We start from the raw sequence: 285,738 nt of genomic DNA, 5'->3' as shown, positions 1-285,738 counted from the left end.
CCGGAACCTTGGCTTCTTGTTTGACCCGCAACTATCCTTTCTACCCCACAACCATGCCATGATCCGCTCTGTCTTTCCCCACCTCCGCAACATCGCCCGGCTCTGCCACTGTCTCACACCGCAGGCCGCCAAAACCCTCATTCACATTCATAACATCCAGGCTTGACTATGCAAACTCCCTGCTTGTTGGTCTCACCAACTCCTCTCTCCATAGGCTGCAGATCATCCAGAACTCTGCAACCCGTGTCCTCTCCCGCACCAGGATCCGTGACCCTAACACCCCCATCCTCGCCTGACTCCACTGGCTTCCCACCGCAGGGGATACAGTTCAAGAATCTGGTCCTCACCTTCAAAGCCCTCCATGGGCTTGCTCCCCACTACCTCTCTGACCTCTTAACCCCCCACCAACCTGCCTGCTCCTTCCGCTCAGTGGGCTCTGGGCTGCTTCACGTCTCTCGCTTCGCCCGCCCCACCATTGGTGGGCGAGCCTTCAGCCACTCTGCCCCCACCCTCTGGAACTCCATCACACAGTCCCTCCACCTCCCCCCATCCCTTACCTCCTTCAAAACCCATCTCAACACCTTCCTCTTCGACCCTGCCTTGGATCACCCTCCTTCATACCCTGCCCTCCACCCTCCCAGATCCCGATCCCCAGCTCGGGTCCAAAACATTGACTGTCCAGCCCTTGGGATGTCCTTCCGACGTGAATGGCGCTATATAAATTTTGTTGTTGTATTCTGTGAAGCGCTTTGAGACTACTTGACAACGTGATAAGGCGCTATATCAAATGCAAGGATTATTATCATACAGAGAGTGTGTGTGTGTGTGTGTGAAAGACTTTGACAGTGTGAACTACAAAAATATTAATACTTTGGTCACTCAGTCCACTGCTGTGCCCTATTGACTGCCGCGTTTCGTGCACAAAACACAATCAATTCATGTTACAGTGAAGCGCTTTGAGCCATCTTGATGACATGATAAGTCCCTGTATCAAATGCAAGGATTATTCTTATTATAATTTCTCTTTCAAAAGCCCTAGTCACTATCTTCAACAACAACTTGCAGTTATATAGCGGCCTTCATGCTGGGTAGCATCTTTTATACAGATACTGATCAGGATGGGGAGCCTGGACTTTTATTGGCCTCTTAACCCCCCTTCTTCCCATATGCTTCCCTTGGAGATGGTTCTATCACCCGTATATGTACACCCACGATGTGGCTCGCTCACCCTCGCAGTGCATTGTTCAATCTCACGAGTGAATGCAAGTCCCTATAATTAGGTGTAACTTGACTAATGAGTTCTTCCACAACAACGGGTGCTACGAATTGCTGTTTAAATTAAAGCAAATTGGGAAGCTTCAGTCAATCAGACCTCTGTGACCTAGGCTGAACCTGTTTGTGTATTCTCTCCTTTGTTTTATACAGAAAGCTCAAGAAAACACTGTTAAGTTAGCTCAACAGAAGTTTATTGCAACTTCGATGAAATCCACAACCCTCGGCATTAAATCTTAAAACAACATGATAAATATCAACAAACACAGCTATGAGATAACAAACATTAATCACACCTAAGCTACATGCTCTAGCAGCCATTTGTAATGAGGTTAATATAAAAGTGCACAAAGAACCAACCTCTGACTACTACTCATTAATAGTCAGAGCACATACCTTTGCTGTCATCAAGTAGGAAAATAGCCACCATGAGCACATGCCACTTGTTCTTTTTTGGGCATTGATCCCTCCCCGAATTAGGGTACCCAGTGGTAATTGTATTGCACCAATTGATATAATTGGTGCCTTTCTTGTGGTCTAATCTAATCCTCCCCTCAGTTGCCCAATAAAGGACAAGTACACTTCCAATCATTCATTTGCATATTACCTGCCAAATTGTTGCAATCGATGCTGGCGTCAAACTTGATGGCACCATAAGTATCAAAAACGTTAAATACATAAAAAATGTATTTAAAGCACTACTCTATATTTAAACAACAGACAGGCATTGAAAACAAAAGAGGTGAATGTGACACCCTTTCCAACCTACAAAGCAAGTTTCACTCAAAAATGTATCAAAATGTCACAATGTTTTATAAAAATAGTAATATAATCATCCTTACATTTGATATAATGACTTTCATGTTGGGAGGACATCTCAAAGCACTTCACAGGATTCACTGTTAATTGTAGTCACTGTGTATTCTGTAGGTGAATGTGTGTAGGCACATTGAATGGCCTCTTTCTATACTGTTAATGTGTGATTGTAATGCTTTCCTTAGAATCTCTGGAACCCAGCCAACCAGGAGAGGGAGAGAAGGAACAGAGTTTGTCACAGAGAACTCAGGGGGAGGAGGAGGCCGAGGCAGCAAAGGAACTTCCTTCGTCAAACGTCATGGGTGATGCAACACAGCAAATAGAGGAGGAGGAGGATGATGATGAGGAGATGGAAGATGGTGAAGATGAGAAAGTAGCAATCCCTCACTCTCCAAACCTCACCGAGAGTGGAGTGCAGGAAGAGGAGCTGCAAGACGAGGTGGAGGGAGAATTTTCTTCTTCAAACCTAACAGCGAGTTTTGCACGTGAAGAGGGAATGGGGGAGAAAGGAGAAGAGGTAGCGGCAGGCAAACCACGTGCTGCAGATAGAGGGCGAGGGGAGGAACCGGCTGAAAAGTCTCTGGGAATGAAACGCTCTCCAAGCTTAACAGAGAGCGCTGCCCAACACGAGAGAGAGGAGGAACACAGTGAGGAGACCTCGAGAGTACAACAGCCTCCAAACTTTACCCAGAGCGCTGCACAACAAAGGAAAGAGGAGGAAGAGGGCGAGAAGGTAGTAGGCGACGAGACAGATCAAGCCCCACGTTTTGCAGGATTCAGCGGGAACATGTCAAAGGGTCAGGAAGATTCTCCCTCTGTGAACTCGACCGAGGGAGACTTGCACCCGCTGGAAAAGTGGGACCAGGGCAACGGGACAGAAAGGAAAGTGGGTTCCTTTGAGGCAGGGGGGTACACTGGACCAACCGAGCAAGAGCCGTCTTCTCCGATATCCATCGAGAATGCTGGGATGTCCGACAGTGAAGGTGTTGAAAAGGAGGCTCTGAGAAAGGAAAAACAGCAGCAGGAGGCAAAGTTCACAACTCCAGCCAAAGAGAGCGATGAAATGGGCCACCGAACGGAGGAACTGGGTGAGTGAAAACTGCTGGATTGCTCCACTGAGTGAAAGCTTAAACGCCTCGACATCCTCCCGACGTGAAAGGCCCTATACAAATGTGATTGTTGTTGTTGATGCCCAACCTGAGATCAACAAAGTCAATACAGACTAAGAACAGGAATACAACAACAACAACTTACATTTATATGAGTGCCCCTCACTCAAGGTAGCGTCCCAGAGCACTTGAACACGCGAGACCTTCCCAGTCACGTGAACACGCAAGACCTTCCCAGCCTCAGGTTTACACTTGGCAGGGGCTTAGCCAACTGAGCTGACAAGTGGGAGGGGAAAAGGAGCTTGAATTCATATTTCTATTTTTGTTTTGTGCTGTTATAGAAACTCGGGAGCCCTCATTCTCTCTGGACAACACAGTGGTGACGGACAGCCAGCAGCTGCCGTGGATCATTGGTCTATTAGACAGTGTTATCTCGGTGATCAAGGAGAATGGATGGCCCCTTCTTCAGCCAGTCGCTGAGTTTGTAAGTAGGTTTTCTTTAAAATGGAAGTTCACAAAGTTTGTACATGCTTTACTTGCACCAGGAAGAAAGTGCCTGGTATTGCTCGGGAAGTGGGGGAAAGAAACCTCATCTGGGTCTAGACTTACAGTATTTTTCTTAGCGTTTTAGAATGTGAAGAATAATAGTAATAGTAACCGAGGTTCTGTCTCAGTTGGACATTAAAGATTCCATGGCACTAATTGAAAAGAGAAGGAAGGTTTCTCTCTCTCCTGGTGTCCTGGCCAACAATCCCCCAGATAACATTAGTCACTCACTTCATGACTGCGCACTGTTGGGTGCAAACTGGCTGCCGTGTTTTGCCCATAAAATACACAGTCAATCCACTTTACAGCGTATGTGGAGTCGCCCCACTCCACTAACTGCTGCCTCCGCTCGGCTGGCTATGGCTCCACCATCGGCGGCCGCGCTTTCAGCCACTTACGCCCTGAAACTCTGGAATTCTCCCCCAATCCTCTGTCTTGCCCCCTGCTTCCCTCTTTTAGATCACCACTGACAACCATGCTGGTGGTCACCTCCTCCCTCCATTTCCCCCCCATCTCCCTCCATTTCCCCTCGCGTTTCCCCCCACCACAGTTAAGCGCTCCGAGATGTTGTCCCGCGGGAAGGACGCTGTATCAGTGCAAGTTGTTGTATATCCTGTGAAACGCTTTGAGACGTCGCAACAGCGTGATGAGGTGCTGTATTAAATGAAAGGATGATTATTATTATTGTTGTTGCCAAGAAAAGTAGCAGCGAGTCAGTGCAGCGAGAGCATTGCTTTGCTTCGGCTCAGGGCAGGTGGTCCATGTGAGCACGTACACTGAGCAGGGAGCGTGGTGACGGTGAGAGGCGGTGCACGCCGAGGTGTGAGCGTGGTGACGCTGTGCTGTGAGCGTGGTGACGCTGTGTTGGGAGCGTGGTGACGTTGTGGTGGGGGCGTGGTGTCGCTATGGTGGGAGCGTGGTGACGCTGTGGTGGGAGCGTGGTGACGTTTTGGTGGGAGCGTGGTGACGCTGTGGTGGGAGCGTGATGACGTTGTGGTGGGAGCGTGGTGACGTTGTGAGGTAGCGCAGGGACGCACACGCTCGCTCTGTTGACGTGTATGAACCGGATGGTGGCCGGGGCGAAGCGGCTGCCACAGGAACGGGAGACAGGCCCCGGCTCCGGGTATTGACCTCCCCCGGCCCCTGCCGTCACTGCCCGGAGGAGACTCGGGGTCTGAAGCGTGGCCTCAGCATCTCGCCCTTCTACCCATGGGGCTGGCAGAGGAGCTCGGCGGTGGCCCCGCCGCCCCGCGCCCGCCGCTCGGGCCTGCCGCTCTCGCCTATTCCGAGCTCGTGAAGCGCATCAGTCAGGTGAGCTTCTCCCATCGGACACAGGCCTCCAGCAGGTGTGCCCGCACCTCCTCACCGGGCGGCAGCCGAGCGCGGCTTTACCATCTGTTAAAGTGTCAGCAACGTCCTGTCACTGGTTTACACCAAAGGGCAAAGTACTGCAGTTGCTGGAAATCTAAACACACAGCAGGTCAGGCAGCACTGCTTTATACCGTTTACTCTGTGTTAGTGGCAGGAGCTCAGTGTCTACAGTAACATCGTTATTATTATTATTATTTTTTTTAAGCCCTCTGGGATGCTACCCTGCGTGAGGGATGTTATATAAATGCAAGGTGGTGGTGGTGGTGACTTTTATATGGTTTACTCTCTGTGTTAGTATCAGGAGCTCAGTATCTACAGTAACATCTGGTGACTTTAATATTGTTTGCTCTCTGTTAGTGTCATTAACATCTAGTGACTATTTTATATTGTTTACTCGTTGTTAGTGTCACTGACATCTGATGACTGATTTAGATTATTTACTCTGTTAGTGCTAGGAACATCTAGTAATTTTTATACCGTTTATTCTCTGTCAGGAGCTCAGTATCTACAGTAACTTCTAGTGACTGCTTTATATCATTTAATCTTTATGTTAGGAGCTCAGTATCTACAGTAACATCTAGTGATTGTTTTAATATCGTTTTTATCTGTTGGTATCAGGAGATCTGGAATTAAGTTTTAAAGTAGATAATGTCACGTGATTTAACCATATGTAACCTTACCAAGAGACCTGGTCCTGAGTAATATACTGCATAAAGTTTATAAATTTATTCTTTTTAGCATTTTGCTATGTTCAATGTGGATTTGTTAATGTTCATGTTAAATCTTATATAGTTCTGAATTCCTGGCTTTACCCCTTTCATACGTATGCATGTGTGGATGGAATTTGAATATAGTGTTATCAGATTTTGGTGAATTGAGTGAATTTTATTTTATGGAGAGGGCAATGGTGACTCACCTCAAAGCTCACTTTTTGCTTTGCAGTCCTATAGGCACCAACTGACTGGCTGACTTCTGGTTGTTTTCTGAAGTAGAACCAGTCTGGGGCATGAATCCAGGCAGACGATGTTGGCAGCTACTCAAACGTGGCACATCGTAGCCTGATCATGTTCTTACCAGAACATTTCCTTAGGGGCGCGCACTGAATTGTCAGAGGTGCTGTCCTGCAGAGGAGATACTAAATCAAGATATTGTCCTCCTTCTCAGGTGGAAATTAAAATATCCCCTGATACTGTTAGAAAAGAGTTTCTTGTGGTTTCCTAATTGACAATAAATTGGATACATTTATGATTCACTTTGTAGCTATTTATGGGAAACAGTTTCATGCATTATGACTGTTGTGTTTGCCTATGAATACAGGCTCTGCATTTAGCAACAATTCCCAGCAAAGCATTTTGACATGGTTTGTTTGACATAATAAAATACAATAATTATTTACGTAAATGTAAGCTTTGTGACAACCCTGATAACTGCATGCAATGCAATATGAGTGAATGTATTGAAGGACTGCTATATTTATGTTGTGGTGCATCAATGTTTCTAAATTTTTATAAGATGTATAATTGATACGAATGTTGAGATGTAGATTTAAAATTCACATGCTTCCATGGTTGAAATAATGGGGTTACTCAGGCTAGTTTGGTTTCTGGTAAACCTGTTTTGAGTTTGAATGAACGTATAATCCGTATTGACGTAGAAACGTATGCGATAGTGTGATGCTCTGTAATAACTGTCTGGTGGTAGAGCTCAAAGGGATTAACAGACGAGATGTATAATCTGTGCTGGTTACGCTTTACAAGAGATCGGTGAGCCACAGTCAGTCTCTGAAGTGTTTTTCTAAGAATCCTAAATAGATTCTTAACCTCCTCTTGATCACTTTTGATAACTTTGGCAGCAACAGAGAATGTTGAGAGTCGGGTAGTTGAAATTTTGTTTCCCAGTTAATGTTGAGACACAGTGGTGGCCAGTCGTTTTGGTCGGCCAATACATTTTGTTGATTGAATATTTCTTGATTTATGCTATACATCAAGAAATATTCAATTGAAAAAAGCCTGGAAACACACTACTGATCCATCACGGACTTACCTAGACTAGCGCGAATGTTCAGATCCAGCCTGCAGGTCATACTGTGGCTGACTGCTATAGTCTAATTTGCCCTTCCAACCTGTTCTGCTATTTTTATAATGATAATCCTTATATTTGTTAAAGCGCCTTATCACATCATTGAGACCTCTCAAAGCACTTCACAGAATATATAACAATAATAATCCTTGCATTTGATATAGCGCCTTATCATGTTGTCGAGATTTCTCAAAGCGCTTCACAGAATATACTGTAAAGTGAATTGATTGTATATTTGTGGGTGAAACACGGCAGCCAATTGCGCAGTAACCCACAAATAGTCGTGGATTGAAGTGATCAATTTATTATTGATGTTTACTGTAAAGTAAATTAAATTTTTTTTGTAGGAAACCACACTGGTCCCTATCTTTCTTAATCCTATTGCCTTGACTTTTATCTGTATCCTTTATTCCCTTGCATCCCACAAAAAAAGAGAAAAAAAAGCGTTTCGCCCACAAATATACAGTCAATTCACTTCACAGCATATTCTGTGAAGCGCTTTGAGACGTCTAGAAGACATAAAAAGCGCTATATCAAATGCAAGGATTATTATTATTATCCCAAGTATCTATTTTGCCTCCAAATACCAGAATTAATGACTCTTTATGGCCTTCAGATCAGTGATTTGCACGTTCATACACAAGAAGCCCTGTATATCTGCCTTATTTCTGTGTGAGTGAAATGCATTTTGTTTAGCAATTACACTTTGTCCATTAACTGCAGTACAGGGTGACCAAAAAGTCATGGTATCTACCCTATTATCTAAAAGCAAACAAAAATATCATAATTTCTTTAAGACTTATTAGACATTGTAATGGTATCACAATTTTTTGGTCACCCTGTATTTTATCCCTTTTTCTTGCTTGGGTGTAGTTTACTTTCTAAAATGTTTAAAAAATGTGATGACTCTGCACTCAGTTAATTGTCTTAACAACACCCTCTTACAGCTCTGGATTGTAATGGAGTCCGGCGTCAGTGCTTTAAAATGGAGGTGAATATTACCTCCAGGTATTATATCTATTTTCCTTTTAAAGAAATTATTGACTCTGCCTCAGTTTGGCTGTGTGTCAACTCTGTTTTGTGGCAGATTATGCAACATTTCAGCCATCATCTTGGTAGAGATTTTGGCTCAACCTCCCATTCACTTCTCTTACCCTCAGCTCCCCTCTCGACTCTCTTCCCCCTCCTCGCTCCCTCCCTTCCCTCCCCTCACCCTGACCATTTCCCCCCTGCTCGGGTCATGACCCAACTGTGCAGCGCCTTGGGACGTCCTCCTGACGTGAAAGGCGCTTTATAAATGGAATCTTGTTGTTGTTGTTGTTGTTACCGATTTTCTTAGATCTGTGTCCTCTTGTTTCTGACCTGCCGACCAGTGGAAATTATAAACTGCTAGTCAGTGATGAGCTGGGCCAATAGAAAAGTACGGCTGCACTTTTTCTGTGGAATTCGCAACATACAAACCCGCAATAAATGGAGTTTCTGGCCCGCGGGCCTCCTGGCTGTTTACCTAATGTCACTGTGCGTGGGCGGTGGGGCGCAAGTGGGAAATGTGCTTCACTCAGAGCCACCGCTGTTGTGATTGTGTGTGTGTATGTGTGAGTCTGTATGTGTTTGTGAGTGTTTAAGCGCTCTGAGACGCTACCCCTCGTGGCGGAGGCTATATGTGTGCATGTTGTTGTTGTTGTGTCTGTCTGTGTTACTGTGTGTGTATCTCTCCGTGAGTTTGTGTCTCTCTGTATGTTTCAATGTCGGTAATTGTGTCTCTCTCTAAATGTTTGTAAATGTATGTGTGTTTGTGTGTCTCTGTGTTTGTGAGTGTCTGTGTGAGTGTGTCTGTCTGTCTCCTCTATGTATGTGTTTGTGAGTGTGTCTTTTCTATATGTGTGTATGTGTTTGAGTGTTGCTGTGTGAATATGTATATGTGGCTCTCTCTCTCCTCTGTGAATGTGTGTGTTTCTGTGTCTCTGAGTTTGTGTGTTTCCCTGTGTCTGAGTGTGTGTCCCTCTCTCTCTCTCTGTGTGTGTCTGTGTGTTTGTCTTTGTTTGTGGTGCAACAATCTAAATGTGTTTCCTCATGTTTAGTTTTAAGCATTAAAGTGAAAAAAATGTAGGTTGGCAGTAAAATGTACCTCAATAGCATCAATCAACTCCCCCCAATTTTCTGCAAAATTTGTCAAAATTCCCCCCCCCCCAATTTTCGGCAAACATTTCCACTCTTTTTTATTGGCCCAGATGGTGGGGCTTGGTGCAGCAAGACAGTCCTGTAGTTGGAGCAGTTGCCTCGCAAGTGAGTGGAGCCAGGTTCGATTCCTGGTCGGGGCGAAATCTTAGGCAAGTTTTTTACTCCACACACCTCTGTTTATCTATGGGGAAGTAGGAACCCGGCGGAACGTTTTCTGGGGGTAATAATCCCTTATCCAAAAAAATCATTCAATCCACGACTGTGTCTTGGGCACTGCTGTGAGCCAGTGAGCCTGCTGCGTTTCACCCACAAAATACATTTCTGGGTTTTCAAATAGTTGGGTTAATGGTCAAATTGAATGGTCATTGGGGTAATCGTCATTTGGCTACAAAAACAGTGACTACACTTGACAGTAATTATTGTGAAGTGCTTTCACAGTTCACGTGAAATGAAATTGTAAAAATTGCAGTTCTTTCACTTTCTTAGGGAACTGGTTGTTTGTATAGTCAAATCCGAACAGCAAGTTGTGTTTGTAGCTTTTGGTTTGCTTAATTCCCCAGGCAATGAGATCAAATGTATGAGCTGATGTGTTACAAGCATGTGATTGTGTGGGATGCTGAACCGAAATTTAGTATCCTTTTAACACTGTTTTCTGACAGCACAGCAGAACCTATCTGCACCCTTATGACAGTGGAGGCTAAAGTGACAGGCACACACATTCCAGGGCATCATGTGGTGGTGAGCCTGTGTTACTGGAACTGTTTCCTGTAGGTTCGGAAAAAGCAAGGGATCCTTGGCTTTCTTACTTTAATATTTCCCGGGAGCAACAGCTTGTGATCTTTTGCACAAGAATTGCGGTGCTGGACTAAATCCGTGTGAGTGAGCCTGGGTGGTGGAGTCTTAGTTGTATATTGGTGGCATTCAAACCCACAAGTTAAACGTAAAGCCTAATATAGGGGTCTAATATAACATTAATAATAATCTTCATTTAATATAGCATCTTATCACGTCGAGACGTCTCAAGCGTTTCGCAGAATATACTGTAAAGTGAATTGACTATATTTTGTGGGCAAAAAGTGACAACCAATTGCGCACAGCAGTGTCCCACAAACAGTCGTGGATTGAGTGACCGATTTATTATTTCTTTTTGAAGGGATTATTAACCTCAGAAAGCGATCTGCCATTCGATTAACAGCAGGGGTCCAACTTACTGCTAGGTAAACAGAGGCATGTAGAGTAAGGAAACTTGCCTAAGGTTTCACCCTGCCCGGGAATCAAACTCAGGTCATCTCGCTTGCGAAGTGAGTGCTCTAACCAATACGCTGCATACAGGACTCCACAAATATGCAGCAAATTCTATTAGAATTTCTTAATAAGGAAAGTGAAAGTACCTAACATAACCTGCGGGAACGCGACTGTAATGTGCTCTGCTTTCAAAGTAGTGACATGATTGCTTACTGGAAGGAGTGCCTACTCAATTTACTTTATGAAAGAACTTTGCTTGACATGACTGCATGTTCAATATCATAATTTGGGCATAATTTGATAATTTGTGATTATCCTTTTTTGTTTTTGTAAGTAAATGGTCCTCTCGTTTTGGGTTTGTAGGGATAATTGGAGAGGTTCAGGTCACGTATATAAATATCCAGTGCAACGGCAATGACTTAGGAATGTTGTCCAAGCTGGTTAGGCCTGCACAAGATTGGTTTACATAAAGTCACCCGCTATTAGCACTGTTCAGTACCGAAGACATTGTGGAGAGACCCAGTTTCTCCTTTGATATGTTATTTGGCTTTTCAGCCTGTTGAGACTCTGGGTGGGCTTCTAATTTCAGTATCTCTGTAATGTAAACACTGCACATTTGCCTTCTTGTTCTTCTTTGTTCCTATAATAAACAATGTTTTAATAATAATAATAATCCTTGCATTTGATATAGTGCCTTATCACGTCGTCAAGATGTCTCAAAGCGCTTCATGCGATCTCCTGTAAAGTTGATTAAATGTGTATTTTGTGGGTGATATGCAGCAGCCAGTTGCACACAGCAGTGTCCCACACACAGGCATGGAGTGAGTGTTTTATTTGGGTGATTTGTTGGGCAGGACATTTGTGGGGTGGGGAGAGGGGAGAAACTCTTCTCTTTTTGTAGAGTCATTGGATCTTTAACATCTATCTGAACAAGCACAAGTGGGACTTTGGTTTAAAATCGCATCTGAAGGATAGCACCTCTGATGATGGAACATTTCTTAGCATTGCATTGGAATGTCAGCTTATAAATAATAATAATCCTTGCATTTGATATAGCGCTTTTCACATCTTCTAGATGCCTCAAAGTGCTTCACAGAATATGCTGTAAAGTGAAATGACCGTATATTTGTGGGCGAAAAGCAGCAGCCAATTATGCACAGCAATGTCCCACAAACAGTTGTGGATTGAAAATGACCAATTTTTTATTAAATTTTTTTTGGAGGGATTATTATTAGGCGTGTGGAGTAAGGAAACTTGCCCAAGGTTTCGCCCTGCCTGGAGTTGAACCCAGGTGTCTCGCTTGCAAGGCGAGTGCTCTAATCACTGAGCTACAGGACTCCACAAGCTTAGACCAGGGGTGGGCAATTATTTTGGCTGGTGGGCCACTTCACAAGTTTTGGTAAGCTTCATGGGCCATACACTTAATATAGATGCAAATGCTTAATAATAGCTCAAAATTAGGTCTTACACGTGTACATGCATAAAATAAAGTCTATATAATTGACATTCATTAAAATTAGGTTAAATAAAAACAACTTATTGAGCAGACATTTATTTGATATTTATTCACTTATTGATGAGAATATGAGAAGCTCACTGTGGGAAGAATGAAAGCGATGATGTGCGTTGACCAAACAACTGAAGTCAGGCGTCGTCTCTGTTGTTGCAGTGTGGAGTACTGCTGCAAGGTGGTCATCAGTCATCGCAGATCTATGTTTTGATTTATTGAATTTCATCACAAAAAATGTCTCCTCGCATATGTATGTTGATCCAAGCAGCATCCTCCGGGCATGAGCCTTTATTTTTGGAAAGGTATATTAAGAGAGGCGTAAAAACTGGGAAGAGGCACTGATTTGAATTGCTCTGCAAGCAATGGATCACATTGCAGGTCAATAAGCTTGAGTTGGAAGTCAAATGAGGCTTTGTCAACATCAAATGAGTCCAAAGACAGGTCATTTTCGATCAAATTAAAATCCTGGAATCGGCAAGAAAATTTGGCATGTCAGTCAATTAGTGACGAAGTATACTTTTTAAGGCTTTGATCGCAAACAATAATCTACTGCAAAGTTGGAAAGTGGGCAAGCAGCCTGTTTCCTATCTGACGCGGTAAAATAAATAATTTTGTCATAAATGACTTGACACTGCAATACAAATCATGCATAAAGGCCCCCTTCTGTTGCAGTTTTGAATTCAGTTCATTCATGTGGCCCATGATATCAATGGCAAATGTGAAATCAGAGAGCCAATTCGCATCTTTCAGCTGCGGGAAATCTGGATCTTTTTGTTTCATGCCCAAAAATCAATCAATTTCTGTTCTCAGTTCCCACACTCTTTTCAAGACCTTTCCTAAACTAAGCCATCTTACATTCATGTGATACAGACCATCCGTGTGCTCGGATTCCAATTCCTCAAGCAGAGTTACAAATTGCCTGTGGTTTAATCCTCTTGCTCGAATGTAGTTGACCACTTCCGTAACTGTGTTCATGACATTGCTTAGTTTTAGAACACTCTTAAAGAGGACCTCTTGGTGGATAATGCAGTATAGAAAAACAATATTCTGTTCTGGATTTGTTTTTTTGACTTGATCTTGAATTCTTTTCAGTAACCCAACATTTTTGCCTGTCAGATTTGGGCTTTCAATAATTTTTTCTACTCCACTCCTAATTTTAAGATACACTTATTTACTGCCTCCAAAAAGTCTTCTCTAGTTGTCGTAACTTTCATTGACTGCATTGATGCCAATTCTTCTGTGAGCTCAAAATGTTTGGTGATACCTCGAATAAAAATTATCAACTGGGCTGTGTCTTTGACATCACAACTCTCATCGAGTGCCAGTGAAAAACATGCAAAATTGCTTACTTTATTTTGTAACTGCAGATACAGGTTCTCAGAGATATCCTCGACACGTCTCACAATAGTTTGCCTTGACAAGCAAATGTTCTCGAACTGGCATAAAATCGAGGCAGAGTCAACCATACATTCCTTTATAAATTCTCCTTCAGAGAATGGTTTGCTGTTCTTGGCGATTTTGTCTGCAATCACGTAACTCACTCTTGTAATCTCTAATTGTTTTGTGAAAGTGCTTTGCTCTTTTTGCATTCGAACAACCATCTCATCAGCTTTCTTTCCTTTTTCTTTGGCAGAAACGTTCTTATATTTGCAAGCATGTTTGCTCTCAAAATGGCGAATCAAGTTGTAGTCTTTGAGCACTGCCACACTTTCTTTGCAAATTAAGTACACAGCTTTTCCACCCACACTGGTAAAAAAAAATATTCTGAAGTCCATTCTTTGTTGAATATTCGGCCTTCAGTGTCCACTTTCCGCTTCTTTGATAAACTCATTCGAATTAACGCCTTCTTCAGTGAAAAGTATGGCCGCACGCGTGTTTGAAAATTTGCCAATCTGTATATTTCTGACGTCAGCCTGATTCAACACTTAAGGGAGCGTGCGCACAACTAAGCAGTGTGATTGGCTGATGATGTTCCTGGTCAGATTGAAATGCAAAATTTGTGGGACTTTTAGATTGCTTTCTCAGAGGTAATATTAAAGTAGAGAAGTATTTTTTATTTATATTTAAAAATGCTAAGTTACGTTTTCTTTTTCTAGTTTGTATCCACCTTACCTGAAGATATGAAACCAGGTCCTGATTTCTATGGGCTCCCCTGGGAGCCTGTATTGATGACTGTCTTTGTTGGCATCCTTACCTTGCTCATCTTCTTCTGGAGAACTTGCCTTTCGGTGAGTAGAATTGCTTAGATTTCTCTTAATTCCTATAGACCTTAAATGTAAATTAGAAAGTGACAGCAAGATTGCATTGTCTTTGTCTTCAAAAGGTCTGCATACCAACATGGGTATAGTCACAGCCTTAGGATTGTTGACTTAAAACAATGGGAGGGGGTTATGGTTTCAGGCTGGGTTTGCCAAATGCTTCCATCATTGTTGTTTTTCAATGTGCTCTTTTGTTTCAGGTGAAGAGCAGAAGGTATCAAAGTAAGTTTGTGATGCACGTATCATTCATTCGTACGGAATCTGCTAGTCAGATGGGTGGCGTTGGAGAAATGGTGGCTTCCTGGTGTTCAGTCTTCCACAGGGGCTGGAGGTGGTGGGGGTGTTAAAACTATATATACATTGAAGCTGTGCAGCACAAAACCTGTCCCAACTGGGTCCATCTTACTCATTAGGAGTTTGATTTGGGAGCGTTGAGAATGTCTTGACACCTCCTAACTCTGCGACCAGGAAAAACCCAAGTGTCCTGTCCCCTCTTGGAGGATGTTAAAGATATGTAGACCTGGTGCTCATTTTATCCAAAGGCTGAAGGGCTAAACGGAACCCACTGGAGTTTGAAGCCAGAGCCTCGGGACCCAAGTTCTTTTGCCCCAACCTGCATGTACCTGGGGTTTGAGGTTTGAATCAGATGATTCTATAGAGGAATTATATTCGGTTATGAATTAGTTGTAAAATTAAAAATGTTGCTTTTTAATTTTTTTTCAGTGACAGAAAAACAACTGTCTGACAAAATTCAACAGCTTATTCAGGAGAAAGCGGAGGTTTTGGATAAAGTATCCACTTATGAAAATAAGGTAATAATTTATTCCCTGGTTTATTTATGTTGTTATAGGGAGAATAACAAAACATTTCCAGCACTTAAGGAAACTATTTGATCCGTTGTGTCCATCCTAGCCCACTCCTTCACTGGAGTTCTCTACTATAATCCCATTCCCTTGCTATTTCCCCATCATGTCTACGCTGGTGCTTGCTGCCTTACTGGAGCTCTCTCGTCTAATCCCATTCCCTGCTTTTTCCCCCATTGTCTCCGTATTGGTGCCTGCTCCCCCATTGGAGCTCTCTAATCTCATTCCCCTCTCGACCCCCATAGTTTCTGTGCTGGTCCTTGCTCCCCCACTGGAGCAGAGGCGGCGTCCCAGCCAATCTTGCCATCACCCTGACGTTTATACATGCACATAGAGTGTGCACGTACATGCACATATGTGCACATACATGCATGTAGGTGGCCCTGGACAGAAATAAGGAGCAGGATCCCTGCTGAATCTCCCCCACCTAACCCACGAGAAGTTGAGGCCAATTGCGCCTTGACTACTGCCTCAATTTAGATCAGTAACTCAGCACAGGCTGGGATTGAAATGGCAACTTTGTGTGCCTTCTGACTTAGTTCTTCACCATCACCAACAACTTGCATTTATGTAGCCCCTTCACGCAGTGTAGTGTCTCAGAGCGCTTAAGGCCTAGGCCATCGATGGAAATAGCTGGTGAACCAATTCACTCTTTGGATTTATTGGGTATTTTGTAGTAGTAAACACCATTAATTGAGATATCTAGAAGACGTGAAAAGCGCTATATCAAATGCAAGGATTATTATTATTAATTTTTAAGAAAGCTTGTTTTAAATGCTCAAGCTTGTCTCTCTTTCCCTCTCCCAAACTGTTTAGTTGCAAGAAGCCAAATATGTGATGGAAGATGCCCAGAAGGTGAATGCAACTGTGTCTGATGAGAGCAAAGAAATTCGGGTGAGAACATATCTTCATGTACTTTGAGTGCTTTTCAATGGTTCATTTTAAAAAATGGATCTTTTTTAAAAATAGTCCCAAACCAGGGTTTTGATCTTACAGTCCAGGCTGATATTCCAGCGCAGTGCTAAGGGTAGAAGACGTGAAAATTGATAGAGATTGGTAGAGATGTTAAATTAAGGTCTTGTCTGCCAGTCCACGTGGACGAAAAATATCTTGTTTCTTCCAGTGTCCTGGCCAACAGTCTTCAAGTTAAAGTTGTTGGCCAGGACACGTGATTATAGATATGTATCTATAAATTTGTCCTTCACTTCAAAGATGTTTGTGGGACTTTGCTGCATGTAGACTGGCTACCTACACATACGCAGTCACTACATAGTCAGCAATTATGTGTGACGTACATTGAGACATTCCAGCATTCCAGGCACTAAATCAAATTAATAATGATCACAATAATAATAAAAGGAAAACACAATTCTTCTTTCCACAGGAGTCATGCCGTGAGCTTGAGCAAGTGAACCTCCATCTGGAGAAGCGGGTGAAAGACCTCCAGGCTTCTTTAGACAAAGAGAAGCAGCAGAGCACCAAACAGCAGGATTTGGTAAGCTTGTGCAAATGTGCCAAACCCATCATAGACCAATGTAACCTTATACAGTAGTCTCTTTCCCTGGCTTCCCCCAAACAAGTTTCTCTCCTGAAAAGCAACATCTCCTGCTAGGGTACTTCCCTCAAGTGCTGAATGCCCTCTACTATCTTCACAAGGTCCCTTCCTTTGCCTGTGAGAGTCAGCAGGCTCTTTGACCATATCCTCCTCAGGTGAAAGGCTTATAAGGATTATTCTAGATGGCGTAAAAATTCCGCCTTTGCATTTCTGATCTAAGGAAACACCTTTACTGTAGATTGGTGACTGTGTATTTTGTTAATACATCGTGGAGTCCTGTAGCTCAGTGGTTAGAGCACTCGCTTTGCAAGCGAGAGACCTGAGTACAATTCCAGGCAGGTCAGGGCGAAACCTTGGGCAAGTTTCCTTACTCCACACAGAGCCTAATAATAATCCCTCCAAAACCAAAAACAATAATAAATTGGTCATTTTCAATCTACGACGGTTTGTGGGACATTGCTGTGCGCAATTGGCTGCCGCGTTCGCCCACAAATATACAGTCAATTCACTTTACAGTGTGTTCTGTGAAGCGCTTTGGGACGTCCTCCTGACGTGAAAAGCGCTATATCAAATGCAAGGATTATTATTATTATTGGAACGTGTCACAGTGAATCCTATGAAGAGCTTTGACACATTTTGAAGATGAGATAAGACATTATATCAAATTGAAATATTAGTTATTTACTAATTTAATTTTGTACAAATGGTACAACAACTTGTATTTATATAGCACCCTTATATAGGCATGGTCGAAGAGGAAGATCTTCAGGCATGAACTGAAGATGGGGAAGGAGGGGGTAAGGCGGAAGGATAAAGAGAGAGAGTTCCAGAATTTCGGGGCATAGTGGCTGAAAGTGTGGCCAATGATGGTGGAACAGAGGGGATGAGGGCAAGCAGGAGTCTGGAGCAGGTCAAGTGGAGGCAACGGGTAGTGGGTTGAAAAGTAAGGCGGTTGGAGAGGTAGGTAGGTGCCAGGGCACAGAGGGATTTGAAGATGAGTGTGAGGATCTTGAAATGCTCCTTCTGTTGGAAAGAAAAGTATAACGTCTTAAGTGTGATATTTAGGAGTTTGGGCTGAGTAACTGCTTCATTTAACCTTTGTTAGCTATTTTTCCTTAGTTGATCCTCAACATTTTCTTTTTCGTCTCTTTTAAAACCCAGATTTTAGAAACTCAGAATTCTGTGAAGAAATTACAGGAGGCTATTTCCCTGCATTCGGTAGAGCTCTCCCAGGTATGTTTTAATCAGCACATAGACTCATGGCAGTGTCTCTACCACTGGTCTAACTACCGCTAGCTAATTGACGTGTTTTAGTCCCTGTGTAACCACACTGACGCTGCCAATTAAACTTGCTTATGGTGAGTTCAAATTATGCCCGGCGCAGTGAACTGAACAGATGTCAAATCTTACAGTACAGTGTGGGCTTTCTAAGATGCTTATATTATTATGTAAAGAAATGATTGAGATTATTTTGTGTATATATCAGGTTTTTGTTGTTTCCATGTGCGTCTCTTGCTTGGTGTGGTTGTGAGTCTGTTTCTGTGTGTGTCCCTCGTATCCGCGCCAGGCACCGCCTTCCATCACCTCCGGAATGTCGCCAGACTACGGCACTACCTCACCCTTCACGCTGCTGAAACTCTGGTCCACGCCTTTATCACCTCAAGGCTGGACTATGGGAACTCTCTCCTCGCCGGCCTTCCCGCCACCTCCCTCCACAAGCTGCAGGTCATTCAGAACTCTGCAGCTTGTGTACTGTCCCGCACCAGACACCGCGACCACATCACTCCCACCCTCGCTCGCCTCCACTGGCTCCCCATCCCCCAGAGGATCGATTTCAAGATCCTCATCCTCACCTACAAGGCCATTCACGGCCTTGCTCCCTCCTACCTCTCTGACCTACTATCCCCCTGCCTACCTGCCCGTACCCTCTGTTCCTCTGGCTCCGGTCTGCTCCACATCCCCCGCCCCATCGGTGGCCGGGCCTTCAGCCTCTCAGCCCCTAGGCTCTGGAACTCTATTCCCCAGTGTCTTCGCCGCCTCCTCCCTTTCCTCCTTCAAGGCCGGTCTCAAGACCTTTCTCTTTGACCGTGCCTTCAGCTCCCCTCTCGACTCTCTACCCCCTCCTTGCTCCCTCCCCTCACCCTGACCATTTCCCCCCTGCTCGGGTCCTGACCCAACTGTACAGCGCCTTGGGATGTCCTCCCGACGTGAAAGGCACTCAATAAATGGAATCTTGTTGTTGTTTGAGTCTCTCTTCTACCTGTCTCTGTGTTTGTTGCTGCAGAGTTTCCATCAGTAAAAGCTTAAAGGAACATGTGTTTATGTTATGTCTGTGAGCACTTCTGAAGACCCAGTGGGTAGAGTGATGTTTGGTGCAGCACTGGATTGCACTGTACCAGAAACTTGCAAGTTATAAACTCACTCATTCAGCTGATCTCTGGTGTGCAATTAGTTTCAGTCCCCTGGCTAGGTAGGGGACAAAATTAGCTCCTGATCATTATCTGGAAGCATTCCCCCCCACCCTTTGTTGGAAGGTGTGGTGCAGGTTTGGGCTCAGCTATGCTACCCTGTGATCAATTGGACTGAGGGCACCTGTGGACGATTGGAAGGGGAAAAAAAGGAATCAAATGCCACCAGGAGAGGGGAGGAGAAATTTGCGAGAGTGAGAGAAAACAAAAGGGAAATTATATCCTTGACCAGAATGAGCACTGTGAAAGTGGAGTGTAGGGTGAACCTGCAGATAGACCCGTGTAACTGTGAGGACTCTTCAGTTGCAGGAATCTCTTTATAAAGCCAAGTCCCGTGAGGAGAGAGCGCATTCAGACCTGCAGTCAGTGCTGGAAGAAAATGCTCAGCTCAAGCAGAGCAAAGATCAGGTGAGCATCTTACTCAGGAACTATTTCAGGCAGGAGTACAGGGTGTTACCCCCTGTTACAAAACAGCGATATGAGACTATGGAGGAGCTGAATCAAGCCGTCAGAGATACATTTGACCTTGTCACTCCATCCATGTTAAGGAAGATGTGGCACCAAACATGGCGACAGATCGTTATCTGTCATGAAAATGATGGCGCTCACACAGACTGATCCTCTGGACATCTAAAGACAGTTAAAGACTTGTACTGAATACAATTGAATACAATTATCATTTTCCCATATGTTTCAGTTGTTGGTCAATGCAATGTGTGCGTAAAAAAAAAAAAATACACAGCAACAAAAAACATGGAGTAACAGGACTTTGTGGACACCCTATAGACTGTTGGTCCATCTTCCCTCCCAGTATCTCACGTTTTTTCGATGCATATGTCTCTGAATCACGTAACTCAATACGTAGCAAGGTCCACAAATGTACTGAGGAATTTTGACCACAGAAGTGGGTTAACCTTGTGTGTTTGTATTACTGTACCATGTACATGATTGGAAAATAACTGAGCACATTAGCAAGTTGACTACATTAGTGGGATGAGTTTAAGGTGAGTTTCCACAGTACTAGGAACAGGAGGAGGCCATTAAGCCTGCTTTGATAGTTCATTAGATCATGACAGATCTTTCAATCCTATTTCTGTTTTTTCTCTGTACCCCACTTAATATTCTTACTTCCCAAGTTTACTTCCCTTTTAAACATCTGAATTGATTCTGCCTTTATGCCCTTCAAGAGCAGTGCATTTCATGTTTTACAGTTGCTGCTTGTCTGTTTTACATGCTCTTCACCCTAGGTTGAAAAGATATTCTAAATTTCCTATTCTTTGGTTGTCTTTAATATGGACCACCCTAACCCTGTTTTTGAATTTTGTATCCGGCAGAAAAATGTATCTGGATTGAAATTTTCTAAATTCCTTTTCTCTCTGTCAACATATAAGAATCCCAAGATATCTACTCTTTTCTTAAGTTTTGGTATTTCAATTCTGGTGTCAATTTAGTAATCCTCCACAAAGGGAATGTCTCTTGAGATAGTTTAGTAGTCTCTCACTCTGGGTCAGAAACTTGTGCTTTCAAGCTCAACATTAGGAGTTGATCTCACAGTCCTGGGTCGTTGGAGGTGTCGTCTTTCAGACATTAAACTGAGGTCCCCTTTGCTTGTTCTTGTTGATGTTAAAGATCCGATGACACTATTGGCAAAGTGAAGGGAATCCTGGCCAACAATCCTCCAGATTAATGGGCTACTCACCTCGTAACTGTTTGTGGGCCCTTGACGTGCGCACAATAGTGCCAGTGTTTGGCTTCAAAATGGTTACTACCCTTGGCAGTAATTACTTGCAAAAGTCTTTGAGACGTTTCTTTGTGATAAGATGATTATAAGGGTACTTTTGATCTTTTCTTAACTGGTACCTAAAGCTTTTCTCTGCAAAAAGCCAATCTTACATCTCTCATGAGTTTTGATTTTGTGGCTTTCAGCTTCTGAAAGAGGCAGAGGGCTGGAGCGAGAGACATGGGGAGCTGAATGAGCAGATTAAACTGTGCCAGAAAGCTCAGCGAGACCTGGAGGAAACACTGGTTTATAAAGATAATGAAATTGAGGTATGTGGTGCCCAACAACATTTATATTTACATCATGGGAGGGTCGGATGAAGAAGGCCCTTTGACCCATTTGTTCTCATTTGTGAAATCCATATCGAGTGGTTAGCAGGCTCGCCTCGCAAGTGAGAGAACCTGAGTTCGATTCACAGGCAGAGCAAAACCTTAGGCAAGTTTCCTTACTGCACACTTCTCTGTTTATCTGGCAGTAAGTAAAAACCTGAATGTTAGTTATTCTGGGTCTTCTAATCCCTCAAAAAAAATGGGGTTAATCAATGCATGACTGTTTGTGGGATACTGCTGTGCGCAATTGGTTGCTGTGTTTCGCCCACAAAATACACAATCACTCCACTTTACAGTATATTATGTGAAGCGCTTTGAGACGTCTAGAAGATGTGAAACGCGCTATATCACATGCAAGGATTATTAATATTCTGTAAAGCGCTTTGAAACGCCTCAACGATGCGATAAGGTTCTATATCAAATACAAGTATTATTCTAGGTGCTGACAGACTGTGTGATGCAACTCAGGCAGCTCGATGCTGATTCTGACAACGACGTTGGCTATGGGTGGGACAAAGAGGTGGAGAGCGAGATGCCTAATGGTGAGCCTCCAGGTAAACCTGTGCAACAAACTATCATTGGGGCTCGTCTGATTCTCACTTAGTGAGCAGCAGCCAAGATCGATTCTCATTCATGTCCAAAGCTCAAATACAGTACATTCTGTGAAGCGCTTTGTGACGTCTAGAAGACGTGAAAAGCACTATATCAAATGCAAGGATTATAACATAACATGTAGGAGCAGGAGTAGGCCATTCGACCCTTCGAGCCTGCCCCGCCATTCAATCATGGCTGATCTTCTAATCTAACTCCAGCTAATAACCTAACCTTGCCTTATCCCCATATCCCTTAATACCTTTTGCAATAAGAAATCTATCTATTTCAGTCTTGAATATGTTCAAGGACTGAGTGTCAACAGCCCTTTGGGGTAGCGAGTTCCATACATTCACCACCCTATGAGTGAAGAAGTTCTTCCTCAACTCAGTGCGAAAGGGCTGGCCTCTGATTTTAAGGTTGTGACCCCTGGTTTTAGTTTCTCCAACCAGGGGAAACAATCTCCCACTATCTATTCCATCATGCCCTTTGATGATCTTATAGGTTTCTATAAGATCCCCTCTAATTCTTCTATATTCTAGAGAATATAGGCCCAAATTGGTCAGCCTATCCTCGTAACTCATCCGCTTCATCCCTGGTACTAACCTAGTAAATCTACGCTGCACCCCTTCCAAGGCAAGTACATCCTTCCTTAAATAAGGAGACCAAAACTGCACACAGTATTCCAGGTGTGGTCTCACCAGGGCCCTATACAGTTGCAGCAAGACTTCCCTATTCTTATACTCTAATCTTTTCATAATGAATGCTAACATACCGTTTGCCTTCCTAATTGCTGCTGCACCTGCAGACTAACTTTCTGTGATTGGTGTACAAGGACACCCAAGTCCCTCTGGACGCTAACACATTCAGTGTAATATTATTAATAATAATATTATAAAGCAATGTGGATTTGGAGACTGTTTTGGGAGCGAGAGTGTTTGCAATAGGAACCTGGGAGCATGGGTAGCCCAGTCAGTCGCTCAAGTCTGTTCCTGCCATTCTATTAGATTATGCTGATCTGTACCACAACTCCATTTACCCTCCATTTACATAAAATATTAATGTAATTTTTTTGTAGCAGGGAATTAGCATTAGAGTAGATGGAAGGCGCTAGCATTAGCACAGGCTCACTGGGCTAAATGGTTTCCAGATATCTTCTCGATGTTATTACTGAAACAAAGCCTTTCATTTTTCTTGCAGACAAAACCAAGAGGGCTAAAATGAAGATTCAGCAAATGATGGATGTTTCGAGGGTAAGTGGTGAAGCTCCATTTTTTTTGAGTTGGGGTTTAGTGGGGGGAATGGTTGGTTTGAGTTTGGGGTGGGGGGGGGAAGTAACTGGTTTGACTAGAGGTGGAGTGGCTAATTGTGAGAATGGGGGGGGCAACTAGTTTGAGTAAGAAGTTCCGGCTGGTTTGAATGGGTGCATTTGGATTGAGTTGGGTGGCAGTTTAGTGATGTGGCGTGTTTATCCTGGGTGGGTACAAGATTCCATCTGTTCATTTCCTGCAGGTAAAAACCACCCTGAAGATAATTGAGGAAGAACGTGACCATTTCCAAGCCAAGCTGTGTGATGAGATAAAAGCCAGGCATGAATTGGAGGGTAAGATGGTTGGCTTTGGTTTTTAATCTGTTTAATAAACCCATTGATGGTGAATTAGTGGAAGGTGAGAATGAGATTATCTTGATAATGATCTTGAAGCCTGTCTCTCAGAGAGTAGAGGATGTGTTAGATGTGTGTAAAAGGTTAAGCTGTTGGAACTCTCTCGTTGTCTTTGATCTAGTGGAGACTTTTGAAACTTATGATCAGCAAGTCAGATGTAAACAGACACAAGCAGACGTAAATTTATGAGATTATTACCATAAGGAAAAAGAGGAGGTTAAAGAATGCTGCTTTTAACACACACTGGGGAGGAGCAGGGGAATGGGATTAGATTAGAGAGCTCCAGACATCCATGTATGTCATCCACATACATATGGAAGTTGACCCCATGTCTGCGAATGATATCACCAAGAGGGAGCATATAGATATTGAAGAGGAGTGGACCAAGGAAAGAGCCCTGAGGCTCTCAATGTTATCAATGTAAACTAAGCAGTTTCAGCTGGTTAGACCCAAGCTTTGGCTCTTGCCAACTTATTCCTAATACTTTCTGGAATTAGGTAAACTGGATGTGTCCCTCCAGGGAGAGAGTGCACAATCCATCCCAACAATCTGGTTCTAGGATTTCCACATGTAGATGAGATGCTTGGAATTTTTGGTTTGGATACTGGTAAGCATAGAGATGGGTTTCTTCATGTGTTAGACACCTGGCTGATCAAAAAAAAATGTAAAGAAAAACTTATGATTAACTTAAATTTTATCCTTCCCTCTGGGCGGGAAGGGTGGAGGAAAACGGCCCGTCTCGTGAGTATCATAAATCTGATCTCACCGTTGCCTCCCTGCTCTTCTCGGCCAGAGACCAAGGCATTGGTGTGAAGTCCAGAATCGATTTATGTCTTAATGTGAAACTTCCTCTGGCGCAGAGCAAATCCAGCAGCTGGAGCATGACTATGTGTCCACGGGGACAGAGAGGTCCAGGCTGGAGAACGAGTTTAAAACCATGCAGCAGAAGCTGGAGATCCTAACCGAGCTCTATCACCAGAAGGAGATGGCCCTGCAGAAGTGAGTGACCTTATCAACAGATGCCCTTCCTGCATCGCTTGGTGCAGATGTGAGGTAGAAAGGATAGTTGAGGGTCAAACAAGACGCCAAGGTGCCTGACTGGCTCAGTGAGGTGGATTGTGCAACCATGGACGGTGATGCTGTCAGTACCTGAGGTGTGGAGTCGCTGATGGGAGCCAATCACGAGAGCCTTGGTCTTCTTGACTTTCATCTGTAGAAAGTTAGCTCTCATCAGGACTTGATGTCAAACACCGCTTGTTTTGGTTAACTGGCATTTTATCTTTCTTTTACCCCCATCCTGCAGGAAACTGACGCAGGAGGAGGTCCAGCGCCAGGAAAAGGAGCAGAAGCTGTCGGTGGCTGATGAGCGGGCACTTCAGGCTGTAGAGGAGGTGAAGATGTACAAGTGAGTGCTCTGGTGACTTCCGCCTGCCTAAAGGATCGTGGCAACAGCTTGTATAGTGCCCTTTATGTGAGATAGTGTCTTTATGTGAGATAGTGAGTGCTGAACAGTGGTGGATTTTGACATCGAGCTGAGGAGCCAGTGGAGCTGTGTGAGAGTGGGGATGATAGGGTCATGGAGCTTGGTACGGGAGAGGACACGAGCTGTAGATGTCTGAATGATCTGCAGCTTGTGGAGGGAAGGGTTGGAAAAGCTGACAAGCAGGATGTTAGCGTAGTTGAGGCTGGATGTGATGACATTCTGTCTGTGCCTTTGCTGATCGGATTCTTAATTCCTCAGGCAAAGAATTCAAGAGATGGAGGAGGAGCTGCAGAAGACTGAGAGATCGTTCAAAAATCAGGTAAAAAAGGGTAAACTTATGGAGTCATGTAGCTGTGTGTTTGTCACTGATATTCCTGTCCTGCAGTACAGCAAGCCATGTGAGCAGGACCAGACGATGAGTAGTCACTCCTCACTCTCTGTGCACCAGTTCCTGTTTATTAAAACTGTATTCCCTGTCTTTATTTTTACCAGATTGCTACACACGAGAAGAAGGCTCATGAAAACTGGGTGAGTACGAGGCCTGACTCCCATTATCTGCGGGTCCAGACTTCAGTTTTTAGTTTTCTCTCTTGTTTCTGACCAACGTGGAAACAAAAATTTTTATTAAATCCCAAATGGCAGCTTGATTTAAAGGGGTGTTCCTTTAGTCTTCAAAGCTTTGACCTTGGATCCTGTTGAACAAGCATACATGTGCAAGCAAATAACAACAGCTTGCAATTATATAGTGCTCCTCACTCAGGGTAGCGTCCCCGAGCGCTCAACAGTGGAAGAGTACGACACCGATCTGGGGTATGGGGGAGGTGACCGTAAGCACGTTTGAAGAGCAAGGGCTTTGGGCACGACTTGAAGATGGGGAAGGAGGGAGCAAGGCATTGGGATTGAGGGAGAGTGTTCCAGACTTTTGGGATGAAGTGGCTGCAAGCGCTAAATGTCTCCTTTTTCTGTGCTGATTTTTTTTGCACCTGCTTAATGTGTAGAAATTTATATTGTAAAGTAACTACACTGAGATTCGGAAAGAGACTCCTAGAAGGTTCTAATACACAAATGTCAAATCTACGCTGGTGTGTTTGTCCACAAGAGACACCTAGTCTAATCCCAACCTTCAATATTTCTTCTCTTCAAGTATCCATCTAATTCCCTTTAAAAGAATTGATTGTCTCTGCTTCAGTATTGGTTTGAGTCCGAGAGTTTCACATTCATAGAATCACAGATGTTACAGCACAGAAGGTGGCCATTCTGCCATCTTTGAAAGAGCTACCAACTAGTCCCACTCCTCCACTCTTACCCCATAGCCCTGCAAATGTTTCCTTTTTAAGTACCTATCTACTTCTCTTTTAAAACCTATTATTGAATCTGCTTCCACCACACTTTCAGGCAGTGCATTTTAGACTAATAACTAGGTAAAAACATTTCTACTTGTCGCCCCTTTGGTTCTTTTGCCAATTGTCTTAAATCTGTGTCTTCTGGTTACCAACCTAACTGCCAGAGGAAACAGTTTCTCCCTATCTACTCTTATCAAAACCCCTCATAGTTTTGAACACCTCCATCACATTCAAAGCACACTTTGTGTTGCTATTTTTCTAACCTTTAACCCTTTAATTCTTTTTCATGATACATTTATGCCTGCTCACGACTGACTCTCAGGATCCAGTGTGAACATGGTGAAGCATTACAATACAAAATACAGTGCAACATTACATTTGTACAGTGCCTTTCAGGTCGAGAATATTGATTGAGCTGTGGTATTTAAAATGAAACTGTTGACAAAAATCTTGTTTCTCCACTAGTTGAGCGCACGTACAGCTGAACGAACATTGACCGAAGAGAAGAGGGAGTCTGCCAATCTCAGACAGAGGTCAGGAATGTTCTTTTAACTACCGTAAACCTCACATAAATGTATCAGTGGGGGCCTATAAATTTAATATGACTTATGTGAAGTATGAGTTATGTTAAACTTGCATAAACTCTTGAATGGGTGATTATATGAGTAATACAGATCAGACGTGTGAGTTTTACTGTATTATACTGCATTTTACTCTATTAATAAATTTAAGGGGGGGATGGATTCTTTCTATGAGGTTTTTATAGGAACAATATGTCAATTAGCTTGTTCCTCAGGTTATTAGATCACAGCAGATCTTTTTCTCCACATTCTTCAGATAGTATCTCCATTTTTAGGGTTACAGGTTCATTTCCAACAACAAGGTTCACAGTCTGGGCTAACACTGGGGGTGGGCGTTGTATTGTCAGAGGTGTTGTCCTTCAGACGAGTGGGTGTTATGAAGATCCCATAACCTATTCAAAAAGAGAAGGGAGTCTTTCTCAGTGTCCTGCCCAACAATCCTCCAGATAAAATTGTTCACGACTGTTTGTGAGACTTCGCTGGGTGATAATTGGCTGCCGCTTTTGTTAAAAATACACAGTTGCTGTATTTGACGAAAATTTGCTGTGAAGTGCTTCAAGACATTTTGATGTTTTATTAAATGATGTATTATTATGTGAAATCATTTCAGGTTAATTGAGTTGAACCAAAAGCTTTCCCAGATCCAAAGACCTTCGATTATCAAGCCCACGCCGGGAAGGCCGGACAGGCAGGTCCCACCTGGAGCACCTCCGCCCCTCGGAGTGCCACGGAGAGGTGAGGAGCAGTGCTTTTCTTTCAGGTGTTGCAAGAAGATGTAATGGTAGGAGGAAGGTCCCTCGTTCTGCCATGGGATTCCCCCACCCCGCCCAAGGAATGCACAGGTTGACAAGAGCCAAGGCTTGGGGTTCACATTAGGTTCGATTACCTGCTCAATTTCCTTTTACATGTTGTTGCTGTCTCTGCCTCAAAAGCAACTTATAGCATCATGGCATCCTGCAGCACAGGAGGCTATTTGGCCCGTCATGCCTGTGCCAGCTCTTTGAACGAGCTACCCAATTAGTCCCACTCCCCCACTTTTTCCCCATAGCCTATAATTATTTCCTAGCAGATGGTGGGGTTTGTATGTTGCTTTGGTTGGTACCTGGCCTCCCTGATGCAGCACTGAGGGACCTTCCAGCAGCGAGCAGGAGCCTTGGCTGTATGCTCTTTTTATGAGGGAATTCACAGCCCAAATTTTGGCCCAGGAAACTGGAATGGTCTCACCTGTGTGGCCCAGTGCTGCACCACGGCGGCGCTTAACCCACCAAGCCTTTGGGGGAAGATTTATGCTTAAAAATCCACCACCAGGACGCTGATCCTAGTTGTCGACTATTGTTGCACCTAAGCTATTGTGCTGCACATTGTTACCCAGTTTTGTCATTCAGGGTGTGGAGCAGTGTTTTCCTGTTGTTGATGTTGCTCTTGTTCTGCAGGTCCACTATCGCGGGATGATTCTTACGGTCCGTCCCCAGTCAGTGGGGGGGCGCCATCACCCCCACTAATGATGGAACTCCCTGGACGGCCTCCCTCCGTCAATGCAGGACGTGGCTTCCCCCGAGATCGGGGTGATGCAGGTAAACAGGGCAAATGGCTGACCTTGGTACAACTCTCTGCATTTAATTTCTTTCCTGAGAAAAAGATGATCTAAAACTTCTCCTCCCCTCTTGCTATGATGTCCTTATACCCCACTCTTCTGTCCACCCACGATGCTGAACTAACACAAGCCTGCTGTGTGTCCCTTGCCCCCACTGTACCGCCATTGCTGGCTGAACCCTCAGTCACTCTGCCCCCAACCTCTATAACACTGCTTCTATCTCTCTATCTTTATATCCCACCTTAAAGCCCTTTTCACCCACATTTATATTCTGTGAAGCACTTTGAGACATCTTAACAATGTGATAAGCTGCTATATCAAATGCAAGAATTATTATTATTATTTATTATTATCTCTCTGACTACGCCTATGGCCACCTCTTCTCCCCCCAATCCTAGGCTTGGTATCCAACTGTGCAGTACCTCAAGATGTTACCCTAAGAAACTCTTGAAATCCCAAGGAATAATGCCGTCGGAATGTTTTGCCTTTCAGCCCTGCGTGGCCCGTCTGGCCCCCCGCCCCCTCGGGAATGGACTGGCCCTGGCTCGGACCGCCTTGGACACTCGTCTGATCATGGCTCCCCCCCACCTCCCTGGGACAGGCGACTTCCGGGACCCCCAGGTAAGTACAACAGGCTTAAAAGGCAACTTCGTGAGGAGACCTACAACAAAGAATATAAGATGCTAATTGGGATTGCCACAGCAAACTGAGAATAATACAGCCAATTTACACACAGCAATGACCCACATGAAGTCATGAGGAATGACCAGTTTTATCTGCGAGATTGATGGCTATGAGAAGCTCCCTTCTCTTTTTGCGCACTGACATGGGTTCTTTAGCCTACCTGAACAGGCCTTCAGTTTAATGTCTCATCCAAAAGGTATCACCTCCAACATAACCCCACCTTTTCCTAATACAGTAAAACTCGCACAAGTCTGATCAGTATCAATTGTATAATCGCTTAAGTTGTACACTTGCCCAAATCCTGGTGAATTTTCTATTTATAAGTTTCACATAATCCATATTTTGAATAAGTTTAGTTCAGATGCCAGAAAGTAAATGACTGGAATGAGTTACCGGGAAGGTGGTTGAAGTCAGAACCCTGGACCCATTTAAGAAATAGCTTGATGCAGCAATGGTGGGGTGGGGTGGAAGAATAATATCAAATGGGCTGAACAACGTTTTGTAAATGTACTGACGCTCCCCTGGTGCTCCAGCAGGTCCCATTGATGGACATCCTGGGCCAAGACGACCTCCTTCAGAATCAGGGCGGATTTCTGGTCCGGGTGAGATTCACAGGCAGCCATCCCCCAGTAGAGCAGGTACGTTTCATTTACTCTTTCTGCCATCAACTCTCTCCCCATCTGCCCTCCTGCAGGTGTGGACTCCTTCCTGGAATCTGGTTCAGCAGAAACTCCTGCCCTCCCAACGCCTCACCCAAGGGATGGGTCTTAAAATTTACAATGATGCAAAATTATGGAAATTTCTGAAATTCAGTTTGAATTTGGAAGCAGGTTTCTTTTTCAGAAAACTGGCTTCCAAATCAGTGGAAAGTATAGTGAGTTTTCTGAAGTCTGATCTGTGAAAGGATTTACAAATTGAGAATGCCACAGGTGCTTCCCAGGCTGACCCTCAGGAACTCCACTTGGATGTTGGTCTCTGTTTTGACTTCCATGAAAGCTGGATCATGGTGAAATGAAATTCACAGCCTGAAGCCTATCTGTTGGCCCATCCTTTTAGTATATCGGCAAATCACACATCTCACTGGACGGTGTTCCAAACATGACTGTGTTTGGCTGTGGCCTTTGTTGTTGCTCTTTGCCATGTCCTTTCCCTTTATAAGTGGGCTTTTTGTTGACTGGGATTTAAATCTCTCAGCAGAGATGGGCCCTGGTGGACCTGGACAGATTCCTAGCGGCCCGCGGACATCTTCGCCAAACTTAACGGATGGTGGAACTGTAAGTCTGCCCACCAATCTGCTTTCTTTGAGATGTGAAAGATTCTCACATAAGTGAATTTCTTGTTGGGCACACCTGCCTTACCTCAGCAAAGGTGCACTGACGCTGATTGATGAATGCTGATTGAGCAAGTGATATCTGGAATGAAGACTTGGTAATGATGAAAGGCTGAGTAAATTTAGGTTTCTATTCCTCAGCAATGAGATTGAAGAATGATTTGATCAACATTGTTAAATCTAATAAATTGAAGGAATTAATAAACTAAATAGGGAATTCCTCATTCCCTGGAGTCCTGTAGTTCAGTGGTTAGAGCACTCGCTTTTCAAGTGAGAGAGACCCGAGTTCAATTCCAGGCAGAGGGCGAAACCTTGGGCAAGTTTCCTTACTCCACACGCCTAATAATAATCCCTCCAAAAAACAAAATAATAATAAAAAATTGGTAATTTTCAATCTACGACTGTTTGTGGGACATTGCTGTGCGCAAACGGCTGCCACGTTCGCCCACAAATATACAGTCAATTCACTTTAGTGTGTTCTGTGAAGCGCTTTGGGACGTCCTCCCGACGTGAAAAGCGCTATATCAAATGCAAGGATTATTATTATGAGGAGGATCCAGAACAATAGGCGATCGATCATCTTAAAATTGGAATCTGGTTAAACGTGTGTTTAGATAACTTGTTTCTAAAGAAGGTTTTGAGAATGTGATACACACTGTGCAGAAGATGCAGATTTGTTTGAGGTGTTTAAAGGGATAATAGACAGATGCTTGAGCATTGAGGGATTTGGAGAAAGTCAGACTAGAAGGTAGAACTGCAAGAAATGAATAAAATGGCAGTGGGCTTGAAGAGCTGAATAATCTCCTGACATTAGTCTCCAGCCAAAAGCGCAGGGCTCTTTGTCTCAGGAATGTTATTGAGTCCTCCATGTAACTCACACATCAGGATGTCACTGAAATGTATAGCTTTCCTTGTACCGGCTTAATTTGCAGCATCAGGACTAACTCCAGCTGGTAGAGAACTCTTTGAAGGTCAAGCATTAGCTATTACTTGTCAGCTACTGTCAGCTATTATGAACAATATTTACCATTGAACCTAATTTAAATGAGCATTCCCATTTACTTGGCTACAGAGCTTTGAGGTAGTGTCTGCAGTTAAATGGCTCTCTAATTCTGTCTTATTTATATATATCACACTTTCCTGTTTTAATTTCTTCACTTTCTCTAAAGCAAAACCTTGTTGCTAAGCCTGAGGTGCCTGTCCCCTGTTCCTCTAGCCTGTCCCCTTCTGTGGAATCAGAGGCAGTAAGTACCAGTGGTAGTGGATTGGGCCTGTGTATGTTTTAACAATAACTAATTGGATTTATATAGCATCAGGAGGACATCCCAAGGTGCTGGAAAATCAGGGGTTTGCACCTCATTTTTAAAAAAATTATAAAAACTACTGCTTTTACACCCGAACACTGAAGCTGGTGTTAATATAGCTGATCTGGAACATTCACATTTCAATTTCATTCCAATCCTGTGTAAGCAGCAAATGACCCTGTTTCTTGTGGCTTCTTTTGGATTCTCTTACACCATGTGCATCTGGAGTATTAATACACCTTGCATTTGATGTAGAGCCTTATCACATCTAAACACTTTAAAGTGCTTCAGAATTTAATGTCCCTCAATCATTAAGTGAATGATTATATTTTATATATAAATTCTCCCAATTGGCATATGCCTTTGTTCCTGGGCTCCAGCCTACTCATGGGTTGAAGTGCCACAGGTGAATGTTGTCCTCCAATATCACATCCCAGTATTCCCTTGGCAATTATACATGTGCAAGCCAACACAGCTAAGTGCTGGCACCTTTCTGGACAGTAGAGGGCAGCTGAGCCTGGTGTTTCTATACTCGGCTGACAATTTTAAAAATCTGGTACATTGTTCAGGAAATGAGAAGCTCTCTTTACTGTCCACCTGAACTGGCAGATGGGATCTTGGTCTAATGTCTCACTGTATTGCAGTATTAGTCCAGACTCAAATGTGGCACTTGAACCCATAACCAGGGCCAATAGAAAATTGCAGGGTATGATTGGTTCATATTACTGCCAACCTGTATATTTTCATGTTATTGATGAAAACTAAATATGAGGAAATAAGACATATTAGAGCTTTGCAAAAAAAAATCTTTTTTAACAAAAACTGGGTGGCCCATTTAAGGTGGTCACCAGTGCAGGCCTGGAGAACCACCAAAAAACAGGCACCAAGGACTAATAACCCCTGCACCCTCAAATGGCACACTTTTTAAACACAAACATGCAAAGGGGTTTTATTTTAGAATCTAAGCTTGATGTGGATTTTAGTTCTCACATTAGTTGAATTTCACAACAGCTGTGACGATGCTTGTTCCTGCAAATGTATGTTGTGAGATTGGCACAGAATCCTGCAAGGTCTTGCCACCCAGACTGCATGCTCTGGGATCTTGTACAGTTTTTAAAAAATGATAATTAGGTGAATGTAAGTTGACATTTTTCCTCCCTTTACCAAAACCACAGATGAATCCAAACTCGCTGTCATTTCCGAGCCCCCCGATGATCAGAGCAGGACTTTTGCCAGGTCCCCGGCACAGAGGTGCTCCACCACCACGCGGCCCCTATGGACCAGGTCCACTCCCACCAAACCACATGGGTAGGTTCAGCCTTTTCATGATTGAACATCTCTCTCTGAACCAACAATGATTCACTTTATTCTTGGAGATATCTTGTTCACTGGCTCCTTTCTTTCATATTCTCTACACAGCATAGTGCTAATCCTCAGGTGTATGGCATATTAGTCTTTACAGAATGAAGACCTTATTGATTTCACACAATTATTTTTGTTTTACAGTTGGTCCAATAATTCCAAGAGACTACCCTCCTGGCCCATTTCCACCACCGCCAGGCTCTGGTCATTTTGCTCCTGGTCCCCCTCTGCCCCCACACACTCTGAGAGACTTCCCACCACCACACCTGCTGAGAGACTTCCCTCCGCTGGGGCTGAGAGGATTCCCGCCTGGACCCCGCAGTGTGCCACCAGGACCCACCCCGCCACCAGGAGTTAACAGAGACTTCCCGCCAGGCCCTGATGTCCGTCGATGATTGACACCTCCCCCTAAGCCTCAAAACAGATTTACAACACATGTGAAAAGACATGTTAATGAATCTTTGCCATGAAATTAAAAAAAGATTGCCAATTCCAGTCCAAAAATGTAATTACTTATAGGAAATGTCACTGTCTGTGTGGTCCTTGTGTGACAGAGGGTCAGGCATACAGTCACTGATGCAGGATATTTTTTAAAAAATGAAAACCTTCAGAGTATAGGATGCTGTAACTTCTGATTTAGAAATGAAAGTGCTTCCAGGAGGACATTTTCAAATAATTAAGTATACAATGTGTGAAAAAAGTAACTAGTCTGCAAATCAAAAGCAGTTTTAATTGTGCAATATTGAAGGTACCTGTGTTTAGTGTAGTGTAAAAATCCCCTGCTCATGTGACATGTTTTGAGGCCTTTTTTAAAAAAAAATGGTTGCAAAAAATAAAATTAATGACTTTTCCTGTGGAAATAGACTAATCAGAGCTGCCCTCACTACCTGCCACAATGCTGGCAATATCCACACCTTCCAGTAATTCACATGTAAAGAAAATCTGTATAAACATTTCAACAAACCCTCTCATCACATCTGTCTAATTTTCTGTGTAGGAAACACTTGAAATCCCTGTACAATTAAGGCCAGATGTAACTTATTTTATTATATATTCTGAGAAAATTTATTAATAAAGGAGGTTCAAATGACTTGTGAATGAGCAGTTTTCTCTTTCGTGCACTGTTCCAAGATCTTCCACAGAGTATTTGGGATTCAATAAAACTGGCACTGGAATGAGAGACCCCCACTTCTGGTTTACATTAAAATCTTTAAAATTGTAAATTGTACAAATGTTAATCATGATGAACGGGTTGTCTGAATAATTATCTGTACAAATGCAAAAACAGTGCTACATGCTGGTGTAGTGCAACAATTGTCCTCGCGGGTACATCAAACACAAAGCTAGCTAAGCATGGCTTCTATTTCAAATGTAGTGTTTTTAAGAGAAGTACCACAACATAAGACTCACCACTCAAACCTGTACATAAAAACATAGCTGCCACAGCTAAGTTCCTTAATTTGCATACTGCCATTCAACTTAACTGCATAGTGTAACAGAAAGCCAATGTCACAACAAACTGGCAACTCACACTTGAAGACACAAGCATTATTCATCCATGATATCAGCAGCATCTGTAGATTTTAGATTTGCTGTTCTTAAATAAGTTACTAAAAAGCTTTATTAGTTACCACAGATAGTGTAGCTAATGTTCCCTTATTTCATTTAGGTTCATTCCTCAGTGTCCTGTTTGAAACTAGACTCTTCCAGGATTAGCCACTAACCTAGAAAAGCCAATGTTAAAAAATAAATCTGCATCACAGCAGCTGGGACTTGAGATGGGAAACACTGAGCAACAAATGCTGCCCTTGTTGCCAGTTTTAGAGATGATCATGCACACTGCTACTGTGATGAGTTGTGCCGAGGATGAAATTAATAAAGGTTTATGTCATTCCTTGTGCAAGATCTGATGGAGGTGAAGGTACAGTGGTTTCTTGGTCAGCAACTGCAGTTTTTTCCTCTTGAAATCTGTTGGTTTCTTGTACCTGAACAGATGAAATCAGTGATAATAATCCTTGAATTTAATAATAATAATAATTTGATATAGCGCTTCACAGAATATACTGTAAAGTGGATTGACTAAGGGTGAAATGCAGCAGCCAATGACACACAGCAGTGTCCCATAAGTATAACAACAAATTATACTTGTATAGCGCCCTTCACATCAGAAAGACATCCCAGGATGCTGGACGATCAGGGGTTTGGGACCCGAGCTGGGAATTGGGTCAGGAGGGGTGGCTAAAAGCACGGTGGAAGAGGAAGGTCTTCAGACAGGACTTGAAGGAGGGAGTGAGGCAGAGGGATTGTGGGATAGAGTTCCAAAGTGTGGGGGCAGAGATACTGTATGCCCAACTGCCAATGGTGGGGCAGGAAGTGCAGGGGACTTGGAGAAGGCCAGTGTCCACTGAGCAGAGGGAGCAGACAGGCTGATATGGAGTTAGAGAGGTCACAGGTAGGGGAGCAAGACCATGGGAGGGTTTTGAAGGTGAGCACCAATCTACTGCAAACACTTTTTAAACATGTTTATCCCTTAAGGGAGGGGTCCTTGCAAACATACAATGTGCAATCAGTTGGCCAAAACAATGAGCTATGTGACCAGAGCTGACAACTGCTGAGCCCGATCCTGTCCTCACAGGAAGACATCCACATATGGGGTGTATGAGAAATTGTGTACCCTGGCTGATTGTCCCTCTGAGCCAGGGATACTCTCCAGCTTTTATTTACTGCAAGAGAGATCACAGAAATAGGAAGGAGTAGGCCATTCAGCCTCTTGAGCCTGTTCCACCATTCTATAAAATCATGGCGTATCTGTACCTCAAGCCTACTCACCCTTTCCCCATATCCCTTAATACCTTGATCTAACAAACAGATCAGCTGATTCAGCTTTTCTCTAGTCTGCATGGCCTCATGGTTTTCTAACTGAACCAGTGAGAAGCAGTTCACAAGATGTCAAATGTTCAATTCCATCAAAATACTTCCATTGCACACTGCAATTTCCTTTCACTGGATAGAAACTCCCACATGGTTGGGAAGTAATAAAGGGTAAGACAGGCCAATTTATTTGAATTCTGCCTCCTTAATGTATTGTGAAGGAAGACTGGCAAAAGGGAATCTGGGACAGAATTGAAGGGAATTGCTGCACGGGTACTACTTACAGTTCTATAACTATCTGCCCAGCTTTGATCTCATCCATTTCCATGAAAGCAAAACACTTTGTGCTTGTAAACCTCTTCTTGGGTTTGTAATGCTTGAATTCAAAGAAAATAGCTGCCCCTGCAACAGAAAAGGGAAACAGGTCTCCTGGATTGTAACTAGATACTTTACAATTACTGGTCAGAAAGAAAGACCTTGCATTTTCATAACATCTCATCACAGGTGCTTCACAGTAATTACCAGCCTCCGTGGTGACTTTCTACAGGCAAACAGCAGCCATTTGTGCTCAGTCAGGTCCTGAAAACAGCCATAAAATGAATAACATACTTATTTTGAAGATTGCTGACAATGACACCTTCTTGTATCCAATAGTGGCAAAGGATCCTAACATTCCAAATAGGAAATACACAAGGAAGGGAAGCTTTCAGCACAAAATAATAATCCTTGCATTTGATACAGCACCTTACATTGTTGAGACATCTCAAAGCACTTCAGATTATAATATAAAGTGAATTGACTTTATATTTTGTGGGTGAAACACAGCAGCCAAATTGCGCACAGCAAACAATCGTGGATTGAGTGAACAATTTAACTTTTTTTCTAAGGGATTCTGCCCCCTAGAAAGTGATCCGACAATCGACTAACAGCCAAGTTCTTAGGTAAACAGAGGCGTGTGGAGTAAGGAAACTTACCCTGCCCAGAAATCAAACCCAGGTCCTCTCACTTGCGAGGCAAGTGCTCCAACCACTACACTACAGGATTCCACAGTCTGAAATGACACCCAAATGCAACAACAACAAAATTACATTTATAGAGCGCCTTTCACTTCGGAAGGACGTCCCAAAGCGCTGAACAGTCAGGTGTCGGGGCCCGAGCATGGGGGAGGGGGGGTGGTGTAGGGGTGAGGGAAGGCAGAGAGGTGGGAGGGAGACCAAAGGCACGTCGAAGAGAAAGGTCTTGCGACCGACATTGAAGGAGGCAAGGGAGGAAGCGAGGTGAGGGGACCGTGGGATGGAGTTCCAGAGTGTGGGGGCAGAGAGGCTGAAAGCCCGGCCACCGATGGTATGGCAGGTCAGGCAGGAGACATGGAGCAGGGCAGAGCCCGATGAACGGAGTGAGCGGGCAGGTTGGTAGAGAGTCAGCAGGTCAGAGAGGTAGGAGGGGGCAAGGTCATGGATGGCCTTAAAGGTGAGGACGAGGATCTTAAACTTGATCCTCTGGGAGATGGGGAGCCAGTGGAGTTGGGCGAGGTTGGGAGTGATGGGGTCACGGAGGCTGTTGCGTGAGAGTACACAAGCTGCAGAGTTTTGGATGATCTGCAGCTTGTGAAGGGAAGAGTTGGGAAGGCTGATGAGGAGGGAGTTCCCGGAATCAAGCCTTGAGGTGACAAATGCGTGGGTGAGGGTTTCAGCAGCCTGAGGGGTGAGGCAGTGGCGGAGTCTGGCAATGTTACAGAGGTGGTGGTAGGCAGTGCCAGTCATGGCACGGATGTGGGGGAGAAACGACAGTTCAGGGTCAAACAAGATATCCAGGTTCCTGACTGGCTTAGTGAGGTTGAGTGTGCAGCCGTGAAGGCTGATGCTGCCAACGCCTGAGTTTCAACTTGGTTTCACTGAAATGTACAAATCCCCAAACCTCTCTCAACAGTCTGGGTGTGTCAGCCTAACTCACTTGGTACCACTCTCTTCTGAGTCAGAAGGATATGGATTGAAGCCCCATGTCAGAACCTAAGAGTCTTTTAGACTGAGTTCCAAGGTTTCACTCCAATCAGTGCTGGGGGAAGAGCTGCACTGTTAACATTGCTGTGCACAAGTTGGCTGCCACATGTGCCCACCAAACAGCCACTGCACTTTACACAAAATCCTGTGAAGCACTGTGAGACATCTAATGTAAATACAGTAAATACCAGAACACACACAATATTGTATTATTCAGAGTGTACAGTGTAAAAATGCACTTCAAGGTGGCTCAATTGAAAGTATTCTCACCTCTGGGTCAGATTCAAGCCCCACATTGGAATTTTGAGTTCAAAATCCACAGGACATGGGGGAAGGAGCACTGCATCCTCAGAAATAGCATCCTTCACATTAAACTTTGAAACCGAAGCCTTAATCTGTCTACGATCAGTGATACTATTGGAAACTAGAAAGGAATTCCTCCTGGTGTCCTGGACAACATTCTTCCAAGTAAATTAATCACTTATTTCTTGCTGTTTTGGAAATTGGCCATCATTATTGCCAAACAAATCAGCCACTGTACTTGACTGCAATTGTCTGTAAGTACTTTGAAACATTAAAAATTATTGGCAGCACATCAGAAAGATCACAAGAGAGGCTTGGATGAAGAAAGCCTTTCAACTATTTGATCACATCCCTCCACAATGACCATTCTACTGTCCTTAATATCACTGCATCAAGCAGTTTCTTAAATGGGTCCAGCATCCTCAACACAAGGATTATGAACACGGCCAATATAGTTCGACCTGGATTATAGGACATAAAAATAAACTTGGCAACGAAGCAGGAATTGGAAGGAGACCTACCTTTTGGCAGACGTTCAATGTGCTTTTGGATTTCCACATCCACAGCAAAGTGTACGTACATGTCTTCCTTCCGTGTCGCAACGGGCGTGTCCTGTACAGGAGTCATGTCCACACCATTGATATCTACATAATAACAGATGAAAGATTCATTACACTGAGAAGCAGCATCAAAAACAAGGAAAGGAGATGGATTTGACCAGTTCCCTCAGCTCTTACCCTTCACGCTGACAGTTACATAGGGATCAATGCACTGGCCTGCATCTTTCAACCCAATCTTTTCTATCTTTATGGTCAACAATGTCATGCCGGGTTCTGATGGTAACCGTGGTAGCAGAGTACCTGAGGACACAAAGCCTGGTTAGTCCGGCAGCTTGGTATGAACAATGTGAGCCGACAGCAGTTACTGACTTCAATCATTGGTCAACCTGAAGGAGAGATGAATAGTGTGAGTGAATTTGAAATGGACTATTTGGCATCTACACTCATCATTCTGTAGACTACTGCATTTTGATTTACAAAATAGTGATGAATGAGAGAAGTGTGCCAATGAATAGTGTAAGTGAACTACAGTGACAATAAGCTGTACGTGGAATGATAGTGTGGATTCATAAACAATTCCTCACAATCACAGCTGCTCAATAGTTCAATCTGAGACCCGTGAGAATATTTTGGGGCCATTCTTCTCCATCCCACTCCCCACAGTTGCTGTTTACCAGCCAAATAAAAATATACCCCAATTTACAGGACCTTTCACATCAGGAGGAAATCACAAAGCACCTGAGGCGAGGAAGCTGAAGAGGGCAAGGAGGGGAAAAGTGACTGAATGCACAGTCAAATACAACACACTATTGGCTTAGGATTCTTACTCCATCTGATGGGCTGATCAAAACTGTGTGACTGAGAAATTATAATATTTCAATTATTAAACTGGATATGAAAGTAAAAGATTAGATTCGAGCAAGAGTCCCACCCCCACCACCCCCTTCACTCCCTGAACACAGTGAAGCAGCTAAAGAAGGGCAGTGTTACCTTCAACAGCTCCTGAAGTTAGATGGAACATGCAGGTCAGAAAGGGAGGAGTCCACATGATCAAACCATGCACATGAAAGACAGGATCACATGTTAACAGAAAGACCAGTTTACCATAGTCTTCAAGTCTACACTTTACAAGTTACCCAAAGGATAAGGGATGGTTGACACGGAGGAACCCAAGCAGGAAAAAACAGCCTCTAGGTGTCTAAGATGTGTCATGGTGTTTTGCATCAGTTGGCAACATAGAACAGGCTTGAGGGACTGAATGGCCTATTCCTGTTCCTGTCATTTGATGATGGTTGACTTTTGGTAGCCATGCATCAGGCAGATACTTCAGGCATCAGTATCTCCAGAGGAAAGGGGTTCGGAGAAGGAATGAGATGCCTGAAAATCCCTGTGGCCTTAAGATCACAATCTTAAATGTTACCATTATGCAATATTTTGGAAAATTCTTAAATTGTCTCAAATTGGAAGCTGCCATTTTGCAGGTTAAGATTATCCAATCAATGTCTGAACTGCAGGTGTGTGGCAATGGAGGTCAAGGGATGCAGATACAGACTTTTAAATGCAGAAGGGCAGAAAGAAAAGGCACCAAAAAGCCCAATAGGATTCTGAGTTTATAAACATAAGGAAGTGGTGTTATATTTATACAAGATGGTGATTAGATCAGTTGGGAATATTGAGCGCCATTTTGGCCTCCTCACTACAGAAGACAAAGACATCAGAGCCCTGGAAGGATTACAGCACATGCTCATATGGGGGAGACCAGGTTGTGGGGTTATAATTCAGAGGGGATGGGAAGCTGTTTTCATTAGAAAAAAAAGAAAGCTAAAGAGGGTTCAATAGTTTTTAAAAATCCTGGAAGCCAGATTACAAAGCCAGTGTGTGCAACACTTCAAACTCTTAAAAGAGAATTCATCTATTTTAATTTTGTTTTTAGCTACAAGTGCCGATCTCAGACCAGCTACACAAAGCATTGTCTCTGAACCCAACCTGGGACTCTGGTGGTGAAAAGATCAGACACCCCAGCGCCTGCTCCGCCGTCCTCCTCTTCCTCCTCAAATTCCAGATTCTCCTCTTCTCCAGGTGCCAGGATTTTCCTGCCGCACAATGAAAACAAATAAACTCCTGTCACAGTTCCCAACTTCAATGGGTTGCTTCCAACTTAAAGCCAGCCCAATCTTTAAGAGGAAAATTAATCTAAATACACAGAGCTTGCTGGGTGACATGCGCACTTCTGTTACACACTAGGCGTCTCAAAGCTAAAAACGAAGCACTGGTGATTAACTCAGAGTAGTCAGTACTTGATGTACAAGCCCTTCAGTAATTTTTACGCAGCGAGTTGTTACAATTTGGAGTACACTGCCTGAAAGGGTGGTGGATGCAGATTCACTAATAACTTTCAAAAGGGTATAATATACTTGAAAATAAATAAATTCCAAGACTGTGGGGAAAGAGCTGGGGAGTGGGATTAATTGGGCAGCTCTTTCAAAGAGGCGCTACAGGCACGACAGGCCGAATGACCTCCCTCTGTGCTGTAGGATTCTATGATACTATCAGTTGCTTTTGAGGCAGAGAGAGCAGCAACACGTTAAATCATCATCTAACGGACACTACTGTCAACATTGTGCTAGAGTGTACCTAGACACCGAGCTCAGTGTCCTATGAGGGGCTTGAACACAACCTTCTGACCCAGAGGCAAGAGGTCTACTGAGTGAGCCAGGCTGGTTTCAGTTTGATTGTTCAGTCTGCCTTAAATTAGCCATGGAGTCCTGTAATTTAGTGGTTAGAGCACTTGCCTCACAAGTGAGAGACCTGGGTTCGATTCCTGGTAGGGCAAAACAAGTTTCCTTACTCCACACACCTCTGTTTACCTAGCAGCAAGTAGGAACCTGGTTGTTAGTTGATTGGCGGATCGCTTTTCCGGGGGTAATAATTCCTTTAAAAAAATAATAATTTGGTCACTCAATCCATGACTGTTTGCAGGACACTGCTGCGCACAATTGGCTGCCGTCTTTCACCCACAAAATAGACTTTTTCAGTATATTCTGTGAAGCACTTTGAGACGTCTCGAAGTTGTGATAATTTGACTATATCAAAAGGATTATTATTATTACTACTTGCAAGTGGCCAGTGTAAAAGTAACTAGTGAGGCAGAACTATATTAAAGAAGCTCTTTGATTCAAAGTGCAGCAGGCAGGAAACATTCGCTCGAGTAAAGAAAGGCTGCTTAGTTCACCTCTGAGCTAATGACTTTAACAGTCTTCTTCACCTCCTAATTGTCCTGCAGATTCACCTTGCTCAAGCAGCAAATGTGACCAACAGGCTTTGATCATGGAGATGGCAGCACAGCATTAAAGGACACCCACCCACACATTCGCCCTTTGCAGCAGGATAAGAAGTCAGAGCAAGAGCCCTGTCTGATACACCCCATCTCCCTCCTCCCTAATGCTCTGTAGTACTTGAATCTCATCCAGCTAATTTTAACCATCTCTTCACACAGGAACATGCCACTGCACTCCATTTGAACACTCCCATTTTCAAAAATAGTAGCTTACCCTAACCCTCAAATGTTTTACAGACATTTCTTTGCACAGAGTGTGGGTGAAATCTGCAATTCTCAGCCACAAACTGCGAGGCAGAGTCCATACTTTCACTTAATAGATACTTGAAGAGGAGGAAAATTAAATGGTTTATAAAGTGAGCAGGAGAGCAAGATTATTCTGGTGGCTGATATACCCATCAGGACTTTGAGCTCATAATCTAGGCTGACACTTCCACTACAGAATACTGCAAAGGCAGAGGTGCTGTCCTTCAGATGAGATGCAAAACCAAGACCCATCAAGTTAATGATCCCTTGGCACTATTAAAAACAAGAAAGGAGTTTGTAATAATAATCCTTGCATTTGATAGCGCTTTTCACTTAGAGACGTCTCAAAGCACTTCACAGAATACACTCTAAAGTGAATTGACTACATTTTGTGGGTGAAACGCAGCAGCCAATCACGCACAGCAGTGTCCTACAAACAGTCGTTGATTGAGTGACCAAATTAATTTTTTTGAGGCATCAGGTGTGTGGAGTAAGGAAACTTGCCCAAGGTTTCGCCCTGCTGGGAATTGAATCCAGGTCTCTCGTTTGTGAGGCAAGGGCTCTAACCACCGAGCTACAGGACTCCTGGGATTCTCCCAGTTTCTTGGCCAACAAACCCAGATAAAAGTTTGCAAGGCTGTTAGTGGAACATCACTGAGGCCAACTGGCTGCCATGTTCACTTACAAATACACAGAAATGATGCTTTTCTGCAATTATGTATGAAGTGCTTATTTTGACATTATAAATGTCTATATCGAATTCAAGGATTATTTTATTATGTGAAAAACAAGACTGGGGTTAGCTGAGTTGATGGGCTGAAATGGCCAGTTCCTGTGATGGAAGATTTTGCAATCAAATCAACAACCTGATGCCAGAACCTCACCCATAATTTAGAGGCTGTCATAGGAAGGACTGAGCTCCGAGAAACAGCTGCACCGTCAGCCCTCTGTTGGCTGGGATCGGTACTGCAGCACTTCCAATCTGAGAGGAGTGTGATCTGCCCTCAAATACTGAATACAAAGCTGACTTGAGCATGGTTTCCACAAGATCCCCTCTGACTCTTCTATATTCTAGAGAATATAGGCCCAAATTGGTCAGCCTATCCTCGTAACTCATCCCCTTCATCCATGGTACTAACCCAGTAAATCTACGCTGCACCCCCTCCAAGGCAAGTACATCCTTCCTTAAATAGGGAGACCAAAACTGCACACAGTATTCCACGTGTGGTCTCACCAGGGCCTATACAGTTGCAGCAAGACTTCCCTACTCTTATACTCTAAACCTTTCATAATGAATGCTAACATACCGTTCGCCTTCCTAATTGTTTGCTGCACCTGCAGACTAACTTTCTGTGATTGGTGTACAAGGACACCCAAGTCCCTCTGGACGCTAACACATTCCAATCTCTCCCCTTCTAAAAAATAACTCGCTCTACTGTTTTTGCTACCTAGGTGGATGACTTTGCACTTCCCTACATCATACTTCATTTGCTACCTACCTGCCCAATCACCTAACCTATCGATGTCTCGCTGCTTTTTTTTTAATGTCATCTTCTGTGTTGACACTTCCTCCTAGTTTTGTCATCCGCAAATTTAGATATATTAATTTCAGGAGACCATTTGATGATTATTGCATACAGAGGTGAATGGAGGCATTGCTATCATGGCTTCATGATAGGTCCCGGCTTGACTACACCAACTGCCTGCTCACTGAACCTCCCAACCCTTCCTTTCACAAGCTGCAGATTATTCAGAACTCTGCAGCTCGTGTCCTCTCCCGCACCAGGCTCCAGGAACCTAACACGCCCATTCTTGCCTGGCTTCACTGGCTCTCCATTTCTCAGAGAATCGAGTACAAAACCCTTGTTCTTACCTTCAAGGCCCTCCACGGTCTTGCACCCCCCACCTCTCCGACTTCGTAATCCCATTTCAACCTGTTCGCTCGCTCCACTCGGCGGACACCAGCCTGCTTTCGGTCCCCCACACTTCCCGCCCCACCACTGGCAGTCAGGCCTTTAGCATCTCTGCCTCCACACTCTGGAATTCTATTCCACAATCCCTCCACCTCACCCTTCTATTGCCTCCTTGAAGTCCTGTCTGAATACCTTCCTCTTCAATAGTGCCTTTGGCCACCCTCCCACCCCCACCCCTTCTGACCCTAACTAGGGTCCAAAACCCAATTGTCCAGCAAGCTGGCGATGTCGTTTCGACGTGAAGGGTGCTATACAAGTGTAATTCGTTGTTGTTGTCCTTCAAGAGCTATACAAGTGTAATTCGTTGTTGTTGTCCTTCAAGAGATCCACATCCTGACTCAAATTCTTCTACATCAACCCCTCTGCAATCTCCTCTCACCCACAAACACAGGTCTACTGTAAATCCCTATCATTAAAAGTTGAGCTGTTCCGCTCCTGTGCTCTGGAAATTGTTTCAAACTTCTTTGCTTTGCACCCTGACTTCATATAAACCGCGTAAAAAAATACTTGCATGAATGGTGCTTATATAAATCCTAGTTAGTGATATTTCAGTACATTATATGCACAAGCTCAGCTTCTCAGCTACTGAACTCCTTGCTGGAAGAAACCCAAGCTTAGTTTCACCGCACGCACAGTCTCACTCAGCCATGAAGCAATGACGTACAAATTGATTAGTATGAACTGTATGGAAAATCAAGTGCTCTCCTTGTAAGCGAAGGAAAAAAAGACATTAAAAAAATGTAAAGCAAGCCCGCAATGCACTGTATGTATGAGTAAGCATGGACATTCGGCAAGGCCCGTTGGAAGATAAGCATGCTGAAAGGAATAGTGAACTCGCGAGAAAGCGACCGGTTGTCGAGATGGATTGGTTTGTTTGAAAAGAAACAAAATCATTTTTAATGGATAAAAAGTGTCCAAATTAAATCATTTTACCTTAGAGGGATAGGCTGAACATCAAAAGGAAAATCTTTGTTATAAGAAAGAATGTTCTTTATAACTGTAAAGAAAAAGAGGGGGGGGAAAAAAAAACCAAAGTCCACTATTAAAAGCTAGCACGATAAAAGAGATACCAGGTGATCACTGGAATGCTGTCTTGCAAAGTGCTTTAATACAGGTAGTTCACCCCCAGACACAAGCAGATACTGGTGCTGTAAATATAGATATCGATAAATATAGTGCAGTGACTACAGCTGGGAGAGACACAGCCCACTCAGTAACATTCTCATGCTCCCACATGTAAAACAACAACAAGGATTTATATAGCGCCCGGCATCTCAGAACGCTTTACAGTCACAGATCCTGGGACCGTGCCAGGGGGAGGGGGAGGAAAGTGACCAAAGGCGTGGTCGAAAAGAAAGGTCTTTAGCAGAGACCTGAAAATGGGAAGGGAGAGAGCGAGACGAAGGGATTGAGGAAGGCAGTTCCAGAGCCTCGGAGCTTGACCAGGGTTTCAGCGGCTTTTGGGGAGAGGTATTGGCGGAGACCGGCGATGCGTCGGAGGTGGAAGAAGGTGGTGCTGGTGAGGGACCGGATGTGGGGGAGGAAGGATAATTGGGGGTCGAACCTGACGCCTAGGTTGCGTACAAGCTTTGCAAATTGGCCAAAGTTGAACAGAACCCTTTCACTGCTATTGCAGAAGTGTAACTGAACTTGCAAAGGGCATTGACCCAGCCCCACCTCTGGAGCACCGAGCAGAATTCAGGTTCCTGCGTAACAGTAAAAAGACATACTGACATTAAGAGGTACTGTAAAGGGGCAATGAGATTGATAGCTGGATTCATGCCCTGCGTTATGAGAGGTTGCAGAAGCTGGGAATATTCAGACCATACAAGATAAGATTCAGGGGAGATCTTATTGAGGTAATCAAGATCCTGAAAGGTGTAGATAACTGAACCCTATTAATACATTTAACAGTCAGAAACACAAATGAGACCCAAGTTGAAAAGCTGATTTGGATTGGATTTTGCAAAGCGTGGGCTTCTAAATCAAGACTACATGAAAGGATTTTTCAAAAATTTTTGTGATATTAAATTTTAAGGCAATGGTCATGAGACTAAGACCATGAAAGTTGATTTGGGGACTCAGACATTTATGCACTTCTGAAATACTGCTTTATTCACTTGTTTTATTAATCCAAGATTATGGTACTCTTAAGCACCTTTAACTTTAGTGATCAGCAGCAAACTCGGATTTTGGGAAGATTGGTTTCCAACACACTAGAAATACCCAATGCTCCAAGTACACACCACAGGTGGCACCACACAGGTAAGCACATTAACCATAGATAAACTTGAAGCATGGGGTCTGAAATAAAAGATTTTAAATGCAAGACCAATGCCTTAAAACTCAAACTTTTTATCCACAAAATACAACAAACTACAATTGTATAGTGTCTTTCATGTCAGGAGGCCACTTCACAATATATTCTGTGAAATGCTTTGAGATGTCCAAAACTTTGACTGCCCCGCACCTTGGGACATCCTCCCGACTTGAAAGCACTATACAAAAGTAATTTGTTATTAAAACTAAAGATTGTGTGGAGTTTTGAAAAATGAGTCTGTCTGGAAGCCGATTTTCTATTTTTTTTGATCCTGTAGAACCTAGCCTCCAAATTAACAAGTTTATGCAATTGTAAGGCAATGGTTTTAAGCCTATGAACATGGAGCTAGTCTAAGCTCTGTTTTGTCTTAATATCTAAGATTTACGGGGCAGAACTGTGGAACATTCTTACAATGCAGTCAATTTTCTGTGGTTCTAAAAAAAGTATCCAGTTTCCAAATTAAAATAGAATTTTTCAACAATTCTGCTCCACAGTGGTGGTGCAAGCTGGAATTTCAGACCTCGGATTTCTGGAGCAGTGAGAGAGCGAGAGAGAAAGAATCTCTTTGTCACATCGTTTACACAAGTGCTATTAGAAATACTTACTTGGTTCTAATTTCTTCAGATCTTCCAATCTGAACTCTTCCTGAGACTGAGTGGTCTGCATAAAATACATGAATTTTAAAAAAAAACCATTTAAAAACTGATGATAAATTAAACTGAGTGTTAATTATTTGTTATCATTGTGCATTTGCCTTGCCCTCTCTATGCCTCCTCCACTTAGGATGGGCAAGCAATTCACATTGGCAGACAGTTCCACGAGTGTTGACTACCCTTGGTCAAGTGGCAGTTCTTTATGTGTGAACTATCTTCCCAAATCCCTTCAACTCAAGCCATCCTATATAGTTTCATCCACAAAATATACAGTCAATTTACTTTATAATATATTCTGTGAAGCAATTTGAGATGTTCTCAACAACGTGATAATGCGCTATAACAAATGTAAGGATTATTATTACTCCTCTCTCCCTGGCCCTTACACTTCTTTGATTTTTTGATCAACTTCTTGATCCTTGTTCTCTCTTCCTCCTCCCTATCCCTGCAACCTTCTAAAAGAGGACGAACCTGCCCACTCCCTTTGTTCGGTGGGAACTGGCCTGCTCCTCCCCTCCCTATCCTATCCACCGCATCGTCGGCAGTCGGGCCTTCAGCCTTTCTCCCCCGCACTCTCTGGGGCTCCACTAGAATCCTTTCACCTAGCCCCCTCCTTTTTGTCTCCTGCAAGGTATCTCAAGACCTACCTCTTTGACTGTACCTTCCGTCACCCACCCACCCCCTTGATTCCAACCTCCAGCTCAGGTCCAAAGCTGCCACCTCTGGGATAATGAGCATAGCATTAACTTCTGAACGGGAGAACATTACCTGGTCTTACCTTTTTAGGACTAACATTGCAGAATAAGACATCAAGCTGTCAAGCGTTCTAAGATGCTACCCAGCGTGAGGGGCACTATATAAATGCAAGTTGTTGTTTTACGCAAACTCCCTGCTTGTTGGCCTCCCCACTCCCATAGGCTGCAGATCATCTAGAACTCTGCAGCCTGAGTCCTCTCCCGCACCAGGCTCCACAACCCTATCACCCTATCCTCACCCGACTCCACTGGTTTCCCATCACACAGGATACAGTTCAAGATTCTGGCCCTCACTTTCAAAGCCCTCCATGGCCTTGCCCCCCCTACTTCTGTAATCTCCTAACCCCCTACCAACCTGCCCAATCCCTCCACTAAGCGGGCTAGGGGTGGGAGAATGACATTGATCCTCTGAACGTCTAAATACAATTATCATCATTCAACACGTTTCAGTTGTTGGTCAGTGCACTGTAGAAAAAAATACACGGGGGTAACAATTCTTTGTGGACACTTGGTATTTTCATTCATCCTCCCAGAGGTTTGGACTGTTACAGAGCAAGGTCATTACCCACAAAGAGCAACACAGAAAAAAGCATGTGTATCCAGTAGTACCTGAAGAGCTGTGCTTCGCAATTCCAGGCAGGTCGCTATTTTGCCAACTGTTTTCTGTCAAGAGGAAATTAAATTGTTAAATCATTCAGTAGTTCTGAAAAGAAAATTCAGGCTTTTTCTGGAGCACACCTGGTTCCCGGGACACAGGTCACCTGAAGAGCAAAATGCTTTTTTTTAAACCAGCAAGACTTTTGAAATGAGTAAATACATATGAAGAAACAGAATGAAAAAATGTCTTAAGTCAAAATATCCAAAAGTGCTTCACAATAATAATTATTAATAGTCCCACTTAATTTAGCACCTTTCACCTTGTGAGGATGCCTGAAAGAGCTTCACAGGATTTTACTAAAGTCTGTAATATAGCGACTTTTTTTATTGTCAAACAAGGTAGTCCTTTGGCAGCCAAGGACTGTTGCCCAGAGACCGGACAAAAATCCCTACTCTTGGAAAAATGTGTTGCGATCCATCGTGTACACTTGATTAGGCGTAAGCAGGTAAACAGCCCTCCAGAGAGAGTGCGAATCCATTTCAATACCTGAACTGAGGAGAAGAAGCCCTGGCTGATTTTCCCCTTCCATTTCTAACCTGGAGGCACTGAGACAAATTGTATGTAGGCCCCAGTGGTAACTAATGATCTAACTCATTTGGATCAAAATTTGAACCTGGGACCAGCTTTATGTTGGCCTATTACGATGCCTTTAGTATTAAAAAGTTTCAAGTTAATGGATAGTTTTTTTTAAAAAAAGTATTCTTTCTTGAAAGTAATAAATTAAAGTGAAAAGGAAACATGTACATTTAAAACAGCACATTAGCATTTAAAAAACACAATGAAGTGAGGGAAGTGAAGGAGATGCCACGTGACACCATACATTAATGCTCAAACAATCCCTGCTCTCCGCTCTATTGCCCTATAATAAAACTGCAAGGTTTATTGACAGCAGTCCCATACCAATAGTGGGGAATTAAGCAAATGTTTTAGGGACACCACTCGGAGGGATCCAGGAACCCATATAATCATTTCAATATTACTGGCCTGGTCCCAGGAACCTCAGGAGGCTTGCACACTGAGCAGGACCATGTCTCAACAAACCGCTCCCACTGCTAAGGTAATAATGTTGTACCAAGCCCTTACAAATCACCAAGACTGAGAAAAACACAGCAGCTCATTTTACTGCTAAAACAAAATATTGCAGGGTCTGAGCTTGATACCAATATAATTTTATACAGTTTAATGTAACCTTTCATTTACTTAAGTGCATGTTATTTCACCAGTAAATGGTAAGTTTCTAGAGCCACTCCACCGGGGGGTGGGGTAGGAGAGAGGGGAGCCTCCCAACTCCCTTCCTTCGCCTCACGCCCTCTCGTCCCACTTTCAGGTCTCGGCTGAAGACCTTTCTTTTTAACCGCTGGCTCGGCCAAAGGATCCGTTACTATGAAACGCTCGGAGACGACGTCCAGAGTGGAGGGTGCTATATAAATCCACGTTGTTGCTGAGTAAATGAAAACTGGTTGAAATCGTAGCTGCAAAGGATAGCTCTACTAGCACTTGGTGGATCAAATAAAAACACTGCAGAAAAATAGTAGTGTCCTTCAAACAGGGCCATCCTCCTGATGTGAAAATGCACTATATGAATAATATTTTTGTTGTTGCCAGCAAAAAGAATCACGTCAGGGTGGTGGGGTGCCGACACACCACAATTTAAAACTGCACCATATGTACACTGTCTCAAAGCTTTGCAATTATATTCATGATCCAGTCATGTTCCTGCAGCAACATTGCTGGACATTCCAGTTGCAGTCTAGTGATCATTTCAAACACTGCACATTTGCAATTAATTGTGCAATCCTGTAGCGTATTGGTTAGAGCGCTCGCCTCGCAACCAAGGATTCAAATTCAATTCCCGGGTGGACAGGGTTCTTTACTCCACATGCTTTGTGTTTACCTAGCAGTAAATAGGAACCTGGTTGTTAGTCGATTGGTGGATCGCTTTTCTGGGGAGTGATAATCCCTTAAAAAAACACGATCGCTCAATCCATGACGGTTTGTGAGATACCGCTATGTTTAATTGCAGATTTACATTGGGTTTTTATCTCCACAAGAGCAGTCTAGTCTAATCCCAACCTCCTGCTTCATTCACTTAACCTTTAATAGCCCTTTTCAAGCATCTTCATCCCTTTTAGAAGAATATTGATGACAAGTTATCTTGGTTAAAGATGGAAGATCACACCCACAGTATTAATCTATCTTCTCATTCAAATACTGATTGCTGTTCGTGTCCAACATTTTGTGTGTGCTCCCCAATATTTCCAGTGTTCCCTTTTTCCCCCCAACAATCCACCCCTCTGTCTCCATCACATTGTAATAATCCAATTGCTAAACCCTTCACCTCCCTGGTTCTTTTGTCACTGGAGGCAATTACAAAGATGCTATTAATCAATCACAACAGTATAAAGTCAAGATTAATGTTCCATGTAGATTTATATTAAATAATTTATCAATTTTTACAGAACTCATTTTATTGCGCTCGCTTCTAAGAAATGTGGCATTATGAATGGCACTCAAGGGAAGTTTAACCAATTCATTTGTATTCCATACTATAAATAGACACAATGACAGCACATAGTTAAGTATGGATTTATAATCGACTTTTAAGGATAATCTACACAATTGTCAACCTTGTGAATTATAAGGTACTGAAATACAAATCATTCTGCTGCATCTCATCACCTCTTGCTATGCCTGCCAGGCTAGAGAGAGGCTACATGATGGGTTAGAGAAAAATATGATTTGTGCTTAGATTGGTCCACTGCTCTCGACCCTACGACACTATGACAGTGTTAGATCTGATAAGTACTTGAAAAGGCAGCACATTCACACTCGACTGAAAACTGTCAACAAACTATGGTAAATGGGGTTTCATCCAAATCACGGTCTTCAGCAGGCCAGCAACAACAAATTACATTATACATCGCCTTTCATCTTGGGAGGACAGTCAGGAATTTGCACCCAAGCTGGCGATTGGAGTCAAGAAGGGTGGAGGGCAGGGATGCTGGAGGAAAAAAAGGGTGACTGAAGGAGCGATTGAACAGGAAGGTGGCCTTGAAGGAGGTAAGGAACAGAAATTACTCTATTTAGGAGTCTTGGGCAGCAATTCCAGAAAGCAGTGAAAGGACCTGAGCAATAAGGTAGCAAAAAGGAGAAATGGACCCAAGGAGTAAGGCAGTGCTTGAAAGTTTACATGGAGAAAAAAATTGGACAAGATTCCTCCATCATTTCATTGCATGCTGAAATCAAAATACATAGTAACATCTAAACCTGATTCATTCACTCTCAGCATTTGACTTTTTAATGCAAAGCTTGGCATCATGTAACCACGGATTCTTTATGTATCTGGTCTTCTCACCTACTCCAAGTTGGATGCTTTCTGCACTATGGACATGGCATTTCACTTTTTGTCCCTTAAGAAAAAAAAACTTCAACACTCAGGATACTTCACACATCTTCAGATACTGAAACAAATTCAGTGCAAAAGTTCCCATACTCATGATTTCAGGTGAAGCTCTAAAATAATACTCCTATCATTTGATACAGCACTTATTACGTCATTGAGATGTTTCAAAGCGCTTTACAGAAAATATCGTCTCTCAGACACTACCCTGCGTGGAGGGCGCTATTTAAGTGCAAGTTGTTGTTGGATTAACTATGTATTTTGTGGGCTATACAAATGTAACTTTTTGTTGTTGTTAAAACACGGCAGCCAATTGCGCACAGCAGGGTCCCACAAACAGTTGTGCATTGAGTGACCAATTTTTTGGGGAGGGAGAGATTATTACCAACGGATCTCAAGCGGAGAAAAGATCTTAATAATCCTTGCACTTCATATAGCACCTTATCACATTGTTGTGTTGTCTCAAAGCGCTTCACAGAATAGACTGTAAAGTGAATTAACTGCACATTTTGGTGAAACGTGGCAGCCAATTGCGCATGGGGATGTCCCACAAGCAGTCGTGGATTGTGTGACCAAATTAATTATTTTATTTATTTGGAAGGGATTATTTCCCTCGGAAAGTGATCTGCTGATCGACTAACAATCGGTTTCCTACTTACTAGCTAGGTAAACTGAGGGGTGTGGAGAAAGGAATCTTGCCTAATGTTTCACCTTGCCTGAGAATCAAACTCTGGTCCTTTCACTTGCGAGCTGAGTGCTCTAACCAATATGCTTTCAGGAATCCACATCTTGCCCATTTCAAGCAGAAATAGACAGCCCAGTTTGTCTGCCAATTTCTCGCAATATCCATTCAATGTGAATGTGTTAGCGTCCAGAGGGACTTGGGTGTCCTTGTACACCAATCACAGAAAGTTAGTCTGTAGGTGCAGCAGCAATTAGGAAGGCAAACGGTATGTTAGCATTCATTATGAAAGGTTTAGAGTATAAGAGTAGGGAAGTCTTGCTGCAACTGTATAGGGCCCTGGTGAGACCACACCTGGAATACTGTGTGCAGTTTTGGTCTCATTTAAGGAAGGATGTACTTGCCTTGGAAGGGGTGCAGCGTAGATTTACTAGGTTAGTACCAGGGATGAAGGGGATGAGTTACAAGGATAGGCTGACCAATTTGGACCTATATTCTCTAGAATACAGAAGAATTAGAGGGGATCTTATAGAAACCTATAAGATCATCAAAGGGCATGATAGAGTAGATAATGGGAGATTGTTTCCCCTGGTTGGAGAAACTAAAACCAGGGGTCACAACCTTAAAATCAGAGGCCAGCCCTTTCACACTGAGTTGAGGAAGAACTTCTTCACTCAAAGGGTGGTGAATGTATGGAACTCACTACCCCAAAGGGCTGTTGACACTCAGTCCTTAAACATATTTAAGACTGAGATAGATAGATTTTTTATTGCAAAAGGTATTAAGGAATATGGGGATAAGGAAGGGTTAGGTTATTAGCTGGAGTTATATTCGAAGATCAGCCATGATTGAATGGCGGGGCAGGCTCGAAGGGCTGAATAGCCTACTCCTGCTCCTACATGTTATGTTATGTCAATGTACATCTCTGAATTACATAATTCTGGAATCCTAAAATGAGGAAAGACTTTTCACTCCATCAGGCCTGTTGCTGCAATGTAATAATCAGGGCAGATTTTATAATCCCATTTGGCTTTTCTCCCGGTGCCTATCGCCCTTTTAAACACCCTAAGTTTACCACTCTATTTGTATGGCCTTCTGGGGCCGATGCAATTCACATTTTCATAACAAAAAACATAATGGGCATAACACATCATATGCAAGCAACATTTTCCTCTATCCCAAACATCAGATCCTTGGCCTGTGACTCCGTATTTCTCTGGCCTAGATGCTCAGTTTCCATTCACCTCATTTTTTCCTGAACTTCATACATAGTTGACATTGGCCTCATGCAGCAGTATTTCTGCTTTTTGCTTGCCCGGTGATCATTTATTAACTCTTTTCCTGTTTTCCATCTAATTTCAATTTTCCCTCATCTCTTGACCCTTTGTCATTTGTTTTGAAGGCAATGTGTCAAATAGGAAGTTTCTCCAAGAGTAATAAAGGATGATACTTGGAGTCCTGTAGCTCAGTGGTGAGAGCACTCGCCTTGCAAGCGAGACACCTGGGTTCAATTCTAGGCAGGACGAAACTTTGGGCAAATTTCCGTACTCCACACACCTAATAATAATCCCTCCAAAGCACAAAAAAAATTGGTCATTTTCAATTCACGACTGTTTGTGGGACACTGCTGTGCGCAACTGGATGCCGAGTTTCGCCCACAAATATACAATCAATTCACTTTACAGCATATTCTGTGAAGCGCTTTGAGACATCTAGAAGATGTGAAAAGCGCTGTATCAAATGCAAGGATTATTATTAACTTGAGTTTATTTAGAAAGCGCTGGACATATCATCAGGAAAACAGGATTTGGAGCAGTGACTGGGCCCAGCATTGAGAAGCTGGATAGACACCAGCAGACTTCACCTAAAGCCCAAAGCATTGGCTACTGCTATCTAAGCTCTGTGCATGCCACAATCTCAGAGCTCAGTTCATTTAGTTATTCCAGTGAATTATACAATACAAATTTACATTTATTTAGCACCTTTCACGTTGAGAACAATAACTTACACTTATATAGCACCCTCCACACAGGGTAGCGTCTCAGAGCGTTTGGACATTCCAAGGCTCTTGACAATGGCAAGCTGGTACCCAAGAGGGATTAGGAACTGAGGATGGTAGGAAGGGGAAAGGCGACTGAAGGCACGGTCAAAGAGGAAGGTCTTGAGACAGACCTTGAAGGAGGTGAGGGAGGTGATGAATTGAAGGGACTTTAGGATGGAGTTTGCCAAGTGGGATACATAGCCTGAAAGCACTTATATGCACTACACCTTTTTCAATATTTTAAAATAAAAAAAACAAGATTAGCCCACACTCTATGCATAAACTCAGGTCTCTAATATCCTCTGTGGCCTAGCTTCAACACTTTACCCTTGCTCTCCCTCACTAAATCCCTGAACCTTGCCTACCCATTTGGCTGTGCCTTTGGTTATCTTCCCCACTCTTTGGCACTTTAAGTGATTCGCTGAAAAATGTTCTATACTTAAAGGATGCTATACAACTGCAAATTAAGTCAAGGTTGAAGGTATATCAAGTATGGATGAGGGTTTCAATGGCAATCGGGATGAGGTAATGGTGTGAAAGGTTGCAGAGCTTGAAGAAAGTAGCCTTGATCAGATCCTAGATGAAAGAAAAAGTTTAAAGAAGAGTTGAAGAAAGAACTTGAAAACGGTACAAAATAGCAAGGTTCCCCACAGGGTCTGAGAGTTGGATTGAGCATCTAGGGAAGTTGTTATTGTCAGTGCCTGAGGTTAGGAGGCACTGGCGGGAGACAAGCAAGATAGTTTCAGCTTGACACTGAGCTGGAGAAGGCGGATTCTCATCCAAGACTTCATTGCTGACAGACAGTCTGTCTGAATAGCAATGGCTCCAGAGTTGAGCGTGGAGGCAGAAAGAGTTAAGTGCCACTTACGTACACATTGATTCATAAAAATAGTGGGAGTCCCTGAGCAAACAGGAAAGTAGCAAGTATTGAGGAAGTTGACCAAAAGGCAATAGCATGGAGATAAAAAAATTGAAAGCATTATAGCTGAAGGTGGGGGGAAGGGAGTGAGAAAAATTGCCACGATCTGGGAATGGTTACTTTGAATACCTTGAGGAACAGGGAAAAAAAAACAAGGAAAAAAAAACTGGGACGAAAATAGATACAACAGAATATGAATGTTTATACACATGGACAGAGGAATCAATCCAGCATAAGCTTGTTCCACCACCCCGCATCGCCAGAGTGACAGATGTATGTGGTAAGCCTGAATCAGGCACCAGTACCATGCACTGCCTGGGATCAGAACACGCAGCTGGAGTCAACTCATACCAGAAACAAAAGGACAGCCGGACAGAATACCACTTTGTCTTCCGTTTGGCTCTTCTGGCAGATTGCTGGCACAAGAATCCCAATAGTAATGATTCTGCCACAGCTCAGACTAGAAACAAAACACAAAAAGCAATAACCCAAAATTCAACTTAAATCTTTGCCCATTTTGTCTTCATAGTTAAGATGGTGCAGAATTGCAAAAATTTCTTAAAATTTAGACTTAATTTACATGTTAGTTTTCTGCAATATTTAAGAGAACCAGCCATCAAATTAAAATCAAATTTAAGTTTTTACAAATCTGGGCCATCTAAATTTTAAGGCAACCTTTCTTACAGACAAAAGCAAGGTGGAATTCCATAGTTAGGAAATAAAACATCACAGGACTGTTTCTGAAGTGATGAACTGCTTACCTTTTGATCTTCTGTGAGTTCAGTAGAGTTGTTTACTGACTGTACTTCCTTCTGTAAATGCCGGGCTAGTCTGTGTAATGATAATAAATAATAAATCCTTGCATTTAATAGAACACCTTTTGCATCGGGAAAATGTCTCAAAGCATTTCACAGGATTTTACTGTAATTTGTCGGCAACACAACAGGGAATTTGTGAACAGCAATATCCCTCTAACATTGCCATGATGTGAATAACCAATTTTATTTGGAGAACTGTTAGCTAGGACACTTATCGAAAAATGCCATGAAATAGTGTCTACAGGACCTCCGTTTAATGTCTCATCTGATGGATAGCACATTGCACGACACAGCACTATTCAGTTCCACATTGGAACGCCTGCCTAGACTATGAGCTCAAACTCACAAATGGAGCTTCATACCATATCTTTCTGACTCAGAGGCAAGAACGCTTATCAACTGAACCAGACACCTAATAATGAACTATGGTACACAGGAATTTCACACCAACCCGTAGCTCTGTCTGTCCAGTGCCTTGGGACGTCCTCCTGACGTGAAAGACACTATACAAATGTAATTTTGTTGTTGTTGCTCAGTCATTGGGGTACCTATTTTGTTTCGCAAGGTGACTAAAATCCCATTAAAATGCACTGGAAGTTCTGAATAACAAATTTTCCTTCCAAGTGACCACCTCAGGATCCATACGCATCGCTTAAGGGACAAGAAGACATTGGCCGCTTCAGTCCAATGGGATCACTTCCTGTGAAAGGAATTGCACACCCATTTCCTGTTTTGAGAAAAAACATCTCAGAGACCAGTGAAAGCACAGATTTATAAAGATGTTTTATTCCACATCATACAATCAAAAAAAAACTTCCTCTGTTTAACAAGAGGTTCAGACCGAACACAGTGTAATACTCAGCGTGTCCTCAGAGTGAAAGCTCTGTCTTGTGGTTTCCCTCATGCATGTTGTGTGAGACCGCATTAATGGATATCTTTATGCAGATCCACCAGTCATTTTATGCACAGCAAAGTCCCACAAACAATGATGAAGTGAATGATCAATTCATCTGGAGGATTTGTCAAATCGGAGAAATTCCCTTTTTTCAAATAGTCTCACAGGATCTTTAATACCCACCTTAACTCACGTCAACATTTCATCTGGAGAACAGCACAGGGACTGCACCACAGCGTCATCCTACACCAATTCTGCTTGTTTGGGTGCCTTGGAGAATGTTTCTGATGTAGAGACATGTACTGCAAACTGAGCCAACAATTTCTCCACCCACCAATACCATAAGGAGTTCACTTTTCACCACTGACTATGGAATGCTAGGGAAGGGGGGCAAAGAAAAGCAGGAGAGGGAGCACAAAACAGATCAACCTGGTACCTAGCAACAGAAGGTGATGGAAAACCAACTAGTACATGCTTGTTATGTTCAATCAGATCTCCAGTTATGCCAAAAAAAATGGGTTAAAAAGTAGATGTGCATGCATTTGTGGAAGCAACATCTACAGATCACCTTATGCATTAAGGTTACCTTGTAGGTTTAAAAAAAACACAAAATAAATAATAACGATTACATTTGATACAGCACTAAACCACAGCGTTGAGACGTCTCAAAGAGCTATACCTCTCAGAAGTGGAGTGACTGCATTTTGTGGGCAAAGTAAAATACTGTACTTTTAAGGAAGAAATTAAATTTTTTCCCCCCCATTGGTCTGCCAGACACACACAAAACAAACTTACAAAAAGACGTCTCGCCCATAAAATACACATCAATGCACTTCACAGTATATTCTACGAAGCACTTTTGAGACATCTGAAAGGCACCATATCAAACGCAAGGATTATGAATGCAGGAGTCATAATTTTTTGGGCCAACACAATAACACGAGAAAAAGACAGGGACAACCCCCCCGTCCACCACCCAAAAAAACACACACACACACAGATGTAAAGTAAAATATTATGGTTCAAAACAGGACCCAAACACCAAACTCAACCCGTGCGGTCTCCACCCCATAACAAAAGAGGGCGTGGATGCAGAATGGACTAACATGGCTCTGGGTTGCTTTAAACTGCCCGTTTCACAGACTATTTACATACACACACACACATATATATATATATACACATAATATATAGAAATATAGATAGAAATATAGATAGATATATAGATAGATATATAGATAGATATATAGATAGATATAAATAAATATAGATATATACATATATATAAATATAGATATAGATATATAGAAAAATATAGATATATAGAAAATATAGATATATAGAAAAATATAGATATATAGAAAAATATAGATATATAGAAAATATAGATATATAGAAAAATATAGAAAGAAACATATATATATATAGAGAAATATATATATATAGAAATATATTTTTTAAACGGTTCTCATTTTAAACCAACAACTCGGCGGTGTCCAGAAGGGGGAAAAAAGTTTGGCTCTCAGTGTATTTTTCTCCCTCTCTCCCGAGCGCGCAAACGGGTCGGCGATACCGGTTTTTCGAGGGTTTTTGAAGAGCAAAACTCACATTTGATACTCGTCGATAGCCTCCACTAACTGTCCCCACGAATCGAAGTCTGTGCCCTTTTTGAAACTTGCGAGCCATCTCTGCACCGTTTTATGGATATCGCTCATTTTAATCCCTTTCTCTTAAATCATAAAAACAATTCTTTCGCATCGGGAGGAGGAGGAGGTGGTGGGGAGGGGGGGCGGAAAAGAGGTAAACATTTGGGGGTAGAGGGGCGGCTGCTTGAGAGGGTGGGAAACAGAAACTACCCGCTAACATAACATCATGGCTCCTTTCATAGCCGATACCCCGCCCTCCCTCCCTCCGGCCAGCACACACCACACCGCAGCGCCCTCCCCTCCTGACCAAGCCCATCTGGGGCTCTGAACGAGAGCGGACGGCGAGTACGCAACCTAATGTGCTGACCCGAACTCCCGCCTCCCGACACCACGACGTTTCCCCGTTCCCGTGCCGTATTGGGCACTCGTTCCGGCCCGGCCGCGCCCTACCCGAACGCGATTGGTCGACTGGCCCGTCTGTCAAGCAGTAAGATGTAAATCAGGTCGCTGTCCCACGGCCTTCTCCTCCTCACGGCTTCGACGCGCAAGTTTTCAAAGCTCGGTTGAGGGGTTGGGCGCGCGCGTGCGCGCACGCGGCGGTCGGGAGGGAGGGAGGGAGGGATGAGGTCACCGTCCGGAGCGAAGGCGTCTCGCGCATCGTCCGTTGCGGAGTTTTAAAGGGATCGGTCAGGAGGTCACGTGCCGTATGGTGCATTCCGACCGAAACGCTGGGGGTTGATAGCGAGCGGGGTGGGATGGTGTTGGGGGAGAAGAGAAAGGGTACAGCGAGGTTACACTTGTTTGCGCGAGGGGTTGACTTTATTTACTTTAAAACTTTTTTCCAGAAAACGCGCGTGTGTTTGTTTTGGAGGGAGATGGGTGGGGGGTGGTGGTTATTGTTAAATTAAAAATGAGACGACTAAAAGTCTCAGGCCGCGCGGGGCGGGGCTGCGGGGGGGGCGGGGACGTCGGGATTTGACGTCGTGCGCGTGTGACGCCAGAGCCCGTCTGACGTGCGAGCAAAACGTCAGTGCGCAGTGCCCGACGGCGCTGCGTTTTCCCGACGTGTATTTAGTGTTGTTTTTCGTGGGAGGGACGGGGACAGGACAGGACGGGACGGAGAGGCCGTTTCAAGCAATAAAGACGAGGGTTTTTTTTTTCTCTCTCTCTTTTGCTTTTCCCCTCGAGTTGTCAATCGTTTTTTTTGGGGGAAAAAAAAACCGAGCGATATCTAAAACGACCGACAATGACGCACTGGTTTCACCGGAACCCGCTGAAGGCGACGGCGCCGGTGACGTTCAGCCTCTACGGGGTCGCCACCAACAGCGCCTCGGCCAAGATCTGCAAGTAAGGCTCGAGTCAGGCCCGGCCCGGGCCAGGCCCCGCCCCGCCCCGGCCCGGCCCGGCCCTGGTTCCTTTACCCGCTCACACCTTAGGCTTTCTTTTAACGTTTATAAAAAATCGACCTTCGCCACCGTTGTCCTATTTCTCGGTGCGGCCTTTTTAGGCCCCAAAGGATATATATATATAGAGAGAGAGAGAGAGAGCTGTGATTTTAATAATAGTAATCATTCAAAATAATCCTTGAGTTCCACAGAGGGCCTTTCGCCTCGAGAGATCGTCTCAAAGCAATGTTTCACAGGATATGCTACAACTCTCTATAATAATCCCTGCATTTGATGTAGCGTTGGGACGTCTCAAAGCGCTGCACAGAATACAGGGTAAAGCGGATTGACTCATTTGTGGGCGAAACTCAGTCGTCAGTTGCGCACAGCGGCGCCCCACAAACAGTCGTAGATTGAGTGAACGCACTTTTGTTGAGGGACCGAAAACAATCCGGCAATCGACTGGCAACCAGGTAAACAGTAACTTACTGCAGGGTAAACATAGGCGTGTGGAGTGAGGAAACTTGCCTAAGGTTCTGCCCTGCCCGGGAATCAAACCCAGGTTCTCTCTCTTGCAAAGCAAGTACGCTAACCAGCAAACCACTATGCTGGACTCCATATACTGTAAAGTGGAGTCCTGTAGCTCAGTGGTTAGAGCACTCGCTTTGCATTTGAGACTCCTGGGTTCGATTCCCAGCAGGGCGAAACCTTGGGCAAGTTTCCTTACTCCACAAGCCTAATAATAATCCCTAAAAAAAATAAAGAATTGGTCATTTCAATCCACGACTGTTTGTGGGACACTGCTGAGCGCAATTGGCTGCCGTGTTTCGCTCACAAAAGTACAGTCAATTCACGCTTTGAGACGTCGAGAAGACGTGAAAAACGCTATATCAAATGGAAGTATTATTATAAAGTCAGGTGACTGTTGATTTTACGACAGCTTATTAAGTTTATCCATTGCCTTTAAACACTCTACAGGATAAACTGAATTTGATTGAAGAAGAATGTTATGTAGGCCTAAGAAGCATCTAATACTACTAAATAATCCTTAAATTTGGTGTATCACTTTTCACATCAGGAGGATGTCTCCAAGCATTTCACAGGAACTGCTGTAGTTATGTATTTTGTAGGTGAACATGACAGCCGAGTTGCACACAGCAATATCCCGCAAGCAGCTGTGAAGTGAGTGACCACATTTTTTTGGATTGCTGGCCAAGGTACCGAGAGAAACTCCCTTTCTTTTTGCAATAGCGTCATGGCATCTTTTAACACCATCTGAACAATAACTAACAACAAATTATATTTCAATAGCACCTTTCACGTCAGAAAGACGTCCCAAAGCGCAGAACAGGCAGAAGAGATCTTGAGAGGACACCTCCTCTGACAAGGCAATCCTTTACAAAGTCATTTTAACAAAAAAGTATTCATAGTTTCACAACTAAAATTCAAATAAATTGGTCCCAGCACTACATTGGAATGTCAACCTAGACCAGGGATGGCCAACTTGCAGACTATCCTATGCATGCGTAATGCGGTCTGTGAGCTGCAAGCTGGCCATCCCTGAGTTCATAGTCCCAAAGTAGGGCTTGAACCCCCAACCTCACGTCGAGAGGAAAAGCTTTAAAGCTGTTTAATCTCGGAGATGGTGTTGGTGTTCTGTGAGTTTCTCCAATGTAAGTTTGCGGCAGGACTCAGTGATTTCTTAAAGAAAGTTACATTAAAGCCAAAGCAGAAATCTGTTTTTAAATGCAACTTTAAAGTCAGTTTATAGAACCCCATTGGATGTGTGGGGTATTTTCTTGCAATATGAGGCCACTTCAATCCACGACTGTTTGTGGGACACTGCTGTGCGCAATTGGCTACCGTGTTTTGCCTACAAAATATAGTCAGTTCACTTTACAGTATATTCTGTGACGTGCTTTGCGACGTCTCGAAGACGTGATAAGGCGCTATATCAAATGCAAGGATTATTATTATTTGTGTCCTGATATTTTTCATTCTTTATTTATTTAATGTTATGATCCCTTCTGAGGGTTGTGACTCACACTTGGGCTATGATTGCACCACACCTGGTGCCATTTTTTAGTGAGTGATTCAAGAATCCTTCATTTGATTTTGCATCTATAGTGTCTGTAAGATTATATTTGTGATGTTTACTGTTTTTAAGAGATTCAATGAGTATACTTTTAGAATATAACCAAACACTTATTATAATAATAATAATAATCCTTGCATTTGATATAGCGCTTTTCACGTTGGGAGGACGTCCCAAAGCGCTTCACAGAACACACTGTAAAGTGAATTGACTGTCTTTGTAGTATAGCATTTCTTAGTTATTAGGGAATGAACAAGGTGTGTGTTTTTATTAACTAACTTAGGGCCCCTGAGAGGGTACGTGTGGCAAATAGTGTTAGCAAAGGTAAAGATATATTGGCCTGACCCCAGCTGAGTCAGATTTTGATAATTTTCCTTTGTTTGGTTCCCTGTCATCCTCCCATCTAAGAATTGAGTAATCATGTCCTTGAGCACAGATTTGAAAACAAGGGGATTCATCTCAACACTAAGAAACAGAAAGATGGCAGAATGCTCCCAATTAGCTCTTCCTCCTTATCAGTTACTTTCCCATGTGAAAAGAGCCTCCTCAAGATCGCTAGAAGCCTGCGAATGGTGGGAGCTATCTCTGTGTCAAGGGGGGACGGAGTTAGAAATACATTAAAAAAAGGTGTAACTTTGGAATAGTTGGAGTTGACGTAGAGGGTCAGTGCACTTACTTCCCAATGGAATCGATACTACTGTACCTATGTTCTCAGTTGTAAGAATAAGTTAAGCTATTTGTATTACTTAATAAACCTTAGATTATTACACAACCATATTATAATAATAATAATAATAATCCTTGCATTTGATATAGCGCTTTTCACGTCGGGAGGACGTCCCAAAGCGCTTCACAGAACACACTTTAAAGTGAATTGATTGTATATTTGTGGGCGAACACGGCAGCCAATTGCGCACAGCAATGTCCCACAAACAGTCGTAGATTGAAAATGACCAATTTATTATTGTTTTGGGTTTTGGAGGGATTATTATTAGGCGTGTGGAGTAAGGAAACTTGCCCAAGGTTTCGCCCTCTGCCTGGAATTGAACTCAGGTCTCTCACTTGCAAAGCGAGTGCTCTAACCACTGAGCTACAGGACTCCACGAATATTGCTTGTCTCCATCTGAATCTCTTACATGTCAGTGTATCAAAGCGTTTCACAGGGAATTGCTGTCAAATGTACTAAATTGTGGAGTCCTGTAGTGTATTGGTTAGAGCACTTGAATCGCAAGCGAGGGAACCCAGGTTCTCAGGCGGGGAGAAACCTTAGACAAGTTTCCTTACTCCACACACCTGTTTACCTAGCAGTAAGTAGGAAACCGGTTATTAGCCGATTGGCGGATCGCTTTCTGGAGATAACAATCCATCCTTCAAAAAATGTGGTCACTCAATCCATGACTGTTTGTGGAACACTGCTGTGCGCAGTTGGCTGTCGCGTTTTGCCCACAAGATGCATAGGCAATTCACTTTACAATATATTCTGAGAAGCGCCTTGAGACATGTCAGTAGAGAAGTGCACAGTGGAGAAATGAAAATTAAAGTTAGAATCCCAGAATGTTACAGCATAAAAATCGTTCATGGTAGTTTTCAAAACGGTATTTTTTTTCACACATACATCAAATTCCCTTTTGAAAGGGCTTTGCCTCAGCAGCAAAGAATTCCATTTTACAAACAATGTAAAGGCCTTCTTTTTCTAAACCGATGGAACAGGTTTGATGAGCTTTGTGACTTCCTCCTGGTTCCAATTAACCTCCTTTTAAGTTATTTTGGACATTGAAGTATCTGATACACATGGAAAACCGTCATCGTCTCCAAAGTGAAATACTCTGAATTCCACGTGCCCTTTGTATCTTCCATTATTATTTATAATTATAATGACCCTTGCATTTGATATAACAACAACAAATTACATTTGAGCCCCTTATCTTGTCATTGACATATCTCAAAGCGCTTCACAGAATACGTTGTAAAGTGGATTGCTTGTATATCTTTTGGGCGAAACACGGCAGCCAATTTCGCACTGCAATCTCCCACAAACAGTCGTGGATTGAAGGATTTTTTTNGGAGGGATTATTACCCCCAGAAAGCAATCCACCAATCGACTACCCATCAACTTACTGCTGGATAAACAGAGGTGTGTGGAGTAAGGAAACTTTCCTGAGGTTTTGCCCCACTGGGCTCCCTCGCTTGCGAGGCGAGTGCTCTAAACACTACACTATAGGACTCCACAATATTTTATGGTGCCCTCTTGGGCCTTGCAGAGCCACGATATTGCGTGTGAGGCTTCCACCAGAACCTTCCACCAAATGGCACATTGTTCAACATGATGAGTGCATTGCACAAGAATTTGCTGAAAACGTAACACTGTCTGCAAATAGGAGTTTCACAGTTATCCTGGAAATGCCTGGAACAGACACACCTAACCTATCCCTCTTCTCATTTAACTTTTATCTGTCACAATTTAAGTATCAGCTCAGTTGATCCTACAACTCTCAACTCTGAGTCAGAAGGTTATAGAATTTTAAGACAACAACGGGATTTTGACCTTATAGTCTACACTTTTAATGTAGTGCAGTGTTGTGAGAAACCCTGCATTGTTGGAGGTGCTGTCGTTCAGATGAGATGTTAAACTGGGCGTCTACCAGTTCAGGTGGACGTCAAAGATCCCAAGGCACTATTTTAAAAGAGAAGGATGTCCTGGCCAACATTCCTCCAGCTAAAATTGGTGATTCACTTCATTGCAGTTTGTGGGACATTGCTGTGTGTAAATTCGAGGCTGCGTTACCCTCTAACTAGTCACTACACTTTACAGTAAATCTTGAGATTTAAGACATTTTGAGACTTTTTTAAGCAAAGATTATTATTTTAAATGTAATAGTGTACTGATCAGCAATGGCATCTGACATATGGTGGCTGAGTCTATGCGCTGGCTACTTTAAATTTATTCTTTCTTGTCTTTCAGTGACTTGAGAATTGCAAGAGCGAGACTCCTCGAGTTTCTTGTAGATGTGACCTGTAAACCAGACATGATGAAAAAGGCCACGGATGACTATTTTTCCCTTTTACAAGGTGAGCAGTACTGGAAATGTATTAAAGGTCTAAGTTGAAGATCTGGTCCCAACTGTACTTTTTTTTAAACTTATGTCATATGGCGAAAGAACAGATTTAATCATTCAGTCGATTTGTTATTCGCTTGGTGTCCACTTTAATACAATTAGATGCAGATTTGACTTGGTTTCTCTTACTGTAAACTAGTGCCATTTTTGTGCCATCAGTATTTATTAGTTTATCTCTTACCTCCAAGGCCCGTCTCAAGACTTTCCTCTTTGACTGTGCCTTTGGTCACCCTCCTACACCCAACCTCCCTGACAGCCACCCCTCCTGAAACCAACCCTCAGCTCAGGTCCAAATCCTTGACTGCCCAGGGCCTTGGGACATCCTCCCAACGTGAAAGGTGCTATATAAATGCAATTTGTTATATATTGTGGAGTCCTGTAGCTCAGTGGTTAGAGCACTCGCTTTGCAAGTGAGAGACCTGAGTTCAATTCCAGGCAGGGCGAAACCTTAGGCAAGTTTCCTTACTCCACACAGAGCCTAATAATAATCCCTCCAAAACCGAAAACAATAATAAATTGGTCATTTTCAATCTACGACTGTTTGTGGGACATTGCTGTGCGCAATTGGCTGCCGCGTTCGCCCACAAATATACAGTCAATTCACTTTACAGTGTGTTCTGTGAAGCGCTTTGGGACGTCCTCCCGACGTGAAAAGCGCTATATCAAATGCAAGGATTATTATTATTATTATATTTAGTGTAATTCAGCATTTGGATAGCTGACCAGGCACTCAATCTCGTTCAGCGTCTCTCGCCCTAACCCTTCCTCCTGATTTTTTGCCGGGGTCAGTTCTGAAGATGCTGCCCACTTTCCAGCACTCTCCAGTCCAAGTGCCCTATTCTTTGTGGGTGACCCACAGCAGTAAATGTCCTTGGCTGAGAGGTGGAGGGGTCACTGGGTTTGTGTGCTACACCTACACTATTCCCTTCCCTCTGTTAAGACATTAGGGGGATTTAATTTAAATAAAAAATGAAGATACACTCTGAAGCATTTTATAATAGTTTTGGTCCCTTTAGCACAATTCTTCTCGTCCTTCCAGAATATTAAATAATTATAATCCTTGCATTTGATATAGTGCTTTATCATGTCGATGAGATGTCTCAAAATGCTTCACAGAATACATTGTGAAGTGAATTGACTGTGTTTTGTGGGCGAAAAACAGCAGTCGATTGCGTATACCAGTGTCCCACATTTTTTGAGGGATTATTAGCCCCAGAAAGTGACCAACAACTGGGTTCCTACTTACTGCTAGATTAACAGAGGCATGTGGAATAAGCAAACTTGCCTTAGGTTTCACCCCGCCCGAGAATCAAACCCGGGTCCTCTCGCTTATGAGTGCACTAACCACTACACTACGGGAATACCCTCCTTACTGTCCTCCCATTACAGATTCAAATGGTTCTTAAACAAGCCCCAGGTTTCTGTTCTGTCCACACCCTTTCTGGTAATTTGTTCAGCTGTGTGAAGAAATACATTCTGGTGTCTGTTCTAAACTTGCACTTCACACTGATGAGCCTGTGATGTCTTTATAATAATAATAATAATAATAATCCTTGCATTTGATATAGCGCTTTTCACGTCGGAAGGACGTCCCAAAGCGCTTCACAGAACACACTGTAAAGTGAATTGACTGTATATTTGTGGGCGAACGCGGCAGCCAATTGCGCACAGCAATGTCCCACAAACAGTCATAGATTCAAAATGATTCATTTTATTATTGTTTTTGGTTTTGGAGGGATTATTATTAGGTGTTGTGTGGAGTAAGGAAACTTGCCCAAGGTTTCGCCCTCTGCTTGGAATTGAACTCAGGTCTCTCACTTGCAAAGCGAGTGCTCTAACCACTGAGCTACAGGACTCCACAATTATGAATGTTGATGTTATGAATTATGTTAATTCGCCACCATTTGATAAATGACAATCCAGTCACTGAGGATCATTTAAATAACATTGCTATCCTACTGATTTTCCTACTGATGTAGATCATCTACATGATATGTCAATTATTAAGGTGTCGGCCTGGCTCAGTTAGTAGCACTCTCTACTCTGGGTCAGAAGGTTGTAGGTTCAAGTCCCACCAGTAATTGGAGCTCACAGTCTTGGCTGACAGTCCAACACTGCATTGTCAGAGCATCCAACATTGCATCCTTCAAATGTTGCACTAGGAAGGAAGGAACATAGGAACAAAAGGAGGCCATTCAGCCCTACGAGCTTGTTCCACCATTTAATTAGATCATGGCTGATCTGTACCGCAACTAGTCCTTTCAATTCGAATTTCCAGCTTTCTCCCCATATCCCTTAAATACCCTGACCTACCAAAAATCAATCAACCTCACTGTTGAAGGTGTGGGTTGATCTGGCATTCACAGCCTTTTGAGGGAGAGAATTTCCAAATTTCTACCACCCTTTGAGTGAAAAAATACTTCCTGATTTCACTCTTAAATGGCTCTGTTCTAATTTTAAGACTATACCTTAGATTGAGATTGGGTGAACGTTAAAGATCCTATGACGCTATTTGAAAAGAGAAGAGCGTTTCTCCTGGTATCCTGGCCAACAATCCCCCAGAGAGAAAAAGAAGGGTCAAGGCTGTTTGTGGCACAGTACCTTGCATACCATCTTGGAATCTTTAGTGTTTCATCTGAAGGAAGTGTCTGATCATGTAGAGCTCCCCAAAGTACTAGAGCGCCAGTCGAGACTCTGAACTCAAAATCCCAACTTTGGGCTTGAATCTTCAACCCTCTGAAATGTCAGTTGTGACATAGAATATGCCTATTTTGTACAATATTCTGTTTTAAATTTTAAATACATGTTTGTTTGTGTGAATGGATGCAGTATGTGCTCTAAAAAACTTCTCTTTAATCTTAGCCTGCTCTATGTACATTATAACTCAGATTATAGCTCAGATTTATCCTTAGCTTTATCAATTGAACCCTGTTTACACTGGGTCTTGGTATGATATGTTCTCAGTTATAGGAAGTGATGTCCCAGTTAAATTGATTTTGTTTTCTTCCTCTTTCTCCCTTCCCCCATACAATCCAAACCAGGCTTTATAACATCACTGGATGGCACAACACAGGAAAACAAACTGCGTTTCATTCAGAATTTCAAATGGACGGACACTTTACATGGCAACATTGCGAGGTACGTCTCTTCTAGTCTTTTACCTTACTAGATGTATGAATATTTTTGCACTCAGTGATCATCTTTATGATTGGCGCAGAATGAATAAGATGAAGAACATCCATTTTATAGCGTCTTCATCATGTCAAAACACTTCTAGGTGATTTACAGTACGTGTCTGATAACTGCTTTGCAGGCAACCGTGACAACTATTTTGCAAATCTCAAAGTTTGAAGAACCTCAATGAAGTGAATGACCAACTTACCTGGGATTTTATTTGCCAGGGTACTGAGAGAATCTGCCGTCCTCTTCTGATAGCGTTGCAAGGATCTTTAATCTGAAGAACATGCATTTTTTAAACTAAAACAGAAGTCACTGAGAACACTCAGCAGGTCAGGCAGCATCTATAGAGAAAGGAAAGTCAGTCAACATTTTGGGTCCACGATCCTTCAGTTCTGATGTTACTGTTACTCCCTGTTGTTATCACATTATCCATAATTATCAAAATATTCTTAGGAATTACTGTAAAGTTTAATATTCCATCACTTCAAAACTTCAGATTAACTGGCAATTCTTACTTTTGTAAAGGGCTTTGAGACATTTTTACATGAAAGATGCTTTGTAAATGCAGATTATTGTTAATCTCATTGTTCGTAGGAAGCGTCTGGTGCAAAGTAGTTTTGTTTCCACCGAGGGGGTTAGTTAATGTGTGCTGTTCAGGCAATAATAATAATCCTTGCATTTGATAAAATGCGCTATCACGTTGTTAAGACGTCTCAAAGTACTTCACAGGATTTACTGCAAAGTGATGTGGCTGCGTATATTTTGTGGGTGAACAATAACACAGCATCTTTCATCACCCAAAGTTCAATTGACGATAGTTATTGAACAATAAGCATTGCAGTTGTATGAACAATGGTAACAGGATCTTAAACCTGACTTGTTCACTTGAAAACAAACTGTGCTGAGGCCACACAGAGCCAGGCTAGACTGCTCTGACTCCCAACAATGGAGTGCGTTTTAATGAATGCTGCAGTCAGGGTTTCTGTGGTACGAGTTCAGAATAAAAGGCTATCTTACATAAAACAATCCAGTCGAATGCAGGACAGATGCTGCGTACAAATTCTGGAGTCCTGTAGCTCAGTGGTTAGAGTACTCGCTTTGCAAGCGAGACACCTGAGTTCAGTTCCAGGCCGAGCGAAACCTTGGGCAAGTTTCCTTACTCCACCGCCTAATAATAATCCCTCCAAAAACCCCAAACAATAATAAATTGGTCATTTTCAATCTACGACTGTTTGTGGGACATTGCTGTGCGCAATTGGCTGCCGCGTTCGCCCACAAATATACAGTCAATTCACTTTACAGTGTGTTCTGTGAAGCGCTTTGGGACGTCCTCCCGACGTGAAAAGCACTATATCAAATGCAAGGATTATTATTATTATTAAATCAGTCTCTTGATCTACATCTCAAATGCCTTCCCCCTCTCCTCCGCTTTGACAGAATATATCGCAAAGTGGATTGACTGTATTTTGTGGCAACCAATAGCGCACAGCAGTGTTGCACAAACAGTTGTGGATTGTGACCAATTTTTTGGGAGGGTTTATATATTTTATATATATTTGCCTTCATATAGCGCCCTTCACGCGGATAGTGTCTTGGAAGAATGGCCGAGCTTGACGCTGAGCCAGCAGGAGAGGGAAGGTGACTGTAGGTACAGTTGAAGAGCAAGGTCTTCAGGTGTGATCTGAAGATGGACAGGGAGAGGGCAACTGGAATGGTTAAGGCAGGAAGTTGCAGAATCTTGGGGAGCAGTGTCTGAAATCATGGCCGCTGATGGTGGAGCAGAGCTATAGCTATAGCTGAGCAGATGGTGCTGGTAGAGAAGTGAGGTGTAAGCATGTCATAGAGGTAGGAAGGTGCCAGGGCATGAAGAGATTTGTGGTAAATGAGAGGATTTTGAAATTGATCCATTCTGCACTCGAGAGCAAGTGGAACCTGACAAGGATCGGGGTGATGGGGGGCAATATGTTAGAGGTGGAGGAAGCGCTCCTGGTCAGGAATCGGATATGAGGTAGGAAGGATAGCTGGGGATCAAACCTGATGCCTAGGTTATGCACAGGTTCAGTGAAATTGAGGGATTTAATTTCCTGAACTCCAAAGGATAGTGTGCCCGACAGTGCACTTAAGTGTCTGCCTGGACTGAGCTCAAAGTCACAACATGGAGCTTTTCAACAAGTGTTATCTAGTTGAGTTTTATATTTTTATTCTCTTTTTCTCTCAGATAAAAAAAACAAATTGGGCCTGTTTATAGGAAAGTGTTTTCCCCCAGCTCACCACAAAGTAAACCTGTCTGTCCTCTTGCCTTTTCAAGCATTTTTGAACTCAATCACTGCTATCGTTGGTCTCACTGCAGACCTAATGCAGAGTGACAGAATCAGGCCTTGCTGAAGCGTGTTGTGAATTTCTTTTCCTGATAATCAGTCTAATATATTCGCCAAACCATTTGACTGGATTTATTTTCTGCAGATCGTCAGTCTGCATAAGCCTGAAGAGCCTTTAAACTTTCGTTTAATAATTTATAGAATGCAGGCTTTTACCATGGTTCCACATGGATTATGCAAGTCTTCCAGGGAATTTTGTATGACTTTGTGTGTGTGTGTGTGTGTGTCAGTCTTTCAAGTAATGTATACGCAGACACACGCATGTAATGTCATCTTCAGGTGACAAAGGTCAGGACTTGGAATCATATTGTCCATGTTGATGCTCCAATGCAGTCATGTGTTGCATTGTTGGAGATGCTGTTTGTTAGGACACTACTGTACGCAAGTGACTGCCGCATTTTACCCATAAAATACACAGACAATTCATTTTACAGTGTATTTTGTGAAGCGCTCTGAGACGTCTCGAAGATGTGATGAGGTGCTATTTCAAATGCAAAAATTCTTATTATAAGTCCTGCGCTAGTTTGGGTGGATGTTGAAGATCCCACAACACTATTGAAAAAGCGAAGAGAGTTTCTCTGGCGAAAAATTACCTAGATTAAAACAGTCATTAACCCTCATGGTTGTTTGTGGGCTTTGCTGTGTGCAGAATGGCTCTTGCACTTGCCATTCTGCAAAAAATAAAATAATTTGATCATTCAATCCACGTCTGTTTGTGGGACACTGCTGTCCACAACGGGCTGACACGATTTGCCCACAAAATATACAGTCAATTCACTTGACATTCTGTGAAGTGCTTGAGACTTCTCGACGTGATAAGGCACTATATCAAATGCAAGAATTATTATAAATGCTGGTAAAAACTGTCAGTAATAACTGAAATGCTTTGAGATGTTTCAGCGTGATAAACCATCATTGCTTTTCCAGTATTTTTATTCTATTTTTTTCTCCATCAAATGGAGAAAAATAAACATAAGAAACTCTCTTGTCTTATTTTTCTCACCCAGTGCTCAGCAGGATGCCATTTTCGAGTTGGTCTCGATGGGCTTCAACATCGGCTTGTGGTACACAAAATATGCGTCCAGACTATCTGGAAAGGAGGAGTAAGTATCAACACTGGCTGTTCTTAAGATTTTTCTCCATTTGCGACTGTCGAATAACAGGAATTGATGCTGAGGTGTTTTGATTTTCAGTGTGAATGTGGATGAAGCCAAAGAAATTCACAGAAGCCTGAAAAATGCCGCAGGAATCTTCAAATTCATCAAGGTGATCCATGGCCTCAGCGCGACTCATTTTGAAACTCGTTCTTTTTAACTTCAGTGCATTTAGTGCAAGGAGTTCCGTGGGTAGTTGTTAGTGCGCTTGCCTCGCAAGTGAAAGGATCCAGGTGCGATTCCTGGGCAGGGAGAACCTTTGGCGAGTTTCCTTACTCCAAACGCCTCTGTTTACCTGGCAGTAAGTAGGAACCCGGTTGTTAGTCGATTGGCAGATCGCGTTCTGGGGATAATAATCCCTCAAAAAAAAGTCACTCAATCCGTGATTGTGGGACACTGCTGGGTGCTGCATTTCACCCACAAAATATACATTCAGTCCACTTTACATTATATTCTGTGAAGCGCTTTGAGACATCTCAATGTTGTGTTTAGGCGCTATATCAAATGCAAAGATTGTTAATACAATAGCTTGCAATTGCATGGCAACTGCACTTAGGTTGCACATGTCGAAGGTTTCACATCAAGAATGGGAATCGCCAAGTAGAGAGGAGTGTTGGTGCGTTGACCGAAGGCATGGTCAAAGAGATGTTTTCTTTCAGAGGGGTTTGATGGTGGTGAGTGACAGTAGGAACCAGGCAAAGAGATTTTAGGATAGTTTCATAGTGACAAAAGGCTTAGCAGCTGTTATGAATAAGTTTTCCAGAAAAATTTATCATTCACCTTGTCGTGACTTGCTTGCGGAATATTGTTGTATGCTAACCAGCCGTTACATTTGCCTAAAACATTTGCCTCCAGTGCCTTTGGACATCCTCCGGATGTGAAAGGCGTTATACAAATGTGATTTGTTGCTGTTAGTCCAGCCTTTTGACTGCCAAGAGCTGGATGCCCTATTTGAGAAAGGCTTGCGGGCTGCATAAGCAATATTTTTGTGTTTCCTTTCCAGAAACATAAGAACATTTACACAGCGCCTTTCTCATGTCGGAAGGACGTCTCAAAGCGCTCAACACCGCCGGCTGGGCACCCGAGCCGGGGGTGGGAGCCAAGGGAGACGGGGAAAAGATGACTGAAAGTGCAGTCAAAGGGTTAGGTCTTGATGTGGCTTGAAAAGAGGTAGGGAGTCGGAGGGACTCCAGGAATGGAGCTCCATAGAGCGGCGGCAAAATGAGGATGGTGGGGCAGATGGGATGGAGGTGGACATGAAGTAAGCCAGTGTTTTCTCTGCAAAAGGAATGGTTGGCTCGGGAATTCGCAGCGGTGGGGGGAAGAGGTTCAATGAAGCTTGTCGAGGAGTTTCAAACTGGGGAAAGAGGAAGCTTTCTGTGAGGAAACTAAACGGCACATCACTTGGTGTCAGTCCTTTGTCCCCTCCACGGTGAAGGGAAGCTCAGACAGTGAACCACAAAACGCTGCCCTCACTTCTCTCTCTAATCTTTCTCAATCTCTTTTGCTCCTCCTCTTCCCCCTTGCTCTCTCTCTCAATCTCTCTCTCAAACACTCTTTCTCACTCCCCTCTCCTTCCCACACATACAATCTCTCTTCTCACACTCATTCTCTCTCCCCCTCCTTTCCTCCCCCTGTTACTTTTTCTTTCCCTCACACAGACGCACACTCTTTTTCTGTGTGTCTGTCTGTCTTGGGACGGATGAATCATCTGCTCGGCTGGTTGCAGCCTGCGGGCCTGTGGTCCTCCTGGACCACCCCAGTCTAGAATAACACAGAGCTTGTTTCAATATATTAAGATGCTTGTAAAAATGTGAATACTTTAAAGAGCAATGAATAATTCTGCTGTAAAAAAAATTGCTGTGTTTGGTTGCGGATGATTCCAAAACTCTTTTTTTCTTTAAAAAGGAAAGCCAAACGTCCAGACTGGTGACGCAACCAGAGAAAGGGACGGATTTGGACTCTCGGGTTATAGAAACCTACATTGTGCAATGTCAGGCTGAGGCTCAGGAAGGTACGTGGGTAGAAATGGTTCAGTATGTCTTCTAGCACTTTGCCAGTCACCAGCTGGGTGACTGACACTTGCAGAATAGCATCACCATGCTCAGGATTTTATAAATTTGCTGATAAAGTTGTAGAATCCTGTAGAGTATTGCTCAGAGTGCTTGCCTCGCAAGTGAGAGAACCAGGGTTCGATTCCCGGGCGGGCCGAAACCTTAGGCAAGTTTCCTTACTCCAACATGCCTCTGTTTACCAAGCAGTAATTGCTGAGTATGTTGGGAGCATCTTGGCAAGTGCAAAAGTTTGGGGATGTGATGTGTCCATTGGGAGATAGTGCTGGACTTTAACCAGCTAAAACGACACAGCGTGCAATTGAGAGCACTGTTTGGCAAACTTCCAACTGCTTGTCTAGCTAAGACCACCCTACCCTTTAGGGCTTTAGCTTGTAGGATTATCAAGAATCAAGTGAAAAGAATCACAGTTTTGAGTTACCAGTTAACGTTAGAAATAGATTTCTGTATTTTTCTTCCTCAATCCCAAAATATACAAAGTAAGAGACATTCTGGACTTTCAAGTATAACTGATTATTACTTTTTCTTTTGGTTTAAGTTACCATTGCGAGAGCTATTGAACTGAAGCATAAAGCAGATCTGATTGCAGCTCTGGCAAACGAAACTGCCATTTTCTATCAGAAAGCTGGTGAGTGTCCTGGGTTTGAAGTATAGCCCTGTGTCCATCTGTGCAATGTAACTGATTGGGGGGAGTCAACCAGTATAGGAGCAAACACACAAAGTTGTTCCTTTTACAAAGCTTACAAAGAGTGATCCTTAAATATCAGGGTTGACTCAGCCTGGCTCAGTTGGTAGTATTCTTGACTCTTGAGTCAGGAGGTCGTCAGTTTGAGCCTAGTGGGGCTTTGAAGTCACATAGTCAAGGATGCTACGCCAGTGCATTGCTTGGGATGTGCTGTATTGTCAAAGGTGCCGTCCTTCTGATGAGACTTTAAAATAAGATCCCGTCTAACTCTTCAGATACACTTTAAAAATCCCTTGGCACTATTTGAAAAGAGCAGGGAGTTTCTCCTGGTGTCTGGCCAACAATCCCCCACATAAAATTAGCCAATTATTTCATGGTTGTTTGTGGGACATTGCTTTGTGCAAATTGGCTGCAGTGTTCGCCTACAAAACACACAGTCACTATACTTTACAATAAATCATGTGAAGTACTTTGTGACATTCTCTCAGTGTGAAAGGTGCTGTATCAGATACGAAGGTGATAATTATTACTATTTATTAATAGGAACCTCTGGAATTGGATCAGTGCCCTGGGTTAGGGAGAGGTGGTAATGAGTAGAATTCTTTCCTCTGGTTCAGAAGATTGTGCATTCAAGCTTGACACTGAGACAGTCAAGCTCACAGTCTAGGCTGATACTCCAATGCAGCATGGCGTTGGGTGGGGGATGGGGTGGAGCGAGAGCGAGTGTTACTTTGTTAGAAGCGTTACCCTTTGGATGAATCTTTTAAACTATGGTCCTGTCTGCCCATTCTGGTGACATGGCACTATTGGAGTTTATCCTCGTGTCCTGGCCAACAGTCCTGATAAATTGGTCATTCACTTCAAGTGTAGGACCTTGAAGTGTGTAAAATGTCTGTCTTGTTTGGATAAACATACACACTTCCTGCACTTGACAGTAATTCCCTGTGAAACACTTTGAGATGTTTTGATGTTATCAAGTATAAAGACTATTATTGTGTGTCAGCCTGGCACAGTGGTACCACTCTCATTTTGTCTGAAAGTTGTGGGTTCAAGCCCCATGTTGGGTATTGGAATCACATAATCTAAGCTGACACTCCAATTCAGTGCCGGGGTGGCGGGGTGTTGCATTGTCAGAAATGCTGTCATTCAGATGAGATATTGAAACCGAGGTCCCGTCTGCCTGTTCAGGTGTACGTTAAAGATCTTGTGACACTATTCAAAAAGAGAAAGAGTTTCTCCCGATGGTCAAGAATCCCCCAAATAAAATAGGTCACTCACTCCATAGCTGTTTGTGGGACATTGTGGTACACATTGTGCCGCGTTCACCCACAAAATACAGTCAATCCACTTTACAATACATCCTGAGAAGTGCTTTGAGATGTCTCAATGATGTGATAAGATGCTATATCAAATCCAAGGATTATTATTATTATATAACGCTTTCTATCTCAGTGATTTCTATCTTCTGTGTCAGGAGTCTACGCAGCTGAATAAATGGATACATGCATGCACGTATTTTGCCCTTGGGTGGAAGCTCATCTGTGTGCTTTGTCTTTACAGATCACACTCTCACAAGCTTGGATCCTGCCTACATAACAAAGTGGAGGAAATACTTGCAGCTCAAAAACTGTTTCTATCTGGCATATGTAAGCCTTTTTCTTATTGTTGCATCCTTCAGTCTTTATAAATTGTGTATAACCGTGCGGCTGGATTGAATCCCTTTGTGAACCTTGCTGCAACTTGTTGCTCTGTGTGGAGACAGGTCGACACCTCAAGGTTGGGGTGAAGAAGCCACAACACCAACTTGCAAAACTCAGCCACCCGAATCCCTAACTGAACGAGTCTTCACATGCCTGTTATTACAGTCCTCGCTGGGCTCCAGTGCCTCCCCATCTCCCAGCGAATCAACTTCCAAATGCTCACTCTCACTTCCTCCCTAACTGCTATTTTCTCTAGCCTCACTCTCCTGCTGCTCCTTCACTCTACCATGCCAACCGAGCCCCTTCAGCCACTATGGCATCACTCTCTCAACTGACCCTTCATTTCCTTCCACCCCTCCCTTTCCCCCACCTCCCTCTTTGATCATGGTTTGGTCACCTCCCCCACCCCCAGTCCCTCAACTCTGTCTGGCACTATCTCTGAAGAGTGCTCCGAGTTGTTATTACATGAAGTGCGTTATATAAATGCCAGTTGTTCATTTGGCTAAATGATCCTGTCCTTCCGTTTGCCTGGTTTATTGCTCTCTCTGCTGTCCTCGCTCCCTTTCACATGGGCAAAAAGGAGACTGATCAGAACCAACAGTGAATCGGAGTATTGTGCATGCAAATAATGGGACAATCCCATATGGTTGACATCTGGAAGCCAGAATGTGAAAGCTGATCTGGGCAGCTGTATTTTACAGATGCCACTGAAGCTCTGTGCGTATTTGCATCTAGTCAGGTGTATGACTCTTTACAGGCATACTGCTACCATGGCCAAACCCTTCTGGCCAACGACAAGTGTGGGGAAGCCATCCGCTCGCTACAAGAAGCAGAGAAGTGTAAGTACAAAGAAACCAGAATCGCTGATTTTTTAAGAGTTGTCCCAGCAAGTCCAATGTCTGTGGGTTTCAAGAGCTACTGAATAGCTATAATATTATAATAATAATCCTTGCATTTAATATAGGCCCTTATCACGTTGTTGAGATGTCTCAAACGTTTCACAGTGGATTCACTGTGTATTTTTTGGCACCCAATCGCATACAGCAGTGTCCCATCAACCTGGTGGATAAATCCCTGAGTAGTGCAGTCCTGGGCTATTCATACTGGATGGTTGCAGGTTCTAATCCCTGTCCTGTGACAAATTAGCAAAGCTCGATCAGAACAGTATTTGGGCTACAGTTGACCTCAGTGAGTGCCCCCAAGGAACAGAAGAGGGAAAATCAGCCACGGTTCCTGCTGCTGATCACTTTCCAGACATGCCCCCCACCCCCACTGGAAGATTCTGAACACAAGATACAGTACTGGCCGGGGCAATAGGTGAGAGGGCAGGGGCACCAGGCAGCAGCATCTGATCCCATTGCTGGCCAAGGCATTAGTGGTCAGAGGGAGCTGATTGATCCTTAGATCACAGTAGGGTGGGGAAGCAGGGAGATCGAAAGCAAGGTCGAAGAGGAGGGTCTTGAGGTGGGTCTTGAAGGGGGCGATATGGAGGAACTGCGAGATGGAGTTCCAGAGGTTGGGTGTAGATTGCGGAAGGTACAGTATGTTAAATGCAAGGATTATTACGTTCTTTTCAGGACTGGTCATATATCTCTGCAGCAAAGCCCCATGCACAGCACCCCCTATTGGTAGGTGAGGACTATTTTTGTTGAATTGTCAGTGTGCTGGGTAGAGCTTCTAACCTGCAATTTGTGGTCCTGGGAATGTTACATGTCTGAGAATGAACTCCTCAAGGGCAGTGAAAAAGCATGCACAGATGTGAAGTGGGGGGGCACTTTTTACCTTCTCTGGGAGACAAAGTAAGGATACCTGCCTACATTTTTACCAAACCACAGAGAACCCTGACTCTCTCGTACTCCTGCACCCCGCCATGCCACACACACATATATATATATAGGATTTCGTAGAACGTGATTTGCCGAAACCAGTAATTCCCCCTTGGCTCACACCCACTCACTCAGCACAAATCTGGTTTGTGTGGCTGCATGCTATGCTGTATTGGGTGGTGCTGACTAAGGACATTGGAAGAAGCTGTGCCTGCTTTGTTTTAACGTATAAAGCACTTTGCTCCAAAGTCTCACACTGCTTGAGGTGTGAAGTATTTTATGCATGTCTAAGTCTCTCGTGTTGCGGAGCGTTGTGCTCTGATACACCAAAGAGAGAGAAACACGGGCTGCTTTATCTCCAGTACCAGAGGAAGACATCTGATTTTTTTTTTTTGCTTTCTGTTGCAGTTTACACTAAGGCTGAGGTATTGTGTAAGGAATATGGTCAGACAAAGGGTCCGGGGACAACAGCAAAGCCATCCGAGCACTTGTTCTTCAGGAAATTGGGATCATTGGTCAAAAATACCCTGGAAAAGTGCCAGCGAGAGAATGGATTCATGTAAGTATCAGCACAAACTCATCTAAAATCCAGTTCTTTTAAAACGTTTGTCCAAACTTCAGAAGACAGACTGGTAGAATGTTACACCACTGGTCCATCAACTCTGTGCTGGTGTTTTGGCCCTGTGAGTCACCTAATCTAAGGAAGTCCAATTGTGGGCGAAACGTGGCATAGCAATTGCGCATAGCAGTGTCCCACAACCAGTTTTGGCCAAAATATATTTTTTATATAGAAAGGTGGTTGAAATAGATTTTCAAATCAAAGCAAAAGTCATTTCACTTTCCGCCTTCTCTCTTACCCCCACCGCCACTTTTTTTAAAGTTACTTCCAAAAGGTTCCTCCTGAAGCTCCACAGTTGGAACTGAAGGCCAGTTATGGTTTGGTGGAGCCACAGAAGTTTGAGCTGCCGTCACTGGACAGTCAGTGGAGCCCAGAGGTGTACTCTGCATTTGACATCACAAAAGGCCTCAAGGATGACAAGGTATGAAATGAAGAAGGGTGGGGGGAGAGGAATTGCCAGTGGGCAATTAATAATTATAATAATAATCCAATTATAATAATCTTTGCATTTGATATCAGGCAGCAATGCCAGGCCCACTCTCAGTGGACATGGAGTGCTGCAAAACAACTTATTATTTGGGGGAGAAATTGGATCACTTGGGATGAAAGACGGGATTAACATGCACGTTTGAACCTTTCTGTGCTGCATGGGAATTGCAGAGGTGGAACGTTAGTGCCTGATTCCTGCTTGAGCCGGAAGTGTCAGGCTGCTTCATTCTTCAGCAGAGTCGTTAGACCCAGTAGAGGAGCTGTCTCTGGCACAGGCGTGATGGCTGAATGGCCCCCTCCTGTCCTGTAATTTCTGCTCTGCCACTGTCAAGTGCTCTATATAAATGCAGGTTATTGTTGACCATTTATTCCATCCCACACCTGCATGCATTTGAACTAAGACCAACCAAAAATCTGATGCATTCAGCGCCTTTGAAATATTGCTGGATATTCTCTTCTTTAGGTTAAAGATGCGAAGGAAGAGGAGTTGAAGCCTATGAAGGAGCCTGACCTGAAGCCGCACAAGGACACTGGTTGTGTGATTTGTTAGAGGGATCGATACCTGGAACTTTCTCTCAGCACGGATCGCCAGTGATGGCTTTATAACTACATATTCCGCGCTGCCTAAAACCGTCTCCTCACCTGCTCGGACATTCATCTTTCTCCAAAACACGACGATACTTTAATCTCACCTTATCTCGATTAATGTATTTTATTTTGAAACCATTGTTACCATATTTAATGAAGGCATGCGCCAATCATTCCATGATCCTGGGTGGGGGGAGAGAGAGCTCTTCAGTGAGATTGGATAGGAATCCTTGCTGTGTTCTCCCACAGGAGATGAAGAGTGATTTCCCTCCTCTTCCGCCCACCCGCCCTTATATCTGTGTATATTTTCTTCACCATCGTTATCGCCTATTCCATAAGGAGTTCATTGTCAGTGGCCATAATATTAGCATTTCCAGGAACCCACATTGCAGTTTGAGCTCTGGCCTGCAAATTCCAAGCTTGTCTGCAGACAGTCAGCATTGAACCTTCCAAAACTTAGTGTTAATTTCTAAAACCTACCTCCCTCCTTCCCTTCACCTTATATTTACCACTCACTCACCTCACAAATACTTTCATTCTTGTCATCTGTTTTCAACTTGGATTTCTTAATGGAAGGTCTGCGCCCCATTTTCCTTTGGATACTGTTCAGTGAATGTTTAATAGATGGTGTTTGGGAGTATAAACCTATTGCTTTTCTCTTTACTGGGATGCAGCATTTCAGTTTTTGCAGTTGCTCCACCTAACAGTGCAGCCCACTCCATCCTAAGTGAGGCAATCCAGTCAGAACGAGGGTACAGCACAGGAACCATTGGAGCTATCTCATGGTGCTATTGTTCATAAGAATATACAGGACCTTTCCTGATCTCAACCCCATGGCCCCGAGCTCTCTTTATAATCTCGAACTGTCCCGTGTGGTTTCGGGTAAGGAACGACACACATTGTTTCTGATTAGTTAACAAAATCAACAAAACTGATCAACAAAATTCTTCCCCCAAAAATTATCTCAATTCCTTCTAACTACTTAAAAAAAAGGGTTTAAATCTGCCACTAAGCTGCAATGTGGTAAAGTGATTTGTAGTGATTTTTCAATGGGTTGAAAGCCCTGGGAGAAACTGAGCACAGTTTGGGGTAGAAGTTGAAACTCTGGAAAGATACCACACTGATCAATGGAGCTGTGAATATAAATTGCAATGCTTTTTTTCTCTATAAAACTTCAAGAAGCATAAATGTAATCTACTCTCCAGTGGGCAATGTGGCAAACTAGTTGGCAAATCACAAATTACAGCAGCACTGCAGAAATCTTCCGAAATCAGGCTCCAATTGTAGGAACCCTTTGCGGAAGTCAAGAATCTCTGCTCCTGGCTGCTGAGACGTCACAGAGCAGATTCTAGTTGTGGAGTGTGCTATCTCTGCCCCGTGGGTGAGGTATGGGAGAAAGACATCCCACCTGCCCATGCGTGGAGAATGTGGTCTTGTTTGGCAGAGTCCAAGGCAGTGCTGCTGGGATTGAATCAGCTGCAATCATTCAGGTTATCAGTATGGCGCACTGCTGATCTTCCCACTGCTTGTCTAGTTCTGAGTACCCCACTGATTAGGGCTTTGTATAGTGTGTGTTTATATATAGAGTAGGTGTATAAGAAGACTAGCGAGAAGAATCCTGTTCCCCCAATCTGACTGTCCCATTGAAGAATCAGGAAGACTAGTCAATAGTGGGGAATTGCAGGGCCACCTGGCTCAGGTATCTGATCATTGAGTCGATCACGGAGTTGACTCAGCTCTGGTCTCCCTTTGGTAGATGGGTCACCAGCCAGCTCGCTTGACTCCAGGGATGACTTTCCATCCCTCGCTCCCCTTCACACCCCCAAAGCCAAGTGGGTCTTGAGTATCGAAACATGTGATCAAAGCATCAAGTTATATATAATTTTCAGGCTGAAAACTAGGAGTTAATGGCAGCCAGGGAGGGCAAAAGTTGAGACAATATCCTGCACCGCCACACATTATATTAACTGGCACCATGTGTAACTCCCAGAATCATTTTTACTTTTTATTCTCTTGTCTGTGAATGACTTCTATATGGTCGCTTTCGTATTAAACCTCTTATTACCTGCCTGATGGCTAGGCTGCGAGATTGCTTGGGTATGCGGATGAATTGTTTTCACTAATGTGGCTTTAATAGTTCTAAGGTGACATGAGTTGCACTATTACACAGGAAGTGATCCACGGAAAATAAACACCTGGTGCTTAATGGTGCTAAATACATATTGTATTCTGTAAGTACGTTGTTGAGGAATTTTAGAGATTGTGCGAGGAATCCAGTTTTTATGGTGAAATGGTGATTTCAGATGCCCTGGAGAAAACAACAAACCGTTACAATTTGATCTTCACACTTCCACTGAAAGCCAGACAAACTTTGAAATCTTGGAATAGCACAGCTTTAGGGGGGAGATGGAGATTAATCAGGGAGAAAGTTTACCTGGAAACGGGGAGGTTCCCAATTTCTTAACTGGCACTTTTAACACTCACCTGAAGAATAGGCAAACAAGACCTTTCACCCACAAAATATACAGTCAATTCATATACTGTGAAGCACTTTGAGAAGTCTCGAAGATCAAATGCAAGGATTATTATTTTGCGTCTCCTTTTTGCTCAGCTGGGTGTCTGACACAGGAACCATTACTATGCTTAAGAGTTTCCAACAACAACAAAATTACATTTATATAGCGCTTTTCATGTCGGGAGGATGTCCCAAGGCGCTGGACAGACAGAGTTTCGGACCTGAGCTGAGGGATGGGGTGGGGGAGGGCAGGGGGACAAGCAGGGAGATCGAAAGCATGGTTGAAGAGGAGGGCCTTGAGGTGGAGAGGGAGGGGGTGAGATGGAGGAAATGTGGGATGGAGTTCCAGAGGGTGGGTGCAGAGTGGAGGAAGGCCCGCCCCCGTGGGGCTAGCAAGGTGGGGGACGGTGAAGCAGGCCTGAGCCTGCTGAACAGAGGGAGCGAACAGGATGGTAGGGGGTTAGGAGGTTGGAAAGATAGGGGGGAGCAAGACCGTGGAGGGCTTTGAAAGTGAGGAACAGGATCTTGAACTGTATCCTTTGTGTGATGGGAAACCAATGGAGTTGGGCAAGGATGGGGTAATAGTCACGGAGCCTAGTGCGGGAGAGGATAAGGGCTGCAGCCTGCGTAGGGAGTAGTTGGGGAGGCCGACAAGCAGTGAGTGCATAGACGAGCGTTGGATGTAATAAAGGCGTAGATGGTAATGGATGGTGATACTGTCAGCGCCTGAGGTGAAGATCAACCCAAACTACACATGGGAATCCCAGAGATAGATTGTTGGAATGGAATGCACACTGTCTCCCTGGCGGGAAGCTTCCTGATCATCTAATTCTGGAAAGTGTCAGGCACAGGTCCTGCAAAAAATATTAAGACAAAAAGTATTCTCTTCCCCCCACCAACCCCAGCAGAGCACTGGAGAGTCAGCCTACACTGCAAGCTCAAAGCCTGTCCCAGAAGCCAGAGTGCTACCATATGAGGAAGATTGACATTGAATTCAAGATCCCTGCAGTATAAATTCTGTGTCACACCCACCAAACAAACAAGTAATTCGAGGCAGCAGCTTTCTGTTTCCTGAAATCCACAAGCCTGCTGCTTGGCTCTGATGTGATCTGTTTATTTTAATTTCCCAGGGGTTGCATTTCCGGGATTCTTTGCAATTTCTCTGGCGTTTGGAAAGGGAATTCGATTCTTAAGGGGGAAGCGGTGGATTGTCAGATCTGCACAGAAATGGAATCGGATATACAGAGGATTGTGCCGGTGAGATGTGTGAAGGGGTGCAGGTGCACACAGCTTGGTAATACTGTGGGTTTATGAATGTCTTAAGTGTTAAAAAGGTTTTTAATAATCGAGAGATTACTGGATTGATCTCAACACAGAAACGTTTATTATCATTTTCAACTGCAAACAATTAAGACGTTTGATATTACCCCGACCTTCCTCCATTAACACTGGTCAAGCAGGGACACGTTTCACCGAAGGTTGGAAACGAGAGGCTTTTAGCAACGATCTGCAATTGAATAACAAGGTTTGGACATGCTTCTGGGGGAAAGCCAATTAGGAAGAGATTGATAGTGTTCCAGAGAGACACGGGCAGGACAAGACCAAGAGGTGGGTTTGGCTTACAGGGTTAGGGTCAGAGTGGCCGTGCTTCATCATTGCAAAAGTATAATTTATTTCACGCATCACATCAGGACTGTGTGTGTGCTGGGAGTCCGTGCAACGTACTAAGTGTAACTTGTTCACTGAAGCTAAACGTATTTTCTTAAAAAAAAATTCCTTTCACTGGAGGTGAATGGGTGCAGTCTTGTGCAATGGTCAAGATCCGGGTTGGTATCGGTGCTCACTCAGCCTTCACTCTTTGACCCCTAAATTGCTTTATCTAACTTTCAATAACACACTTAATGTTTATAATAATTATGGCACTTAGTATAAGTATGATCATGTTAAAAAGCCTCATAGTTGTATGCGAGCCTTTAGACAGTCAGCAGACGATTTAATTTAGCACATGGAGCCGTTAATTGAATCACGTTAGACTTTTTACTTCTGTTTGCCCACCTGTTTGTGTAAACTCTGCTAACCTGATCCTGTATATATTTCTCCCTATCCATTTTCAGAGCTTTTAACAACAGCAGCAACAAGTTGCATTTAGTCCTGTAGCTCTGTGGTTAGAGCACTCGCTTTGCAAGTGAGAGACCTGAGTTCAATTCCAGGCAGGGCGAAACCTTGGGCAAGTTTCCTTACTCCACACTCCTAATAATAATCCCTCCAAAAACCAAAACAATAATAAATTGGTCATTTTCAATCCATGACTGTTTGTGTGACATTGCTGTGCGCAATTGGCTGCTGTGTTTGCCCACAAATATACAGTCAATTCACTTTACAGTATATTCTGTAAAGCACTTTGGGACGTCTAGAAGACGTGAAAAGCGATATATCAAATGCAAGGATTATTATTATTTTTATTATTACACATGGGGCAGAGTTTGGGAGCATAGCAGCACAGACTCCCCACCAGTGTAGAGGCAAGGGCATGTAAATGCAGCACAAATTGAATTAGCGGGGAGACAAACTTTGGGAATATAACAGAATATATTTTCCCTCTATTTCCTTTCCCTCCTCTCCGAGCATGACTAACTTCTCTATTGGGTTACGATTTCCATACGTACCCTCTGGAACTTCCCACCAAGTGGTCACCTAGATAACAAAATTGATTTTCCTCTACCCAGAATACTAACTGGCTCAGTGATAGCATTCTCGCCTCTAAGTCAGAAGGTTGTGGGTTGAAGGTGGACCTTAAAGATCCTGTATTCGAAAAGAGAATGGAGTTTCTCCTGGTGTCCTGGCCAACAATCCCCCAAATAAAAATAAATTGGTCAATCCCTCCATGGCTGTTCATGGGACATTGCTGTGCGCAAACTGGCTGCTGGGTTTCGCCCACAAACTATATAGTCAATCTACTTTACAATGTAATCCTATGTAGTGCTTTGAGATGTCTGGATGATGCCATAAGGCACTACATCAAGGATTATTACTTAAAATAATAATCCTTGCATTTGATACAGCACTTTTCATGTTGTCAAGATGTCCCACGCGTTTCACAGGATTTTGCTGTAATGTGTAGTGATTGTATTTTTAGCTGAACATGGCAGCCAATTTTCACAGAACAAGCAGTTCTGAAGTGAATGATCAATTGATTTAGGGGACTGGTGGCCGAGACACTGGGAGAAACTCCCTTCTGTTTTCCAATAGCACCATGGGATCTTTAACATCCATCTGAACAGGCAGATGGGACGATTGTTTAGTGTCACTTCTGTAGGACAACAGGTCTGACATTGCATCGCTCTCCCTGGTTCTGTAATGGAGTGTTAGACGACACTGTGAGTGCAAAGTCTTGACGTGGGGCTTGAACCCACAACCTTCTGACTCGGAGGCAAGAATGCAACCGACCAACTGCCATCAACTACAGCCAATTGTAGTCTCAACCGTTGCCCTCGCTGAGATCAGAAGCGAGCGGAATGGTGCTCATAAAAACTGCAATGCAGCTTTGATGGCCTGCAACATGTTATGATTCGGGTGCAATTACATTAATTCCATGTTTTGTGATGAACATTTCCATTCCACTAGCTTTGATAAGTTTCATTGCATGTTCTGCAAGATGCAATAAATTTTCAAAGTGCACAGGAATTATGATAGGTGGCAAAACTCTAGAGCATGTGACTTAAGAAAAGCCATATACCCCCTCAGGTTAGTATAATTATTTTATGCTTCAAAGGCATCCATCAACTCAGGACTGTGGGGAAATCTTTCTCTTCAGAACCGGCTCATCAAGTTTAAACTTATCTCGAGTTTGTTCTTAAATATTCTTGTATATATTATATTCTCTTCCTCTTCCAATTCAGAGAACTCAGCTTTGAAACTATTCCAGTTTTCCTGTTCTGTTAATCATAATAATAATAATCCTTGCATTTGATATAGCAACTTATCATGTTGTTGAGGTCTCAAAGTGCTTCACAGAATATATATATATAAAGTAAATTGACTTTACTTTATAAAGTAAATTGACTGTATATTCTGCGGACGAAACACAGCAGCCAATTGCATGCAGCATGTTCCACAAACATCATGGATTGAGTGACCAAATTATGATTTTATTATTTTTTAAAGCGATCTGCCAATCGACGAACAGCCAGGTTCCTACGTACTGCAAGGTAAACAGAGGCATGTTTACCATGCAATGCCCTCTTTGGGCTGTTAGCCTCACAGAGGGTTGTGAGAATGTGAAACTCACTGCCATAAGCTTTGATTGAAGGAAATAGCATATTTAATACAAAAAGCTGCTGAATACCTGAAGGAGAAGGGAATAGAAAGGAATAGGAGGGGTAGAGGTTTGTGAGGAGTATAAACACCAATACGAACTAAATTGGGCTGAACAGCTTGGTTCTATGTTGTATTTTTTATATATATATATATAATAAACAGAAACATGTTTTATGAATATTATCTATACTAATAATCTTCTATGTCTTCTATTTATCTTCATATTATACAATAACAACAAGATTACATTTGTATAGCGCCTTTCACGTCGGGAGGATGTCCCAAGGCACTGGACAGTGTATAGCATTCCAGACCCGAGCTGGGGTCAGGAGGGGAGGGGAAGCGGGGTGGTCGATGGTATGGTCGAAGAGGAGGGTCTTGAGGCGGGACTTGAAGGAGGCTAAGGAGGGGGCGAGACAGAGTGATTGGGGGATGGAATTCCAGAGGTTGGGATTAAAAATTGTTAATAAAACAACAATGTCTGTCTGCCTCAATAATCGTTTGATGTAGAGACATGATTTATACCTAATTAGAAAGGTCTTGCAACTGGGAGTGACATGGGCATATTTGTTTTTGGGTATCATCTATCATTTATGAGTTATTTAAGTTTTGCATTTTTCACTATAGTTACACCTGGTGGAATGAAAGTAGCACGTTGGTGACCTGCGTCACAGAGCACGCATGTAGGCAAGCAGCAGGAACAAAATAAAGAACGCAGACAAAGCTAAGCCGCAGCAACAACAAAAAAAATTACATTTTTAAAGCTCCTTTCACGTCATGAGGATGTTCCAGAGATTATAAATTATACATTTATATTTATCATGATAAAGATGCCTAAGTGAAAATCAAACCTTTCAAGGATAAGTAAAAATGCTAGACAAAAGAGAGAAGGCCCATTAAATGAAACTGAAAAACAAAGTCTTCCCATAGAAGTCCTCCCAGATGAGTATAGATAAAGATGAAATGTCTGTGTATCTGTCTGTGTGTCAATCTACATTCCATATTGGATCTTTTGGTTGCAAGCGTAGCTGCATCGGGTAAAGCAAGTTCTATATAGTCAAGCATTCTTGAGATGCTACCTTGCGTGAAACACCTATATAAATGCAAGTTGTTGTATATGTAATTCCTAGGTGAAGCCTGATCAGAGCACTACATGGTGTGAGTATGACTTCTAGAGATCTGAAATCAACCAACTCCAACTAACTCAATGTAGCCCAGCAACCTGTTTGCCTTGTTCATTGCTGCCTTACACTGTTTCGACATGGTGGGCAACACTCCTAGATCTCTGTCTGCTTTACCTTGCCATCCATTGGGTACACCCATTTCCTATATACAGTACCTTGCATTTATCTGCATTGAACTTTATTTGCCAGGCATCAGTAATACTTAGTGATGTCTGTGCTCTTAGAGAGAAGGGAGTTTGCAGGAAGTTGAAACTGAAGACTCTAAGGCCAGGAACAAGGAACCTCAAAGAATCATTCACTTTGCAAATGGAGAAACCATGGAGGAATACAGTACTGATGAGGAAATTGAAGAGGAACAGAAAGCTACGGATCCGGTGAATCCGGTAGGTTCAAACTAAACAGTGACGCGTGTGGTTTTAGTTGAAATCTGGTGACATGTTGGGATTAATAGGAACAGGTAGGAGGTGAAAATTGAAAGTTTCCATCGGTGATAATGGCTACAATTTCTCAGTTCAATTGACATTAATGATACATTTTGTGTGAATGTAATGGTTGGTTGCTACAGTATGAAATTAGTGGAGGTTTGGGAGTGGGCTGTTTGACTTCTCTGAGAGGTCCCTTGGGAGAGGGGGATTCATTTGTTCTGAAAGAGCTGGCACTTACATTACAAGGTAAGGGGGGGGGGGGGGGCGGAGGAGGAGGCAGGTTCCTGATATTAATTAAGAGGAAACTGGTGCTGTCTATGTTAGATGTGGTCAGGGATTGAGTTTGTCTGTAGGGTCCTTCTCCTGCAATAATAATAATTCTTGCATTTGATACAGCAACTTTTCATGTCGTTGAGACGTCGCCAAGTGATTCACAGAATATATTGTAAAGTGAATTGACTGTGTAATTTGTGGGGAAAATGCGGCAACCAATTGCACACACCAGTGTCCCACAAAGTCATGGATTAAGTGACTAAAGTATTATTTTTTNAAGAGATTATTACCCCCGGAATGCGATCGTCCAACCGACTAATAACTAATAACCACATCACTCCCACCCTCGCTCGCCTCCACTGGCTTCCAATCCCCCAGAGGATCGAATTCAAGATCCTCATCCTCACCTACAAGGCCATTCACGGCCTCGCTCCCTCCTACCTCTCCGACCTACTATCCCCCTCCCTACCCCCCCATACACCCCATTCCTCTGGCTCCGGTCTGCTCCACATCCCCCGCTCCAACCGCCCTACCGTCGGTGGCCGGGCCTTCAGCCTTTCAGCCCCTAGGCTCTGGAACTCCATTCCCCAGTGCCTTCACCTTGCTTCCTCCCTTTCCTCCTTCAAGGCCGGTCTCAAGACCTTTCTCTTTGACCGTGCCTTCAGCTCCCCTCTCGACTCTCTACCCCCTCCTCGCTCCCTCCCTTCCCTCACCCTGACCATTTCCCCCCTCCTTGCTCCCTCCCTTCCCTCCCCTCACCCTGACCATTTTCCCCCCAAGGCTCAGGTCCTGACCCAATTGTCCAGCGCCTTGGGACGTCCTCCCGACGTGAAAGGCGCTCTATAAATGGAATGTTGTTGATGTTGTTGGTTCCTACTTACTGCTTGGTAAACAGAGGCATGTGGAGTAAGGAAACTTGTCTAAGGTTTCGCACCAGCCAGGATTCAAACCTGGGTCCCTCTTGCTTGTGAGACGAGGGTGCTAAACACTATGCTACAGGATTCCACATAATGGAGTAACCTGCGAAAATTTGATAATCTGGGTTCATGTGATCATGATGGCGGGGGTGGGGGGGGCGCTGCGGGGTGGAAGAGAAGAGACTGGTGCCTGTGAAAGCAAAGGAGCTTCATCACCTTCAAAGAAACAATAGTGCAATCCGACTGAATATTATGTTTATGTCTTCTGCCCTGATTTGTATTTCAGTCTGAACTTCCTTGGAGATGGTTCCTGTGGTTTCGGGTAACTCAAGTTGCCAGGATTTCCTTATTCAGTGAGTATTGTAGTTTGTTTTGTTTTAATTCAACCTGGCTCCCATGGTTTGGTGGGTAAATGTGGTATTAAGCACTACAGATCAGGAAAGCCCCATGCTTGGTCCTGGGTTAGCTGATCTGCACAGATGGTGGGGGATCTACAATTTGCCTGAGCGAGGGTGGCTGGTGAGAGGAATAATCAATTCCTGCTCTTGATCATAATTCAGTGATCTCTTCTCCCCACTCGCCCCCCCCCCACCCCGGGGTACAGCAGGTTAGGCGTTGAGTGTGGATCAGTTATGATGCCCCTTACAGGTAAATATGTGACAATGATAATAGGATCGTGCAGTCTCAGCTTGTCTCAGTCAGTAGCATTCTTGCTTCTGGGTCAAAAGCTTGTGGTTTGCAACCCCACATCAGGACTTGATCTTACAGTCTTGGCCACCACTCTTATGCAGTACTCATAGTCTTGTGGTGTAGTGGCTAGCGACCTTACAAGCCACCTTGGTCTTCTTTCGCCTAGCAAATTCTTATGTTCTTAAATACTTTGCATTGTTGGATGCTGCATTAATCATTCAATGAGTTGTTCAACTGAGCTCCCACCTGTTCAGGTGCACAACATCCCCGCAACACTGTTGGAAAAGAGAAAGAAGTTTCTCTTGGTGCCCTTGACAACATTCCTCCAGGTATAAATGTTCATACACCTTATGGCTGTCTGGAATCGAACCTAGGTCTCTCGCTTGCATGGCGAGTGCTCTAACCACTAAGCTACAGATCTCCTTTAGGAGGGACAGAACATTTTCCCTCTATTATGACAGTAGTCAAAGGCTGGTACTGAGACTGTCATTTTCTTGACATTTGCTTTTGCTTACTCCTAGCCTGTGATTTTCTTGGAGAGAAATTGGCCAGCCTATTGGGATTGACGTCAGCCAAGTACCAGTACGCTATAGATGAATATCACACTGTTCAAAATCAGGTCCTGTATAAATCTTTGTCTACACTGTTGAAATAGATCCCTGGAATATATTCAAAATTGCTTTCTAAAGCATTTTGTTTCAGACGTTCTTTGCGATTGAAACTTCATCCTAAAGCGAGTGATTTGTGCTGAGTCGTTACACCAGCCCCTGGTTAGCTAGTCAAGGTACAGGAGGAGGCCAGTTTACAGTATTACAGTTTATAGTATTTCATAATTACTTAATTTGTTAATTACACATTTGGGCATCAGCCTGGATCAGTACTCTCATCTCTGAGTCAGGAAGTTGTGAGGTTAAGCCCACATCAAGATTTGAACCCATAGTCTATAGGCTGATACCTCACTCCTCGTGTAGAACTCCCTCAGCACTGAAGTGCCCTGTCAATCCAAGGTCCAGTCTGACTGTTAGGTCACTGACATGTTTTGAAAAGAGAAGGGCGTTTCTCTCTTGTGGTGTCCTGGCCAACAATTCCCCAGATAAAACTGGTCATTCATTTTGTGGCTGTTTGTGAGACATTGCTGTGCTCAAATTGCTGTTTGTCTACCAAATACAGTCATTGCACGTCACAGTAAAATTATGTCACGCCTCCTTGAAATGTAAGGATTATCAGATGCTAGGTTCCCCCCCCCAACCACCACTGGAGGATAGTCACTTGTTGGTTACTTGACATCAGACAAGCTCCAGTTTGAATCTTCAAACCTTGGTTAACAAGTGAGCTTCCTGGTGAGCACCATCCTGCTCACAGCTTAGGGACACATCCCTACCCACCTAACAATGGCTCCTCCATTTGGAGGTGTAGAGCTTGAGCAGCAGGGTGTACTTTGCTGCACTGGTTCACTTGACCCAAGTGGTCTTACCTCTCTGCACAGTAACCAAGTGGGTTCCCAGTCTGGTCCGGACCCAGATTCCAGGTAACGCCTTCCAGCAACTGGCATCCCAAGCCTCAATTTTTCCTTATCAGCCACTTGACAGATATCTGCCTTCAGTGTGGCAGGAGGACCTTTACAGCATAGCTCATGATGTGACAGCTATTTTGATGTTCTAGATGTCTAAGCAATGCCACTTACACCATGCTTACTCAGCACCAATTGCTTGACCTTATGGGGGCTTTGGCAAATAGATGTGCTGTCATGAAGTTAATTCTGCCTCCAGGGTGCTCAGCAACAGGTCAGTGTAGGTCAGAGCCCTAGTTCCCTGTAGCCACCTACTTACCACAAAAATGTTCACATAAGCATGGCTAGTCAGGAATCCTGGTAAACCTTATGCCAGAGATACGTTAACTGTAGCTCCACCTTGGCCATTTCATCTGAGATTAACTAAATTCTAGAGGGTAACTCTAGAACATCTCCTATTCATGCATTGCTACATTGGCTTTCTTGATCCAAGTAGTGACATGTTGCAATGGGAGGAGAGGGAAATAAAGGTATTGAGGGGGTCAAAACATAATAATAATCTGTACATTGGTACAGCGCCTTTTGAAGCGGGAGAACATTCCAAAGTTCTTCATAGGATACACTATAAGGTGCAGTGACTGTGTGTTTTGTTGGCGGACTGGGTAGATAATTTGTGCACAGCAATGTTAATGACAAAGAATAAGTTATAAAATAACATTTTCTCATTTTGCTTCTTCCAATTTTAAAACTGAAGGCTGTTGATTACATTCCAGATCAAAGAAGAGGATGAAGATGGTGAAGAAATGGCTGCCATCGAGAACCCTGAAATGAACCATGAGAAACGACCACTGCCATTGCACAGCGTGGAGTATGGGACTATAACCGAGGGAGAGAAACTGAGGGATGGAAGTGATTCGGTGAACCAGCGGGCTGTAGCTTTTATCAATGAGGCAGTGGAAGCAGACATTGAAAGCAGTCACCAAAAGGGGGAAGATAGCAAATAGTGACTGTGGCCAAGTACCTGGTCAAACGTCCATTGTTTTAATACATTCAGAAAATGTGAGACTCAAGTGTGTCACACACACACATAGGCAGTAACCCACAAACACACAGACATAAATAGGACAACGGGCAGGCAATGGCATACTCGCAGAATAGCACGCAGTCAGTGACAAATACATGGGACCACTGTCAGACCTTAATGCACACAGAACAACACATAGGCAGTGACACACACATAGGCAGCAACACGCAGACAGGACAGCACACGTGTGGTAACGTAAACACAGAAGCACCAGCTGCTTAATCAGGATCTCATGTGAGGGGTTTTGGCAAATAGATGTGCCTCTCATGAAGTTAATTTGTAGGATGTAGGTGACAACACACAGGCAGGACAGTACATGACAGTACATGATATAGTGCCTGTCACAGAGAAAGCAATACACAGACAGGACAGCACACAGGCATTAACACAGACAGTAAGAAATAAATTGCCAAAAACATCTCAAAATGCTTCACAGTAATAACCGCCAAATACAGTGACTGTTTTTGTAGGTAAACATGGCAAGCATTTTGTACACAGCAAAGTGTCATAGCATTCACTTCATTATTCTTTGTTTGCTGTTTCTGTGCACAAATTGGCTGCTGTTTGCCTACAATTACATTGCACAGTAAAATCCTGTAAAGCACTTTGCGATGTTTTGACAAAGCGATAAGGCTCTACATCAAATCAAAGGGATATACTGTAGTTATAAGGTTAATGTATCAAGAGGATTTTTGATCAGTTCACTCGGATAAACTACCTTTATCTTCAAATTGCAGTGAGTCCTTATTGATTAAAACGAAACAGTTTGGTTTCACATAATTGGTCGTCACACAAGCTACACTATTAACATCTCATCTGAAAGATGACACCTCCATAAATATTGCATTAGTATCCTAAAGTGGACTGTGAGCTGAAGTCCCAACATAATAATAATAATAATCCTTACTTCTGGTACAGTACCTTTCATGGGAGAATCCCATCAAAGTACTTCATAGGATATACTGTACTGCAAAGTGCAGTGACTGGTGTTTTGCAGACGAACATAGAAGCCACAATCCAGAGAAGAGCGCTACTGATTGAGCCGACCTGATGGACAGAGAGACACATTCAGGGGGCTCAGAGCTTTATGTTGTTATTTGAGCAACTCTTGTTGTGCTCCTGCTCACTGGTTAGGAAACCCACCATCCAGGATCTGTTTAATCCTGGCTCCCATCGTTGTGTGGGTTGGGATTGTTGGCTTATTGGGACATTTTCTTTGAGGGATTCAAGTAAGTTGGATAGATGCTTGGAATGGATAAGTTTTACAGGATATTGTGAGAAGAAATTAAAAGTGGGATTAGGGGAAGAGATGCACCTTCCCCCTTTGTAGTTAGCAGCTCTGTGAAGATTGGCTCTGATCCACAAAGAGTTACTGAACATCACACGCTGCAAAAATCACATCATAGAGAAGATCAGGATGTGGCCTTGTTCCAACAGGAACTCGCTGAACTCAGAGTCAGGATGGCCAAGTGGAAGGAGTGAATGTATTGAGTCCTGGCCAGAGATACTCTCTGGCCAGAAATGTCACTGCTTTGATGCCTTTGTTTTAGCTTGAAACAATTTTGTTTGTGTTCTTAATAATAATAATAATCCTTGAATTTGATATAGCACCTTATTATGTCATAGAGACATCTAAAAACGTTTCACAGGATATATTGTAAAATGGATCGACTCTGTATTTTGTGGGTGAAACGCAGCAGCCAACAGCAGTGTCCCACAGACAGTTGTGGAGTGAGTGACAGTTTTTTAAATATGGATTATTACACCTGGAAAGCAATCCGCCAATTGACTAACAATCGGGTTCCTACTTATTGCTAGGTAAACAGATTCGTGTGGAGTAAGGATACTTGCCTAAGGTTTTGCCCCAACTGGGAATCGAGCCGAGTCCTCTCGCTTGCGAGGCGAAACGCTAATACTGTGTGAAGCTCTTTGAGATGTCTCATCAATGTGATAAGGCACTATATCAAATACAAGGGTTACTATTATTCTTATTGATAGTATAGGGGGAGGAAAAGAAGTGACACAGGGGAAATATTCTCCCCTAATCTAGGGGAGCTGAGGACAATTGTAGTGTCACGATCAATATCAGCTGACTCAGCCCAGACCAGGATCAAATCTGGACATTTCTTGTTGTGAAAGGCTCAGTTTTACACTGGGACGTGATTTTATTAAGTGAGCTATTGGGGAGTCCATAGTTCTACTGCTTCTTAGGTCTGGGACTATTTATAGATGCAATAAAATATGCCTGATATTTCCAGAGCAACTTGATGTTTTTGTAAATAAAGAATGATTTGTCAATACATTTAATAGTTAATACACATTAATGGGGTAGACTTGGAGCAGCCAGTGTGTGCTGCAAGGACAATTGATATTGGTACTGCTTATCATGTTGGAGTTGAATAGGTAAGCCTGCTATTGGGTGGATTCTGAGTGCAACACTGGTTTGCAGTGCTGTCCTTCTATAGTCTCAATGGTTCTTGGCTATTGTGGTAACAATAACAGCAATAATCCTTACCTTTGATACAGCACCTTTCATGTTGGGAGGTTGTTGCAAAGTGCTTCACAGGATACAAATACAGGTGGGTGACAATGAAGCAGGTGTTGGGGAGTGAGTGGTGCATTGCTTAGCTCTCTTTCTCCAGGCCGTGATGGGTGGCAAAGAAGCAGTTGTGGTGGGTCAGGAGTGAGTGATTAACATTAATTTGCATTGATCATTCTCATTTTATTTGTTGGGATGGATGATATTATTAATATAAAATGGGCCAAAGTTGCTGTTTGAATAAATCACATTCCACTCCTGCAATACCAGGTTCATGACACCAGAGGGACTCCTGGTCAATGCTATACTGTGTCTTCACAAAACCGGTCGGGATGAAGAAGGCTCCTCGGCCCATCCAATCTTATCCCTCCATAACACCCACTATACTGTTCCATTACCATGTAAATTAGTCTAATGTCCTGGCCTCTAATACTTTTCCTGGCAACCCGTTCCAATTATTGGAAAGAAAAACTTCCTGGCATCTGTCCTGAAGTTGCCCTTTTCAACTCTAATGCAATGCTTTACCATCACGATACAAACTAAAAAAGGTCCCAAATTGCTTTTAGTTGCAACTATTTGATTGTGCCTTTGGTCAACACCCTTAAATTTCCATCCTCTCCTCGCTGCTCAGTAATCCCATTGGTTTCTGAAATGCTTTGATACATTCATAATAATATAGGATGGTACAGTCATAGAATATTATATCTTAAATGTATGCCCCTGGTTACCAGCTACCAGTGGAAATAGATTCTCCCTATCTTATCAAAACCCCTCATAATTTTGAACACTCCTGTGAAATCTCCCCTTAACTTTCTCTGCTCTAAGGAGAACAATCCCAGCTTCTCTAGTCTCTCCACATAGCTAAAGTCCCTCTTCCCTGGTGCCATTCTGGTAAATCTCCTCTGCACCCTCTCCGGGGCCTTGATATCTTTCCGAAAGTGTGGTTCCCGGAATTGAACACAATAGTCCAGCTGAGGCCTGACCAGTGACTTGTAAAGGTTTACCAGAACTCCTTTGCTTTTGTACTCTATTTCTCTATTTATGAAGCCAAGGATCCAATATGCTTTTTTAACAGTTCTATAAACCTGTCCTGCCACCTTCAAAGACCTGTGTATGTGAACAGCCAGGACACTCTGCTCCTGAACCCCCTTTAAAACTATATCATTTAGTGTATATTGCCCCTCCTCATTCTTCCTCCCAAAATGCATCACCTCACGCTTTTCTGCATTAAACTTCATCTGCCATGTGTCTGTTCATTTTGCCAGTCTATCTGCGTCCTCCTGCAATCTGCTACCATCCCCCTCATTATTTACTATGTTCCCAAGTTTTGTGTCATCTGCAAACTTTAAAGAGCTGTGGACCTAATACCGACTCCTGGGGGACACCACTGTATACTTCCAGGCTGAAAAATAACCATTCACCACTACTCTCTGCTTTCTGTCTCCCAGCCAATTTTGTATCCATGCTACCACTGTTCCTTTTATTCCATGGGCTTCAATTTTGCTAACTAGTCTATCATGTGGTACTTTATCAAATGCCTTGCGAACGTCCATATATATACCACATCAACTGGACTACCTTCATCAATCCTCTCTGTTATTTCATCAAAGAACTCGATTAAGTTTGTCAAACACGATTTGCCTTTAACAAATCCGTCTTGACTGTCATTAACTAACTTATGTTTTTCCAAGTGAAAATTAATTTTGTCCAGGATTATGGTCTCTAGAAGTTTCCCCATTACCGACGTTAGGCTGACTGGCCTGAAGTTACCAGGTTTATCCCTCTCCCCATTTTTGATCAGGGGTGTAAGATTTGCAACCTTCCAGTCCTCAGGCATTACTCCCATATCCAAGGAGGATTGAAAGATTGTGGCCAGAGCCTCCGCTATTTCCACCCTAACCTCAGCAACTTAGGATACATCTCATCCGGACCGGGTGACTTTTCTACTTTGAGCGCTGCTAACCTTTTAAGTATCATCTCTCTATCCATTTTTATCCTATTCCTATCCAATTTCTCTATCCCTTCCTTTACTGTGAAATTGGCAGCATTCTCTTTTGTGAAGACAGATGCAAAGTACTAATTCAGTACCTCAGCCATGTGTATTGCACAAGATGAGGCTCCCCTGCTTCACTGCCGATGACTTTCTGCATTTCACATTATGACGCTGCTGTTCGGATTTTCCTGGAGGGTGAAAGTAAGCAAAATTTGGAATTGGGAAGGGGACCCTTAAACAAATTTGGGCACCAATCGGCCTTGTTACATCACTGAGTGTTAAATCAATTGGAGTAAGCAGACTGAATATGTCACCTCTGAATGATAAATACTGTATGAGTAAAGTACATGTAACAGACTCCTTAACACACATGACTGCAGTGAACATATAGATTTCTATTAACATGAGCTGCTTTGGAATAAGCTCTAATGGTTGAAAGGAAATCTGTTATGCTGTGGTCACTCTGACTTCATATGTACTCTGCTGGCATGCAGTGTTTGGGGGGGGGAAATAATAATTTCAATAAAAGAATGGTGATCACAATAAATCTGGTTGCTGGGAGCAGTCAGTGATGTGCCAGGAAATCACTTACAAGCAAAAAATGGCAGAGTTTCAGTAATAAATAAACCACTGTACTTGACTCCTGTAAAATTATTAAAAAGTCAGCGCTATTCAGATCGCTTAATCCACCACCAGATTCTTAATACGTTGCTGCAAAGTTTTAAGTAAAACAAATTGAGGGCAGTTACAGTGATGCTTTTGAAAATTAAAAGTATTTGCCAAACCTTTCCTTGTTTGGGGTAGGCAAATAGCTAGAAGAATTCTGCCTCATTTTTATGTGTTGATACATTCTGATGGGATTTCTTGCTATAGCAAATAAATGAGTCAGTGCCTTTTTTTTTCTTCTTCAGCTGATTTTTTTCCCTCTCCTCTCTGCAGGTGCCTGTGCTGTGTCAGTTAATCTCACCTGAACAACAATTTGCACATTATAATAAATGTTGCATTTGGTATTGTGCCTTATCACATCGCTGAGACGTCTCAAAGTGCTTCACAGAATATATTATAAAGTGAATTGACTGTGTATTTTGTGGGCAAAACGCAGCAGCCAATTGCGCACAGCAGTGTCCCACAAACATTCATGGATTGAGTGACCAAATTTATTTTTTGAAGGGATCATTACCCCCGAAAGCAATCCTCCAATCGACTAATAACCAGGTTCCTACTTACTGGTAGATACTGGGAGTAAGGAAACCTGCCTGATATTTTGCCCGACCTGGAATTGAACCTGGGTCCTCTCGCTTGCAAGGCAAATGTTCTAACCAATAAGCTACAGGACTCCACATATAGAGCACCTTTTGCGTGGTACAATGTCTCAAAGTATTTTACATCAGTGATTTTGGAATCTGAAGAAGGTGGTCGTGGGGGATAATAATAATCCTTGCATTTGATATAGTGTCTTTTACGTCAGGAGGACATCTCAAAGCGCTCCACAGAATTTATTGTGGTGTGATGGCTGTGTATTTTGTAGGCGAATGCCTTTAAAGAAGGTTAGGAAATGTTATCCTGTTATTAAACAAAGAGGTGAGTAATGAGCCTGGAAATTGATTAGCTTGATATCTATAGTAGGATAGGGAAAAGGTGACTGAAGGGATGATTGAAAATGTTTTTTAGAAGGGTGTTGAAGACAAGGGAGAGAAGGTGCACGGTGGAGGGATTTTGGGAGGGAATTCCAGAGAGTGTGTGTGTGTATGTGTGTGTAGGTGGCGGTGTGGGGGGGTGCATAGTGGCTGAAATCTTGGTAGCCAACGGTGGAGTGGAGGGGCAAGAGACTTGCACGGCCAAGTTTGTGGTGTGAAGTGAGTGGGAGGTGCAGATTCCGGAAATAATTAATGGAGCACTTAACTATGAGAGATTAGGTAAACCGGGAATGTTTACGCTGAGGGGCGATATGATTGTAGTCTTTAAGATTCTAAAGGGAATAGACAATGTAGACTATGATAAGCTGTTTTATCTTATACTGAGCAGTAGAACAGGAGGACACGGCCTGTGCTTGCTGGTGGGTAAATTCAAAATCAATCTGTGGAAACACTACTTCAGTGAGCGAGTAGTAAATGTATAAAATAGGCTCCCTAGGGAGACGGTGGAAGAAGATAATTTTGATTGTTTCAAGAACAATTTATAACAATAATCCTTGCATTTGATAGAGCCCCTTATCATGTCAGTAAAATGTCTCAAATTAGATTGATTTCTGTTACAAAATAATCTCGGGACACAGTATATAGTTTGGGACATGGCATGCATATGAGACTGCCAGGATGGTGGAAGGCAAAAGACCTTGATCTTCTTTCGTCGAGCGATTCTTATGTTCTTAAATAGGGTGGGACAAGAGCACGAAAGGATTTGAACATTTGAGCAGCAGCAGGGAGGAACTGCAATGTGCCTCAGTGCATCACAGAAGGGGGAAAGATCAGCCAGGAATACTGCTTCCGGTTAGTACCTAGATGCCACTGCTGGAAGGTACACTTGGGTGGATGTCAGGTGAAAACAAGGTCAGGCTTGGCTGTGATACTGATGTAGTCTGCCTAGATTTACTGTCCATGCCCACACATGAAGAATGGCCGCTGGACAAAGCACCAGAGATGTCATAGAAACGCGCCTCCTTCAACAAAAAATGAGTTGAATTCTTCTAGGTGAGGAGGGAAACAAATCTGGAGAATATTTTTTGTGCACAGTTGGTGACAGTAATAGGGGGATGATAAAATCCAGTGCATAAGTCATACCTTGGCAGGATAGGAAATGGTTTTATTCATGAAAAGGTGAGATATCAGCCTAGAAATCAATCAGCTTAATATTTATAGTAGTTTTTATATTTATAGAAGTTTGAGATGTAGCAACGAAAGAAAGAACAACACCAAAATTACATTTGTATAGCGCCTTTCATGTCGGGAGGATGTCCCAAGGCGGTGTTTCGGACCTGAGCTGGGGTTCGGGATCGGGGAGGGTGGAGGACGGGTGGGGGATGGAGGAATATCACAAAGTTCTTGCTTGATTGACTCTGGAGCTCTAATTGTTTCAGTGTGGAGTTTTTCCTAAGAGATTAAAGTGATGGTGGGGGAGGAGTCAAGATTATGATTGTAGACTGTATGGCTTAATGGGCTGAATGACCTTTACTTGTTCCAAGCTTTATGCTCAGAGAGGTTTTAATAGGCAAAATGGGAAAAGAGCCTGAACCGTGTTTTACTGTTTGGCGTAAACATCTTATTTACATAATCACTCATTATGTGAAAATGCAACCTTCTGTGATACATTTATTTTAACTCCAACATATTTCTGTTGAATAGGGTGTTGTCTGTGTTCCATTTTGGATGATTAGAAATCAGCAGTACCCCAACAGACACTCTGGGGTCCCCAAGCCTTAGCTCTTGCTAACCTGTGCTAACATATTTCAGGATTAGGTGAGCACCATTTGTCTCTCCATTCCAGACAAATGAATATTTCCATACATATGTGGAACTCCCTGTAGTTGGTGTGGATATTCTTAAGTGTGGTGAGGTTTCCGTGTGTCAGACACCCAGCTGGTTAAAACAATTGCACTTTTTTTTGCTTTGCCACAACTTGTAAAACACTTCCTTTTGTTGTGGTTTCTCATGTAGTAATAATAATAATCCTTGCATTTGATATAGCGCCTTCTCACATTGTTGTAATGTCTAAAAGTGCTTCACCGAATATAAGGTAAAGTGAATTGACCGTAAATTTTGTGGGTGAACATATAAGTGAAGTTTTGTCTGTTTAACTTAAAAGTTGATTACAATTCTTCCACAAACAGTTTGCCCACAAAACACACAGTTGCTGTAGTTTACAATATATCCTGTGGAACGTCCTTCCGATGTGAATGGTGCTATAGTAAATTTAAAGAATTAAGATTATTACAAGGACAGGTATGGCACATTTTATTGATCTTTTTCAGTATTATTATTGTTTTTCATCTTGCATCAGGTTCAAACTGGCCTGAGAGAGTTGTTATTTTAAAAAAGAGCACGAACGTTGATTGTTTCATTGCAGGAGTTATCAAACAAGTAATGGGGATATTAGTCCCCTTTCTTTGGACTTTCCATGGATGACGAGAGGAGATGCTGAATCTGAGAAAATGCTTAAATTCAGACTCAATTTGGCAAATCTATATTTGCAGCTCTTTTCAAAGGACTCTGGAAAATTGGCTTCCAAATTGTGACCCCAAATGGGGGAAATTTCCAAAATTCTGGACACTCTCAAATTTTAAGTCAATGGTTTTAAGACTAAGTTCAAATTGATTTCAGACATCAGATACTTTCACCTTCCCCAAAGAATTAGGGGATGACTAAAGCTGTCATTCCCCATTATTCTCAGCCACTGTCTCATAAACAATGCCATCAGTAGAGACGTTGGAGCAACTTCTCTGTCAACCGATAGATGGCAATGGACATGACACAGCAAGATCCAATAAAGTACCAATAAATGAATACAAAAACACCCTAAGAGTTTCAATGAGTCCAGATGTTTCTCAACACAAGTTGGGAAGGAGTAAAAGCATTCCTGCAACTTTGTTTTGATTCCATCGGCTCAGGCAAAGTGCTTATTTGTACAGTCATGTTTGGATGTCAAATTGACTTGGTGAATTATATCAAAATACATAGACAACTGGGGAGAAAAAAAGGTTCAAACTTTTTCAGTGTGCAAAAAAAATGTACTTGCAGTAGAGATGCACAAATTGTAATCCAATGGTAATTGTTGAATTTTGCTAGGCTAATTTCTTTTTCTTTTAAAGTCTCCCTTTTCTTTTAAAAAGAAAGGGGTTCTCCCGGTGTCATAGTCAACAATCCCCCAAACAAAATTGGTGTCTTGCATTTTGGCTGTTTGTGGAACATTGCTGCGTGCAAATTAGATGTCGTGTTTATCTACAAAATGCAGTCACTACACTTCTGGGTTATTGGAATGTGGAACTTTTATTATTGTAAAAGATAATACGTTCTGTGATGTGGTTGCAGCTGGTTACGTTTCAGCGTTTATCCCAATGTACGCTCGGAGACCCCAAGCCTTGGCTCTCGCCAGCCTGTGCCTAATATTCCAGGCAAGGAAGGTATGTTCCCCTCGGAAGAGAGAGAAAGCGAGAACGCATTTCATTCTGCACACGAGGAAACTTTGACGCATAGGTGGCTTACAAATGAGGAACTCCAGCCGGGTTAAATAAGCACGTCGCTGGGCTCCGCAGGAGTCAGACTCCCGCTGACCAAGACAAACTCACGCGGGAATATTAAGGTCCTACCAAAAGAAATATTGCGGTCCAATCCACAACAACTTTTTTTTTAGGAAAATAAATGAATAAAATGAAATCGGTCACGCGCTCAACGTCTGTTTGTGAGACATCGCTGTGTGGTTATTATTATTATTGCTGTGCGGTTAAGGATTATTATTATTTCATATTTAAATATTTATTATTTAAAAATGATAACAAAAACTTATTATTATGATTTAATAATTATACAACATAATTATAATTATTATTATTTCATCATCATTATAATAATCCCAGCATTTGATATAGCGCCTTATCACGTCGTTGAGGCGTCTCAAAGCGCTTCACAGAATATACTGTAAATATACTGTAAAGTGTGTGTATATATATACATAAAGTATATATAATATTGTGGGCGAAACGTGGCAGCCAATTGCGCACAGCAGCGTCTCACAAACATTTGACAACCAAAAAACCATAAAATAGAAAAACAGAAAATATTAAAATCCATAAAATATAAAAATCCATAAAATCTACACAGAATAGATGTAGAATACAAAGCGTTAAAAGGCGCAGGTAGGATTGGGAGAGGGGGAGCGAATGGAAGAAGACGAAGCCCTCCACAAAGATTGTTTTTTAAAAAAAGTGATCATTATTATTATTATTATTAATAATAATAATAATTAATAATGATTCCTGACCAAAATAAAGAGTGACGACGAGGATGGGATTCGAACCCACGCGTGCAGAGCACAATGGATTAGCAGTCCATCGCCTTAACCACTCGGCCACCTCGTCCGGCGACAACCCCGGCGGTTGCCTCCGCTTTTTACACACATTTCCGCGGACTGTCTCTGTGGCCGTTACCTGACGGGTTTGTCTCGTCTCACCGTGATTTATTTTGACCGGGGTTTTTCCCTCCAGCCGCCGCCGCCTTAAAAAAAAAAGACATTTATTCCTCTCATCATCAGCAGCAAAAACGTTTCCCCGGAAAAGAATCTCAACGTTTCAGATCATTGTATGAAACATTAGCGGTGTCTCTCCCCCTCACACACACACACACACACACGCCCTGTCCTCCCACCAATTAATTTAACGAGACCACTTTTAGTTTTAAAGATGAATTTCTCCTCTCACGGGGGTCACTTTTTTTTTAAAAAAAACGCCCGACAAACGCTTCGCGGCCAACGGTTACCACCGCCGCCGCCGCTCGAGCTGTCGGCGCTGTGCGGCGTCCGGCTTCCCGCCTCCGATTGGTCGCGCGCGCTGTCACTCGTGTTAAAAGGCCGGATTGCCTTCTTTGATTGGCTCGCTCTGCTGTCAATCTTTTTTTCGGTCGCTCACAGTCCAGGTAGGTTGAGCGAGGGGGCGGGCGGCAAGGGGGGGGGGGGGGGGGTCGAGATGGATTGAGTGGGCAACGTTGCCAGGCTCCGGATTGGTCGGTACCGTCCGGCTTAAAAAAAAAGCGCGCGCTTTCGAAAAGCACGCCTGCGATTGGTCAAATGTGTTGTCAATCAAGAGAAGCGCACGTCTCCCTCTCCGCCCCGCCCCCTCCTCCCGGATTCCACTTTCCTTCAAGCTTCTGTGGCAGGACGCGAGTGGGCGTGTCGTCGCGGAGGAGGGCGGGATCCCAGCCGGTCGGTTCCGCATCGCACCACTGAGGCCGAAGCCTTCAGCGGGACGGAGCCGCTCATTGGTCTAACGGTTTGTCAATCAATTAGCGGGGGGGTGGGGGGCGCCCACATTCCTCCGCCCAGCGAGTTTGGTTGAATCGGTCGGAGAAACGTCAACACCGAGAGACGTCGCGCTCGTTGTCCTCCTGTGAGTGAGTGAGAGTGAGTGAGTCAGTCGGCGGCGGTGGCGGCGGCTGTCGTGCGCTCTCCCCTCGTTCTCTGCCGGCACTTCGACGCGATACGTTGGGACGTGATTCCCCCCTCTCCCCCCTCCCCCTCCCCTCCCCCCGCCTTCACATTCCCCCCAAAAAATAGGTAACAAAAGAAATAAAACTGTCCCAGACCCCCCCCCCCTCACCCTCACCCCCCCACCACCACCGCCCTCCGAGAGGGGGAAAGAGCTCAACCGTAAAGCCAGAGCTCAGCAGCAGCTTCGTTCCTCAACGACCATTTCCTTCCCTTTCCCGACAACAGCCTCGAACCCCCGCACTGAAGCTCAGGTAACGTTTACCGACACAGAGAGAGAGAGAGAGAGAGAAGAGAGAGAGAAAAAAAAAAACCCCCACAGCGCTTTGTACTCGGATTCTCCTCTTTTGTCTGAAGTGAAACGATGTTGTTTTGCAATTACCGAATGGCGAAGGTATTTATCGCACTGTGTGGGTTTGATGGAGGGAGAAAGTTTTGTTGTTGTTGTTGTTGTTGGTGGTGGTGGTGGTTTATGGGGGTGGGGGGAGAGTTTTTTTTTGAGGGGGGCTTTTGCTCTTCGGGGGAGTGGAATGGGGGAGAAGCATTTTTTTTCTTGCAAATAGATATCCAATGCCGGAATAATAATAATAATAATAATAATAATCCTTGCATTTGATATAGCGCTTTTCACGTCGGGAGGACGTCCCAAAGGAATGTGAGGGTCTGACTCTGCTGTGAAAACCTGCTTTGAGCACTCAAGGCTCACCCCCCACCCCCCACACCCACACCCACACCCACTCCTCTTCCTCTGGTGTTAAACCATCCAAAGAGATATCACGCATAAGTCTATTCAGCACCAACGTGGACCCGGTGGTTGGTGAACTTTATCCTTTTCTTGGTTGTTCAGAGATAGCTGGAGATCCACTATAATTCTGTGTAGCTTTTTTGAAATTTTGATCAGCGATCGTTGTGTTTGATGTTGCGCCCGTAATGTTGAAGTCCTTCGAAGACGTAATAATACAATAGTTATCCTTGCATTTGATATCGAACTCTGCCGCCCGTATTCTCACCCGCACCAAACTCCGCTCCCCGATCACCCCAGTCCTGGCCAGACCGCGCTGGCTGCCTGTCCCAGAGAGGATCGATTTCAAGATCCTCACCCTCGTATTCAAGTCCCTGCACTCCTCTGTACACCCCCCTACCTCTCTGACCTCTCTCCTCAAAACAGTACCCGTTGCCTTCGTTCCTCCGGGTCTGGCCTCTTCCTCATCCCCGGAGTCCTCCGCTCCGCCCTCGGCGGCCGTGCCTTCAGCCACTAAGCCCCGAGGCTCTGGAACTCCCTTCCTCACTCCCTTCGCCTCGACCCCTCTCTTCTTATTTTCAGGTCTCTGCTGAAGACCTTTCTCTTCGACCAGCCCCGGCATCCGTTACTGTGAAGCGCTCCATCTGGCATGGAGGGCGCTATATAAATCCACGTTATTGTTGTTGTAGAGCTTTATCACATCGTTGAGACTTCTCAAAGCGGAACATATTGTAAAGTGAATGGACTGTATTTTGTGGGAGACATGCCTGTTAAGTCCATTTAGCAATAATAATACTTACATTTGATACCGGCATCAAATGTAAGTATTATTATATTATCTTATTGCATCAAAGTTTTCTGTTAAATGAACTGCCTGTATTTATATGTGTCAACTGCAAGCATTTTTCTTGTAGATGAATGTGGCAGCCAGTTTGCTTACAGCATTGTCCCACAAACAGACATGAAGTGAATAACTTTTTTTGAGCATTGATGGTTAAGATACCAGGAGAAACTCCCTTCTCTTTTCAAAGAGTGCCATGGCATGCTTAAAGCTCATCTGGACAGGCAGACGGGACCTTGGTTTAATGTCTCAATAGTAGGACGTATACTCTGACAGACAACCCAGAGCTCCCGAACACGACATTTGATTGTCAGCTTGGGTGATGATGCTCAAAGTCCTGATTTAGGGCTTGAACCCACAAGTCTCGGACTCAGATGTGAGAGTATTACTGACCCAGGCTGACATTATCTATTTGTAGTCAAATAAGGCAGCCAATTTGCAGACATAAAAGTCTCACAGACTAAGTAAGTGTGTCATCTTGAAAAGTATTTTAAAAGTGATTGCATAGAAATATGCTACTGGCTTTGTGGCCCTCTTTCCCCATTCTTACGTCACTAGCACCACTGGATGTGTTGCATCTCTGCTTGTGTCAAAACTTCAATACTGATTTTGCGATTTACACTTCCCTTTTGAGGATAGCTGTGTGAGGGAGATGAATGACACAAGCAATTTCAACTGAAGACAAGCTTTGTAAAGCCTGTAGATTATACTTTACACTGTGACTGTGTAAAGTTGATCATATATGATATACATCAGTAATATGCAGTACATTTGCTGTATCCAAGAGGTGAGTACGATATATAAATAAGTATGGTAGTTTATTTTTGGGATTCTAAATGTTTGTCCAAGCATTGATACCTTACCTGTATATTTACCATTTGAATGATTGCTATTTAAGAAAGAAAATTAAAATGCATTTTGACTGATGTATATTTATTTTAAATGCATGTTAATGCCATTGAGATCTCATGTTGAAAATGTTTACACTGGGTTTTAATCTGGACCCTTTAAATGGACAGACTTTGGGAAAATCAACATACCTTTGGGCCTGCAGCAGGAAGGAGCTAGGAAACGTGTTTAAATAATCAGAAAATGAAGATTTTTTTTAAAATTAGCATCTGAGTATGTGGGTACTAATAGTTTCCATCCAATAGTGATTAAATTAGAGAATTGAAAGTGAACTTTTCTTTAAGTTAACCAGCTTTGTTGGTGAGAAAGAATGTAGTGTTTTTGGGAAGAAAGAGCTGGATGATGTATACAAATCTTTTGAAACTGGCAGCCGAAGAGATCTAATTTCTTGTTTTAAAATGCTGGGAGTTTGAAAATTACACGTCTTAATGTGCCCTTTGTGCAGTGTGATGAATAACGCTTGCAATTTCAACATTTGTATGAAAGAGAGGATGGTTCAAATCAACGTTTTATGGGTTTCGGACTTTAAAGGAACTTTCAGAGCTTTTTTTATTAGTAGTTCGGTGGTTCGGAAATATTATCTTACTGTTTAAATTACTGTTTATTTGCTTTAGATAAACAAGCTGAGAGTATGGGGTGTCTGTTGCACCTCCCTCCCTCCCTCTCCCAGTGCTTTATTATTGTTTGGCCAGGCGGAGAGAATGCAGGCAGCATGGGGACTGCAGCAGCAGTTCAGGGCTTACCCTCTCGGGCAACAAATTCCTTTTTCCAGCCGAGCGGATTCCTCCAGTGAGAAAACGAAACAACTACTGTATTTAACTTTTTTTTAATTTAAAGGGACAAGAGGAACCATTTTGTTTTTTAAACTTTATCCTTTGATTGGGTGGCAATCAATGCAAGATTTTTTTCTTTCCATGAAACTTTTTTTGTGGGAACAAATGCCTTGTTGCCTTACTTGAATGAGGAGACTTTTAACAGATAGATATAACCATGTACTTGCCAATGACTTAAATCACGTTTGGCTTGAGATAAATGTATTCCTGATCCTGAGCACAACATTCCAGTGCAGCGCTTCCCATTTTTTGACAATCCTGGATGATGCAGGGTGTTTTTTTCACAAAATAAATACTTTTCCAACTGTTTTTCTGGCAAACCTACCTTTTTTTTATTTTCCCCCCCTTCCCCTTTAGTCCCTCTGGCCTGCAGACCACCTGGGGCTGAGGGGGCGGGTGAGTCCCAGTCTCCTGGCTCCTGTCCAGAACTGTGGGGGAGGGAAGAGAATCAAACTCCTAACCTACTGTGTCAATTCTCACTCACCAGTTGCAGAACGAATGATTAAAACAGCTTGTACGTTGCAAAGCACACATTTATTTAATCTGGGCTTTCTCGAAATCCAGTCTCTTTTTAAGAAGAGGAACCAAATATGGCATGCTTTCACTCGAACCTGAGAAAGTTGAGAGGACACCTGATGTAGGTGTTCAAGCTTAAGAGGGATTTAATAGATTTTCCTACAAATACAGTCATTATAATTTACCGTATATCCTGTGAAGTGCTTTGAGACATCTCGACAACGTGATAAGGCGCAAAATTAATTGCAAGTATCATTATTAGGTAACTAGGGAGCAACTATGTCCACTGGCTGATCAGTCAGTAACTAAGACTAAGGGCAGATATCTAAGTAAAATAAATGGAGAGGAGATATTTTTAACGTGGTTATTGTATAGCGCCTTTAACAAAAGAATTGGGAAAAGTGAAAATAAAAAACCTAGAAAGATTTGGGATAAATCAAAGCAGTGGGACTAAATGGATAGCTCTCTTGCCAGTGGCATGATAGACCAAATGGCTTCTTTCTGTGCAGTAAAATCCCATAAAATTCTGATTCAACCAAGAGCGCTTTGAGGATTCATTTGGCACTTGACCGAGAAGGGACATAAGCATTCGTCAGAATAAATGCACTAACGCCATTCTTTAATTGAGTGACCCAATGTTGCAGACACCCAGACGGAGGTGTGGAAAGAATGGGGTGGTGCAGCAATGGCTGCAGAATTTATGGTGTTCTGTTTAGTACAGCTGCTAAAGCTGTCTACAAAGGTGAAGTTGAGCTGTAATAATAATCCTTACATTTAATTTGGTGTCTAGAACATCAAAACAGCTACACGGGTGATTGCTTTCAAGTGTAAAGACTGTCTCTGTAGGCACATGCAGAGGCCAATTTATGCACAACCAGGTTCCATAAACAGCCACAAAGTGAATTACCAGTTTATCTGAAGGACATCGATAGAAACTCTTTTCTCCTTCTTTCATCTTTACCATCAATATACTCCGTCTTGGTGGCATCATCCATAGGTATGGGGTCCACTTTGACATCTTGCACACATGAGTTCTGTAGTTTAGTGGTAAGAGCACTTGCCTCGCAAGCGAGAGAATCTGGGTTCGATTCTTGGTCAAAACGAAACATTAGGCATGTTTCCCTATTCCACACACCTCTGTTTACCTAGCAGTAAGTAGAAACCTGGTTGTAAGTCGATTAGTGGATCGGTTTACCGGAGGTAATAATCCCTTCAAAAAATAATTTGGTCACTTAATCCATGACTGTTTGTTGGACACTACTGTGCACAATTGGCTGCTGCGTTTCGCCCAAAAGACATTGAGTCAATTCACTTAAGTATATGCTGTGAAGCACTTTGAGAAGTCAAGAGGACATGATAAGGCACCACAACAACAACTTGGATTTATTTAGCGCCCTCCATGCCGGGCGGCGTCTCAGCGTGCTTCACAGTAATGGATCCCGGGGCCAAGGGAGGGGGAGGAAGGTGACCAAAGGTGTGGTCGAATATCAAATACAAGGATTATTATGAACTGCAGATTACAAAGATCTCTGCAGCCCTTATCCTCCACCTCTACTCTTGACTAATAATAATCCTTGCATTTGATATAGCGCTTTACCACGCCTTCGAGATATCTCAAAGTGCTTAGCAGAATACACTGTAAAGTGAATTGACTCTATATTTTGTGGCGGAAATGCAACAGCTAATTGCGCCCAGCAGTGTTCCACAAACAGTCGTAGATTGAGCGAAATTTTTTTTTTTGGAGGGGCTTATTACCCCCGGGAAAAGCGATACATCAAGCGATGCTAGTGAGCTGCAGATTAACACTGCCATGAAAGCACACTAGACATTTTTACATCACCCTGTCTAACCAGGACAAGCTACCTCCCACAGTCACATTCAAGTCCAGAAAAAGAAGCCAGTTGGCAACTCAGAGGAACCCAGATTGCTGACTTCCTGTAAATTAAAGGCCCTCCAACTAAAGAAATGTAGATCTGTCTGTAAAACAGTCATAAATCTGTCACGTTATTTCACATCGGTTTCAATTTTATAACCGACATTAGACAATGCAAAGAACATTACTGCAAGAATGAACTGCAGAGTTGGTGGCAGTGTATGGCAATATCTCTACCGAGATGAAAGGAGTGTACTGAGGGGACAGGGCATTATCGACTGGGGCACCAAATGGGTAGTGGTACTGAGAGGGGGTGGTTGCAGTGAATTTGGCAGTTTGAAGCACCAGGACGAATGCATGTTGTGACCACTTCCTAGATGAGATGCAGCTTGCTACAGCGCAATGCGAACAGGACTGAGGCTTTCCTCCTTGGTTTCTCTTATAGTTCCTCCTCGTCTCAGACATTGACCACATCTACAACAACAACAACAACAACAACAAGATTCCATTTATAGAGCGCCTTTCACGTCAGGAGGACGTCCCAAGGCGCTGCACAGTTGGGTCATGACCCGAGCAGGGGGGAAATGGTCAGGGTGAGGGGAGGGAAGGGAGGGAGAGAGGAGGGGGGAAATGGTCAGGGTGAGGGGAGGGAAGGGAGGGAGCGAGGAGGAGGAAGAGAGTCGAGAGGGGAGCTGAAGGCTCGGTCAAAGAGAAAGGTTTTGAGACCGGCCTTGAAGGAGGAAAGGGAGGAAGCAAGGCGAAGGCACTGGGGGATGGAGTTCCAGAGCCTCGGGGCTGAGAGGCTGAAGGCCCGACCACCGATAGTAGGGCGGTTGGGGCGGGGGACGTGGAGCAGACCGGAGCCAGAGGAACGGAGGGTACGGGCAGGTAGGTAGGGGGATAGTAGGTTGGAGAGGTAGGAGGGAGCAAGGCCGTGAATGGCCTTGTAGGTGAGGATGAGGATCTTGAAATCAATCCTCTGGGGGATGGGGAGCCAGTGGAGGCGAGCGAGGGTGGGAGTGATGTGGTCGCGGAGCCTGGTGCGGGACAGTACACGAGCTGCAGAGTTCTGAATGACCTGCAGCTTGTGGAGGGAGGTGGCGGGAAGGCCGGCGAGGAGAGAGTTCCCATAGTCCAGCCTTGAGGTGACAAAGGCGTGAACCAGGGTTTCAGCAGCGTGAGGGGTGAGGTAGTGCCGTAATCTGGCGATATTCCGGAGGTGATGGAAGGCGGTGCCAGTTGTGGTGCGGATGTGAGGGAGAAAGGACAGCTCAGGGTCGAACAAAACGCCGAGGTTCCTGACTGGCTTTGAGAGGTGGAGAGTGCAGCCTTGGATGCTGATGGTGTCAGCGCCTGAGGTGCGGAGGCGCTGACGTGAGCCAATCAGGAGGGCCTCGGTTTTTCGCACGTTGAGCTGAAGAAAGTTGTCTCTCGTCCAGGACTCGATGTCGGACAGGCAGGCTGTCAGGACATCGGTGGTCGTGGAGTTGAGAGTAGAGGAGGAAAGGTAGAGTTGGGTGTCATCCGCATACATGTGGAAGTTAACCCCATGTTTGCGGATGATGTCACCGAGGGGGAGCATATAGAGGGTGAAGAGGAGGGGACCGAGGACAGAGCCCTGAGGGACACCACATGAGACAGTACGGGGGGTGGAGGAGAAGCCATTCGTTGAGACGAAGTGAAGACGGTGGGAAAGGTAAGAGCTAAACCATTCAAGGACAGTGCCTTGAAGGTTGAGGTGGGAGGACAAGCGGTGGAGTAGGATAGCGTGGTCGACCGTATCGAATGCTGCCGATAGGTCGAGGAGGACGAGGAGACAGAGGGAGCCCTGGTCACAGATAGTCAGGATATCATTGGTGACCTTGACCAGGGCAGTTTCTGTGCTATGAGCAGCACGGAAACCTGACTGAAGGGGTTCAAAAAGAGAATGGGTGGAGAGGAAAGAGCGCAGTTGGGAGGCGACAACTCTTTCCAAGACCTTGGAGAGAAAGGGGAGGTTGGAGATGGGCCGGTAGCTTGATAGCTGCGACGCATCAAGGGAGGGTTTTTTCAGGGTGGGCGTGATGATGGCAGTTTTTAATGGAATGGGGACAGAGCCAGAGGAGAGGGACAGGTTTATGATGTCAGTGATGTGTGGGGCAAGAAAATGGAGCTGGGAGATAAGGAGTGGAGTGGGGATGGGGTCAAGGGAGCAGGTGGTTGGTTTTAGGGATAGGATGAGTTCAGTGACAGAGGGTGGGGAAACGGGTACGAAGGTGTGTAGGGGAGGATGGGTAGGAGTCGGAGTGTGGGAGGGAAGGGGTGGGTGGTGGGTGGAAGTTGGAGGGGAAGTGACCGCGGAGCGGATTCCCTTGATCTTGGATTCAAGGAAATCCAGCATCTCCTCGCAGTGAAGGTTGGAGGAGATGACCTGCGCGGGGTGGCGGGGGGGACGGAGGAGTCGGGATGTGGTGGAAAACAGTAGCCTGGGGTTGTTCTTCGCCTCCAGGATTATCCTGGAGTAGAAGGACGACTTGGCCGAGGCTAGAGTGGAGCGGTAAATTTTGAGGAGGTCCAGCCAGATTTGTCGGTGGACCGTTAGGCCAGATTTGACACAGGTGCGTTCAGCAGCCCGCACCTGGCATTTCAGTGAGCGGAGGTGGGTGGTGTACCAGGGGGAGGAGCGGGAGTAGGAGACAGTGCGGGAAGTGATGGGGGCAAGAGTATCGAGTGTGGAGGAGAGGATATTGTGGAGGAGGGAGAGAGGAGAAGAGGGGTCGGTGAGGGTTGAAGGCCAGAGGGAGAGGAGTTCAGAGGACTCCAAGGCATCGGTTAGGGATTGTGGGGGTAACTTCTTCCAAGGGCGGTAGAAGATGGTGGTGGGTCTGGTGGAGGTGGGGAGGGGGGTGGAGGTGGTGAAGGAGATGAAGTGGTGGTCAGAGATGGCCTTGTCGGTAATAGTGACATCCGAGACACTGAGGCCCCGGGTGATCACCAAATCGAGTGGGTGGCCGTGACTGTGAGTGGGGGAGTTTATGTGTAGGGAAAGGTTGAGTGAGGAGAGCAGGGAAGAGAAGTCTGTGGAGATGGAGCAGGAGGGGGTGAAGTGCAGGTTAAAGTCGCCCAGGATGATGAGGCGATCAGAGGAGAGGCAAAGAGATGTGAGGAGTGTTGAAATGTTGAAATCTACCTGCATGGATGCTTATTCCACCTCATGGAGTAACTCTTTTGACCCCAAACTCTCTTTCAAAATGTACATTTTCTCGAGCTCTGTAAAAGTGGTGGATTGAGTGACCAATTTTTTTTTTTTAATTATTTTATTTTCAAAGGATTATTACTCCTGGAAAAGTGATTTCCCCAATCGACTAACAGCCGGGGCCCTACTTACAGGTAGGTAAACAGAGGCATGTAAAGTAAGGAAACTTGGCTAGAGTTTTGCCTTGCCCAGGAATCGAACCTAGGTCCTCTCTCTTGAAAGGCGAGTGCTCTTAACCACTAGAGGACTCCAAAATATGTTACTGGACTCCACGATACATGGGCAACAAATGTTGACTTTGTCAGTGTTGCCAATATCTTGTAGGAAACATCTGAATGGCCTTAGGTAAAAGGTCTCCATATGCAAAATTTGTTTGGGATGTGCATTTCCACAGTTCTGGAGATTTTCCAAGCATGGCACAGTGAATTGAATCTGGGAACTGTCGGGACTAAAGCCATTTTTAACATAGAATTCGGATGATGGTGTAACTTTTATATGTTTTTTAGAAAATGACCAAAAGAATTGGAAGTGGAATGAGAATTGGCCTCTTACAAAGAAGGAAAAAAAGAGCATGCATTTTTTTAGTGCCTTTAAAGTCCAAATGTCTCAAAGTAATTGTCAAGTGTAGATTGTTTTGTAGGTATTTTAGGTGTTTACAGACACCAATCAACGCTCTTGCCAACCCGCAGAGGGTGAGTGTGTATTTTATTCCAGACACCTTGTAAGCCGTACCTTACAGAGTGGAACTCTGTCTGGTTTGGATACTCTTAAGCATGGTGGTGGGTTTCCACATGTGTCGTACACCTGGCTGACCAAAAAAGCAAAACAAACAGCTATGAGGTGACTGATCAGTTAAATTGAAGGATTATTAGCCCGGAGGCTGGGAAAAGCTTCCTTCTCTTTTCCAATGTTGTCATGGGATCTTTATATTCACTTAAGGACAGAGAAACGGAATCTGTTTTTGACATTTTAGCCGAACGACCACACCTCCAACAATTCTTTATGTCAGCCTAGAGTCAGCTCAAGTGCCCACGTGGTTCTTGAATTCACAAACTTCTGGCCCAGAACCAGAAGTGCTACTAACCAAGTCAGGCTGATATTGTTCATTGTTCTTTGTTTTTAAATCTGTGCTTCCTAAAGAATATTGGGAAGATGGTAACGCAGGACTCTGCCCTCTATTACAATACAAAATTACATTTGTATAGCGCCTTTCACATCAACAATTCTCCAGACAAAATTGTTCATTCACTTCATGGCTGTGCGTGGGAATTTGCTGTACTTAAATTGGCTGCCGTGTTCACCTGCAAGTCGACACATTTACATATATCCAGTGAAGCGGTTTGAGACTCCTCTCTCCTGATATAAAACATTTTTATCAAATGCAAGGATTATTATCAACAATAACAACTTGAATTTCTAAAGCACCCTTCATGTTAGGGGATTGTATCAAGAGTTTTTATTTTTGTCAGCTGGATGTCTGACATACATGGAAATCATTTGCCATGCTTAGGATTATCCAAACCAGATTGAGTTCCATATATACCTATATACCTATTGGAATTTTCCGCATCAGGAATGGAATGTATTCTCTCTCCCTGAAGGGATGCATCCTGCTTACCTAATTCTGTAAAGTATTAGGTACAGTTTGCTCCGTACATGCTTCCCATTGCTTGTCCTGCTAGGATCTCACTACCCATTAGGGCTTTGGCTTTCAGGGTTAATGAGAACTGAGTGGGAAGAATCCCTCCCAAAGAGCCAGATTGGCTGGACTGTCATCAACCATGCTTTGAAGTTCTCCGGACGTGCCTGGGTCAAGTACTGAACTTCTGAGATTGCCACAGAGGATCAACTCAGTTTCGATCATACATTGCCAGCCATATTGCTTTGGAGCTAACTTAGTCTTGAAGAGATCTGGCTTACCTTCTCTTCTCCCTTCCCCTTTCAAAAAGGATATTTAGTAGTTTTGTCATGTAGATTTTTTTCTATTAAAAAATATACTGGGGAAAGTAAGGCAAATTAAACTGCTGGGTCTTTTAGAGAGCCAGCACAGGCATGATAGATCGAATAGTCTCTTTCCTTGCTGTCAATCTCTATAGTTCCAGGTTTCAAACTTGGGGAAAGAGAGAGTCAAAGTTATGGTACCTTTGCAAACTCTTAAACATGGTGATGGGTTTCTGCAAGGCTGACCATAAAAAACAGCTTGAGTTGAGTTAAACTGGAGGATTATTAGACAGGAGCCTAGGAGAGAGTTACTTTTTTCCAATAGTGTCATTGTCTGTCCTTTGGAGGATCTTTATATCCTCCAAAGGATGATTCTCCTTTCTCCCCATCCATGCAAATCTGAAACCCTGAACAAGAGGAATTGACAGTTTAACTCAACTCGAGCTGTTTTTTATGGTCAGCCTTGCAGAAACCCATCACCATGCTTAAGAGTTTGCAAAGGTACCATAACTTCGACCATTGTGCTGGCTGGCTCTCTTGAGCTACCTTAAGAACTTCCATAAGCCACAATACTTGAAGTTGGGATTTATTTACCCTGAAAGTAATTTGCTTTCCAGATGAAATTCTTGGGTTCCCACTGGTGTGATTGCACTCTGCAGGTGTTCACATGCTGCCTTTAGCGTTACTCCAAATGGGATTCTAAAAATACAGTCCTGTTGCTGAGAAAACTTTCTGATCAATTCATTTGGTTTCATTTTTCCCTGAAGTATGCAATGGTTTTATGTGTTCCCTCTCTTCCCCCCCCTTTCTCACCTTGCACTCCCCTCCTGCTCACAGTTAATAAAAGAAGTAGTTGACAATTAATTCTGTGTTTTTAAGCTATTCATGATTTTGATTTGTAGGAGGGTGTGCATTTTGGGGAGCGAGAGAAAAGGGCTCTAAACTGGATTATTCAAGGCAATTTTATTGTGCAGATCTGTGCAGGACTAGCCACAGAAAGCATACAGGAGGTGTCAGCTCTCTGAGGTGCCATCTGGAGTGAAGGGTGCTATATAAATGCTAGTTGTTGTTGTCAGATTGGCTCACACAGGAGCACTCTCCTCTTGAGTCGGTGGAGTCCTGTAGCTCAGTGGTTAGAGCACTCGCTTTGCAAGCGAGAGACCTGAGTTCAATTCCAGGCAGAGGGCGAAACCTTGGGCAAGTTTCCTTACTCCACACACCTAATAATAATCCCTCCAAAACCGAAAACAATAATAAAATTGGTCATTTTCAATCTACGACTGTTTGTGGGACATTGCTGTGCGCAATTGGCTGCCGCATTTGCCCACAAATATACAGTCAGTTCACTTTACAGTGTATTCTGTGAAGCGCTTTGGGACGTCCTCCCGACGTGAAAAGCGCTATATCAAATGCAAGGATTATTATTATTATAAGGCTGTGGATTGAAGACCCGTGTTGGAATTGGAGCTTAGTCTAGGCCGATGCACCGATGCAATACTGGGGGAGCTCTGCATTTACTGAGATGTTAAACCCAGTTCATGTCCTCCTGTTTGGAGTTCATGATCCTGCGATATTGTTAGAAAAGACAAGGCATGGTCTCCTGGTGTACCTGCCAGCATTTTCCATACAAAATGGCCTGCTGGGTTGCTTCAAGCTTCAATAGTGTCCCAGATTTTCTTCTTGACTCTTTGTGAGATTAAAAAGATAATAATAATAATTTGGTCACTCAATCCACGACTGTTTGTGAGATGCTGTTGTGCACAATTGGTTGCTGTGTTTCACCCACAGAATAGTCAATTCACTTTACAGTATTTTCTGTGTAGTGATTTGAGACGTATCGACAAGGTGATAAGGCGCTACATCAAATGCAAGGATTATTATTATTGCTACGTTTGTCTACAGATAGTCACCATGTTTGACAATAAGTAAAGGGTTTTGAGGCATATTTAAATTTCTTATATAGGAGTGTGGGAAATGATCAGGTGATTCTCATTACTCTGGATAATGAAAACCCCTGATGCCTAAACCAGCTTGATACCCTGTAAATCACAGTATTTATGTGTTTTTTATTACTGAATTAAGACTGCTCCAAAGATTTAACAGACTTTTTTTGGCACATACTTTGGAAAAGTGAAGGGAGTTTCTCCTAGTGTCCTAGCCAACAATCTTCCAGATAAATTGGTCATTCATCTCCTGGCTGTTTATAGAATGCTGCTGAAGCAAATTTGCTTACCAATTCAGTTTCTACACGTAGCAGAAGTTACCGTCTAACACTTAGGTACTGTATCAAATGGAAGAATTATTATTGATCTCAGGGCTCAGCTGTAGAGTTCTGGCCATCTCCTTCTCAGACATCATCATGGAGCCTAGCACATTCATTGTGCCCTACTTATCCTATACCCTCCAATCTTTCTTCTAAACATAATAATAATCCTTGCATTTGATATAAGCAAAAGGTTTTCATCCACAAAATACCCAGTCAACCCACTTTACAATATATTCTGTGAAATTCCCTGAGACGTCTCAATGATGCGACATATCAAATGCAAGGATTATTATTAGTAGTATTATAATAGCTCCTTATCATGTCATTGAAATATCTCAAAACGCTTCTCAGAATTTATTATAAAGTGAATTGACTGTATTCTCTGGGCGAAATATACTTCTAGTTCCTTTTGTGAAGGAATTGCACAACACACAGTATATATACACACATACACACACACAGAGTATAAGCAATGTTTTTTTTACAAGGCGATCAGTGTTTCATTGGCAAGCATTAAACCATTTGAAACCACAGCCAGCAGTTCCAGCCTTTAATTCAAATCGGACCTTGCTGGCTTTACAGCTCCAAGTACATGTAGCAGAGATGTGGAAAGCAGTAATGAGCTTTCCTTTCCAAACTTTCAGCCTTGTACATACCTACTGTTTGTTTTTGCAGAAGCAAGCCGTGTCTCACACCACAGAATCTCTTTGTGGTATCAGTGAAAGTCTTAAAAGAAGCGTATATTTTTTAAAAAATGCACCACCCATGCATATATGCTTTGAGACGTCCTCCCTACCTACAACAATAACAAATTACATTTGTGTAGCACCCTTCATGTTGATAATTTTTTTGAATTCTATATTGTTATATTTATATTTTGAAATATAGTGAAAAACACAATATCAAATGTAAGGATTATTATTATGCATGCTTGTATGGTTCAGCGTAGACTGATCCAAAATTGGGGGCTCTTATTGCAGCGTTGAAAGTTGATGGCCTAGGGCAGTCAGTGCGTCTCAGTCAGTAGCACTCTTCACCTCTAGGTCAGAAGTCCTGTAGCTCAGTGGTTAGAGCACTCGCTTTGCAAGTGAGAGACCTGAGTTCAATTCCAGGCAGGGCGAAACCTTGGGCAAGTTTCCTTACTCCACACGCCTAATAATCCCCCAAAAAAAAAACAAAAAAAAAACAATAATTAAATTGGTCATTTTCAATCTACGACTGTTTGTGGGACATTGCTGTGCGCAATTGGCTGCCGCGTTCGCCCACAAATATACAGTTAATTCACTTTACAGTGTGTTCTGTGAAGCGCTTTGGGACGTCCTCCCGACGTGAAAAGCGCTATATCAAATGCAAGGATTATTATTATTATTATTATTATAGAAGCCCCATGTCAGATGTTGTTCTTTCAATCGTAAGTTAAACCAAACTCCTGTCTGACTGGAACATTCACTGTTGGAAAAGAGATGAATTGGTCATTGACTTTGTGACTGTGATGAGGCTATCACAATGCAAGTTTTCCACTAAGAGTGCTGGTCAGCTTACAGTGCACAATTGGATATTATTCAGGCTGTAGTGGCTTATACTGTACTATCTGTACCCGTTGCAGCTACGCTTGCAGCCAAAGGATCCAATACAGAATGTAGTTTCCAGTGTTACCACTCACAAATCACTTAACATGCCATAAACACTGTGTGTAAACCTTAAGCAAAACTGCCATACAGGTGATCTGAGCTTGTTTAGGTCACAGCTCATCAGCAATAGGAGATCCCAGAAAGAAATATGCCCATGACACTTGCCCATACAAAACCTTTCCGATGAGGTATAAATCATGTCTCTACGTTAACAGGTTATTGAGTTCTTAGCAGACACACAGACATTACATCCTTATTAGCATAGATAGAATATAAAATAAGATTTCACACAATGGTTACAACATACCAAGTTCTCATTTGAATCCCTCCCCACTTAGTCCTGACATTTTTCCTCCCCCCCCCCCCATTAATCTGCCTCTCTTTTCCCCCCACCCCCCCTCCCCCGTTCAAGCAATTGTGCTCCATTGAAGGTGGGGTGGAGGGAGTGAGGGACAAAAACCCAGAATATCAGACTCACACCTTTTGAGTTCACAGTCTACTCTGACACTGCTGCAGTACTGGGGGTGGGGGTGGGGGGGGGAGAAAAAAACTGCTGCATTGTCAGAAAGCAATGTCCTTCAGAATAGATGTTGATGCAGATGGCTGTGATGTTAGTCTACAACTAGTCACTATACTTGCCTTTAAAGGCAATTATTTTTTGTAACTTTCATTCTGAGGGTAGCAATATTGCAGTACATTTTGCAGTGTGTAAAGAGGCCTCTGAGCCCATTGAATAGCCTCCATTGAAGCTGCAGGTTGGGACGCGCTCCACAGCAGTCTGTGGGCATGGTTGGGACTGCAGCAGAGAAGTCATCGGAAGTGTCGGCCATCGAGATTTATTTTAAAAATAAACAACCCTTCTCAGTAGTTCCTGAGAACAGCAGTTGGCTGGCAATGTTCTGTGCGTTGTATGGTGTATGTTTATCTGGTGTATTAATGTTACAGGCAGGTTTGCACATTGCAAGTGTCTTTCTTACAATCTTCCAAGTTTCTCCACATCTCTACTGCAACATCATTTTGCTTTCAAATGTAAGAATGAGCAGAATTAGGGAAGATTCTTAAATCCAGTCTTCATTCGGAAGCCTTTTTTTAAAAAAATTACAGAAAACTGACTTCCATCTGTGAGACTTGGGATAACAGCTGGTGGAGGTTTGGACTTGGGAGTCTCAGTAACTGGATTTCTGAGCCAGGCAGGTCTTCAATACCCTCAGGTACCACTGTTGACAGACCAGCCAGCCTGACTTGTTGGCAATACTTGGAGGAGCAGACCAACTGCTGAGAGCAAGGATTCTTCCCACTTGATTCCTGTTAATCCTGCAGACCAAAGCCCTAATGGTCCTAACTGGACTAGCAGCCGGAAGCTCGCCAGACATTGTTTGCAGTGGCAAGCTATGTGGTTTTAGCTGGTTAAACTCCAGCGGTTACCCCAACACACACTTTGGGATTGCCAAACCTTGCTTCTTGCTAACCTGCACTAATACTTTCCGGAATTAGGTAAGGAGGATGTGTGCCTCTTAGGAGAGAGTCTGCACTCCATTCCAGATGAATAGGAAATTTCCATGAGGAGCTGGTAAACACATGTGGAACTCGGTCTGTCTGGTTTGGATATTCCTAAGCATGGTGACAGATTTCACACACCCAACTGACCACAAAATGAAGACCTGTATTTTTTAAAGTACTATGCAATTTTTAAAAATTGTATGATTAAAATGGACTTGCAAGCTAAAACTAGATAGAATTTCAGGCCAAAGAAGACTGGTGTCATGGCACAAGTGGCTGCTATTCATGTGTAATCCTCGACAGTGAATGTTGGCAGTGTACTGGCCTGCAGCCAAGCTTGATCCTATCTATTTTCACTCACAAAATATACAGTTAACCCACTTTAGAGTGTATTCTGAAGAGTTTTGAGATGTCTCAACGATGTGATAAAGCGCTATATCAAATGCAAGTATTATTATTATCGTCATCACTGCTTGTACACCAACCAACAGACTGCTGATTTCATTTGCCCACCCATCAGATGCTCTTTTTTAAGTTTGGGATTGGCCAGACAGAGAGCAATGTCCTTTTCTGCTCCTATATTACTCTGACTGGACTAGAAATTATGAAAGCCAGTAATAAACAAAGCAAACTAAAAGCTATGCTTTGTTGTTAAATCAGTACAAGTCCAAATCTCCCGACCTTGGGCTCAGGCTGGATGGGGTTCTCGTCAGGTTCTTGTCAGGCCAGAACTAGGAGTCCTGTAACTCAGTGGTTAGAGCACTCGCCTCGCAAGTTTGTGACTGTTTGTGGGACACTGCTGTGCGCAATTGGCTGCCGTGTTTTCACACACAGTCAATTTGCAGTATATTCTGTGAAGCGCTTTGTGGCGTCTCGAAGATGTGATAAGGCGCTATATCAAATGCTATTTTTATTATTGTAACTGAGTACAGTTCTGATCAGGTGCATGTGGAGTACTGCATACAGCTCTGGTCAAGCCATCCTTGGAGTACCGTATACAGTTTTGGTATATTGCTATATTCCTATTTATCTGGCATTAACATTCACCCAACACTGCGCTTTAAAACACATTAAAAATTGGTGCAGAAAGTGCCTTTTTTTATAGTTGAGAAGACAATTATTCGTTTCCTTCATAATTTATTTTTACTTTAGTCTTCAGCGCCTTGGGACGTCCTCCCGACGTGAAAGGCGCTATACAAATGTAATCTTGTTGTCTTGTTGTTGTTGTTTGTTTTAGCCATCAGTACTGTACAGCCAGTGGTCAGTCAGTTTACAGGGACGGGAGTGACAGGGTGTGGAGGAGCAGCCAGCAACACGATCAAACCTGCAGTTGTGGGAAGCAATGAATCATTTATTTATAAAAATAAATAACACATTGGAACAAAGTCATTCTGGAAAAATCAATGAAACAAGATCTAAAATTTATTTTAATAAGTAACAGGAGTCCGGTTATTGCTCCATCCCATTCAGCCTAAGCGTTTAATTTTAATAAACATCAGCTTGACTTACTTGATAGCATTCTCTCCTCTGGCTCGGAAGGTTGTGGATTGAAACTCTATGCTGGGACGTGGTTCGTAGTTTGGTATGGATATTCTTACGCATGGTGATGGGTTTTGCAAAAAAAATTGATGGAAGTGACCAGAACTATATGCAGCATTCCACATGTAACCTGACCAGTACTAGACTCGGTACTCCAGTTCCGGCCTGACAGGAACCCTGTACAACCTAAGGCGGACTTCCGGAGGTCTGTACTTGTACTGATTTAGTAGCATAGCTTTTAGTTTTACTTGTTTATGATTGCTCTCCATAGTTTCTGGTCCATTCAGAGCAGACTTGATTGAAGGGGAGACCTTTTGTATGATTGTGTTTTTTTTAAAAAAAAGACTCCTTTCAGCAGAAATCTTAATCCACTGAGAACAAAATGCCCTAATTAGGGGAATGTGTGTGTGTTGTGTCTAAGTGTGGTTTTGGTGCTGTTTTACGGGGTCAAGGGCACATACTTTGGCATGGAAGGATGGACAGGAAGTAATAAGCAAGACAAGCTGGAAGATGCCAGAAATGTGGATTCAGAAAAGAAATAACCTTTACCTGTTCGTGATAAAATAATAGTGGATTTTTTATGTTTTAGTAATAATGAAAATAATTCTTAATAATCATTGCATTTGGTATAGCACCTTTCACGTCTGGAGGATGTCACAAAGCGCTTCACAGGATTTACTGTGAAGTGGAGTAACTGTATTTGTGGGTGAATGTGGCATCCGTGGGGTCCTGTAGGCTAGTGGTTAGAGCACTAGCCTTGCAAGCGAGAGGACCTGGGCAGGGCGACACGTTACTCCACATGTCTCTGTTTACCTAGCAGTAAGCAGGAACCCAGTTGTTAGTCATTGGCAGATCGCTTTTCGGAGGTAATAATCCCCCTCCCCAAAAAATTGAGTGACTCAATCTATGACTGTTTGTGGGGCACTCCTGTGCGCAATTCGCTGCTGCGTTTTACCCACATAGTATACAGTTAACTCACTTGACAGTATATTCTGTGAAGCACTTTGAGATGTCTCGCAGACATGATAAGGCGCTATATCAAATGCAAGGATTATTATTTTGAGCACAGATATTAAATTGTTTAAATTGTAGAAGTGTTACACTTAAATACAGTAAAATACTTATAGCATTTGATACAGTGCCTAAAAAGTCAAAAACATGACCGAGCTTCACAGGAAAGGGTTATCAACTATCATACTGTATTTATAGTCATGAGCGATGGCAGTTTTACATACAGCAAGGTCTCGCAAACAGCCATGAATTGAATTGCTGTTTATTTGGAGAGCCGTTGGCCAGGAACTTAGGAGAAGCACCCTTTGCTTTTGGAATAGTACAGTGGGATCGTTAATGTCTAACTAAACATGTAGATGGAACCCAGGTTTAATGTTTCATTTCAAGGAGGCCTCCTTTGACAATGAGGACCCTCCCGAGTATTGTCCTGCAAGCTTGGACTGTAACTTTATAGTGTGGGACTAATGTTTCACTGCAATGGATCGTAAACTTGTAGTCCAGGGTGTTGCACTGTTGCCCACATTGTCCTGAACATTTAATAAACATCTCTCTCTCTTCCTTTTAGATCACCTGGTCTCTAATACAAATGGCACCGCTGTGGAACGTTTGCTCATTGGATCACTTTGTTTTCCAAGAAAAATAAATTGCGTCTTTAAACAAACTGTAAGTCCTTTCAGGCTTTCTCATTACTTGTAGATATGTAGCGAGCCAATATAACCAATAGAAACGTAGCAGCCAATTACACATTGAAATTTCCCTCTTATATCATAGGAAGGGAGAAATTTCAGCACAGAGTGAGACCATTTGGCCTCACGTGTCTGTGTCTCTCCTTTTTATTGATCTTGATTTACAACTTTCCCCACATTCCTTTTTTTAATGCCTGGGTGTTTATCCAGTTCTGTTTTCAATGATACTGTGTATCCAGCCTCAATACCCACTTTTATTCATCAATTTCACACCCTAACCATCTGAGTGAAAATATTCTTTGTAACCTGAACCTCTCCCCTTATTTTTTTAAAAAAAATCTGTATTGTTTGTCACATTGGATCATAATTTCCAGTCCCCAGACTTTTTGATTTAAAGGTAGTGATGTTTTCTTTCATAAGGATGGTCAGAATTTCCATACCTGACTCGAGCTCAGTGTAAATAAGTGCCCAGAATTGTCAGTTCAGAAAGGAACTGAGGGGCGAGTGTGTGTCTGTAGCGCGTGTCTGTTGCTGTTTGCTCAGCTCAATGTTGGCACCGATGCCATGTATTTATTTAATATTCGGAGTGCCAAAAAAAGCCACTGAGCAAGAAATTTAACCAGTTCTATGACCAGACCTTCAAAATGTAGTCTATGGTTGCCTCTGATTTTGAACTTTAAGTCTGTTTTATGAATGAAATAACTGCCATGTGTAATGTCTCAAAGAACTTTACAATTATTTCTGTGATGTGTAGTGACTGTTTTTGTAGGCAAACACAGCTACTTACTTAGCACACAACCACAACCTTTTTAACGTCCACTGGAATAGGCACAGATGTGACCTTGATGTCTCATCCAAAGGACAGCACCTTTGGCAGCTATCTTCCTCCCCACCTCCCGGTACTGTACAACACTAGGATTTCAAGATAGTGGAAGAAGTGTTGGGGAGAGTACGAGACTGCTTCATGTGTGCAGTTACCCTTAATTAGAGGGTAGTTCTGGGGTTCTGCACTATTATTGTCTCGAGATCAGAAGGTTACGTGCTCAAGTCCCATTGGAACATAGTCAGTGTTGCCACTCCATTATGGTATTGCCTACCGCATATGCACACACACATACACACAGCGTCTTGCACTGACATTTTTAAACCAGTGTGATGATTTTAAAACCAGCATGATGATTCTTGTGTGTCTGTGTTTTGTTTGTGTCCCACGTGCCAAGCCTGATGTTATACTGAAACAAGTGGCTTTTGAGCCCCATTGAATAACATTCCTTGATTTCAGCCACTCTCCACAGTCGGTGCTTGACTCCTTCAGGCACAGTTGGCACTGACTTGTGCTGCAGGCCATCAGTACAGGGCACAAAGCAATTAATACTAAACCGAAAGCTGCACTGATGGCTGAGTGGCTGGGTTTTAAGGCCCCCAAGGCTCGAAATTTGAATTCTCATCTGAGTTGAGTTAGCTGATCTCGGAGAGGGCAGTCAGGGGCTACAGTTAGCCTCGGAGATAGGGAGTATGAAAATTAGTATGAAAATTGGATATCTGTTCACAAACCACAGTCTGATATACACAGTATACACTGTGTGTACGTGTCATTGGAAAGGGCAGGAGCTTTTGGAGGGTGTGTGGGAGTATTCGGGGGGGAGGTTGGTTATCAGAAAGCAGTGGGCTTATTAGACTAAAATGGGTTTGTCACCTCTTGCCTCGACTATTCCAATGCCCTCATCGCCGGTCTCCCCAGCTCCACTATCACCATCCGGCTCTGTCACTGTCAAATGCTCCAAGACACAGCTCTGCGTGAAGGGCGCTATATAAATACATGTTGTTACAAAAAAAAAACATTTGATATCAGCTTGGCTTAGTTGGTAGTGCTTGGGCCTGGGAATTAGAAGATTTGTGAGTGTAAGATGTGAGTGTAAGAGTTGCAGTGCAGGTTTGGGGGGAGTGGTGCATTGCCTTTTGGTAGAGATATTAAACTGCTTTCCTCTCTGCCTTTTCTTGTGGGTGTTAAAAGATCCTGCTGTACTGTTGGAAAATAACAGTGATAGCAACTGCAGTTACTTTTGCTGTTGTGGGACCTTACTATGTGCTGTATTTGCCTAAATACATAGTCTCTACCTTTGACAGGAATTCTCTGTGAAGCACTGTGATACAGTTTGGCATTACAAAAGCTATATCAAACCCCAAAATGATTACTTCTTACATGAAACACAATGCGGAGAGATCTATTCTTTTGCCAAGAGCCACCCTGCATACAGTTAGAAGTAGATAAGTTGTAAACGCCAAGCTTGATAATATTGCAGTGAATGGTTCTGTTACTGCAGCAACTCACCAAACCAGTGGCCACAGTACTAGCTCTTCTACCTCCCCCGTCCAGAAGAACATCAGCAGGTTCCCCATCCGTTCGTTCCTTCACAACAACAATCATAACAAATTACATTTATACAGTACCTTTAACGTCGGGAGGACGTCTCAAGGCAATGGACAGTCAAGATTTTGAAGGCCTGATTGCTGATGGTGGGGCGGACAGGGTGGGGCATATGAAGCAGGCCAGCTGGTAGGACACCACTGTGGGAGCACAAGCATGACTGGGATTGAAGCAGTTTAAAGAAACTGCCCCACCACTACCTTCTCAAGACATCTGGAGATGGGCAATAAATGCTGGCCCTGCCAAAATTGCCACTTCCTGAATTTAAAAACAAAGTTATTTTGTACACAACATGTTGCAACAAATTGGTATGAGGTAAATGACCAATTTAAATCTGGAGGGTTGATGGCCAGGATACCGGGAGAAAATTTCTTGTCTTTTCCCATATTATAGGATCTTTAATGCCCACCTTGTCACTGGAAGAGTTGAAGTTGGAAGTTAGAAGAAAGAGCTTTGCTAAAGTGGTTATTGAAATGGAGAACATAATAATGATAATAATAATTCTTACATTTGATATAGCACTTTATCACATTGTTGATGTCTCAAAACCCTTCACGGGATATACTGTAAAGTGCATTGAATGACTGAAACGTGCCAGCCAGTTGCAAACAGTAATGTCCCACAAACAGCCATAAAGTAAGTGACCAATTTTTTTATTTGGGGGAATGTTGGCCAGAACACTGAGAGAAACTCCCTTCTCTTTTCAAATAGTGCTACGGGATCTTTAATGTCCAACTGAACAAGAAGATAGGACCTCGGTTTAATGTCTCATCCGAAGGACGGTACCTCCATCAATGCAAGACACCCCAGTGCTGTATTGGAGTGTTAGCCTAATGTATATAAAGGAGAATTGGCTACCCACAAATAGAGCTGAGGGGAAATGAAACTGGTGGATTGAAACTTTGCTTGTTTAGGTTCTTGTAAGGATTGAGCAACCCTGTCAATCAGCCATTTGCACCAGGAGAAGGTCCCACAAAGAGCCATGAATTGAAGGACCGATTAAAATGGAGGATAGAGTACTGCCGTATCTGCCACATTCTAATGGGACTAATCTGGAAAAGATCTTTCTCGAGTTCAGCACTGAGGATGAGGCCCATACAGAGATGACGAAGACACTGGGCACTTTCTCATAGACATGTGCACGTGTATTCAGTGGGATTCAAAGTTTTGCCTTAAATGGAAAAAGCATTCTATAATGATGACATGCAATCATAAATATTACGAATGGTATATCCTTTACACCTAGCGCTGGCCTCTCAGTCCTGACATCTTCTATTTCATGCTTTCAGACTAGTAGCAGCTCTCCTAGCTCCCAAAGCAGAGGCCAGACAGGATTTGTCAGAACATTAGAGGAGCAGGCTGGTGTTCAGGTGCAATTTTTTAAATATATTGTGAGCAGATATTCCCTGTTATGGCGTCCTGTAGCGTATTAGAACACTTGCCTTGCAAGCGAGAGGACCCGGGTTCGATTCCCATGTGGGGTCAAAACTTAGGCAAGTCTCTTTACTCCACAAGTCTATTTACTTAGCCTTGGTTGTTAATCAATTGGCAGATTGCTTTCCGGGGTCAATAATCCCTCAAAAAAATAAATAATTTGGGCACTCAAGCCACGATTGTTTGTGGGAACCTGCTGTGTTCAATTGGCTGCCGCAATTCACCTTACGGTATAATCTGTGAAGCGCTTTGAGACCTCTCAACGAAGTGATAAGGCGCTATATCAAATGAAATTATTATTATTATAATTATTATACACATTTTGATAATAACCTGCTTTACCCTGCTTAAAAATCTAACTACAAACTTTCCCAAACAGCGCATTACTGGGTGGAATGCTGCATCATCTGAGGTGCTGTCCTTTGGAGCTTCTATTGGGACAGTGCTGGAGTTTAACTAGCTAAAACCACATAGATTGTCATTGCTATCATAAACTGGTAAGTTTTTCACTGCTTGTCCAGGTAGGACCATCCTTCCCGTTAGAGCTTTGGCCTTCAGGGTTAACAGGAAACGAGTGAGAAGAATCCTAACTCCCAGTGCTTTTCTCTTCCATATCCAGTTGATGAGTTAGGCTGGCTGGTCTGTCATCAACAGTGGTTTGGAGTACTGTGGCCCTACCTGGTTGAGGAACTGGACTACCCAGACTACTGCTTCATGAGCCACCTAATATAATTATGGTAATATCCTAGTGAACCTACGGTGAACCATTTTCCATGGGCTTCATGTTCTTGCTATAATGAGTTACTCCAAATGTTAAACAATACACCCTTATTTTTGTATTCTGTGCCTCATGGATATAGAAAATCTAGAAATTGCATATTAATCCTGTTGAAATCCTCAAAAGTGCTTTACAGTAATTACTTTTGAAATTATTTTATGGCTAAACATAGGAGCCATTTTGAATACTGCGGGGTTCACATTCACAATGAAGTGAATGACTGGTTAATCTAAGGATTGTTGGCCAGGGGGAGGGCACTCCCTTCTCTTTTCCAATAGTTGCACCAGAGATGGCATCTGGGAAATGTCAGCAGACTCTCACACTCCAGATCAGTACTGCGATGGAGCGTTCGTTAACCAAACTTGTCAGCTAAAGTGGGGCTTGAACCCACAGCCTTTTGCCCCAGAGGCGAGAGCGCTACCGACCGAGCCAAGCTGACAAACTTTCACACTTCTACACTTTCATCTTATATAGTTGGCACCACATAGGTTTAGTCTGTCGGATTTCAGCCTGGTTTTGATTAAGGAGCTTGTTTTTCAATCTCACAGCTTGGCTGTAATTATAGTCTGCTCATGTTTCCAGTAATTAAGGCTTTTTTTCCCCTTAAAAAAAGTCTCCTTCCAGTTTTCCACAGGGAGGTGTCAATCCAAAAAGCACAGAAATCAGTTTGAAGGCTGTTCAGCAGCAGCTAATGCATCTCCCTGTAACTTCCAGCGGGTGAGAATGTCTTATTCCAGGTGTGGACAGAATCAAAAGCAGATGTTTCTAAGCTTTCATTTACAAACTAACTCCCTTCTCCGGTTAGCCCTCTTCCACCCCACCCCTGGTTCCGAACCTACACACCTCCTGACACCTCCAATTGTGGTCTCCGGTTACTGGAGGCGATTAGAATCCATTACCTCCTGAACATCTTGTAGGCGTTTCACGAAGAGGTTTAACAGCCTTTTAGGAATTGCCAGCTTTTTTCATATTGCGGTTTTTAAAATTGTAGGTTTTTTTCTGTTTTATTCAGAAGAAAATTAACAAGGGAAGTTTTTCTTTCTGACAGTTAAAATGAATTGTCAGTTTGGCTCAGCTAAGCAGTCATGGGAAAGAGGGGTGTTTGATGAAAGACAAGGTTTGGAAGACCAACAAGGACCAGCAAGTTTGGAAGGAACAAGGTGAAGGTTTTGAGAGATTGTCAGAGAAGCAGGGGCACAATGGCTGAAAGGTGAATTATGAATCGTGGAATTGGGGGACTGAGGACTAGCTAATAGGTGGAGGAATGGAGACAATAGAATGGGGCTGAAGGATATTTTAGAGAAGGATCAGCCAAGATTGTGAAGAGGTATGAAGGCCAGGACCGGAATCTTAAAATTGATCTGCTAGTGGGCAATGAGCCAAAGGACCCTGGAGAGGATGGGGAAAATGAAATCCTGCAGAACCTGGTGCAGGAGGGCATATAGGCTGGAGACTTCTGCAGGCTTTGGGCTCCACATCTGTTAAGCACTCTGAACCGTGTGAAGGACGCTATATAAATGCAAGTGTTGTTGTATTGGGTGAAGCTAGGTAGATCAGTGTGAATAACAATGGGGAAATATAGTCTTGTGCTGGTGAGTATAGATGAGGGTTTGGTTGCATGGGGGTGCGAGACAGGGAACTTGGAAAGCTCCTTTGTACATCAGGTTGCCTTCAAATTTCTCCATTTTGGTATTGATCTTAAACCATACCATCTACAACAGGAACACTGTAAGGGTATGTGACACATCAAAGTGTGGTATTGTGCTGTACTGCTGGGGGGCTGTTTGGCATTCCAGTATCTGTAGTGTACATTCCCTCCAGGTCTTGAAGGGATTAATCTAATGGTTCACGTGTGTGCTGCTGGTCTCACACTCATAACTAGCAGTGTCAGAATGATCTAACCCTTTTATAGTTTAATTTTTGCTGGAATGTATAAAGGAAGTTTAAAATCTCTCTCTTCCCCCCCCCACACACACACACGCTCCTTCTCCCCCGTCCCGTTATTAAGGTATAATCAATCATTTTAAAGTCTTAAACGTTATCCTTTATCTCTGTTTTATTCAGTGATTTCCAGGTTTCATTGCAGAATACTAGGGCAAGGTATGAGCCGCTTTATTGTGGAGTGAGAGGGAAATGAGGTTTGTTAGTAACCACAATGTGGTTTAAGTGCATCCAGCGGATTATGATGAATTACTTCGGATGCAGGTTATGAACTTCAGACTTGTTAAGTACAGCAATAAATTATACAGTGCACATTGTATAGGATGAGCGCTTGACTCAGATGATGGGGATCATGGAGCAAGGGGGGAGAGGAAGCGAACTCGAATGTGTTGACCAATGACACAGTCAAAGAGATGGGGTTTTAAGAGGCTTTTGAAGGTGGGAAGAGAAGATGAAGAGGTTCTGTATTGGAAAAATCCCAGAGGGCCAAGGGTATATATTGGCTGAAGATGCTAAATACTGAAGGCTTGGCCAACGGTGGTTTCAACAACATTTATGAAAATTTGTTGGGTTCAAGTGCAAGCTAGGTCTACCAGATTGCTAGGGGGAATGCCACATTTGGTTGGGTGAGCAAAGTGCTATCTGCCGGTTCACGTAGACTTGAAAGATCTTGTGATATTATTAGAAAACAGAAGAGAAATTCTCCTGGTATCTTAACCAGCAATCCTCCAGATAAATTGGTCATTCACTTTTTGGCTGTCTGTGGGACTTTTTGGTGTGTGCCAATTGGCTACACAGTAACTACACTTGACAGCATTTGTCTGTGAAATGTTTGGAGATGTTTCAATCCTGTAACAAATGCAAGGATTATTTTTAATAGCAATTATAATTCCAGTCAGGCTGGGCCACTGCACTGTCTGGCTGTCCAAGATCCTGATATGTTTTTATTTATGGCTTCATAACATGAAGCTTCTGTTTTAGCCCCAGGGCAATGAGCTGAGGATTTCCGCTTGAATGGCTAAACCTCATTTAGCAGTTGGGTGCTGAAAGGGGTATGAGGTGTGTCAGACTGGAAAACTTTGATAATCTTTGGATCGGCACCCGAGGATCTTATTAAAGACCGCTCCGCTCGAGGGAGGATGCAGATTTTGTAACCTCCCGGTTTGAGGCTTCATGCTGTCAGGAGTCAGAAGTTGTCACTGCCAAGAAACAGGAAGTTGTAAAACCAGGGAGCATGGTTTCTATTTGGCTTAATTGAATTGAAGGAACAGTTCTTGCCTCTCAGGGTTGACCTGTAGCACAGGAGGAGAGGGCAGGCAGCTTTAAGATGGCTACTACTTTAGAATAATAGAATCTTACAGGATGAAACTTGTACCTGATTAAAGTGTTTAAGATTATGAAAGGATTCGATAACGTGAATGTTAACTGACCGTTTCTGCTTATTGGTGAGTTTGAAATTCCAGGGCATGAATATAAACCAGTCATTAACAGATCCAACATGGAGTTTAGGAGGAAATTCTTCAAACAGACAGTTGTGGGTATATGGAACTCACTGCCAGAACCTGTAGTTCAATGTATTTTAGAGGAAACTTGACATATAAACAAAGAAGATAGGACAAGGTGGAGTTGAGGCTCGTGTGGAGTATTTTTTTGGATAAGCCGGGTATCTGACACATGTGGAAACCCATTACCATTCTTAAGAGTATCCAAACCAAGCTGAGATTTCCATTCATCCCACCTACACCTGGAAATCTCAGAGATAGATTATTGGGATGGAATGCACATGCTCCCTGGAGGATCGCATCCTGCTTACCTAATTCTGGAAAATATTAGGTGCAGGTTGGCACGAGCCAAGGTTTGGAGATCCCAGTGTGTGGACTGGGGTAACTGCTGGAGTCTAACTGGCTAAAATTGCATAGCTTACCATTGATGGGACTGTAAGCTTTCCCTCTGCTTGTGCAGCTAGGACCACTGTACCTGTTATTGCTTTGGCTTGCAGGGTCAACAGGAGCTGGAGTATAAACACTGGCATGGATTAGTTGGGCTGAATGGACTGTTTCCACGGTGTAACATTATGAAATTCTCTATGTAAAACAACAAAGCCATTCAGTCCATTGTGCATTTGCCAGCTTTCGGTAGGAACTTCTGTTTAATGCTAATCCTCTGTCCCCCCTCTGTCTCCCTCCAACCCCCACGTGCATGCGCACACACGCGTCCAACACACCCATAGACCCCTTTATAGTTTTCCTTTTCAAATATTTGCCTAGGGTAGTTAGAGGGAAAAAAAATCTTCTATTTGGGGAAACATCAGGATTATTGGCATGAAAATCTGGGGAGAGGTTAGAAGGAATTTCTTCACTCACAGGGTTGATAGTTTGAAAGTCATTATCACAAATGGTTATTAAGGTTGAGTCAATGTAGTAATTCGTAAGAGCTTGATAAGTATTCTCGGAGCAAAATGTTGGATGGGGAAACAGCATTTGGAATAAAGCTTTTTTATGTGTGGTGACTGTAATTTGTAGGTGAATGCGGCAGCTAATTTGCACACAGCAATGTCCCACAAACAGCCACAAAGTGAATGGCTATTGATCTCTGACGATGCAGCGTTACCCCAGGACTGCATTGGAATGTCAGAGTAGACTAAACCTCAAGATCACGAGATTGGGTTGGATGAAGAAGGCCCTCTTCACAATTACTCTTTGTGAAACGAAAAACTTCCCTAACTACCATATGTATACTTAACACAATGAAAGTTCAGTTTATAGCTTTGTTGGAACCATGTCCTAGCTGTTGCCCTCACTGAGGATGGATGGTGATAGTTTTGCATCTTGCAATTATAGGAATGCCCAGTACAACAACAACTTGGATTTATATAGCGCCCTCCACGCCGGATGGCGTCTCAGAGACCTTCAAAGTACAGCCTAGTACCTCACCACTGTGACCATGCTTGAACGGAGAAGCTAAGTATTAGGAGGTTATTGGGTTGTACGGGGGTGGGGGTGCACTTTCCAAATGGGAGAGGGAGGAAGGAGGCGTCACTGGATAATGATCATGAAGCAAGAACTCTGACTTGACTTTTCTCTTTGTCCCCCAGCCCAGGCGCGCTGAAGCCAATTTTATGACACAATGGTTTTACAGATTAAGACCTGGGTAGAATTTCAGGTCTTTGGTGACTAATAATCAATCCAGAGTGTGCTTGCATTGCGCAACAGTGGTCAGGCTGGTGAAATGCTGAAGCTTGAATAAAAGCTTACAATGAAGCTTGAATATAGCCTGAATGAGTGTATTGCGGGAACGCCAGTCTCCATACAAGGCCTTTGCTTGAAGAGAACATAGATCATTGAAATGAGACAAACGTCTGATGCAAAGAACTCTGGCTGCAATTATAAGCCACAGCTGCATTTTGCATTAAGTGAGTCAATGTTGGAAGGCGCGCATAGTCAAAAGGAAATGTAAGCCACATGCTACCTTCTGGGCATAGCTGCAGAAGCAAAGAGTAACCAGAGTTGCGTTTATTGTAAATGCCTGTTTCTTCAAGTGAAAGCAGGGCCTGGGTTGGGGGTGGAGGGTTAACCCTACTCTGCTTCCTTTCAGTAAACAGTTGCATATGTACTACTTGCACTTTCTGAATCTCAAACCAGATAAAAGGTTACAGCAAATGAACTGAAGAATAAGGTTGTTATTTACACGAACACAGTGATTTTCATGTAGAGTGAATGTCGCAAACCATTTCACGAAGTCAATGGGGATCACTAAGGAAGGAGGGGAGTTTGAGGATGTTGACCAAAGGCAGAGTCAAAGATTTTTAAGAGGGTTTTAAAGACTGAGAGGGAATACTGCAGGCAAAGGGATTTTAGGATAGAGTTCCAAAGAGCTGGGTTCAGTGTTGAAGGCACAGCTGATGATGGTGGGACTGAGGGAGTATGGAGCAAGCAACATTACACTGTGGCATGTGATTCTCAATGACATTTTATTGATGGGCTGGAGGTTTGTTCACAACACCAAGTTACCTCTGTCTAGAAATGAGGCACAAGTACCTTAAGAGGCTCTTTTAAGATTCTATTTTCATCAATAAATACCAGGAATTATTGGTGAAAGTCAACAGGTAAAAAATGATTTTTAAAAAAATAAATGAACCGAATTTCTATTCAGTCACGGACATACATCAGTTTCTGGCAAGGCAGGTGCACTGCATTGTGAATCCAGGTGTATGTATGTGCGAGGCCCTCTGGGTGCTCTGGTCCTTCACAGAAGTGATAGTTCTTCATGTACAATTGAAAGCAATTGGATTGAAGAGTGAAGATATCTCTGCCAAGTCTGAGCTCATTCTCACCCTGTAAGAGAGTGGAGGGACCCCAGCCAAGGCTGATCTCATTCTTACCCTGTAAGAGAGTGCACTCTCCCGCTTGTGTTCGTGCGCTTGGCATTTGTGCATGGCATGTGCACATGGATGGGTGTGTGCTTGTGGTGGGTGCACGCATTTGGCATTTGGGTGCGTGCTCGGTGTGTATGCAGGCAGGTGTGCACGCTTGGTACATGTGTGCGCACGCCTGTGTGCGCAGGGTGGTTTGGGGGGTTGTCCAGTGAAGCAAGCTTAGTGAATTTTTTTTAGAGAGTACTGTGATTTTTTTTCTCTTCTTTCTCTTCCCCCCCCCCCCCCAAAGAATTCTCAGACATGGAACAGCAAGAAAATGTTTTGAGCGTTTTTATTGTGTGTCTAAAATGTGTGACTAAGTTCCACATAAAGGGAAAGGCAGGCATTGCAGTTCTGTTCCTCCTTGGCTTGTTTTAAAAAGACTAATCTTAAATAGTTTCCCAGAAAGATTAAGTGTCCGCCAGCATTTCCTTTGATCAGGCACTATTGTAAAATCTCCCAGGCACCTCAGGCATTGTATAATCCGGCAGAATTGCTGGAGAGAATGCACGGAAGTGTTTACCTATGGTATGCACTTAATGGTCTGATTGTGCTCTGTGCATTTAGCCTGAGAATTGGTTTCTCCCGGAGCATCAGAGGTCCCAAGATTCCACCCTGTCTAAGCCTGTAAGATCATGTTGTCGTGAATTTAAAATGGCACAAAATTAGAGAAAATTGTTGTAGAATTTTTCGGTGCAGACAAAGACTGTTTGGCCCACCTTAAATCTTCATTTGGAAGTTAGTTTCCTCTAGCGACAGCGGAAACAACGGCTTCCAAATTAAAGACTGGATTAAGACATTTTCCACAATTGTTCTGTCAATTTAAATTATAAGGCAAAATAGTCTCATGGGCTAAAGACCATTTGGAATTTGGGCCCAAGGCAATTGCTTTATTAACTGAACTGTCGATGGGGAGGAGAGAGAGACGCACACCCACAGGGTGGGGAGAGAGAGTGGCAGATACACTGAGTGGAGGGGGAGAGAGAAAACTAGTAAGAGGGAGAGACTGAGGAGGAGGGAAAAAGAGGCAAATGGGGGAGAGAGAGATGGAATATAGGGGAGTAGTTGATTGTGAATAGCTCTGGTTATTCTCACACTCCGCAAGCACATCTCACGCAGTTGCTCAGAAATATGTGCATGTGTGCTTTATTAAAAAAATCATTTTTGTCTGGTTAAAGGCAAACCTGGGACGCTGCCACTTCCCTCCTTATTGAACTGTTGCAGTCATTGTGTGAAAAATAATCCACTTGGTTTGAAATCCGATCGAATCTGTTCCGCTTTGATTGCAGCTTTTCTGAGTGAAAGGAGTTGCCTGTTGCACAAGTATGGGAATGGCTTAGGCAGTCTCTATGGTTAAGTTGTGTGACGAATGAGCACTGAGGTATGCTCTGTACTTCCTCTCATCCCCTCCCCCTCCCCCACCTGATGCTGTGCATCTGCTGTTTGTTCATGTTGCAGATTGGCAGCTCTGAGATATTGGGCACTGGTTTTGCCCTTCCTTGTTCTCCATAAGCTCCAGCTTGTACTGCATATCGTCTCCCACACTGTGCTCCAGAGCCATCATCCTTCCAGCCAGCTCACAGCAGGCTCCCAATCCCCCTTGGTGTAACCCCTCTGTATCCATGCAATCTTCAGTCCTTGCCCTTTGTTATTCCAAATTTCACCTACTGTTCGCTTCCCTTCACTCTGCCGTTGGTGGCTGAGATTTCAGCCACTGCACGTCTGTTCCTTGAAACTCCGTTCCCTTTCCATCTTGGAGTCTGGAAGTCCACCACCTGCTCCTTCGACCCATCCCCACCCCTCTCCTTAAATCCTAGCTCCACCTCCTTGCCCCACTACTTGCCAACATCATTAACCTCCCCATGTCATCTGGCACTGTTCCTTCCCCCCTCAAAACAGCCACTATCACCCCCACCTTGAAAAAACCTTCCCTCAACCCATCACAGCTATACAGCTACCGGCCCATCTCAAATCTCCCTTTCCTATCCAAGATCCTTGAGAGAGCCGTTGCCTCCCAGCTTCGCTCTTTCCTCTCCTCTCACTCCCTCCATGAACCCCTCCAATCGGGTTTCCGTGCTGTCCATAGCACGGAAACTGCTCTGGTCAAGGTCACAAACGACATGTGTGACCAGGGCTCCTCTGCCTCCTTGTCCTCCTCGACTTCTCCGTTGTCTTTGACACCGTGGACCACTCAATCCTCCTCCACCGCCTCTCCTCCCACCTCAACCTTCAAGGTTCTGTCCTTGACTGGTTCAGGTCCTACCTTTCACACCGCCTCCACTTTGTCATGGCAAACAGCTTCTCCTCCATCCCCGCACCGTCTCGTGCAGTGTTCCTCAGGGCTCTGTCCTCGGTCCTCTCCTCTTCACCCTCCACATGCTCCCTCTTGGTAACATTATCCACAGACATGGGGTAAATTTCCAACTCTACCTCTCTGTCTCCACCCTGAACTCCACTCAACTGAAGTCCTGACCGACTGCCTGTCCGACATCAAGTCCTGGACGAGGGCCAACTTTCTCCAACTCAACGTCAGCAAGACCGAGGTCCTTCTGATTGGCTCGCGCCAGCACCTCCGCACCTCAGCATCAGCCTCCAAGGCTGCACACTCAACCTCACTAAGCCAGTCAGGAACCTGGGTGTCTTGTTTGACCCTGAACTGTCCTTTCTCTCCCACATCCGCACCATGAACGGGCACTGCCTACCACCACCTCCGCAACATTGCCAGACTCCGCCACTGTCTCACCCCTCAGGCTGCTGAAACCCTCACCCACGCATTCGTCACCTCAAGGCTCGATTACGGGAACTCCCTCCTCATCGGCCTTCCCAACTCTTCCCTTCACAAGTGCAGATCATCCAAAACTCTGCAGCTTGTGTACTCTCGCGCACCAGCCTCCGTGACCCCATCACTCCCACCCTCGCACGACTCCACTGGCTCCCCATCCCCCAGAGGATCGAGTTCAAGATCACCTATAAGGCCATCCATGGCCTTGCCCCCTCCTACCTCTCTGGCCTGCTGACTCCTTCCGTTCATCGGGCTCCGGCCTGCTCCATATCTCCCGCACAACCATCAGTGGCCGGGCTTTCAGCCTCTCTGCCCCCACACTCTGGAACTCCATCCCACGGTCCTTTCGCCTCGCTTCCTCCCTCGCAACCTTCAAGGCCGGTCTCAAGACCCTTCTCTTCGACCGTGCCTTTGATCTCCCTCCCATCTCTCTGCCTTCCCTCACCCCTATACCACCCCTCCCCCAATGCTCTTGCCCCGACAGCTGACTGTTCAGCGCTTTGGGACGTCCTCCCGACATGGAAGGCGCTCAATAAATGTAATTTTGTTGTTGTTGGAATCCTATAGCATATTGGTTAGAGCACTCACCTTGCAAGCGAGAGGACCCAGGTTCGATTCCCGGGCAGGGAGTTTCGCCCACAAAATATACAGTCAGTTCAATTTACGGTATGTTCTGTAAAGCACTTTGAGATGTCTGAACAATAAGATAAGGCACTATATCCAATGCAAGTATTATTATTTATTATCTTTCTACCCTCTCCCTGCCTTCAAAAGCCTCCTTTAAAATATTCTGTAATTTCCATGATTCTAAAAAGTTCTTTCTGATAAAATAATCCTGAATTAATTTAAGAGAATGTTAATCTTCCGTCACTGGTAATGTCTGGCCTCAGCCACTGGCCGCAGCAGCTCCTCATGCTGTGAAGGCGTGAGAATGTTACTCTGGAACTGCAGACTTGTGCAAATGACCTGGGCAACAAAGTGCCTTGTTTCATCCTGTGTCCATAATCTGGAAAGGGTAAATATTTAAGCGAAGTGTCTGACAATAGCAGTCAGAGGAGACCACTTAGGTTTGGTGGATCACACGCCTGGAGTTCGATTTCTTCCACCTCTCTCTCTTTCTTTTATCACCCCTCTTTCTTCCCCATTTCCCTCCTCTCTCCCTCCCCATCCCTCGCTCTCTTTCCCCCACCCCTCTGTGTGTGTCTCCCTCGCCTCTGTCTATCTGTCTGTCTATCACTCTACAACAACAACAAAATTACATTATATTCCCCCTTCTGTTTGTAAGTGTATCTATCTCTCTCTCCCACCCCCTCCCCTGTCTTGTAAACTCCCAAACTTTACCGGAGTCGTCCATCTATCATGATTGGATAAAGTGTGGGCTTTTATAAGTACTTTCAGGATAGCTCTTTATGGTCTGATTTTAACTGTAACTTCTGGTCATTTACTATCGACACCAGTTTCTAACTTTAATAACTTGCTTGGTGAGGGGAAGCTGATGTATGGTGCGAAAATGGCAGTGGATGAAAGTTGCTCACATTGTTTGTGTGAATATTGGGACACTTGAATCTCAGCAACAACTTAATAATAATAATCCTTGCATTTGATATAGCGCCTTGTCACGTAGTTGAGATCTCAAAGCACTTCACAGAATATACTATAAAGTGAATTGACGATATATTTTGTGGGTGAAACATGGCAGCGAATTGCGTATTGCAGTGTCCAACAAACAGTCGTGGATTGAGTGACCAAATTATTATTTTTAAAAAAAATTATGCTTACGTAGCACCTTTCACGAAGGAGAAAACCTTTTTCAGACCTCAAGGAGTGAGAAGCTGAACAAGATAGAAGATTGGGGGGGAGAGGTTTAGTTTAGGCCAAAGGTGGCTGAAGATGTAGTTGGAGGCTTTTACACAGGTTTTTAAAGTCGAAAGAGGGAAGGAAGCTCATTATCAAAGGCTTTTTATTTAGTTCTGAAGGCTCAAGGCTACAATTTTGAGCAATATTAATTTGGCTGCTCTGTCCTTATTAAAAGTTGACTTATTTCATGTGAAGTGCACTGGAGAGGGGAGAGAGGAGAGATTTAATTTACTGAAGCGGTGGTGGCTGGTTTCTCTCATCACTCCCAAGGGTTGTTGGTTCTCAGTTAAGAATATGGAAATTGAGTCGCAGAATTGGGCAGGGAGCCAGTGCCTGTCTGCGTGACTCAGCTTCTGAAGTGCGAGGTACTCCAGTGTTTCCTGAGGCCTGAGAGCAATCGGAAACTGCACTCGTGCCTGGGCTCTACTCTGTGGATTGCAGGCACTAACTGCTTGCATTTGCTGAGCAGGTAGAGTCAGCTAAGACCTCTCAGCCTTAAGACCATTGTCTTCAAATGTAACATGCTGGGGCAAGGAGTCCTCCCACTCAGCTCCTGCTAACACTGCAAGCGAAAGCCCTAAAATATAAGGTGGCCCTAGCAGGACAAGCAGTGCGAAAGCTTGCCAGGCAGTGATGACAATGCCAAGCAATGCATTGAATGTGCATTGGGGTTCTTAAGCCTTGGCTCTTGCCTACCTGCGCCTAATACTTTCCAGAATTAGGTAAGCAGGATGCATCCCTCCAGGGAGAGAGCGCACATTCCATTACAACAATCTGTCTCTGGAGTTTCCATGTGTACGTGGGATGCATGGAATTCTGTTTGGTTTCAATACTCTTAAGGATGGTGAAGGGTTTCCACATGTGTCCATTTAGGATTACCTTACCCATTAGGGCTTTGGCTTGCAGGGTTAACAGGAGCTGAGTGGGAGGATTCCAGCTAAAAGTTTACCAGAAAGTGTGGTGAGGCCAGGACACCTGACTGGTTTAAGAAATTGCTTGATGTTATTGTGGGAAAATGTAAGGTAGGTTATTATGGAAGGGCGAGATCAAATGGACCAGATGCCACAGCGAGTTACCATCTCAATTACCTGAAATCAATTCTCCCACAACGGATGCATTTATCCCTTTTCATGTAAATTATCTGTGAATAAAGAACTACAGGTTGTGTGTGTGCTCCCGTTTCAATTCTTTAATAAATCTCATTGATGGTTTGGCTTTACAGATTGCCTGAGTGTCCACCTCACAGAGACCCTGAGAGCAAGACTGCTCCCATTGCGTCCTTGAATGTTTCTTAACTCTTCAGTTAGCAGGACGGGCGATTAACCCTCAGCACAGCCAAAAGGTAAACATTTAAAAAAACTTGTGAGAATTTTGTTTCTCTGGGGTGACTGCTTTAACTGCAAGAAGTGAAATTCAAGCCTTGTCTGATGTTGCTAATTGGGAGGATAACCATTGTGGCAAATACTTAATCTGCCAGAGGCTTGGGAATGAAATCTGAGGCTGTTTTTTAAAAAAAACTAGTCCATTTCCCCCTCCACTCCTCTTTCCTCTCCTCAAAGTAGATATTCACTGTTGAATGTAGTGACTGTACATTATTTACAGTAAACCTCACAAGTCGTATACGTTGAGACCACACATTTAATATTACTTATGCAAAGTATGAATTATGTCAAACTTACATAGATTATAAACTCTTGAATGGGACTTGGGCAGATGTACGATTTAGGCCATTATACGATTTATACAGATCAGACTGCTGCAAGTTTTACTGTATAAACGCACACAGCAGCCATTTGAACAGCAAGTTCCCACAAACTATCAGGAGGTGGATAACCTATTAATCTAAACATCCTGTGACAATATGAAACAAATCTCTTTCTTTCTCCTTCTCCCATTCTTTTTCAAATACCGAATTAGAATCTATAGCTAGAGTAGGGTTATGTTTTTTTCAAAAGTAAATATAAGTACAAGTATGCATTGAGAATAAGCAAGCCAGAGACTGGGGAGAGTGCAAGGCACTGCATTATCAGAGATCCCAGCCTTCAGATAAGACAATAGACCGAGCTTGTGTCCGCCTATCTTCAAGTGATTGTTAAAGATCTTGTGACAATATTGGATCAGAGACGGGAATTTCTCTTGGTTTCCTGTCCAGCAGTCCTCCAGACAAATCAGTCATTCACTTCATGGTTATTGGTAGGAACTTGCTGTTTGCAAAATGGCTGTCATATTTGCCTTAAGTGAAAGTTACATGGTAATATCACTTGATCTAAATCAAGGGTGTGTTATTAAGCTTTTTTTGTTTGTTTATCCAGACACTTATAAATCCACCACCGTAAACCACACCCTGTCCCATTCCCAGTGTCCTTTTGTACTTCTTGCCTCTCTTCTTATTGGCCTTTCATTAATTGTCAATTTGCTCTTAAAGGAGTATTCAACATAAAGCGCTCTGCGAAGTTTCAAAGTGATAAAGTGGTATAAAAATGCTCTTCTTTCCAACTTCTTCAGTTATCTGGTTTGTGGTATTTCAACCCCCTCCTTGTCCTTTCAGTAAAGGAGAACAATTTACTGACTGCAGAAACAGCTGCTGCAGACGCTATCTGTTCCACTTTGCCAGGAACAGGCTGCTTATTGCATTATTACGCACACCACAGTGCATTCAAACTCTCTAGAGCCTAAAGATTAATAGTGACTGTTTTGCACAAACGCCTCCTCCTATTCACTATCCTCCAAAATGCCATGACAGAATAAGCGGAGATGGTGGAACGTCAAAGGCTTTTGGGGTAGGGCTCCCTAGAGGCCTCCTCCTGACGTGAAAGGCGCTATACAAATGTAATTTTGTTGTTGTAGGATGACTGAGTTGTTAATGTCATTGTATAGTGGTGAGACTGGGCCTTGCATACCACCGCATGGTCACATTGGTGGAGTCCCCTGGGGTAGTGGTTTGAGCACTCACCTCGCAAATGAGCTGACCCAGGTTTGACTTTCACGCAGGGCAAAACCTTAGACAAGTTTCCTTACTCCACAAGCCTCTGTTTACCTAGCAGTACGTAGGAACCCAGTTGTTAGTCGATTGGTGGATCACTTTCTGGGGGTAATAATTCCTCAAAAAAGTGCACAGTATATTACAGTATATTCTGTGAAGCGCTTTGAGACATCTCGCTATATCAAATGCAAATCAAAAAGATTATTATTATGAGAAGAGAAGGGGAGATCTTAGTGAAAATTCAAGATCCTAAAAGGAATCCATAGACTGAACTCTAATACAGTAGAACCTAGTTGTGAGGTAGGTGCTTATGAACCTATTGGTTTTGCTTTGCAGACCAGAGGACTTCCTGGTTTCTCTTGCTTGCTCTCTGCAGTGCATAGAAAGTGGCAACCTGGAAGTGCGCAGTGCACAGGATTTGGCCTCCCCTTTCTCCTCGGCTCAGCATCAAACTACTGTATGCCATTGTTCAGCGCTCCGAGATGTTGCCCTGCGTGAATACATGTTGTTGAAGCGACAGAGGTGACCATTTTTCAGGAAATAGCATCAGCTGTGCTTCTTGAGGAGCTCCCAGGAAGTGGCGTGTTGACTTTTTGACCATTTGACTTTTGCCTTGTTCTAACACGATGTTTGAACCGGAAACAGCACATTAACATAGCTAATAACAACAACAACAAAATTACATTCGTAAAACGCCTTTCATGTCGGGAGGACGTCCCAACATAGTTCAGTAATATGTTTAACATCCTCATAACCTCTGCACTGTGTGGGGGCGCTGTGTTCAGACGAGGGAGGCTATTCAGATTGAGTTTCTTTCCACAGCAATCTGAGTCTGTGTTGAACGGATGACTCCAAGAGAGACAGGGAAGCAGCTTGAGTAGACATTCAGGAGGGAATTAGACAGCTATTTGGCGAATAAATCGATTGAGGGGTCCGTGAGATAGAACAGTGTAGGTTTTTTTTTACTTTGGGACTGGCCAGATGGACTGCAATTGTTTTTTCCGGTGCTGTACATTCCTGCGTTCTATTCCCAGTCTGTGAACAGTTAGTTGATTTCAGCTGGGGAACCACAATTCTCTTCAGCTAGAGAGAGGAGGGGGGAAGAGAATCATTTCCCCACTCCATTCGCTATCCAGTGTCCCTCTCCTGGAAAGTGCTTATATGTGAGGACATTGTCAGGCTTGGCTGTGAGGTTTTCTTTGCTCTCTTGCTTGTTCTCTCTCTCTGTGTCTATCTATCACTCTCTCTCTCTCTTACCCTCTTATCCTTCCTCCTTTATTCTCCCCCTACACCCCCAGCTCTCTTTCTTTCTCCTCTTTCTCTGTCTTGAATTCAACAGATTTTGATTTTAAGCCCATTCGCTGACCACTCTGAAGTTTCATTATCTCGGTGATAATTCAGGGACAGAGTATGATTAGGAATAATCATCATAAAGCATTTTATTCCCTCAATACTGTATTTTTTTATTATGTTTAATAATAGCCGTAACCTGTGGGCTGGAGTCAGCTCTGTTACAACATTGCTGTACATGTACAAGGAACATAGGATACTAGTACATAGTAGCTGAGTAGCAGTACACGCAGCTATCACTCGTCTGATTTTACTACTGCGTCAGTGGCAAGAATAAATGTTTGAAATTCAACTGGATGGCTTTCAAGGTAGCGTTGTAAAAACAAGTAGTGTTTTACAATGAAATGTGGTTCTTCCATTCAATGAGCTTTCTCCTCTCCCAAAGGCGATTGACTTTTTGTTTAATGACGCCCTCCAATAACCTGCCCAAGTGGCCATTTTTTACGTGTTGAGCTTTGCTGCTGAGATTTAGCTTACTTGGAACTTGTATAGTCAAGGCTGACACTGCAGTGCAGTGGGTGGGGGGTGTCTGTTGTATTGTTAGAGGTGTTGACCTTCAGATGAGAAGCTAAACTGAGGTCCCTCTACCTATTCAGGTGGACGTTAAATATACAAATATACCGTGGCACTATTCATAGGAACAGGGGTAGGCCATTGAGCCCGGGAGCCTGTTCTCCCTTTTAATTAGATCATGGCTGATCTATATCTTTACTAGAATTTCAAATCCAATTTCCCACTTTCTCCCCTATCCCCTAATACCCTGACCTACCAAAAATCTGTCAATCTCTTTCTTGAAGATGTGGATGGATCCAGCATCCACAACCTTTTGGGAGACAGAGTTCCAGATTTCCACCACCCTTTGAGTGAAAAAATGCTTCCTAATTTCACTCTTAAATCGTCTGGTTCTCATTTTAAGACTATGCCCACTTGTTTTACATTCCCCCAACATAGGAAATAGCTTTTCTGCATCTACCCTATCAAATCCCTTTATCAGAGTAAAAAACCTCTATCAAATCACCCCTCAATCTTCTAAACGCAAGGGAATCCAATCCAACTTTACACAGCCTTTCCTCGTAACTTAACCCTTTTGGCCTGGAAACATTCTGGTGAACCTGTGCTGCACCCCCTCCAAGGCCAATATATCTTTCCCGTGGTGTGGTGCCCAAAATTGAACGCAGTACTCCAGGTGGGGGTCTGACTAACGCTCGAAAGTAATGAGAGTTTCTCCTTGTATCCTGGCCAACTGTACCCAAATGCAACAGGTCGTTCACTCCATGGCTGTTTGTGGGACATTGCTGTGTGCAAGTTGTTTACCATGTTCCCCCACAAAAACACACAGATTGACTACACTTTAAAGTATATCCTGTGAAGTGCTTTGGGACATACACCAAATGTTAAGATTATTACTATTATTATTCAACCAGAGCTGGGGGAGGAGGGATTCTGGCCAAAATTCCCATCCTTTTCCATCTGGCGCACACCGGCAGCTTTCCATGAAGGGAAGGAGATCCCTCTTCAGGCTATCGCTGGGTTCCACTCCCTGATTTTTTGATCCTCAGAGTTTGGTTAAAACAACAACAATAACAAGATTACATTTGTATAGCGCCTTTCACGTCAGGAGGATGTCCCAAGGCACTGGGACGCCTTGGGAAAGTAATGTGTTTCAGTAAGAATGTTTCAGTGCAGGATGGATTAGTTTAGAACATGGACCATGAGACAGGTTACGGTGGGACAGGATGTTACTAAAGAATGATTCTCCTTTTCAGTAATTGGAAATGTGAGTATCAAATTCCAGAGCCGGGCACTCCACTGTGCAGTGCAGCCTCAAGCTCCTACTGTGGTGAGATCATCTTTCACCTGCAAGTGAGAATTTGGCTCTTGTGTTTCATTCAGAACACTGCTTTCCTTTTGAGCTCTGCCTTTGGGGTTACTGTAGCTCAGCCAGCCAGCCCCCTTTGATACACAGTTAGGAAGAAAGAACTTGCATTTCTATAGCTCCTTGTTACATTTTTTTGGTCAGCTGGGCATCTGACACATGTGGAAACGCATCACCGTGCTTAAGAGTATCTGAACCAGACAGAGTTCCATGTACGCCTAGACGTGGAAATTCCCGTGTTTGGAATGGGATACATACTGATTACCTAATTCCAGGAAGTATTAGGTAGAGAGGTTGGAAGCGCCAAGGCTTGGGTGCCTCAAAGTGAGTGTTGGTGTAACTGCTGGAATCTAACAGCTATAAACGCATAGGTTACCATTGAAAGCACTATCTGGCAAGCTTTCCACAGCTTGTGCAGTCAGGATCACCATACCTATTAGGGCTTTGGCTTGCAGGGTTCATGGGAGCTGAGTAGAAAGAATCTAAGTTGCATTAAAAATCTCCCAAACTTTACAATATTTGTTGTTAACAGCAGTGTCTGTTTTTTGTAGGACAAACGTGTGTGAATCTTTAACGTCCACCTAAACAGTCAGCCTGGACCTCAGTTTAACGTTTCATTGGACAGTGGCGCATTACAGGGCTCCTTGAGTTCTGCGCTGGGGTGTCAGGTCCTTCAACCCGTAACCTTCTGACCCAGAGGCAAAAGGGCTACTGATTTGAGCCAGCCTCTGCCGGATGAACATCTCGAAGCACTTCACAGTGACAATAGGGATCGCTGATCAGGGAGGAAAGGTGGGGATGTTAAGCAAAGGCGACATCAAAAAGTGGATTTGAAGATAAGGAGAGAGAGGGAGGGAGGCTGTACAGTGAACGGATTTGGGGAGAGAGCTTCAGAATGTTAATTGCCCAAACAAGGGAAGTTATTTTGTGCTATGCCAAATTAACTTCAAATCCTTTTGTCAGACAAAAATCGCCACATGGTCAAATGCGAGAAGAATGTATTACAAATACATTGCTCTGGCTGTTTCAATGTGGTTCTCACATGGAGCTGCAGCCAAGCAATTGTTATGTGGATTATCACAGTAAATGTAGGAAAAGGCACCTGTCTTTTCTCTTTTCTTCTTCTACCCCCTCCCCTCCTACCACCCCCCCCCACCCCTGGGTCCTGACCTTGCACTGTGGACCTACCATTTGCTGAAGCAGCTGTCCACGACAAGCCGGGTCTTTTGTGAGCTTAAGCCCTGGATGAGCTCAGCTGCCTCCACCAGTTTTTTTTAAAAAAAGCCTGGACCCTCTGGGTAACCTGACCGAGCACGAGTGGGATCCAACTCACGCCTGTCATTCAGACTGCAGCTTGCTTTGCGTTTCCTAAGGTCAGCCTTAGGCTTTTTTCATTCTCTTCCACCCCTTCGAGTGTCTCATTGAGACTGGGGTGGGTTATACCGGCCTCCGCTGGGAGTGAGAAGGGCTTCCTTCTTTATCCTTCTTTCTGTGCTTCTTGGATCGTGGACTGGTGTAGAAATAAGGTAAGATTTGGGGTAAATGCCTGCGGGAACGTCAGTGACGTTCCCCCTGCAATAAGCAAAGCGTTCAGAAGTGGTGAGAAGCTCCAGTTAACTAGACCCTGGAGTTCAGCAGTAACTGACGAGGAGTGCAACAGAGAGTGTGATGGAGTCTGGATTGAGCAATCAACACTAGGCATATCCCAACACAAATTATCTTCTCAAAGCATTTGAGTGGATATTTATTTGACTCAGTTCAAGAAATTTTGAATCAAAAGGCATCAGTTTGAGTACGCGGTGGGATTTGGAGTGTGCAGGTAGTTGCGTGGGGGGCGATAGTGTATTCCATAAATGCACACTGCCAACTGGAGGAATACTTTACCCCCACAATAGCATCGAGGATGAGAATCAGGAGAATCCTTCCCCCACCCCCGAGGATCGCCTTTCCTTCTCTGTTGATTTAAGTTTTTTTTAAAAAAGGCCATAAGATGGCTTAGGATCCGTTTCCCGAGAGCATTTTCCTTGGATTGTGCTTTGAGACGTCTCAAAGAGTTCACAAGATATAATGTAAAGTGGATTGACTATATTTTGTGGGCAAATATTTTTAATGAAAAATTATTCAAGTTTCTGTAGCCCATGTTCCCCAGTGAGAGAACTTGTGTTTAGGTTGGAAGAGGGTAGGAAGGGCTCCTGGATGCTGTAAATTTGCTTGAGGGATTTTAGTGCACTGAATATAAACATTTGGATGTGCTAGCTCTTTTCTGCATTGTTAAGTCTATTTATCGTCCTCTGGCTGCCTGCACTACCTGTGCGTAATTGGCTGCTGCATTTTGCCTACAAAATACACAGTCCATTTACTTTACAGTATATTCTGTGAAGCGCATTGAGACATCTCGCTATATCAAATGCAAATCAAAAAGATTATTATTATGAGAAGAGAAGGGGAAATCTTAGTGAAAATTCAAGATCCTAAAAGGAATCCATAGATGAACCCAGTTGTGAGGTAGGTGCTTATGAACCTATTGGTTTTGCTTTGCAGACCAGAGGATGTGATAAGGTGCTATATCAAATACAAGTATTATTATTATGTTTTAACGCTGTACCTTACACAAAGGTGTCAAGGTTGTCTGTGCTTTGATTGCAGGTGGGGCGTGGGGGGACAGGGCCCAGGAGAAACTGGAGGAACGGCAAGCATGGTGAAAGGAACTTCGAGAATGGTGATGAACACCGGAAGTGGTGAACCGGCACTCCAGAGCAATGGCTGTGTCGCTTCTGGGCATAGTTGTGGGGGAGCGCCCAGCTCCCAGCAGCTATCTGGACCTGAGCTGGTGGCACGGACTAAAGGGAGAGAGAACGGCAGCAGACTCCCGAACGGAAGCACTAAACCACTAACCCTTTATCCAGATAACGTGGGCAACAGCCAAAGACCGCCAGTGCCATGCTGTCACCATTGCCTGTACCACCATCTGTGCTGCCAAAGCAACCAGCAGGACCCCCGTCCACTCGGAGGCCCTGTGGTGACCACGCCACCAGCTGCCTGCTGTGTGCAGACACACCCTGAATACCCTGCACCTCTGTGCCAGAACCATTCCTCTATCCACACAGCTACCTGCTGTCCGCATCTGACCACCTCCCTCGCTGACCATCCAACGCTACATCTTCACCGATGGCCTGACCACTTCCAGCATCAGCCCCCGCAGCAGCAACAGGGAACCAACATCAGGTATTTTTACATTAAATGCACTTTTACATGTATAGTGAATCAAAGACTGTGGGTGGGTGGGAGGGGTGGGTGGGGGGTGTGGGTTGGGGGTTGCGGTGGGGCTGGGGGGATATGCGTGGTGGTGAGGGTGGTGGGCTGTGAGGGAGGTAATAACCCCTTCAAAAATTAACTAATTTGGTCACTCAATCCACGACTGTTTGTGGGACACTGAATTTCATATTAAATCTTACATTGGAAGGATGCTTCGAAGTGCTTCACAGAATATACTATGTAAACTATAGTAACTGTATTTTGTAGGTGAATTAAAACACTGGGTCTCAAATTACCAAAGCAAGAACTTGTTCACCTCCAGGAGCTCTCTCCCCCCCCACCCCTCCCATCTTCCCTGGTCTGCACAGACCTGTGAAGTTCCTTCTCAGGTCCTGTTCTGACTGGCGCTGAAGGAAGGCAGAGTTGTTCACAGCAGGGTGTGGTATTTTACGTGACTCTGATTCAGGAAGCAAAGGAAAGACGCGTGGACTGTTCCTCCCTCGTGGCACACACAGTCAGCTTTGCTTCCAGCTCCAACCAGGAGATATCCTGCACGGGTTAACCCTGCACATCTTTATGTACACTGGGGAGAGAATTTTTATTTTGCACAGAGGGGAAATTCCACTTGTAGTTAGTGGGTAACTCTCCCAACAAGAATCATAAAACTTGTTGTACAGACTATACTATAAGTTTGTATGGTACAAACTTCTAATATAGTACAATAAATACATTTGGTCACTCAATCCACAACTGTTTGTGGGACACACCTGTGCGCAATTGGCTGCCGTGTTTCGCTCACAAAATATACAGTCAGTCCACTTTACAATATGTGAAGTGCTTTGAGACGTCTCAACGAAGTTGATAAGGAGCTTTATCAAATACAAGGATTATGATTATTACAGACAGAAGCCATAGAGCTTGTCATACCTGGGTCAGCTTTCTGTAAGAGCCTCTCTACTCGCTGTCCTTTTTCCCCCCCACACTTTTTTTATATTTGAACAATTCCCTGTTTAAAGTTATTATGGATTCTGTATCAATTTTTTTTTTTGTCAGGTCCTAATAACCCACCATATAGAAAAAAATCAGAATTTCTCCCTTCACTTTTTTGATAATGATCTTAAATTGTTGCCTTTCGGTCACAAGTGGTAATCATTTCTCCCTTTCGAGAATGTCTCTGTATTCTCTGCTATACATTCCTTGCCCCTATTCCTCACTGTCGATGGCTGAGCCTTCAGCTACTGTGCTTCTACCCTTTGGAATACCCTTCCTAAATTCTTCCACCTTACTCCCACCACCTCCCATCAGTCTTTAAAAGCTTCCTAAAAAACTAGTTCTTTCAACTTTGGCAACCATCTCTCTTCCTCATTCTCCTTGCTCAGTGTCTAAATCACTTTGATATGTTCCCTATGTAAAATTCATTACTGTGTATAAATACTTCCCTCAACTGGCCTGCTTCATGTCCACTGGCCTACAAGCTCCACTATCGGTGGACAGGCCTTCAGCTTTTCCACCCCCACCTTCTAGAGCTCCCCGCTTCCATCTCTCCCTTGCCTCCTTCAAGGCCTGTCTCAAGACTTTCGTTGATCGTGTTTTGGCCACACTCCCACCCCTCCTACCCGCCACCATTTTTGATTGGAACCTCCAGTTTAGCGAAAATCCCTAAACTCTAGCACTGTGGGATGTCTTTCGAAATGAAAGGCGCAATATAAATGTAATTTTGTTGTTTTTGTTGCTTGTCGTTGTAGACCTCATTGCTGGCATAGATTAGCATTTCCTGATGTAGATCACTACTCTTCAAAGTAACATTCAAGCCATTCAGACATTCTAGCTGGTGACTGCTGTAGGCAAAAATGACAGCCATTTTTGGCATTAGAAAGATCCCATAAACAGCCACAAGATTAATGGTCGATTTAATTGTGAAGATTGTTGGCTCGTGCACTGGGAGAAACTGCCTTCTCTTTTTAACAGGAACGGGTAAACTAAACTATGTTAAACGTGGAGTGTCAGCCTAGACTGTGAGCTCCAATCCTGGAGTAGGGGCTTAAACTCGCAGACTTCTGCTACAAAGGCATCAAGTATTTATTTTAAAAAAAACATAGAGAAACCCCAACTGGTATGAACATCTGATGTGCGTTTCACCGATCCGTCCCCTCTGCTTCCTGTGCAGCTAAAGTCACTAAGTTGCTGTTTTTTCATCCGCTCCACCTGTCCCGAGCGAAACTGGACCCGATCCATCATCAGCCGCTCTGCGGAGGCAATTACTGCCCTGCGCTAATGGCCTGAATGTTAAAACGTTCAAGCTGCCAGGACAGTAATATGCTGTGCCCCGGCGGAAAGACCTGATCTCTTAACCTTTTCACACTGTTGTTGTGACTGACTGCCAGGGCTGGATGGTATTTGAACATGCATTTCCCATGCCCTCTGTGCCTCAGCTCAGCCACACTCAGAATAGCTGGACTTGTCTGTGTGCTTGAATACAGCTGTCCCATATCTTTGGAACAGGGATTGGCATCTGATTTCCACTGTTAGTGGGAGCACTGGCCCTTTCTCTACTGGTCATAAGTACTCTCAGCTCATATTAATAAATAATAACTTATATTTGACAATGGTTCTTAGGCAAGTTTCCTTGCTCTACCCTAGCAGTAAGTAGGTACCTGGTTAGTCAATTGGCTGATCGCTTTTCTGAGGCTAATTATCCCTCTGCAAAAGCAAAAATTATAATAATTTGGTCATTCAATCCACGGCTGTTTGTGGGACACTGCTTTGCGCAATTGGCTGCTGCATTTCGCCCACAAATATACTGTCAATTCATTTTACAGTTATTCTGAAGCGCTTTGAAATGTCCTAAAAACGTGATAAGAAGCTATATCAAATGCAAATATTATTACTTATGATATAATATTAAACCGTCTAGATGAGCTTCAATGTTACAGCATGAAAACGGGCCATTTAGCTCAACTAGTCCGTGCTGGTGTTTATACGCCATACAAGCTTCCAACCTTCCTGATCCTCTCCCCTACACTCCTCTATTTTCTTCCTTACATATGCATAATTTCCTCTTAAATAGTGTTAAACATATTGACTGCAAACACAGCAGCCAATTTGTATACAGTAATAACCAAAGGAGAATGACAATTTTTTTCTGTTGGCCAGGACACCAGGAGAAACTCCTTTCTCTTTTCCAATAGTGTTATGGGATCTTTAATGTCGGCAGACAGGACCCTAATTTAACATCTCATCCAAAGGACGACACCTCTGACAATGTGGTATTGACACCGTGGCACCTCTTTTCCCCGCCCCACCCCCGTTACTGCACTGGTGTGTTAACATTTTATAAAAATTATTAATCCTTGCATTTGATATAGCACTTTATCATGCCGTTGAGACTTCAGAGTGCTTCACAGAATACACTGAAGTGAATTGACTATTTTGTGGGCGAAATGCTGGAGCCAGTTACGCACAGCAGTGTTCCACAACCAGTCATGGATTGAGTGAACAAATTATTATTTTTATTTATTTTGGGGGAGGAATTATTACCCCCAATTATTACCCCCCAAAAGCAATTCCCCAATTGACTAACAACTGGGTTCCTATTTAATAATAGGCAGACCGAGGCATCTGGCGTAAAGAAACTTGTCTAAGGTTTCACCCCGCCTGGGAATCAAACCCAGGTCTTCTCGTTTGCAAGTCAAGCACGCTAACTACTAAAAGTGCAGGACTCCACAAGTCCCCTTTAAGTAGCAGGAGGGTGAGGGCAGGCAGAATAGCAGTCACCGAGGATCATGTTAATCTGAATAGAATGTGATCTTTCCCTGTTTACACTCACCTTTGCCCTCCCCCTTTTCATGTGGCAGATGGCATTGATTCCCAGACTGACTAACACATGTGTTGTGCTCTCTCCTCCCTCTCCTGGATGGAGTTACGAAAAAAACAGGGATGTTGCCCCAACTCTTCACAGCATCTGGGGCCAAAAGTTTCCACCTGAATTTAGATTTGGACAGTTTCAGAGGAAATTCTTCAATTAAGACTTCATTTGGAAACTTTTTTTAAAAAAAACACGCGGGAAGCTGGCGTCAAAATTAAGCCTGGATTTAAGAATTTTCTGAAATTTGCATGCTATAAAAAGCTACGAAAATGGTCAAGTGTAGAACTGAACAGAGTTTCTGGCTCCTGTTATTTAAATCCTATCACTGTTTCACAGGCAGCCAATTGCACACAGCTTTGCAACTGCTCTCAGATATCCATTATTCCCTGTGTAAACGACCAGTTACCATTGAGCAGATTCACCATTAAGTCTTTCAATATTTTCCAGTGGAAGAGAGCACTGGGTCTTGGTTCTCTTTGTACAATGCTTTCCCATTTGGAGATTTTTTGAAAAAGGTTTTAACATTGGCACTGTCTCCCTCTGTCTCCTTGTCCTCCTGGACCTCTCCGCCGGGTTCGACACAGTCGATCACGCCATCCTCCTCCACCACCTTTCCTCCGTCATCCACCTCAGTGGGACTGCACTCGCCTGGTTTGAGTTCTACCTCACAAACCGCCAGCAGTACATCTGCACAAACGGCTTCTCCTTCCGCTCACACCCGGTTACCTGCGGGGTACACCAAGGATCCATCCTTGACCCCCTTCTCTTTCTGATCTACATGCTCCCTCTTGGGGATGTCATCCGCAGACATGGGGTACGTTTCCACATGCACGCGGACATCACCCAACTCTTATTTTTCCACCTCTCTTTGCGACCCCCAGTCCCCTGATGTTCTGTCAGCCTGCCTGTCAGATCTCAGGGGCTGGATGAGTGCAAATTTCCTTCAGCTGAACGTTGACGAGACGGAGGCCATACTCTTTGGCTCTCGTCAACGTCTAAAATCCCATGGCTCTCACCTCCTCCACCTACCCGACCTCCCCCTAAAACTCTCCGAACCCGTACGCAACCTAGGCGTCAGCTTTGACCCCAAATTATCCTTCCTCCCCCACATCTGGTCCCTCACCAGCACCGCTTTCTTCCACCTCCGACGCATCACCCGTCTCCGCCAATACAACAACAACAAGATTTCATTTATAGAGCGCCTTTCACGTCGGGAGGACGTCCCAAGGCGCTGGACAATTGGGTCAGGACCCGAGCAGGGGGGAAATGGTCAGGGTGAGGGGAGGGGATAGAGAGTTGAGAGGGGAGCTGAAGGCACGGTCGAAGAGAAAGGTCTTGAGACCGGCCTTGAAGGAGGAAAGGGAGGAAGCAAGGAGAAGGCACTGGGGGATGGAGTTCCAGAGCCTCGGGGCTGAGAGGTTGAAGGCCCGGCCACCGATGGTAGGGCGGTTGGGGCGGGGAATGTGGAGCAGACCGGAGCCAGAGGAACGGAGGGTACGGGCAGGTAAGTAGGGGGATAGTAGGTCGGAGAGGTAGGAGGGAGCAAGGCCGTGAATGGCCTTGTAGGTGAGGATGAGGATCTTGAATTCGATCCTCTGGGGGATGGGGAGCCAGTGGAGGCGAGCGAGGGTGGGAGTGATGTGGTCCCGAAGCCTGGTGCGGGACAGTACACGAGCTGCAGAGTTCTGAATGACCTGCAGCTTGTGGAGGGAGGTGCCGGGAAGGCCGCGAAGAGAGAGTTCCCGTAGTCCAGCCTTGAGGTGATAAGGGCGTGGACCAGAGTTTCGGCAGCGTGAGGGGTGAGGTAGTGCCATGGTCTGGTGATGTTTCGGAGCTGATGGAAAGCGGTGCCAGTTGTGGCGCGGATATGAGGAAGAAAGGACAGCTCAGGGTTGAACAGAACGCCGAGGTTCCTGATGGCTTTGAGAGGTGGAGAGTGCAGCCTTGGATGCTGATGCTGAGGTGCGGAGGCGCTGACGTGAGCCAATCAGGAGGGCCTCAGTTTTGCGCACGATGAGCTGAAGAAAGTTGTCTCTCGTCCAGGACTTGATATCAGACAGGCAGGCTGTCAGGACATCGGTGGTCGTGGATTTGAGGCTAGAGGAGGAAAGGTAGAGTTGGGTGTCATCCGCATACATGTGGAAGTTAACTCCATGTCTGAGGATGATGTCACCAAAGGGGAGCGTATAGAGGGTGAAGAGGAGGGAACCGAGGAAAGAGCCCTGAGGGACGCCGCACGAGACAGTGCGGGGGCTGGAGGAAAAGCCGTTTGTGGAAACAAAATGAAGACGGTGGGAGAGGTACGACCTAAACCACTCGAGGACAGGGCCTTAAAGGTTGAGGTGGGAGGACAAGCGGTGGAGGAGGATAGCGGGGTCGACCGTATCGAATGCGGCCGATAGGTCGAGGAGGACGAGGAGGCAGAGGGAGCCCTGATCGCAGATGGTCAGGATGTCATTGGTGACCTTGACCAGGGCAGTTTCTGTGCTATGGGCAGCACGGAAACCCGACTGAAGGGGTTCAAATAGTGAATGGGTGGAGAGGAAAGAGCGCAGCTGGGAGGCGACAACTCTTTCAAGGACCTTGGACAGGAAGGGGAGGTTGGAGATGGGCCGGTAGCTTGATAGCTGTTACGCATCAAGGCAGGGTTTTTTCAAAGTGGGAGTGATGGTGGCAGTTTTTAGGGGAATGGGAACAGAGCCAGAGGAGAGGGACAGGTTGATGATGTCTGTGAGATGTGGGGCAAGGAGGTGGAGCTGAGAGATAAGGAGTGAAGTGGGATGGGGTCAAGGGAGCAGGTGGTGGTTTCAGGGACAGGATGAGGTTGGTGACAGAGGGTGGGGAAACGGGTTCGAAGGTGTGTAGGGGAGGATGGGTAGGAGTCGGAGTGTGGGAGGGAAGGGGTGGGGGGTGAGTGGAAGTTGGAGGGGGAGTGACCGCGGAGCGGATTCCCTTGATTTTGGATTCAAGGAAATCCAGCATCTCCTCGCAGTGAAGGTTAGAGGAGATGACCTGCGCGGGGTGGCGGTGGGGACGGAGGAGTCGGGATGTGGTAGAGAACAGAAGCCTGGGGTTGTTCTTCGCCTCCAGGATTATCCTGGAGTAGAAGGACGACTTGGCCGAGGTTAGAGTGGAGCGGTAGATTTTGAGGAGGTCCAGCGAGATTTGTCGGTGGACCGTTAGGCCAGATTTGAGGCAGGTGCCTCAAATACCTCTCTCCGAAAGCCTCTGAAACCCTGGTCCATGCCTTTGTCACCTCTCGGCTGGACTATTCAAACACCCTCCTCGACGGCGTCCCCTCCACTACCATCCATAAAATCCAGATCATTCAAAACTCTGCCGCCCGCATTCTTACCCGCACCAAGCTCCGCTCCCCGATTACCCCAGTCCTTGCCAGACTGCACTGGCTGCCTGTCACAGAGAGGATCGACTTCAAGATCCTCACCCTTGTATTCAAATCCCTCCATTCCTCTGCACCCCCCTACCTCTCTGACCTCCTCTCTCCTCAAAACAGTACCCGTTGCCTTTGTTCCTCCGGGTCTGGCCTCCTCCTTGTTTCCCGAATCCTAGACTCCAACCTCGGCGGCCGTGCCTTCAGCCCCTATGCCCCGAGGCTCTGGAACTCCCTTCCACACTCCCTTCGCCTCGCTCCCTCTATTCCTATTTTCAGGTCTCTGCTGAAGACCTTTCTTTTTGATCACTCCTTTAGTCACCTTCCTCCCCCTCCGCCTGGCTCGGTCCCGGGATCTGTTACTGTGAAGCGCTCTGAGACACCGTCCAGCGTGGAGGGCGCTATATAAATCCAAGTTGTTTTTGTCAGGAGCCAGAGGATATAACCTGTGAAATCTTTTGCCTGCAAACAAGAGACCATTAAATTCCTGCCACACACAAATAGCTGTCGATGTATTATAGAGTTTGATCTATCTTAGATGGCTGGAAGCCATTTCATTTGTCCTTTGCATTGATAGATCTCATTCACCAGTTTTCACTGAGACACTGGGTAAAAGACCAGCTAACTTGGGACTTTTCCACTGGAGCAGAGGAGATTGAGAAGGGATATGATAGAGGTCTTTAAGATTATGAAGTGACGTGACAAGGTAAATGGAAAAACTCCTTTAGGTGGGGAATCAGTGATGAGGAGGAACAATCTTGAGATAGTTAGCAGAAGAATCAGGCAAGAAGTTAGAAGGAATCGTTGCAAGGAATATATGTCAGCCTGCCGCATTCTTGCCTCTGAATCAGAAAGTTGTGGGTTTAAACCTCACGTCGGGACTTGGACCACATAGTATAAGCTGATATTCCAATGCAGCATTTTCCAATGTTGAATTTTTGGAGTGCTGTTCTTCAGATGAGACAGTAAACCATCTGCTTGTTCATGGCACAATTCAAAAAGATAATCTCTCCCGGTGCCCTGGCCAATAATCCCTGAAATAACAACTTGGTCACTCACTCCACAACTGTGGGACACTGCTGTCCAACTGGCTCCTGTGTTTCGCTCACAATATACACAGTCAATTCACTTCACAGTATATTCTGAAGAGCTTTGAGATGTCTTGACAATGTGAAAGGTGCTATATCAAATGCAAGAATTATTATTATTATTATCGTTTCAGTGGAATTCATTATCACAAGATGGTAGCTAAAGCAAGGTCAACAGAAATGTTCAAAATAGACAAGCACCTGAGCAATAAATTCACTAAGGGAAGGTGAAGAAAGCTGGAATAAATATAAGGTGGTGATACAGGGAGCAGTGGTACAGACACAATGGGCCAAATGGCTGAAAATTTCCAAAAGCAACCGAAGTGCCAACAAAGGCCAGAGAGAAAACGCTACCCCCACTCACTCATAGAAACACAAGAATTGCTAGATGAAAAAAGACCAAGGTCCATCCTGTTCACTTTCCATCATCCTGGCAATTGAATGTTCGTGTCTCGTCCTGAGAGAACCACTCGTATATTGTATCCCAAAATATTATTTCCTAAAAGAAATCTATTTAATTTGCATTTGAAGGAATCAGCACTTTCTGCTCCCACTGCTCCCTATGGAGCCTGTTCCATACATTTACTACTCGCTTACTGAAGTAGTATTTCCACAGATTAGTTCTGAATTTATCTCCCCCCGCCCCCACACCCCCCTTTGAATCGCAGGCTGTATCCGACTGTTCTGGACAAGCTAAAATGGATTATCAAGGACTACATTATCTAGTCCCTTTAGAATCTTAAAAACACAATCATATCACCACTTAACCTTCCCTTTTCCAGTGTGAACATAACCAGTTTGCTTAATTGTTCCTCAAAGTCCAGTCCTTTTCCATCTTCTCAATCATTTTGCTTACCCTCCTCTGTATCCTCTCAATCACTGCAAAATCCTTGTTGTACAGCAGCGACCAGAAATGTACACAGTATTCTAAGTGCAGTCACACCAGTGATTTATAAAGTGGCAGGATTACCCTACTATTTTAGCTCAATATTGCCCTTTAATACAACCCAGGTTCTGGTTTGTATTACTCACTGCCACCGAGCATTGTTTGAAAGCTTTAATTTATTGCCAATCTGGACCCCCAGGTCCTTTTCATTTTCTGTCCAGATTATTTTTTCCATTTAAATAATAGTCCTTTTTTGGATAAATCCCTCTCTCTGCCTCCCCGAACAACCCCACCCAGTCAGTGTCCATTTGATCTCTCCCTCTTTTTGTCCCATAACTGGGGGGGGAGAAGGGGACTGATTAAAAACAGGAAAGCAATGAAAATTGTTCTGTAACCCCATTGGGGAGGGGGGAGGGCTTTGCTTCTGTTGATGCCAAGGATGAAAGTTACATTTGTACGAATAAGAAATATGAAGCATCTCCAGAGCAGTGGAAGCATTGGCAGGATGCCAGCATGTTGGGACAGATGATCAGTGGTTTAAAGAAAACCAAAACAGATTTTTTGCTTCCAGGATAAATCTGTTTGACAGTTACTCACTGAAGTATAATTCCCTTTGAACTCACTTTAACTGAAGGGTGGGGAGTGGGGGCAGTGTTTGGAATAACATTTCAGGGACTCAGATTGTTTTAAAATCGATTTAAACCCGCCGGGAGATTGCAAATATTTTAAAATCTCAAAACATTTGCAGTGAGAGTTGATCTGAACTTATATTGTGACAAGCCTTCAAAACCTGTAGCCTTGTATTGTGACAAGCCTTCCCCCTCACCCCGACACACACAAACGTGCGTTTTTTTTTAATTGTAGAGTGTTCTTGCCCCTCTCCCCCCAACACACACACATACAATCTATAGGGTGTTCACCAAGTCCTGTTAGCCCCATGTTTTTTTTACACAGTGCATTGACCAAAACTGAAACACATGGAAGAATGATGCTAATTGTAGTTAGAAGTACTTAATTGTATTCAGTACAAGTCTTTAACTATATTCAGACATCCAGAGGATTGATGTGAGTGAGCGCCGTCGTTTTCATAGCAGATAATGATCTGTCGCTGATTGTCTGCAACAGAAAATAAAAATTCATTGTATGCAAAAAACAGCGGGGACTTCGTAAACACACTGTACAGTACCTCCCCCCACACAATGTACAGTATTTCCCCATATTATGTACTGTTGCCTCCTCATATTATTCCCCCCCATCCCAAAAAACATACACACACTCTCTTGAATATTTTTGTGAATGGTTTCCAGGCATGACACGTCAAAAGATTGTTTTCTCCCAAAGCCTAAAAGGAGTTGACAGTAATTGGGGAAACCTTGACCCCCGGCTGTGCTTCCTTTACACTTCATACCACATCTGTTTGTGCTTCTCCTGTCCCAAGACACCGTTAAGCAGCACTTTTCCCGAGAAGCATCCCCCGAGGTGGAGCATTCGGCCTTTTTTGTATCTTTTTGTTATTGGCACCCAAGACCTCCTCCCCCAGCACCCTCCAATTACTGCATTCCCTGAATTCCTCCTCTGAAGGTAAAAGGAAAGACTTGTGACCTTTCAACCCACCCCTTGGCCACATCAATCCAGCTTGCAATTGGGTCTTTTAATATATTTAAACCTGCAGCAGGTTTCCAAATACAGCAGAGAGTCAGTTATCTGCACTAAGTGGGATCAGCCCCATTGCGGATAAGCAGACAGTGCAGGTAATGGATATTATACAAAATACATACAGTGTAAACTAAAATGTTCCATCAGGAGTTATACTGTGAGGATCGAACTAATGTGTGCCATCGCTTCTCATTCTGCCTCACTATATGTACAGTATAAGTGGAGTCTTGTGAGCTTGTGGAGCCCGGTAGCATAGTGGTTAGAGCACTCGCCTTGCAAGAGAGAAAGCCTGGGTTTGATTCCCGGACAGGGCGAAACCTTGGGCAAGTTTCCTTACTCGACACGCCTAATAATAATCCCTCCAAAACCAAAACAATAATAAATTGGTCATTTTCAATCTACGACTGTTTGTGGGACATTGCTGTGCGCAATTGGTTGCCGCGTTCGCCCACAAATATACAGTCAATTCACTTTACAGTGTGTTCTGTGAAGCGCTTTGGGACGTCCTCCCGACGTGAAAAGCGCTATATCAAATGCAAGGATTATTATTATTATTAAAACCGTCGATGGAGTCAGCACTCCACTGTTTGCCCAGTAGAGAGGGCCAGTTGGGAGCGAGCACCAACACAGACATGATGGGGAGAGAGCAGGGAATGGGATTAGAGTGGAGAGCTCCAGTTGGGGAATCTCACGCCACCAAAGTCAATAAGGACAAGGCAAGGAATTGGGAGCTCCAGTGGGGGAGTGAGCACCAGCATGGATACATTCGGGCTGCAAATTTTCTATGATTCTAAGAAAAGCCTGAGAGTTTGTCAGTAGCCCATCCCTCTCTCATGAGGTGTGTGAAAGGTTAGAGGCAAGAGATTTAAAAGGGGGAGAGAGCAACAGGTTCATTCAAAAAAGGGTATCAATCCATTACTGTTTGTGGGATGCTGCTGTGTGCAAACCAACGGTTGCGTTTCGCCCACAAAATACACAGTAATCCACTTTACAATATATTTTGTGAAGGCAAAAATACTACGTGATAAGGCACTATATCTAATGCAAGGATTATTATTGTTATAAGTAGACATATAAAGCAAGAATCTTCATAAAGGTGATGACCAACTGGTTTGGAGGATTGTTGGCAATGACACCAGGAAAACCTCCCTTCCCTTTTCCAATATTGTCACGGGATCTTTAGTGTCCACCTGAATAAGCAAACCCTACTTCAGTTTAATGTCTCATCTGATGGAGAGCTGTTGTGTGCCAGGCTGAATTCCGGTTCTTTCAAGCTGCTTTACTCAGATAATCCATCTCCATCACCTGGCTGATAAAGCAAAGCTCAGGTGTAAATAGCGTAGTCTGACGGTTGATTTAATGTTCTTCCTCCTATTGCGGAACTGCCTTGGAACAGCTGATGTAGACCTGTGTGCTGTTCAGTGCCCGTTGCAGCCTGCTGGTTCCACCGATGGGTTTATCTCTGAAAACATTTTGTTTTTAAAATCAATTGTTTTATGCACACAGTGATGTGCTAACTTTGCAAGATTGATTTCAGAGTAAAACCTTCATTCCCGGCTCACTGACTGTTGTAATAATCTGCATCTATTGCTTGACATTTGCCTTCCTCCTCCTTACTGTACGATACATATCTGCGTGAAAAAACACAATGGCCAAGAAACCAGTGGTATGTGCTATTTTTGTGTCTGTGTGTGCAGGGGTGGGTGTGTGGGTATGTCTGCAGGAATCAGTCTGTCCACGTACACCAAAAGAATTTACTAGAGAGTACCAGAGAACGGGAACAGAGTGACTGAAAGTTTGGCCACAGGTGGCGCCGGGAGGAAGTAAAGCCAGAATAAAAGAGCAGAAGCTGTGGGCTGGAGGAGATTGTACAAGTTTCAGCTGTTCATTACCCTCTGGTGTCTTTCCAAAAGTTTACCTATACACATCTGAACCTGCGCCCCCTTGTGCAACTGCCCTGGCATATCAGAAAGTACTGTGGATTTAGTTTCTCTATCCCGCTAAGCATCTTGTGTAGATCCATGAATATTTTTCTGGATCGATTTTGGATCCTTAGAAAAAGCCGCATTTGAAAAGCTGGCAGGCAAAACACAGCCCAGCGCCCAGAACTTGCCAAAACCCTTCTCAGGTTCTTTGTAGCACAGAGTTTCTTAACACTGCATCTCAACAGCTGAGACCATAAGATGCTATTCCTTGCCCATTTGTCCAGAACAGTCAGTCAGCGGGACAGGCTGGCTCATTACTGCATAGCTCAGATATCTTCATCAATTAGCTCACTGCTTTGAAGTCACTCGGAACCGGGTTGAGAGTATAAGCCCTCGGAGGCAGGAAAGAGTCCCAGTGGTAAGCTGATAGCTACACTTCTCTTTTATTTTTCCCAAGGCCATTAAAATAACACTAATCACATTGAGCGCTGGGCTGTGTTTTGCCTGCCAGCTTTCAAATGCGGCTTTACCCAAGGATCCAAAATCCATCCAGAAAAATATTCATAGAGCTACACAAGATGCTTAGCGGGATCGAGAAAGTAAACCCACAATACTTTCCGATATGCCATGGCAGTAACACATGTGACACTGTGTGGGTGGGTCTGGATCCTAATTTTGTGAGGAGAGCAACAGAAAGGGCTGTACAAAAATGTAGCCACCTGAGCCACTCCACTGCACCATCTCGCTTGTCCCTGTTAAGATTAAAATTCTTCTGCTGATAATGTACCAGCGCTGAGCCAGGTGATGTGGTGGTATGGGGTGCGGTGTCATGCTTGTTGATTGACGGATCGTTTTCCGGGGCTAATAATTCCTTCCAAAAAAATAATAATTTGGTTACTCATTCCACGGCTGTTTGTGGGACACTGCTGTGCACAATAATAATCCTTGCATTTGATATAGCGTTTTTCACGTCTTCTCGACGTCTCAAAGCGCTTCACAGAATAGACTGTAAAGTGAATTGACTGTATATTTGTGGATGAAACACGGCAGCCAATTACGCACAGCAGTGTCCCACAAACAGTCGTGGATTGAAAATGACCAATTTATTACTGTTTTGTTTTGGAGGGATTATTATTAGGCGTGTGGAGTAAGGAAACTTGCCCAGGGTTTTGCCCTGCCTGGAATTGAACCCAGGTGTCTCGCTTGCAAGACGAGTGCTTTAACCACTGAGCTACAGGACTCCACAATCGGCTGCCGTGTTTCGCCCACAAAATACACAACCACTACACTTTACAGTATATTCTGTGAAGGGCTTTGAGAAATCTCAAAGACGTGATAAGGCTTCAAATGCAAGGATTATTTATTATTATGGTGGTGCTTATGTGGTGAGGTGCCATCTTGGTGAATCCAGGTTAGCAATTAGATGGAAATTGTAAATAGGAACTGAACCCTTAATCGCATTAAGATGTTTCTTTGCATTTATATATACAGTAGTTGTTGAGTCCCATTTTATTCCTTTCTTTGTTCAGTTTGCCATTGAGCTCAGTCGAGGCATGTGGTGGTTTGAACTTACAATTATCTGGTGCAGAGGTGAGTGTGCTCCTGACTTGAGCTAGGGTGACACGCGGGCCGTGTCAGCAAGGGCAGGTGGGCAGACAGCCCTGCTCAGGGATCGAGTGGAGATATTGAGCAAAATGTCCTTGTACTTGTGAACCTTCTGTAATTCTCCTGTTTTGTTTCCTTTCAGACCCCAGAGTCCCTTCAGATTTCCCCGCAGGTGAGTGGCTGTAGTCAACATGAATGAATAATAGTGGTACATGTAATGAGAAACCTTAGACCCATACAACACATTTAACTGAAACAGTCCTAGCTGACACTCTAGTGCAGTGCTGATGGAGCGCTACATTGTCAGTGGTGCCACCCTTTAGATGAGACATGAAACTTTGAGTTCCTGTCTACCGGTTCATGTGTAAGTTAAAGATCCTTTGACATTATAAGGAGACAGGAGTTTTTTTTAACTTAAATGGTCATTTCATGTCTGTTTCTGGAACCTTGCTGTACACAGATTTGCTGTCATGTTTGTCTACTAATGAACACTTACTTAATTGTACAGGGTGTTCAAAAAGTCCTGTTACCCCGTGTTTTTTTTCTGCAGAGCACTGACCAACAACTGAAACAACTGGAAGAATGATGATAACTGTAATTCGAAGTACTTAATTGTGTTCCGTACAAATGTTTAATCGTATTTAGACGTCCAGAGGATCGGTGTGTGTGAGCGCCATCATTTTCGTGGCAGATAATAATCTGTCACAAAGTACATCCGTAACATGGATGAAGTGACGAGGAAGTTCAGACATTGTTACACTTGACTCATCTGCAACAGAAAATAAAAATGAGTTGTAAGAAAAAAACAGAGGAGTAACAGGACTTTGTGGACACCCTGTACAGCTATTTGCTGTGAAATGCTTGTGAGATGTTTTGATGTTGAAGGCGCTGTATCAAATGCAGGGATTATTATAAAACCACGGATGGGTTTTGTTTTGGTTGCAGCTACGCAGCTCTGATTGCTGACTGGCCTGTGGTGGTACTGGGAGTTTGCACGGTGCTCATTGTGATATGTGCCCTCTTCGGGATTCTCGTGCTGGACCTGCCCGACTTCTCAGACCCGCTGCTGGTGAGTGCTTGCCTCTTCCCCTGGAAGGAGAGGTGTGAGTGACTGGATCCAACCCACAGATAAAATGACTGTTCTCTCCGCTCAGCAGATTCTGGCTTTCGCTGTGTCCCCTGCCCACCCCACTATCTGCAGTTGGGCCTTAAGCCTTTCTGCCCCCACCCTTTGGAACTCCATCCCACAGTCTCTTTGCCTCGCCCCCTCCTTCAAGGCTCGACTCAAGACCCTCATCTTCGATCATGTTTTCAGTCACCCTCCTACCCCACTCTCCCTGTGCTCCACCCCTGATCCTAAACCCCAGTTTGGGTCCAAATCCTTGACTGTCAAGCGCCTTGGAATGTCCTTGGGATGAAAGGCGCTATACAAATGTAATTTGTTGTTTTTTTCTGTGCTTCCAGCTGAATTCAAGTCTAAAACTCGATTGCTTTCAATAGTAAGGATTAAAAAATAATCCAAAATATAATTGTGAATAGCTTGACCTGTGGGATGAAACTGTAAGGTGTCACTGTGACTCAGTATGGAGGGAGTTACGGGGCACAGCAATAAGTGCTGGGCTCTGTCTTTGTGATTTATCGCATTTCCTCTCGGGGCACTGCACTGTACTGTGATGCCATTCAACGTTATGGCACTTTCATACCAGATGTCAAACTGGCTCATGACACACCAGCGTAGAACTGGGGAAGTGCTGCATTGTCAGAGATGATATCCTTCGGATGAAGCCTAAAACCAAAGACCCCCTTAGGCAGATGTTAAAGATCTTGTGACACTATTGAAAAAGAGAAACTATTTTTTTCTCAGTGTCCGTGCCTTGCAATCCTCCAGACTAATGGAACATCTTCCTTCCCAGAGCTCGGACACACATTTCGAGCAATGGTTCCATCATTTGGAGGTTTGAAGCTTTGAGCAGCAGCTAATAATAATAATAATAATAATCCTTGCATTTGATATAGCGCTTTTCAAGTCAGGAGGACGTCCCAAAGCGCTTCACAGAAAAAAACTCTAAAGTGAATTGACTGTATATTTATGGGCGAACGCGGCAGCCAATTGCGCACAGCAATGTCCCACAAACAGTCGTAGATTGAAAATGACCAATTTATTATTGTATTGGGTTTTGGAGGGATTATTATTAGGCGTGTGGAGTAAGGAAACTTGCCCAAGGTTTCGCTCTGCCTGGAATTGAACTCAGGTCTCTCACTTGCAAAGCGAGTGCTCTAACCACTGAGCTACAGGACTCCACTAACGCCCTAATCCCATTTTATGCTGAACTGTGTAGCCCACCAGCACGTTTTCAGGGGGTTCCTGGTACCTGACATGCACCTAGTGAGGTCTGAGACCCTCGCTTGTCCGATGTGAAATGACCAATGAGTGACGATCCTCCTTGGAGGGAGGTAAGTGGGGTATCTTTGGAGCTGAACTGACTTCAAGGTGACATGTTTGGCATTGGAATGTTGGAATAGAGCCAGCTCTCTGTGACGGTCTCTAGTCCTGTTCCTGAGCCAGGCGGGTCCACAGTATCCCTGGGCACTGCTGATGACAGCTCGGCCCAGCCTGGCTCATCGGCAGGGCTTGGAAGGGCAGACCAGTCACTGGGGGCAGAGAATCCTCCCTCTCAGCCCTTTGGTGACATCATCCGCAGACATGGGGTCAACTTCCACATGTATGCGGATGACACCCAACTCTATCTTTCTGCCTCCACCCTCAACTCCAGGACCACTGCTGTCCTGACAGACTGTCTGTCGCACATCAAGTCCTGGATGAGAGCAAATTTCCTACAGTTGAATGTGAACAAGACTGAGGCCTCCTGATTGGCTCGCGCCAGCGCCTCAGCACCTCAGGTTCTGGCAGCATCAACCTCCATGGTTGCACACTTCAACTCACCAAGTCAGTCAGGAACCTAGGTGTCTTGTTCGACCCTCAACTGTCTTCCCCACATCCAAGCCATGACCCGCTCTGCCTTCCCTCACCTCCATAACAACGCCCGACTCCACCACTATTTCACCCCTCAGGCCGCTGAAACTCTTGTTCACGCCTTCATCACCTCCAGGCTCGGCTATGCAAACGTCTTCCCAACTCCTCCCTCCACAGGCTGCAGATAATCCAGAACTCTGCAGCCTGTGTCCTCTCCCGCACCAAACTCCATAATCCCATCGCCCCCATTCTCGCCCGACTCCATTGGTTCCCTTTTCCTTCAGAGGATCCAGTTCAAGATCCTGGTCCTCACCTACAAAGCCTTCCATGGCCTCGCCCCACCCTACCTCTGTGACCTGCTAACATCCTACCAACCCGCCCGTTCCCTCCGCTCAGCCGGCTCTGGCCTGCTCCACGTCCCCCGACCTACTCGCCCCAACATTGACGGGAAAGCCTTCAGCCACTCTGCCCCCAACCTCTGGAATTCCATCCCTTAATTACTCCGCCTCGCCCCCTCCTTAGCCTCCTTCAAGTCCCGCCTCATAACCTTCCTCTTCGACCATGCCATCGGTCACCCCCCCCTTCCCCTCCCTTCTCACCCCCGACCCCAGCTCAGGTCTGAAATGCTGTACACTGTCCAGGCACTATACAAATGTAATCTTCTTCTTGTTAAGCGTGTGAGCCAAATCCCTAATGGTAGGATGGTCTTAATTGGACAAGCAGTGGGAAAGTTTGCCAGACAATGCTTTCAATTGTAATCTATGCGGCTTTGCCTATTAAAAAAAACACCTGACAGCAAAATACTTCGAGACTTTTCAACGTGATTGAAAAAAAGCAACTTCTTTCTTTCCCGTTTAAGAGGCATTAAATGGAGTAGACTGCCACCTGCAGGGGCCTGTGAGGGCAAAGCGGAGGCATCTGAAGGGACTGGTGTCACGTATCGCCTCCCAGGGAGCAGCTGTAGGGCAGCAGGACCCCAGCTGAGCTGTTGGTTAGATCAGGTTTCTTATACAGGAAAGAGGATGTAGGGGAGGGGGCGGAGGAGTTGGGACACAAGCAACACAAATGGAATCATCCTTTGTCATAATATTCTTCATTTTATTGAACGTTCCTGCACAGAAACGGCCCTGTCGCCGATCAACTCTCAACAGGTGTTTTTTTCCATGTGAGCTACCTGGTCTAATCTCACTCTTCTGCCTGCTCCTTGAACCTTGTATTCTTCCTCTTCATGTATTTTATCTAATTCCTGGGGAGTAGTGGTTAGAGCGCTCGCCTCACAAACGAGAGCAACTCGATTCCTGGGCAGGGTGAAAGCTTAGGCAAATTTCCTTTCTCAACATGCCTTGGTTTATCTAGTAGTAAGTTGGAATCCGGTTCTTAGTCGATTGGCAGATTGCTTTCCAGGGATAATAATCCCTGCATAATAATAATAATAATTTGGTCACTCAATTCACAACTTATTTGTGGGACACTGCTGTGTGCAATTGGCTGCCACGTTTCGCCCACAAAATACACCAGTCAATTCACTTTACAGTATATTCTCTGACATGTCTCGACGATGTGATGAGACACTATATCAAATGCAAGGATCATAATTATTCAAAAAGGAGTTGGATAAGTAAAAAATTAAGGGAGAGAATGGGGTTAATTAGTAAAGGGACAGTATCAGTGGCACAGACTCAGTAGGCAGTACAGCCTGCTTCTTTGCTGAAAGGTTCATGTTAAACATTACCTTGAGTTGGAAGTCAAAAGGCTAGTGAAAAACTTCACTTGGGTTTGCTGCTTACAGGGCTTCGAACCCAGAGGGACGGCCATTGGTCAACGGCTGGTCACTTGGAATAACATGGTGAAGAACACCGGCTACAAAGCCACGCTGGCCAACTACCCTTTCAAATACGCCGAGGAGCAATTCAAGAGGTGAGCAGTGCTGCACTGCGGGAGCGTGCTATTGCCAAGCCCCCCCCACCCCCAGAGCCTAGCTGAGCCCTGTAGCAGAAGGTTGTGGATAAATCAGGGGCTTTGGCACGAGATTCATTTGCTTTTCTCCACGCCGCTTGCTTCTGTTCACAGCCGTGATCCTGTAGCACTAACACCTCAAGTTCCTTACCCCTGTCCAAAGTTTACACAGGAAAGAAGAAGCTATATCTCGGTGGTTTTCATCTTAAAGCTAATACTGGACATGCGTGTACACAGAATATACACAGTGGATATGCACACACTTTTATTTTTAAGATATACATATATATTTTAACTTCTCTGGAACTCATGTACTCCACACTCTTTTGACCTAGCAGTATGTAGGAACCCGATTGCTAGTTGATTATCAGATTGCTTTCCTGGGTAATAATCCCTCAACAGAAAAAACTGATTTTGGTCACTCACTCCATGACTGCATGTGAGGCAGTGCTGTGCCCAATTGGTTGCTGCGTTTCGCCCACAAAATACAGTCAATCCACTTTATGGTATATTCTGGGAAGCGCTTAGTGGCGTCTCAACGACATGAGAAGCTACTATATCAAATGCAAGGATTCTTATTACTATAATACACAGTCGCTATGTACACACTTATTTTTAGATATACATATTTATCTGTTCTCTGGAACATAATCCTGTAGTCCCTCCGATCTGTCCCTTCCCTCGTTCAATATACATGTACATACTCACACAGAGACACTAAATATTCTATATACTCAGGCAGCACACACACACACACATATACATATCCTCACACAGACATATATATACACACACATACACAATCTTTTGAGAGAGAAAGATGTAATTTAACTATGCATTAGATGCTTTGATTTCTCTTAAATAAAAAAATGTTTTGTGTTTTCACCCTAGTCACCGAGAGGACAGATGGTCAGATGATCCTCATGAGAGAGACAAACGCCAGGCTGAGTGGAATTTCCACAAGGATAGCTTCTTCTGCGATGCCCCCAGTAAGTAGTGCTGCTTAGGATCTCACAAACAGTGATGGATTTTGGGGCGTTTTTCTAGCAGAGACCTTTGCAGTATTGGAGTGAGTTGAACGCTGAACAGGCATTCAAGATTGAAGAGGGGTAAATTCAGAACAAATCTGCAGAAACATTACTTTTATTGAGCGAGTAGTAAACTTATAAAACAGGCTCCCGAGGGACAGAGTGGAAGCAGAAAATGTTGTTTGTTTCAAGAACAAATTAGATAGATTTCTGCTAGAAAATAATATCTCAGGATATTATAGTTTGGGACACGACATGTCAAGAGACTGCCAGGAAGGTGGAAGGCAAACTAGATGGACTCGGTCTTCTTTCGCCAAGCAAATTCTTATGTTCTTTTTCAGCCCAGACACACACAAATGGAACACGGACTGTCAGATGTGCAGGACTGTTTTATTGGGCTATGGTTTCACTATGTGTGCCGTTTGGGGTAGGGGAGGGGAAGAAGAGAATGGGCCTGGGTGGAAAATAAGCGAATCTATTATTATTCATAATCTCCTTTCTCTTACAGGTGACCGATATTCCCGAGTGGTATTTGCCTCTGCAGACGGGGAGAACCTGTGGCGCATGCAATCCATTAAATCCATGTGCAATCTGGACAATGCCAGGGTAGGTATCAGTGGCTTTGGGATAGCTTACTGCCAGCCTCACCATAGCTTTGTGGCGTTCTGTGGCATAGTGGCTTGTGCGCTCGCCTCGCAAGTGACAGGACCTACATTTGATTCCCAGGCAGGGAGAAATCTTGGGCAAATTTCTTTACTCCACACATTTCTGTTTACCTAGCAGTAAGTAGGAACCCAGTTGTTAATCGATTAGTGGATGATTCAACCCATGACTGTTTGTGGGACACTGCTGTGTGCACTTGGCTACCGCGTTTCAACCACATATTACACAAAAAAATCACAGTATATTCTGTAAAGCGCTTTGAGACATCTCAACAACGTGATAAGGTGCTATATCAAATCAGTTATTTTATTCCCATAGTCTGTGGCACTTTTGGAAAAGAAAAGTTCACTAACTTCATGGCTGTTGGTGGGACATTGTTGTGCACAAATCGTCTGCCGTGTTTGACACTGCACTTTACAGCAATTCTTTGTGAAGCATTTGAGATGTTTTGGCATTAAGAATGTTGAATCAAAATGTAAGGATCATTATTGCCCTGTGATTAAATGTGGCCGATGAATAAAGCATTCTATTTCTCAGTGTGGGAACGAAAACCTCCTGAAACAAAGTGGAAGTGTCATTGTTTGAAAGACCCGTCTCAAGACTCTCCTCTTCGACCGTGCCTTCAATCACCCTCCTTCCCTCCCCTGCCCTCCACCCTCCCCGATCCTGACCCCCAGCTCGGGTCCAAAACACCGATTGTCCAGAGCCTTGGACGTCCTCCCGACGTGAAAAGCGCCAGACAAATGTAATTTTGTTGTTGTTGTTTCTCTCTCTCTTCCCCACCCTCCCAGATACGCTCCCACTTCCAGTTCGGGGACCTTTGCCAGCGCACCACAGCTGTCTCCTGCTGCCCCAGCTGGACGCTGGGCAACTACATTGCCATCCTCAACAACAGGTCCTCTTGCCAGACCATCACCGAGCGCGACGTGGGACACACACTGAAGCTTTTGAGGTCCTGCGTCAAGTATTACCACAACGGCACGCTGGGACCTGACTGCTGGGACGCGACAACCAGGCGCAAGAACCAGCTGAAGTGCACCTCAGTGCCTCGAAAGTGCACCAAGTACAACGCCGCCTACCAGATCCTCCACTTCCTGGTGGACAAGGACTTTTTGAGCCTCAAGGCTGTGGACTACGTGACGCCAGCCCTGAAGTACAGCATGCTCCTGGTGCCCACCGAGAAGGGAGACAGCATGATGGACATCTACCTGGACAACTTTGAGAACTGGAACTGCTCGGACGGCGTTACCACCATCACGGGCATCGAGTTTGGGATCAAGCACAACCTCTTCCAGGACTACCTCCTGACGGACACTATCTACCCGGCCATCGCCATTGTCATTGTCCTCCTCATCATGTGTGTCTACACCAAGTCCATGTTCATCACCCTCATGACCATGTTCGCCATCATCAGCTCCCTCATCGTCTCCTACTTCCTGTACCGCGTTGTCTTCGGCTTCGAGTTCTTCCCCTTCATGAACCTGACCGCCCTCATCATCCTGGTGGGCATCGGTGCCGACGACGCCTTTGTCCTCTGCGACGTGTGGAACCACACCAAGTTCGACCAGCCTCAAGCCGAGCTGTCAGAGACGGTGAGCGTCACTCTCCGGCACGCCGCCCTCTCCATGTTCGTCACCAGCTTCACCACTGCCGCAGCCTTCTACGCCAACTATGTCAGCAAGATCACCGCCATCCGGTGTTTCGGGGTCTACGCCGGCACAGCCATCCTGGTCAACTACGTGCTGATGGTCACGTGGCTGCCGGCGGTGGTGGTGCTCCATGAGAGGTACCTGCTGCACCTCTTCTCCTACCCCTCCAAACCCCAGCGCCGGGCGCACTCCAGCAAGTACCTGACCTATGTGTCCCTGCTGTGGGGGAAGGTGCGGAGGCTGTACATTGCCGCCTCGGAGACTTCCCGCATCTTCTTCGAGAAGGTCCTCCCCTGCATCGTCATCAAGTTCCGCTACGTTTGGCTCTGCTGGTTCCTGGCGCTGACCGCTGGCGGAGCCTACATCGTCTGTGTGGACCCCAAGATGAAGCTGCCCTCACTGGAACTGGCCGAGTTCCAAGTCTTCCGCTCCTCCCACCCCTTCGAACGCTACGACGCCGAGCTCAAGAAGCTCTTCATGTTCGAACGGGTGCACCACGGCGAGGAGCTGCACATGCCCATCACCCTGGTGTGGGGGGTCTCGCCGGTCGACGGGGGCGACCCCTTGGACCCCAAGAATAAGGGCCAACTCCAGCTGGACAGCTCCTTCAACATGGCCAGCCCCAGTTCACAGCTCTGGCTCCTCCGCTTTTGTCAGAAACTGCGCAACCAAACCTTCTTCTACCAGACGGACGAGCAGGATTTCACCAGCTGTTTCGTGGAGACCTTCCGGCAGTGGATGGAGAACCAGGACTGCGAGGAGCCCACCATCTACCCTTGCTGCAGCCAGTCCACCTTCCCCTACAAGCAGGAGGTCTTTGAGCTGTGTATCAAGAAGGCTATCATGGAGCTGGAGCGCAGCACGGGTTACCACCTGGACCGCAAGACCCCAGGACCCCGCTTTGACATCAATGACACCATCCGGGCGGTGGTCCTGGAGTTCCAGAGCACCTACCTCTTTACGCTGGCCTACGAGAAGATGAACCATTTCTATAAGGAAGTGGACGCCTGGGTGGGCGAGGAGCTCAAGGTGGCTCCCAGCGGCCTGGGCAGCGGCTGGTTCGTCAGTAACCTGGAGTTCTACGACCTGCAGGACAGCCTGTCGGAAGGGACCTTGGTGGCCATGGGGCTGTCGGTGGCCGTGGCCTTCACGGTCATGCTCTTCACCACCCGCAACCTGATCATCAGCCTGTACGCCATCACCTCCATTGCTGGCACCATCTTTGTCACGGTGGGCTCGCTGGTGCTGCTGGGCTGGGAGCTCAACGTGCTGGAGTCTGTCACCATCTCGGTGGCTGTGGGGCTGGCTGTGGATTTTGCAGTGCACTATGGGGTGGCTTACCGTCTGGCCCCGGAGCCCGACCGGGAGGGCAAGGTGGTCTTCTCCCTGAGCAGGATGGGCTCCGCCATCGCCATGGCCGCTGTCACTACCTTTGTGGCCGGGGCTATGATGATGCCCTCCACCGTGCTTGCCTACACCCAGCTGGGCACCTTCATGATGCTCATTATGTGTGTGAGCTGGGCCTTTGCCACCTTCTTCTTCCAGTGCCTGTGCCGTTGTGTGGGACCCCAAGGCTCCTGCGGGCAGATCCCGGTGCCCAAGAAGCTACGGTCCGCAGACATGCCGCCCGCTCCCAGGCGGGCCGGAGGATCCCGGAAGGCGGGCAAGTGCGAGGGGGATCACTATCCAGACGGGGAGCGGGAGGACTACGAGCTGGAGCCGCTGGCATCCGAGGGGGAGGGTGTGGCGTCCGAGCCCCCCGGCCTGCACCCTGGACTCTTCAATGGGACGTCTCAGAGCACCAACGGGCGATCGGGCACTGATGGAAGTGGATGTGGAATCAGACCTGGGGAGCGGCTATACTCGCCGCTCGCCAGGCAGTGTGGGTGCCTGGAGCCACAAAGGGCCCCTCGGGATGGCACAGACTCTCAGCGGCTAAGGCAACGTCCACCCGGCGTTCCACCCGAATCCCTCCCAGCTTCCACTCCAGACATTGCCCAGCAGCCCACCAGCGAATGCTGCTCCCGGCACGGGCGCAGGGCACCCAACAACCCGTCCACCAACACGTGCCTCCGTTCCTTGCTGCAGGTCCACACACCCCAGGGACGGGCCACCAGCCAGGATGTGACTCCCTGCTCCCGGTGCTTAGAGGAAACTGTCAGGACACGTGCCAAAGCTGTGGCTCCCCAGCTCAGCCGCCAGGCTCAGCCCACGGGTCAGAGATCGTGCTGCTCGATGACGGAGGACGGCACCGGCCAACGTCAACCGGGTTCCAATGCAAACTGCAGCAAATGCATTACGGATCGGGCGAGCCAGAACTCTACAGGAGCCGTGGCGGACAACTCTGGCCCCCGACAGAACGGGATGGCTGAGCCTCGCCTCTCCGGCCGGACACTGCCAAGCAAGTGCCACTGCACGGACATTCGCTTTCCTGACGCCAAGGTGCCGGCGGTGTGGAGGAGGCACTCAGAGCTGACTGGCGAGCCATTGTGCACATAGAGCGACACCAACAAGAAGTCTAGAACGTAACAGCATGTGCGACATTCTCGCCAGCAGGCTGTCTGTCTATCTGTCCTGCAACATCCTGTTCTGGGGAGTGTAGAAGGGTTGCAGAGGAGAGAGAGGAAGGCAAGGGAGCAATGCAGTGTTGTATGTGGAAGTCTGGAGGTTGAGAATTCAAGTGGATTTTGCGCGAGTTTTCTCACCGCTGTGTCCCTTGTCTCCTCCTGAAGATGCTGAACATTCCCCCATCCCAAAATGTTGGGGGAGGTGGGGCGGAGAGAGCTTGCTGTCCGATGGGGGGAAGATACTCCATGTCCACAGGGGAAGAGCGCATGCAGTTTGGGGGGGAGAGAGAGAGAGAGCTCCCTGTCTGGGGGTTGTGGGGGTGTTGCCTTTCTTTCATCAGTGCCTCAGATAGCTGGGGGGTTGGGCTTCCCACCCCCACCCCCACCCCAAGGGAAGGTTGAGGTGTGACCTGGTGGCTGAACCTCCAATTGAAGCTGATCAATTCCTCTTTTTATATTATATTATATAAATATATATATATTATGTGAGGCGAATGCTTATGGAGAATAATTTAATACTTTCATTCTTTAATGTATGCTTTATGCTATTTAAAAAAACAAGTCTGCTATTAACTGTCGTTTACATACCCTGCCTGTGACTGTGGAAAGCGTGGGATGTGGGCTTCACTCCAATGCTCAGCCCGGCCCAGGACTGCCTGGTCCAGCTCTGCCCGGCCAGTGACTCGGAATCCTCCACTTCATTGTAATGACGTGTTTGCTGAGCAAATGAAGACGACTTTTTATAAATGCGCAATTTGAAAAGCGCCTCTTAACCCGACTTTTGTCTTTTAGTTATTTACCTCCCTTCCCCTTTCCTTGACTCCCACGACCCTGCCTCTCATTCTTATTTCATTTATTCATTCTTGTCTCTCTCATATATTGACTTTTTTTGTTGCTCAGCTGGGTGTCTGAACCATGCGGAAACCCATCATTATGCTTAAAGAGTATCCAAATCAAGCTGAGATTTCCATGCATCCCACCTACACATGGAAATTGCAGAAATAGATTGTTGAAATGGAATACGCACTCTCTCCTAGGAGGGACACATCCTGCTTACTTAATTTTGTCTGTGTCTTTCCAATAAGGATTGCAGGATTTTTAACCTGCACAGGCAGGGATCGGTTTAACCAGGAGCTTTTCCCTGATCAAAAATGAAATGATGAAATATTTTGCAATGTAATGTAGGAATCGAGCTTGGACTCTGCTGGTCTGGGTAGTTCGGTTCCTGAGCCAGCCGGATCTGCACTATTCCAGGGCACTACTGATGACAGCACTCGACTCCTGTTAACCCTCGGAGCCAAAGCCGTAACAGGTAGGGTGATCCTAGCTGGACAAGCAGTGGGAAAGCTTGCCAGACAGCGATATCAATGGCAAGCTATGCGGGTTTAGCTGGTTAGACTCCAGCAGTTATCCCAATGCACACTTTGGGGTCTCCAAGCCTTGGCTCTTGCCAACCTGCACCTAATACTTACTAGAATTAGGTAAGCAGGAGGCGTCCCTCCAGGGAGAGAGAGCACATTCCATTCCAACAATTTGTCTCTGGAATTTCCATGTGTAGGTGGGATGCATGAAATTCTCAGCTTGGTTTGGATACTCTTAACTATGGTGATGGGTTTCCGTATGTGTCAGACATCCGGCTGACCAAAAGAAAAAAAATCTACATGGGCTATTAAACCAACCCAGAAATTAGGCCCAATGTCACACAGGCTTTATTTATTCACTGCTCTATGTGTGTGTGTTTTGTTAACCTGCCACAAAAACAGCAGCAGATTCCTAGAGGTAGGACCTGGTTAAGGCTGTTTTGGGTTAAACAAGGAAAAGGAGATGTTCTTTTTCCCTTTATTAACTTATAGAAATGTACATTTGTTCTCTTTCAAATTGCTATTATGCATTTAACACAGCCAAAGGATTAATATTATGATATTTCTTGATGATTTCTTCATTAAGAAATCTGGATCTCTGTGATCTCAATCTAGGGAATGCCGCTGCGACCAGTAGTAGAGCTCCCCGGAGGTGCAGTGATGTGTTTCCAGTTTTGCCCCCAGCTTGGATTTTTTTAATTAACAAAATACTGCAAAATTGACCCCCTCCCCCAAAGGTCAGGGTATTATGAGATATGGGGCAAGGGCGGGTAACTGGACTTGAGGTACAAATCAGCCATGATCTTATAAAATGATGAAACAGGCTCAAGGGGCTGTATTGTGGGATGTTTTGTGATGTGAATCTGAATGGATCGGTGATTATAAGTGGGAATTATGCAGCAAGATTCCTGGTCTTTCTCCCCGACGATGGTCCTGATCCGGGAAGGCATTGCTGTGGCTTTGGTCTGCCCTCCATGGCTGTGTCGCCCTGTGAGTGTAGCGCAGGGACAGACTCGGGGAGTGCAGGGTACACTGTGGGCAGTTAGGACTCTTCATCCAACAGTGGAATTTCTGTGATGGAAACAGACTAGGGGTTACAGAGCCAATTGGCTGTCGCATTTCATCCTCAAAATACACAGTTACCCGATTTTACAGTATATTCTGTGAAGTGTTTTGAGACATCTCAACAACGTGATAAGACGCAGGCATTATTATTATTATCTCCATGAGCCAGCTCCCGCACCCTCCGCCCCCCCCCCCCCCCCTCACCGTCTGGGATGTTGATGCTCGGCGAGGTTGACACCGTGTTCTCTGTCTCCGGGATGCTGTTGTTCTCTGTCAGCGGGTGGGTGGCTGGGGTCCCAAAGGATGAGGCAGCTGATGAGCTGTCCAGCTCTGGGTCGACCCCTCCGCTGCCTGAGCAGTCCAGGGCGTCTGGTCGGGGGACCCGGTCGGGTTCCAGCCCATGCCCGGGGTAAGCCGGGGGGCTCCTGGTGTCCGGCGAGGCAGCCCCCTGCTCTGGCTGGCTCCCACTGGGGGCTGGAGCAACTGGGGCCGTCCCGCTATCCAGTGGGGTGCTCACTGCCTCCTCGTACGTGGGCAGCATGACCGGAACTCCGTCAACCACCACAAAATTCCGAGGAGCCGGAACTTCGGAATCATTGCTGTAACTCAACAAAGGAATCAGGTCATAGGAACAGGAGGAGGCCATTCAGTCCCTCCAACCTGTTCCGCCATTTCATTAGATCATGGCTGATCTGTAACTCAACTGGAGGTAGAGAACCCGCTTCTGTGAGTTGTCAGTCAGGTCAGTAAGCTGCTGCATCAAATGCGATGATCATTATTAGTAAAGATTTGATATTTTATAATAGTGCTAAGGTTTAAAGAAGTTTGGGGAGAGAACTCCAGGGAGCGGGAGATGTGACAAGGTGGCAGGGCAAGAGCTGGCGAGAAGCAGAACAGAGTATTATATAGGCAGGCGAATGGGTTTTGAAGAGTGAAGAGTTAGGGTTGAGTGAGACCAGGAGGGCATATAAAAGTTGAGGGTTGCTGCAAAATTGCACACTCAGCAGAACAGGCCCATTAATCTGGAGAATTGTTGGCAAGGACTTCAGGAAAATTTTGTCTCTTTTCCAATAAACCTCACGGGATAGTGTCAATTAATTCAAATGCAAATTAGAAAATAATATTTTGGGATACAATATTTGAGTAACTTGAGACATGACAAGTGTAGTATTCTTGGAAGAATTAGGCAATTTGGGATCTAAAGCTCCAAAAGCTTTCCACTCTCTTGTAGATAAATCCATACAGAATTAATTGCTGTCAACATCTCCATTATTGTAGCATAACTGACGATAATGCAGTGATTGTTCAGTACTGCAATGGACTGTCATCCTGGACTTGGACTGATAACCTTCTGAGCCAATGGAGAGAGTGTGACCAACTGAGTCCGGCTAAATCAGCGCATGTTTCAGCCTTTCAGCGTTCCAACCACAAAATACACAGTCAATCCACTTTACAGTATATCCTTGACGACGTGATAAAATGCTACAACAAATGCAAATAATTCCTCTCCTCCCCCCACCCCACCCACCCTCGCCCGCTCCACGATAAGCATGTCTGACCTGGATTGACACGGTGGCTTCAGCTTGATGTGAAAAGCCCTGACGGAGACCAGTAGCAGCAAAGCCAGGAGGACACTGATGGCCGTGAAAGCCACGATCTTCCAGGTGGACAGGACACTCCGCTCGGCCCCTTCCCAGTTCCGATCTGCTCCAACAACAGGGAGGTCATTAACCCGGAGTCACACAGCACCCAGCCCGGGAACCTGCCGTCCAGGGAGATACCAGTCGACAGGGTCCCAATGCCACTGCCCACCCGCACACAGGCCCTGCCCACACACAGGCCCTGCCCACTCAGCCCCTCTCCTACCCCCGCCCACTCCTGTCCCCACCCTCTCTGCTCAGACTGACCTGAAGACTCACAGAAGACCTGGCCCGTTGGGAACCACTCCCCATACTGACAGGTGATGTACTTGTAGTCACTGGCCAGCATGTAGCCGGGGTCACAGTAAAACTCCAGCACCGTGCCGTGGATATAACCATCACAAGGGTAGGGGTGGCACGCGTAGTCCCCGTGGTCGGGTATCAGAGGCAGTGGGCAGGCTACCGAGAGAGAGAGCGAGCAACAACAAATTACATTTATACAGCGCCTTTCGTATCGGGTGGACATCCCAAGGGCCTGGACCATCAGGGATTTGGACCTGAGCTGGGGGTTGAGATCAGAGGATGGAGGGCAGCGAAGGTGGGTAGAAGGGTGAACGAAGGAGCGGTCGAAGAGGATGGTCTTGAGATGGGCCTTGAAGGAGTCAAGGGAGGGAACGTGGGGGGAGAGGCTCTGGGATGGAGTTCCAGAGGGTGGGGGCAGAAAGACTGAAGGCCTGACCACTTAATTGATAATTAAGCAGAACAGATCCATGTTTAATTAATTAGATTACAATTATTAAATCATAATGAATCAGATTATTAACTAATTCTGCTTGGATTATTAATTAAATTATGAATTAGAAACACACGCAGAAAGAAACCCATCATCAGGCTTCAGTCTCCAAATCAGGCTCTACGTATATGTAGTTTCCCTGTGCCTGGATTGTGTACTCTCTGCTCACCTATCCTCAGAAAGAACGACCACAACAAGCACAACTTGCATTTATATAGCACCCTTCATGCAGGATATTGTCTCTAAACGCTTATCAGTGGCGGAGCCAGACCCCAAGCCAGGGAGATGGGCGAGGTGACTGTAGGCACTATCAAAGGTCTTCTGGTGAGATCTGATGTTAGTTGCAGGTTGGTATGAACAAAGGCTCAGGAAGCCGAGAGGAGCTATTTTGGGAGATAGATTGGACGGTGAGGAGCAGTGAGATTACCTTCCACATCCAAGCAGCGGGGAGGGCTCTGTGACCACAGCAGGTGGTACATGCACTCGAGGAGTTCGGGGCCTTGTAGTTTATAGCCAGGATAGCACTGGTAACGTAGAAATGAGCCCACTGCTAGTGAGGTCACCCAGTCCGACACATTGATGTAACTGTGAGCAAACACCGTGGGCCTCAAACAGCCTGAGGGAGGAATACAGAACGAGATTTAGTGCATCTCAATAGCATCGCGGGATCCTTAATGTTCATCCAAACAAGACTGATGTCTGATCCTAAACACAGCACCTCTGACAATAATAATCCTTTGATTATTGTTACAGTGCTTTTCTATGTCGTGGAGTCCTGCAGGGTAGTGGTTAGCATGCTTGCCTTGCAAGCGAGAGGACCTGGATTTGATTCCCAGGCAGGGTGAAACCTCAAGCAAGTTTCCTTATTCCACACACCTCTGTTTACCTAGCAGTAAGTAGGAACTCTTGTTGTTAGTCTATTGCGGGAATTGCTTTCTGGGGGTAATAAGCACCTGATCAGTAAAAAAAATTAAGGGAGAGAGTGAAATTAATAGTGAAGGGACAATATCAGGGTGGATTACAAACCTTGGCAGGTGGGTAGGTTGTCCCAGGCTCCATCCTCCTGGCACACTGAGTCCACATTGTCCATGTCCGGGTATCGGATTTGGAAGCCGCGGTGGCAGGAGATGGCCAGCTGGTCCCCGGGCAGGTAGGTGTCGTTATACACATCAGCGTCCTCCACATGCGGTCGTGGGCACACGGGTACTGGGCGGGGAGAGGCCAGGCAGCATCACACAGGGATATCCGGTATCATGCGAATCGGCGAGGAGAAAAACAAACTCCAATTTTTAGATCATCTCATAAAACTGACCCCCATAGCATAGTGGTTAGTGCGCTCGCCACGCAAGCCAGAGGACCCAGGTTTGAATTGCAGGTGGGGCGAAACCTTAGGTAAGTTTCCTTACTCCACACACCTCTGTTTATCTGGCAGTAAGTAGGAACCCGATTGTTATTTGATTGGCGGATTGCTTTCCGGAGGGTAATAATCCCTTTTTAAAAAGAATTGTGTCACGCATTCCACGACTGTTTGTGGGACGTTGCTGTCCCACAAAATACACAGTCAATCCACTTTATATTCTGTGAAGCGTTTTGAGACGTCTCAATGACGTAATAATGACGCTATATCAAATGCAACTGTTAGTATTACCATATATTATAATAAAATAGCGGCAAAATCGCGCAAATTACTGTCCAGTGTAGTGACTGTTTTTGTAGGCGAACGCAGCAGCAATAAATAATGATAATCCAGAGTAACTGCTGGAGTCTAACCAGGTAAAACCACACAGCTTGCCATTGAGAGCACTGCCTGGCAAGCTTTCCCGCTGCTTGTCTTGCTAGGATCAACCCATCAGAGCTTTGGCTTGCAGGGTTAACAGGAGCTGAGTTGGGTGGGAGAGGCTGGGGTGGTGGTCATTGTTTTGGATGTGAGGGAAACCTGAGCAGGTAAGACGTGGGGTTTGAAGATGTTTAGCCCATGGGCTGTTTTAGACCTTTTTCTGTTAGCTAAACCATGTCTCGCTTTTTCAACCAAATGTTAAAGCTTACGTTCAGAGAGGCAGACGGGCCTGTAGCTCGGCTCCCAGCCCAGGCCCCCGTCCTCCTGTCTCTCGCACTCTGCCTTCGAAGCCCCTCGCAGCTTGTACCCCTCTCTGCAGCTGAAGCTCACCACGGCATGCTCAAGGAACCGCCCCGCGGAGGGGGTACGGGAGCCATGCTCGGGGGTCCCAGGATCGATGCAGGAATTCTCAGAGCCAAGGCCTGAAAGCAAAGTGAGGGATTAAGGCGTGGAATCCTGTAGTGTAGTGGTTAACGCGCTCGCATCGCAACTGAGAGGACCCGGGTTCGATTCCCAGGTGGGGCAAACCTTAGGTAAGTTTCTTTACTCCACACGCCTCTGTTTACCAAGCAGTAAGTAGGAACCCGGCTGTTAGTCGATTGGAGATCGCTTTCCGGGGGGTAATAAAATTTGGTCACTCAAACCCAGGACTATTCGCGGAACACTGCTGCGTGCAATTTTCTGTCACCTTTCACGCCACTTCACAGCGTACCCCGTGAAGCGCTTCGAGAGACGTCTCGTCGACGTGATCAGGCGTTCTCTCAAATGCAAAGGTTGTTATTGTTGATTTGGGGGTTACGCTCCGTGCGTGAAACTACCGCAAAACACAGGTTCCTTCTCTCTGCATCTGAGGAAACCCCTGAGATCCAGTGAGTGAGTGAGTAGGAGAGTGAGTGAGTGAGTGAGTGAGAGGGAGAGTGAGACAGTGAGAGGGAGAGTGAGACAGTGAGAGGGAGAGTGTGACAGGGAGAGGGAGAGTGAGACAGGGAGAGTGAGACAGTGAGAGGGAGAGTGAGACAGTGAGAGGGAGAGTGAGACAGGGAGAGTGAGACAGGGAGAGTGAGACAGGGAGAGTGAGACAGTGAGAGGGAGACAGTGAGAGGGAGAGGGAGACAGTGAGAGGGAGAGGGAGAGGGAGACAGTGAGAGGGAGAGGAGAGTGAGACAGGGAGAGGGAGAGTGAGACAGGGAGAGGGAGAGTGAGACAGGGAGAGGGAGACAGGGAGAGGGAGACAGTGAGAGGGAGACAGTGAGAGGGAGAGTGAGACAGTGAGAGGGAGAGTGAGACAGTGAGAGGGAGAGGGAGACAGTGAGAGGGAGAGGGAGACAGAGAGAGGGAGAGGGAGACAGTGAGAGGGAGAGGGAGAAACATACCAAATGTCAGATCTGCGCTGCAAATGCCCATCCAGATGTGAGCGGACAGGATGAGAGGCAGCAACGCCAGGCAGCGCTCAGTCAGTCCCCCGCGGCTCAGGCTCTCTGCTGCTGACAGCGGGTCCATGGTGCATCTTCCCCACAGAGGCTGCGGCGGCCGAGGAGAGGGACTGCGGGGAAACAGCGGCCAAACACACACACACACACACACACAGAAAGAGAGCCACCAGGAAGATCGCAAACCATATTCGCAACCGCTTTTCGCCGCTGAAATGGCCAGACAGCCTCTCCCAGGCCGAGCAAACCGAGGAACGGGGGGGGAAAAAAAATAATATGCACCTCTTTCCCGTGGTCCAGGGTTCCTCCCAGAGACTTGTGGTCAGTCCTGCAAACAGCCAACACCTTCCACCTCAGGGTCCACCCGCCTCGTATCGCTGTGCATTTGCGGCTGATTGCGATGTTGAACGGCAGCGGAGACGGGAGAGGTCGGGGTTTGCCGCCCCCTTTTTGCACGAAAGAAACGGCGGAATATAATTAGAAAAATAGAGACTGAGCAGAAAGCGGTGTCAACGGTGGTGTTGCATTCCTGCGTCTGCAAACATACCTGCACCCGCCAGGCTGGGGGGGGGGGGGGGGCGGGGGGGGCGCCAGCGCTGCTCTCCACTCTGATTGACAGCTCCCCGGTATGATTGACAGCTCCCCGGTATGATTGACAGCTCCCCGGTATGATTGACAGCTCCCCGGTATGATTGACAGCTCCCCGGTATGATTGACAGCTCCCCGGTTTGATTGACAGCTCCCCGGTATGATTGACAGCTCCCCGGTTTGATTGACAGCTCCCCAGTTTGATTGACAGCTCCCCGGTTTGATTGACAGCTCCCCGGTTTGATTGACAGCTCCCCGGTTTGATTGACAGCTCCCCGGTTTGATTGACAGCTCCCCGGTTTGATTGACAGCTCCCCGGTTTGATTGACAGCTCCCCGGTTTGATTGACAGCTCCCCGGTTTGATTGACAGCTCCCCGGTTTGCTTGACAGCTCCCCAATTTGATTGACAGCTCCCCGGTTTGATTGACAGCTCCCCGGTATGATTGACAGCTCCCCGGTTTGATTGACAGCTCCCCGGTTTGATTGACAGCTCCCCGGTTTGATTGACAGCTCCCCGGTTTGATTGACAGCTCCCCGGTTTGATTGACAGCTCCCCGGTTTGATTGACAGCTCCCCGGTTTGATTGACAGCTCCACAACGGGAACTATAAGCGGCGTCTCCTGGGACGCTGAACTGGCCCCGAGGTGACATGTCTGGCCACGGGATCGCGGAATGTCGCCAGGCCTCTGTGATGGCCTCTGTGATGGCCTCTGTGATGGCCTCTGTGATGGTCTCTGTGATGGTCTCTGGTCCGGTTTCTGGGCCAGGCGGGTCCGCAGTATCCCAGGGCACTGCTGATGCCCAGCCCGGCCCGGCCCGGCCTGGCTCACCGGCAGGATCGGGAAGGGCCTACCCTACCTCCATGACCTCCTCAAGCCCTGATGACCCACCTACTCCCTTCACTCCCCTGCTTCATTTACCCCGCTAGCCATCAGCGGTTGGGCTTTCAGCCTATTAGCCCCCCTCTCTAGAACTCCATCTCAGAGTCCCTCCAACTCACTCCCTCCATTCCTTCATTCAAGGTCTATCTGAAGACCTACCTCTTCGACCGCGCTTCTGATCATCTCAACAATTTTCCACTCTGATTGACAGCTCCCAGGTTTGCTTGACAGCTCCCAGGTCAGCTGGGTATCTGAGACAAGTGGAATCCCATCACCGTGCTTAATAGTATCCAAACCAAACTGAAAGGGCCAGAAATATCCAGTGTGCCGATGAACTGTATTAACTTCCACATTAAAGGAATTTAATCCTGTTGTGCTCAGCTGGCAAATAAACTGAGGCCCTGGCTGGGTGGACAGTACAGATCCCGTGTCAATACCCTGTTTCCTCCGGTGCCTTAGGATGTTCTCCTGATGAGAAAGGAGCTATACGAAAGTAATTTGTTGGTGGTGGTGGCGGGAAAATCCAGAACACGGGGGTATAATCTTAAAATCAGAGTTAGGCCATCTAGGAGTGAAATCAGGAAGCATTTTTTCACACAAAGAGTAGTGGAAATCTGGAACTCTTGCCCCCAAAAGGTGGTAGATGTTGGAACTATTCAAATTTTCAAGACTGAGGTGGATAGATATTTATTAGGTCAGGGTATGAAGGGGTATGAGATATGAGTAATTGGAGTTGAGGTACAGATCCGCCATGATCTAACAGAATAGAGGAACAGGCTCAAAGGGCTGAATGGCCTGCTCCTGTTCCTATTTTACAAAAAGTGAAGGGAGTCTCCCCTGCTGGCCTCGCCAATGATTGATTGATCGTCATGGAATATTGTAGGACCCTGCGGTGCCTAAAATATCCACTGAGTTAGCTCACAGAAACAGTCACCATGTGAGACACCAATTACCATGAAGTAATTTTGACATTATAAGAGATTTGTTGTAAGAGGGATCTGAAGATAGGAAATGAGATGAAGAGATGATGAAGCTGGTATTCATTTACAATGCAGCGTCTTCACATGATTTGTTTTTTTACACGACAGATATTTCTGGAAGTCTAAGATCAAATAAACTAAAGAGACAGCTTCACTGGAGCTTCTCTGTTGGGTGTTATCTTGGCACTAGGTTGTGGGTTCACGCCCCACATCAAGGATTTAAACACACCACTGCCACATTGCCCACCTCCGACCGTACCTTACCCCAACACAGCAAAACACTCGTCCATGCGTTTGTCACATCCTGACTTGAATATTCAAATGCCCTCCTTGCCGGTCTCCAAGCTCCACTATCCACAAAATCCAGTTAATCCAGAACTCCACCACCCGCATACTCACCCGCACTAACTCCATATCCCCTTCACACCAGTTCTAGCCAGGCTTCAGTGACTTCCTGTCACCAAGCAGATCGATCTCAAGATTTTTCCACTCATCCATAAATCCTTTTGTGGCTTGGCACCTCCTTACCTTTCTGACCTCTCTCCCGGCTCCACTACCTGCAGCCCCCCTCGTCCTCTCCATCATCGGCTCCTGCGCTTTGAGCCACTGCGCTCCTAATCTGTGTCCCCCAACTCTCTGGCTTGCCCCCTCCTTCCCCTTTTAGATCACAACTGAAGACCTCTTTGACTGTGCTTATGGTCACCTTCTCCCTCCCCCCGGTTCGGTTTCAGGCTCCACCACTGTTAAGCTTTCTGAGTGCTCTGGGACCTACCCTGCATGAGAGGCAGCGTCCTAGCTGGCAACTGTCAAGGCAAATTGGCTGTTTTTACTATTGGCTTAACACAGTCAACACACTTTGCATTTACATAGCGCCCCTCACCCAGTGTAGCATCCCAAATCTTTCTTAATAAAAAAAGGGCACCCATATCATAATAAATGATCATATAATAAAAACCATCACAATGTCATGTGTGGTACACATGACATTTGCCCTCAGCGGTGCTCTGACTTAAGTGCATGCTGCATATGTTCCTATACATATTTGTAAAAAAACATTATTATATATATTTGTTGCAGTAAAATTGTGACGGATTTCACAAAATCCCTGGTTTCACATTTTGTTGTAACATCTACAGTGTATAATACCTATATCATAAATGACTGTATGCACTCTTTAACTATACAGGTGTCAGCCTGACTTACCTCTGAGTCAGAAGTTTGTGGGTTCAAGCCACTCATTGGGACTTTGAACTCACAGTCTAAGCTGACACTCCAGTGCAGTGCTGGGGGGAAGCGCTGTATTGTTGGAAGTACCATCATTCAGATGACACATTAAACCGAGGTCCCTTCTGCCTGCTCAGGTGGACATTAAAAATCCCAAGGCACTATTGAAAAAGAGAAGGGAGTTTCTCCGGGGTCCTGACCAACAATCCCCCAAATAAATTTGGTCACTCAGTCCATGGCTATTTGTGGAACGTGGTTTTACACAAATCTCCTGCCACATTGACCTGCAAAACACAGTGACAGTAAATCTTGTGAAGCGCTTTGAGAAGCCTTGACAACGTGATAAGGTGCTGCTTCAATACAAGGATTCTTATATGTAGGTCTGTGTGTGCAGGATATATCTATATTACATGTGCAGTTTGCAGTTTACTGTATGCATGGTGTATGTTATGTGTGTATTATGTATTAAGTCTGTATACAGGATATAATGTGTATATAATGTTTAATGCAAGGAATAACAATTTTAAAGGCACTTGTCTGGAGCAGTAGAACCAGAGAACATGGCCTGCGATAGAAGGAAGGTAAATTCAAAAACAAACCATTTTCCTCTCTCACTACTTAAGTGAGAGAGGGAAATGGTGGAAGCAGAAAGTGTTGATTCTTCCAAAAGCAAATTAGATAAATTTCTGATAGGAAATGATATCTTGGGATACAGTAAGTAGTTTGGGACATGATATAATGTGACTGCCAGAATGGTGAAAGGCTAACTGGATGGACCTTGGTCTATTTTTGCCAGCAATGTTTATGTCCTTGTGTTATGGTTATCCAATCCGGCTTCCATGCTGCCCATGGACCGGAAACAGCCCCGGTCAAAGTCACTAATGACATTCTGAACATCTGTGATCAGCGCTCCCTCTGCCTCCTTGTCCTCCTTGACCTCCTTGACCTCTCACTTTCGACACTGTCGACCACTCGATCCTCATACACCACCTCTCCTCTTTACTCAATCTTTGCGGACCTGCCCTTGCCTGGTTCGATTCCTATCTCTCTCACCGTCTCCACTTTGTTGCCTCTAACGGTTTCTCCTCCATCCCCCGCACAGTCACATCTGGTGTCCCCCAGAGCTCTGTCCTTGGCCCTCTCCTCTTTAATATCTATATGCTCCCCCTTGGTGACATCATCCGCAGACATGGGGTCAACTTCCATATGTATACAGATGACACCCAACTCTATCTTTCTGCCTCCACCCTCAACTCCAGGACCACTGCTGTCCTGACAGACTGCCTGTCGGACATCAAGTCCTGGATGAGGGCAAATTTCCTACAGTTGAATGTGAACAAGACTGAGGCCCTCCTGATTGGCTCACGCCAGCGCCTCAGCACCTCAGGCTCTGGCAGCATCAACCTCCATGGTTGCACACTTCAACTCACCAAACCAGTCAGGAACCTGGTGTCTTGTTCGACCCTCAACTGTCTTTTCTCCCCCACATTCAAGCCATGACCCGCTCTGCCTTCCCTCACCTCCGTAACATCGCTCGACTCCGCCACTACCTCAGCCCTCAGGCCACTGAAACTCTTGTTCACGCCTTCATCACCTCCAGCCTCGACTATGCAAACACCTTCCCAACTCCTCCCTCCACAGGCTGCAGATAATCCAGAACTCTGCAGCCCGTGTCCTCTCCCGCACCAAACTCTGTGACCATCTCCTCCACTCTCGCCCGACTCCATTGGCTCCCTATCCTTCCGAGGATCCAGTTCAAGATCCTGGTCCTCACCTACAAAGCCCTCCATGACCTCACCCCCACCCTACCTGTGACCTCCTAACCCCCTACCAACCCGCCCGCTCCCACCGCTCGGCCGGCTCCGGCTGCTCCACACCCCCCGACCCAACATTGACGGGAGAGCCTTCAGCCACTCTGCCCCCAACCTCTGGAACTCCATCCCCCAATCACTCCGCCTCGCCCCCTCCTTAGCCTCCTTCACGTCCCACCTCAAGACCCTCCTCTTTGACCATACCATCGGCCACCCCTCTTCCCCTCCCCTCCCTTCTCCCACCCTGACCCCAGCTCGGGTCTGAAATGCTGTACCGGAGATGTCCTCCCGACGTGAAAGGCACTATACAAATGTAATCTTGTTGTTGTTGTTGTTGTTGATCTCTGTGCCTGATTGGCTGCAGCGGCTCTCGCAGTTCCGCTCTGATCCACCGGGTGGCGCTGGTCCGTACATTCCGGGCGTCTGTGGGACGTGGACTCTCGTTACCGGAGGCTTCACTGTCCACAACAGCGAGAGACAGAGCCAGAGGGGACCCCAACCCCAGCCACAGCCCCAACCCCAGCCACAGCCCAGCCCAGCCAGAGGGGACCCCAGCCCCAGCCCCAGCCCAGCCCAGCCCCAGCCACAGCCCAGCCACAGCCAGAGGGGACCCCAACCCACCCCCAGCCCCAACCCCAGCCACAGCCCCAGCCCCAGCCAGAGGGGACCTCAGCCACAGCCCCAACCCCAGCCACAGCCCAGCCCAGCCAGAGGGGACCCCAACCCCAGCCCACCCCCAGCCACAGCCCAGCCAGAGGGGACCTCAGCCCCAGCCACAGCCCCAGCCAGAGGGGACCACAGCCACAGCCACAGCCACAGCCCCAGCCAGAGGGGACCACAGCTCCAGCCAGAGGGGACCCCAACCCCAGCCCCAGCCCAGCCAGAGGGGACCACAGCTCCAGCCAGAGGGGACCACAGCTCCAGCCAGAGGGGACCACAGCTCCAGCCAGAGGGGACCACAGCCCCAGCCAGAGGGGACCACAGCCCCAGCCAGAGGGGACCACAGCCCCAGCCAGAGGGGACCACAGCCCCAGCCACAGGGGACCACAGCCCCAGCCAGAGGGGACCACAGCCCCAGCCAGAGGGGAGCAGAGAGAGAGAGAGAGAGGGTCACAGCCAGTGGGGAGCAGAGAGAGAGAGGGGGTCACAGCCAGTGGGGAGCAGAGAGAGAGAGGGGGTCACAGCCAGTGGGGAGCAGAGAGAGAGGGGGGCACAGCCAGTGGGGAGCAGAGAGAGAGGGGGGGGGTCACAGCCAGTGGGGAGCAGAGAGAGAGAGGGGGTCACAGCCAGTGGGGAGCAGAGAGAGAGAGGGGGGCACAGCCAGTGGGGAGCAGAGAGAGAGGGGGGGGGTCACAGCCAGTGGGGAGCAGAGAGGGGGGGTCACAGCCAGTGGGGAGCAGAGAGAGAGAGGGGGGCACAGCCAGAGTTGGGGAAGTTTGAGGAGTTGGGGAAGTTTGAGGAGTGCAGGGTTCAGGTCACTGGTTATCGTGAGGATAAACAATATCGTGAGGATGGACGGGACACTAACTATCCTCTGTTTCTCTCTGGCCATGTTCCTCGGCTGTTTGTTCCTGGGATTTATCCCGTTGACCATCAGGCTGTCAGAGGTGAGTCGGTTTACTATCACCTTATATCACCTAACACACACCTACACTAACTACCAGACTGCTTAGGGTCCTATTGCTCCACTGTCAGAGGTTAGACTGGTGACTAGATCCCAACCCTCCATTAACAAAGTGTTTTTACACTCCATCCTTTTAGCTTATCAACGTTCTAGATATTACACTGTGAGGATACTACATTGTAGGTATATTACACTAATATTATTACACCGTGGTACGTGCTTTCTTGCAGGTCAAACACACTTAAAGCACCTCCACCCTCACCGACACACACTCACTGAGTTACACATCACACAACTCTCACTCGCTCACTCTCGCTCACTGTCACTCACTCACTCACTCCCTCTCACACACAGAGCAGCTTCAGTAACACCAGTTTCCAGAATGGAAATGTGATTAGAAAGTTACTGATTAACTTCAAATGTTGAAGATCAAGAGATTAGAGACATTCATTTTCACGCACATTTGTTCATTCACACACGCAGTTGTTCACTGCACTGGCCCCGAGGTGACATGCCTGGCAATGGAATATCGGAATGGAGCCGGCCCTCTGTGAGGGTCTCTAGTCCGGTTCCTGAGCCAGGCGGGTCCACAGTATTTCAGGGCACTGCTGACGACAGCACAACCTGACTCATCAGCAGGATCTGGAAGTGCAGACCAGTCACTGGGGGCAGAAAGACATCCAACTCGGCTCCTGTTACCCTGCAAGCCAACGACCTAACCGGTAGGACGATAATAGCTGGACAAAACAGTGGGAAAGTTTGACAGATAACAATATCAATGGCAAGCTATGCAGTTTTAGCTGGTTAGACATCGCAGACTCTGGGATCCACAAGCCTTGGCTCTTGCCAACTTGCGCCTAATACTTTCCGGAATTAGGTGAGCAGGATGTGACCCTCCAGGGAGAGAGAGCGCATTACATTCCAACAATCTCTCTCTGGGATTTCCATGTGTAGACGGGATGCATGGAATTCTCAGCTTGGTTTGGATACTCTTAAGCACAGGGATGGGTTTCCGCATTTGTCAGACACACGGCTGCCAAACAAATCTCACACATACACCCATTCATTCACGTACTCACGCGTTCTCTCACCCACTCATTCATTCACTCACGAGCATGTGTTCACTCCCATATTCATACGTTCATTCATACGAACACATGCTTTCAAGCACCCAGTCACTCATGTTCTCATATTAACTCATTAACACAGACACACACATTCATTCATTCACATTCTTGCTCAATATTCATTCATACTCTTAAACACACACTTACAACAACAACAACAACAACTAAAAAATTACATTTGTATAGCATCTTTCAAATCTGGAGGACCTCCCACACACTCATTCACGCACACATTTATTGTCTCTTCCCACTCAGCTCCTGTTAACCTTGCAAGCCAAAACCCTAATGGGTAGGGTGGTCCTAGCTGGAAAAGCAGTGGGAAAGCTTGTCAGACAGCGATATTAATGGCAAGTGTTATTAGCAATACAGGAAAAGAGAAGGGAGTTTCTCTCTCACGGTATCCAGGCCAACAATCCCCCAGATAAAATCACTCACTCACTCCATGGCTGTTTGGGAACATTGCTGTGCTCAGATTGGCTGCCTGCCCAGAACAGTCCTTGATGGTTACTGATTAATAATGATGATAATCTTCGCATTTGATTCAATTTTTAGAACGTAGAAGCATCTCAAGTGGGGTCTCCTTGGATCCAAGGTGACATGTTTGCCAATGGATTGTCAGAATTGAGCCAGCCCTCTGTGAGGGTCTCTACTCTGGTTCCTGAGCCAGGCGAGTCCACAGTATTCCAGGGAACTGTTGATGATAAGACAGCCCAGCCTGGCGCTGCAAGCCAAAGTCCTTAGTCATTGGGAATCCTCCCATTCAGCTGCTGTTAACCCTGCAAACCCAATCCCTAATGGGTAGGGTGGTCCTAGCTGAACAAGCATTGGGAAAGCTTGCTGGACAGCAATATCAATAGCAAGCTATGTGGGTTTAGCTGGATAGACTGCAGCAGTTACTCCAACGCAAACTCTGGAGTCCCCGAGCCTTGGCTCCTGCCAACCTACCCATAATACTGTCCGGAATTACGTAAGCAGGATGTGTGTGTGGTCAGTGTAGTGACCGGGATTACGTAACCAGGAAGAGAGCTCACATTCCATTCCAACAGTCTCTCTCTGGAATTTCCATGTGTTCGTGGGATGACTGGAATTCCAAATTTGGTTGGATACCTTTAAGCACGGGGATAGGTTTCCACACGTGTCAGACACCCGGCTGACCAAAAAAACCATCTCAAAGAACTTCATAGTGGATTGCTTTGAGTTGTGAAACACTGAAACGTTCCCACACAAAGACCCTTGCTCTCCCTCTCCCCCTTTACCCTTCCCCCCTCTCTCCCCGCCCCCGCTCTCCCTTGCTCCTCTCTCTCTCCCTTCCCCACTCTCTCTCTCTCCCCCCCCCATCCCCCCTCCCCACCCTCTATCGCTGTCTCTTCCCCCCACCCTCTTTTTCTAAGGTCTCTGTAAATGAATCCGTTGTCCCTCCCTCCCAGGTATTTATGGATTTCTGAGGGAGTGAGCTGCTGGTTGGGATGTTTGCATCTCCCCAAATGTTCTCTGGCCTTAACTAAATGGGAAGAAATGAGTCATGACTGTGTGTGTTGTCAGTTTAGTGACTGTGTGTATGGTCAGCGCAGTGAGTGTGTCTGTGGTCAGTGTAGTGACTCGTGTGTGGTCAGTGTAGTGACTGTGTGGTCAGTAACTGTGTGTGGTCGGTGTAGTGACTGTGTGTGTGGTCAGTGACTGTGTGGTCAGTATGGTGTTATTGCCCACAAAATATATATATTGCTCACTTTACAGTATATTCTGTGAAGCACTTTGAGACATCTGGACAACGTGATAAGGTGCTATATCAAATGCAAGGATTATTGTTATTACAGTGACTGTGTGGTCAGTGTAGTGACTATGTGTGGGGTTAGTGTTGTGACTATATGTGTGGTCAGTGTAGTAACTGTGTGTGTGACACTAACAGGGGAAGCTGAAGCTGGTGACTGTGCTGGGGGCCGGATTGCTGTGTGGAACTGCGCTCACCATCATCATCCCTGAGGGAGTCGAACTGCTACTCGATCGTTCATCAACTGGTGAGTCTGTGTGTGTGTGTGTCACTATGTGACTGTGTGTACGTGTCACTGTGTGTGTGTGTATTACACTGTGTATATGTGTCACTGTATGTATATGTATCACTCTGTGTGTGTCAGTGTGTGTGTGTGTATATATGTGACTGTGTGTGTCACTGTTTGTGTGTATGTCACTGTGTGTCTGTGTATCACTGTGTGTGTATGTGTCTGTGTGTGGCGCTGTGTATGTGTGTTTGTGTCTGTGTCACTGTGTGCGTGTATGTCACTGTGTGTGTGTATCACTGTATGTGTCTCTATGGCTTGTTGTCTCATTCTGGGTATCGTTCTTTCATTCTATCACTCTCACTCTCTCTTTTACTGTTTCTCTTATCGTTTTCTGTTTCTCTCTTTCGTCTCTCTCACACATTTCCCTCTCACTCTCACTCCCTCTCTCATTCTTTCTCTCTCACTCTTTCTCTCTCACTCTCATGCTCTCTCTCTTACACTCTCTCTGAGAGAGTACATTTCTCACTATTTTTTAAACAAGTTACTGTATGTGAAATTCTAGACCAACCTGAGCCCTGGAACATGACGGAAAGTGTTGGTGTCCGGGGGGCTGAGGCGGTGGGGCAGGGGGTGAGGAGACCTCCAGCTGCCCCCCTGCACTCGCTGATAGGTGTCTCCCTCATCGTTGGGTTCCTCCTCATGTTCGTTGTCGACGAGCTTGCCAACTGCCTCTCGGACCACGCAGGTCAGTCCCCTGTTTACTGCTGTTGAACCTTTGCACTCACAGTCCAGGATGACACTCCAGTGCGGCTCTGGGGGTAGAGCTGCATTGTCAGAGATGGCGTCCTTCGGATGAGACGTTAAACCGAGGCTCTGTCTGTGCCTGTTCAAGTGGATGTTAAAGATCCCACGGCACTATTCGCAAAAAGAAGGGAGTTTCTCTCTCCCGGTGTCCTGGCCAACAATCCCCTAGAACAAACTGGTTGCTCACTCCACGGCTGGTTGTGGGACATTGTTGTGCGACATTGCTGCCGTGTTTGCCTACAAACACACAGTCACTACACTTCACAGTAAATCTTGTAAAGCCCGTTGAGATGTAGTCTGCATGTGAAAGGCGCTTTTATTGAATGCAAGGATTATTCTTCTTATTATAATAAGTGCCGGATGTCAGCCTGGCTCAGTCGCTCGCTTGTGAGTCAGGAGGTTGTGTAGGGTGGAGGACATTGAGCTCACGGTCTGGGCTGATGTCCGTCCCAGCCCGGCGCGGTGCTGGAGGGAGCGCAGCATTGTCAGAGGTGACACTAACCCGAGGTCCTGCACTAAGCTCTGTGAGCCTATCAGCCCATCCTCACTTCACTATCTCCCCATCCCCCAAAGAATTGAGTTCAAGATCGTGGTCCTCACCTTTGAAGCCCTTCACAATCTTGCTCCTCCCTAACTCTGTGACTTACTAGAAGCCTATCAACTCGTCCTCTCCCTCTGCTCGACAGGAACTGGCCATCTCCACGTTCCCCGCCCTGCTCGCTCCATCATTGGAGGTCAGGCCTTTAGGCTTTCTGGCCACACCCTCTGGATCGCCATCCCGGAGCCCCTCCACCTCCCAACCTCCCTTGCCTCCTTCAAGACCCATCTCACGACCTTCCTCTTTGATCTTGCCTTCGGTCATCTTCCCTCCTCTAACCCTCTTGACTCCAGACCGCAGCTTGGATGTAAACCTTTGACAATCCAGCGCCTCCCAATGTGAAAGTCACCATATCAATGCAATTTGTTGTTTTTGGTGTCTTGTCTGTGCCTGTTCAGTAAGATGTGGAGTCCTGTAGCAGTGTGGTTAGAGGATCCAGGTTTGATTCCTGGGTGGAGTGAAACATTAATAATAATAATAATAATAATAATAGGCATGTTAGGCACATTAGGCATGTCTCCTTACTCCACACACCTCTGTTTACCTAGCAGTAAGTAGAAACCCAGTTGTTAAATCGATTGGTGGACCACTTTCCAGGGTAATAATCCCTCAAATTAAATAATAATTTGGTCATCCACTCCACGACGGTTTGTGGGACGCTGCTGTGCACAATTGGCTGCCGCGTTTCGCCCACAAAATACAGTCAATTCAGTTTACAGCATATTCTGTGAAGTGCTTTGAGACGTCTCAATTTCATGATAAGGAGCTATATCAAATGCAAGGATTATTATTGTTATGATAAAGATCTTGTGACACGACTGAAAGAGAGGAGGAAGTTTCTCTGGTGTCCTGGCTGATACTGGCTCAGATGAATCAATCATTCACTCTGTGTCTGTGTGCAGTACATTGTGTGAAAATTGGCTGCTGCATAAATGGGTCACTCCACACTAATCCTCTGTGAAAAGCTGGAAGGTCTTTGTTGTGACAGATCGAATGCAACTTCTTTCTCTCCCCACCTCCCCCTACCCCACCCCCCACATCTGCACCAAATTTCTGTCCAGTTTCAGCTTCTGAGACATCGCCCACTTAACATAGTTAATTCCATTTGATGATAGCGTCTCAAATCGTTTCAGAGTTTGTCTGTAAAATGTATTTTCTGGGCGAAACGCAGCAGCCGATTTGCGCTTAGCAATGTCCTACAAACAGCCATGATGTGTGTGAATATCTGATGTTATTGGGGGAATGTTGGCCAGAACACCAGGAGAGAGAAATTCCCTACAAAACACACAAAATACTGCAGATGCTGGAAATTTGATAACAAAAACAGAAGTCGCTGGGAACAATCAGCAGGTCAGGCAGCATCTATGGAGAAAGGAAAGTGAGTCAACGTTTCGGGTCCACGACCCTTCATCAGAACAAAAATTCCCTTCTCTTTTCCTGTCGTGCTGCGGGATCTTTAATGTCCACCTGAACAGGCAGTCAGTACTTCAGTCTCAGACTGGAATAAAATACTTCAGAATTGTGACAATTCTTGGATTCAGTCTGATGTTAGACGCTGGTGTCTATGGTTTGCCGGGAATTGATATCCACTGCAATCCTCTCGACCACATGCCAGTCTGTGTGTGTGTCTCTCTCTCTCTCACTGTCTGCGGCTGTGTGGGTCTGTCTCTGCCTGTGTGTGTCTCACTCTCTCTATGTCTGCGGGTGTGTGTCTCTCTGTATATGTGTGTGTGTCTCACTCTCTGTCTGTATGCATTTTTTTCTCTTTTTTGTGTGTGTGTGTGTTTCTCTCTTTCTTTCTGTCTTAATTGCTCTGGGTGTGTCTCTTTCTCCCTTTCACTTTCTCTCCTCTCTCTCTGCACTCAGGCCTGGTGAAGGCATTACTCTTGCCAGTTCACAAAGGCCGGCTTGTGCTGCCAGTGAGCTCTGTCTCCAGACCGCGAGGCTGTGAGCAGTGCTCCGTGGCCAGATTCCCCAAATAGTCTTTTCTTTGTGCTGTCCTGACCGACATTCCCCAGAAAACACAACAGCCGGCGATAAATAACCAGATGCCTTCTGGGCCTGTGGCTGTGAGAGAAGGAGAGAGGCGATACAGAGAGACTATAATATCACAGGGCTATACATGGAGTCTTGTAGAGTAGTGGTTAGAGAACTCTACTTGCAAGCGAGAGGAACCGGGTTCAATTACCCGGGCAGAGCAAAACCTTAGGCAAGTTTCTTTACTCCACACGCCTCTGTTTATTCACAGGTCTCAACAGCATATCTCAACAACGCGATATCAAATGCAAGCATTATTATTATACAGAGATTATATTAACACAGGGGGGAGTGCTACATTGTCGGAGGTGCAGTACTTTGGATGAGATGTTAAACCAAAGTCCCGTCTGCCTGTTCAGGTGGATGTTAAAGATCACCTGCACTATTGGAAAACAGAAGGGAGTTCCTTTCTCGCAGTGTCCTGGTCAACAATCCCCCAAATAAAATTGGTCACTTACTCCATGACTGTTTGTGGGACATTCCTGTATTGAAAATAGGCTGTTGTGTTTGCTGACACAGTCACTTCACCGTGCTCTGTGTGTAACCTCGCTGCTGGAAGGTCCTATTAATACTGTATTGTTGATGGTTAATCTGTGTGTTTGTGTCACACACAGAGCCCAGATCAGGCTCCAGCGTCACTGCCACCATCGGACTGGTCATACACGCAGCAGGTACCCAGCACTGTGTGTGTGTGTGTGACTGTGTTTTTTGTGTGTGTATGTATGTGACTGTGTGTGTGTGACTGCATGTGTATGATTGGTGGGGGTGGTGGTGCTGGGGGAGGATGGGGGTGTGGCGATGGTGGGGATTGAGGTGGTGATTGGGGTGGGGGTGATTGGGGTGGGGGTGGTGATGGTGGTTGTGGTGTTGCTGATGGACAGTGTTGTGTCTCTAGCGGATGGTGTTGCTCTGGGCACGGCGGCCGCCTCCTCACTGCTCCCCGTCCAGGTCATTGTCTTCCTCGCCGTCATCCTCCACAAGGTGAGGGGAGCTGGGGACCCCCATTGTATCCGCTCTGACCCCCACTGTATCTGCTCTGACCCCCACTGTATCCACTCTGACCCCCACTGTATCCACTCTGACCCCCACTGTATCCACTCTGACCCCCACTGTATCCGCTCTGACTCCCACTGTATCTGCTCTGACCCCCACTGTATCCACTCTGACCCCCACTGTATCCACTCTGACCCCCACTGTATCCACTCTGACCCCCACTGTATCCGCTCTGACTCCCACTGTATCCGCTCTGACCCCCACTGTATCTGCTCTGACCCCCACTGTATCCGCTCTGACCCCCACTGTATCCGCTCTGACCCCCACTGTATCCGCTCTGACCCCCACTGTATCCGCTCTGACCCCCACTGTATCTGCTCTGACCCCCACTGTATCCGCTCTGACCCCCACTGTATCCGCTCTGACTCCCACTGTATCCGCTCTGACCCCCACTGTATCCGCTCTGACCCCCACTGTATCCGCTATGTTTAGGCTCCTGCGGCATTCGCTTTGGTATCGTTCCTGTTACACGCCGGCCTGGAGCGGCGTCAGATCCACAAACACTTGCTGGTGTTCTCGCTGGCCGCCCCGCTCCTCGCCATTACAACCTTCTTCATCGTCAGCACGGTGAGAGCCTCCACCTAGGGTCACCACAACACCCCCCAGACACCACCCAACACCCTCCAACACAACACCCCCCAGACACCACCCAACACCCTCCAACATAACACCCCCTCGCCCGGAACCTTTCCCCCTGGAACCTCTATGAATAACAATAATCCTTGCAATTGATGTAGCGCCTTATTGCATCATTGAGACGTCTCAAAGCGCTTCACAGGATACACTGTGAAGTATAGTGACTGTGCATTTTGTAGATTGAACAAGGTGACATCTCCAATACACAGGTTGTGGGTTCAATCTTCACTTTGGGAGTTTGAATCACATAGTCTAGGCTGACGCTCCAATGCAGAACTGGGGGATGATGCTTTGTCATAATGACGAGGTGGTGGTGGGTGCGTGAGTGGGTTAGTTGGGTCTTTATTTTTGACTGATGCTCCCTTTCCCTCTCCTCCCATCACAGAGCAGGGCCAACAGCACTCTCCACAGGACGGAGGCCACAGGGATGGGGATGCTGTTCTCCGCGGGGACCTTCCTGTACGTGGCCTCTGTCCACGTGCTGCCCGAGGTCAGCGGGAGAGGACGGAGCCTCGGACACATGCATCACCGGGAGGGGGCGAGCGACAGCGGGGCCAAGCCTGGTCTCAGCTTCCTGGAGAGCTTGGTGCTGATCACGGGCTGTGTCCTCCCCCTCCTGCTCTCACTCATCATTCACGAGGGGTGATGAAGAACATCGATAGACACCCTTTTACCTGCCCCCAGCTCCATCAACCCTCCACTCATGACATCTACAGCAAAGCACCTGAGTTCCCCCTCCACCACCCGTCTTCAGGGTAAAGGGTGTGGACACAGCGGATGTGCGAGGATTATCTGCTCTCTTCTGACTGTCCTGTTTTCCCATGTGGGAGCCCTGAGCTGCTTTCATACTAATCTCAAACTGAACTAACAGCGTGGAACGTTATTGTTAGTATAAGATATACACCGATGGCAAGCTCTGTGTTTCAGCTAGTTAGACTCCCGCAGTAACTCCAACACACACTCTGGGGTCCGAAAGCCTTGGTCATTGCCAACCTGCACCTAATCCTTTCTGGAATTGGGTAAGCAGGATGTGTCCCTCCAGGGAGAGAGTGCACATTTTCATTCCAATAATCTATCTCTGGGATTTCCATGAGTAGGTGGAATGTATGGAAATCTCAGTTTGGTTTGGTACTCGTAAGCATGGTGATGGGTTTCAGCATGTGTCAGACACCCGGCTGAGCAAAAATGAATGTACATCATGTAATGCTTGGCAGCACTGACACATGGTAGAAGAAGCAACAGGATGTGGAGGACATCCCTGACTCCCTCCCGCCAAATGAAGACGTTGTTCCAACTCTGCACAGATACTGAGCAACAGTTACCTGCAGCAACAAAAATGGACTCACTGATCATCCGATCACCTTCCAAAACAGGCAGCCACTAAACTGAGGGCTTATAGTACAACAGTGCTGCCTGTGGGAGAGTGTAGGAAGGCATGCACCACACCTAGAAAAGAAAAACTTGCACCATAATTTTAACAATAAAAAAGACAGATTTATTTTAATGAGAAAGCTCTACCTCTTTATATCCATCTTCTCCAGACTCACCTTCCTTCTCTGCAGCTTTGTACTGGGGTTTAATAGCCTGTGGCTGGTCCCAATTAGCTCTTAGAGCTGGAATTTCCAACAAGCCTGATTGAGGTCCAGCCCTTGTAGATCACTTGAATGTGACACCTTTCTTTAAACGAGTCACACAAAACGATCTTTTAAACATAAGTTGAGCACCAATAACTTTAGGAAGCAGGGATAGGCTTTATCTCCCTGCCACAGAGGCACGGACAGGCAAGCGTTCTTTTAAAAATGTTTGTTTTCCACTCCTGACAATCGGAAGTAGCCAGACCATGTGAATGTATTTGTGTAGATAAAACATGTTGCACCACAGAACCAGATTATCCAGTCCATCAAGTTTTTGCTAGTGTTTTTTCTCCAGATCAGCAATTGAATCGAATCCCACTCTCCCGAGACTCCAAATCTGTCATGGTTTTAAGTTGACTTGTGAGTCAGAAGGTTGTGGGTTCAAGCCCCCACGTTGGCGCTTTGAATTCATATAGTTATTTTGATCTATATAAATAACCTGGACTTGGATAGGGAGTGCAATTTCCAAGTTTGCAGATGATACTAAGCTAAGAAAAGTAATGAACAGTGAGGAGGATAGTAGCAGACTTCAAAAGGACATAGACAGACTGGTAACATGGGCAGACATGTGGTAGATGAAGTTTAATGTGGAGAAATGCAAAGTGAAGTATTTTGGGCGGAAGAATGTGGAGAGGCAATATAAGCTGATGGTAGAATCTTAAAAGGGGTGAAGGAACAGAGAGAGACCTGGGGGTTCATATAAGTAAATCTTTGAAGATGATAGGACAGGTAGATAAAACTGTTTTAAAAAAAGCATACAGGATACTAGGTTTTATAAATAGGGGTATAGAATACAAAAGTCAGCAAGTTATGATGAACCTTTATAAAACACTGATTAGGCCTCAGCTAGAGTACTGTGTTCAGTTCTGGGCACCACAGGAAGGATGTCAAGGCATTGGAGAGGGTGTGAAGGAGATATACCAGGATGGTACCAAGAATGAGGAACTTCAGTTATCAGGAGAGGCTAGAGAAGCGAGGATTATTCTCCTTGGAGCAGAGGAGGTTAAAAGAAGACTTAATAGAAGTTTTCAAAATTATGTGGGGATTCGGTAGGGTGAACAAGGGGAAACTATTTCCACTGGCGGGTGGGTCGGTAACCCAAGGACACCGATTTAAAATAGTTGTTAAAAGAAACAAAGGGGAAGTGAGGAGAAATTTTTTCACACAGTGAGTTGTTTGGATCTGGAATGCGTTGCCTGGAAGTCGATTCGATAACAACTTTTAAGAGAGAAGCAGATAATTATTTGGGGAGGACATGTTTGCAGGGCTATGGGGAGGGAGCAGGGGAGTGGGATTGATTTGGATAGCTCTTTTGAAAGATCTGGTACAGACACGATGGGCCAAATGGCCACCTTCTGTGCTGTATAATTCTATGATTCTATGATAGCCATGAGGATGCAGACAGTGGAGTTTAGGATAAGTTGCAGTTTATGGATGGAGAAGCTAAGGCAACCAAACTTTCAATGCAAGTCCAGGTGAGATAATATGTGGATATGTATTTCGAATGCATTTAGTATGAAATAGGAGCAGAGGCATCCTCTAGATAATTGAGGAGAGGAAGATAATAATAATAATAATAATCCTTGCATTTGATATAGTGCTTTTCACGTCGGGAGGACGTCACAAAGCGCTTCACAGAACACACTAAAGTGAATTGACTGTATATTTGTGGGCGAACGCAGCAGCCAATGGCGCACAGCAATGTCCCACAAACAGTCGTAGATTGAAAATGACCAATTTATTATTGTTTAAGGTTTTGGAGGGATTATTATTAGGCTATGTGTGGAGTAAGGAAACTTGCCCAAGGGTTCGCTCGGCCTGGAATTGAACTCAGGTCTCTCGCTTGCAAAGCGAGTGCTCTAACCACTGAGCTACAGGACTCCACGTTAAATCTACGTTTATCCAAGATAAATAGGGGTCTCCTTGGACCTCTGCCCAGTCTATAATGATCAAATGAGATCAGGTCCTTTTCATGTGGGAATATATTAATAATAATCCTTGCATTTGATATAACGCCTTATCACATCTTTGAGACTTCTCTAAGCGTTCGCAGAGTATACTGTAAAGTGAACTGACCGTACATTTTATGGGCAAAACATGGAAGCCAATTACATACAGCAGTGTCCCACAAAGTTGTGAATTGAGTGACCAAATTATTATTATTATTTTTGGAAGGATTATTACCCCTGAAAAAGCGATCCATCAATCAACTAACAACTGGGTAACTACTTACTGCTAGGTAAATAGAGGTGTGTGGAGTAAGGAAACCTGCCCAACATTTTACCCTGCCAGGAATCGAACCCAGCTCCTCTCACTTGTGAGGTGAGTACTCTAACCACTAAAATACAGGACTCCATAAAGGATCAGTTCCCTACTTTTGTACGCTGATATTGATGCGCTGGAAAATTATTTTGTTTATTTCAAGAGAAATCGTGGAAGCATTCCAGACCTCAGCACTTAGAATGACAAGCAAGCAGTGTGCATGGATTGTGAGTTTAAACACCCACCTCCAAACATTACTGATTAAATCTGTTCACCAACAACCAATTCCCAGCACTGAAATTCCAGAGTCTCTTTTAAGAGTAAAGGCAGAATGGAATTCACTGTCTTCTTGTCTCAAAATATTGTTAGACCAGACTTTGTTCAACAGTTTACCAGTGAAGGGTTTTCCAGGTCAATTGGTTTGGCTGTTCATTCCTCACAAGCACATTTTTTTTCAACTCTGTCCTCAATTCCCCTTCTTTGGCTCCTTGTGATGTGCAAGCCAAAGCAGTTTAACCAGCTAATACTGGCTAGCTTGCAGCTGTGAGCTGGTTTGCAAGCTAAAACCCTAGGGCAATCCTCACTGGACCAGTTCTCAGCTCTTGCCAACTTTCAGCTAATTCAATTAGCAGGTGTGTCCATCCAGGCAGTGCACATTAAAGTGGATTAACTGTATTTTTGGGGAGGGCGGCAAGTTGTGCACAATAATGTCCCCGGGGGATTATTGACCAGGACACTGGGAGAAAATCTCCTTTTGAATAGTGCCATGGCATCTTCAGCGTCTACCTGAATAGGCAGACAAGACTTCAGTTTAACATCTCATCCGAAGGACGGCAACTCCAACAATGCAACGCGCCCCCCTCCCTGGAGTGTCAGCATAGACTGTGTGCTTCTGTATGCTTAAGGATGGTGATGGATTTCCACTTGCATCAGGTGATGGCCAAAAATGGTGTCGAGCAGTGAGACATTGAGCTTACCTGCTCCCACACCTCTGGCAGAGCTGATCTGGCAGCCCATGTCTTTCTGCAGTTTCCCCTTACAGCCACCCCCCCCCAGAAAAACAGACGGTTATTTAAGAAACTTTTATTTAAATGGTTCGCAAAGCAAAAGTGGGGGTGGGGGGCAAAGCAGTAAAAGAACTGAATATCAAACATACAGACAGCCACCGCATCCTTCAGTAATAAAAAATAAAAATATGATCTGAACATGATCTTCAGACATTTGCTCGGTATAAAAATACTGTCATTTTAAATATATAAATAGGGGAAATCAAAGTTAGTGGCAAAGGAAATCAAGATGGTGGTGAGTTGTGGAGTTTTATTCTCTAAGGCCAATAAGATCCATTGAGGGTTTAATCTGTATAAATGGTCTACAATTCATACTGCAGTGGAGGCTCCTGCTTGCTCTTTGTTTTGTGAGAACTAATGGAGGGCAGTTTGGCACAAATATACCTTTCTCCCATTGGCAATATCTTGCTGTCACTCGTCTCCCAGCGAGTTTTGGGAGCAGGGTCTTGAGGGAGCCAAATAAATGTAATTGTAGAAAATAAATGTAATGGTTAATGTCATAAAGTAGGCTCATGGTTGAAGCTTGTGTGGCTAATGTCATCAACGTGGAATGTCATATACTATGGAAACTTGGGGGTGGGAGGGCTGCTAAGTAAGACAAGTAATATAAGGAGTGTCAGAGCCAGCTGACTCACAGCAAATCCCAACGGCTCAGAAGGTTCCACGTTCAAATTCAGAGCCTAAACTAACTAGATCAGTGTTCTTAATGAAAATCCCCTCCAGGGGTTGAGATCAAACCAAATTTACAGGTCTTTCAAATGTTACCATAAGAGCTGAAATAGTTTAATGAAATTAATTTAAAATGTAAGTGTCAATGGAAACATCCCATCATCAATGACCGCCAAATATGAGGCTCCCCTAATGCTTCCAATGGCTATTGCGACAGAATTCCTTTTATCCTTCGAATGGACATCGATCCGGATTTTGTTTTATTGCTTTTCAGCCTTGTGCTTGTTGAAGACAGGAGCTGGTACGAGCTCTCGTGATCTGAAATCAACTGCTTTTCCTTTACCTCCCCACAAAAATGCTACATTTTTCAATTTGCCTGTTTATTTCCACATTGCAGACCAGCGGAGCTTTACCACAGAGGCTGAAGTACCAGAAAGTCCCAGGAAGTTAACAGACGTAAATTACAGCTCTTTGGTGGAGGAAACCACATGAAATTTATAAACTACCAAACCACACGAATATAATACACAAGAGACTGAGAACTCTCTGGCCACTTTTGTTCCTGCCACGTGACTGTATGACTGATTTGTTTTAATCATGAACATCATGAGTTAGATTGTGTGGACGTTACAGGGAATAGTGATGCGCAGGTAACCAAACCAAAGATAAATAGGCCATGGCATTAGGTGCAATGAACAATGTGGCACAGTTGGTTCCAGAGTCCTGATCTCAGTGTTTGTATACAGAGAGGGGCTTTAAGCAATCAAATCCTTTCACCTGTAAGCATCTGTCTTTGACCTTCTGATTTGTGTTTTGTGAACTGCTCACAAGCAGCCCTGAAGGTGCTCTACACCTTCCATGGCGACACAGATCTGTATGCAGATACTCTACAGTGCAACGACAAGGTTTTAATGTTAATTGATATTAACTGGATTTCACTTCACTTCAATGTTCATCATCTCTGAGTGAGCCCTCAAGGCAGTTTTGAGAAGCAGGGCCTTGAGAAGGTGAAGAAATGTAATTGTAAATAAAATTAACGGATAAAGTCATGAAGTGGGCTCAGGGATGCAGCTTTTGTGGCAAATTATGTCAGAAAGTCATATATCCTGGAAAAGGAAGGCTGCTAAGTAATGGACCATAGCTACACAAGGAGCATCAGAGCCAGCGAACCACAACAGCTCAGAAAGTTCCACGTTCAAACTCACAGCCCAAACTAACCAGTAGACCCTTGTTCTCAATGAAAGGCCCCTCCAGGGGGTCAAGATCAAATCAAATTTACCGGCCTTTCAAATGTTACCACAAGTGCTTAAATAATTTAATGAAATGGAAATTTATAACTCTTAAAAGTTATGTTATCAGTGTGCTTCTATTTCGTAGTTATTTTGGGTGCAATTCCTGCCAATGGTTATTAAAACCCTCAGTTTCCACTTTAGAGTGAATAGAACGAACCAGCCACGTCTATCATTTTCAACAGAATGGAAAGAATATGCTGGAAGAGAGGAATGCTTCATTCACGATAAAAAGCTACTACATTCACTGTACCTTTCAATACAAACAGCCAAGAGGCCTAATAAAACATGTTAAAGTTTTGGGCGTGATTTTCATCAGGGCTCACACACCGTGACATGGGTTGCTCACTTTATTCTGAGAAGTCAATGCTTGCGTAGCAAGTATAATTCCATGGATTGATAGCCTCCAGCCTCGCACTACAAAACTCCTGGGTTCAGGAATTCATTTAATAGTGCTCACAACCGGATTCCTGTGAAATGAAGCGTACATTTCTGTTGCATGACCTTGGCATCTTTCACCCACTCTTTCTGCCACTGCCTCCAACCTACTCTTTTTCCCCCATTTCTCCCTCCCACTCAACCATCATCACCCAAATGAAACCCACCAACTGTTGTCTTGAGCCCCCTCCCCACCCAGCTGTTAAGTCACCCAACTGCACTTTCATTGCCCCCGCTGGCCAGGCAGTTAATCGGTCTCTCTCCTTGTGCTCCGTCCCGCTCCACATCAAAAATGTCATTACTCCTCAAAAAAACATCTTTGATCCTTTTGACTTTGCAAACTACCGGGTCACAAATACACGAATAAGGGTTTGGGTTGTATTGGGTGTGAGATACAGACAGAGGTGGGCAATATGTTGGGCTCTGACCTCCTTAACCTCCCCGGCCTATCCCTGAACCTAAGCACAACTGAGGCATCAGATTTGATCTCCAGTTGTCCTTAGGACCACATTCCTTCACCTCCAATGCCCACCTCTGACCGTGTTTCACATCCAATGTAGTCAACACCCTTATCCACCTTTGTGACCTGCAAACCACATATCAATCTGTCCGCTACCTCTGCTCAGCAGGCTCCAGCCAGTTCCACCGTCAGCCTTCAGCCTCTGCCCCCACCCTTTCGAACGCCATCCCACAATCCCTTTGCCTTGCTCACACCCTTGCCTCCTTCAAGACACGTCTCAAGACCCTCCTCTTCGACCTCACCCTCGGCCACCCCCCTACCCTCTCTGCCCTCCTTCCCTGACTGAAGTGAAAGGCGCTATACAAATGTAATTTACAAAATTTACATTCGACACCTCCCACCTAATTATTCCAATGTTCTGCTCACCGGCCTTCCTAGCACCATCCACCATTCATAAAATCCAATTGATTCAAAACTCCATCCCTCATCCCATCTGCTCCACCATCAGCAGCTATGCTTTCAACCATGACATCCCCAAACTATAGAACACTCTGCCTCAATTGCTCCACCTGGCCTGCTCCTTGTCCATCTTTAGATCACACCTGAAAACCTTTCTCTTCGACCATGCCTTTGTTCACCTCCCCATTCTTCCCAGCTCAATGTCACGCTGTGCCACTATTAAGCACTCCATGTGAAGGGAGCTATACAAATGCAAGTTGTTGTTGTTGGCACATGGGCTGAAGGTCAGCATGTTCAGTGGTCTAAAATTCCTAATGAGATTTCTTCAGAAAGGAGTCATGCAAAATGAGGAATCATATAGTTAATCTGTCAGACTCGGCTCCAATACAATCTAATTCCAGAATGGTGTTCCTGTGGCCAAGAATGTTGAATAGGATTCCTGCCATTACGCAACCTGCATTTTCAGATTCCTCCCCTCTCCTCTCCCCACCACACACACAGCCGACAAAAAGTAGTCAGTGCGATTGGTAGTTACACTGCACTCTAAGGAGTGTGTGCTGATCAAGTGGTATAACAAAATTAAGGTCTTACTTTTCTGGTCCTTGTTGAGGTGATGTCTTTACCAGATCTGCCTGAGAATTAGCTGACTCAGCCAAAGCTTGAAAGTTGGTTCTTTCTGGGTGGCTCAAAACCACATCAGTCAATGAATCGATTCCCACTGATTGACCCTGCAGTGGAGGGTCTTGTTTTTGTCCATGCGCCTGTTTAAGATATACATCTTGCACAGGGATAAATGAGCAAACGATCGATCACTCGTAGCAAAAGGTTGGCCATTATAGATGGCCCCTTAACATAAAACTAGAAACTCACAATTTACAAAACAACAAGATTACATTTGTATAGCGCCTTTCACGTCAGGCGGATGTCCCAAGGCGCTGGACATTGTACAGCATTTGAGACCCGAGCTGGGGTCAGGGGGGGAGAAGGGAGGGGAGGTGGCCGATGGTATGGTCGAAGAGAAGGGTCTTGAGGTGGGACTTGAAGGAGGTTAAGGAGCGGGTGAGGCGGAGTGATTGGGGGACGGAATTCCAGAGGTTGGGGGCAGAGTGGCTGAAGACTCTCCCGCCAATGGACGTGGAGCAGGCCGAGCAGAGGGAGCGGGCGGGTTGGAGGGGGTTAGGAGATCGCAGAGGTAGGGTGGGGCGAGGCCGTGGAGGGCTTTGTAGGTGAGGACCAGGATCTTGAACTGGATCCTCTGAAGGACAGGGAGCCAATGGAGTCGGGCAAGAATGGGGGAGATGGGGTCACGGAGTTTGGTGGGGGAGAGGACATGGGCTGCAGAGTTCTGGATTATCTGCAGCCTGTGGAGGGAGGAGTTGTGAAGGCCGACAAGTAGGGCGTTTGCATATACATACATACATACATATATATATACACACGTTTGCATTTACATGTATATATCGCCTTTCACGGCAGGATGTCTCAAATCAGTTCACACCGCTGACTGGAAGCCCAATCAGGGGGGAATCCTGAATTCAATCTGCTGGTGGATGAATGAGGATATAGGCTTGCAGAGCCAAGTACAGGAAAGGACATGGACTGCGGAGTTTTGGAAGGTCTGAAGCTTGTATAGGTAGATGCTGGGGAGTCCGGCGCGGAGGGCATTGGAATAATCAAGCTTGGATGTGAAAACGGAGTGGATGAGGGTCTCAGCAGCAACCGCCAAAAAGTAATGGCAAAGGCGTGCAATTTTGAAGAAAAGCCAAGTGAAAGCCCAATGGATGGTTTGAACAACAAGACACCAAAGGCCCACATCAGCTCCACAAGGTGGGATAAGCAACCTTGCAATTTGATGATGTCAGTGCCTCAGATGAGAAAGCACTGAAAGGAGCCAAGCAAGAAAGCTTCGGTCTTGTTGACATCCAGCTGTGGAAAGTTAAAACTCATTCAGATGCATTCAGGACACAGCAACAAACTTGTGTAAATGATTCACAATTTGAGGAAGAGCACAATAAAAGACAATTTTTCACTTGCTTGTCAAACATCATAATACACACACACACACACACACACATCAAACAACATACAAGCCTATTGCTGAAGTGATAGGAGCACAAGCATTGTCTTTTTACAGCTTCACAACACTGGTAGAAGAGTTTGGCATCAAAACACATTTTGGGAATATTTTACTTTGAAATAACCGACTCTAATGATCTTACGTCTATCGCACAGAATCAGATCTCTCGTGAAAATATTTCTCAATGGATTCCTGACAATTCAACTTTCTTTTTTGAGAACCTTTACCCATCCAATAGCCCACCAATGTTCAAAATGGAGATCACTGGTCAAAGGCTTCTCACCAGTTTGATTTCAGGTGATCAATGTGGGAGGTTTAGCTCAGGCACTAATGAGCTATCTTATTCGCCAGACCTGCCCACATCTGAGGTTCCATGGCCATTTGGTCAAAGGACCGTCTGTTAATCTGCTTCCTCACGCGCTCCCTCATTTGGAAGGCTGCCCTGGCCACTCGGCGAGACTCCTCTATGGTCTCTTCCTTCACTTTCAAAATCTCCTCGCTTCTCTTGTCCTTTCTCTTAATGGTCTCTTCCATTTCCCGTCGCTGCCATTCCTTTTCCTCCTCCACCCGTTTCTTTATCAGATGGTGGGCCTTCTCTTTCTCCGATCTGATCTTCTGGGTCCGGAGAGCTTTTTGGCGGATGTGGATTAACAAGGCTTTCTTGGCTTGCTGGACTTTGTATTCGGAGAGTTTGGCCAGGGCTTCCTTACGCTCCTTCTCCTCCTGTTCCAGTTTCTCGGCCCTGATTCTGGCCTGAAGAATCTGCTGCTCTTCTCTGGCAGCTTTTTCTTTCAATTCCCGGCTCCTCTCCTCCACCAGTTGCTCTTGGTTTTCTTTGAATTTCAGGAGCTTCCGCTCCAGCGACATCCTGGCCATCAGTTCCTCTGTCTTGGCCAGATTGTCCACTTCCCTCTTCAGGATCGTATGCTTCAGCTTCTCCTGTTCATTCTCCAGCTTGATGCGGTTCTGCTCCCTCATTTCTTTAAACAGCCGTTTCTGAGCCGCATTGGACAGCTTATCCTGGGAGATCTGCACTTCCAGCTGCTTGATGGTGCGTTTCACATCTTCAGTTTGTTGTAACAGTTGGTTTTGGTGGCACTTACGGATTTCAGCTTGGTATTTTGCTTCTTCTACTTTCTCCTTTCTCTTTAGATCCTGTTCCTCCGCCAGCCTTCTCCATTTATTTTCTTTCAATATCACGTCTTTTGCCTTCAGCTCAGCCATTTGTTTGATCTTCTGGTGAATCTTGCACCTCCTGTTCTCATGTTCCCTTTTCCACCTGGAAACACATAAAAGCAAGCTTACATCAACAACTGTCTCAGGGCAGTATCCTAAGCCTGAAATACCACTTAGTCGAAATTTGCGAGACTTTTTTGTGTTAAAAACTTAAGATGGTTGTCACTTGTGCCCTCTATTTGACCATCGGTGGCCGTGTTTTCAGCCTCTATGCCCCAAAACTCTGGAACACTCTCCCTCAATTCCTCCTCCTTGCCCCCTCCATCCTCATCTTCAGATCGCACGATGTATCCTGTTAAACACTGAGACACCTCGACAACATGCTAAGGCACTATATCAGTTGCAAGGACCATTATTATATTATAAGTTAATTTTACACAATTCTTAGAAATAAATGAACTTTAAGAATTTTCTAAAATTCAGCATCACCTTACGTTTTAAAGAAAAACTGCTCTTAAGGCTAATACTAGGTGGAGTTTCAGGTCTTACAACAGTAGGCACAAGTCAGACACATTGCCTACAAATACACAGTCACTACACTTGTGAAGCTCTTGGCAACGTGATAAGGTAGTGCAACAAGTGCATGAATTTTATAAACAATTTTTTTATCTTCAATTTTCTTTAGCAATACTTTTACCCATTTCTACTGGTTCTTCCATTTCTGGCCAAAGGTAGCTAACAGACAAACCTCCCAAGCCTCCACATAGCCTATTACTAGGAACTGTGAAGTCTGGGAATTACTTTTCCTTTATCTGCTCTAAGGCAACCTGAAGCCCAATGAAGTCCCTCCAAAACCAAAAACAATAATAAATTGGTCATTTTCAATCTACGACTGTTTGTGGGACATTGCTGTGCGCAATTGGCTGCCGCGTTCGCCCACAGATATGCCTTCAATTCACTTTACAGTGTGTTCTGTGAAGCGCTTTGGGATACCCTCCCGACGTGAAAAGCGCTATATCAAATGCAAGGATTATTATTATTATTATTAAGTCACCAGTTTCTCAAAAGCTATTCTTTCAGGACACTCAAATTTCTCACTTTTAAACATACAAAACTGAAAAGGTCCCACCTGCCCAATCGATTTCTAGTTACCATTACTCAATCTCTTTCTTTCTCATGACCCTAACCCCACTATCATCACAGACCTGTGTAATTCAACACTGTGCCTCCACGCGGAAAGTGTTGCCTATTTTATTATCCTCTGCATAAAATAATGGTTGTTCATCTTCTAAACCCCTCACCCCCTCAATCAGTTGTGAATTTTAACCACACTCACCATATTGGAGTCCATCTTATCTATATTCTCCTTATCCACATTTAATTTTAGCCTTTTATTGAAGAACCCCTCTATTTCAGAAGCTACCAAGATCTAGTTTACCGTAAGGAAACTAGCAACACATTACTGCCTCTGGCCATACTGGGCACAGCACATTAGCTCGTAGTGTCACCACCTCTCCAGCACCCAATAGATTCTCTCAATTCCCACAATTGCATTCTATAATAATCCTTACATTTAATATAGAGCCTTATCAATTCACTGACATGTCTTAAAGTGCTTCATAGAATATATTGTAAAGTGGACTGACTGTGTATTTTGTGGCCAATTGCGCACAGCAGTGTCCCACAAATACTTGTGGATTGAGTGACCAGATTTTTTTTTGAGGGATTATTACAACAACAAGATTGCATTTATAGAGCGTCTTTCACGTCGGGAGGACGTCCCAAGGCGCTGGACAGTTGGTATTACCCCCAGAGAGCAATCCACCTGTCAACTAATAAACTGGTTCCTACTCACTGCTAGGTAAACAGCGGTCTGTAGAGTAATGAAAATTGCCTAAAGTTTTTCTCGCCCGGGAATTAAACCCAAGTCCTCTCCCTTGCGAGGCAGGTGAGTGCTAACCACTACACTGTGGGACTTCACATGTTTAACGTCTCTCTGATGGATATTGCCCATTTGTTACCCACAAGACTGACTTTAGTGACAAGATCCAAGATTCAACTGAATTCTTTTCACTCAAAACCATTAATAACACTCAGATGAAACCTCTTATCTCTTTTGTCTGTTTTCCATTTGCCAAGACCCAGAGACTCTAAACAAGGCATTGCCGAATCCAACCCCATGATCGTATACTCCAAACGAAATTGCTGATTGTTGTAGTGACCTGCCAATGCTCTCAATTAACTCTCTTTGCCTCTCAGCCTCCTTCCTCATTTGTTCCAGTTTTTCCTTCCTCTTCAGACTATCCCAGAATTGTTGAGCTTGAATACGCTGCTCAAGCCTCTTCTGTTCCTCCTGATGTTTTACCAGCATCAAAGCTGCAATCTTCCGATCCCGTTCGGGGATGATGACATTGGTTTCCCTTCGGATCTCATTGACCAGTTTGTCCAGCTTCCGTGCGGTGGCGGGGGATTGCCTTAAATCACCAAGGCTGGTGCTCTTACGAAAATGCACCTTCAAGCCAGTGTCCTTTCTTTTCTTCTGGGGGGATGTTTTCTGGCTATCTTCTGATGAGATAGCCCAACTAGGGGATCTGTTCCTGCACTCAGAAAGAGCCGGTCTCGGGGAGCTCCGGATTCCATGGAGAGCGTCCAGAATGTCACTGTTGGGGAAAATAGATTCATCCACTGATCTGTGAGCAGCAAATTTCAAAAAGGCTGGTATTGGTGTTCTCCGGGCTTTTTCTACCTCTATAATCCGTTGTCTCTCTCCTCTGCACTCTGTAAATGTAAAGTAAAAAAGGTACTGTGAACACAAATGCATTTCATAATTCTCTACCAATAGTCAGTAAGCTATTAACTGTATGTAATAAATAATAAAAAGGAGACCAGAAAGCTGACATAATTTCTGCCTCTCCTATCTATAGACAGTAAAGCATTCTAAAGTCCACCTGGGAAAAAATGCTGCCTAAATGGAATTTCATTCCAGATGATAAGCACAAACCTCCCCCCACCTGCAGTCTGCAATCCAAAATTCAGAAAGTTGTCCAACCCTTCTTGACAGCAAATTCCAATGAAGCACTTTAAAGCAGCTATGTTAAATGCAAGTATAATACTAGTGTATACCGTATGCAATTGTGGGATAGGACACATTGCACTGAGAGGAGATGGAGCAGGGCTAGGCTGACTTTTATTAAGGGAAGGATTTAAGCATCTTATACAATAACCCTGAGAAGAGGACAGACAGGTGAAATTGGAAATGGTTGTAGTGCAAAAAATAAGCAGACAAATAGCTCATTCCAATCTACAAATTTCCCTGGTACCATTTCCAAACCTCAATGGTGTGATGAAAGAGTCTAAGCTTCGAAATGAAACCCGCAGGCAAAGTCCGTTCTAACACCTAACCTGCGAGTACTAGAGATTGGAGTCAGCAAAGTAAAAAAATAGCACTTTTTTTTAAAAAAAAGGACTTTTCCCCATTTTTCCTTTGCTTAGCAAAGCTACGGGAATTTAGACCAATAGTGCACCTTCCTCCTCTTCAAGCTCTCTTTCTTGCTTGTCTATACATTTAAACCACAACTGGATTGAGTTGTTCTCTGTAGAGTTTAAAAAGTAGCATCACAAACACGACACCACTATGAACATCTGTATGAGTGAACAGCAGTCAAACAAGACTGAAACCTGAAGCTTCCTTCCGTCCCATACCACGTGCTTTCCAGCCAACCTAAAAAACACCTGCCAGTTATATTCTTCCCAGCTGGCATATATCACACCCTTTCTCCCCTATTGCTCTGATCCTTTACCAGTCTTGAAGGAACCATCTCTCTGTAGTACTTTATGGTTTGCCAGCTTGACAGTAGCCACCCATCTACTGTTCTTATTCTTACCAGCCTGGATGTGGAGTTCGCCTGTTTTCGGACATTCTTTTCCTGGCTGTATACAGCAACTTGCCCACTAGAAACCTTCCTCCATCTTCTAGGACAGTCAAAACAAAAAGGAGGAAAAGGCAGGAAAAGAAAAGCAGTATGTAAAGAAACAACAAAAACATGAAGAACAGCAGCACAAAGGTTTTAAAAAAAGAAAAGAAAATGTATAGCTACAGCAACCTAACCAGAAAGAAGAAAATAAAACATTTTGATTCCTAATATCTGTGTGTTATCCCAGGTCAGGAAAGCAAAAGAGAATTAAGAAGGAAATAATGTATATGGAGAGATGAGTACAAGCATTGATGAAACGGCAAAAAATAAGTTGCTTTCCCCACCCCAATACAAGCTGCCATTAAAGGGACTGCACTAATTTAGAAGGCAAACAGAGAGGTGTAAAACAAAATAGATTTAGAAAGTCTCAGCCAGGCAATCTACTGTAATTTTTATGTTTTAATTGGTGCAATGTGGATCGCATGTCGCAATATATTAATCATACTTATACGTCATTAACATAGAAGTGGCATATCCCACTCACCCAAGATTACTGCAATTAAATTTCAAACACAAGCCAGTTTTGCCGCAATGTACAAGGTTTATTTTTCCTAACCACCAGTCCCCAACATTTCACTAGTCACTTAGATTAAAATAGTTCATATTCCCACCAGGTACCAATGTGGCTCAGCTCAAAGCGCACTCCCACCTTCTGGGTCAGAAAGTTGTGGGTTCAAGTCAGGACTTGAGCTCACACTCAGGGGTTTCCAACCGGTTATCGCCGCTAGATGGCGCCCTTGTGCGTTATCGGAAAGATAATAATCGAAAAGATTCAGCAATACAACTGAGTCGTTGTTGATTAAAAATGAAAACGAAGCCAGACGCCCAAAGTATTTCATGCATCTCAAAATAAAGATATAAACTTTAAGGTTTAAACTGTGGTAAATATCGCTCCTGCCTCTTGTGAGGCGCCACCTAGCGGCGAACAACCTGTGGGAGACTCCAGGTCTAAGGTAATGCTCCAGCCTAGTGCTGGGGGAGTGTTGCATTGACAGAGATGCTGTCCTTCAAATGAACCATTAAGCTGGAGTGCTATCCTACAAATACACAGTCTCTACAGTTGACAGTTATTACCTGTCTGTTACTTTTGAGATCTTACGAAGGACAATTCCACTTGGGTCTTACTTTATTGACTTATCAGTTGAGAGCACCCAGAACTTGGCAAATTGTTGAAGTCAGTCAATTTTGAAGTTGTTTTTCAGTAGTTCTTACCTAAAAATAACAGGCTGCTTCACAATCCCCTTCAGCCTATTTGCACTGCTCTGAAACTCAAAATTGATACTCTATAAAATAATGTCAAATTCTGAATGCTTTGAAATGCTAAGAAAATAGAGTAAATTTAGACTTATGTGGAATTTCCATCTCTCTGATGTTATAAGTGCTATATGAAATGAAAGGATTATTATTGCCCTTTTTTGGATTAACTGAGAATTAACATTGAACATGGACAAAACCAAAAACGCAAGTTAATCTGTTTTTCTCTTTTGAAGATGGTGACAGACTGGAATCCATCTATTCTCCCCCTCTCCCATTTATTTCCATCTTTGCATTTGATATTGCACTTTATTACATCATCAATACACCTTGAAGCGCTTCACAATCTTGCACTGTGACTGTGTATTTGTAGGTGAAAACTATGCATTTGTATTTACTCAGAATAGGAAAGAAAATAATTTCACTCTCTGTTTTTATATTTATATGATCATTTAAAGCAATCAAAGGCAAATAGATCAGAGAACAGAAAAATTAAAACTATAAAAACAATGGCAAATAGATTTATAGACAGAACATATTATAATCTGTTCAAACAACAGAAAATGAAACTTTTTTAATGTCTAAAATCCAACCATGTAGTGTAAATTCTGTTAGATAAATCAAATCCTATCATAAATATTCCTTGAAAGTAAATTTAAATAGATTTTACTGCACCAGTAAAATATTACTCCCATTAAAATAAGTATAGAATAATTTTACTACATTAACAGACGTAACTAGGGCAGGTGGCACTGTATTGTATTATATTATAATAATCCTTGCATTTGATAAAGCACATCTCAAAGACATCTCAAAGAGCTTCACAAAATATATTGTAAAGTGAATTGACTATATTTTGTGAGCAAAACGTGGCAGCCAATTGCCCAGCAGTGTCCCACAGTCGTAGGTTGAGTGACCAAATATTTTAATTTTTTTTGAAGGGATTATTACCCCAGGAAAAACGATACACCAATCAATTAACATCCGGGTTCCTACTTATTGCTAAGTAAACAGAGGCGTGTGGAGTAAGGAAACTTGCCCAATGTTGCACCCTACCGGGAATCAAACCCAGATCCTCTCGCGCGCAAGGTGACCGGTCTAACCACTAAGCTGGAGGACTCCAATACGCTTCACACAATGAAGCGGAGACAAATAGAGCAGCTATTAAGTGCTGTATCAAACACAAAAGTAAAAGTATCAAGAGCAGCTTTTCTCATGTTACCAAAGATTAAGCAAATCTGTACAGAGCAGCTTTGCCCTGTGTTATCAGTATACATAGTGTGCTGTGAAATAAAAAATAAAAGCAGCAGCTGCCTATGATTATCTCATTGAGGCAGACAAACAAGCAGGGCGGGGGCAAACAGACACAGAAAGGCACACACACTCACACACAGAACCAAACACACTCAAACACACACATAATACAACCACTTGAATTGTACAGCGCCATTCAATCCGGGTGGTGTCTGGGAGCGCTTAGCGGTGGTGACGGGGAGGTGAGCATAGGTCAAAGAGGAAGGTCTTCAGGTGCGATCAGAAGACGGCCAAAGGGCAGCGTGTCTGAGGCAGCCAGAAACACCCAGACAGACACACACAGGGCACAGACAGGACACACACACACACACACACACACACTCACACACACATACACACAAACAAACAGAGAGCCTCACCTCGGAGCTCCCTCCTGTGTCGGGCCTCCTCCTCCTCCTCCTCCTGCTGGCGGCTGAGGTTGAGGAGGGGGGCGCGGGGCCGCTCGCACGCCAGCTGGTGGAGCGCGCGGTGCACCAGCTGCAGGCGGAGACGAGGGCCGGACTGCGGCACGCGGGCCGCCTGGGGCAGCTCCACGTAACCCAGCTCTGCCTCTGCCCAACCTCTCCCTGGCTGGCTCACAGCGTCAGGAAATCACACCTCTGGGGGGGGGAGGGGGGGGAGGGGAGAAAATCCTTTGGGTCCCAACAGTGACGGTTGGGGAAACCATTCAAACCGACCCTGGCGGCGCGCGCGCCTTCTAACGGTCGCGCTGCCCGGTTACCGAAGGGGGGTTTTTTTTTTTTTAAAAAAAATCCACGACTCCAACCGTCGTACATACAGATATATATATATATAGAGAGAGAGAGAGAGTCTTTTTTATATTAAAAAAAAGATTATTGTTGTGTGTGGAGGCGGCTGTGCGGCTGTCTTGAGAGGAGCCGAGATAAGAGTGCGCTGCCGTCGGCACTCGGGTAACAGCCGCTTCTGCGGTGACCATTGGAGATGGACTGACAAAGATATGTGCGGAAGGTCAAGCGAAGCCCCCCCCCCACACACATATACACACACACACTTGTTTCTCCCCCTCGCGGCGCTCCATAGCATCACCCGGTGCCTGGGAGGACCACTTGGATGACGCTGAGTGGGAGGGAGGATTCCCGACCCCATTGACTGATCTGCCCTTCGAAGTCCTGCTGATGAGCCGGGATGCTGCCTGGATCCAGGTATTCCAGGGCCAATGCTGCTGACAGCACAGCAATGATGCCAATGTTGACTGCGCTGTCAGCAGCAGTGCCCTGGAATACTGTGGACCCACATGGCTCAAGAACAGACTAGAGACAGACGCCTAATAATAATCCCTCCAAAACCAAAAACAATAATAAATTGGTCATTTTCAATCCACGACTGTTTGTGGGACATTGCTGTGCGCAATTGGCTGCCGCGTTCGCCCACAAATATACAGTCAATTCACTTTACAGTGTGTTCTGTGAAGCGCTTTGGGACGTCCTCCCGACGTGAAAAGCGCTATATCAAATGCAAGGATAATTATTATTAGAGACTGCCACCGAGGGCTGGCTCGATTCCGACATTCCGTTGCCAACATGTCACCTTGGAGCCAGTTCAGCTCCAAGGAGAACCCTGTCCCCTCCCCACCCCCCCCCCCCCCCCCCCCCCCACCCCCCAAGGAGGATAAGGGCACATTTATTAATAACACTAATCCTTGCATTTGATATAGTACCTTATCATGTGGTTGAGATGGCTCAAACGCTTCACAGAAAATAAAGTGTAGTGTAAAGTGTAGTGACTGTATATTTTGTGAGCAAAATGCAGCAGCCAGTTGCGCACAGCAATGTCCCTCAAATAGTCATGGATTGAGTCATGGATGGCCTAACAACAGGTGATTTCTATACTGGACAGTGAGGTTGATCTCCTGGCTGTTTTTGCTGGTAATGCACCAGAAGTACAGCTGACAATCATCCGCTAACAGTGCATCTGTTTGTCCAGTGTCCAGTGCCACAGATCCACCACAGTTTAGCCCTGTAGTCTCCATGTCCTTGATGATAGAGATTTCCAGTGATCCTCCTATATTAACTCCTATTTCACAGACCCTGGAAGATCACACAACCCAGATCAGAAAGCAGAGAGCTGCTGCATATATGACACAAGTAACCCAGTCAGAGAGTATGGTGAAGCTGAGTCGGCTGGATCTCCAAGCTGCTACACCTGGAGGCAATATGGCTGTCCCCATTCCAGCAGCACACAGGGATAGAGAGGATCCCAGGAACATTCTTGGTTCATCAGCAACAGAGATATAGACACTGACCAGTACAAGACAGCAGTAAAGGCTGGCTTCTTGATGGGTCACTATTCCAAGAACCAATTTGACCTCTGCCCATATCAGAGACCTGCGACAAGCAGGAGAAGTCACTCCATGCAGCTGTCATTGCATTGTTGTGGTGGACAAGGCTTTACGAAGTGTGATGCAGTGGTCAGTGGTCTGAAATGTCAGACCAATCGTTGTAAATGCTTCAAAGCAAAGCTGAAACGTAACTCCCAGTGTCATGGAAGCCTCACTTGTGCTAACAAATGAACATTTGACTCGAATATGCTATTCTTTACAGAACCAATTTAAATTATTCACATAGACTTGACAAATCCAATGCTTCTCTTTTTTCAGTAAATACATTTTTCGAGAGAAATTCTTCATCAGTGAAATGTCACATGAAGTTTTGTGATTTCACAAAATCCCTGGTTTCACAATTTTACTGTAACATAAATACATACTCAGGTATAATAGATTATATAGACTGTGTGTACATACAATATACTTTGACTTACTGCCTGTTCAGGTGACTATTAGTGAAAAATTGAAGTTTTCAATAAGATGTCATTTCAAGTTTAAAAAAACAGAATTGTATCACAGCCAATCTCACTCATAGAGACACACACACACATACATACATAGAACACACCACAAACAGATAGACACACACACAGAGCACACACACACACACTTGTGTTTTTGTCAGCATTGGATGGTGGATTGGTGCAGTTCACATATTTACAATGATGTGTTGAGACCCATCGAGGCACTTCACAGAATATATTGTAAAGTGAATTGACTATGTATTTTATGGGTCAAACGCGGCAGCCAATTTCGCACAGCAGCTTTCCACACAGTCGTGGATTGAGTGACCAAATTTGATTAAATTTTTTTGAAGGGATTATTACCCCCAGAAAGCGATCCGCCAATCGACTAACAGCCAGGTTTCTACTTTGCTAGGTAAGTAGAGGCGTGTGGATTAAGGAAACCCGCCTAAGGTTTCGCGCTGTGTGGAATTCGAACCTCCATCCTCACATTTGCAAAGAGAGTCTCTAATCACGGCACTATAGGACTCCACATTTTATTTTAGCATGTTGTGTGATGCATGCTTGGATGATGAAGTGGCTGTGTGGCACCCTGCATGTGCGATTGCACAGTGACTGCATGTTAGCATTTAATACACAGACACAACACATGCATTTAACACAGAGCAAGCTGGATCCAGAAGGAGTTTATTATTGCACCAGGTGCACCACCAATCTCTGCACGATGTGTTCCACTACACAGCCCATGGTAAGCAGCAATCCAGAGTCAAGCTTTTCTTTGATACGTAAAAACACGCATCGAACATAGATAGTACACGGAGCAAGGCTGGACCCCAATTTGGTCAAATCTTATCATAACAATAATAATCCTTCATTATCACGTTGTTGGGATGTCTCAAAGGTCACCACAGGATATACAGTACCGTATGTAAATTGCAGATACTTTTTTTGTGGGCAAAACATGGCAGCCAATTGTGCACATCAGTGTCCTGCAAATGGAGTGAGTGACCAATTTTATTTTTGGGAATTTGTTGACTAGGTCACCGGGTGTGAGAAATTACCATTTCTTTTCAAATAGTGCCACGGGTTCTTTAACATCCACCTGAATAGGCTCAGACAGGACCTTGGTTTAATGGCTTATCCGAAGGACAGCACCTCCAAAAATGCAACACTTCCAGCACTGCATTGGAGTGTCAGCTTAGACTGTGTAATTCCAAGTTGCGACATGAGGGCTTGAACCCACAACCTTCTGGTTGTGTCTGAACCAGACTGACACACTGGGCACTTGAGACCTGAAAAATATGTTCACATAAGGTTGGGGTGAGGAGGGAAGCCATGTTAGCCTCTGGATCCTGATCTTGTTCCCGAATTACTTGATCCCATTCCCAAACAGCATTTCTGACACATCCCCCACTCCCCAGGATTGGATTCCATCATTGGCGGTTGGGCTTTCAGCTTCTCTGTCTCACCTTCTGCAACTCCATCCTGGAGCCCTTCCACCTTGTCCCCTCCCTCAAGGCCCATTTCAAGACCCTCCTCTTTGAGTGGGCCTTGGGTCAACCTCCTACTCCTAGCCTCCACCACTCCTGATCCCAACTCCCATCAGGTACAAACCCCTCACTGTCCAGCACCTTGGGATGTCCTCCCGACGTGAAAGGCGCTGTATAAATTTAATTTGTTGTTGTCGTTGTTGGATATTTACCAATGTTCCACCCCCACTGAGCTCAGTGTTGCTGTTTTGCATCCATCACAATAAGAGCTGGGACTGATCTCCACGAGACACATGATCGGTAACCACGGAAACCATCCGCCCACGGCAGGTATATGTCTGCTCCTTCCTCCAATAGAGCCAACCTTCCGAATTCCCAATTCCCTGCTCTTTTCCTTCAACCTTCCTCTGCATGTAGGAAGATCTGGCCGAAAAGAGACCAAGGCCAATTCAGCTCACCTTCCACCCCCCCTGGCAGTCGCATGCTCTTGTCATGTCCTGAACTACTCATACACTGTATCCAAAATATTAATAATCTTTGCATTTGGTATGGCGCCTTATTACATTATTGAGAGATCTCAAAGAGCTTCACAGAATATTATAAAGTGGATTGACTGTGTATGTTGTGGGCAAAACCCGACAGCCAATTAAACACAACAGTGTCCAACCAACAGTCATGAATTGAGTGACCACATTTTTGTTTGAAGGGATTATTACCCCTGGAAAGCGATCTGCCAATTGACTAACAACTGGGTTCCTACTACTGCTAGGTAAATGGGGTATGTGGAGGAAGGAAATTTGCCTAAGGTTTTGCCCCCCTGGGAAACGAACACGGGTCCTCTTGTTTGAGGGGCGAGTGCGCTAGCGACTAAGCTATGGAATTCCTAATTGTCACAGGATGTTTCAGACTCCACCTTACAAGTGGAGCTAACTGGGTGGGATCGAGGTGAGGGAGGATAGATTTTATGCCAGAATTTGGCATAAGGGGAAAGTTCTTGTACTTTTGAGTGTAATTGTTCCCCACCCACCTCTCCTCCTTCACACCCCCCCAAAAAAACTAAACCAATTCACTCCGCTGAAGTCCTGGGATCTTGTTCCTCATCTTCATTTCCTTTTAACATTTCAACCAGATGTCCAGTTTCCTCCAACGCCTCAGTTTGTTTCTTCCACATGTTCCCAGTAAACCATTTCCAGCTCACCGTTATATTCCGAGGAATGTTTTCTCCCTCATGGTCACCTTGGCGATGGACAAAACGAGAGCCAAAGAGAATGAGTGAGAGAGGGAGAAAACAAAGATGGCTGCCACCATCATTTCCATATAATGGGGCCCACCTTTGCAACCAAGGCCCTGGTTAAAATTAACCTCCTACGCTAAAGTTCCCCTCTTGGGCCAATCGTTGTCTGGCGCTTGCCTAGATGAGCTTGGAGGGTTCCAGAAGGAAATAATAAAGAACAAGAGACACGAGAGAGACCCCTGGATCAGAACTGCGATGAATTGCATTCTCTTTAGAATTCAGCTATTAAATCCCACCACAGCTCCTCGGGTTCCTGCGGATTTACTGTGTGCGTTGTCGTCCTCGCTCTCTCTACCTCCCTCCTCCCCCACTGATGTCCATGTCCCCTAGGCGGCACGTGGAGTGTCCCAGCGCTGGCTCAGAGCTGTCATTTCACAGGGGTTTATAACCAGGATCCGCTCCCCATCCTCCTCACCCCCCAACACCTCACTGTCCAGGCAGTAATGAGACATCTGGTGCTGGATACGTAAACCAGCCTTCTGCCATTTCTGTATGAGAGAGAGAGAGAAAGAGAGAGATGTGAATGATGGAGAGAGGATGAACGAGAGGGAGGGGCGTAGTGTGAGATAGAGAAGGTGAGAGTATGTGTGTGAGAGAGAGAGGGGGAAGCGGGTGTTGTGTGTGAGAAAGGGAGAGATAGAGTGTGAGAGAGACAGAGGGTGAGTATTAGACAGAGTGTGTGAGAGAGAGGGTGAGAGTGTTTGAGTGAGACACAAGGTGAGTGTGAGAGAGAGGATAAGAGAGAGAGAAAGTGTGAGAGAGAGAAATGAATAAATAATAATAACAATAATAATCTTGCATTTAATGCAGTATCTTTCACGTCAGAGGGACACCTCAAAGCCTGTAAGCGCTGCAAGGGTTTGAGCACTACTCTGGTGCGAGGTATCAGGGCTGCACTAGTTTGTGTGTGTATGTGAGAGAGTGAGTGTGTGAGAGTACTGCAGCGGTGCAAGTGTGTGAGGAACACACAGGTGCGGGGTGTGTGGGTGTGAGCGCTGCACAATGCAGGGTGTGAGGGCTGTGTGTGAGTGAGCACTGCACTGCTGTGAGAGCTGCATGGGCACAAGGATGTGAGCGCTGCACGGGTGCAAATACCTGTTTTCCGTCGGCCTTACTGCAGGAGATGAGCAACACCTGTGAGCCGGGGAAGACAGTGCTGGTGGAAAGGCAGAGCTGGCGATGGCGGATCTGGTGACTGTGGGTGAAGGTCCATTGCTGGGAGCAGAGAGATGCAACCTCCATTTATATAGCGTCCTTATTAATAATAATATTGCATTTACAAAGTTCCTTTAATAATAATCTTTGCATTTCATAAAGGGTCTTATCACATCATCGAGACATCTCAAAGCGCTTCACAGAATATAATGTAAAGCAAAGTGACTGTGTATTTTATGGGCAAAATACGACCATTGTTAAGCGGCCAATTGTGCACAGCAATGTTCCACAAACAGCCATGGAGTGATTAATAAATTTTATTTGGAGGATTGTTGGCCAGGACACCAGGAGAGAGAAACTCCCTTCTCTTTTCCATTAGAGCCATGGGATCTTTAAAATCCACCTGAACAGGCAGACTGGACCTCTGTTTAACGTCTCATCTGAAGGACAGCAATGCAACACCCCCCGGCACTGCATTGGTCATCTTAGACTATGTGATTCCAAGTCCCAACATGGGGCTTGAATCCCACAACCTTCTGACTCAAAGACAAGAGCGTTACCATTACGCGTGGCTGCATCTTTCAGGGCTTAACAGTGGAGTCGCCTGACAGTGAACCAGGGAAAGAGAAGAAGTGAGTGTTAGTACGGTCGAAGAGGGAGGTCTTCAGGCACAACCTGAAAAAGATGGAAAGAGGGCGCAAGGCAGGGGGGCGCTGATGTGTTGATGTTACCTGTGTGGCCGCTGGCACCCCATTGGTGGTCACACATCGCCCCAGGCTGACGCCAGCGAGCTGCTGTTCTGTCCTCATAGACTCCACACACGTTTCATGCTGCCGGATCATTCCCGGCTGGGAATCTGTCTCCTCGGGAATCCTGGAGCACAACACAGGCAGGAAGATCCTGTGACAATTAGGAGTCCCGTAGCATAGTCGTGAGCGCACTCGCCTCGCAAGCGAGAGGACCCGGGTTTGATTCCTGGGCAGGGAGAAACCTTAGGCAAGCTTCCTTACTCCATTCGCCTCTGTTTACCTAGCAGTAAGTAGGAACCCGGTTGTTAGTCGATTGGCAAATTGCTTTCTTGAGGTAATAATTTGGTCACTCAATCCACGACTGTTTGTGGGACACTGCTGTGTGCAATTGCTGCTGAGTTTCACTCACAAAATATACAACCAAAACACTTTACAGTATATTCTATGAAGCGCTTTCAGATGCCTCAATGACTTGATGACACACTATATCAAATGCAAGGATTACAATTATTATTATATAGTAATTACTGCCAGGACAGGAAGGGTGGTTGAGGCCAGGACACTGGGCTTAAGAAGCAGCTTGATGCTGTGATGGTAGGGTGGGTGATCTGGAGGAATGAGATCAGAGAGGCCGAAGGGCATTCTTCATCTAAGCCCATCTTGTGATAATAATAATCCTCACATTTGATATAGCGTCTTATCACATCGTCACAAAGTCTCAAAGCGCTTCACAGGATATTCTGTAAAGTGTAATGACTGTATTTTGTGAATGAAACACGACAGTCAATTGGAGTGAGTGAACAATTTTATCTGGAGGATTATTGGCCAGGATATCGTGAGAGAAAAACTCCCTTCTCTTTTCCAATGGCTCCGTGGAATATTTAAAGTCCACCTGAACTGGCAGAGACGGGACCTCAGTTTAACGTCTCATCTGAAGGTCAACAACTGTGACAATGCAATACCCCCACCCCAGCATTGCACCGTGAGTTCAAAAGTCCTGATGGACTTGAATCCACAACCTTCTGACTCAGAGGTGAGAGCGCTACCACTGCGCTAGGCTGACACTGATCATTAATCATGTCCAACACGAGGACGATGGCAGACACGAGCCGCACACTGGGATGCGGGACGAGGTGAGGGAAGGCCACGTACTTCAGCTCCGGGTAGATGGTGTCCAGGTACCAGCGGAAAGACTTGCAGTTCAGTTGCTTCCTCAGCTCCACACGGCTGCTCACACTGAAACACAGCCCCCGTCAGTCAGCCAACCTCACACCCATGCCACCCTCCCCACGGTCAGTCAGTCCCGCACCCCCCACCCCCCACAGTCAGTCCCGCGCGCCCCCCCACCACCACGGTCAGTCAGCCCCGCATTCCCCCCCCCACCCATGGTCAGTCAGCCACACTCAGCACACATACGCCGAGCATCCCCACCCTGACCAGTGAAGACAGATAAATAGAGAGACACACTGAAAGACAGACGGAGAGACAGACAGACACAGACTCACTCACTTACTCTCCATATGGTCTCCCCTTGGCAGCAGGTCGGGCTGTGTAGTAAAAACGTTTATACTCATCCATCCAGACCTCGGCTGTGCGTTTGGTGTTCCTGCAGAGAGAAAGAGGAGAGTAATTATGTTTTACGTCACAGTTGCTCACACAGCCTGTCATACAACCTCGCAGCATTCACTGCACAGCATGGTGACTATGTCTGCAGGCCAGCTTCATTCAGACTCTCAGCAATTTGGCAGCAATTATAATAATAATCCTTGCATTTGATATAGCGCCTTATCATGCCATTGAGACCTCTCCAAGCACTTCACAGGATACACTGTAAAGTGAATTGACTGTACTTTGTGGGCAAGACGTGCTAGCCATTTGCTCACAGCAATCTCCCACAAACAGTAATGGAGTGAGTGACCAATTTTTTCTTGGGTGATTGTTGGCCAGGACAACAGGAGAGAGAAACTCCCTTCTCCTTTCCAACAGTGGCATGAGATCTTTAACGTCCACTGGAACAGGCACAGACGGGACCTCCGTTTAACATCTTATCCGACAATGCAGCGCTTCCCTGGCACGTCAGTGATTCCAAGTCCCGATTTGGGGTCGGGTGGGAAGCAGGACGAACGTGCGGGGATGGGGTTGGAAGCACGACGGACGTGCGGGGGTGGTGGGAAGGATATATACTTGATGTAGGTGTTGGCGTTGCCGTCCGGGAAGACATAGGGATGCTTCTTGCGGAACACGTGTCCCACTCGGCTGCAGGGAACGATCTCCAGGCTCCCCCCACACATCCACACCCGGAAAGAGATTTCTGCAACAGTGAGGGAGGGAGTCAGTCAGGGATGCATCTCCCCCCACCCCCATCCCCTTGTCGTTCCCGACCTGTCTGTCTCACTTCATATCTGATGGCTGCCTGTCGCTCTGCGTTTCTCTCTCTCTCTTTCTGGTTGTGTGGTGTGTGTGTGCGTCTCTCTCTCTCTCTGTCGGTCTCTCTGCATCTCCCAGATAAGTCGCTCATTCACTCCATGGATATTTGTTGTGTGTGCGAAACCAACAGAGTTTACTTTCGAGGACATTTGGACATTGCCTCGCATTTGATATAATGCATTATCATGTCGTTGAGACGTCTCAAAGCGCTTCACAGGGTGTATTGTAAAGTGTAGTGACTGTGTATTTTGTGATTGCGTATTTTGTGGGCAAAACAATTTTGTGGACGAAACAAATTTTGTGGCCGGCCCGCCTTACCATCGGCGGCTGGACTTTTAGCCTCTCTGACACTCTTTGGAACTCCATCCCACAATCCCTTCGCCTTGCTCCCTCTCTTGCCTCCTTCAAGGTACGACTCAAGACCCTTCTTTTTGACCATACCTTCAGCCGCCTCTACTCACTCTGTCCTCCCTCATCCCAAACCTGCCCCCACGCTCGGGTCCTGATCCCTAACTGTTCAACACCTTGGGCCATCCTCCCGACGTGAAAGGTGCTTTACAAATGTAATTTTGTTGTTGGTGAAACACGGCAGCTAGTTACACACAGCAGTGTCCCACAAACAGCCAGGGACTGAGTGACCAATTTTATTTGCGAGACTTGTTTATTTGGGGATATTGTTCTCCACCAACCCCCACTTCCAGTTACCGAGGTTCTCTCCTCCCCAGATGTCCATCATGGTGTCATACTTCCCCAGGTGGTTGAACCAGGCCTTGTCGATGACGAAAAGCCCTCCAGCTATCACCGGCGTCCTGCAGGCAACATCAGAATCCCTGTTAAGGTCAGGTTTGAGGACAGCTCCTTGGGAAGGGTTTATCATGAACAATACTTGCATTTGATATTGCGCTTCATCACGTCATTGAGACATCTCAAAGCACTTCACAGGATACACTGTAAAGTGAACTGACTATGTATTTGCTGGCGAAATGCGGCAGCCAGTTTGTGCACACCAGTGTCCCACAAACAGCCATGGAGTGAGTGACCAATTTTATTTGGGGGATTGTTGGCCAGGACGCAGTGAGAGAGAAACTCCCTCTTTCGAATAGTTCCATGAAATCTTTAACGTCCACCTGAACAGGCAGACAGGTTTAACATCTCACCCAAAGGACGGCACCTCTAACAATGCAGCACTCCTCCAAGCATTGACCCTGGCACCGTCCCCAGGCTCAATAAAGACCCCTAACCCCCGGCCCTGACTCTCACCTGATAGGCTGGGTGGGATCCGTCCTCTGGGCCTTCACTTCCGTGCTCAGCTGCTCCCACTTGAAGCGCAGGCTCCAGTCAAACCCTGTCGCACGGCACAATGTGGGTGGGTGGGGGCTGAGACCAGATTAATCTGAACAACAGCCTGACAACCCACTAAATTCCAGAACATGCCACAATCATGTTAAGCCCCTCAAATACACGCGTGTACTGAAAAGAACACACACAAGACAACCGCGCTTTAAATGCCCCCTCCCTCCCTCCCACTGTAGCGTAGGATCGCTGGTGTCCCGCTTCTGCGCTAAAATTTGGTCAGCCATCCATTGTCAGGTTCATTTGAAGTCACTTCCTGCGCGTTGCATATGCACACCGGGCACGAGAAGTACCACTGACGATACTCAATGGATGCGTTGAGATAACAGAACAAGAGGACATGGGTTTAGAGTCACAAAGGGGCAATTTCAAGACAAATACCAGGAAGCGTTTCTTTACTCAGAGGGTAGTTAATGACTGTAACAGGGTTACTAGGAAGCGTGGTTGAGGCCAGGACACTGGACGGATTAATTTAAAAAGCAGCTTGATGCTGTGATGGGGGAAACGGTAGGATAACACACTCTCTCACACACTGATCGGACCGTACTGTACCTCCTCGGAGATCAGTGGAAGCCGCGATATAAGCAAAAGTATCCATGTTGATAACATCGATGACAGGGCTGAGCACACGTGTGGGATCCTGACACAGAGAGAGTGAGATACAGAGAGTAAGAGAAAGAGAGTGAAAGAGAGATACAGAGAAAGAGAAAAAGAGAGACAGAGAGAGAGGGCGAGAGAGAGGATACAGAGAGAGATGGCGGGTATTTACAATGTGAAACATGTTAAATCTCTCCGGCCGTAATTATTTGTCACAGGAAGTCAGGGCAGGATTACCCTCGGTCTGAGTGCACAGGTCCAGAGTAGTTTAGGTATCAAATATGGTACAGGTAAGATACACAGCAAAACTCTGTCAATGTCAACGTCTCTCACATTGTGGGTCTCAGTCTCTGGGTCACACGCTCGGGGTCTCGGGGTCACACGCTCGGGGTCTCGGGGTCACACGCTCGGGGGTCACACGCTCGGGTCGGGTCCTCGGGGTCACACGCTCGGGGTCTCGGGGTCACACGCTCGGGGTCTCGGGGTCACACGCTCGGGGTCTCGGGGTCACACGCTCGGGGTCTCGGGGTCACACGCTCGGGGTCTCTCGCTCGGGGTCACACGCTCGGGCTCGGGGTCTCACGCTCGGGGTCACACGCTCGGGGTCTCGGGGTCACACGCTCGGGGTCTCGGTCTCACCTCTCTGCTCCTGTGCAGTAAGGGGGGCAGCCAGTCCCTGTTGACTTCGCAGTGACTGTCCAGGAAGGTGAGAACAGAGGCCTGGGCTGTGTCTGCCCCCCGCACCCGGGACCGGATCAGCCCTGAGAGCAACATCACCCGTCAGTCAGCAGTCCCGCCCGCTTCCAGGCCACACCCACTGCCAGGCCCCACCCACCACTGAGACCCGCCCACCCGCCACAAGGCCCCATCCACAAATGGCCCTGTCAAGCTCCTGGCCGCAACCACTTACATGCCCCCCTCCCCCACCAGGCTCCTCCCACCTCCAGGCTCCTCCCACCTCCAGGCTCCTCCCACCTCCAGGCTCCTCCCACCTCCAGGCTCCTCCCACCTCCAGGCTCCTCCCACCTCCAGGCTCCTCCCACCACTAAACCCCACCCGACTGGCACAAGGCCCCCTCTCAACACCAGGCAACCGCCCAACAATGCCCTGTGTCCCACACCCACAACCAGACGCCTCTCACCCTCCACACCCCTCTCGCTTGGCCCAGCCCTCCATCTGGCCCCACCCACTTGCCACCTGGCCCCGCCCACAGTTGTTTCTATTTGCAGAAGAGGGGGTGGGGGGGTCACCGAGTGGGGTGTGGGGTTCACGGGGTGTGTGAGGTTCACGGGGTGTGTGGGGGTCGCAGGGGGAGGATGGGGTCGCATGGGGAGGGTGGGGTCGCAGGGGGAGGGTGGGGTCGCAGGGGGAGGGTGGGGTCGCAGGGGGAGGGTGGGGTCGCAGGGGGAGGGGGTAGGAATAGTGCTCTCACCCTCTCTCTGCTCGTTCCGCAAACACTTCACCTTCGGAAGGCCAGTCAGCAGATGGCAGTCAGCAGCTGAAAGGGTTATAAAACATGATGGCCCCCAGCAGCCCTGTTTTGCCCCCATCCGGACATAACTTCTCCCATACCAGGCACCATGCCCCAACCGAGATCCCACCGGCCTCGCCCACACCCACCTCCCCCAACTTTAACATCCGCGTCCTGACCTTGCAACCTTCTGTGTCCTCGCCCCACCCAGCATCCCTAGCCCCTCTCCCATTCACTCCCACCACTCCATGATCTCCAGCCTTCAGGTCATTTCTCATTCCCCTGCATCACCATTGGCAATCCAGCTCTCAGCTGGGACACCCCCACTCTATGGAGCTCCTCTCTCTTTACGTCTGAGATAGACAAAGAGAGATACAAACACACAGAGAGAGGGAGATGCGGACAGAGAGAGGGAGAGAGAAACAGTGTGAGAGAGACAGAGGGAAACAAAGAGAAAGAGAGACAGAAACACAGGAGGATTAGCATGGAGTTGGGATTGAGGTTGGAGTTGGGGTTGAGGTTGGAGTTGGGGTTGGAGTTGAAGTTGGGGTTGAGGTTGGAGTTGAGGTTGGGGTTGGGGCAGCCCTTTTACTGTCAGCTACTCACGGTCATCACTGAAGTCATCCACAAGAATGATCTCGTGAATGAGATATCCAGGTGTCCGGTTCAGCACACTGAGGGTGAGAGGATTGTTAGAGAGACACCAACCCCAGCCACACCCCGACCCCAGCCACACCCCGACTCCAGCCAGGGACATTTCCCCCCACCCCTTCTCCTCCCCCTGCCCCCCACGCTCCCCTGCCCCCCACGCTCCCTCGCATCCTCCTCCCCCCGCATCCTCCTCCCCCCGCCCCCCCACGCTCCCCGACCCCCCACCGCCCCACGTTCCCCTACTCCCGCCCCCCACCCCCCCACGTTCCCCCCACTCCCGCGCCCCCACACACTCTCCCTACTCCTGCCCCCCACCTCCTCCTCCCACCAAGCCTCACCTGCGCAGGGTGCGGAGCAATGTGGAGCGAGCCTCATTGTGGAAGGTGATAATGATGCTGGTGGCTGGCAGATCCGGGCTGTACTGCAGCGTTGAGCATCTGCAGAGGCAAATCAGCTTTACAGAACCTTCCATTCCGCTTTGTGACCAACATGGCGGGCGTTACAGAGGCAGGCGAGCCAGCACCCCCTGTCCACACCCCCAGCCGAGTCAGTAAAACCCAGAGGAATGGGTGCCTGAGCTGGCTGGCGGATGTGCGGTGGAGGAGTGACTTAGCCGTCTGCTCCTGATCAGTCTCGTAGTGTAGTGGTTAGCACGCTCGCCTCATAAGCGAGTGGACCCGTGTTTGATTTCCAGGTGGGACGAAACCTTCGGCAAGTTTCTTTACTCCACACGCCTGTTTAATTAGCTGTATGTGGGAACCCGGTTATTAGTCAATTGGCAGATCACTTTCCAGGACTTTAATCCCTCCATAGAAAAAAATGTGGTCACTCAATCCATGACTGTTTGTTGTACACTGCTGTACGCAATTGGCTGCCTTGTTTCACCTAAAAAATAATCAATTTACTTTACAGTATATTCTGTGAAGCGCTTTGATGTTTTGATCCATCTCTCCCCCAAACCCCCTCCGTCTCTCCCCCAAACCCCCTCCGTCTCTCCCCCCCACCTAAGGCTCCCAACTGCTACTTTGTCTCTGGATACTGGAGGCACTGTACAAACAAGTGACTGTGCTGGAACCTTCTATGTAATTCCGTGTAAAGCAACAGCAGCTGATCAGCAGCCGGGTGTCGTGGATACCCATCACCGTGCTTAAGAGTATCCAAACCAACCAGAGAATTCCATGGATCCCACCTACACCTGGAAATCCCAGAGACAGATTGTTGGAATGGATGCACGCTCTCTCCCGGGAGGGACACATCCTGCGTACCTAATTCCGGAAAGTATTAGGCGCAGGTTGGCAGGAACCAAGGCTTGGGGATCCCAGAGTGTGTGTTGGGGTACTGCCGGAGTCTAACCAGCTTGAACCGTATTGCTTGCCATTGATATTGCTGTCTGGCAAACTTTTCCACTGTTTGTCCTGCTAGGACCCTCTAACCATCAGGGGTTTGGCTTGTAGGGTTAACAGGAACTGGCTGGGATGACTCCCTGCCCCCAGTGACTAGTCTGCCCTTCTCGATGCTGCCGATGAGCCAGGCTGGGCTGAGCTGTCATCAGCAGTGCCCTGGAATACTGAGGACCCGCCTGGCTCAAAAACTGGACGAGAGACCACCACAGAGAGCTGACTCTATTCCGACATTCAATTGCCAAACATGTCACCTTGGATCCAGATCATCTCCAAGGATACTATGTTTAACTCTCCCTCCCCGAGGAGGATAAGCTGCTTTTGAACATTAGACCTCCTGATGTGGGAGGCTCTTTGCTGCCTTTTCCAACTAGACCACGAGGGGGAGCTTGATTCCAGGTTATGTCAGAATGTTCAAAACCACTGACCAGATTGAAACCACTCGACCCATCGTGTCTGTGCTGGTGCTCGCTCCCCCACTACAGCTCTCTACACTAACCCCATTCCCCTGCTCTCTCCCCATCATGTCTGTGCTGGTGCTCGCTCCCCCACTACAGCTCTCTACACTAACCCCATTCCCCTGCTCTCTCCCCATCATGTCTGTGCTGGTGCTCGCTCCCCCACTACAGCTCTCTACACTAACCCCATTCCCCTGCTCTCTCCCCATCATGTCTGTGCTGGTGCTCGCTTCCCCCACTACAGCTCTCTATACTAACCCCATTCCCCTGCTCTCTCCCCATCATGTCTGTGCTGGTGCTCGCTCCCCCACTGCAGCTCTCTGCACTAATCTCATTCCTTGCTCTTTCATCATTATGACTATTGGTGTATGTATGCTGTGTATCTGGCACGTGTATGCTGTGTATATGGTGCGTGTTCTCTGTACCCCTGATGGGATGGGGATAATAATAATACTTGAGACATCACAAAGAGCTACACAGAATATATTGTAAAGTGGATTGACTGGATATTTTGTGGGTGAAACACAGCAACCAATTGTGCACAGCAGTGTCCCACAAATAGTCGTGGATTGAGTGACCACATTTTTGGGGAGGGGGAGAAGGATTATTACCCCCAAGCGATCTGCCAATTGATTAATAACCAGGTTCCAATTTACTGCTAGGTAAACAGAAGCGGGTAGAGTAAGGAAACCTGCCTAATGTTTCATCCCGCTCGGGAATTTTACCCGAGTCCTCTCACTTGCGAGGTGAGCACGCTAACCACTACACTACGGGACTCCATGTTGGGGATATGGGGGGGGGGGGGGAATGGGGATGGATTGGGATTTGTTGGGATGAGAGAGCTGGGGTCAGATACCTGTAATGCCTGGTGTCTCTGATAGCCCGGTTGCTGGGGACCCTCCCACTCTCTCGATGGTTAAAGGCGTGCCGCTTGTAGGGGTCTTCGCCAGCTCTCCAGCGCTTCGCTTCCAGGTAACTCCTCTCATCAAACCCGTCCACCGATTCCTCAAAGTCCTCCAGAGAGTCCTGGTCAGCACGGAAAGCATATATAATAGATACACATAATTATATATACATTAGACACACACATTTGATACTGACATCCTATAGATTAGGAACACACATCGCTCCATCACACACAGAGCCACAACTTACACATTAGATAGACGCAGCCTATATATTAGATACACACATCATATACATTAGATACACCCATCGCTCTCTCACACACAGAGCTACAGATTGTAGATTAGATCAGGTAGAACCCCGATAAACCAGAGAGAGAATCCCTATAAGATCATACAGGCCAAAGTGAAGTGACTTTCACAGTCTAAAAGCAGGGCGGGATCTCAAGCCTCAGGTGGGGCGAAATGTTACGCAAGTTTCTTTACGCCACATGCCTGTTTACCTAGCAGTAAGTAGGAACCTGGTTGTTAGTCGATTGGAAGATCACTTTGCGAGGAATAATCTCTTCAACATAAATAAATATAATAATAATGTGGTCACTCAATCCACGACTGTCTGTGGGACAATGTTCTCACTGCTGTGCACAATTGGCTGGACGTTTTGCCCACAAAATACACAGTCAATTCACTTTACAGTATATTCTATGAAGCGCTTTGAGACTTTTCAACAACGTGATAAGGCGCTATATCAAATGCAAGGATTATTATTATTATAATTATGATATCAACAAGGAGGCCTGAAATTTGAGGGCAGGCTTCTGTAGGGCCCAAGGCAAGAGCAGGCCTGAAACTACATGTGCATAGGACACGTTTCATTGACAAGTCAGTCGTGCCAACCTTCCACTGGAACCGTCAGCACAGCTTCCTAATCCATTATTGATCAGAATCCATGAATATTTTACCAGCGCATGGCTCTCTCAGTCCCAGGGCACGAGCACTACCGTCTGAGGCTCTGAACGCTCTAACCAGGAGTCTGGTGTAAGCTCACTGGCCTTTGCTCCCCTCCACCCTCTCCAATTCCACCTAGTCTCAGCCTATGGCACCTTTTAACCTTTAAAGTTTAACACAATAAATAATTGTAATTCTTTGTGACATGAATTACACAAAGGCTTCCTATAGTTATTGGCGCTCAAACCATGTGTGAAGGACAGTTTGTTTTTGTGTGTGACTTGTTTAAAGAAAGGTGTCACACTCAAGGGCGTTAACACGGGCTGGACTCCGATCAGACTTGTTTGGAGTTGCAGCCCTCAGAGCTAATTGGGGACCCGCCACAGGCTATTGATCCTCAGTATAAAGATGGTGCTGGAGAGAAGATTGAGGTAAAAAGCTAGAACTTCCTCATCAAAATAATTTTTTCTTTTTATTATTAAATCCATTGTGCAAGTTTTATATTCCTGGCGTGACCCACGCCCTCCTACATCCTTAGATTTAATATAGCATCTTTTATGTCAGGAGGATGTCTCAAAGCTCTTACCAGAGCTTTACTGCAAAGTGCAGTTTTATAGGCAGCCAATTTGCACACTGCAACTTCCCACGATCTCAGCCTTGAAGTATGTGACCAATTGTATCTGGGGGATTGTTGGCCAGGCCATCGCGAGAGAGTAACTCCCTTCTCTTTTCCAATAGTGCCATGGGATCTTTAACGTCTGCCTGAACGGGCAGATGGGGCCTCAGTTAAATTCAAGTGCTCTGGGAGGCTACCCTGCGTGACGGGTGCTATACAAATGCATGTTGCTGTTATAACGTCTCATCTGAAGGATGGCACCTCTGACAATGCAACACCTCCCCAGCACTGCACTAGAGGGTCAGCCAAGACTGTGAGTCCAAAGTCCCGATGTGGGGCTTGAACCCAAATCTGACTCATAGGCTAGAACACATGTGATGTTGCATTTTGCCCACAAAATACCAAGTCACTCCACTTTACAGCATATTCTATGAAGCACTATATTAAATGCAAGGAGTATTATTACTCTTAATAAAAAAACAAGACTGGATTTAAGAATTTCCTACGATTCCGAAGCCACTTAAGACAAGACGATCTCACAGGCTGAGACTGAATGGCATTTCAGGCCTCTTGAGTTTCGAGTTTAGCTCAGACGGTCAGCACGAAAGTCTCCTATCTCTGCCTCCTGTGAGAATGTTTTTATGTTACTTAAGGCGGGTTCAACTGTTATCCTACCCTATATAACTTGGCAACCTCACTGCGACGCCAGTTGACTGACTCCACATACTAAATATAGTCCTCATTTTCACTGCTTCTTTATAATGGGATTTCCTGTTTTAGAGTTTGGTAACAACATCTTGTATATATTTCAGCCCTGACTTACTTTCTCTCGTCTCAGGGTCAGTATGTTGTCCTTTGAATCAGATGTAAAGCTGAGGCACCGTCAGCTTGTTCAGGCGTCGGATGTTAAAAATGCCACAACACTATTGGAAAAGAGAAGGGAGTTTCTCTCTCCAGTGTCCTGGTCCAAAATCCCCCAGATAACATCAACCACTTCACTTCACAGCTGTTTGTGGGACATTGCTGTGTGCAAATTTGCTGCTACGTTTGCCTTTGAAGTACACAATCACTACACTTTAATAGTAACCCTTGCAATTGATAAAGAGCTGTATTGAAAAGTCTATAACAGGATTTACTGTCATCTCTGTGTAGTGACTGTATTTTGTGGGCAAACACTGCAGACAATTTGCACACAGCAATGTCCCACAAACATCCATGGAGCGAGTGACCAATTTTATTTGGGGAATTGTTGGTTTGGAGACTGGGAGAGATAAACTACCTTCTCTTTTCCAATAGTGCCAAATGATCTTTAACATCTACCTGAACAACAACAACTTGCATTTATATAGTGCTCCTCCAGCACCGCATTGGAGCATCAGCTTAGACTGTGTGAGTCCAAAAGTCCTGACGCAGAGCTTGAACACAATGCCTTCTGACTCAGAGACGAGCGTGTGAGCCAAGCTGATACCTTTACAGTAATTAGCTGTGAAGATGTTTCAACACTGTCAGGTTTGTATTAAGTATTAATATTGTGTGTCATCCTGGCTCAGATGCTAGCACTCTCACCTCAAAGTCAGAAGGTTGTGGTTTCAAGCCCTACGTCAGGACTTGGAATCTTGCAGTCTAAGCAAACACTCAAATGCAGCGCTGGGGTTGTGTTGCATTGTCGGAGGTGCCTTCTTTCAGATGAGACTTTAACCCGAGGCTCTGTCTGCCTGTTCGGGTGGACATTAAAGATTCCATAAAACTATTTGAAAAAAGGGAATTTCTCTCTCCCAGCGTCCTGGCCCACAATCCCCCAGATAAAAATGTGGTCGCTCACTTCATGGCTGTTTGTAGGACACTGCTGTACGCAATTGGCTGCCACATTTCGCCCACAAAATCACAGTCTATCCACTTTACAATATATTCTGTGAAGTACTTTGAGACGTCTCAACGATGTGATAAGGTACTATATCAAATGCAAGGATTATTATTATGTGAGAGAGGCAAGGAATGGTGGAGAATGTCACAGTCTCACACACACACACCAACAACAAAATTACATTTGTATAATAATAATAATAATCCTTGCATTTGATATAGCGCTTTTCACGTCGGGAGGACGTCCCAAGGCGCTGGACAGACAGAGTTATGGACCTGAGCTGAGGGTCGGGGAAGAGGGAGGGCAGAGGGAGTAAGCAGGGAGATTGAAAGCACGGTCGAAGAGGAGGGTCTTGAGGTGGGTCTTGAAGGTGGTGAGGGAGGGGGCGGACTGTGGGATAGAGTTTCAGAGGGTGGGTGCAGAGTGGTGCAAGGCACGCCCGCCGATAGTGGGGCGAGTAAGGCGGGGGACGTGAAGCAGGCCAGAGCCCGCTGAGCAGAGGGAGTATGCACACTCGTACTCACACACAGCTATATACAAGGAGAACACACACACAGGACTGCACCACTTGTGAGCCTGTGCATTAGTGTTTTGGGCTAATCTTTTGCTGTGATTGATGTCCGCTGGGACCATTCTCGAGCGCTCATCTGAAAAACTCAATCAAAAGGAATGTCAGTGGGAGGAAAGCAGCCGTGTGAATCGCGCTCCCGGGAATTTGTTTCATGAAAGTGCAATGAAAGCCCAGAAATTTCAAGGCATATTAAAAAATGGACTATTGATTCCAACGGTTCACCATCAAACGGATGACAGAGCCCAAATGAGCACCGGGTCTTCGCCTGCAATTTTGTCTTCAAATAGGACAGAGTTATGGAGAATTTCGACCTTCACTCTTAACCTTGAAGATTTTTGAAATAGCGCCTAATCACGTCATTGAGACATTTCAGTGCGTTTTTCACAGAATATATTTGAGTGTCTAGTGACTGTGTATTTTGTGGGCCACCAATTGTACACTGCAGTGTCCCACAAACGTCATGGATTGAGTGACTAAATCCCCCCCCACCACCCTTCAAGCCCCCATCAGAAGAAAAGCATCTCCAAATTATAACAATAATAATCCTTACATTTAACGGAGCACCTCATCATGTCATCGAGATGTCTCAAAGCGCTTCACAGTATAGTGAGTAGTCAGTAAAGTGTACTGACCGTGTGTATTTTTTTTACTGCGTATTTTGTGGGCGAAACGTGGCTGCCAGTTGTGCACAGCAGTGTCCCACAAACAGCCAAGGAGTGAGTGACCGATTTTATTTGAACAGGCAGATGGGACCTCAGTTTCATGTCTCATTTGAGGGACGGCACCTCTGACAATGCAGCGCTGCCCCAGCACTGCATTGGAGTGTCAGCTTAGACAACGTGATTCCACATCCCGACGTGGGGCCTGATCAGAGGCGAGAGTGCTACCGACTGAGCCAGGCTGAGACCCTATGACCAATTTTATTTGGGGAGGATTGTTTGCTAGGTCACCGAGAGAGAGAAACTCCCTTATCGTTTTCCAAAAGAGCCATGGATCACACCCTAATATTAAGCCTGGGAACAACCCCAATTTTCCCAGCCTCTCGTCGGAATTTAACCCTCTCAGCCCTGGAACTGTTGTGGTGAATCTGCGCTGTCCGTCCATCTGCCCTCTGAGGCCATGATATCTTTTGTAAACTGTGCCTTAGCTTCGGAGGGAGGGAGGTGTGAGGGGAATGGGGGAGGGTTGTCAGAAGGAGCCAGAGCAGCCCTGCAATCTAATATTATTCCACATGTTTTATTTACTGGAAATTCAAGCCGAAGGGAACGTGAAATATTAATGGCTGATCCGTAAGAGATGCTCTTCAGAGACGTTTGGTTTGGCATCAAATGCACTCGATAATTAATGTGAACCCGTTTGAACGGTCTACAGTCAGAAAGTCTGTCTCTTATCATACAGGAATGTAAGCACTGTGGCTCCAACCCTTTTGATTATTAAAAAAAATCATAGTAATCATTGATTTGATACAGGGCCTTTTCACATCGTTGAGACATCACAAAGTGCTTCAGAGAATATAATATAATCCTTGCATTGGATATAGTGCCTTATCATATCTTTGAGATGTCTCAAAGTGCTTCACAGGATATACTGTAAAGTCATTTGACTGTATTTTTTGTGGGTGAAACGCAGCAGAAAATTGTGCACAGCAGTGACCAATTTATTTATTCGGAGGGATTATTACCCCCGGAAAGCGATTGTCAAGTGACATGTTACTTACATGAAAGCGCTTTGAGACGTTCTGAACCATTTTTTTGAGGGATTATTACCCTTTCCCCACAAACACTACATCGACATTAACTACCTGCAAAACTTGCAGACATCTTATGTGTTAGGCTCGATAAAAATTTTATTTTTTTCTCGCTCCCCCTCTCTCGCTTTCTCTCGCTCCCCCTCTCTCGCTTTCTCTCGCTTCCCCTCTCTCACGTTCTCTCGCTCCCCTTCTCTCGCTTTCTCTCTCTCCCCCTCTCTCATGTTCTCTCACTCCCCCTCTCTCATTTTCTCTCACTCCCCCTCTCTCTCACCCAGGAGACATTGGCTATGCAGTCAGTGACACTGACTGAGTAAACATTAACTGGAGTTTGTGGGAACAAAGGTTAATCTGGAGCTGGAAAGTTGGAGCGAGCAACTCATGACTATCCTCTTGGTGGGAATGGGGTGGTGGGGGGAGGAGGTGAGCGAGGTCTCCTTGGAGATGAACTGGCAACACGGTGACATGTTTGGCAACAGAATGTTGGAATCAAGTCAGCCCTCTGTGGTGGTTTCTAGTCCGGTTCCTGAGCCAAGCGGGTGAACAGTATTCCAGGATACCGCTGATGACAGCTCAGCCAGTCAATGCGACATTTAGGGGCAACAACAACAAATTACATTTGTATAGCGCCTTTCAAATCAGGAGGAAAGCAGCGGGAAAGCAGCAGGAAAGCTTGCCAGACAGAATTCTCAATGGCAAGCTATGCGGGTTTAGCTGGTTAGACTCCAGCAGTTACCCCAATGCACACTCTGGGGTCCACAAGCTTTGGCTCTTGCCAACCTGTGCCTAATACTTTCTGGAATTAGGTAAGCAGGATGTGTCCCTCCAGGGAGAGAGAGCGCATTGCATCCCAACAATCTATCTCTGGGATTTCCATGTGTAGGTGGGATGCATGGAATTCCCAGTTTGGTTTGGATACTATTAAGCACAGGGATGGGTTTCCGTATGGGTCAGACACCCGGCTGACCAAAAAACAGAAAAAATCCTCTGTGATAGAGACGATTTGGAATGTTTTGCAATGCAAATGGTCATTTGTTTAGAATGTTTTACAATGCAAATACTCATTTGTCTCAAAAGTCCCTGACTGTGTTTCTGTGAGCTTGTTTGTGCACAGCTATGTCCTGTCACACAGGACACAGACATGAGTTGTGTGTTCATGGCTGATATCGAGGGCTTTGAGCTCATAGTCTAAGCTGACACTGCAATGCAGCACTGGGGGTGGGGGAGTTGTTGCATCGTCAGAGGTGCCATTATTTAAACTACGGTCCCGTCTGCCTGTTCAGGTGCACTTTACAGATCTTGTTGAGCTATTGGAAAAGAGAAGGGTGTTTCTTTCTCCCAGTCTCCTAGACAATAATTGGTCATTCAAACCACAACTGTTTGTGGGACACTGCTGTGTGCAATTGGCTGCTGTGTTTCTTCCACAAAATACACAGTAACTCCACTTTACAGTATAATAATAATCCTTACAATAATTGAGATGTCTCAAAGTGCTTCACAGAATAGACTGTAAAGTGAATTGACTGTATTTTGTGGGCGAAATGTAGCACACAAATTTTTTTTGGGGGGGATTATTATCCCGGGAAAAGCAATCCGCCAATTGACTAACAACCGGGTTCCCTACTTATTGCTAGGTAAATAAAGGTGTATGAAGTAAAGAAACGCGTCCAATGATTCGCCCTGCCTGGGAATTGAACCCAGGTCCTCTCACTTACGAGAATATTCTGTGAGACGCTTTGAGACATCTTGCTGACATGGTAAAGCACTATAAATAATAATAATCCTTGAATTTGCTATAAAGCTTTTTTATGTCTTCTAGACATCTCAAACTTCTTCACAGAACATACTGTAAAGTGAATTGACTGTATATTTAGAGGCAAAACGCAGCAGCCAATTGCGCACAGCAGTGTACCACAAACAGTCGTGGATTGAGTGAACAAATTATTATTATTTGTTTTTAAGGATTATTATTCCTGGAAAAGTGTTTCGCCAATCGACTAACAACTGGGTTCTTACTTACTGCTAGGTAAACAGAGGCATGTGGAGTAAGGAAACTTGCCCAACGTTTCGCCCTGCCCGGGAATCAAACCCAGGTCTCGCGCTTTCGAGGCGAGTGCTCTAACCACTGAGCTACAGGACTCCACTGTAGCTATATCAAATGGAAGGATTATTATTATGATTATTAAACATTACGTTCATAGAATCAATTATGGTGTAATTCCTACCCGGGCGTTTGCTATTTCTACTTCAGAGCAACACTTAACCAGAAGGAACAGCCGCCAGATTGGTGCCATTTGATTATTTCCCCTTTGCGTTTGAGAAAGATGTGCGGTTGAATGACATGTTGTTTGGGGCCTCCACAGAAACCTGTCACCATGATCAGCCAGGTGTCTGACACCCAAGGAAACCCATCACCCTGCTTTGGAGTATCCAAACCGGACCGAGAATTGCACACATGCACACCGCCTACCCATGGAAAATTCCTAAAAGACGCGGAAATAGCGAAAGAGGAAATGGGATAGAGAAGAAAAGACGTAGGGAGAGAGCGGGAGAAGGCAAGAAAACCAAGAGAAAAGCGCAGAAAGCGCTAGAAAAAAAATAAGAGAAAAAGAAAAATCCAGACAGGCAGGGAAACGGGACAGGGAGCGAGAAAGAGAAAGAAAAAGAGGGGAAAAAAAGGACAGAGGGAACGAAATAGGAAAAGGATAGAAGGGACACGATAAGAGGATTGCGAAGGGATGAAAGTGGAGATGGATGTGGCTGCTCAAGTCAGCAAACCAGGTGGATGGGGAATAAAACAAGAGTCAGCAAGAGCTTCAAGCAAGTCCCAGACCCAAACCCCTACAGAGAATGGGCAATGGTCTTGCTTTGCTTGCAAATAAAACACACACACACACACGCAGATCCAACGCTGAAATTTAAATGCAGAGAGAATTTTTTTTTAATATTGTGCAGTATTTTAGATTTTTAATGCATGTGTACGTCTGTCTCTCTCTCTCTCTCTCCCCCTCCACACACACACACACACACACACACACAACGTTAAGGTCAGAATTTAATAAGAGTGCATTAATAATTAATAACGCACTGTGTTAAGAGACACCTCTGTGTGTGTCTCTCTCTGTCTCACACACACACACACACACGTATAAGAGGTGTCTCTGTGCCCACACACACACACACACACACACACACATATATATATATATGACCCCCAAAAGTGGTGATACAATCACAATGTCCAATAAGTCATAAAGAAATGATATATTTTTTTTAGATGAGAGTGCAGATATCGTGACTTTTTGGTCACCCTATAGTTTTGCCTCTCTCTGCAGAAGAGGTACCTCTGTCTCCCACAGACACACATATATAAGAGGTGTCTCCTCGACCTCTGCATCACACACACACACACGTATATATATATATAATAATAATATATAGATGTGTGTGTGTATGATATATATAAGGCCTGTGAGCTCGCCACCCCACACGTATATAAAACAGCCCTTACCTTGGCTTCCAGCTCCCCCACAGCCGTCTGATCGCTCCTCCAAATCCTGCTCACGGCGTCTGGCTGCAGGAACAGTCTGAGAGCAGCAGCAGCCAGACCCCCAGCCAGCAACAGCCCCACAGCCTGTCTGCGGGACACCTTCCTCATTCTGTCTGTCTGTCTCTATCTCTGTCTGTCTCTCAATCAATGTGTGTGTCTCTCTCTGTCTGTCTCTATCTCTGTCTGTCTGTGTCTGTCTGTCTCTATCTCTGTCTGTCTCTCAATCAATGTGTGTGTCTCTCTCTGTCTGTCTCTATCTCTGTCTGTCTGTGTCTGTCTCTATCTCTGTCTGTCTCTCAATCAATGTGTGTGTTTCTCTCTGTCTGTCTGTCTGTCTGTCTGTCTGTGTCTGTCTGTCTGTCTGTCTGTCTCTGAACCAATGTGTGTCTCTCTCTGTCTGTCTGAGTCAGTCTCTGCCTCTCAGTCCCTCTGTCTCCCTCTCACTGCTTTTTAAGATGAAGGTGTTTAGTGACTGAGTGAAGCCCAGAGACAGAGAGAGATAACCAGTGTGTGTGTGTGTGGGGGGGGGGGGGAGGGGGGGTGGGGGGGGAGGGGGTACCGCTGGTGTTGGTTGATTTCATCCCCTTTTTGTGGCTCACAACAGCGATTACAGAGGTGACACCTCCTCTCTCTCTCTCCCCCTCCCCTCTCTCTCCCTCTCTCCCCCTCCCCTCTCTCTCCCTTGTCTCTCCCCCTCTCTCTCCCCCTTCCCCTCTCTCCCTCTCTCCCCCTCCCTTGTCTCCCCCCTCCCCTCCCTCTCCCTCTCTCCCCCTCCCCTCTCTCTCCCCCTCCCCCCTCTCTCCCCTCCCTTGTCTCTCCCCCTCCCTTGTCTCTCCCCCTCCCTTGTCTCCCCCCTCCCTCTCCCTCTCTCCCCCTCCCTTGTCTCTCCCCCTCCCTTGTCTCTCCCCCTCTCTCCCCCTTCCCTCTCCCTCCCTCTCTCCCCCTCCCTTGTCTCCCCCCTCCCTCTCCCTCTCTCCCCCTCCCTTGTCTCTCCCCCTCTCTCCCCCTTCCCTTCTCCCTCCCTCTCTCCCCCTCCCTTGTCTCCCCCTCCCTCTCTCTCTCTCTGTCCCACTGCAAATACACAGCTCTAACCTCCCCCTTCACCCCCCCCTCTCCCCCCAGCCCATGAGATTTACTGAGCTGACACCAGGCACAGTTGGAGCTGAGCCAGAGACACAGACAGAGCTGAGCTCTATCAGCCCAGGGACCCTGGTTTTCACACAGCGCCTCAGTGTCTCATCTTCACAGCCCCTCGACCTCAAGTGGAGGGAACGGTGATCATAATAATAATCCTCGCATTCGATACAGCGCCTTACATCAAGCCGGTGAGTTGTCTCAAAGCGCTTCACAGGATACCCTGTATTCATAATAAAAATAATAATCAGAATCCTTGCCTTTGCATTTGATGCAGCACCTTCACCACATCGCCAAGACGTCTCAAAATACTTCGCAGGATTTATTGTAATAATAATCCTTGCATTTAAATTTGATACTGCACGTTGAGACATCTCGCAGAGGTAAAGCGGATTGACTGTGAATTTGGGGGGCGAAACACGTCAGCCAATTGCGCACAGCAGCGTCCCACAAACAATATTACATGTCAAAGAAATCTTAAGGGGGATGTCGCTAAATTTTAAACTTATTTTATATATTATTATTCTTTTATATCCTTTTACTATTCTTTTATATGTACAAAGAATAAATGAAGACCCACTAATTGTGTTAAAACAGGTCACAAAAAAATCCACAAATTACTGTAAAGCGGATTGGCTGTGTACTGGTGGGCGAAAGTATTATTTACAATTTAACAATCCTCACGTTTCCCCTCACTTGTTAACATCTCAAAGAACTTCACTGGGAATCCACGCCAAAGTGTAGTGACTGTGTCAGCCTGGCACAGTTGATAGCAATCTCGCCCCATGTCAGGACTTGGAATCACACAGTTTAAGCTGATACTCCGATGTGTTGCATTTGTGTCCAATGTGTCGGAAGTGGCTTTCTTCGGATGAGATGTTAAACTGAGATCCAGTCTGACTGTTCAGTTGGATGTTAAAGATCCCATGGCACCATTGGAAAAGAGAAGCGAATTTCTCTCTCCTGGTGTCCTGGTCAACAATCCCTCAATAAAATTGGTCACTTACTCCAGAAAATGCTTCACATAATATATTGTAAAGTGGATTGACTTGTGTATTTGTGAAGTGTTCGACACTCCTCAACCTTCCAGACAAGGTGTGAAATGCAGGGTTTATCAATAAGAAATAAATATCAAGAATTATTTGGTCATTTCAATTTTTAATTTTTTTTGCTAATAAAAATCTGATTTTGTGCTTAATGGCAAAACATAACCCATAATTAACATGGCGATAGACACCAACACAAGTGAGCTCTGAGGGCATGGGAAATCAAATTAACATCATAAACACTGGGCAAGGTTAGGAGAATTTGATTTATACGTGTACACACACACAGAGAGGCAGACACATATACACAGGCAGACACATGTGTGAATTGGAAATGTTTTTGAAAAGGAAAAAATTAAAAGTTTCTCTGTGTATGGGTGCGTGTCTGTGTGTTTCTGTCCATCAGTGTCTCTCCGTCTGTCAGTGTGCATGTTTCTGTATGCTAGTGTATATCTGTCTGTCTGTCAGGTGTGTTTGTCAGACTGTCCTTCTGTATCTGTCTGTCAGTGTGCGTGCATCCGTCTGCCAGTGTGTGTGCGCATCTGTCTGTCAGTGTGCGTGCATCTATCTGTCAGTGTGCTTGTTTCTGTCTGTTAGTGTGTATCTGTCTGTCAGTGTGCGTGTTTATGTCTCTCGGTGTGCGTGTTTATGTCTGTCAGTATGTGTGTATGTGTCTGAATGCTAGTGGGTATCTGTCTGCCTGTCAGTGTGTGTATGTTTGACTGTCAGTCTGTATCTTTCTGTTGGTGTGAGTGTTTCTGTCTGTTAGTGTGTGTGTTTCTGCATGTCCGCGTGTCTTCGTGTGCATGTCTCCGCCTGTGCACATGTCTTTGTGTGCATGCCTCTGCATCTGCCTGCCTCTGCATGTATCTGCGTGTGCCCGTCTCTGCGTGTCTGCCTGTGCGTGTCTCTGCCTGTGCGTCTCTGGATCTCTATCACATGGCAGGACGCGATCACGTTGAGAGGGCAATGAGATTGCTGGCTGGGATCAGCACTTGGGCAGAGCCTGTGGACCCTGGGAATGTTCAGAGTGAAGAGAACAGACTCGGGGAGGGGGAAATCTCACTGAAATAATCAAGATACAGAGCAACGATAGGCCAGCCAGCCAGCCAGCCAAGTTCACTGGCTCAGGCCAATAATATCATTGCTCCTCACTATGCCACATCAATGTGAGCATGTCCTCTTGTGTAAACACACACACACTGACATGGAGACACACACACTGACACATTTACGCACTCATACACACACACTCTCTCTCTCTCTCATACACACACACACACACAGGCACAGAGAAACAAACATAGCCAGACAAATATCGTGCATGTGCAAATTGCACAGGATAGTGAAGATACTGTAAAGCCCCCAGTGCTGTACTGTATCCCCCCAGTGCTGTACTGTACCCCCCCAGTGCTGTACGTGCCACCATTCTAAGAGTATTGGTCACCTCTCACCCCCCCACCTCCACCCCAGCTGTGCCTCATGCCCCGCCATTGTCAAGAGCTCTGGAACGCTACCCTTCGTAAGGAGCTCTATATAAATGCAAGTTGCTGTTGTTGTAACTATCTTGCCAATTGGTCCCGCTGCTTTCCCAGAGATGGAGCAGGTTTTCCTCCTCGGTGTCTCTGGGGGATGAATCCCAGCTTCTCTCAGAAGTAGGCGGAGATTATCATCCACTATGAGGGGCAAAAACACAGTCAGTCACCATCCCATCATATCATTATCCCATCACATAATCACACCATTCCACACCCTCACTCAATCACAAGATCAGTTCAGGGCTGAGGAAGACCCTCCAGAACGAAGACCTCCCTCCCCTCCTACCCATCACAGCATTGTGCTGCTTTTTAAATGAGTCCCAGTGTCCTGGCCTCAGCCACCCGTCCTGGTAACCTGTTCCAATCATTAACTATCCTCTGGGATAAGAAACACTTCCTGAAATTGCCCCTTTGTGACTCTGAACCCGGCCTATCTGAAAGTACTGTTTCAAGTTTGCTTTTCAGTCCCATTTGGAATCTTATTTCCCTTTAATGAGGTCCCTCTGAGCATCGTTTCTCAAGACTAACCCCCAGCTGGTCCCCTCATTACTAACAGCCCAGCCTCTTCCACTGGGATCAGCTCAGCCTCTAACACTATAATAATAATCGTTGCATTTGGCATAGTGTCATATCACGTCGTTGAGACATCACAAAGCGCTTCACAGAATATATTGTAAAGTGAATTGAAGGTGTTTTGCAGGCAAAATGCGGCAGCCAATTTACGCACATCAGTGTCCCACAAACAGCCGTGGATTGAGTGACCACATTTTTTTAAAGGGAAAGAATCCGCCAATCCCATAACAACTGGGTTCCTGCTTACTGCTAGGTAAACAGAGGCTTGTGGAGTAAGGAAACTTGCATAAGTTTCACCCTGCCTGGGAATTGAACCCGGGTCATGGGATCGGTCTCGCTGCTTTCCTCTGTGCTGCATTGTTGGCAGCACACAGTCACTACAGTAAATCCTGTGAAACACTTTGAGATGTTCTTCTGGCGCGAAAGGCACTGTATCAAATGCAGGGATTATTATTCAAGAACTACAGAATATAATAATAATATGAAAACACACACACCAATGCTTCAACACACACACATAACAATCCCATATTTGATACAGCGCATTTCATGTCAGGAGGATGTCTCAAAGCACTTCAATAGGGTATAATGACTGTGTAGTGTAGTGACTGTGTGTGTTCTGGGTAAACAATGTAAAAACACACTCTCACACACATACTCTCACACACACCAAACACATAAATCAACTGCAAGACCAAACCTTTCTTTCTCTGTTATCATCTGGAAGTGATAATGTGGGAAATATGCCAGGAATCCTCAACTCACACAATCTCGTAGCACAGAGCAGGCCATCCGCTCTGAAAAGAGCTGTGCGATTCACCCCCAACTGATCTCCTCCTCCACACGCGCACACACCCTTTTATACTGTTCCTCACTCACACCCTCAGTCAGTCACTCACACCCTCAGTCAGTCACCCACACTCTCAGTCACTCACTCACACCCTCAGTCACTCACGCTCTCAATCAGTCACTCAGGCCGTCAGTTAGTCACTCAAGCCCTCAGTCAGTCACTCAGGCCCTCAGTCAGTCACTCACGCTCTCAGTCAGTCACTCACGCTCTCAGTCAGTCACTCACGCTCTTAGTCAGTCACTCACGCCCTCAGTCAGTCACTCACGCTCTCAGTCAGTCACTCACGCTCTTAGCCAGTCACTCACGCCCTCAGTCAGTCACTCACTCACGTTCTGTCAGTCAGTCAGTCACTCACACCTTCAGTCAGTCACTCACGCCCTCAGTCAGTCACTCAGGCCCTCAGTCAGTCACTCACGCTCTGTCAATCAGTTACTCACGCCCTCAGTCAGTCACTCATGCTCTGTCAGTCAGTCACTCACACTCTGTCAGTCACTCACGCGCTCAGTCAGTCACTCACGCCCTCAGTCAATCACTCACACCCTCAGTCAGTCACTCACACGCTCAGTCAGTCACGCACGCCCTCAGTCAGTCACTCACGCTCTCAGCCAGTCACTCACGCTCTGTCAGTCAGTCACTCACGCTCTCAGTCAGTCCCACACGCTCTCAGTTAGTCACTCACGCTCTCAGTCACTCACTCACGGCCTCAGTCAGTCACTCACACCCTCAGTCAGGCACCCACACTCTCAGTCACTCACTCACCCACGCCCTCAGTCAGTCACCCACACTCTCAGTCACTCACTCACCCACGCCCTCAGTCAGACACCCACACCCTCAGTCAGACACCCACACCCTCAGTCAATCACTCACACTCTCAGTCAGTCACTCACACCCTCAGTCAGGCACTCACGCTCTCAATCACTCACTCACGCCATCAGTCAATCACTCACACTCTAAGTCACTCACGCTCTGGCCTATGAGCCAGAAGGTTTTGGGGTCTGAGCCCTACATCAGGGCTTTGAGCCGCGGTCTAGGCCAGTGATTAATGGCCAACCAAATACATTTTTCCTTATTAAATTTTTCTTCATGTATGGCTGTATCATGGGTATAGTGGCTCGGGTGCTGCTGGAAACAAGGTATTGATAAGACCAGGTGGGCTTGTGTGGACTGGTCCACTGCACCAGTGTAATAATAATAATCCTTGCATTTGATATAGCGTCTTATAGACGTCTCAAAGCACTTCACAGAATAGACTGTAAAGTGAATTGACTGTATATTTGTGGGCGAAACGCAGCAGCCAATTACGCACAACAGTGTCCCACAAACTGTCATGGATCGAAACTGACCAATTTATTATTGTTTTTTTTGGAGGGATTATTATTAGGTGTGTGGAGTAAGGAAACTTGCCCAAGGTTTCGCCCTGCCTGGAATTGAACTCAGGTGTCTCGCTTGCAAGGTGAGTGCTCTAACCACTGAGCTACAGGACTCCAGGAGAGGGGAATAGAGGGGTGAGGGAGAGGGCAATAGAGCGGTGGGGGAGAGGGCAATAGAGGGGCGAGGGAGAGGGGAATGCATGAAATAAGCGATTAATTATTATTATTATTATTATTATTATTATTATTATTATTTTCCTTCCTTTATGAACGGATGTGTGGAAAGAAGACCGGTTGCTTCAGCGAACATGTGCGGATGAAATATCTACTTGGGGAAGAATTCAATTGAGAGACAGGGCAACTGTAGGATTCATTTCATTCCAGTCGTCGATCTAATGGGGAGTTTACGAGGAACTCTCTCACGCAAAGAGTGTGAGTGTCTTGGACTCACTGCCGGGGCTGTGGTTGAAGCAGAAAGCAGGAGGGTGGAGTGTAAAGTGTAGCAGAGGGGAATGGAGGGGTGAGGGAGAGGGAAATAGAGGGGTGAGGAAGAGGGGAATAGAGGGGTGGGGGAGAGGGGAATGGAGGAGTGGGGGAGAGGGGAATAGAGGCGTGGGGGAGAGGGGAATGGAGGGGTGGGGGAGAGGGGAATGGAGGGGTGAGGGAGAGGGGAATAGAGGAGTGGGGGAGAGGGGAATAGAGGCGTGGGGGAGAGGGGAATGGAGGGGTGGGGGAGAGGGGAATGGAGGGGTGGGGGAGAGGGGAATGGAGGGGTGGGGGAGAGGGGAATGGAGGGGTGGGGGAGAGGGGAATGGAGGGGTGTGGGAGAGGGGAATGGAGGGGTGGGGGAGAGGGGAATGGAGGGGTGGGGGAGAGGGGAATGGGGGGTGGGGGAGAGGGAATAGAGGGTGGGGGAGAGGGGAATGGGGTGGTGGGGAGAGGGGAATGGAGGGGTGGGGGAGAGGGGAATGGAGGGGTGGTGGAGAGGGGAATAGAGGCGTGGGGAGAGGGGAATGGAGGGGTGGGGGAGAGGGGAATGAGGGTGGGGGAGAGGGGAATGGAGGGGTGAGGGAGAGGGGAATGGAGCGGTGGGGGAGAGGGGAATGGAGGGGTGAGGGAGAGGAGAATGGAGGGGTGAGGGAGAGGGGAATGGAGCGGTGGGGGAGAGGGAAATGGAGGGGTGGGGGAGAGAGGAATGGAGGGATCAGGGAGAGGGGAAGGGAGGGATCAGGGAGAGGGGAATAGCGGGGTGAAGGAGAGGGAATGGAGGGGTCAGGGAGAGAGCAGGTGGGGGTTCCCTCCCTGGAGGGCTGGGGGTCTCTCTCTATCCTTCCCTCCCAATGCACCCAGCGAGAGGATGTCGGAGCCAGTCCTACCTGGTCAGCAGACAGAGAGATCCCGGGAGCACCTTTCCCTAACTTATTGAACGTTTCTGGAAAAGGAAGCAGTTGTTAAGTGGTTGTTTAGGGTAAAGGCTCCGAGCCGCACGACCCCCGACATCTTTTTTTTACATAGGCAATTTTATCGGCACAGTCAGAGCCCACCCACGGGTCAGGGTTAGGGAGCCCCTCCTGCAGTTAGTGACCGACCCCCAACAGGGAGCTTTGGAGGGAGACTGACCTGAGGGGGGGGTGGGCACAGATGCAAGCGTTGATGTTTGTAATTTCCCCTCTCTCCCCGATCTGCTCCCGCACTCCCACACCCCCCACCACCGGTTCCTCTCTCCCCCCACCTGCCCCCCTCCCCCCACCCCACACACACCCCGGTTACTCACTCATAGTGAAGTCCATGCGGAGGAAACAGCAGGTGAAACCGACCAAATCCACCCTCCCCGCGGTGTCTCCATACCTGCGGCACAACAGCCGGCGGACAGGCTTCGTCACCGGGTAATCTGTCACACCGGGAAACACCAGCACAGTGTGTCAGTGGGTGTCAGTGCCTGTCAGTGTCAGTGTGACAGTGTGTGTCAGTGTGTTGCTGCGTCAGTGTGTGTCAGTGTGTGTCAGTGTGCATCTGTATACGTCTGTGTCAGTGTGTGTCTCTGTTAGTGTGTGTCTGTGTTAGTGTGTGTCTGTGTCAGCGTGTGTCTGTGTGCGTCTGTGTCAGTGTGTGTTAGTGTGTGCCTGTGTCAGTGTGTGTCAGTGTGTGTCTGTGTTAGTGTGTGTCTGTGTTAGTGTGTGTCTGTGTGCGTCTGTGTCAGTGTGTGCCTGTGTCAGTGTGTGCCTGTGTCAGTGTGTGTCTGTGTCAGTGTGTGCCTGTGTCAGTGTGTGTCAGTGTGTGTCTGTGTCAGCATGTGTCTGTGTCAGTGTGTGTCTGTGTGCGTCTGTGTCAGTGTGTGTCAGTGTTAGTGTGTGTCTGTGTTAGTGTGTGTCAGTGTTAGTGTGTGTCTGTGTTAGTGTGTGTCTGTGTGCGTCTGTGTCAGTGTGTGTCTGTGTCAGTGTGTGTCAGTGTTAGTGTGTGTCTGTGTCAGTGTGTGTCTGTGTGCGTCTGTGTCAGTGTGTGTCAGTGTTAGTGTGTGTCTGTGTCAGTGTGTGTCTGTGTTAGTGTGTGTCTGTGTCAGTGTGTGCCTGTGTCAGTGTGTGTCTGTGTCAGTGTGTGCCTGTGTCAGTCAGTGTGTGTCTGTGTCAGCGTGTGTCTGTGTCAGTGTGTGTCTGTGTGCGTCTGTGTCAGTGTGTGTCAGTGTTAGTGTGTGTCTGTGTTAGTGTGTGTCAGTGTTAGTGTGTGTCTGTGTTAGTGTGTGTCTGTGTGCGTCTGTGTCAGTGTGTGTCTGTGTCAGTGTGTGTCAGTGTTAGTGTGTGTCTGTGTCAGTGTGTGTCTGTGTGCGTCTGTGTCAGTGTGTGTCAGTGTTAGTGTGTGTCTGTGTCAGTGTGTGTCTGTGTTAGTGTGTGTCTGTGTTAGTGTGTGTCTGTGTCAGTGTGTGTCTGTGTCAGTGTGTGTCAGTGTGTGTCAGTGTCAGTGTGTGTCTGTGTCAGTGTGTGTCTGTGTTAGTGTGTGTCTGTGTTAGTGTGTGTCTGTGTCAGTGTGTGTCTGTGTCAGTGTGTGTCAGTGTGTGTCAGTGTCAGTGTGTGTCTGTGTCAGTGTGTGTCTGTGTTAGTGTGTGTCTGTGTCAGTGTGTGTCTGTGTCAGTGTGTGTCTGTGTTAGTGTGTGTCAGTGTGTGTCAGTGTCAGTGTGTGTCTGTGTCAGTGTGTGTCTGTGTTAGTGTGTGTCTGTGTTAGTGTGTGTCTGTGTCAGTGTGTGTCAGTGTGTGTCTGTGTTAGTGTGTGTCTGTGTTAGTGTGTGTCTGTGTGCGTCTGTGTCAGTGTGTGTCAGTGTTAGTGTGTATCAGTGTTAGTGTGTGTCAGTGTTAGTGTGTATCAGTGTTAGTGTGTGTCAGTGTTAGTGTGTGTCTGTGTTAGTGTGTGTCTGTGTGCGTCTGTGTCAGTGTGTGTCTGTGTCAGTGTGTGTCAGTGTTAGTGTGTGTCTGTGTCAGTGTGTGTCTGTGTGCGTCTGTGTCAGTGTGTGTCAGTGTCAGTGTGTGTCTGTGTCAGTGTGTGTCTGTGTTAGTGTGTGTCTGTGTTAGTGTGTGTCTGTGTCAGTGTGTGTCAGTGTGTGTCTGTGTTAGTGTGTGTCTGTGTTAGTGTGTGTCTGTGTGCGTCTGTGTCAGTGTGTGTCAGTGTTAGTGTGTATCAGTGTTAGTGTGTGTCAGTGTTAGTGTGTGTCAGTGTTAGTGTGTGTCTGTGTCAGCGTGTGTCTGTGTTAGTGTGTGTCTGTGTTAGTGTGTGTCTGTGTGCGTCTGTGTCAGTGTGTGTCAGTGTTAGTGTGTGTCTGTGTCAGTGTGTGTCAGTGTTAGTGTGTGTCTGTGTTAGTGTGTGTCTGTGTTAGTGTGTGTCTGTGTTAGTGTGTGTCAGTGTGTGTCTGTGTTAGTGTGTGTCTGTGTTAGTATGTGTCTGTGTCAGTGTGTGTCTGTGTCAGTGTGTGTCAGTGTGTGTCTGTGTTAGTGTGTGTCTGTGTTAGTGTGTGTCTGTGTGCGTCTGTGTCAGTGTGTGTCAGTGTTAGTGTGTGTCTGTGTTAGTGTGTGTCTGTGTCAGTGTGTGTCTGTGTCAGTGTGTGTCTGTGTTAGTGTGTGTCTGTGTTAGTGTGTGTCTGTGTGCGTCTGTGTCAGTGTGTGTCAGTGTTAGTGTGTGTCTGTGTTAGTGTGTGTCTGTGTCAGTGTGTGTCTGTGTCAGTGTGTGTCTGTGTTAGTGTGTGTCAGTGTGGCTGTGTGTCAGCGTGGGCCGGTGTCGCTGTGTGTCAGCGTGGGGCAGTGTCGCTGTGTGTCAGCGTGGGGCAGTGTCGCTGTATGTCAGCGTGGGGCGATGTCGCTGTGTGTCAGCGTGGGCAGTGTCGCTGTGTGTCAGCGTGGGCAGTGTCGCTGTGTGTCAGCGTGGGGCAGTGTCGCTGTGTGTCAGCGTGGGGCGATGTCGCTGTGTGTCAGCGTGGGGCAGTGTCGCTGTGTGTCAGCGTGGGGCAGTGTCGCTGTGTGTCAGCGTGGGGCAGTGTCGCTGTGTGTCAGCGTGGGGCAGTGTCGCTGTGTGTCAGCGTGGGGCAGTGTCACTGTGTGTCAGCGTGGGCCGGTGTCGCTGTGTGTCAGCGTGGGGCAGTGTCGCTGTGTGTCAGCGTGGGGCAGTGTCACTGTGTGTCAGCGTGGGGCAGTGTCGCTGTGTGTCAGCGTGGGCCGGTGTCGCTGTGTGTCAGCGTGGGCCGGTGTCGCTGTGTGTCAGCGTGGGCCGGTGTCGCTGTGTGTCAGCGTGGGGCGATGTCGCTGTGTGTCAGCGTGGGGCAGTGTCACTGTGTGTCAGCGTGGGGCAGTGTCGCTGTGTGTCAGCGTGGGCCGGTGTCGCTGTGTGTCAGCGTGGGCCGGTGTCGCTGTGTGTCAGCGTGGGGCAGTGTCGCTGTATGTCAGCGTGGGGCGATGTCGCTGTGTGTCAGCGTGGGGCAGTGTCGCTGTGTGTCAGCGTGGGGCAGTGTCGCTGTGTGTCAGCGTGGGGCAGTGTCGCTGTGTGTCAGCGTGGGGCGATGTCGCTGTGTGTCAGCGTGGGGCAGTGTCGCTGTGTGTCAGCATGGGGCAGTGTCGCTGTGTGTCAGCGTGGGGCAGTGTCGCTGTGTGTCAGCGTGGGGCAGTGTCGCTGTGTGTCAGCGTGGGGCAGTGTCGCTGTGTGTCAGCGTGGGGCAGTGTCGCTGTGTGTCAGCGTGGGGCAGTGTCGCTGTGTGTCAGCGTGGGCCGGTGTCGCTGTGTGTCAGCGTGGGCCGTGTCGCTGTGTGTCAGCGTGGGCCGGTGTCGCTGTGTGTCAGCGTGGGCGATGTCGCTGTGTGTCAGCGTGGGCAGTGTCGCTGTGTGTCAGCGTGGGCAGTGTCGCTGTGTGTCAGCGTGGGGCGATGTCGCTGTGTGTCAACGTGGGGCAGTGTCGCTGTGTGTCAGCGTGGGGCAGTGTCGCTGTGTGTCAGCGTGGCGATGTCGCTGTGTGTCAGCGTGGGGCAGTGTCGCTGTGTGTCAGCGTGGGGCAGTGTCGCTGTGTGTCAGCGTGGGGCAGTGTCGCTGTGTGTCAGCGTGGGCCGGTGTCGCTGTGTGTCAGCGTGGGGCAGTGTCGCTGTCTGGCACTTACCTGCTGCCCGCAGGCAGTTGCACAGCTGTGTGACTTGTAGAAATCCCAAGTTCTCCACATCACACTGGCAGAACAGATCCTGTCCAGCATAGAGGACAGTCACTACACATATATACAGTCACTACACACACATACAATCACTGCACACAGTCACTGCACACACACAATCACTGCACACACACACACACACACACACACAATCACTGCACACACACACACACGCGCGCACACACAATCACTACACACACACAATCACTGCACACACACACAGTCACTGCACACACACACAGTCACTGCACACACAGAGTCACTACACACACACAGAGTCACTGCACACACACAATCACTACACACACACAGTCACTGCACACACACACAATCACTGCACACACACACAGTCACTGCACACACACACAATCACTACACACACAGAGTCACTACACACACAGAGTCACTACACACACAGAGTCACTGCACACACACAATCACTGCACACACACAATCACTGCACACACACACACGCACACAATGACTACACACACACTCACACACACACGCACACACAATCACTGCACACACACACAATCACTGCACACACACACAGTCACTGCACACACACAATCACTGCACACACATACACACATACACACACACACAATCACTGCACACACAAACACACACACACACACAATCACTGCACACACAAACACAGTCACTACACATGTTCCCCATCCCCCACATACTCCCCCAAACACTCCCCGAATCCTGCGCTTTAGTGTGCACCTGGACTAGGAGCTCAAACCCCACACATTCTGGCATAGGCTGAGGCAGCCTGGCACAAGGTGAAGGCTGAGGGGTAGCCTGGCACGGGCTGAGGGGTAGCCTGGCACGGGCTGAGGGGTAGCCTGGCACGGGCTGAGGGGCAGCCTGGCACGGGCTGAGGGGCAGCCTGGCACGGGCTGAGGGGCAGCCTGGCACGGGCTGAGGGGCAGCCTGGCACGGGCTGAGGGGCAGCCTGGCACGGGCTGAGGGCAGCCTGGCACGGGCTGAGGGGCAGCCTGGCACGGGCTGAGGGCAGCCTGGCACGGGCTGAGGGGCAGCCTGGCACGGGCTGAGGGGCAGCCTGGCACGGGCTGAGGGGCAGCCTGGCACGGGCTGAGGGGCAGCCTGGCACGGGCTGAGGGGCAGCCTGGCACAGGAGGAGGGTGAGGGAAACCAGGCAAAGGGTGAGGGGGAGGGGAGCCATGCAGAGTGGGAGGGAGAGCCTGGCAGAGGATGAGGGGAGCCAGGCACTCGCTGAGCCAGCGTGACACAGGGTGAGACAGGCGTTTGTCAGGTTTTGCCCACCTTGTAATGAGTGAGCTTTCTCCATAAGTGCCCAAACTCCGGCCAGGACACATGCCCGCTGTTGTTCACCTGGGATGCTGGTTAAGTGGCTTCTTGTCAACTCAAACGTGGAAAACCCCAGCTATAGGTTACAATTCTCTCTCTGCTTGTTTGTTTGTTTGGATAGCCGGGTGCCTGACACATGAGGAAACCATCATCTCGCTGAAGAGTTTCCGAACCAGAGTTCCCCGTATATACAAGAACAAATTACATTTATACAGCGCGGAAAGGTTGGTGAAGTTTTAGTAGGTCGCAGAGGTAGGGAGGAGTAAGACCTTGGAGGACTTTAAAAGTGAGGACGAGGATCTTGAACTCGATTCTCTGAGGGATGGGGAGCGAGTGAAGCCGGGAGACGGTGGGGGTGGTCCTTATAGCGTCAATTTGTGTGGTACGGAGTAGACACTCCATTGGCTTCTTGTCAATTCAGACGTGGAAAACACCAGCTATAGGTTACAATTCTCTCTCTCCCTCTCTCTGCCCCGCTAACCTAATTGCAGAGAGGATCTGGCAGAGAGATTTTGCAGTATGAAGGATACGTCCATGTAGAGCAGGATGAACCTGGCAGTGTCCAGACTGAAACCTTCACGTGTCTTATAGCCTGGGGAGAGAGATACAGAGAGAGAGACAGAGATATAGAGACAGAGATACAGAGAGGGAGATACAGAGAGACACACAGTTACAGAGAAAGATACACAGAGAGATACAGAGAGAGAGATACAGAGACACACAGTTACAGAGAGATACAGAGAGAGAGATACACAGAGCGAGAGCGAGAGGAGAGAGATACTGAGAGACAGAGAGAGATACAGACACACATACACAGATAAAGAGAGACAGGTAGAGAGAGAAAGATACAGAGAGAGAGATGCACACACACACACAAACAGAAACAGACTTACCTTCCAGAAAGTTTTCATTTAAAATCCTCTGTAAATAACCATCATCGATCTCCAGATTCTGGAAAATAAAGTAATTATGTTTAGGGAAGGGTTGGGGGCGGGAAGGGGGGTGGGGGGGTGAGGATAGAGGGGCAATGAGGTGGGGGAGAGTTAAATAAATAGTGTTTACCTCAAAAGTAGTGGGTGACATGGGGACAGGATCACTTTCAGACGAACTGTGGCTTTGGGTTATGCTGTTCAAGTGCAGCCTCTGTCAACAACAACGTGGATTTACACAGCCTTTTACACAGGGTAACACCTCAGGGTGCTTCACAGAGAGGGTCAGACACCGAGCGGAGAGAGGGGGAGGGGAGAGAGGGGGAGAGAAAGGGGAGGTGAAGGTGACTAGGGATGCGGTTGAAGAGGTAGGTTTTAAGGCAGGATGTGAAGGATAGTGAGGAGACGAAGCTCACCTCAGGGAAGGAGGGGGAGATGGGCTCAGGGTGATCCTCAAACCAGCTGTACTGTCGCTCTGGCCATTTGAAGGTAGTCTGGCAACAGATCACAGTTAGTCACACATATACACACACACACACACACACACACACACACGGTACGCGACATCCTCGGAGCTACCCCTCGGACCCTCTTTAATGGGACACCTCCTCTGTCCCATAATGACTTGTTACTGGTTATTTTTGTGCTGTACTGTGTTGAGAGAGTGAGTGAGGAGGAGAAGGGGAGTTGTTGTTGTGGTGTATTGTGTTGGAGTGAGAGAGAGGGAGTTGTTGGGTTGGTTTCCATATTGTGTCGTGTCAGGTTATTGTTGGTGGATTGTGTGTGTGTGTTGTGTCGCTGTGTTTGGTTGTTGTGTTGTTGTGTTTGGTTGTTGTGTCAGGGGGTCACTGTGTTGGGGGGGTGGAGGGAACAAGATGAGGGGGAGAGGGAGCGAGGCGATTGGGGGGGAAAGGGGAGAAGAAGGAGGGGGTAAAAAAACAATGTTTACCTTAGAAGCAATGGGTGACATGGGGGTGAAATGATTTTCAGACAAACTGTAGCTTCGGGTTGTGTTGTTTGAGCGTAGACTCTGTCATCAACAACAATAACGTGGATTTACACAGCTTTTCACACATAAGCCCATCACTCTGATCTGCCGGGTGACTGACACTCAGGGAAACCCATCACCATGATCTGCCGGGTGTCTGACATACAGGGAAACCCATCACCATTATCTGCCGGGTGTCTGACATACACTGAAACCCATCACCATGATCTGCCGGGTGTCTGACATACACGGAAACCCATCACCATGATCTGCCGGGTGTCTGACATACACGGAAACCCATCACCATGATCTGCCGGGTGTCTGACATACACGGAAACCCATCACCATGATCTGCCGGGTGTCTGACATACACGGAAACCCATCACCATGATCTGCCGGGTGTCTGACATACACGGAAACCCATCACCATGATCAGCCGGGTTATAAGGTAGGTGCCCTGTACCTGGCTGCTGGCTTTCTCAAGGTTAGAGTTGAAATTCATATTTCTGGAAGGAACAAATGAGTGGACATTAATACAACAATAACTTTATATTTTTGTATTTATATAGCACCCCTCATGCAGGGTAGCATCCCAGAGCACTTGACAGTGGAGGAGCAAGTCACAAACCCGGGTGGAGAATCACTCTTCATGCGATCGGTCTGACATTCTTCTTATTACATGATTGAAAGGCCTTTAGCTTAGTGGTTAGCGCGCTCTCCTCGCAAGCGAGAGGATCCAAGTTCGATTCCCAGGCGGGGCAGAACATTACGCAAGTTTCCTTACTCCAAACGCCTATTTACCTTGCAGCAAGTAGGAACCTGGTTGTTAGTCAACTGGTGGATCGCTACAGGATTTAGCACACAGTGAGCAAGGAGGTTGTGTTATTGTTGTGATTATCACACGGTGAATGAGGAGGTTGTGCTGTTGTATGATTTAGCACAGGGTGAATGAGGAGACCATGTTGTTGCTATGATTATCACGTGGTGAGCCGGGTACCTGGGACCATCCTTCTTCTGGTAGAAGGTGCGGAGGACGAATCCGCACTCGTTGCCAGGGATTTCCGTGCAGGGCACCAGCACATAGGTGCCAGGCCTCAGGTGGAAGATCTCCACTACCTCTCGGGCTCTCATCAGCTGTGTCTGCCTCCTGACCAGGGTCATCTCAGTGAAGAATGTGGGTGGCATCTTGCCTCTCTGAACCTGCGACTGTGAGACACAGAGGTCAACACGCACACACACACAGCACAGAGAGAGAGAGACTGACACAGACAGGGGTCATCACACACACACACACATAGCCCAGAGAAAGAGAATGACACACACAGGTTAGCATACACACACACACAGACACACACCCCAGAGAGAGAGGCTCAGAGATTAGCACACACACACACACACACACATATCACAGACAGAGACACAAACAGGGCTCAGCACACACAGCTCAGAGAGAGAGAGAGGAGAGACTCAAGAGAGAGAGACTCCGAGACAGACAGAGAGAGACTTAGAGATTTGCTCAGAGTGAGGGAGAGAGAGATTTACTCAGCGAGAGAGAGGGAGAGCAAGTGCAGGCTGATCACAGTGTGAAGGACAGCGACAGTATAACCCTGTTGGAGGTTTGCCATTAGTACTGTAGCCAATGTGTATGTGTTGAAGACCCATTAACCACAGTTTCCTTATTTGCAATATTGTCAGGTTTGCGAGGAGTGTGGTTATCGAGCTCTCCACTGTACTTACTGTAGGTGGGACCTGAGGGGAGAGGGAGAGACATTAATGTTCCTGTGCACAATTGTCAAAGTGGTTTTGTTCATAATAGTAATCCATGCATTTAATATAGTGCATCATCATGTCGTTGAGACGTCTCAAAGCACTTCACAGATTATATTGTAAAGTAAATTGACTCTGTATTTTGTTGGTAAAACCGGCAGCCAATTCCACACAGCAGTGTCCCCCAAACAGTCGTGGATTAAAGTGACACAATTTATTATTTTTTTAAAAAGGAATTATTGTTACCCTGGAAAAGCAATTTGCTAATCGACTAACAACCAGGTTCCTACTTTACTTACTTACTAAAGATCAGACTTATGCAAGCGCAATGTGAGGAGAGGGCAGGTAAGGGGGGAAATGGAGGCAAGATGAGGTGAGGGGGTAAGAAGTGGCGAGTACCTTGAAGAGGAAGCAGGCGATGGGGAGGTGGGAGTACTGCTTGCGGTATTGGCCTCGGGATTTCTGCATGAGGAACACCATGACAATCGATGTCTTGGCTCTGGGGTCCACATCGTCCTCCTTCAGAGTGAAGAGATACTGTGGGTTCATCCAGAACGTATCTGCGGCGAGAGGAACATAGGAATTAGAAGCAGGAGCAGGCCATTCAGTCCTTCGAACCTGCCCCGCCATTCAATAAGATCGTGGCTGATCTTGTAACCTAACTCCATCTGCACGCCTTATCCCCATATCACTTAATCCCTCTATCCTTTAGAAATCTATCAATCTCAGTCTTAAATATGTTCAAGGACTGAGCATCTACAGCCTTCTGGGGTAGAGAATTCCATAAATTCACTACCCTCTGAGTGAAGAAATGTTTCCTCAACTCTGTTTAAAAAGGCTGACCCTTAATCTTAAGACTGTGACCCCTAGTTATACATTCTCCTACCAGGGGAAACAGTCTCACACTGTCTACTCTGTCAAGCCCCATAAGAATCTTATATGTTTCTGTAAGATCACCCCTAATTCTTCTATATTCTAGAGAGTATAGGCCTAGTTTACTCAACGTAACCTCATAGGTTGAGAGGTGGCACTGGCACTTACTGGGGCAGGGAATCCTCCCATTCATCTCCTGTTAACCCTGCAAGCCAAAGCTCTAACAGGTAGGGTGGTCCTAGCTGGACAAGCAGTGGGAAAGCTTGCCAGACAGCGATATCAATGGCAAGCTAATGTGGTTTTAGCTGTTTACACTCCAGCAGTTACCCCAACGCACACTCTGGGGTCCCCATGCTTGGCTCTTGCCAAACTTGCACCTAATACTTTCCAGAATTAGGTAAGCAGGATGTGTCTCTCTGGGGACAGAGTGCAACAATAGCGGAGTTGTGAATTAGTTGTATTTTGTGTATGGTGGACCTGGGGAGACCAGCGAGCAGAGCATTGGAATAGTCCAGCCGGGAAGTGACGAAGGCGTAAACGAGGGGTTTCGGCTGCTTTTGTTGTGAGGTACAGACGGATGCGGATAATGTGGCAGAGGTGGAAAAAAGCGGTCCTGGTCAGGGAACGGATGTGGGGTAGAAAGGAAAGCTAGGGATCAAACCTGACACTTAAGTTGCACACAGGTTCGGTGAATTTGAGGGATAGCCCGGGGAGGCTAAGGAGTTCAGACCCACAGGAGAGAAGATGTTGAGGGGAGCAGCCAATTGCGCACAGCAGTGTCCTACAAACAGCTGTGGATTGAGTGACCAAATATTTATTTATATGAAGAGATTATTACCCCCGGAAAGCGATCGCCAATCGACTAACAACTGGGTTCCTACGTACTGCTAGGTAAACAGAAGCGTGCGGAGTAAGGAAACTTGCCTAAGGTTTCACCCTGAACAGGAATCAAAACTGCATCTTCTCAATTGCGAGGTGAGTGCTCTAACCACTACACTGCAGGACTTACCCTTGTACCTCATTTTGCCGCCAGCGGTCACACCTTTCACCCACTTTTCCTGGTGGCAGGCATAGTGCCATTGCAAATGACTTTGGTCAATCATGAAATCAGGATTAGGACTACAGAACACAAGTCTTTTGAAGTTAGCCATGAAGTCCTTCAACGCCATCCTGTGGAGATCAGTGCACACCGCATGTCACTGCAAGATCTGAAATCCCCACTCAATACGCCTGTCAGTACAGCGTCACTGACCCTGAACCTCCTCGCCCCCCAGCCCAGCCCCATTATTATAATTAATCATTATTAATTACAATAATCTTGCATTTGCATTTGATATAGCACCTAATCACGTCATTGAGACACGTCTCAAAGTGCTTCACAGCATATATTGAAAAGTGGATTAACTGTATATATTGTGGGCAAATCGTGGCAGCTAATTGTGCACAGTAGTGTCCACAAACAGTCATGGATTGAGTGACCACATTTTTTTTGGAGGGATTATTACCCACGGAAAGCGAACCTCCAATCCACTAACAACTGGGTTCTACTTGCTGCTAGGTAAAGAGAAGCGTGTGGAATAAGAAAACATATATAAGGTTTTGGCCTGCCCAGGAATTGAACGTGTAATTATAATGAATCATTATGAATTATTTTTCCCTCTCTGGTTTGTGTGATACCACTCTTCGTTTGGTAACTGTGAGAAATCTGTGGGTGTACAGAGCAGCAAGGAAAAATCTACTTTTCAAGCTTAGAAATCAAAAGGCGCCAATCATTTTACAGTAATTGCTGGAAATTAGCAGCAACTGACTGAATAACTGAGATTGAATAACAACTATCCTTGAGAGCAGGATATGGAAGGGAAAAGGGAGAGGCAATGGCTATCACCAATGGAAAGTGATGAGGCTGATCCCCAGTGTTAGCCACAGAAGAGAGGTATGCTGATTCTAGTGTTAGAGACAGAGGAGAGCAGCGAGGCTGATCCCAGTGTTAGAGACAGAGGAGAGCAGTGAGGCTGATTCTAGTGTTAGAGACAGAGGAGAGCAGCGAGGCTGATCCCAGTGTTAGAGACAGAGGAGAGCAGTGAGGCTGATTCTAGTGTTAGAGACAGAGGAGAGCAGTGAGGCTGATCCCAGTGTTATGGACAGAGGAGAGCGACAAGGCTGATCCCAGTGTTAGAGGCAGAGGAGAGCAGTGAGGCTGATCCCAGTGTTAGGGACAGAGGAGAGCGAGAAGACTGATCCCAGTGTTAGAGACAGAGGAGAGCGACAAGGCTGATCCAGTGTTAGAGACAGGGGAGAGCAGTGAGGCTGATCCCAGTATTAGAGACAGAGGAGAGCAGTGAGGCTGATCCCAGTGTTAGAGGCAGAGGAGAGCAGCGAGGCTGATCCCAGTGTTAGAGACAGAGGAGAGCAGTGAGGCTGATCCCAGTGTTAGGGACAGAGGAGAGCAGCGAGGCTGATCCCAGTGTTAGAGGCAGAGGAGAGCAGCGAGGCTGATCCCAGTGTTAGAGACAGAGGAGAGCAGTGAGGCTGATCCCAGTGTTAGAGACAGAGGAGAGCAGCGAGGCTGATCCCAGTGTTAGAGACAGAGGAGAGCAGCGAGGCTGATCCCAGTGTTAGAGACAGAGGAGAGCAACAAGGCTGATCCCCAATTAATATGATGCAGGATTCCAATTTCATACCAGAATTCCCCGTCGTTACGATTCAGAAGAAGCCTCTTCTTCACTTTAGGGTCAACAATGTCCCACTCCTTTGAGCTGAGGAGGGAACAAGAATAAGAATTCGTATTACATTCAATACTCCGCTATCCACAAAATCCAGTTAATTCAAAACCGATACTCACCCGCACTAAACTCCATCCCCCCATCACACCAGGTCTAGCCAGACTCCACTGACCCCCTATTACCGAACGGATCGATTTCAAGATCCTTGCACTCGTCTTCAAATCCCTTGAGGCCTCAACTACTCTTCCCAGTAACCCATTGTTAATTATACTCTGCATTACAGAAAACAACAACAACAACTTGCCTTTACACAGCGCTCTTCCCGAAGGGCAATGTATCAAACCCGCTTAACAATGGCAGAACCTGATCCCGAGGGTGGGGGGAGGGAGGAGATAACTGTAAGCACGGTTGAAAAGGGAGGTCTTAAGTTGTGTTCTAAAAAAGGGGAAAGAGGTGGCACGGAGGAGGGATTGGGGAAGAGAGTTCCAAAGCTTCTGAACGTAATGGCTGAAGCACAGCTGCTGATGGTGGGGCGGAGGGGATGAGAGACAAGCAGGAGGCCAGAAGACTGACTCAATGTCGATATTCCAGAAATTCCTTTCCCCCTACCTCCTCTTCCTCCTTTCCTCCCCCTCCTCTTAACCCACTCCCCTCCCCGGAGGATGTGTGTGAAAACCTTGTACTTACTTATCACTCCAAGATCCGTTCCACTCTGCATTTCCCCACGGGTTCCTCACTCGAACCAGTTGCTCTTTTTGATTCTTGGTCAACACCTACAGTGACCAATAATAATAATAATAATCCTTGCATTTAATATAGCACCCTATCACATCTTTGAGACATCTCAAAGCGCTTCACTGTAAAGTGGATTGACTGTGTTTTGTGGGCAGGAGGGGAGTGGGATTTGAGTGGAGGGTTGGAGGCAGACGAGAAGCGAAGCCAGCCCAATGGATTTATCAACTTTCTTTACCTCCTTGATGCCTGTGACAGTGTAAGCATGGGTCAGCAACAGCCCGTTGGGTAATTTAAACTCAAGTTTCTGTTGTGGAAAGAGTACAGAGTCAAAGGTTAATAGGTTCAATGAAAAATAATCACAAAAATAATTTTCGAATTTCATGCAGCATACTTTGGATGAGACATTAAACTGACCGAGTGACCACATTTTGTTTTGAGGGATTATGACCCCCGAAAGCGATGCGCCAATTGACCAACAAACGATTTTCTACTTACAGCTAGGTAAGAGGAGTAAGAAAACTTGCCTAAGGTTTCGCCACGCCCAGGAATCGAACCCGGGTCCTCTCGCTTGTGAGGCGAGCGCGCTAACTACTACTACGCTACAGAACTCCAAACTCCAGATATGATATGGCCTGATCAGATTTTACTAGAAATTGTGACTGATCTCTGGAATAATGACCCCGGATGGAGTGCTGCAGCCCATGAACAGCCGTTGATTGTCAGCTTTCTGCATCCACTGCCAGAGGTTGTCGGGTGCTTTTGCCAGTTCGATATCGATCAGTATTCCTCCCGTGAAGTCCACCAGCGCCTCCGAAATTTGCCCCATGTGCAGATCTGCATATGATCCTTGGAGCCTAGAACATGCATGAGGCCTTGGTTAATTTCTCGGGAACTCTTCCCCCATCATCCCACCCACTCCCACTGGTGTCAGCCTGGCCTTTTGGTGACTCAGTCTCTCTTGTCACTCAATCAGGGTTCAAGCCCCAAATCTGAGCTCACAGTCTAAACTCATGCTCTGATACTATGCTGGGGGTGAGTGCTGCATTGTCAGAGGTCCCGTACTTGAGATGAAATGTTAGATTGAGGTCCCATCTGTGTGCTGTTATGGTTAAATAATAATGCTAATACTTGCATTTGATATAACACCTTATAACGTTGTTAAGAGGTTTCAAAGCCCTTCACAGGATATCATAGAATCATAGAATATTACAGCACAGAAGGAGGCGATTCGGCTCATCATGCCTGTGCCGGCTCTTTGGAAGAGCTACCCAATCAGTCCCACTCCCCCGCTCTTTCCCCATATCCTTACAAATTTTTCCTCTTCAAGTACCTATCTAATTCATTTTGAAAGTTGTATTGAATCTCTTTCCTCCACCCTTTCAGGCGGTCCATCCTAGATCGTAACAACTGTGTAAAAAGAATTTTCTTCATCTCCCCTCTGGTTCATTTGCCAATAATCTTAAATCTATGTCCCCTGGTTACCAATCCACTTGCCAGTGGAAACAGTTTCTCCTTTATCTACTCTATCAATAACCCTCATAATTTTGAACATTTCAATTAAATCTCCCCGTAACCTTCTCTGCTCTAAGGAGAACAATTCCAGATTCTCTAGTCTCCCCACATAACTGATACCATTCTGGTAATTCTTCTCTGCACTCTCTCCAAGACCTTGATAGCTTTCCTAAAGTATGGTGCCCAGAATTGTGCTCCAGCTGAGGCCGAACTCAGTGACTTATAAAGGTTTAGCAGAACTTCCTTGCTTTTGTACTCTATACCTCTACTTATAAAGCGAACTATCCCATATGGTTTTTTAACAGCTCTAACAATCTGTCTTGCCACCTTTGGATTTGAACGTAAGACAAAGGCTGGATTCAGTCCTTACTTGGCATAGGCTTTCTCTAGCAGTGCACACCAGAACTCGTTCTTGTCACTTGAGTGGACAAAAATCAGATTACCCCTCTCATCGGTCGGAAGCTGATCATCAACCACAACATCAGTCCAGTCCCCGAAATGCCAAAACTGGAAGAGAGAGACGGAGATTGTGATCAGAGATGGTACATCCAACTCCTCTCCTCACACCATTCGCTCGGCCGAATCAGGCCTCCTGCATGTCCCTTGACCCCCTCCACTCCCCTATCGGTGGCCATGCTTCCAGTCACTATGTCCCGAAACCCTGGAACTAAATTTGTTCACTCAAACCACTATTTGTGGGACACTGCTGTATGCAATTGGCTGCTGCGTTTCGCCCACAAAATATACAGTCAATTCACTTCACAGTATATTCTGTGAAGTGCTTATCAACTACGTAGTAAGAGGCTATACTGAAAGCAAGGATTATTATAGGATTATTATTAGAATTCTTTGCATCAATCCCTCCATCTCACCATCTCCCCCCTCTGCCACCTTGTCCTCTTGGATCTCTTTGCCACGTTCAACACAGTCGACCACTCCATCCTCCTCCATCGGTTATCCTCCCTCATCTATCTTAGTGGGACTGCACTCGTATGATTCGAGTCCTACATAGTTCGCCTCCATTTCATCTCAGCAAATGGTTCTCCTCCCGCCCCCGCCCGGTCACCTGCTCCATTCTTGGCCCTCTTTTTTTCCTTATCTATATGCTTCCACTGAACAATATCATCCGCAGACAAGGGGTAAACTTCCACATGCATGCTGATAACACACAAATCTACTTTGCCTCCTCCAGTACCAAGTCCATGTCCACCGATGTTCTATCAGCTTGTCTGGCAGACATCAAGGCCTGGCTGAGTTTAAACTTCCTGCAGCTGAATATGGGCAAGATGGAAGCCGTACTCCTTGGCTCCCATCAACGTCTTCACTCCTGTGGATCTAAACTCCTCAACCTTCCTGGGCTCTCCCTCAGACTCACCAATCCAGAAGGCATACGACAAGGTGCCACATAAAAGGCTGTTGCATAAGATTAGAGCCCATGGAATTAAAGGCAATATATTAGCATGGATTGGAGAGTGGCTAACAGGAATAAAACAGCGTAGGGATAAACGGGTCCTTCTCAGATTGGCAGGATGTAACTGGTGGAGTGCCACAAGGATCAGTGCTTGTGCCTCAATTATTTACAGTCTATATCAATGATTTAGATGAGGAAATAGAACTTAACATATCTAAATTCACGGATGATATGAAGATAGGTGGGAGAGTAAGCTGTGAGGATGACACATGAAGAATGCAAAGGGAAATAGACAGGCTAGGTGAGTGGGCAAGAAGGTGGCAGATAGAGTATAACGTGGGGAAGTATGAAGTTCTTCACCTAGGCAGTAAAAATAGAAAAGCAGATTATTTTCTAGAGGGAGAGAGACTAGGTGGTGTTAGTGTTCAGAGGGATTTGGGTGTCCTTGTATACCAGTCACAAAAAGTTAGTATGCAGATACAGCAAGCAACTAGGAAGGCTAATGCTATGTTGGCATTCGTTGCAAAAGAGTTAGAATACAAGAGTAGGGAAGTCTTGCTGCAGTTGTATAAGACCTTGGTGAGACCGCACCTAGAATATTGTATGCAGTTTTGGTCTCCTTATTTAAGAAAGGACAAACTCGCCTTAGAGCAGGTGTAGCGTAGATTCACTAGGTTGGTTCCTGGGATGAGGGGGTTGACCTATGAGGAGAGGTTGAGTGCACTAGGCCTATATTCTCTAGAATATAGAAGAATTAGAGGTGATCTTATAGAAACCTATAAGATTCTTAAGGGTCGTGACAGGATAGATGCTGGGAAACTGTTTCCGCCGGTTAGAGAATCTAAAACTAGGGGTCATAATCTCAAGATTAAGGGTCAGCCTTTTCGAACTGAGTTGAGGAAACATTTCTTCACTCAGAGGGTAGTGAATTTGTGGAATTCTCTACCCCAGAAGGCTGTGGATGCTCAGTCCTTGAACATATTCAAGACTGAGGTTGATAGATTGCTAAAGGATAGAGGGATTAAGGGATATGGGGATAGGGCAGGTAAAAGGAATTAGGTTAGAAGATCAGCCATGATCATACTAAATGGCGGGGCAGGCTTGAGGTGCTGAATGGCCCACTCCTGCTCCTATGTCTTATGGTTATGGCAACCTAGGCATCCGGTTCAACCCACAACTGTCCTTCCTTCCCCACATCTGGTCCCTGACCAGGACCGCTTTCTTCCACTGATCCTTGTGGCACTCCACATTGCCTGCTTCCGACCGTACCTTACCCCAAATGCAGCCGAAACCCTCATGCGTGTGTTTGTCACCTCCCGCCTGTTAGTATGATCATGGCTGATCTTCTAACCTAATTCCTTTTACCCGCCCTATCCCCATATCCCTTAATCCCTCTATCCTTTAGCAATCTATCAACCTCAGTCTTGAATATGTTCAAGGACTGAGCATCCACAGCCTTGGAGTCCTGTAGCTCAGTGGTTAGAGCACTCGCTTTGCAAGCGAGAGACCTGAGTTCAACTCCAGGCAGGGCGAAACCTTGGGCAAGTTTCCTTACTCCACACGCCTAATAATAATCCCTCCAAAACCAATAATAAATTGGTCATTTTCAATCTACGACTGTTTGTGGGACATTGCTGTGCGCAATTGGCTGCCGTGTTCGCCCACAAATATACAGTCAGTTCACTTTACAGTATATTCTGTGAAGCGCTTTGGGTCGTCCTCCCGACGTGAAAAGTGCTATATCAAATGCCAGGATTATTATTATTATTTTATTATTATTATTACTCCAACGTGCTTCTCGACAGTCTCCCCACCTCCACCATTCAAAAGATCCAGCTCATTCAAAACTCTGCTGCTCGCATACTGACGCGAACCAAACTCCGTACCCCCATCTCACCAGTTCTGGCCAGGTTTCACTGGCTCCCCATCACCGAACGGATCGGCTTCAAGATCCTCACTCTCGTGTTCAAATCCATTCACTCCCTGGCACCTCCCTACCTCTCCGCCCTCCTCACTCCCCACTCCACCACCCGGCGCCTCTGCTTGACTGGCACCGGGCTTCTGCTCATCCCTCACACCCTCCGCACCACCATCGGAGGTCGTGCTTTCAGCCACTACACCCCAAAACTCTGGAACACTCTCTCTCAATCCCTCTGCCTTGCCCCCTCTCTCCCCTCTTTCAAGTTCCGCCTGAAGACTTTCCTGTTCGACAGTACTTACAGCCACCTCCCCCTTCCCCCGGCTCGGAGTCAGGCTCTGCCACTGTTAAGCGCTCTGAGACGCTACCCTGTGTGGAGGGTGCTACATAAGTGCAAATTGTTGTTGCTATTGTTGATACAGGCCAGTGTCCCCACACCTCTTACAGAACACCATCCTAATAAAATTTAATTTGGTTTTGGTCAACTGGGCGTCTGACACAAACGGAAAACCCATCATCCAAACCAGACTGAGAGTTTCATGTATGTTACCTTCACATAGAAATTCCCATCTCTGGTACGGAGTGCAACTCTCTCCAGGGTAGGTCACACCCTGCTTACCTCACTCCAGAGAGTGTTACTAATAATCCTTGCTATCGGGACTAATATTTGACATAGAGCCTGATCAAGTCATTGAGCCGTCTCAAAGCGCTTCACAGAACTTACTGTAAACTGGGTGAAATGTGGCCAATTGTGTACAGCAGTGTCTCACAAACATTGAATTGAACCCGGGACCTTTTGCTTGCGAGCAAGCGCTCTAACCAATACGCAACGGGTCTCCATAAGGCACAAGTTGGCCAGAGCCAAGGTTTGGGGCATCCCAGAGTGTGCATTGGGTCCTCTGCTGGAGTCCAACCAGCTAAAACCATTTGCCATGAAAGGCATTTACATAGCCAGCAATGCTCCAGATAAAAGTTGTTGCATTGCGCAAATTAGTTTGCCTACAAATAAACAGTCACTACACCTTACAGCATATAGTGTAAAGCAATCTGAAATTTTTTCCTGCCGTGAAAGTCACTGTATCAAATGTAAAGATTATTATTATTATCTTTTTTTTAGTTTCTAAAAAGAAATCTATGGGAAACCGACTTCAAAAAATGTAAGATTTGTTTAAGAATCTGCCAAATTCTGGCCTCTCTTAAGAACTACATAAATAGTTTAAATGTAAATACATATCAAATTTCTCCCTACCAAGCCCGCCCACCCCCACCCCTTGCCCATGAGAGCAAGCCTGAATCTACATCATAATAATCCTTGCATTTAATACAGCGCCTTACCAGATCATTAAAAATGTCAACAAACCCTAAGGGAATAAAAGCTTCCAAATGTGTCAGGGTGACACCTGAATCATTTGAATGTTGTACAAAAAAATAGGTGGAGTCCTTTAACCTTTGCAGAATTAGTTTCCACCTGAAGCAGAATTAAATGAATGTTCGAAGTTTCATAAGCCCCATGGCACTTGTTCAACAACGTTCACCTCCATTCCCTTCTCTCCCTTTATCCGTTTATTCCCATCGCTCAGAACAACATGGCTTTGAGGCCCACGTCAGGACTTTGAACTCTCAGCCAAGAGAGGTGGAGCACTGCATTATTGGAGGTGCCATCTTTCTGAACGGATGTTTAACCGAGGTCCTCTCTGTCTGTTCAGGGGCACATTAAAGATTCCATCACGCTAAAACAAAATAAGGAGTTTCTCCCTTTCTCCTGCCGATCCCCCCACCAACTCACAAACACCATCCCTCCCCCACTAACCCAACCCCCACCACCGACAACCCCCAACCCAGCCACTAACGCACCCCACCTTGAGGATGTCTCAAAGAGCTTCACGGTGCTTGGCTGGTTACTGAGCCTGATCAATGTTCATCCTGACTGTCCCCAGTGCAGACCTCTGTGAGGACCATCCCTGACTGTTCTGTCTCTAGTGCAGAGCTCTATGAGCATCACCCTGACTGTTACCAGTGCAGGGTTCTGTGAGGATCACCCCTGAGTGGCCCCAGTGCGGAGCTCTGTGAGGATCCTGATCAATAAGCCACTGATACTGACCCGGAAATGGAAGATTCCACAGTAATTTTGTTGACAACTTTGATTGGATGGAACCACTTGTGAAAACATGTTCTCGTTCATCGTCAATGCTCCTAGAGCAGCCAGGAACCAGCAATCTCCTGAAAAAGAGGGAGATAACAACATTTATTTAGCACCCCTCATGCAGGAGAGAGAGAGAGTGAGGGGGGGGGGGGGTGAGGAGGAAGAGAGAGAGGGGGTGAGAGAGAGATGGGGGGAGAGAGAGAGAGAGGTGGGGAGTGTAGGGAGAGAGAAAGAGAGAGAGAGCGATAAAGGGGGAGAGAGAAAGAGATGGAGGAGGAAAGAAAGAGAGAAGAAGAGTCTTGAGATATCCCTTGAAGGAGACAAGCAAGTGAGGGAGTGAGGTGAAGGGACTGTGAGATGGAATTCTAAAGGATGGAGGCAGAGAGGCTGAAAGCCCGACTGCCAATGGTGTGGCGGGAAGGGCGAGGTTTATGGAGCAGCCCAGAGCCTGCTGAGTGGGGGAGCAGTCTGCAGGCGTTTACTCCACACGGGATTCGCTTTGCGTGGGGTGGGGGAGGTAGAGGGGGGTCTACCTCGGGCCTGAGCTGCCAGAGGGGGCACGTATGACAATGGAATGTCAGTATTAAGCTGAATTTATTTAACTGATCGCTGAGGCCAGGACCCAGGGCCTCAAGGAGACGCAAAACAGAGAATGATAATAATAATCCTTGCATTTAATATAGCGCCTTATCAGGTTGTTGTGACATATCAAAGTGGTTCACAGGATACACTGTAAAATGCAGCTACTGTGTATTTTGTGGGCGAAACACACCATCCCAATTGTGCACAGCAATGTCCCACAAACAGCTATGGAGTGATAGACCAAGAGAGAAACTCCCATCTCTTTTCCAATACTACCACGGTATCTTCAACATGCTTTTTAAATGTTTTTAAAATGTCAGAGACCAGGCTCCATTGGCTCCCCATTCCCCAATGGATTGAATTCAAGATCCTCTTCCTTGCCTTTAACTGCCTCATGGTCTTGCTCCAACACTACTGCTGCTACCTCCTCAAACCGTACAGACCCAGCCTCTCCTTTCTTTGCTCAGTGAGCTTCGTGTCCAACACCCTGTCCCCAACCACCAGACTTTTAGCTATTCTATCCCAGCTCTCTGGAATTCCATCCTGGAGTCCCTTTCACACCTTCCCTCACCTCGTTCAAGGTATGGCTCCAAACGTACTTCTTTGACTGTGCCTTTGGTCATTTTCCCTTTCTCCCCCACGCCCCTGGCCCCCACCCCCAGCTCGGTTGCCCAGCCAGAATTCTAAGCACTTTGGGAGGTGAAAGACGCTGTATTAATGTAAATTGTATTATATTGAAACATCTTTCTTGGTGTGGTGGAGAACCCGATTTTCAAACGCAAACCAGGCCGTGAGGTTCCTGGGTTTATTGGAATGAAAATGGAGCATTATCTCTCCATTAGCCCCACCCCCTTCAGATTCCCCTCCATCAAAGCGCATTGAGACATCTAGAAGACATGAAAAGCGCTATATCAAATGCAAGGATTATTATTATTATCTTTCAGGAGTGGGGTCTAAAGAATTGTAAGGCTTACAAAATAAACCTATCCAAATCTAAAGTGAGGGCGTTGGCCCTTTAAGATGCCAGTAATATTGGTAGATTGAAAACTTCGCAATTAACACTTGTGAACTTGGTAGCAATTAGGTAAATCTTCTTTAATCACAGTCTAATTGTGTCTCAAACTGGAACAATGATTTCCCGTATTACATCGCTCATTCCCACCTAGAGGTCCCGAGGCTCTGATCACAAATGATACATTCCCCCACCTCGATCCGAGACTTAGTCATCTTCTTTGAAGCCCCTGGGGCTGATTCAATCAATTTTTTTTAAAAATCCTTGCATTTGAAATAGCAAATGCATGAGACATGTCGTCGAGACGTCTCAAAGCGCTTCACTGAATGTACTGTAAAATAGATTGTTTATTTTGTGGACAAAACACGGCAGCCAATTGTGCACAGCAGTGTCCCGCAAACAGCTGTGGATTCAGTCACCAAATTATTTCTTCTTGTTTTGCGGTGTAGGGATCATCCTCGATGCTCTCTTCTGTTCTGCAGGGTGTCACGGTGACTGGTCTGCGAGCAGTTTTCGGGGTGGGGTCTGACCAGCTCTGGATGGCCTGAGTGCCACGGGGTCTTTAAAGTCCACCTGAATGGGCAGACCTTGGACAACCCCGGGCTTCATTTTACAACCGAGTTCGAAGAAAGTCTGTGCGGAACAAGTCTTCAAAATTAAGACTGGATTTAAGAATTGTCTAAACTCTGCACACTGTGCAATGCTAAAAGAAATCCGAGTCTCAAAACCAGGTGGTCTATTTCCCCCTCCTCACCTTCTCCTCCCCCCACCCACAAGATCTTACCTACTCGTCCCTGGCAAAGATCAAAGCGACTGACTCCTTCCACATAAAACTGAGGATTTGGATGGATTTCCTGCAAAAGGAGAAAAGAAAATGGCTGAATCCCGAGAAGATGGGTCATAGTCCAAAGGTTAACATTGATGACCCCCCTTTCCCGACCCCCCCCACAACCCCATTCCCAAACACCTGCAAGAGAGGTTCCTGTAAAGGCTTTCCCAGTGTTACATGGATAAGCTGTGGATGAGTAACCAAATTTTTTTTTTGGGGGGGATGGAGGGATTATTATTCTGGAAAGCGATCTAACAATCGATTAACAACTGTGTTCCTACTTACTGCTAGGTAAGCAGATGTGTGGAGTAAGGACATTTGCCTAAGGTTTTCCCCCACTGGGAATTGATGGGAATAATGGGAGCATCGTGCATCAGCCTGACTCATCCGATAATACTCTCACCTCCGATTCGGAAGGTTGTGGCTTCAGGCACATGTCAACCTTTTCAACTCACACTGGTGTGTTGTATTACCAGAGGTGCCGTCTTCTTGAATGAGAGGTTAAACCAAGATCTTCTCTCCCTGTTCAAGTGGATGTTAAAGATCCCATGGCACTACTTAAAAAGTGAAGGGAATTTCTCCGAGCTGGAGTCCTGTAGCTCAGTGGTTAGAGCACTCGCTTTGCAAGCGAGAGACCTGAGTTCAATTCCAGGCAGAGGGCGAAACCTTGGGCAAGTTTCCTTACTCCACACACCTAATAATAATCCCTCCAAAACCAAAAACAATAATAAATTGGTCATTTTCAATCTACGACTGTTTGTGGGACACTGCTGTCCGCAATTGGCTGCCGCGTTCGCCCACAAATATACAGTCAATTCACTTTACAGTGTGTTCTGTGAAGCGCTTTGGGACGTCCTCCCGACGTGAAAAGCGCTATATCAAATGCAAGGATTATTATTATTATTATTATGCTAACAAACACACAGTCACTACACCTCATTGCACTACATTATATCTTCTGAAGCACTTTCCAGCGTTCTCCTAACATGAAAGGCGTTGTATCATGCGTATTATTATTATTATAATAACACTCCATTCGTGGCCTGACCACAGCTGGACTCAGTAATAAGAATAATCCTTGCATTTGTTATAGCGCTTATCACGTCATTGAGACATCTCAAAGCGCTTCACAGGACACAGAGTAAAGTAGATTGATTGTGCATTTTGTGTGCAAAACGCGGCAGCCAATTGCGCACAGCAGTGTCCCACAAACAGTTGTGGACCGGGACTGGTCGGAACTGGGACGGGATGGGACTGGGTCAGTAGCTTTGTATTTTGCCAGGGATGAGTAGGTAAGATCTTGTGGGTGGGGGGAGTAATCAAATTCGCTCTACAGAGACTGGCCTCCTCCTTGTCCCCCGAGTCCTCCGCTTCACCATCGGCGGCCGTGCCTTCAGCCACTATGCCCCGAGGCTTTGGAACTCCCTTCCTCACTCCCTTCGCCTCGACCCCTCTCTTCCCACTTTCAAGTCTCGGCTGAAGACCTTTTGGTTGGTCACCTTCCCCCCCCCCCTCCCTCTGGCTCGGTCCCGGGATCCGTTACTGTAAAGCGTTCTGAGACGCAGTCCGGCGTGGAGGGCGCTATATAAATCCAAGTTGTTGATGTTGGATTGAGTGACCAAATTATTATTATTATTGCTATTATTTTTGAAAGGATTATTACCCCCAGGAATTGAACCTCTCGCTTGCGAGGCCGGTGTCCTAACCACTATGCTACGGGACTCCAGTATTCCAGTTGTGACCGTTTGGAGTCCTGTAGCTCAGTGGTTAGAGCACTCGCTTTGCAAGCGAGAGACCTGAGTTCAATTCCAGGCCGAGCGAAACCTTGGCCAAGTTTCCTTACTCCACACACCTAATAATAATCCCTCCAAAACCAAAAACAATAATAAATTGGTAATTTTCAATCCACAACTATTTGTGGGACATTGCTGTGCGGAATTGGCTGCCGCGTTCGCCCACAAATATACAGTCAATTCACTTTACAGTGTGTTCTGTGAAGCGCTTTGGGACTTCCTCCTGACGTGAAAAGCGCTATATCAAATGCAAGGATTATTATTATTATTATTATTGATCGTTTGATCTTAACATTTTAGGATCTGAAATCATTTTAGGATCTGAGCCAAGCATCTTGTTTTTTTGTTTATTCATGCTCATGCTACTGTGATTGGTGAGCAATGAGTCAACTAACACGTCTATATCTTTTCCCGCTTCCTGCATGACAAGTTCTAACCTGTTCATATTATGAAAGAAAAGTAATCCTTACATTTTATACAGCGCCTCTAATATCAAGAACATGTCAAAAATATTTCACAAAATGCATTTGTAAGTGAACACGGCATCCAGTTTTACATCCAGTAAACAGTTGTAGATTGAGCAATCAGATTAACTGGAACATTTATCATAATGATATAATAATCCCTGGATAACACTTTATCACGTCAGCAAGTCTACTCAATACACTTCACCAGATTTAATGTAAAGTTTTTTTGGTTAGCCCAGATGTCTAACACATACAACACAATACAAAATTACATTTGGATAGTGCCTTTTACGTCGGGAGGATGTCCCAAGGCGTACTGGAAACACTGTATTATTATTATTATTTCTCCCCTTCCCGGGAGCGGAGTCAGGAGAGCGCAGGGCGTAGCCGAGCCGAGGCCTTGCTGTGTATAAAGCTGTGTATAAAGCACAGCCAGGTGAGGAGCCACTCAGTCGGGAGGCAGGAGCTGAGGTAAGTGACGGGATGGGGTGGACGCCATTCACAAAGTGACATTGGGAGTGACGTCACAGTTAAAAAACAGAAACAACAACAACAACAACAACAACGGTCTGGCAGCCGCTGCCACTGCCATCCCGGCCATGACCTGGGAGGCTGAGCCTGAGGGCTGATGCCGTCCCGCTGATCGCTTGCTCCCGGTCTCTGCGTGCGCGTCTTGGCTGCCGCCCCGACCCTCCGCCTCCACTTTCACTCTAAATGTCTCTCCTTCCAACCCCCTCTATCCGCTACTCCCCCTCTGTCATTCTCTCCCACCGCCCTCCCCACCTTCTCTCTCTCCTCGACCCCATCACCACTTCCCTCTGCTCCAGCCTGGGCATCCTCCGCCGGACCCACCGTGGCTCCCGGCACTCGCTGTCCCAGACCAGCAACCCCACATGTCCCATCATTCACTCCCTCTGCTCAAACCGCCTCCTTAAGGCAAACCCAACTTCCCCCTTCCTCATACGTACCCTCCCCAACTCTCCACTCGCACCACTCTCTACAACCCTCTCTCTCGTACACCCGAAAATCCTCTCGCATCACTCTCTCCTCCCTCCAGCAAACCCATCCGTATTTCCCTCCAAAAAGTCTGTTCCCTCTCAAATAAAGCCCTCACCATCCACGACCTCATCCTGGATGAGCACTTTGGCATTCTTGGGCTCACCGAAACCTGGCTTTCCCCCAATGACCCCATCCCCCTAGTGGAAGCCTCCCTTCCACCACACCCCCCATCCAAACCAGCGTGGCTGCGGGGTGGTCCTCATTTCCAAAGCCTCCCTTGGTCTTAGCCCCTACTCCTCTGGCTGCTTCCCCTCCTTCGAGCACCTTATCCTCTTCCATCCCTCTCTCCCATTGAAAATCCTCCTTGTCTACTGCCCCCCCCTAAGCCCCCCGGCTCCTTCCACACAGACATCTCTCCTCTCTTCCCTGTCCCTCTGTTCTGAGCGCCTGCTCATAATGAGCGATTTCAACCTCCACCTAAACTCCCCTTGCGATACTTCTGCCGACTTCACTGCCCTCCTCTCCTCCCTAAACCTCACCCTTCATATAAATTCACCGCCCACAGCCATGGTCATGCCCTTGATCTCGTTATCTCCCATGGCCTTGACATTTCCGACCTCAGCATAGTGGACAAGGCCATTTCGGAGCAGTTCCTCATCTCCTTCTCCTCTCACAACCCTCTCTCCTCCACCAAGCTCTCAACAATCCTCTACCGGCCATGGAAAAGGCTACCCCCTGAGACCCTCTTAAAGGCCCTCGCATCATCAAACATCTTATCTCTCTGGCCTTCCACCCACGGAGATCCTGAAGCAACCGTCCAGCTACTCCATGATCACCTCTCCTCCACCTTCAACTCCCTCGTCCCCCTTAAATCCAGGACCACCTCCAAACCCACCCGATCCCCCTGGTACAACAACCATCTCCGCTGCCTAAAAACCCAAACCCGGCTGCTCGAACGCAGATGGCGGAAAGCTGGACTGACAGTCCACCGCCAACTGTGGCTCGAGTATCTCCACAGCTACCGCCGTTCTTTGACATGCGCAAAAACGGCCTTGTACGCCAACATCATCTTGGAGGCTAAACACAACCCTAAAATCATTTTTCCACCACCCACTACCTCCTCCGTGGCCCCCTCCGGCCTCCTCAATCTGCATATCAAATGCCAAGTGCGAGGAGGTCATGGACTTCTTTTCATCTAAAATTCACAACATCCGCCAGGCAGCCTCATCCACCTGCCCCTTGTCACCCACCACCACCCCCTCTCTGTCCCTCTCACTCTCCCCATCATCTGCTCCTACCACCACCCCCATTCTACATTCCTTCCTACCCATCTCTCCCTCCTCCCTCTCACCCACTATCACCACCATGAAACCCACCACCTGCTGCCTCGACACCCTCGCCACCAACTTGCTGGTCACCCAGCTCCCTGTCCACTACTGGGTGACGTCATCAACCAGTCATCTCCCCGGGATCAGTCCCTGCCCCCCTCAAAACTGCTGTCATCACCCACCTTCTCAAAAAACCTTCCCTAGATTCCTCAAACCCCAGCCACTACCGCCCTATTTCTAACCTGCCCTTCCTCACAAAAGTCCTAAAACCCGTTGTTGCCAATCAACTTCGCGCACACCTTTCCTCCCACTCCCTCTTCGAACCCCTCCAGTCCGGTTTCCGCCCTGCCCACAGTACAGAGACTGCGCTTGTGAAAGTCACAAACGACATCCTCTCTATCTGTGACCAGAGCTCCCTCTGCCTCCTTGTCCTCCTGGACCTCTCCGCCGCGTTCGACACAGTCGATCACGCCATCCTCCTCCACCGCCTTTCTTCCGTCATCCACCTCAGTGGGACCGCACTCGCCTGGTTCAAGTCCTACCTCACAAACCGCCAGCAGTACATTTGCACAAATGGCTTCTCCTCCCGCTCTCACCCGGTTACCTGCGGGTACCCCAAGGATCCATCCTTGGCCCCCTCTTTCTGATCTATATGCTCCCTCTTGGAGATGTCATCCGCAGACATGGGGAACATTTCCACATATATGCGGACGACACCCAACTCTATTTTTCCACCTCCCTTTACGACCCCCAGTTCCCTGATGTTCTGTCAGTCTGCCTGTCACCTCAGGGGCTGGATGAGCACAAATTTCCTTCAGCTGAACGTTGACAAGACGGAAGCCATACTCTTTGGCTTTCGTCAACATCTAAAATCTCATGGCTCTCACCACCTCAACCTGCCCGACCTCCCCCTAAAACTCTCCGAACCTGTACGCAACCGCGGCGTCAGGTTCGACCCCCAATTATCCTTCCTCCCCCACATCCAGTCCCTCACCAGCACCGCCTTCTTCCACCTCCAACGTATGACCCGTCTCCGCCAATACCTCTCCCCAAAAGCCACTGAAACCCTGGTCCAAGCCGTTGTCACCTCTCGGCTGGACTATTCTAACACCCTCCTCGCTGGTCTCCCATCCACTACCATCCATAAAATCCAGATCTTTCAAAACTCTGCCGCCCGCATTCTCATCCACACCAAACTCCGCTCCCCGATTACCCCAGTCATTGCCAGACTGCACTGGCTGCCTGTCACAGAGAGGATCGACTTCAAGATCCTCACCCGTGTATTCAAATCCCTCCACTCCTCTGCACCTCTCTACCTCTCTGACCTCCTCTCTCCTCAAAACAGTACCCGTTGCCTTCGCTCCACCAGGTCTGGCCTCCTCCTTGTCCCCCGAGTCCTCCACTCCACCCTCAGCGGCCGTGCCTTCAGCCACTGTGCCCCAAGGCTCTGGAACTCCCTTCCTCACTCCCTTTGCCTCGCCCCCTCTCTTCCCATTTTCAGGTCTCTGCTGAAGACCTTTCTCTTCGACTGCACCTTTGGTCACCTTCCCCCACTTCCCCCTGGCTCGGCGCCGGGATCCTTTATTGTAAAGCGCTCTGAGACGCCGTCTGGCGTGGAGGGGCACTATATAAATCAAAGTTGTTGTTGTTGTTGGGTTACACTTGTTTGGTAAGACAAGAATTTTAGACTTTGCTAAATCACCACTGGTGCCAATTTTTGACTTAATTAGATACATTATCATCCTACATAATATACTCCTTGCCTTCGAGCATCCAATTGTAAATAATACATGCATACTGCTCTCAGCCAATTTCCTTCCTCATCTTGGTGCCAACAAAAACATGGTCCAACCCGGACTAACACACACGGAAAAAAAATGAGTCTCCAAACCCAACCAACAAAAACTTGCAACCCCTCACCCCTCGACACTGCAAGTCCCAGACAGTGCAGAGCACGACAGCAAGTCTTTATGGTCGTCCAGCCAAATACATTTTTCTTCCCAGAGTCTGAAGGTTTTGCATTCGAACCCCACATCAGGACTGAGCTCAGGATCTAGGCCAGCGATTAGTGGCCAAACTTTTTGCGGTCGGCCAACCAGATAATTTTTTCTTTATTGAAGTTTTCTCCATCTAGGCTGCGCCATGGATATTGTGGCTCGGGAGCTACTGGATTCAAGCTATTGATTTGGCATGGACCTGCCCTCACTGAGGCGGGTGTTCAGTGGGCCACTTCTAGATAATAATAATAATTCTTGCACTTGATATGGCGCCTTACTAGATGCCACTGGTTGGTGACCACTGTCCTAATGGGTAAGGTGGTCCTAACTAGAAAGTAGTGGGAAAGCTTGCCAGACAGTGCTATCAATAGCAAGCTGTGTTACTATGTACTGCTGGTTAGACTCCAGCAGTATACCAATGTACACGTTGGGGTTTCCCAAGCCTTGGGTCTTGCCAACCTGTGTCTAGTACTTTCTGGAATAAAGTAAGCAGGATGCATCACTCCAGGGACAGAGTGCGCATTCTATTCCAATACACAGGGATTTCCAAGCGTAGGTGGGATGCATGGAATTGCAAGCATGGTGATGGGTTTTCGCACGTGTCAGACACACGGGTGGTCCAAAAAAAAATGAACAGGCAGGCGGGTCAATGTCTCGTCCAAATTTTAATTTATCTGGTACGGAGCCCGTGCTCTCCATCCTGACCCTTAAATCCTGGAGAGTTTAGTTAAAAAGCTTGACAAAGGAAGATCAGAATCGAACCATTCCTCTGTGACAGGATGGCTCATCGGCAGGACTTTTAGGGGCAGATCAGTCACTGGGGGCAAGGAGTCATCAGGTGCAGGTTGGCTGGAGCCTGTGCTTGGGGGAGTGTGTGCAGAGTGAGATGCGGTGGGCTGGGGGGTAGGGAAGCAAAGGATATTGTGAACGCAGAAGGCAAAAGCTCACAGACACCCCTCTTAATGGGAAACCAATTGAGAAAGGAACCTGGAACACGAGCGATACAACTACTGAGTCAGGCTCAGACTTGTTTGGCTTCATCCCTTTTGCAAACATGAGCATTCTTGCCTACAGCCCTCACCAACCTATTAAATAAACTTACACTTCAGCATATTTCCTCTTTGTCTGCCCGTTTCTGCCAGTATTGTGTCCCAGCCAACAATCTGCCAAATAATTAATCATCAACTCCATGGCCCTTTTGTTAGTCATTGCTGTGCGCACAGTTCGCCTGTCCAGCTAGGAGCACCCTACCCACTTGGCCTTTGGCTTGCAGGGTTAACAGGAGCGTTTCTTGTTCTGACTTGTGAAGTATTTAAGTGTGAGGGTGATGTTCTGGATATAGCTAATGAGGGAACTGCGACCTGGGAGAGAGGGGGCTGAGGTATTGATTGACCTGTTCTCGACATAAGCCAGCGAAAACCAAACACCTTACAAACTCCCAATGCGAATTTAAAAAAATCTAATCCTTACATTTGTCATAGTGTCTTTCACATCAGGAAGACGTCTCAAAGCTCTTCACAGGATTGACTGTAAAGTACAGTGAGTGTGTATTCTATCCAGCCGGACATCTCAGGAACATATAACCGGGAAAGGGTTGCCAACTCCGAGGTGCAAACAAAAAAATGGCCACTGACTGATAAAGCGCCCCCTCATCGAGTATGCCACGGCCATTCCCACAAAGTTCACTGGGTGCCTCCGTCATCATGTGACACCTCTGGATTTTGTGGGCGAAATGTGGCAGCCAGTTGCACACAGCAGTGTCCCACAAACAGTTAATAATAATAATAATAATAATCCTTGCATTTGATATAGCGCTTTTCACGTCGGGAGGACATCCCAAAGCGCTTCACAGAACACACTGTAAAGTGAATTGACTGTGTATTTGTGGGCGAACGCGGCAGCCAATTGTGCACAGCAGTGTCCCACAAACAGTCGTGGATTGAAAATGACCAATTTATTATTGTTTTTGGAGGGATTATTATTAGGCGTGTGGAGTAAGGAAACTTGCCCAAGGTTTCGCCCTGTCTGGAATTGAACTCAGGTCTTTCGCTTGCAAAGCGAGTGCTCTAACCACTGAGCTACAGGACTCTGTGGATTGAGTGTCCACATTTCTTTTTAGAAGGGATTATTACCCCAGAAAGCGATCCACCAATCGACAAACAACTGGGTTCCTACTTACTGCTGGATAAACAGCAGGGCTTGGTGCCCAAAATGAAGCACCTCACTCGATTGAGACTTTTGGTCACATTGAAGTTGTTGTGATCAAAAGGTTCGATCAACCAAGTGTCACAGTGAACGTCACAGTGGCATGAATGTTGGTGGGAGTCAGGTAATAACAATAACAATGATAATGATAACAGTAGTAATCCTTGCATTTGATGTAGCACCTTTTCACATGTTGAGACATCTCAAAGTGCTTCACAGAATACAATGCAAAGTAAATTGATTGTGTATTTTGTGGGTGACAGGTCTCAACATAAATACCTTTACAGTCAAAGAAGATTCCCTAAATAGGCTCTATACAAGGGCTCTTTGTTCTTTCACTGTATATGTATAATTATATAGGGGGACATGGGGCGGTGGGAGAAAGGAAATTTTGAACATTCACTTTCTCGTCATCTGAAGACCTTTCCCAAACCACAAACACGTATTGCTGTATTCACTCCCGGCTTCAAGTACCCCCGGCTCCCGCTGCTGGCTCTCTCTTCCTCATTCTCTCTCTCTCTCTCGCTCAATGAGCAAGGCAGGAAAAACAAAGATAACCTGCCAAGTGATGACTCTAGACTTGTCACCCCTGGGCTTTAATCGCTCTGGTGTGCTATGCCGTGCTGGTTGAAGGGCGCTATGAAAATGCAAGCGGCTTATGTTGTGGTGGTGGTTGTTGTTGTAGAGTCCAACAATCTTCCTGCTAAATTTGTCATTCAGCCATTCAGCGTGTCACTTGGAGCAGTGGTATCACTCTCGCCTCTGAGTCAGGGTTCAAGCCCCACATCAGGACTAGAATCACATAGTCTAAACTGATTCTCCAGTGTTGTGCTGGATCGGGGGGGGGGCTTGCATTGTTGGGGGTTCCGATGGGATGTTAAACCGAGGTCCCATCTGCCTGTTCACCCCCAAAATTCAGTCACACCACTTTATACACTACTTTCGCCCACAAAATATGCAATCAATTCACTATACAGTATATTCTATGAAGCGCTTTGAGATGTCTCAACAACCTGATAAGGCACTATATCAAATGCAAGGACAGAAATTACAAAGGACAAATTATTATTATTTATTTATACTTGGAGATGTCTTGACAACATGAAAAGGAGCTATAATCAGGTTATTGTTAGGTGGATATTAAAGATTGCATCACATTATTCGAAAAGAGAAGGGAGTTTCTCTCTTCCAGTATTTTGGCCGACAATTCCCCCAAATAAAATTAGTATTCACTTTATGGCTGTTTGTGGGATGCTACTGTGTGCATATTAGCTGCTGCAATCACCTATAATACACAATATTCGGCTTAAACTCTGCCTGAACAGGCAGACGGGATCTTGGCTTGGTTAGCTGCTCTTTAAAATCAGATTACTCACATACAGACGCGGAGAGAGAGAGATTGTTTGTGTACGTATACACACACATACCGATATACACAGACATGTACAGATGCAATCACATAGACACATACAGAGTCACGCACATATTCACACACATGGTCACACACAGACACAATCTCACACACACAGTTATATATACACACACACACACACAGTCTCTCCCCCACCCCCCCCCCCCCCGCCCACCAATAACTGATTCTTTTCATGGAACTACAGAACATCACACACACAAACAGATTTCTCAGATCAGCAAATCTGTGTGGCATTTTTGTCCTCCAGAGCCATCTGCTTTAATCCTGCTCTCTTTCCATCACTGTCTCTCCCTCTCTCCCTGTCACTCTTCATTGTTCCCCTCACACCCTCTTATTTCCAGCCAAATTCCCTTCAGAAGGGAGACTTTCCAAATTCCACCCTCTGTAAAGAAATTGTCTCACACTCTCTCTCCCCTATGATCCCGTCTCAACAACAAATAACATTTATACAGTGCCCTTCACATCAGGAGGACGTCCCAAGGCGCTGGACAGTCAGAGATTTGGACCTGAGCTGGGGTGGAGGGTGGAGGGCAGGGGTAGGAGGGTGATCGAAGGCGCTTGCCTTGAAACAGAGTCTTGGACTTTCCCATGGCTGGCTTTAGCCAGACTGGATACTTACATAGGGTCTCTTCCATTTGACCACCTGCACGTCAGACAACCTAATGGAGTTCAAATCTGCTGGGAATGTCTCATCCTGGAAGTTGTTGTGAATACACTGCTCCCGTAGGGAGTAGTAGTCTTGATCCCTGAACTTCCTGGGATTCACGAGGGACCCGACTTTTTCACCATCAAACGATGCTCCTGATTCTTTCCTCTCCATCCTCTGCTCCCTCCTCTCTTCACTCCTAGAGAAAAGCATATTGATTATCCTTAGTCCTTCTGGTTCTTTAGCCAATTATCTTAAATCTGTATCCTCTGGTTACCCACCCACCAGTGGAAAGTTTCTCCTTGTATATTTTTTTAAAATCCCTCATAATTTTGAACACCTATTAAATCTCTTCTCGATCTTCTGTGCTCTAAGGAGAACATTCCCAGCCTCTCTAGTCTCTGCACATAATTCAAGTCCCTCATTCTGGTAAATCCCTAATTTATTATTAGCCACCCGCTTGGATACAAGGAGACTTGTGGGGTAGTTTGATCTCTGGGAGGTAATTGAGGCAGAGATTAAAATCAATAGTGAAATAAACACTTTTAGGGAATGTTGCCTGCTCTCTCACGCGACTCCAGACACCAGTTTTGTGGCAGCTACGTACATGGTCAGCCTCACAACCGTCAATCTGTTTTCTAAGGGAAAGTTAAGAATTGTGGAACCTTTATAAGTTGGCCTTCCAAAAAGCTTCAGGCATGTAATTTATACACAAACACACCCACGCACTAGACCTTTAAAACCAATGACACATCCCTTCTTGCATAATATCTGCTTCCGTCAGTCACTTGATCGTTTTTTTAAGTTTACTTTAAATTTATTGGTGAAAAAATTATTTTATCTGAGCTTACCCATCAAAGAAGGATCATTATCATCCTTGAATTCTGTAGCGCCCTGAAGCAGTCCCGTAGCCTATTGGTTTGCACGCTCACCTCGCAAGTGAGAAGACCTCAGTTTGATTCCCGACAGGGCGAAACCACAGTCAAGTTTCTAAAGAAACTCCAGATCCCTCTGTTTACCAAGCAGTAAGTAAGAACCCAATTGTTTGTCGATTGGTTTCCGGGGATAATAATCCGTCCCCCAAAAATATGGTCACTCTATTCACCACTGTTTGTGC

General features: G+C 45.8%; 11 protein-coding genes and 2 non-coding genes across 23 annotated transcripts in view; 5 read left to right on the top strand and 8 right to left on the bottom strand.

The window, feature by feature from the left end:
- Positions 1-34,407, top strand: part of mia3 (MIA SH3 domain ER export factor 3) — a 57,752-nt gene extending 23,345 nt beyond the window's left edge. The window contains exons 5-30 of one of the 5 annotated variants that reach the window (XM_042333443.1): positions 2,274-3,176; positions 3,539-3,681; positions 14,226-14,357; positions 14,588-14,609; positions 15,111-15,199; positions 16,067-16,144; positions 16,635-16,745; positions 17,967-18,038; positions 19,577-19,681; positions 21,200-21,322; positions 21,822-21,924; positions 23,174-23,226; positions 23,486-23,576; positions 24,497-24,635; positions 24,940-25,041; positions 25,378-25,438; positions 25,612-25,647; positions 26,928-26,995; positions 27,654-27,778; positions 28,477-28,617; positions 29,130-29,258; positions 29,855-29,959; positions 30,516-30,595; positions 31,821-31,895; positions 33,131-33,263; positions 33,462-34,407. In XM_042333443.1, coding sequence (XP_042189377.1) covers positions 2,274-3,176; positions 3,539-3,681; positions 14,226-14,357; positions 14,588-14,609; positions 15,111-15,199; positions 16,067-16,144; positions 16,635-16,745; positions 17,967-18,038; positions 19,577-19,681; positions 21,200-21,322; positions 21,822-21,924; positions 23,174-23,226; positions 23,486-23,576; positions 24,497-24,635; positions 24,940-25,041; positions 25,378-25,438; positions 25,612-25,647; positions 26,928-26,995; positions 27,654-27,778; positions 28,477-28,617; positions 29,130-29,258; positions 29,855-29,959; positions 30,516-30,595; positions 31,821-31,895; positions 33,131-33,263; positions 33,462-33,712 — 3,470 coding nt within the window. In that variant the 3' untranslated portion in view covers positions 33,713-34,407. Of the gene's footprint in view, positions 1-2,273; positions 3,177-3,538; positions 3,682-14,225; positions 14,358-14,587; positions 14,610-15,110; positions 15,200-16,066; positions 16,145-16,634; positions 16,746-17,966; positions 18,039-19,576; positions 19,682-21,199; positions 21,323-21,821; positions 21,937-23,173; positions 23,227-23,485; positions 23,577-24,496; positions 24,636-24,939; positions 25,042-25,377; positions 25,439-25,611; positions 25,648-26,927; positions 26,996-27,653; positions 27,779-28,476; positions 28,618-29,129; positions 29,259-29,854; positions 29,960-30,515; positions 30,596-31,820; positions 31,896-33,130; positions 33,264-33,461 lie in introns of all 5 variants that reach the window. The other 4 variants (XM_042333441.1, XM_042333440.1, XM_042333439.1 and 1 more) reach the window with 4 other exon arrangements.
- aida (axin interactor, dorsalization associated) lies at positions 34,030-59,706 on the bottom strand. 6 transcript variants are annotated; one of them, XM_042333445.1, is made up of 11 exons: positions 59,357-59,705; positions 56,797-56,866; positions 56,387-56,495; positions 48,945-48,998; positions 47,533-47,587; positions 41,038-41,144; positions 40,042-40,053; positions 39,229-39,351; positions 39,013-39,135; positions 36,473-36,590; positions 34,030-35,302 (listed from the first exon to the last, which is right to left on the bottom strand). In XM_042333445.1, the coding sequence occupies exons 1-11, from the start codon at positions 59,461-59,463 to the stop codon at positions 35,206-35,208; spliced, it is 975 nt and encodes a 324-aa protein (XP_042189379.1). In that variant the 5' UTR covers positions 59,464-59,705; the 3' UTR covers positions 34,030-35,205. The 6 variants fall into 6 exon arrangements, with proteins under 6 accessions (XP_042189379.1, XP_042189380.1, XP_042189381.1 ...); XM_007898259.2 differs by lacking the exon at positions 56,387-56,495 and adding an exon at positions 45,541-45,604 and having other exon boundaries at positions 34,359-35,302; positions 59,357-59,704; XM_042333446.1 differs by lacking the exon at positions 40,042-40,053.
- A 619-nt stretch (positions 59,707-60,325) lies between these two features.
- brox (BRO1 domain and CAAX motif containing) lies at positions 60,326-82,750 on the top strand. The gene is made up of 12 exons (XM_007898268.2): positions 60,326-60,741; positions 65,837-65,943; positions 69,032-69,128; positions 72,556-72,651; positions 72,742-72,814; positions 74,611-74,716; positions 75,313-75,402; positions 77,020-77,105; positions 77,917-77,998; positions 79,394-79,544; positions 79,866-80,025; positions 80,557-82,750. The coding sequence occupies exons 1-12, from the start codon at positions 60,641-60,643 to the stop codon at positions 80,641-80,643; spliced, it is 1,236 nt and encodes a 411-aa protein (XP_007896459.1). The 5' UTR covers positions 60,326-60,640; the 3' UTR covers positions 80,644-82,750.
- Positions 82,751-84,260: 1,510 nt separating this feature from the next.
- Positions 84,261-93,875, top strand: LOC103181639 (protein FAM177A1). Its single transcript, XM_007898269.2, has 5 exons — positions 84,261-84,453; positions 88,922-89,080; positions 90,599-90,665; positions 91,524-91,621; positions 93,286-93,875. The coding sequence occupies exons 1-5, from the start codon at positions 84,424-84,426 to the stop codon at positions 93,514-93,516; spliced, it is 585 nt and encodes a 194-aa protein (XP_007896460.2). The 5' UTR covers positions 84,261-84,423; the 3' UTR covers positions 93,517-93,875.
- Positions 93,876-104,116: 10,241 nt separating this feature from the next.
- Positions 104,117-104,198, bottom strand: trnas-gcu. Its single transcript has one exon. It is a non-coding gene; the product is annotated as a tRNA-Ser (tRNA).
- A 37,506-nt stretch (positions 104,199-141,704) lies between these two features.
- On the top strand, positions 141,705-175,971 carry disp1 (dispatched homolog 1 (Drosophila)). Its single transcript, XM_007898270.2, has 8 exons — positions 141,705-141,818; positions 149,332-149,910; positions 164,499-164,528; positions 165,302-165,425; positions 169,120-169,247; positions 170,178-170,275; positions 170,823-170,920; positions 171,769-175,971. Exons 2-8 carry the CDS (start codon positions 149,381-149,383, stop codon positions 175,123-175,125), a joined length of 4,365 nt encoding a protein of 1,454 aa, XP_007896461.1. The 5' UTR covers positions 141,705-141,818; positions 149,332-149,380; the 3' UTR covers positions 175,126-175,971.
- Positions 175,972-177,344: 1,373 nt separating this feature from the next.
- susd4 (sushi domain containing 4) lies at positions 177,345-183,877 on the bottom strand. The gene is made up of 10 exons (XM_007898272.2): positions 183,867-183,877; positions 183,602-183,765; positions 183,263-183,432; positions 182,099-182,311; positions 181,079-181,258; positions 180,480-180,668; positions 179,527-179,718; positions 179,179-179,323; positions 177,824-178,218; positions 177,345-177,625 (listed from the first exon to the last, which is right to left on the bottom strand). Exons 3-10 carry the CDS (start codon positions 183,387-183,389, stop codon positions 177,597-177,599), a joined length of 1,470 nt encoding a protein of 489 aa, XP_007896463.1. The 5' UTR covers positions 183,390-183,432; positions 183,602-183,765; positions 183,867-183,877; the 3' UTR covers positions 177,345-177,596.
- Positions 183,878-190,127: 6,250 nt separating this feature from the next.
- Positions 190,128-199,679, top strand: LOC103181642 (zinc transporter ZIP9-B). Its single transcript, XM_042333740.1, has 7 exons — positions 190,128-190,411; positions 193,462-193,570; positions 194,115-194,297; positions 197,606-197,662; positions 197,887-197,972; positions 198,477-198,611; positions 199,066-199,679. Exons 1-7 carry the CDS (start codon positions 190,316-190,318, stop codon positions 199,324-199,326), a joined length of 927 nt encoding a protein of 308 aa, XP_042189674.1. The 5' UTR covers positions 190,128-190,315; the 3' UTR covers positions 199,327-199,679.
- Positions 199,680-208,438: 8,759 nt separating this feature from the next.
- On the bottom strand, positions 208,439-222,222 carry LOC103181710 (coiled-coil domain-containing protein 177). The gene is made up of 6 exons (XM_042333140.1): positions 222,122-222,222; positions 218,665-218,801; positions 217,821-217,996; positions 217,113-217,323; positions 212,434-212,989; positions 208,439-210,314 (listed from the first exon to the last, which is right to left on the bottom strand). The coding sequence occupies exons 1-6, from the start codon at positions 222,220-222,222 to the stop codon at positions 209,363-209,365; spliced, it is 2,133 nt and encodes a 710-aa protein (XP_042189074.1). The 3' UTR covers positions 208,439-209,362.
- Positions 222,223-222,536: 314 nt separating this feature from the next.
- Positions 222,537-242,915, bottom strand: galnt14 (UDP-N-acetyl-alpha-D-galactosamine:polypeptide N-acetylgalactosaminyltransferase 14 (GalNAc-T14)). Of its 2 annotated transcripts, none has more exons than XM_042333262.1 (15): positions 242,769-242,915; positions 233,463-233,632; positions 231,087-231,185; positions 230,704-230,771; positions 230,059-230,124; positions 229,266-229,387; positions 228,582-228,669; positions 227,937-228,021; positions 227,382-227,485; positions 226,434-226,560; positions 225,763-225,855; positions 225,402-225,485; positions 224,232-224,400; positions 223,441-223,560; positions 222,537-222,833 (listed from the first exon to the last, which is right to left on the bottom strand). In XM_042333262.1, exons 1-15 carry the CDS (start codon positions 242,913-242,915, stop codon positions 222,672-222,674), a joined length of 1,704 nt encoding a protein of 567 aa, XP_042189196.1. In that variant the 3' UTR covers positions 222,537-222,671. The 2 variants fall into 2 exon arrangements, with proteins under 2 accessions (XP_042189196.1, XP_042189197.1); XM_042333263.1 differs by having other exon boundaries at positions 224,232-224,373.
- trnas-cga lies at positions 241,325-241,397 on the bottom strand. The gene has a single exon. It is a non-coding gene; the product is annotated as a tRNA-Ser (tRNA).
- Positions 242,916-246,242: 3,327 nt separating the features above from the next.
- LOC103181645 (calpain small subunit 1) lies at positions 246,243-256,965 on the bottom strand. The gene is made up of 6 exons (XM_007898275.2): positions 256,863-256,965; positions 256,288-256,356; positions 254,941-255,019; positions 251,093-251,209; positions 250,695-250,750; positions 246,243-246,663 (listed from the first exon to the last, which is right to left on the bottom strand). Exons 1-6 carry the CDS (start codon positions 256,866-256,868, stop codon positions 246,637-246,639), a joined length of 354 nt encoding a protein of 117 aa, XP_007896466.1. The 5' UTR covers positions 256,869-256,965; the 3' UTR covers positions 246,243-246,636.
- On the bottom strand, positions 256,918-285,313 carry LOC103181711 (calpain-14). The gene is made up of 19 exons (XM_007898369.1): positions 285,229-285,313; positions 284,595-284,820; positions 273,710-273,779; positions 271,290-271,408; positions 266,230-266,366; positions 265,027-265,201; positions 264,583-264,651; positions 264,300-264,385; positions 263,571-263,645; positions 261,899-262,059; positions 260,416-260,576; positions 259,987-259,998; positions 259,247-259,455; positions 258,713-258,755; positions 258,211-258,291; positions 257,678-257,755; positions 257,395-257,475; positions 257,222-257,283; positions 256,918-256,924 (listed from the first exon to the last, which is right to left on the bottom strand). Coding segments are annotated over exons 1-19 (1,854 nt in total). The 5' UTR covers positions 285,231-285,313.
- Between the last annotated feature and the right edge of the window lie 425 nt (positions 285,314-285,738).

The sequence above is a fragment of the Callorhinchus milii genome, unplaced genomic scaffold (genome assembly GCF_018977255.1).
Source record: "Callorhinchus milii isolate IMCB2004 unplaced genomic scaffold, IMCB_Cmil_1.0 Scaffold3, whole genome shotgun sequence".
Lineage (NCBI taxonomy): Eukaryota > Metazoa > Chordata > Chondrichthyes > Chimaeriformes > Callorhinchidae > Callorhinchus > Callorhinchus milii.
Note: the sequence above shows the minus strand (reverse complement) of the source record. Positions and strands in the feature narration are given on the sequence as shown.

What these genes read in the sequence shown, in the direction of transcription:
- aida (XM_042333445.1), bottom strand. Translation starts at nt 59,463, where the DNA reads ATGAGCGATATCCATAAAACGGTGCAGAGATGGCTCGCAAGTTTCAAA. An exon ending in GCTATCGACGAGTATCAAAT is followed by an intron (nt 56,867 to 59,356) that starts GTGAGTTTTGCT and finishes ATCATTACACAG; the next exon opens with ACTAGCCCGGCATTTACAGA. An exon ending in AACTCACAGAAGATCAAAAG is followed by an intron (nt 56,496 to 56,796) that starts GTAAGCAGTTCA and finishes TTTTGTTTCTAG; the next exon opens with TCTGAGCTGTGGCAGAATCA.
- brox (XM_007898268.2), top strand. Translation starts at nt 60,641, where the DNA reads ATGACGCACTGGTTTCACCGGAACCCGCTGAAGGCGACGGCGCCGGTG. An exon ending in GCCTCGGCCAAGATCTGCAA is followed by an intron (nt 60,742 to 65,836) that starts GTAAGGCTCGAG and finishes CTTGTCTTTCAG; the next exon opens with TGACTTGAGAATTGCAAGAG. An exon ending in TCAGGCTGAGGCTCAGGAAG is followed by an intron (nt 74,717 to 75,312) that starts GTACGTGGGTAG and finishes TTTTGGTTTAAG; the next exon opens with TTACCATTGCGAGAGCTATT.
- LOC103181639 (XM_007898269.2), top strand. Translation starts at nt 84,424, where the DNA reads ATGGAATCGGATATACAGAGGATTGTGCCG. An exon ending in ATATACAGAGGATTGTGCCG is followed by an intron (nt 84,454 to 88,921) that starts GTGAGATGTGTG and finishes CTGTGCTCTTAG; the next exon opens with AGAGAAGGGAGTTTGCAGGA. An exon ending in ATCACACTGTTCAAAATCAG is followed by an intron (nt 91,622 to 93,285) that starts GTCCTGTATAAA and finishes ATTACATTCCAG; the next exon opens with ATCAAAGAAGAGGATGAAGA.
- disp1 (XM_007898270.2), top strand. Translation starts at nt 149,381, where the DNA reads ATGGTGAAAGGAACTTCGAGAATGGTGATGAACACCGGAAGTGGTGAA. An exon ending in CAACAGGGAACCAACATCAG is followed by an intron (nt 149,911 to 164,498) that starts GTATTTTTACAT and finishes GTTTCCTTTCAG; the next exon opens with ACCCCAGAGTCCCTTCAGAT. An exon ending in CCCTTCAGATTTCCCCGCAG is followed by an intron (nt 164,529 to 165,301) that starts GTGAGTGGCTGT and finishes TTTTGGTTGCAG; the next exon opens with CTACGCAGCTCTGATTGCTG.
- susd4 (XM_007898272.2), bottom strand. Translation starts at nt 183,389, where the DNA reads ATGGACCCGCTGTCAGCAGCAGAGAGCCTGAGCCGCGGGGGACTGACT. An exon ending in CCGCTGCTTGGATGTGGAAG is followed by an intron (nt 179,719 to 180,479) that starts GTAATCTCACTG and finishes CTCTCTCGGTAG; the next exon opens with CCTGCCCACTGCCTCTGATA. An exon ending in GAGCATCAACATCCCAGACG is followed by an intron (nt 177,626 to 177,823) that starts GTGAGGGGGGGG and finishes TTTCCATCACAG; the next exon opens with AAATTCCACTGTTGGATGAA.
- LOC103181642 (XM_042333740.1), top strand. Translation starts at nt 190,316, where the DNA reads ATGGACGGGACACTAACTATCCTCTGTTTCTCTCTGGCCATGTTCCTC. An exon ending in ACTCGATCGTTCATCAACTG is followed by an intron (nt 193,571 to 194,114) that starts GTGAGTCTGTGT and finishes GTGAAATTCTAG; the next exon opens with ACCAACCTGAGCCCTGGAAC. An exon ending in CCTTCTTCATCGTCAGCACG is followed by an intron (nt 198,612 to 199,065) that starts GTGAGAGCCTCC and finishes CTCCCATCACAG; the next exon opens with AGCAGGGCCAACAGCACTCT.
- LOC103181710 (XM_042333140.1), bottom strand. Translation starts at nt 222,222, where the DNA reads ATGTGGAAGAAACAAACTGAGGCGTTGGAGGAAACTGGACATCTGGTT. An exon ending in ACACAGGAGGGAGCTCCGAG is followed by an intron (nt 212,990 to 217,112) that starts GTGAGGCTCTCT and finishes TTACATTTACAG; the next exon opens with AGTGCAGAGGAGAGAGACAA. An exon ending in TTAATTGAGAGCATTGGCAG is followed by an intron (nt 210,315 to 212,433) that starts GTCACTACAACA and finishes ATGTGTTTCCAG; the next exon opens with GTGGAAAAGGGAACATGAGA.
- galnt14 (XM_042333262.1), bottom strand. Translation starts at nt 242,915, where the DNA reads ATGAGGAAGGTGTCCCGCAGACAGGCTGTGGGGCTGTTGCTGGCTGGG. An exon ending in GCGGAACGAGCAGAGAGAGG is followed by an intron (nt 229,388 to 230,058) that starts GTGAGAGCACTA and finishes TGTTGCTCTCAG; the next exon opens with GGCTGATCCGGTCCCGGGTG. An exon ending in GATCCCACCCAGCCTATCAG is followed by an intron (nt 227,486 to 227,936) that starts GTGAGAGTCAGG and finishes TGTTGCCTGCAG; the next exon opens with GACGCCGGTGATAGCTGGAG.
- LOC103181645 (XM_007898275.2), bottom strand. An exon ending in GAAAGCTCACTCATTACAAG is followed by an intron (nt 255,020 to 256,287) that starts GTGGGCAAAACC and finishes TATGCTGGACAG; the next exon opens with GATCTGTTCTGCCAGTGTGA. An exon ending in CCGCATGGACTTCACTATGA is followed by an intron (nt 250,751 to 251,092) that starts GTGAGTAACCGG and finishes TTCCTTTTCCAG; the next exon opens with AAACGTTCAATAAGTTAGGG.
- LOC103181711 (XM_007898369.1), bottom strand. An exon ending in GCTGCAGCACTCCATCCGGG is followed by an intron (nt 264,652 to 265,026) that starts GTCATTATTCCA and finishes TTTCCACAACAG; the next exon opens with AAACTTGAGTTTAAATTACC. An exon ending in TCTCCCCCTCCTTCCCTGAG is followed by an intron (nt 257,476 to 257,677) that starts GTGAGCTTCGTC and finishes TGTTGTTGACAG; the next exon opens with AGGCTGCACTTGAACAGCAT.